The 288,358-nt window shown below is 35.1% G+C and overlaps 17 protein-coding genes and 1 long non-coding RNA gene across 21 annotated transcripts; 10 read left to right on the forward strand and 8 right to left on the reverse strand.

Moving 5' to 3' along the window:
- Positions 1-37,134: 37,134 nt before the first annotated feature.
- LOC140748012 (uncharacterized) lies at positions 37,135-55,352 on the forward strand. 2 transcript variants are annotated; one of them, XM_073080694.1, is made up of 13 exons: positions 37,135-37,180; positions 37,985-38,184; positions 38,592-38,650; positions 39,505-39,691; positions 40,068-40,240; positions 40,791-41,112; positions 41,443-41,554; positions 42,177-42,294; positions 42,389-45,335; positions 45,642-45,861; positions 49,075-49,203; positions 49,753-49,950; positions 50,930-55,352. In XM_073080694.1, exons 2-13 carry the CDS (start codon positions 37,990-37,992, stop codon positions 51,082-51,084), a joined length of 4,815 nt encoding a protein of 1,604 aa, XP_072936795.1. In that variant the 5' UTR covers positions 37,135-37,180; positions 37,985-37,989; the 3' UTR covers positions 51,085-55,352. The 2 variants fall into 2 exon arrangements, with proteins under 2 accessions (XP_072936795.1, XP_072936796.1); XM_073080695.1 differs by having other exon boundaries at positions 37,141-37,180; positions 37,977-38,184.
- Positions 55,353-55,448: 96 nt separating this feature from the next.
- Positions 55,449-59,371, reverse strand: Mo25 (calcium binding protein Mo25). Of its 2 annotated transcripts, none has more exons than XM_073080700.1 (7): positions 59,232-59,371; positions 58,830-59,016; positions 58,642-58,758; positions 58,392-58,534; positions 58,033-58,201; positions 57,410-57,679; positions 55,449-56,438 (listed from the first exon to the last, which is right to left on the reverse strand). In XM_073080700.1, exons 2-7 carry the CDS (start codon positions 58,956-58,958, stop codon positions 56,259-56,261), a joined length of 1,008 nt encoding a protein of 335 aa, XP_072936801.1. In that variant the 5' UTR covers positions 58,959-59,016; positions 59,232-59,371; the 3' UTR covers positions 55,449-56,258. The 2 variants fall into 2 exon arrangements, with proteins under 2 accessions (XP_072936801.1, XP_072936802.1); XM_073080701.1 differs by having other exon boundaries at positions 59,146-59,302.
- A 2,443-nt stretch (positions 59,372-61,814) lies between these two features.
- Positions 61,815-67,682, forward strand: LysRS (Lysyl-tRNA synthetase). 2 transcript variants are annotated; one of them, XM_073080705.1, is made up of 8 exons: positions 61,815-62,038; positions 62,232-62,604; positions 62,702-62,953; positions 63,308-63,700; positions 65,643-65,825; positions 65,944-66,104; positions 66,726-66,966; positions 67,478-67,682. In XM_073080705.1, exons 1-8 carry the CDS (start codon positions 62,004-62,006, stop codon positions 67,577-67,579), a joined length of 1,740 nt encoding a protein of 579 aa, XP_072936806.1. In that variant the 5' UTR covers positions 61,815-62,003; the 3' UTR covers positions 67,580-67,682. The 2 variants fall into 2 exon arrangements, with proteins under 2 accessions (XP_072936806.1, XP_072936805.1); XM_073080704.1 differs by having other exon boundaries at positions 62,024-62,164.
- A 33-nt stretch (positions 67,683-67,715) lies between these two features.
- On the reverse strand, positions 67,716-69,562 carry LOC140748021 (deubiquitinase OTUD6B). Its single transcript, XM_073080706.1, has one exon. The coding sequence runs from the start codon at positions 69,515-69,517 to the stop codon at positions 68,663-68,665; it is 855 nt and encodes a 284-aa protein (XP_072936807.1). The 5' UTR covers positions 69,518-69,562; the 3' UTR covers positions 67,716-68,662.
- A 1,023-nt stretch (positions 69,563-70,585) lies between these two features.
- Paf-AHalpha (Platelet-activating factor acetylhydrolase alpha) lies at positions 70,586-73,914 on the forward strand. Its single transcript, XM_073080758.1, has 4 exons — positions 70,586-70,827; positions 70,993-71,199; positions 71,740-71,862; positions 72,336-73,914. The coding sequence occupies exons 1-4, from the start codon at positions 70,762-70,764 to the stop codon at positions 72,615-72,617; spliced, it is 678 nt and encodes a 225-aa protein (XP_072936859.1). The 5' UTR covers positions 70,586-70,761; the 3' UTR covers positions 72,618-73,914.
- A 659-nt stretch (positions 73,915-74,573) lies between these two features.
- On the reverse strand, positions 74,574-77,015 carry sicily (NADH dehydrogenase (ubiquinone) complex I, assembly factor 6 homolog sicily). The gene is made up of 5 exons (XM_073080751.1): positions 76,719-77,015; positions 76,398-76,635; positions 75,971-76,203; positions 75,287-75,449; positions 74,574-74,797 (listed from the first exon to the last, which is right to left on the reverse strand). Exons 1-5 carry the CDS (start codon positions 76,850-76,852, stop codon positions 74,618-74,620), a joined length of 948 nt encoding a protein of 315 aa, XP_072936852.1. The 5' UTR covers positions 76,853-77,015; the 3' UTR covers positions 74,574-74,617.
- Positions 77,016-79,876: 2,861 nt separating this feature from the next.
- On the forward strand, positions 79,877-83,864 carry Tat (Tyrosine aminotransferase). The gene is made up of 5 exons (XM_073080707.1): positions 79,877-80,120; positions 80,898-81,226; positions 81,784-82,257; positions 83,120-83,302; positions 83,574-83,864. Exons 1-5 carry the CDS (start codon positions 79,976-79,978, stop codon positions 83,748-83,750), a joined length of 1,308 nt encoding a protein of 435 aa, XP_072936808.1. The 5' UTR covers positions 79,877-79,975; the 3' UTR covers positions 83,751-83,864.
- A 1,977-nt stretch (positions 83,865-85,841) lies between these two features.
- On the forward strand, positions 85,842-86,684 carry EMC4 (ER membrane protein complex subunit 4). Its single transcript, XM_073080711.1, has 2 exons — positions 85,842-86,045; positions 86,117-86,684. Exons 1-2 carry the CDS (start codon positions 85,996-85,998, stop codon positions 86,574-86,576), a joined length of 510 nt encoding a protein of 169 aa, XP_072936812.1. The 5' UTR covers positions 85,842-85,995; the 3' UTR covers positions 86,577-86,684.
- Positions 86,595-89,179, reverse strand: LOC140748027 (uncharacterized). Its single transcript, XR_012102914.1, has 4 exons — positions 88,993-89,179; positions 88,447-88,500; positions 87,537-87,604; positions 86,595-86,808 (listed from the first exon to the last, which is right to left on the reverse strand). It is a non-coding gene; the product is annotated as an uncharacterized LOC140748027 (long non-coding RNA).
- A 1,693-nt stretch (positions 89,180-90,872) lies between these two features.
- Zip71B (Zinc/iron regulated transporter-related protein 71B) lies at positions 90,873-110,664 on the reverse strand. Its single transcript, XM_073080709.1, has 4 exons — positions 110,245-110,664; positions 98,564-98,705; positions 93,359-93,553; positions 90,873-93,124 (listed from the first exon to the last, which is right to left on the reverse strand). The coding sequence occupies exons 1-4, from the start codon at positions 110,401-110,403 to the stop codon at positions 92,202-92,204; spliced, it is 1,419 nt and encodes a 472-aa protein (XP_072936810.1). The 5' UTR covers positions 110,404-110,664; the 3' UTR covers positions 90,873-92,201.
- A 7,233-nt stretch (positions 110,665-117,897) lies between these two features.
- On the reverse strand, positions 117,898-142,213 carry mnd (L-type amino acid transporter minidiscs). The gene is made up of 5 exons (XM_073080747.1): positions 141,379-142,213; positions 134,029-134,247; positions 126,552-126,822; positions 125,213-125,537; positions 117,898-119,281 (listed from the first exon to the last, which is right to left on the reverse strand). The coding sequence occupies exons 1-5, from the start codon at positions 141,653-141,655 to the stop codon at positions 118,889-118,891; spliced, it is 1,485 nt and encodes a 494-aa protein (XP_072936848.1). The 5' UTR covers positions 141,656-142,213; the 3' UTR covers positions 117,898-118,888.
- A 631-nt stretch (positions 142,214-142,844) lies between these two features.
- Positions 142,845-151,868, reverse strand: LOC140748054 (angio-associated migratory cell protein). The gene is made up of 5 exons (XM_073080750.1): positions 151,687-151,868; positions 150,995-151,598; positions 150,555-150,729; positions 146,218-146,334; positions 142,845-143,223 (listed from the first exon to the last, which is right to left on the reverse strand). Exons 2-5 carry the CDS (start codon positions 151,586-151,588, stop codon positions 142,919-142,921), a joined length of 1,191 nt encoding a protein of 396 aa, XP_072936851.1. The 5' UTR covers positions 151,589-151,598; positions 151,687-151,868; the 3' UTR covers positions 142,845-142,918.
- A 224-nt stretch (positions 151,869-152,092) lies between these two features.
- On the forward strand, positions 152,093-153,927 carry mRpL10 (mitochondrial ribosomal protein L10). The gene is made up of 3 exons (XM_073080755.1): positions 152,093-152,251; positions 152,328-152,831; positions 153,613-153,927. Exons 1-3 carry the CDS (start codon positions 152,233-152,235, stop codon positions 153,864-153,866), a joined length of 777 nt encoding a protein of 258 aa, XP_072936856.1. The 5' UTR covers positions 152,093-152,232; the 3' UTR covers positions 153,867-153,927.
- Positions 153,928-154,762: 835 nt separating this feature from the next.
- On the reverse strand, positions 154,763-157,332 carry LOC140748024 (uncharacterized). The gene is made up of 4 exons (XM_073080708.1): positions 157,218-157,332; positions 156,472-156,749; positions 156,096-156,255; positions 154,763-155,712 (listed from the first exon to the last, which is right to left on the reverse strand). Exons 2-4 carry the CDS (start codon positions 156,582-156,584, stop codon positions 155,143-155,145), a joined length of 843 nt encoding a protein of 280 aa, XP_072936809.1. The 5' UTR covers positions 156,585-156,749; positions 157,218-157,332; the 3' UTR covers positions 154,763-155,142.
- Positions 157,333-160,156: 2,824 nt separating this feature from the next.
- Positions 160,157-192,623, forward strand: JhI-21 (Juvenile hormone Inducible-21). Its single transcript, XM_073080713.1, has 7 exons — positions 160,157-160,623; positions 170,118-170,416; positions 182,440-182,565; positions 183,594-183,735; positions 187,575-187,698; positions 188,814-189,014; positions 189,584-192,623. The coding sequence occupies exons 1-7, from the start codon at positions 160,481-160,483 to the stop codon at positions 189,983-189,985; spliced, it is 1,437 nt and encodes a 478-aa protein (XP_072936814.1). The 5' UTR covers positions 160,157-160,480; the 3' UTR covers positions 189,986-192,623.
- A 1,014-nt stretch (positions 192,624-193,637) lies between these two features.
- Positions 193,638-195,152, forward strand: LOC140748003 (NADH-ubiquinone oxidoreductase 49 kDa subunit). The gene has a single exon (XM_073080681.1). It carries the CDS (start codon positions 193,764-193,766, stop codon positions 195,129-195,131), a length of 1,368 nt encoding a protein of 455 aa, XP_072936782.1. The 5' UTR covers positions 193,638-193,763; the 3' UTR covers positions 195,132-195,152.
- A 1,699-nt stretch (positions 195,153-196,851) lies between these two features.
- Positions 196,852-204,677, forward strand: Snx21 (Sorting nexin 21). The gene is made up of 4 exons (XM_073080714.1): positions 196,852-197,208; positions 197,934-198,155; positions 198,670-198,863; positions 200,703-204,677. The coding sequence occupies exons 1-4, from the start codon at positions 196,993-196,995 to the stop codon at positions 200,830-200,832; spliced, it is 762 nt and encodes a 253-aa protein (XP_072936815.1). The 5' UTR covers positions 196,852-196,992; the 3' UTR covers positions 200,833-204,677.
- Positions 204,678-209,073: 4,396 nt separating this feature from the next.
- LOC140748354 (uncharacterized) lies at positions 209,074-210,249 on the forward strand. Its single transcript, XM_073081199.1, has 2 exons — positions 209,074-209,384; positions 209,844-210,249. The coding sequence occupies exons 1-2, from the start codon at positions 209,158-209,160 to the stop codon at positions 210,100-210,102; spliced, it is 486 nt and encodes a 161-aa protein (XP_072937300.1). The 5' UTR covers positions 209,074-209,157; the 3' UTR covers positions 210,103-210,249.
- The last annotated feature ends 78,109 nt before the right edge of the window (positions 210,250-288,358 follow it).

The raw sequence follows: 288,358 nt of genomic DNA on the forward strand, positions 1-288,358 counted from the left end.
TATTACGACTTCGCTGTCTGTCCATCTGTCACAGGCCTCCATGTGCGAGTTCGACTTGGTCAATTATTTCCTAAACTAAACGTATAGTATTTATATTTTTTCCATAGATTAGAAAATATTACTCACTCCTAACAAGAAAATGTACCCAGTTTTGAGAATTGAAATAGTTGCGTAAAAAAGTTTTGCCACGTCTCCGTGCTAAAATGTCCCTAAAATATTTGAAATAATTATTGATTTATTATGTAAATTATGCAGTATTACTTATTTATTCGTATTTTTTTTCTAAAAATGTTTTTATTTGTCAAGAATTCAAAAAAAGAACTTACTAATAAGCCGTTTGTGGCTTCATTCAATTTGAAGGCGGCGAAGTACTCGTATCTTTACTAATCTATGATTTTTTCCGGATAATTTCAAACTTCCGCTATCCATTCCCTTATTCCCGTTTCAATACTTCCCATATTCTTCCCTATGGATATTGTCTCATATAATGCCTTCTACCTGGCACCCTTAATTTATGGTATTCGCCTACCCCATTAGTGGTTACACTGGGTTACGGGAATCGCTTTGTATAATGGGATGATACTAGGTTTATGTTCTCATTTATTGGATGCAGGTGTAATTTTAAGGCCTGGTAAAATATACATACGAATGTACCTCTACAATTTAAATTATTGAAGGTAATAATATTGTAGAAGTCAGAATATGAATTATTTATAATTAATTTTTACGTTAAATCATAGATATATTATCCTACTGACGTATAATATATCTATGCGTTAAATAGTGTCAATGCGTGTCATGCCATCCACCTAAAAGGGGTCGCTACTGTCCGTGTCCTAAAATCCAATTAAAATGTTATATTTGACAGCTGGGTTGCTAATTTTATTTTCTTTATATATTCGTCTCTAGACTAAAATAAAATAATCCGCATTTAATTCCATACACATAAATTAGCAATAAGTACGCTAAGATGTGAAAACCACCCGATTTTTTTATTCAACCTTAAGATCTATTTTTAAAGAAAGTAACTTATTTTCAGGCCATAAATTCTAATTGTTTAACAATCTTAATTCTTTTATTAGTGTATTTTCCCTCCAAAGATCAGTTGTCGCAAAGTTTAATTGGTAGTCTGAATCCAGTTTTCATTAAAAGTTAGTCAATTGTAATCTACGTCAATCAAGATTAAGTTGAAAGGGATTAAGTTGAAACATTAAAATAAAGTAATTCTTTATTCATGCTGAATTCAGGCAGATTTTTAAACTTAAGCTAGTACTTAGCATGGAACAGAAAAAACAAGGTACTTAGTACTAATAATGACACAACTCGTATCTAAAAATCAGGTTGTTTTTCTGGTCTGGAATATTTACACAATTTTTTGAGACTTGTTAAGGCTATTTTTTATATTATATAAATAACAAACAAGCACACCGTCTTTCGAGTATCGATGGTAAGCAGCATTATGGTTTCTATGGACATCTAATAATCAGTCCGAGAAAGGATTAGAATGTAATTGAGCTCGCCACTGAGTAGGTACTTAGTTGGTGCACCTTATATACGTGTCTATTTGCCACAACCAGAACACAGCTGCGTTTAACACTGTTGTCGTAAGGCAGAAATAAGTGTGACGTTAAAGTCTCCATTCGAACAACGAATAATTGCAAGAAAAATGATTTATTTCATTCGTTATGATTTTCATTGTATTCGGAATAAAGTAGGTATACCATTAGTGAGACAGTAAATATAATTTTATTTGTAATAAATTTTCTTGCAAGAAATATCACTCACTCACCTTGGCTACATTATTCTAATGTAGTTATTACACGGTAATCATTATTCACGTGTCATATTTCCAGTCCAGTCGTATGAATCATGTGAACTCTAGTTGACTTTTCTTTTGTGATTTTATTATGAAGATTAAGATATGGTGGCAAGTTCAAAATAATATATGTACTTATTGTTTTAACAATCTTCATTTTATTTTATACGTCAGTAGATACAGTACAGTAAAAAGTCCGTTTGATATATGTCTTGAGTAACTATAGATAGAAGAATCCCTGTAGTTCTGGGACCAGAACAGGGCTACGGTATCCCCTGCCTGTCATAAAAGGCGACTAAAAGGGGCTTCCGGGGTTGCGGGCGGCAAGAATGGGAGCTCAAACCGCCCGGCCAGCGACCCTGGGAAGGACGGCGATACGAGTATGTGTGGTCGCATACCATCGTGTACAATAGACGGTGTGGCGAGCGGCATGCTCACCTGGGCGGAGCCTGACGGGGCAACGCGCTAAGAGGTCTCCTGTTGCGTTCCTCTGGAGATCCCGGAAACCTTTACCCAGCGCCGAGGACGGCCACCGGGGGTTTTAGTGCGGTTTGAATCCCACATAACTCTGTGTCGCTATCACGGCACTGGGTACCTTTCGAAGGTTTCCCCCTCGAAAACAATAAAAAGGGTATAGTTGAAGAAATGTTATCTAAAAACATGTCTTACCTAACGATCTACCCCCGTAGTCTTAGTGGTGGTGTACGTGGTAAATAAGCCACGTATAAATTCCACATAGGAATGTAGGTGGTGGTTGATGAATACTGCACGGTTTGCCGTATAATTATTTAATAATTATACGATCATACATGTTGGTAACGGCCGCCGCCAGCCGCCACACACCACGACACGCCACGACAGCCGCGTGGTATCTTTATTCCAACTTCACAAAAATACGCTGTCAATAAAAAACAAAATCATAAAAGACATGTGATACGAGTACTATAAAATAAAACTGCATTTACACGAATAAATAAATTCTAAACACATAACTTTGTCGAGTAGCAACGACGTCCGTGGAAGTAAAATAACTGCATTGGCGAGACCGTTCTATTGTGTGGGGTAGGTACTTGACACTTTTGGGGTAAAAGTAGTCGAGCGTACTTCAGTGCCAGTCATGTGAATGAAAGCAAATGACTTGCATAACATACGAGTGAAGTTGCCACCACTTGGATTTTCCGCTGTTGCTTCGATTTTTACCTATTCATCGGGATTGATTTAAGCTTCGGCACGGGCATAAGCTGTAATGATTTGTCACTATTTTCTGCGGCTTAGAATTTTATAAAAGACTAGCTGACCCGGCAGACGTTGTGTTGCCATATAAATAAAAAAGTGTTAAGGGTGAATAACCCATCACTTAGGGTATGAAAAATAAAAAGCTACATAATAATTAAATAATTAATATTAGGTACACAGTGAATACAATAAATTTTAAATCACTCCCAGATTATGTAAAGCTCGTATTATCTCTAAAACTCTTATTATAAGTTATGATCTAATCGTCTTATATCTCTAAATTGTACATTTGTTTATGACAACTTATGTTTATATTGTAGAACATTACGCTGCAAATTGGTATAAGCTAGGTACATCAGACAAATTATATTTGAGTCTTCTATCGGTCGGTGCGACGTCACAGCTCATCTACAGGCCATTTCCGGTTCAGACGCCGCTCAGACACCCGGTCCGTATCCTCAAATATATCTACGCTTAACCGAACAGATGGTGTTCTAATGAGGCAGCAAATATCATGCTTCGTTTTGTAGATCGCAGTTTTTGGTACTACAAGCTATACCTAACACAGCGTTTTAAAATATAAAAAAACCTTGCAAAACAATGTCTATTCCATGTAAATTAAAAGTTTGTATTTTAAAGGTGGTAGAACCTTCTGGGGTAAGACCCCGGCGGCACCACCGCCTCACCCATTTCTGCCTAATAACAGCAGTGTTAAACGCTGTTGTGTCCTATTTGGAGGATGAGGTAAGGGAATCATATTTTTTCGAGGCATTCCAATTTAGTCCTCAGGGATTGCGGCGCATTTGTAGCCAACCTCGGGTAGGAATCCGCTATTACCTGAGGTTGATTGCAGATTTCCATGTCCATGGGTGGCAATAGCCACCTATCATCAGGTGGACTGCATGCCTGTCTGCTGCCCGTATACTATTTAAAAATGTAAATTATACATGTTGCATTATGACAACAATATTGTAGAACATTACGCTACAAATTGCCGTAAGCTAAGCTAGATACATCGGACAAATTATATTTGAGTCTTCGATCGGTCGGTGCGACGTCACAGCTCATCTACAGGCCATTTCCGGTTCAGACGCCGCTCAGACACCCGGTCCGTATCCTCAAATATATCTACGCTTAACTGAACAGATGGTGTCCTAATGAGACGGCAAATATCATGCTTCCTTTTATGGACTGCAGTTTACAGTATACAAGCTATAACAACGATTGAAAGTAAAAAACACCTTGTGTATTCTGTGATACAAGCAAATGAAGACATTCTGAACATAAGCGGTCTAAGCATACATAATTACGAGTTGATTTTTCTGTGATCGGCTTCAGGTGAACCTCCTATTCCATATGGAGTTGGTTCGAGATGTCCATGGATGGGAGTGACCACTTACTATTGGTTGGCCTGCACATAATTAGCTATTGCATTATTTAAAAAAAAAACACTTCATCTACGATCTTAATAATGTAACTTATGTATGATTGAGAGAATAAGCTGAGCCTGGCAATACAATTAAGTTGGAACCACTGAAATAGTGACTGATTGTCTCTCCACAACCTATTTACTACTACTTAGTACTTACTATAAATCAGATAAATAATTCTATCCGTCCTTGTACGAATTAGGTACCTACTTAAAGTACTACTCTATGGAACTCAAAAGCTACTGATGATTAACTATTGTTGGTGTAGCTTTATTATGTAAATAAACAATAATGTTACAAAATACCCTAGTTCAATATCATTGTAAAATAACCCTCATGACGACATACACACACGACGACGACAACACCAATTTATCTTTGGTATTATTCTTAACTGATTTGATTAAGTGATTACCCACATAACTTCTGACCAAAAGTGCAGTTTATTTATATTGTTTGGCACGTCTAAAATGTTTAATCAATCGTAGACATTATGATTCAAGTGTACAACCCGTAGCGATATATTTTTGTAAATATAGTCAAACAGGAAAAGTTATAGGAGAAAAGATCTTCTGGTATGATATCTACCATAGTACAAAACTATAACAAAGCATAACAAAGGCTAATTAAAAGCTCGTAGTGTCCCCAAATATAACGTAAAGTAATACCTTATATCCTTTAACGTTATTTAAAAACAGGAACAGCGCCCCGATCGCAACCTGAAAACTTGTACAAGGATGCAGGCAAAATGCGGAATGTTTACGTTCGCTCTACAAAAATAAGTTGTTTCTAAACTGTTGTTGCATTGTGAGCACACAGCTTTCATTCATCTTAAACCTTTTCAGATGCGAGGTTTAATTCTCGCCGAGACGAACGCTGCGCCGCGCACCGCGCTGGGAGACATAAAAACGTTCATTTGCATTGGTGCTCCCGTTGCGGACCCGGTATTTATCTAGTGTTACCGTACCGCATAATAAGAGAACACCGCTTTGACTGACGCAAACCCCTGAGTCGCTTTTAAACCATAATCTCTTGAAAGCCACACATTTTAGTGCAGACGGTTAATTAGCTAACGTGTTCCATTGCAAGTGCAAGCAATAACGTGCTCATAAGGTCATGTAAATCATAGTTTTCGAAGTAAAACATGTTATGCAGGGTGTTAGGTAAATCAAGGGATATATTTTAGGAGGGTGTTCAGTATACGATTCTCGTCCTAAATATTAATATAAAAAATGATACTATTTTTTGATAGAACTGGTAATAAAAATAAACTATTGGTGTACAGTGCGATTTCCTAAGGACTCATTCTATGACAAAATCTTTTTAAAAGCAACAGCTGCAATTGTTAAAATACTTCCTACCACTATATAATTATACGAGTATATACCATGACGCAATTCTTAAATTTATTTTTTAAAATAGATGTGACAAAACTTCACACATTCGCAAAGTCAACATCTGTCTCGCCATTTCGTAGTCTACTCTAACGAGATGGAAGCCAAAAAAAAAACAAATATCCACTAGCGTGTTTACAATATGTTACTTCTGTACACGAAGAGACTCCTGTAGCAACATTTACTTATCGTACATTTGCGCTTGTTACGTCTCCCTACCCATCCCTTCGTCCGCCTTAAGCCAAGGTAACATAACAAACTGTAATAACAACTTATCTTCATCGTCTCTTTCATTTCCGTGTCCAAGTTATCGCCGGTTTTCAGGCTGCTCCCCCGTTGATCAGGGCATCGTAAAGATACATGTTGCGTGTACGTAACTGTCAGGGTGGCAGGTAAAATAAGGCACTTATTTCAGAAGGAACGTTTGGAATTGGACTCTCGTTCTAACTACCTAAAAAATGTGATGTTAATTGTAGGAACGATTACACATTGAAATAGATTATTAATGAACATTAAGACCACCGCATGCGTAATGATTGTGATCATTAATAAAAATGTGGGAAAATAAATAAATGATCCTAAAATTGAATGCCGTGCTTCATAAAAGTCCTTTCGTGGCGATCAAATATATAAAATACCACCATGCGTTTCTTTGTGATAAAAAAATGTGAGCCGTCACGGGACGCCTGGCAGATGTGAAACATCGACATTATTTTGTAAAAGTAATATGCAGAAAAGAACATATTGTGATAGGAACTAAATATGTCATAATGATAAAATAAAATATTACGGTTTTTTCCAGATAACGATGACTATTTATTGAATTCGATTGCGCATGGCGACGCGTCGCCACACCGTACACACTACTGCATATAGACTGTATATATATACCATCGTCGGCATGCGTCGCCACGCCAGAAATCGGTTTTACGTGCGACTATAGATGTTTCACATCAAAATAGCCAACCGACTAACCGTTTACAGACCTATAATATTTTGTTGTCAATGGACTCGAATAACCAATAAATATAACAAGAGACGCACAATTAGTGGAGAACATAGCTACCCAAGAGAATTCAGTTGGTACGCCGCACATAATATAATCTGTTTTCACCCTTCAAACTATAGCAAATACTTCTGGTATATGACAGGAATTAGTATAGGTAAGATATGCAATGAAACCATGTTTAGTACCTACCTTTAATGAAATATATTGTGCTTCATGGCTTAGTTATTTTAAGGTTCATTGGTAAACTCTTGGTAGTTAGCCGCAAACACCACTAAATATTCTGCTACATCAATTTCTGGTTTGTACCACTATAATAGAATTTATCGCTACTATGTTCAGGGTTTAATAAGGCAAAGCTACTGATACGAAACGTTCCAACGTAGTTCTTAGACCCATCAGCGGTCACCCTAAATCTGCCTAAGTTCTTATTGGTGTAATAAAACGATTATAGATGTAATAAAACGCAATGAACAGCAAAATAGCTTAAGTCCTTTTAAGCTATTAGCATTTAACATCAGAACAACATAACATTTCACAATGACGTAAGCATCGTTTTTCGTAATAGCTACAGATCTATTCTGACTAGACTGCTTGCAAAGTGCTTGAAACTTACTCTATGCACTCTAAAGGATTGCTTTAGCGGATCGTATGGCGATCATTTTTAAACATTTCAAATTTAGCGTTTAAATTGTGTAAGAGAAATGAGAATGTTCCAAATCAATATAAAAAAACATTATTGAAATGCACAAAAAAATGTCTGTATTTATATTCGACTGCTTTAATAAGATGTCAATTTGTTAGTCCATAAAAATACGAACAAAATAGTAATAATTAATTAATTCCAAAATTATATTAATTTATAGTTACATATTTTCAGTTGCAGAGCAATTATGTTAACGACTAGCTGACCCGGCAAAATTTGTACCGCCTCAACATCTATTTATCAAATATATTTCATTTTTTTTTTTTTTTTTTTTTTTTTTTTTATAATATAAGAGTAGCAGACGAGCATGCAGTCCACCTGATGGTAAGTGGCTACTGCCGCCCATGGACATCTGTAATCAACCCCAGATAAGATTAGATATTCCTACCTGAGGTCGGCCACAGATGCGCCGCTACCCCTGAGGACTAAGCTGGAACGCCTCGGAAAAGTCTGTCTCCCTTACCACACCCTTCAAACCGGAACACAGCAGCGCCTAACACTGCTGTTATTAGGTAGAAATAGGTGTGGCGGTGGTGCCGCCGGAGTCGAACCACCACCTTCATATAAAATATAGCCTATGTTACTCGTGGATAATGTAGCTTTCGAATGGTGAAAGAATTTTTAAAATCGGTCCAGTACTTTTTGAGCCTATTCATTACAATCAAACAAACAAACAAAGTTTTCCTCTTTATAATATTAGTATAGATGGCGACTATTGTCTACTTTATCACTACTATCGCCTCGCAAGATGTTTTTCCTATGGAGAAAAAACGGCGCAAGACTACTTTTACATACCTTTCTACAATCTCCATTATAGGTGGTAAAATTGCAAATTGTTCTGTGCTACCTAAATAAATAGAATTTTTATACTTTCACACGTCATATTATGGTTCCAAACATTACACCATATTTGAGCCAATAAATAATTCCTTTACCTACTGTCTTGAATAAAAAATACAATTTCATCATGAGAAAATAAATAGTATTAAAGTAGAGTATGGTTAAAGTCTTTACCTTATGTATTTTTGTATTGAGTTGACATTTTTCGTGGGTCTTGTACATGCTACTAAAATTAGCATCTAAATTCGCTTACCCTCCACGTCATTCCCTTGTCTACAGTCGTTATCGACTTATTGCTTACTGTTGACTCCGAACTCCGATTATATTTACCTTATTTCATATTTAAGTGTAAAAAATATAACTATATCATCTTTTAAAATGTTATACATATTCTAATTTTTCCATATTTCAACTCAAAGTTCAAATTCTTTTCACAAACGTTGGTAAAAGCATTAGTAAGGTATTTTTGAACGGTCCAATCTTCTATGACACTAATAACAATAAGATACGTAACTCAATGGTTACACTACAGTTATGTTAAAATTAAAAAAAAAATACATCAGATCAGCAATGCAGAAACATATTCAATGGAAACACGATGAAAAAACTAATGCATCTTTACCTTTTTACTATACAAAACTTTAATGGAACGAGAGAAAAAAGAGCACAATTATCCCTAATATTTTTATCTTCAGCGTCCAAAAAACCTGAAAGGGATCCGACCTGAATAATAAAAAAGCTTTAACTGAAAGGGCCTTGTGGAAAAACGCACAAGTGAATTTCGTTTTGGGGGCCGAATGGTAAACGCCGACTAGGGATGGCGATTTGAGATCGATTAATCGAAAAATCCATGTTCTGGGCCTAAACAAATCGATCGATCAAATCGATCTTTCATCGTAGGAAATTGAAAGTTGATCTTTTAGAACTTGAATAGACATTTTTTGCTGACGGATACGCATTTCAGTTTTTGTTTGGTCCTGATGACCTTTTTTCGCTATCTTCGTCTCTTTTAGCTGAAAAGATCGAAGATCGATTTTTGGTGAATCGATTCTTTGGGCCTCAATTTTTTGTGAATCGATTAATTGCACTTCGATTCGAATCTATTCAAGAATCGATCTTTTTCGGAAAGAATCGCCATCCCTAACGCCGACTGTTTCTGGACCGACCCGCGTCGGGTCAGAAGGTTTCGTTAATAGGAGACCCAAACGCCAATTATAACAATTAAAATATTCACGGTTACGACCTTATTCTTTTTTAATTGTCTAAATTTAGTTATTGTGTATGTTATATACGCCGAAGTACGTATACCTAAGTCGGATTTTATATATTATCGAAATGTTTGTAGGTGGTAGAATCCTTTGTGGTTCGACTCGAACGCGTCACCACCTCACCTATTCCTGCCTAATAACATCAGTGTGGTAAGGAAGACATACTTTTCCAAGGCATTCCAGCTTAGTCCTCAAGGGTGCATCTGTGGCCGACCTCAGGAAAGAATCTAATTTTACTTGTGGTTGATTACGCCCATGGACAGCAGTCGCGAATTGCTATCAGGTGGACTGGTTCGTCTACTATTCCTACTTTTAAAAAAATAGCAAATGAGCGTCCATAAACATTTATAATATATTTCAGATAGGATTAGAGTTCTAATTGAGGTCTACTATCCTATAAGTTGAGGACTTCTCGAGGTGGTAGAACCCATTGTGGTTCGACTCCGGCGGCACCACGCCACACCTATTTCTGCCTAAATAATAGCAGTGTTAGGCGCTGCTGTGTTCCGTTTTGAAGGGTGTGATAAGGGAGAAATACTTTTTCGAGGCGGTCCAGCTTAGTCCTCAGGGGTAGCGGCGCATCTGTGACCGACCTCAGGTAGGAATATCTAATCCTATCTGGGGTTGATTACAGATGTCTATGGGTGGCAGTAGCCACTTACCATCAGGTGGACTGCATGCTCGTCTGCTACTCTTATATTATAAAAAAAAACAAGTTTGAACACCGCGTATAATTTACTCCTTGACTAAGACCCTTGAAACCAAAATATAGCGGTTTTCATTAGGTTATTACAGGGCAGAAGTAACTGTACCCGGCAAATCATTAAATCATTTTATAACCTATCCGTATGTTCTCTTTGATAGGTACAGGAAGAAATAATTAAGATACGGACCCTATCTAATCTCATGTAGTCAAACCGAGACAAACTCAATTGTATCGCATAATCTACTGATCACTGTAATTGGACCTTATCTGGGTTTGCCAAGAGAATGGGTTTTGATTCCTGGCTGGGAGTCAATTAAATAATCACTTCATGTATATTCTGAATCTACATAAAGTGATTATTTAATTAATGCTACTATCCCATAGTTGTGTAAGATTTATTGGCTACTTGAAATTAGTTATTTCCTTGCTACTCTAATAATAATAATGTGCAAGTCGAACTCGCAGTCGAACACGAAGGGTTCCGTACCACCAAATTTTAATTTTGTTTTATTTTAGTATTTACTATCATAGAAGGCAAAGAAGAAGATGCATTATGAAAACTGTCTGTCAATAAATAAAAAGAAAAATGTCGGAAAATAGCGCTTTCTTATATAGCGACCCCATTTATTTTTAATCTATTTTTAACACGCTTTTATTAGCTTAGGTTGTATATATGTATGTATGTATAACGGAATCTTTGAGCATAATTTTCACCAACTTCCACAACTCTGGTTAATTTGAAACTTTGCACACGTGTCAAGGACCGATGACAATGCAATGATTTGATGACATTATCCTTAATAGATTAATTAATGCCCCAATTTATGAGTTTGTCACAAACTAAAAAATTAAAAATAAATAATATAATAATAATAATTAGTTTAAAAACAAAAAAAAAACACGCTTTTATTGCTAATCGAACTAAAAACTAGAAAATAATTTTAATGACAAAGAGTTTAAGAGTAAACAGCTACAATCCAGAGTAAAAAGCGTGGAGTGCTTGATATTAAGCTATTATTTATTATTTTTAGTGTTTGTTTTTATAGAGGCCACGGTAATACATACTCTGTAAAAATTACAAGTGCCTACTACTACGGTTCCAAAGATAGGGCCCTGTGACAGACATGCAGACGGACAGACAGCAAAGTCTTAAGAATATGGTCCCGTTTTTACCTATTAGCTACGGAATCCTAAGAATGTAATATCTCGGCAAAATCGTGAATTAAATCTTGAGCTCCACTAATAATATTTATGTGAAGTCTCAAGTAATACAATTATGCACTCAGAGTTAACGTAAATAGCTATAGACAGTAACGTTGCCCCCGAAGGGTCGGCTAAAGTATTTAATTACTGAGATATTCTCGACCGTTCGCATCGGTAAGGCTTTCGCCTTTTATTGTACTACTTTTTGTCGTTAATTCTAAAGCCGGCCTTAGATGGACTCAAGTATATCGTTAAAGACTGTATATTCGTACATAATTATTTCCGTAATTCCGGGCCGAGGTACACTGGTAATCCTGAAAATAAGAGAGATTTTTAATGTTGTATAAAAATACATAGGTAAGAGTACATACATAAACGTAAAGGCATATTTGATACCTGTGAAAAGTTTCAGCTTAATAAAAATAATCTTGGCTTTCTTAAGTTTGGGTAGGTACTTATTATAATCCACTACAAAAGTCCGCTGAAAATATAATTTTTTTTACTTTCCTACAAGTGTACTACTTTCCTTCCTTACCGGATTAATTTAAAATATACGATACATTTTACTTCGAGCGTAAGTAACACATCCGTAAATAACTCTAAAGGTATTTCGCTGGTGACATACATGTATATATGCACGTAAGTGTAGTTAATTGCAGATTAATTCAGGGTACTCGGTTACTTGGTTAACCGTTAGGTATATCGCGCAAATCTTGCATGTACCCTTTTTCTCCTTCAGTAAATTATAAACGCATTACCTTTAATATTCTAGTAATTATATTATGTACTCGTTTATCTAATTCATTGAGTAATTGTTAATAAGTTTGTGTACATATTTGCATCGTTCTTTTTATATAATATCTATTTTTTATATTTTTATATAGATTGCGTTATGCGTTAGGTTAGATTATTTAGGTTAGGTTTGTATTGATACCATGGTGCTCTAGCAGACACTGTGGCTATAAAAATGTAGATCTCAATAACAGCGCCATCTATCAGCTTTCAAGTAGGAACTAACCATAAACACTTACAAAATGTAATTAAAATCGTTTAGCTGTTTCGGAGATTGGCGTACGAAATTACAAATACACTCAGTCAGTGAAATGTTATTTGCGTAATAATTGGATTAAATAGAAGCTTTAAAGCCGCCAGCATACAAACATACTGGCAAATAAAAGATAATTTTGATTCCTTTGTAGTTGGCACTGAAGTCACACCTATTGCTGCTGTATTTCGCTTTGAAGAGTGTAGTAGGGAAGACATACCTTGCTGAAGTTTTCCAACTTAGCCCTCAGAGGTACGTATGAACGGCAGTTCCCACTTACAATTAGACAGATTAAATAACCAAGAAGATTACAACCGCCAATATGCAAACTTACTGTCAAAAAAAAACAAATTTAATGTAATTATAATACAAAGTGTAGAGTAATAAGTGTAAAGAATCAAGTGAAAAACACTCAATGTTAGGAATCACGTTCGCTCGTTACTCGCTGAATGTGGTATAATTGAGACTCCGTAATCGTCGTGTCTTCATAAAATTACTTGCTCTCAATGACGTCAACATCAAACTGTTCTTGTCGTAATTTACTTAGTCTCATTATTGCGTCATTAGTTTTCGCTCAAAGCTTCATAGCCAAGCTTTGAATCGCGTGTCGCTGTGGTTACTATTAAGCTACGTGTCCGGGTTCAATATCCCGGTAAGGCTTATAGGTATCTAAATGACAAAGTTAGATATCTGTTTGGCATCTATACGTTTGTTTGTTAGATATCTCTTTGCTTATTTATAACACCTACTACTCTGGGAATTTATTTTCATACTAAAGAGGACTACAAGTTAGTTTTACGAGCAGCACCTTCTTAGGTCCCATGGGTTTTAGTAACGTAATGTTTATGTGGGTGGCATACCGGTCTAACACGCAGAGGGTTCCGGGTTCGATCCCCGTTCAGCCAGACAACGTGACGAATTTAAATTCCTGTTCTGGGTCTGGGGGTATTTGTCTGTCCGTGGCATCCACAACAAAGGAATATTATGGAGTTATGAGTATAGAAAGCCTGTTCATAAGAAACGTATATTTCCACCATTACAGAAAACCCTAGCCATTTTATTATACTTCAAGAATAATAGTTCAAGTAATGAACTAAATAGCCTCCGTTATTGCCCGACATTTTTCCAGCTTTCCCGTGAAGAACGCGACTATTTCATTTTCAAAATTAAACTCGTAATTGTGAAATAAACGAAAATTATGCGCTTCATATGCAATTCCAGAGCAATTTATTAGAACCATAAATAATAAAGCGTTTTATACACATTGAAGCAAAATCTAATATATTTTATGCATATGAAACTTATATACCTGAATGTTTTTTTTTTATAGTTGAATACGTGCTACCTGATGAAAAGTAGTCAACGCCGCCTATGGACATTTGCAACACCAGAAGTCACCAATGCATCGCCGGCTTTGTATGAGAGCTCCTTTTGCACCTTTTTTGAAAAGCCTTACAAGATATACTTTTATTACCCCAAGTACACAAAGATTTTGTAAGAAACCGGTAAAGGAAAAGGTTTTCTCGCTCTGACTAAAGCTGTCATTACCTTCGTCTCTCTGCCTTATATTAAAAATGAATATCCACTTCTGTTCGACATGGACCATTTTTACTTACATTTCCAAAAATATTTTTATATTCATGTATACATATAGATATACTACTAGTATACTTTTTCAAGAAAATACACCATTTATCATTTCAGATACAATTACTTGACAAATAGAAATACAAAAATTATTTCATATACGTTGCTCTCTCTACTTATTCCTGTTAATATACTTCTACGCATTGCTTGTAAGTTATCCCAAATAGAATGACTTATTTAATGGAAATACACAAATTATTTCATAAAGGTTCCTTTTTCAACTTATTCCCGGAAACATACTTCTGTGCAGTGCTTTTTAATTATTTGTAATATTTTGACTAATCATATAGAAATACACAAATTATTTCATAAACGTTGCTTATTCGACTTATTCCTGTAAACATACTTCTACGCAGTGCTTGTTATCTGAAATATCTCGAGTTACTAAATGGAAATACTTAGACAAATTATTTCATAACCGTTGCTTTCTTGACTTATTTCCGGAAACATACTTGGTCTACGTTTGTAAGAAACGGACGAGATTACACATGAGATTGCAGAAGCAAAACAATGGTAGTGTATTCAGCATGGCGACGACGAAGCACATTTTGTGTGCGCCCCGACAGACGCGTGGTGTCCGAGAAAAATGTGGGGCGGGGGGCCAGGATAGGGGTCGACGACCTCCGAGGCGCCGTCTAAACCGCCTCAAACTGAGTATTACTTAACACGATCTATGATAACTGTCAACATTCGCACTCTGCATTTGTGACTTAATTCATTTTGAGGGTAGTAGAACCCTTTATGCTTCAACTCCGGCGGCACCATCGCCACACCTATTTCTGCCACATAACAGCAGCGTTAAGCGCCGCTGTGTTCTGGTTTGAAGGAGTGGTAAGGGAGACATACTTTTCAGGGGCGTTCCAGTTTAGGGGTAGCGGCGCATCTGTGGCCGACCTCAGGTAGGAATCTAATCCTATCTGGAATTGATTAAAGATGTCGATGGGCGACAGTAGCCACTTACCAGCAGGTGGAGTGCATGCTGGTTTGCTACACCTATATTATAAAAAAGCTGCTGACTTCAAAAACAAAAATTATAACGATCATAAGAAATCGAGAATGTTGCAACTCGCAGACAGGAAATAGCGAAGCAACACGTATGAATGAAGGTTTATTTTACGGCTGCAAGGCAAGAAATAAAGGATGTGCACCGATCGAAACGTACCATAAATCTGTGCAGACTTCTTGCTACAAACGCCATCTATTATTCAGATAGACAACCGCGCTAGGTGTATGACAAATGACTAACCGCAGTTCTGAAGAAAGAAGGGTGCAAAATTTTGAGATTGTATTGGAAAATTTAAAAAATGCACGAAGTAATTTTGTTAACATAACTCAAATTATTTTTTTAGGTGATGATTTATCTGGCAAATAATAAATACTATTGTTATCCATATTGTTATGATAAAAAGTCAAGTAAAAGACAAAGAGAAAATATAAAGAAATATTTTTGTTAAATATTAAAAATCCTTTAACAAAAAATATAATTAAAATACAAAAAAAAAACAATTTTAGCTTCGAGCATAACGATATAAGTTTAGATGTTTAGGTACTCCATAGATATAGAATGTGAGCGAAAATATTCTAAGTCTATGGTTTAATCCCCAAAGACAGACTAAGTAGAGATTATGTTCTGTTTTGATCGAATAAATAATTATTAATATCCGTCCAATAGATAACTGTAGCAGTAATAGACGAGCACGCAATCCGATAAGGGGAAAATCGGAAAAGCCAACATAGGCATGTTCGGGAAAAACCATCGCACGTTACTGATTGCCAAATAATTAGGAACATCTGATCAATATGATTAATCTATAAACGTAAAAATAGAGATGTGTTATTTAGCTTATAGCTTAATTCAATTGTAATACTTGAGTCTATAATGGGAATCGCTGTAATCACTCTGTGATTCTATATACACGAAGGCAACAAACATCTGTCAAGCACACATACAGTACTACAATTAACAAAAAAAATACATTTCAATTCTTATTTGTTCGTCGACGTCTACTAAAACTCAAGATAAAGTCTAGAATTATTCGTGTAATTACAATTGCCATGCTATACTAACCTTACCTGTTTATTTTTTTTATATCAGTAATATAGGAGTAGCAGACGAGTGTGCAGTCCACCCGATGATAAGTGGCTACCCTAGATAGGATTAGATATTCCTACTTGAGGTCGACCATGTGCGCTACTCCTGAGGATTAAACTAAAACGCCTCGGAAAAGTATGTCTCCTTACCACATCAAGAGTACAGCAGCGTTTAACACTGTTCCATGCTAACTGTTTTAAAGTCATTTAATTATTATTTGCTTGTAAATAATAAGAACAAAAATGTACTTAATAACAACGTCTCGTCCACCGTCCTTATAAATAAATAATGTTCGTCCGATCTGATACTCCATCAAACATTTTCCCAAACTTCAAACTCTCCTTAAAACCATTGTGTAACGTTTTGCCGCGCAAAACTTTGACAGCTGTCACTTGTTCATGTCGCGGAGAACGGGTTGTGAAAGCCTTATCGTTTCTACAAATAATCTAACAATAAACTCAGTGACGACCCCACAATTATGAGGGTGGCATTCGATAAGCCGACAGAAATAAGAGCGAATTTGTGAAAATAAGCTGCAACAATAAAGAAAGTCAAAGTCAAAAATAAATGGACAATAACCTACTTATAGACATCTATATTATAGTTAGAAATTAGATTTAAAACAAAATTCTGTCTACGTCCTACGTCCCTTCCACAAATTTTCTTCTTAGAAGGAAGTTTTACTTCAACGTCAACCCCTAAATAACCCACGGGGCACGTATGTATGTCTTCCCTGAATGAGAAGGGTTTAAACCACTATATCAAGCAGGACACGTGGCACACCATAAACCTCGAAGAACTATGAGACATGAAAGATTGATTTCCTCACCACATTCACCATTCCTCACCAATCTACATAGATTCAAATGTAAATAAGAAAATGGTGTACTTATCTACATAAAATAAAGATTACTGATATTTGCATTCAGTATGGATTAAAAAAAATACGTATCAGTTGAGTTGAGTTAACCAGTGCGATGTGGATATTTTTCGAAATAATTATGTTTTTAATCATATAACAGATCAATAATAACAGATATGTTATCAGTAGGTATATCAATACTGACCAGCAGTATAACAATAAATCTAACATTGTATTATCACTAACAAAATGAATCTTCAAAATTGAAACGTATTAAAATAAGCACCATATACGCACTTATTGTAAAATAGGCAAACTAATTGATATTTCAGGAGCGGCACGCCTAATTCCGTAGACCGTAATAATCTACCCCCAAGTGGATGTGTGCTAGGGGATGTATCAGACGTTAAATCTCTTCCAGCCTCATTACGATGCGAAACGTAGCAACTCATCGCACGTATGCCTGTCTTTGCGTACACATATTATATATTATTGCTTCGACATCGCAAGTATTTGCAAAAATATTATTTTATACAACTGCCAAGGAAGATTTATTAGAATATTTAAGTTGACAGTTTGTCCACGTACATGCAGTCCACCTTGGTAAGTGACTGCCATGGTCTGGTACTTTACGTCGATCACAGGTGCGCTGATAACTGCTAGGGTGAAAAACAAATTCAGAAGCCTCAGAAAAGTATGCCTCCCTTACCACCTTCTAATCAGAACAAAGCCCTTAACACTGCCAATATTTAGGCAGAAAGATGTGTTGGCGGTGGTGCCTCCGGAGCCGAATCAGGAAGGTTTCTGTCATCTTAAAATTCTACTACTTTTGTTATAAACAGTAATATAAATAAATACTTCATCTCTGCGATAACTCACCCTATTATACAAAGAGTTAGCAGACATCCACGGAATAAAATTAAGCAATCTAACTTTGAAATCTTTCTTAATTACACTATTCGAAGTCAATCGACGTCTGACCTAAATCTGCATTTGAATAACGACCGGCTCGATCCTCGGACAACTTTAGCACAATCGTAGTACCATCTTAATAATTTCAATCTCGCCGGCTCAATGTAAACAGGGCTGCAGTGTTAAGTTCCTATTCACACGTACCACAGCAGAATAACTGGGTACAAATTGGTATGGAAACGCATAATCGTTGCATTTTAGACGGTAGAGCCCTCTGTGGTTAAACTCCGGCTGCACCACCGCCACACCTATTTCTGCCTAATAACAGCAGAGTTAATGCAGTGCAGTGTTCTTGTTTGAATTGGCAAGGGAGATTTACATACTTATCCAAGGCATTCTAGCTTAGCCTTCAGGGGTAGCGGCGCATCTGTGGGCGACGTCAGGTAACAATACAAATTGCCTGGGGTTGATTGCAGATGTCCATGGGTAGCAGTATCCACTTACCAACACGTAGAGTGGATCGTCTGCTACTCTAAAATATAAAAAAGACAACAGTGTGGACGATACTGACCCTATCGCAGCCACAACGCAAACACTACCGACATTGCGCATGTGAGACCGGCCACTCTATTGCAGACACGTTTTTGTAACACAACACAGCTAGAAGAAACTATGCGACTATGCAGCGATTCACACATAACATATTCGTTCTTTGCATGAAAACTAATTTTTCTCACAACTCAAAATTCATTTTTCTGTTAAAGATACAATTTAATTCAAAATATTTTCTATTTCAATGTATGTAACTATACTGTGGTTAGGTACGTAATAAATACTTTTCACTTTTTTTTTTAACTTTATTATTAAAAAAAAGATCTCGATACCAAAACATTGTTAAATTCTAAACTGGCTCTCCTGGAAAATTACCTTTTTTCAGTTTATTCATGCAAAGCAGTGATATGCTTGCCCCTTTTTACGCTGCAATCTAGTATGGTATGGTACATGTGAGTAGACTAAGGATTATAGTAATTTGATGAAGTTTCCGTGCCCGGCGCTCCGATGGCACTAGATACCATCGAGCCTTCCAATTATCACAGCTAACGAATGTGAAACTGGGACGAGGGAAAATAAAACCACATCTATGCTAGATTCACAAAGAGAAAAATACTGTGTCAACCTGAGTAATTCCTGAAACTAGATTGAGACAACTAACTCTCAGTTCGGGAAATTTAATTACATAAAATTTGATTCGGATTCGGCGTAAAAGATAACGTTGAATCAAATATTTTTAAAATGTGAAAGTACTTTGATAATTTTATGACAAAATCTATAAACATATTTTGCAGTATATTATGGAAATGTCATCGTTCAATTCACCCTCTTCTATTCCATTGCTGGGCACAGTTTCTGCCAAACGAGAGAACACTATAAAAACTTATCCACTACGTTACCTAAGCGCAAATTGTTGCAATCATACATTTTCTCAAGATGTTTTCTTTCTGAAAATTCAGAATTGCGTGCCTAAGATTCAAAACTTTCTTGACTTCGACTTTCAACCACTAGACTATAACTGTTTAATGAAGTGTACCCTACACGATCTCTCTTAGAAAATAACGCACTTAGAAATAAATTTGACGCATAATTGGAAATCAATATAAAAAGTATAGAAACTTTTATAGATGAGGTGACACAATCTAAGAAGGCCAATAATGCATTCTGGATCCCAATCTATCTTATCCGACTCATGAAACTTTCCGAGTAAGATACGACGGATTGAGTTTCCCAAGTTCCTTCGATAACGTTTGGCTTAACCTCATTCAATTTTATATATTTTTATTGCTCCATTTATGATATTACACTTAATACTTTAGTAAATAATTCAATGGCTGGAAAAGATAGGGATTTGTGTATTACTCTTTTAGGGGTATACATTTTTAAGGGTAAGCTAGATCATGTGTATAGCTACAGATGCGAAGCTACCTCTGAAGGTCAAGTTAGAAAAACACACCTCGGAAAAGCATGTCTCCCGTACCACATCTTTTAAATCAGAACAGCAGCGCTTCGCGCCATCAAGTGGACTGAAAGCTTACTTTCTACTTATAAAATGAATATCATTATAAAAATACGTAGTTACTTAATAGAACCCAGTACGTAGCAAAGTATGCTTCATGTTATAAATAAGTCCGCGCTTCTTTATGTTTTCTGAACTGAACTAAACGCGAAATGTTCAGGAATTTAAGCTTTCAATTCCGGTAACTCGTTAACCTTATTACGGAGGTTGGGCCCCACCCTTCAGTGAATACAAATAGGATCAACTTCTAACATCCGTATAAGACAAATAGAGCTTTTTCAAAAGCTTTCATCGCTATTTCTTCTAGTTGTAAGTAATTAAGGATTCTGTCGGCTTACATTTTGAAGAGGTTAGGAATTAAGTTATTTTTAATCGATAACTGTTAGTGGACTGTGTAGATAGGTAAAATCGACCCTTTAATTTTTTTTATCTTCAAAATTGTGGGTACCTTTAATACATAAAACTTTCTAATCTATATAATGTTTTACCTGCTAAAGATTGATATTTGGCAATTTCCATTTACCAGAAATTATCAAATTTCATCTTTGGTAGGCAAAATTGGCATATATTAGAGTTTATTTATAAATAGATTTCAAAAATAAGCTCTGTGCTTGAAACAAAAAAATTAAGTGTACAAATCCATTATTTTCATATTACTCCATATTCATTGCAGAATAATAAGCCCAATAAGCAAACTAAACAAGAAGAGTAAATAATTGCCCGATAATTACATTTTTACCAATCTATTGTCGTATTTACCCGGCAAATTACATGTCATTCAATTAACTGCGTGACGTCAGATTGGCCGAGCGCGCCGCGATCAATCACTTTTGCTGTGCTCTCCAAACAACGCGAGTATATCTCGTAGACGGTCTAATCTACCGAGAAAACGTAATAATAAATATAAGCACATTTATTAAACATACACGTAAAGGTCTTGCGTCGTGCGGAGTACATTTTCCAGTCCTCAATTATCGTTTTGAGTGCCTGATGAATTTGTAAGCCGATGCTCTTGAATGGAAACTAGAGTAAAATGATATGATATGCAGTTTATGTGCTACAATTTAATTAAGTATATAAATCGCACGCCTACATCTTTTACATAACCTTCATAAAACTTTACTATATCTATAAAGATACAACCGAAGCTTAAATAGATAAAATATTATTCATGATTTTAAGTCACATGCCTCACTCCGTTATTTATTGTCTTCCGGGTTAATAAGAATGATATAGAGACAGCTTTTCTATTGAGTAGTCGAAATAAATATGTTTATGCATATTCAAAATAAAACTCGTGAAAATATTGCCTCAGCAGCTTTTCATTTAACTTTTAAAAGGTACATTACTTTAATTTAAACTTGCTAAAATATGTGTATGTGTGTTATTAACAAATGAGGTGTTTACTCAAATCTAATTAAAGCTAGAGAATCATCTAAAATATCGCCCAGCGTCCACAAAATACAGAACATCAAAGCTTTACGTAATCTAATTCAAGTAGTGAGGCCCTTGATAAGTAAAATAGAAAGATACTTCACCGCCTTGAAATTGAATGAAGCCACAAAAGGATGATTTTATTATTTATTGTTTGAGTTCTTAACAAATACCTAAAAACATTTTAAGAGAAAATTTACGCATAAACAACTAATACTATGTAATTTACGTAATAAATAAATACGTATTTCATAAATTTTAGCGACAGTTTAGAACGGTGTCGTGGCAAAACTTTACGCAACAATTTCATTTCTCAAAAGTGGTTACACTTTCTTGTTAGGCGTAAGTAATCTATATATTTTACTAATCTAAAAGGCTTTAAAAATTCTGGCTACTTTTTCGTGAAAACATGCAACGAACAAAAAATAAGTCGTAGCTTCTCCCTGGGTTGTTTTTTCGCACAAGTATTTTCATTGGAAATGTAATTGGAAAACTCGCTACAATAAAAGTCAGGGGTGAAGCGAGACGATTTGACGGCATGGCATGGTGTAGTCGTGGAAGCAGTTCATATTATCATTTGAGGAAATACGCATTTCGTCCTTGTTTCAGCAAAGTCGAAATAACAAGAAAGAGTGTCATAGCTCAGATTTCTAGACAGTTGTAAAAAACACAATATAGCTTTATCGTAGGGACAAATAAAATTCATTATTTTTTATTTATTTTATATTTCCTTTTAATATTTTTTTATAAATCCACATAAAATTAGTAATTTACTCGTTTATTCATAATTAATATAAATTAGTAATTTATTTTTGAACCGTTATAGGTAATTATTCATTTACTCCATAGATTTACCCTATCAATGGTTATTTAGTTATTAAATATGTTAATAAATAGTTATTTATAGGGTAAATAAATAAATTACTCTAACGCTCCAACTCAACTACTTACATAGTTCAGGTACAAAAAGAAAACTAAAAACAATTAAAATATGTGAGTTTAAATTTAAAGGCACACCAGCGCCATGCGATAAATGTCCGAAATGCAATGGTCTCGGATGTAGAAGCACAGTTAACTGCAAACAGATTTTATGAAAAAATGAGAAACACCGCGAACGAGTTCACGCATCAGTGACTTGTAGTTTTTAAGCCACGACTTCAGTAGCATTACCATGAGTTGGCATAGAAACGCCACTATAGAAATGGTAAATAGAAAACTATTGTCATTTTGCTAGTGAATAACATAACTACTATCGTTACGGTATTTCTTGACAACGTCTGTCAAATTAATGACTCATGGGACCGAATTTGTATGGCAATAGATCATAATGACATTCGCTAGCGATTTGATTTCGATAGGTTTTTTACGTATCGAGTTACGTCACTACGGATTTTAGTTCTACGAGTAACCACCAGAGGCGCTGTACAATTTTTCATACATTTATTTTACGCAGTCGCTAGCGAGTAATACTTTTGTAAACTCATGGTAGTCCTACTGGACTCGCTGATTTGTACAAGTTTGTTAGCGTTGCACACGTCGTTACATAAATGAAATTAATTTCACCAACTAAACATAACACTACGCAGTTTACCCACTGCTTATATGAAATGACTTGAAACTACCAAGCGATGTATAAAATACATACTTAAATATTCCTAACTATTGTTTTAACGATGCTGTTAGCGGGTGTATTGTGTGATTATTTTATACTTACCTTTAATTACGTACGCATTAGTGACTTATGGTTTTTAAACCACGACTTCATGACTCGCTGATTTGTACAAGTTTGTAAGCGCCGCACACTTCGTTGCATAAATGACATTAATTCCACTAACTATACATAACACTACGCTGTTTACTTACTGCTTATACAATATTATTCGAAACTACCAAGACACGAATAAAATACTTACTTAAATATACTTAACTATTGTTTTAAGGATGCTGCTGTTAGCTGGTGTGCTGTTAAATTTTATTGTTGTATTAAACTTTATTATTTTTTTTTAATTTGATAAACATGGTTAAAGTATAAAAGTAAGTAGTTGAAGTAGTAGACCAAACGTTAAGTAGCCAGTTTATTAAAGTTGGTATCAATATGTATACTATAAATAAAAAAAAGACTATTCTAAGGCATAACATAGCAACTAAAGAAAATCCCCTCAAATAAAAAAAATACGATAGAAGAATTCTTCCATCCGACATTTTATCAAAACCTATCGTGTATTCATTTTCAGTATGTATGGAAAAGTATGTGTTTCCCGTTCGCTGTGGAACACATCAGTCGTTATCGAACGTAAAAGTCATCCTCGGTATGATAAATCGTTTCCCTGACCCGCTTACAAATACACATCGAATAACATGTTGATGGAAATATTAAACATGGACCGCATATAGAAAATTGGAAACAAACAAATGAAATGTCTACTATTGTTCCATATTTATTGATTTTATTGTTATTTACATAACAAGGTGGTGGAACCCCTTGTGATTTCCACTCCGGCGGTATCACCACGACACCTATTTCTGGATAACAGCTATATTAAACGCTCCTATGTATAAAGAAGACATACTTTTCCATAGCATTCCAACTTAGTCAGGGGTTGCAGCGCATCTGTTGCTGACCTCGGTTAGGAGTGTAATTTTATCTGCGATCGATTATACATGTCCGTGAGCAACAGTAGCTTAACATCAGGTGGACTGCAGCTAAATAAAATTAATAAAAATCTCCTATTTCCTGCTCAATCTAAATAGTCAGTGAACAATAGTAAATAACTTTTATCTCATTTTTTCATTTGAACGGAACGTCCTGACTAGATTGGGAAGTGTTCATTAAATTACATGATTGCCGGCGTCCAGTTTGCCGAGCAGATTGCACTGACGAATGGAATCTATAAAAAACCTATAAAATCTTTATGCCCATCCCGGTCTATCCTTTCATATCTTTAGTCTATTTTCAGTTAAGATATGGAGTGGGTATAAATGACATCATATAGCATAACATGACATAAAACTTGCGTTTGACTAAAAGTCGAACTATTCCTAGGTATAACATATTTCATTTTTATCATCTTACAAATCGGTAAGGCTACTCTTTTAATATTTTTATATTTATTTTTTATTCTTTTTGTTACAATCTTGACAGTGACCTTTCCAGTTCGGCCCAGGAGACAAACAGCCTAAAATAGTCAAATGGATGACATAGAAAATATAGGTCAGTCTTAGTTATTACAACTACTTTATAGGGCGCTTCAAAGGTCTGTTCATAAAACGTCCTCAATTTCTTGAAATATCAAGTTCGAAGGTTGATTAAGGTTTTATTTATAACTTTTATGTTTAAACGACCTTCTGCCTACGGGTCGCCCTGAGCTATGTCTAGATTGTCTAATGTAATAGTTGTTTAGTTAATTCAGGGACCTCAGTATTGTTATTCAAAAATAACCTACACTCTTATTACCTCTTGCTACATAGGTACTAGGTTATAGGTATGGTTTATGACACATCAGTACATTCTTTTTTTAATATTCCAAAATCGCTATCGAATCCATTAAAAAAAGAAATCTTCATACTTCAAAAGTTGTGTTTTCGGGAATATGTAACGCAAAACCTACAAACATTTCAAAAGTAGAAAGCTTGAAGACAATTACATTTAAATTTCGTCTACTACTAACGATAAGCAACAAACTGTAGTTACTGTACATTATGGGATACTCAAAATAAGACGAGGCATCCAAGCTCGATACATATCTCCGCTCGTAAAAATACAAGGATTTTTGCAATACGAAATAAATAAGCTTCGAATAAACTAATATACTAGAGAATATTACGCTCATAAAATAAAACAAGTAATGCAATATAATATGATCTAGCGATAGAGAGCTTTACAAGCGAGATTCATAAAACTCCCGATATTGAATGTGGGTCGTAAATCTGAAAAATACGGGCGGAGACGTTGACTTCGACACTGAGGTCTCAAATGTTATGATGTGCCATAAGTACCTACTCATACATACATAACTGCTCAAATAGCGGAATAGTTTAAAGAACGCCAATTTTTACTACGTTACATCTATATGTAAGATTTAGATGTAGTAGCGATCTACCAAAACATAATAAGTTCAATTCTTTTCACGATAGGTCGTTACAAGTTATAAAATATACGACCTGTGTATAACAGTTAATAATATGTACATAATTACGATTAAAAGTACCTACTATATACGCATATAAGCTCTAAACGGCAATAAAATGGCTAAATATTACTTCTAAAATTTAACTTCAATTTATATTAATATACCACGAATGGTTGGTAGGTAAAGTTGGGTAATAAGATGGCCTTTGTGTGTAAGACTTAAGTCTAAATAACTCCCCGGAGACCACCACAGCCATTAAAAGTTTACCAACACACTACCGCCGCTAAATGTATGGCTTCCATAAGGCGATACGGTGTGGCTTGCTTATTTATTCATTCTCCTTCCTGGATATAATTATTTTGTTTCATTTAGCACTAGAAGGTGATGTAGTGTGCCGTCCGAGGTTCTAATCCTATTCCTCTGATTTTTCGTAGATTTCAAACCTAAGTATTGGAAGTTAATTATCACTTGCTATTCCTGTGAAAGAATAGGTACATCGTAAGGAAACTGACACCTTTGATGGTTCTTAAAAAAGTTCTCAAAGATATGTAGGCAGGCGTAATTGATTATGATTTATCACCCTTCTCACCCTGAGAGGAGACCTGGGACCAGCACCCCACTGCTGGGTAGACGATGAAAAGCACTTGACTCTACCAAAGCAAAATAGTAGACGGTAGTACTAAATCGTTCCTGGCAAAATATTCTACTACAAAAGCGTAACTAAATAGGTAGGTTGCTATGGGCACTCTCATATAAATAATGGTATGCAAACACTAACATTTATGCATAGATGGCTAATTTTCATTTTAAAAGGCAGATACTTGAGGACAAAATAGAATTTTCCGGTGTAAAGTTGGAGGTAAAGAGGTGTGAGTTGTACAAGTGGTGTGAAACAACGGAACGGTAGGTAGGGCGCTGACAATGAGTGCACTGCGTGCGTCCTTAGACAGCCCTCCGCCTGCGAGGGAGGCTGCGTTGTGGAGTTGCGAGGTACTACCTACTGCGCCGGACGAATGGGTTATAAGCTCAGAGTAATTATAAAGTTTAGAGCGACCTAACTCCGGTAGGAACAGAACCCATAGGTTAGAACATTGTCACTGTGCGCAGTATAAAATAAACAGTCTTACGCGATGTAAAATTCATGTGAAGTGAGCAAGCTTAGTGTAGAGTTATTAACGTTATTTTGTTAATAGTAAATATAATCAATCAAATTTAATAGGAAAACTAGTGCAAAGTGCTAAATGCAAAGTATATTACCTTTCACAACTTCTAACTAATAGGTTTAATACACAACTAGTCTGAAAAAGCTGTACCACAAATGTGCAACAATGCTTACAAATCTTACAATTCGTAGCAAGGTGTAAGCGGCATAGACGCACTCTATACTATTATTCCTCAGGGGTTAAAATCTCTCTTAAAAGCTATTGAAGTTTATTCATTGTCTACTACTAATACAGGTCATAATTAGTAGTCTATTTTTTATAATATAAAACTATAACACAGTGCAACAGTATGTGTCGAATTTTTAAGAATCTCGATACATTATGAAAAATAATGACAAGGGAACTTAATATCAGTGTTGTATATAATTTCAATATTCCTACCTATTACTTATGTATAGTCCGCTCTGAATATATAAATCAAATGCGTCGCCATAGCAAATTGTATGACTACACGTGCTCGCAACAACTTCAGAGCGGACTAACGTTTGGCGCGGATTATACCATGTAATATTATGCGACAAACGGGTGTTACAGATGTAGGTACGAAACAAATGTCTGCGATAACGCTTCATCACAGAATCCTTTCAATTTCCATTTTTGCGACAGAACTTAAGTGATTTCAATATTTAACAAGCACAATACAATCAGTCCGTAAAAGTCAACATTTGCATAAATAAAATATTAATGCACGATGTGATGTTAATTCCCGAAAATCTGAAATCTCTTTTCTTTCATCGTATTTTGAAATTCTAATTAATTAACGTCGAAAGAACAAAAGACATCTGGAAACCTTCTTCGGGATTAGGAAGGTAAGAGCCATTGTCGTTTAACAACACAAAGAACAAAATTATTTGATCTTGAACAATGTCCAGAACAATCTTTGTCGGTTATGCATTTTAATAAGGAGTAAGAAAGTACAATTAATGTGAAATCTTAAACGATTGTTGAATTAAAACTCCTTAGGGGGCTTTTGTGGTTTATGCTAAGGGGATGGTTTATTTTGATGGAAGTATAATAACTATCCCAGCTTAAATATATTATACATTTTTTTCTACACAATAATGTGGTCTATACCGAAAATAAAACCATAGTTAACCAATGGCGTCCACGTAATGTAATTGTCACAATTTTCAGTTTTATTTCATCTTCCTAAATATATTAATTAAGGACGAATTAGGTATAGCCGCACTGCATGCAAGTATTACTTTTAAATACATTCTCCAAAAACACTCCATATTAATCGAATGGAACTCAATGGAATTTATATTAACATGGTTTTCATTTATTTGCGGTAATTTACTTAATACGGTTTCTATTTTTTTGTTTCAGTGACGTAGCAATAAATAGGCTACCAAGTACCAATGGTCAAGCACAAAGAATCGACCGCATTTGTGGGTTAATCTAGTTACTCATTATATCGTTTACGATCCGACATCTCACAACTGCATTTATACTTTGTAGTAGTGAGAAAACCGTAACTAAATTAAACGGACCGGTTTAGTGGTCTAATCGAGTATGCAGTCACTATTGAACGCGGGTTTACGTTGTACTATATTCGAACACGGCGCAAATCTTGAGACTTTCTATTTTCATCTCAGACTTCTAGTCACGGAGAGTGCCTCTTGTAACACTGGCAGAAACTTTAAGATTTATGCCGTATTTATAACTTAACCTTTGAAACCTTCCGCCGCTATTTGTGTTTTTGCTTTTATACAAATCTGTGTTTTAATTGTAAACCACGAAGGTTACTAAGAGATATGATCCGCAAACGAATTTAGTTAAATTGTGAAGTAGATTTTGAAATTAAAAAAACTGCATTTAAAGTTTGAAAAATTCTATAAACTAACTAATTAAAAACTGGGAATCGAGTCAGTCATTTTCCAAAAATAATCTTATCTTATTTTATTACAGATACATAGGTTGGGAGGTGAATAGAGTCTATTATTAAAGATTATTGTGTACCTAATCATCCCTGTATTTAGTATGAAATAGTCATTCAATTTCGTTGTTAAGTGAATAGCTATTTTCTTAAATACAATACCTTCTGTTCCCTAGCTCATCTTTTATTCATTTTATAAAATAACTATACTAAGTGATAACACAAACGGATATTAAATTTAGCATACGAAAGCGCTCTGAAGATAGTGACTAGGCAACAAGAGGCTGTATCTAAATCGGGAGCCGACGTGCCTAATCAGACAGGGAGTGTGCTCTAGGGGGTTTAAACAAGTATCGCTACTTCCTGAGTGCACTGACTGTGCAATGCTGTGATATGCAGCACTTTGTTACACTCTTTCTGTTTCTATATATACCTGCCACGCTTATTTCTATTTTTATTATAATATAGGAGTAGCAGACGAGCATACAGTCCGCCTGATGGTAAGTGGCTACTGCCGCCCATGGACATCTGTAATCAACCCCAGATAGGATTATATATTCCTACCTGAGGTCGGTCACAGATGCGCCGCTACCCCTGAGGACTGAGCTGGAACGCCTCGGAAAAGTCTGTCTCCCTTACCACACCCTTCAAACCGGAACACATACTCATGCGTAGCGCTTCTCCGTCTTCAAATGCGGGTTTCAGTTCATTACAGTGGTCTCGAACGTCATAAGACGAAATCAGTGGTAGAGTTGTCTACTAAATTCGGTATTTATCTTCTTAAAAAGAAATGGCCTTATATAATTTTAGGTTCTGGCGACCTCTTTATTCGCTGATAGTTTCATTTCGTTTAACTTCATCCCAAAATAGTTCAATCATCAATTTCCATGCATCCTCTGAAATCGTGGAAAAATCAATACACTTCGGTACTTGGATAGGACAGGGCCAATATCGGTAGAAATACCGAAAAATCTTCAGGTTCGAGATCACTGGTTCATCATCAACCCATTATTGTCCCATTACTGGTCTCCTCTCAGAATGAGAATGATTAGGAAGGTCATAGTCCACCTTGTTGGCTTAGTGTGAATTGGTAAACTTAACATACCGTTAATAACTCGTTTTAAGATCTGTCAGGTATGCAGTTTTCCTCGTGATGTTTAAATTTACCGTTAAGCTATTATTGCTTACTGGGTGCCAGTGAATTGTAATTAAGTATTGTTAATACTTAACATTGACGATTACCTATTTTATCGCTGTAGGTACATGATAAGTACTGCCTACTTATTTAGCACGACATAAAGTTAATCATTGTTAAATAACGTTCGATCAATCAACAGTGAACCATGTTAAGTACCTAACATAACTACTTACCATGCATCGTACAATGACTTGTAAGTTGCTCCACTATACACTATAATCATACAAGTTATAATAAATAACACATAAAATTGGGAAAAAATATAGCTAGGTATTACAGACGCTTTCTTAGGTCTGTTTGAGAAAGGATCAGAGAAGCCATTTCACGCGCGATCGCACTCAATCATACTCGTATCATCACGCGGAATGCTAGGTGGATACTGGAAAATATAAGGGATAAGAGTTTTTATCCACATTCTATATTATTTACTCACCTACTTAACTTTGCTATGTAATACACCGCATACATGAGGATAAAGCAACTTTGCTATGGCAATATTACAGCAGTTTTATTAGAATCTAAACTGCGTCTGATCTAAATCTATTTAGGTTAAAAATGTCATTAACAAAATATCTTGACGAATATTCATAAATCACATGTCGTAATATTTAAATTGTCGGTTAAGATTGAATCACGAAAACATCGTCGCCGGAAAAATAATCCATTCCGCGCGCAAAATTGCCGAGAATCAAATTTTCGGAGGAATTTCGTTACCTCGTACCATTTCCTTATGTCCCTATGTAAATGTCGTAAATATTCACACAAGCTGTACCGTAATCTAAATGATAACCGATAATTCAAAAGATATTTCGTAAAGCGATATTTAAAAACCAATACAACGGAAGATGGATATGTTTTTCTAATTTCGTAGAGCGGAGCAAAATTGATCTGTAAAGTAAAAATATTTAACTAAAATATACTTTTTGTTTACAAAAAAGAAAGTCTAATATCTCTATACTGGTGGTAAATCCGAGAGATTAAACATTTTTAAAGATTGCCGTTTTCCTTACGATGTTTTTCGTCACCGTTAAAGCAAGTGATATTTAATTTCATATATTTCAAATATCTACCTATGCACATAATTTTGATTTTCATAATTCTAATTTTTCAAAATTACGTACCCGGCATTCGAACCTCGGCCTCTCGATTCAGAAACGAAGAATCAACCGCTGAGTTGTCTCTACTTTTTAATTATACTTACGTATTACTTATTTGAACAATGTTATTTCCTAGAAAGTTCCTAAACATTCTAGCATTTTGTTACAAACGCCAACTTAATATTTTGATTAATTAAAACGGATAAACAAACGAGGCATAAGTTCTAAAAACAAACCTACCGAGTACCGAAACATTTCAGTTAGCCAGGGCCGGATTTAGAGGTCTAGAGGCCTTGGGGCAACAAAGGAGTGGAGGCCCCCTGGCCCCAAATTATTTTCCGAATAAAATGAACAATTTTTTCAGTTGAGTTTTTCAATAAATATTTTTTGTACAAAGTACTGTAAATAAAGGTAAAACAGCGAAAAAAATATCAAAGGAAAATATTTTTTTTACTAGTGTTTACTAGTCGAAATTAAAAAAAAATCCGACGTCTCTATTGTGGGGGCCCCTCTTTTGTGGAGGCCCCGGGGCTGCTGCCCTGGTTGCCCTCCCTTAAATCTGGCCCTGCAGTTAGCGGCAGACGCGGGTATTTAATTTCCTTGTTACCTACTCATAGGAAGGTACGTATATAAGATCTACGTGGATGGCATTCTCAATAGGAAGTAATCCCGCTTGCTACCGCAAACTATTCGAAATGGGGTTTTGCAAAGCGATAAGCTGGGTCTGTTTATGATGTTTCAATATTATTTTTAGACTGGATTTATTAACTTTGTTACGAAGGATTTCAACTAGAATGATTATGTTAGTAACCATTCCATATTTTATGATTAGTCTAGTTTCTATCATCCTATCCCTGTAGTTCCGGGACAAGAAATGGGCTACGGTATCCCCTGCCTGTCATAAGAGGCGACTAAAATGGGGCTTCTGAGGTCGTGGGTGGCAAGAGTGGGAGCTCGAACCACCCGGCCAACGGCCCCGGGAAGGACGGCGGTATGTGTGGTCGCATATAGTCGTGAACACCAGATGGTGTGGTGAGTTTCAAGCTCACCTAGGCGGAGCCCGACGGGGCAACGCGCCAAGTGTACTCCGGTTGCGTTCCGTTGGAGATCCTGGAGTTTTCTACGCAGCGTTGAGGACGGCCACCGGGGGGGTTTTAGTGCGGTAAGAGTCCCGCATAACCCTGTGTCGCTCCCACGGCATCGGGTACCTTTTGAAAGTTTCCCCTCGTGAACAAAAAAAAAGTTTCTTTCATCCGCAGGTTACTTTACACCTGTATTAGAGTTTAATAGGCTTTAAACCTAAAATATACTCGTATTTTAGGTCCAATAATTAGAAGTTAGTTTTTGATAAACATTAACTTGTCAATGCTTAAACCAGCGGCAACGCCCAACGTTAAGGTATCTTGAGACTAAGTTAAATATTAGGCGTTCAAAGGATTTTAAAAATATCAACGCATCTGGTGGCATCTGGGCGCGCATTTAAGTGTCTCCTTTTTGACTCTATATTATTTATTTAGTGATCGCTAAAATCACTTAAAGATTCAAACTATAAAGGCCATTCAAATAAGTACCGACTGTCTATTACAAGTTGTTAACTATTACAAATAAACGAAAATACTTAATCGTCATTAAATCATATACGATACATTCTAACCCTAACGGAGACAAATTAGGCGAATTAGTTTAATCTACGGAATGCTTAGCAAATAAGTATATCTACTTGATTATATGCGAACCAGGTGCCAGGCTTTGAAGCTCTTATGTAAACGGTAAGTGCTACAGATAGATAGCGAAGGGTGAATAATTTTGCATAAATAATTAAGATCTAAATTTCAACAGTTTTTTGCCCCATTAATCACTATGAACGGTTATTACCGAGTAAATAGTTTGTGATATTTGACTAATCTGTGTGGAAGCAGTGTAATGGAGTGTATAACAGACCTCTCCCTTTCAAGGGAAGAAACGTGCCCAGCACTGGTACATAATAATTGGCCAAGTGCAAGTTAAACCCGCATCTGGAGGGTTCCGTACAACCAAAGTGTTCTTTTTTTTTTAATTTCTAGTATTTACTATTATAGCGGACATTAAAATACACACATTGTGAATATTTGAACTGTCTACCTAAAACGGTTCAAAAGTTACTTGGCAAAATATCGAATTTGTTGCAGTTTGTTTGTTTGTTTGTTGCAGAATTTGGAGCAGTTTGTTGTATGGGGACACCTTTATGTATTCAACTTTTTTTTAGTATAGCGGCCACCGTTATGCATCCTCTGTAACAAATTCAAGTGTCTATCTATTACGGTTCCAGAGATAGATCTTTGTGACAGACGGACAGACAACGAAGTCTTAGTAATAGGGTTCCGTTTTTACCCTTTGGGTTGATAATTATTAAAACCCTAAAAACCTAAAAAGGATTAAAGCCAGGGTATCAGATATAATTTACTTAAATAGGTAATATAGGAAACATACATACGAGTATATAAGGAAAGGTACCAAAAGGACTGCCGGGAGCGACTCACTCTTAAGCAGGCTACCACTGCGACCCTTGATTCTCATGAACATTCTTCTTCCCATGCTTATCAACTGTCTTGTTTTGTGTTATAAACATAGGTTATAAATAATAAAATCATTGTTGTAGTAGAACTTGAGTAATAAGTTTCCTTAAGGTATAATGTATATAAGCATAGGTGAGAGTAGCGATACCATTGTCAAGTAATAAAATATAACTATTTCTTGATTTCTTGGTCTAATTTACAACTTTCATTATTCCCGCGCAAAATAATCCAACGTCAAGGGCGTTATTTTTCTTTTTTATGCTAATTCATACAATTATGTAACGCATACAGCCAGTGACTATATAAATGGTTTGAAGGTGGTAGAACCCTTTGTGGTTCGACTCCGGCGGCACCACCGCCACACCTATTTCTACCTAATAACAGCCGTGTTAGGCGCTGCTGTGTTCCGGTTTGAAGGGTGTGGTAAGGGAGACAGACTTTTCCGAGGCGTTCCAGCTTAGTCCTCAGGGGTAGCGGCGCATCTGTGGCCGACCTCAGGTAGGAATATCTAATCCTATCTGGGGTTGATTACAGATGTCCATGGGCGGCAGTAGCCACTTACCATCAGGTGGACTGCATGCTCGTCTGCTACTCTTATATTATAAAAAAAAAAAAAAAAAAAAAAAAAATGGATACTTATTATTATAAAAATAACACACCATGAGAATAACACAAAATAATTAATTAAAATAATACGATAATTAAATCATTTAAATACATTTCTAACAATACGGAGGTTCAAAAGCCTTTGCCCTTGATGGTGTCGACTAAAGAAAGATCGAAAAACAACTAGCCAGATACTAGCTAGTCTCTGATTTTTTCTCAGGCTAAAAGGTCCTCCTATTTGAAGATTTTTTATTTTTTCGCGTATACTAAGGCAAGAGGTCCGATTTTCCTAAATCCAATAAGGTCATGGGTCTATGTTACTTCTGGGTCTAGCGAGTGGGTAGGTACAATTAAAACGGCTGTACAACGGTGGCTATCTTGCCATTATTAACTAAACACTTCCTTACCCCTGTCCACGTAATACCTATTTACTAACTATCGATTACTTATCGAAAGAAATTCCTAGTAAAGTAGAACGGTTTCGAAGCAATTGCAACCATTTTATTTAGTTTAAGTAAATATTACCACATTTACCCGTATAGTTGACAGCTGAACTTGTATCGTTTGTCCTGTTTTAATTTTAATAATTTAGTTTAATTTTAATTAGAATTTATATATTTTATATATTAAGACATATTTGCATACCCTTTGGGTTAGGATAGGAGCACAAAACTTATGTATTTCACGCATGTATACCACCTTATCCTGCAATAAATGAATTGAATTTGAACTTGAACTAGATTCCTATTTTTAAAAAGGATTATTTTATAAGTAGTTACGAGGAGTAAAAATGTACATATCACCATAAATTTCTTGCATATTACATACAATGGTAATAAATCTAATAATAAAGTTATCCTTTGTGTCGGCACATTCAAATTCGCGAAGGATTGAGTACCTAAATGAAAAGACTATTTGCTATTAGCACCAAATTAGTTATTAAGCAGGGTAAACTGATAAGAAGTTTAAAAGGCATATTATTAGTTATTTTGTGAACGATAACACATTAATATTAAATCAAATTTTGTTCAAAGGTATCAAAAGATGATAATAACTTGTGAGTGATATTTTCTGAAGGAGAGGAGAAAATAGGTTGAAAATATTTGGCGTGATTTCAGAACGTGTGGCGCCATCTAAGAGATAATCTACTAAATAAAGATTATCATTAAATTTAATCATGGTAGTTGCTTACAACAAGTTGATACAAGATACAAGATAGTTGGTTACAAATTGGATGTGGCCAATATAGAAAAATAGTAGATTATTCATATTTTTAATAATATATTTTATCAAGCATAATTTTAAGCATAACTGCCATTATTTTTAAAACGTAACAAGACTTTGTCAAATTTCCCACGAAGTAGAGATTCCAAAATTAACAACAATTTAGAAATTTAAAATTACCATGACTTCACGCTGTGCTGCTCCTGACAACTCACAACACTATTCAGTAGTGCTCATGAAGTTATAGGTAAATATGGAGAACACACTTCGAATACCTACTTGAAGCAAAACCTATGTATCACCATCTCGCTCTCTGTGGGCAGACCCTCTCTGTCTAAGTAGGGTAACCTTTATTTATTTTGGCACATAGGGCCAATGTTGCCACATTACCGAATCCTTAAGAAATGGGATTATAATTCGTTGAATTGCCAACCCAGATATGCATACGTGACCTACGATTTTGGGATTTTCAATTGAACTAATCATAGTTCAAGTATTTATTTAAAGGTAAATTATTTGACAGTGTTTAACTTCTGGTTAGGCTAGTGTGGTGACTAATTCTAAGAATTTTCTAGGAGATTTAAAGAAGAAGATAGCAATACTATAGTCCACACTAGAAAGAGAGGTCGGCCCACAGAAAGCGGGATGGAGATACGTAGGTATTTGCCTCAAGATTTTGTTCTAAGTGTGGCCTCCATATTTACCTATAACTTCATGGTAGTGCTGTACCTTTGACAAACGTCAAAATGTGACATTATGAATACGTTCATTATAAGCTATATTTTTAAACATACCTTTTTTTCAAATACGCTCTTGTAAAATTACCAATATCGAGCTTACCTATATTACACCATGCAACGTTTGGTATAATCTCTATAATAATACATAATAACCTCCACAAATTATTTATTTTGCTGCGCAATTTATACACTGAACTGAACGCACCGAAAATAAAATTTGACATTTCGCAGCTGTGTCTGTGTGTTTGCCGTAAAATAGTTTTTCTCGAAGCTTTTTTATAAAAATATCTAGTTTTACAAAATATCATCAGTTAAATTCGAAGAAATACACATTTTTCCGAAATATTTAAGTGATTCCAAGCATACATACAAAAATCGAAATGACTCAGGTATACATTTTTGTTGTTTGTTATTTTTACACAGAACTCACTCGTTTACAAATATTTTAAGGATAATGTATTACTCCTGAATATGTGATCGATAAAATAGGAATAGTAAATGTGATTTTAATTTCCACTAATCAATAAAATAACCTGTTGACATTATCCAATATGGCTTACTTCTTACGTTTCTATAGCATTTCATGAGTAATACCTATAACGAAACAGTTATTTACCACTGAAATGAGTTAGTTAAGTTACATTGTATCCTTTTAGTAATGTACCCAGTGATATTCATGATAATCATTTATCATATCTCCAAATATCAAAATAAACTGCTTTTTATGTTGGTTAACTTTAGTTAAAATGTATATAATATTTCAATTATCTTTCTTCAGGTACTGTAAAATGTAACTACAACAATGTTTTGCTTACAGATATATACTATTCGTTATGTTCTGCCTATTGCACTCTAACAAGGTAAATAAAATTACATTTTTCATTTACATTTCATACAATATAAATATTCACCACCAATTTTAATTGTTGAGTTCTAGATTAATTACAAAAGAAACAGATTTTCACAATACTATCATATAAATCTACTCAGTCTTAGGATTTATAAAACTGAGTTGTAATGTACAGAAAAGTACTGTTGTACTGTTCTGTATATTAAAGCTTAAAATAGTAGAAAATTTACAACAAAGTATGTATGCTAAAGTTTTATTACATGTATAGTCTTTAGACATAATTCACTATTACTATGTAAAATTAACTTACCCCAAACAACAAAGGTACTAAAAACAAATCATTAGTACACTTATGTCACTATTTCTCTAAGCAATAGTAAATATGCTGCTTAAGAAAGTACTAATTTCGAACCATAAATATGAGAAATCTTAAAAATACCAATTACTTGAGATGGTTAGGTCGCTATAATTTTGAGGGGGCTACAGACCAAGTTGTACTTTCTAAAGACCCGATATTACAGCCCCTTGGATGTTGACAAATTAATGTAAATTTAACTGAACGCAACCTACTTGTATTTACAACCGCATCATTACTGTATAAAAATATAATTATGGCAATGTCTGTACTTCATTTTCTAAATATAACCATCTCTATATAGAACAACAGTTCTAAACAAAGCTAATAACAAATGCCCTTGAAGGCTCAAATTGAAACTTTTGAACCAGAAACACCAACTTAAATACTTCAAACAGTGTTGCAACAGTTTAACAATAAAAAGTCGGAATATTATGTTCACACTACTCAGTATTTTAGGTGTTATGGATCCAACAATAGACAGTGATTGGCTGAACTGCATAAAGGATCCCATTGAGGAACCGGAAAATGTGGGCAACGTTGCTCGCAGTTGGCAGTGGCGGGAGAGAGGCATTGACCCACCTAACTCCGCCACCAACAAGACAGTTCTTGAAAATGCGGCTGAAGATATTCTCGTTAAAAAATCCCTGAAAATAAGGGTAAGTTTCACATGCAGTAAACATAGACACTATAGATTTAAATGTTACATTAAATTGTGAAAAAAAAATACATAAAGTTGAAATGAAATGATGTATTGAGGCTTTCTATGAAAATACCTAACATGATTTTTAATAAGTTAATAAAATAAAATAAATATGCTTTAAGTCTGTTTTCTAATTAATGAACAATATTTGAAAAAAAAATAATTAATAACTATATTTTGAAGACACACCTTTACTTTGCGACACAGTTTAGAATCAACATGTTATATATGTATATATGTAATATATTGTATGTTGATTCTAATGTTATGTACATCTAATGCCTTCTTACATAAATGAATATAATGTATCATTATTTTGTACATAAAAATATAACTTGTTATAAAATTTTCTTTAATTTTCAGTGCTGTGACTTACCAGGCTCCCCAAGATCAACTTTTCTTATGGTGTTCAGTCCTGATGGGTTAGCCTACATTCTTTATTAAGACTAGCTGTGTATTTTAAGTACAACAATTTTAACAAGATTTATATATTTTTCAGTAATAAAAAGTATGTATTGAATTAATATAAAATATAATATTAATATACCTAAATTTTTCCACAAATCTAATGCATTATTCTTAAAGCAGACTAATGTTTTTCTTTATAAGCCAATATGTAAGAAACTACCCTGAACCTGCCAAACATTAGTCCTATATTATACTTACGTATATGTTGTACATATATGTCGTTAGTTGTTTGTATGATTTGTCATACAACATCATCATTTACAAGCTCTCAAATCAATAATCATTTAAAATTAAATCATCTGATAAATAACTACGACACTTGTTTTCTTCATTTTAAAAATGAAGAAAGCCCAATGATGTACAGGATATCTACTAGGACTATTTGTACACTACCAAATGGCGACACGGGCTTATTGACTAGAAAAAGAATGAGGTCTAATTTATGCAACACATTTTAGTGTTTTCTGAGAGACATCTGGAAGGATCGCAGGAAAGTGACCTGATTGTAAATAACCTTTACAGATTGTGGAACTGAACATATACTTACTTTCTGACTATTAAGATAGCAAGTTATTTTATATAATTTATGTGATAAATATTTCTCTTATTTATATGAACAATATTCAGATTAAAATGCATGAATAAAATTAAATACAAACTCAAAATAAAAATCCTATCGTTCAACTATTTTACTTGTTGTTAAAGTCTTATCATTTGCAGCATGCATTGTCATATCTACATACATATGCACAATATAAAACGTTGATAACAATTGTCAGTGACCTTTAGCTAAACCAAATGATTTCAGGTCGAAGATGGCGTCTACACACGGTAACCACAATGTGTATGTATCGGAGTTGGCGAGTGGGAAGCACGTGAGAGTGTTGCAGGGTCACCCACGCACACCGTGGTGTATTACCTTCCACCCATCCCATACACAGATACTAGGCTCCGGATGTCTCGGTGGTCAAGTCCGAGTCTGGGATATTTCTAGTGTGAGTTAAAAAAGATAAAATATAAATGACGCATTTCCTGAAGTTAGAGATGTAGTTAGGTTAATAACTAACTACATCACTGAATGAAAATTAGTTATTAACCTAACTACATCACTAAAAAATCTAAAACAAAAGTATTTTGGTTAGAAAGATAAAAAAAATGTAATCATATTTTAAGCATACAGAGTATTGTGGCTTTTTATGCCTAATAGCAACATTTTTTCCTGTTGTTTGTAAGACTAGTCTTGTAAGGCGTACATATTTAAATGAGGTGCCTACTCTAATATTGTAATGTCATTCAGATTGCTACTTCTAGGCTATAGTTTTTTCCAAATGGACTGTAAGACTGTATCTGAATTTAAATTTAAAATTTCAGGGCGGCAGTGAGGTATGGTATGTGCCAAATCAGACAGTTATAGCTTCAATAGCATTTCACCCCAGGGTACAACTGTTGGTTGTTGCGACATACAATGAACTTTACTTTTGGGACTGGAGTAAGTCTGCACCCTTCACTAAAGTGTCGACAAACAGTTTTCATGAAAAAGTAAGGTAAGTCTATGTTTAAACATAGTCGTTTATATTCTATTATAGATATATATTCTACCTTTTATATTATAGTAGTAACAGATGAGCATGCACCTGATCATATGTGACTACTGCCGCCCATGCACATCTGTGATCAACCCCAGGTATGATTAGATTCCTATCTGAAGTTGACCGCTGATGCGCCGCTATCTCGGAAGACTACGCCTTCAAAGAGTATGAATTCCTTACCCACCCTTCAAACCAGAACACAGCACCACTTAACACTACTGTTATTTGATAAAGTTGTGGCAGTGATGCTGTCAGAACCACACAGGATTCTACCACTTTGAAAATATATATTTTCTAGTTTATATAAAGTGGTAGATCCACCTTAGTCGTTTATATTCTACATTATAGTCCACTCCAAACTGCCAGTCCGCTCTGAAGTTGCTGCGAGCAGGTGTAGTCATACAATTTGCTATGGCGACGCGATTCACTTCTATATTCAGAGCGGACTATACCTAGTAATACCTAATAAAGAGAGCTGCAAACAAAATCACTGAACCTATTGCAGATATGTCGCATTTGACGCGCTCGGATACAAACTAATAACAGGAATATCATCATGGAACACGTCAGGCAGTTCTAACGGGCCACTGCTGGAGCATGCGCCTCCAATGCGGAGTCCCCAGCTGTTCGCATTCCGACGACGGGACGATTCAGATGATAGTCCCAGCCCTAATGGACCGGATGGACCTGCCTCGGGGTCCTCGCAAGATGTCATCGTCAACTCCTACCACAGTCTGGTGCAGCGGTACGACAGCTTGGTGAGGAGCTACCAGCGCTTGTTCATGTTTCGTCACAGGATGTCGGTTACGCCACCGCCTCCGTCAACGGTATTTATATTATATGCATTTAGTATTTATATGCATTTCTATGCAATTTTGCGTCTCAATATTCTGTGATAGTATTTATTTTTGCACACTAACTAGTTTATTCTGAGTAGAAAATAGTACACTTGACTCTCTTAATTTTTGTCTTGTTTTGAAAAGCCCAAGTTAAAGTTCTTCTAAAATCAAAATTAGTCCATATAAATAAAAAGGAATTCAACATTTTAAAAATATTTGTATGAAACTTAATACTCGCGTTTATTTTACAATCTTAGGCTCTATGATTAGTCTATTACTAATTTTGATTATATAATATAACTTATCCTTTTATTCTAGACTGATCGGGGCACCGACCCAATGGAAACGGATCCATCGCCTGAAAATAACGTGACGCGTACCGCTCGAACTCAATCGTCGAATCAAACATCGAGCACGCAAAACTATGGAGGTAAAAAGTTAAAATCATTGCTTAAATGGTAATATTTTATCAAAAATAGCTTATATCTACAAGAAAGCGTGTTCGTACACATGTAAGAAGTTACACTTGTTTGGCTCATTTATTAAGTAATCGTGTATAGTCCGCGTAAAACTGCTAGTCCGCTATGAATATATAAATGAATCACGTCGCCATAGCAAATTGTATGACTACACCTGCTCGCAACAACTTCAGAGCGGACTAGCAGTTTGGCGCGGACTATATCAATACGTATAACGCTATGCGCCCAAAAAGTTAAACAATTACAAAACAATAAAATATTACAAAATTATTGGTACGTATCGTATCCGTATGATATGGTATAACACTATACAATATAATAATATCACATCGTGTCGTATCGTATCATACCAGAATAATAAATTAAGTATTTAAAATAACTTTGGTTCTAGAGTTTTCAGTTAAACTTGAGATATTTACTAACCAACTTTATGGGGTTAATTTTAGTTGTCATTGTAGTAAAAATTCACTATCATAATTTTCTTATAAGCGCCAAAAGAAGTATTACTTCTAAAAACGATGTCTCGTATAAATCAACCTATTAATCCATTATATTTATCCCTAAAATTAAAAGGAGATAATCCCACGCCGGGTACTTCTCGCCGTCAAGATGAGAATGATAACGAATCGGAAGGAAATAGTAGCCGATTGCTAAACCTTGACGTTTTGTCCTTCGACAATAACTCACATATGTAAGTTGTGTAATATTTTTTTACTCTTTTTAGTTACTTAGCTCCTAATATTACGTTCTCATTGCAATTAATACAAATATCTGTTGGTTTTCAGAAATCACAATATGCATCGACACTATTCCACATTCGGATCCAGGCCTTCAGCTTTCCAACCCTTGAACGAAATTGAAAGGACATTTAGAACAGTTGACCAAAGCGAACGCTCGTCCAGACTCTTGCCTAACCCGTTTTCCTCGACAACTGGAGGGGGTACCTCTAACAGACTGTCATTCAGTAACCCAGTTATTCAGCGAACCTCCTCAATTTCATCCCGAACGAGCATATTTCCCGCTTACAGACCGGATTCCTTTGTGGAATTGTCTCCCCGCCGACGTAGACTCATACCTTTAAGGTTACAGATGTCGTTCAGAAATACACAAAACGAGAGGACCTCTAATTCAACCAACTCGACTAATCCAACTGAAAATAATAGTTCATCAAATCGAGATCGAACCATAAATTCCGATCAAGGCGATACGCCGAACTTTTCAGCATTCGATTTACTCACTGCGCCTGAAGATTCTCAGTCTATAACTGAAAGTCTTGACTTAATTCGTGATATTCTTAGGGATTCTGGTTCCAGGTTAGTTGATCTCATAACACGCGTCTCTTTATCGACCTTGGTAGGTGTGGGAAGGGATGAAAACCTCCCGAATAACTCGGATGATAGTGACTTAGATGAACCGACAGACCCACTGCGCCGAGACTTTTCTTCCACTAGCTCTGATTCGGACAGTGATCATTCTCTCGAAGTTAATATATTTAGGACACCAAACTCTACATTCAGGGAGGACGATGCTAGAAATGAGGAACAGTCAAGCCAACCACCTAATTCTAATAACACATCTGCAGATAGGTCAGGTCAACCCACTGATAGGTTAGACTTTGATTTAAATAATGAATCTCGAAGTGAAGGCGCAAGACGGGATACGGGAGGACTTAATGTGTCGTCAGATAGTCCACAGTTTCATGTACGTTCTCAATCTAATTCAACAACAAATAATCCAGGCAGCTCTTCAAGCGATAGTAGGAGGACTTCGGATTCACAGCCTTCGTATAATACCGATTTCAATCCAAATAGACCTTCTACCAGCCGAGAAAATGTCTGGCCTAGAAGTCGTGGGACGCCCTCCGAAGAGGTTTATAGGAAAGTAAGGGCAGGTGTGGTCGCATTACAAAAGCACACGGTGCAACTGACTGACATGTGGCTGCATGGCAATACTATTTCGTTGAGAGAATTGCGCGTCATGTGGGAAATGTTACGTAGACGTATACTCATGATTCACAGAGAGAATGCCCGTCAAGAAACTCCGAGCTATACTAGGTCGTTACTCGAAAGGTGTAGAACATTGAACGAGTTGACTGAAGTCTCTAGTCGTACATCTGGACGAAGTCCAAGAAGTAGTTATAGGAGTGAGCAGCGCTCCAGATCTTCAGGATTAAGGCAAAGTGGGTTAAATGATGTAGGCGAGAGTTCACCGTCTAATGACAGCAGATCTTCCGATCACGAGGACAGAGGAAGTCCAACAAACAGATCACCGCACCGTCCGTTTATAAGGCCCTCTCTCGGTTTAAGACGAAGGTTGCTACCTTCAAGTGCACTCTTCAGGTGGCGCCCCGAGGATGAGCACCGAAGGCGATCGAATGGTTCATCGCACCGATCGTCGCAAAGATACTCTGGTAGATCTCGCAGGGACTACGTAAGAGCAGTGCAAATTGCAGCAACAAGGCACGAGATTCGCATGCGTGCTATGCAAGTGTTGTCAGTGATGTTTAACTCGATGATGATGTGCTTAGAAGAACGGGGCCTCAGCCAAGTGATTATAAATATGCTACGCTTGTTAAAAAAGGCGTTAGCATTAACATGTTTGATGCTAATGACGACTCGAGAATCCCCTCGGCCTGGTAGGGACTCACAATCGCCTAGTCAACGTGTTAATTCAGACATAGTTCGAATACAGCATATTGATCATATGGGGCCGATTAATGTGGACGACCCAGAGGAAACTTTACCAAATGAAATGAAAGTAGACCGTTCGACACAAGATAGTGAGAATACGTTTTTACAAAGAACATCGTCTCTTTCTTCTCAACCAACCACATCTACAGGTAGCACGAACAACTATGAACTGCCCTTATCACCTGCTGCTCAAAGGTGGAGCAATCGCCTAGCTGTCCAGATAGCGGCAGCGAATAGGAATAACTCGGTAACCGCAAGAAACAGACGAGAGCTCTACATAGAAAGTAAAAGATTAAAAGCGTTGCACCGAACCAATCCTACTGCTCATCCACTTATTAAAAAACGTGTTTTACCTCCAGTCACAACTCACAGAATACCGTCATTGCGATTGCCTAGCGCATCATTTTTTACTAAATACGTGTTGCCGGCAACGCAACCTGCTCGCGAAACTGAATCTACATCGGCGCCTGCAAATGATTCCGCAGCTAATGAAAACCAGCGACAGCCGTCTCCAAGATTACAAGTGTCGGACGTTATAGATGCTTTTGAACAGAGAATTAACTTGATAAGGTTGGCGCATATGCAAGCAGTGAGACTGAGAAATGCCGCGAGGCACAGATTCAGGCGTCTTCACACGATAAGACTGTACACACCATCCTCTGTCCGGGAAATGTTTACTCTGCTTGGCCCGAACAATCCTGAGGAACCACAACCACAACCACAATCACAACCACAACCACAACCGCAACCACAACCACAAGAGAACAGGTCACCATCACGAAACGAGCCAGAACAAGGCAACCGATCGCCTTTTTCAACGTATGGAATGGCGCCCTACGATTTTCGTTCGCGGATATTCGGTCGGGAACGCGCTCCGTTCCCTAGAACGGCACCCGAAGACGCACAATTTCACAACGTGTTCAATAATGTTGCTATGCCCTTGATGCAAGTTAATGACTTGCCAACCAATGAGGTCGAAGGCCCACATCCACAGAGGCCGGCGAGAATCCACGAGTATTTACAACCCATAATATTAGCTCAGGTAATATATAACAATCAATGTTTTTATTTTTTTAATAACTACTTTTTCGCATAGTTATGTAAAAAATGTATAAGTTTGCAAGAGAGTACTATAAATAATATATTTATATTTATGTTATGTGTATTATGACTAGACTAGGTACTTTTATCAAAACACATCAAAAATAAAATTCAAACATTGAGTCATAAAAATCATAGTTGTTCAACACATATGTTTAAAAATATAATAGTCTAATTTAGATATTAAAAATCTGGTCAAGCTAAAACTAAAACGATTGATAGTGTAACTTGAACATTTGCACACTAGAACGCGATGGTGGTAGACGAAGATGGTAACGGTGATGGCGAGATGGACGGTGGTAACGGTCTGGGGGGTGGCGGGGGTGAGGGTGGTCCGGGTGGCCACCGTCGCATGAATATCGCGAACCTGCTGGACGCCGGCATCATCTCCGAGGCCTTCCCCGCCCCCTCGCACCGCATCCAGGCCTGGGACTTCACTACCGGCGACACACCTGATATTGCTAATAGTACGTACATATTTTCTTATAACTAAACCTAACGATAGAAAACAATGTGTGAAATCTGCCAATCTGCACTTGGCCATCATGGGCCATGACCTAAACCCCTTTCATTCTTAGAGGAGACCCATGTCCAACCGTGAGATAGTGAGATTGACGACGATAATGCCAGAAAGAATACTTGATGGAAAGCTAACACGTTTTATAATCTCTTATGTACATTTAAGAATCGCACCTTTATTATAAAGCCAACTGTCATAGTATAGCGCTCCCACCGTGAGAAAGATTGTTCCACGTCTTGACTCTTCATAACAAGAAAAACCTATAAATCACATTTACCTTCGCATAATGAACTCGATTAATCAGATTAATTGTTGTCGTAAGACATTTGAAGATATTACAATTTTGAAGGATATGGTATGAAGAAAACCAATTTTTGTGCACAAGTATTATTGATTCTAGAAAATTACATACCTGGCCATCATACACATACTAAGAGGTAAATAGTTAAAGTATGATATTATTAAATATTTTTATTGTGTATTGTTTAATTAATGTAAATCAATCAATGTTTCTTAAGAGATTACCTATACATTTTCCTACGTACGTATTTTCTTAAATTAATAAAACACTTAATTATGCAAATATTAATCACAAAAGTGGCACAGCGTAATTCATTTTCTTTAATTTGCTTTACAATATTTTGGAATCGTAACTGGACGGAAACATTTTTTTCTTCATTGCTGCCACATCACAAATTCGTTGTAATTGTAGTAAACTTATATTATCACTCTCTTCTTGTTTTTCGAACCATTTGAAGGCTGTTTCCAGGGCTTGAAATGCTTCCGCATGAGATGGTCCTGCATCATTTTCTGCATCAATGTTTACTTCTATTTCCTCTTTAATTTCCTGTTCGTTTGTCTGCAATATGTTTTTCACAATTTCATCATCCGACATCACCTGAGATTCTTGATAATTATCACAAGCGAGCCACTCTTTCATATCATCAACATCACATTCCTGGCATAATTGTACGTTTGTCATAAGGTCATATATATCCTCCAGAATAGAATTATCCGTATTGGTTATTTCACTTCGGTTTTCCCGTTCTAATATTCTGTTCCAAGCTTCATATAAAGTCTTCCTGTCAATCAAATCCCACGCATCTGCAACAATGTAACAACAGTCCTTCAAATACATTTGCTTAAAAAAGTCCAAAACTCCTTCTGTGTTATCTTCATCAACGGAGAACAGTTTCCGTAAAAACTGTTTTCTATAAACTAGTTTGAATGTTTCATTAACATGATTCATCGGTTGTAGCATCGATTTCACATTTGGAGGCAAAAATGTTACTTTAAATAATCCATCTTCTCTCTCTAACGGTTCCGTTGAAGGATAGATTGGAGCATTATCAAGTAAAAGTAGGACGTTTCCTCGTTTACCGATTTCGTTTTGATATTTTTTTACTTCAGTTATAAATACGTTATCATACCAGTTATTAAATATTTCGGTATTCATACATACACTTTTTTGCAAAAGCATCAGGGGTTTTCGGGTTTTCCAATGAGGAGCAATGGTATTTTATGGGTCCCGGTAGCGTTGGCGCAAATGAATATTGTTACTCGTTCTTTAGTAGTTTTATATCCTGCACTGCAATCCTCTCGCCGAGAAGCTAAACATTTTGACGGTAATGATTTCCAGTTTAATCCGGTTTCGGCAGCGTTATACACAAAATCCAAGTCATAATAATTTTCGTGCAATTCTTTCTTAAAACCACGCGTGAAAGAATTCGCTGCATCATCTGGTGATATTTTTTCACCTCGTATATCGAATTCGCGAATTCCATGACGAGATTTAAATCCGTACAGCCATCCATTGCTTGCCACAAACGAATCATCACCACCAATATTTTTATTTAATTGCAATGCTTTTTCGCAAAGCATAGGACCAGATGTCGGTTGCCCAGTAGATCTTTGTTGTAAAAACCAACAATATAAAGCTTCTTCCAACAATTCATTTTTCGGTTTCTTCATCGCTTTTCGTTGTTTACTCCCGTCCTCACTATCTAATTTGCCGGTGTACTTCAAAATTGAATCGGTATTCTTCTTTATATCACTTATCGTTGAAGTACCTACACCATACTTATTAGCTAAGTTTCTGCCGGCTTCTCCTTTTTTTAACGCATCAATAATATTTATTTTATCTTTGAGCGATAATACAACTCTCTTACGCTTGGACATTTTATGTACAGTCGTGTCACGATACAGTAGAATAATGATTGGTAACGTTCTAAAACAATAATGAAATACGTTGGATAGTGATCATGTAGACGCGATCGGATAGTAGCAGTCGGGTCATGACGGATAAGGGCATCTGCCCACTACATTGTATCATAGCGTCAACATGTAAAATAAAAATATTCTTCTCGTTGTCAAGTATTCAAGGCGTAGATTAGTGATGAAAAAATGTAATGGGTATACTTTCATACATTTCAGTGCAACTAATAAGTTTTACGAGACATATTCATAGCACGGTCGCGATGTGGTACGGTATAGTGGGCAGACTCCTTTAAGCTAGTAGGTTATTGATCGCGGCCGGCATTCCGGATAATCGCGAATCCGTATAACTGGGGTCCTGTTAATCGAGTTTTCACTGTACGTACCTACTTACAGAAAAATATAATGCCTTAAAATTTAACATTTGTTTTATATGACTCTTACCTTAAAATACTCATTTTTAAAAATGTTAAAAAGAAGCAATAATAAATTAGATGTAAGTTTTATTTATGCATTATCCCACATCTTTTAATATTAATATATTTGGGCTGCTCATAGAATGCATTCTTGACAAGTCGTGTGAATAAACGCTATAGCTTTGAAGTGGCATCGAATTTACTATGAAAATATGACTATCATTTATACATAACTACAATATACTGGATATAAAAGCTTGTGTGTTTTGGTTTGAAGGGTGTGCTAAGGGATATACTTTTTCAAGTCATTCCAGCTTATCCTCCATGGTAGCGGCGCATCTGTGGTCGAACTCTGGTAAGCATCGAATCTTATCTGGAGTTGATTACAGATGTCCAAGGGTGGCAGTAGTCACCATCAGGTGGGATTCATGCTCGTCTGCTACTCTAATATCGTAAAAAATAAAAATACTAACTTGGAAAATATTATATGTATTTTTCGAAGTAATATAAATGTCTTTCCTTGTTACCAGGCACGAAGAACGTTGTGGTGGCGAAGTGCAGAATTCACAATGATGCGAGCATTGATATATCGAAGGATGGGAGAATCCTAGTAGCTCTACATCCAGTGCCACGGCTGAGGAACAATAATCATTGGTTAGGTAAGTTATGCACCACAATAGTGATGATAGTCATGTTCAGTAGAGAAGTAAATGTGAGATTTGGGATCTACGTACGTTTATGGTTAGTTACTCTTTCTTTTAGTATTTGTGTTTCCTTAATAAGCATAATTTTTAATTTTTACAGTTCCGTGCTTAAAGGGTAAAAATTGAATCCTATTACTGAGCCTTCACTGTATGTCCGTGTGTCACTGGGCTCTATTCCCTGAACTGTAATAGATAATTGATATTTTCACGGACTACGTGTACGGTGTGACGGTGGCCGCTATAACAACAAATACTTAAAAAAATCTTGAAAATAAACGGGGCTCGCCATACAAGAAACCACAAATTTTCGCCATTTTTCGCTCTATTTATTAAACCGTAAAAAGTAGACAATTTACAATGCATTAACTTCTATGGTTGCTATGATAACAAATGCAAAGAAAAACTAACGGTAATTTGTTGGTATGAAACCCGCCTTGTGTGAGTTTCAAACTCACGCTTCAATTTTAAAACTACAATTTAATTGAATTATAAACTGTGTGTCAGGCGTGTACTCGCTGGAGTGGCCGCGGCTGGGCCAGTGCCTGCACACGGCGGCGCTGGAGCAGAGCGCGGTGTCGGTGGCGCTGTCGCCCACCGCGCGGCACCTGGCCGTGGGGCTCGGCAGCCGCCGCTTCAGCTCCGCGCCCAACGCGCCGCACGCCAGGAACGTGTTCGCGCTGCTCTACCGGCTGGACGGCGCAGGTGGGTGAAGACAGCTACACTTTTTTTTTATAATATAGACGTAACAGACGAGCATGCAGTCCACCTGATATTAAGTGGCTAGTGCCGCCCAAGGATATCTGTAATCAACCCCAGATAGGATTAGTTATTCCTACCAGAGGTCGGCAACGGATGCGCCGCTGCCCCTGGGGACTAAGCTGAAACGCCTCGGAAAAGTATGTCTACCTTACCACACCCTTCAAACCGAAATACAGCAGCGCTTAACACTGCTGTTATGAGGCAGAAATAAGTGGCGGTGGTGATATACCAACACAATGCTGATGGACACCGAGGCAACCGCTGTCAGCCATATCACATACAGAGCGCGGTGTCGTTGACCGCGCGCTACCGTGCCGTGAGGTTTGGCAATTCGAGGAAAGTATTTACAGGCACCAGATGTAGTATTTATATTCACAAATTTTAAGACGGGAGAGTGATGTCAGACAATTTATCGAGACTGAATTTTGTTCCTGAATTTTAATGGGAAGCAATGGTAATGACAAACCCTGACCTAAACAATTCGTTTTCATTGCACATTAAGAATAACCGTCGTTATCTGTTGTGCATTCTCTACGCTTATGCTATGCTACGTCCAAACTCCAAGGATAATTTATGTTTAACGAGTGCGGTGTCGGATCGCGCGCCACCTGGCGGTAAGAATGGGCGTCCGCCAGTTCAACTCCACACCTAATCACAAGCAAGAATCGTGTTCGCAATGCTTTACCAGCTCGACAGTATAAGTATGACAGTAAAGCAGAGTTAGTTACGCCTTAATCCAAGTAAATTTCAAAAGAATTTGCCATTAACTGCAAAATGATAAGAGCCGAGAACAAGCAATAATAACCTGCAAATCAATTTTATATTTTTCAAATATATTTTTGGATTTCATATGCACCATTTCCGTCTATGTTTCCTGACATTTTTAAGATAAAAATGCACACAATTTTAACAAATGTTTCAGAGTCGTCGAACCGCACCGGCTTGACACCAGTGAAGGAGCTCGAGCAGAACTGGGAGCACGGCTTCCGCAGCCTCAACTGCCTGCGCTGGGCGCCGCAGCCCGGACAGGGTTTCGTGTACGCCAACAATACGGGACAACTCGTTATTATGAGTTAAGTGGATAAAAAAGGCCATAGGGGGTAGGGGGTCGCCCTCGAAATCCCAAGCGATAGTCCAACAACACCGGACAACTCGTCATCATGAGTTAAGTGTCTGTACATGGCCATAGGGGGTAGGGGGTCGCCCTCGAAATCCTAAGCGATAGTCCAACAACAAGGGACAACTCGTCATTACGAGTTGATTGGACAAGCATGGCCGTAAAGGAGTAGGGGGTTCGTCATCCGTCGTCGTCGTCGTCGTCCCCTCCTCGAACTCTTAAGTGAAGCATGGGTGTGGGGGAGTAAGGGGTTTCCATATCCTAAGCGACCAACAACACCGCACAACTCGTCATCATGAGTTAAGTGGATAAGCATGGCCATAGGTGGTAGGGGGTTGCCCTCGAAATCCTAAGCGATAGTCCAACAACAAGGGACTACTTGTCATTATGAGTTAAGTGGACAAGCATGGCCATAGTGACTGTAGAGGATTTGTTCCCCCCCCTCGAAATCCAGGCATGATCGTGGTGGAGTAGAGGGGTTCAAAATCCTAAGTGACCGACAAACACGGGACAACTCGTCGTTATGAGTTATGTGGACAGGCACGGCCGTAGGGAAAGTGGCGGCCTCTCTTGAAATCCTAAGGACCAACTAACACGAGACAACTCATCATCATGAGTTAAGTGGAAAAGCATGGCCGTGGGAGAGTAGGATGTTTCGAAGGTAGGGGGATCCTAAGCGACCGACCAACACGGTAAAACTTATCACTTTCAGTTAAGTGGACAATCATGGTCGTAGGGGGTACAAACGGGAGTTCGACCCCCCTCGAAATCGTAAGAGACTTGGATTATCATAGGTGTAAAATGAACGGGGGTTCTAGGTGATGCCCACCCCCTGTCCCTTCCAAGGAATTCTGGACGATTCACTCCCTTATTCGCTCTTCTCTCCTAGCTTGTCCTTGGAATGGTACACGATGGAAAACAGCGATCCCGGTAGAAAATACAACGTAATATGCGAAATATTGCGGCATATGTAAATTTATTAGTGTTCGGACTTATTGAATAAGAGCTTATATACGTATTTAATTGTAGATTCGTGCAATTTTCTAATCGATTTGTTACTGAATAAGTATGTAGGACGAACTGATCGGCATTTGAGAAAATGAAATAATGCATCGGCTATTAATGCCGAGTTTTGTCAAGTATAATGAGGACGCACTAGAATGAAGACACAATCTTAATTAAGGCGGAAAACGGACATTTATGACGATATGGGCGATTTATAACATTAATTAGTGAGATAATCCTAATCTGTACATACATAAGAAAATTGGAATACTGCCTACTTTTGTGATAATACACATTGGCTGTAAATGCGTTACGATTTTATATCGTTTATTAAAATTATAATCCAATATTACTGATCTCCTTATTTTAACAGTAATTTAAAGTCTTGTAACTTAATAATATTTCTGTAAACTGGTTATAGGAAAAGGGTAAATATAAAAAAAAGTCGACAAAATATTTTCCAAATAGGAAGAAGGTGTATCCAAAATCATGAACATAACTTCATTTGGCCCCTATAAGTATGCAGGCCATCTATACTACAATTACCTCCACAGCCCATGGACATATGTAATCGAATCCTAATAGGATTAAAATCCTATATACCCTCAGATAGAAGACCAGTAAACAGCAGCACTAAACACTCTTATAATAAAATATTGATGTGTTGATGCCCCGATCGATCTAAGAAAGCCCTTTACTTACCCTATTCCTATAATCTGTCCTTATGTAGTAGATATTACCTATAATAATTACGCGTCCATGCAGTTGGTAGGTATAGTTGACGAAAGCAACGTATCCAACACACTGCCTTGATGCTCATCATAGTCTTAGTATGTGTAAGTGATAGGTCTCGTACTTGTTTGTTCTATCGTATTGGGTTCTAATAAAAATCTTGCACAAAACCTACGTCACGTGTGTTACCTTCACCTGGTTATGTCGCCTTAGTACTCTAAACTTGGGATACTTAGCATACCAAAAGTTGGTTAAAAGAACAGTTGAATCAATTAATTTTCAGTTTAAATATATTATTGAAATATATTTTCAATTTAAATATAAATATATAAATAAAAATTCTAAAGTACTGAGGCGATAGTGACAAATGACAGCATAATTCCAAAATATGGTAAGTAATTGACGTATTTGCTTTTATAGTATGATATAATAATATCTACCAACTATAAAAGGTGAAATTATTAACATCGGCTAGCATGCAAGTTCAGATAGAACCGAGAATGTAGTCTTTAATCTTTTTTATTGTTCTTCCATGAGTTAAGGTGTATATATTTAGTGTTTTATATTTATTGACTGATAACAAACCAGAATCGTCAAATTAAATTCGATGTGGTTAAGTAGGTTAGACTAGATTAGATCCAATCATGATTTATTATTTATCTATGATTTATGATAACATTATTCTATTCTATTTATATTGTGGCCTATTTGGAAGCCAAAGTAATATTCTGAGGGCAAAAACCTCCCTCGACTGATTATAATTATAATATTTATACACAAACGTACACTGCCTATGATAAAAATATTATATTTAACATCATATCATATTTGCCGTATATTGTTCTTTATTTGCTCTGTGTACTGAATCTCAATTAACAGTGTACAGGGCTTATTTAAGTAACGATTCGAGTTATTAAGGACGAACTATTGCTATAGGAACTATTAGTAGTAGATTTAATACCTATTTATGCTTATTCATATTATTATAATATTAAAATTATTATCGTCTGAAGCGCGGAGTTTTTGATGGATGCAGTGACTTGAAGTAGACAGAATTCCTTGGATTTGTGTGGTATATTGTCAATGTTGTCATTATATTTAAGTACGCATGCTATAATCACTAAATATACAAGAAATAATAGTGTTATTGAGAAACTCCTCCTTTTTTGAAGTCAGTAAAGTAAGGTATTGTTGGGAACTTAAATAGAAAAAAAAATATGTCCACTAACCCAAATAAATTGACTCTTGGTGGTTCTCCCCTTACCAATACTACGACAGTCTGTGATGGGAGATCGATCGAATGGAAACTCATTTTGTTGGAAAAGCTGATCAGCTGACTAAAAATAGAATAACGCCATTATCCATCTAATGTCACTGCACCCGAAAGACTATCAATAGCATATTGTTTTATTTAAAGTGTAGAATATCTGGTATAAGTACAAGATCCGATAGCATCATTAATTCTACGTTCATTTATTCCTTAAACAAAATGATATAAATGTTAAATAGAAATTTAAATTGTAACGAAAAAGTACTTCTAACCCTAATGATATTGTTGTTTAATTATAATACATTTTCTTTAAAAAGCAAATGGACGTAGAAATAATATTCTGGTCTTAGCCTGTAACTCTTAAATATAAATTGATTAAGTAATCTTCCCAGAATTTTTATTAATTACATAGTAAATAAAAAGTAGAAAACTTGTAACCTTAGAATTGCTTATTATGATATTCACTGCTTGTTTTTTCCTTCACTTCATAACTATATCAGTATAAAATATTAAATATGGTATCAATAATTTCGGTAGCCTTCCAATCCCTTAAAAATCTGGCATCTAAGTAAAATTCCATATTCGTAGTTAAAGGTTTTTAGCTTTATCACACTTATGCAATATAATAAAAATTAAGACCTTTTAAATTATTATACTATATTCGCATTAAAGCCAATAACATACTTAATTACGAAATAAAAATGATATGTAAATAGATAACAATAATTTTAGGAGTATATAGTAGTTTCACTCGATAACATTGAGTATTTTACTTATGAATATAGTATACAAATTTGAATGTTATAATTTTGGGCTATAATTTACCAATCGTCAATTAAGTAAATAACAATTTTGTTAATTATAATGGATTGTGGTTAACTAATTTACTGGAATATACAGTCATTATACAGTGCTCAATTTTAATATGCAACTAATTAATTTATTTTGTTTAAATGGAACACTTCCTCATGATCACAAATGTTCGAGTGAAACTCCTACATTTCCCTTTACCAAATATATAACATTACTTGTATCTGAAGTATATCTAGTTCACTGTCTTTTTATATGTAAATAAATACTTCGTCTACTACTACGGTCTTTTTTCGATACTTCAGGTAGTCCCGACAAATATTACTTTCGTCAACAATGTACAGATTAGGGAATAAGAAAGTGTACAGTGGATTACATAGATGCTTGTGTTTAATAAATGTGATACTAGAATCCTGTATTTTATTTACTTAAAAAATCCTTTTATTGACCCTGCCTAGTAATTACTATATATCTATCCTTATCCTATGATGCAATAAAATAAAATAATCGTATAAATAGCTTAATTTATTCAGTTTCCATAAAAATGTAATTGCATTAAATGATATTGATAAAATATAAATCAATATATTTTTTAAAAGTGCCTCAAGAATGTTTATAAGCAACAGGATACATGAACATTACAAAACATTTGTAAAACAAATTACACAATAAAACATTTCGGAATTTCTACTAAGCATTATTGCAAATAAAACAAATTACAGTTTTAGTGAAAAAGGTTACATAAACAACAATAAAATATTATGTAATAAACACCGAATTGTGGCTGTACCTACATACATGCCTTCATGGTTAACAACCTATAATTCTGACACTAAGAAAAAAAATATAAAAGAAACATAAAAAATGAGAAAATGTCATATGTACAAATTTCTGCAGTAGATCTTTCATTACCTGCTTTTAAACGATTATCTTCATAATCCAATTAACCGACAATGCATAAACTAAATGTGATATAATATGGTATTTCCATTGTGACTTAGGAACTGTCACTAAACATGTCATAAGAACTAAAATGGTTGGTCAACTTACAAGAGATGAAAGTGAAACCATTAAAATAACTCTAATCCTACAAATCTTTATTAAAAATGTTAATTTGCTCGTAGCACAAATATACTTTCTTTCCTGACTCATCACAGACCGAATGTAAAATCCATTAGAATTCCAACGTTTATTACAGAGCCTAGTGTAATCACTGCACAACACCCTCCGGTGACTTAGAAGCGCTTTAAATATAATAGCATCTATATCTAACTTCTTTCTGTGGAGGAAGTGGCGATTTATAAAATGCAATAAACGTTAGTGTTCTAAAGGCTTGAGCTCTTTGATTTGCTTTATAAGGTAAGCCTTTTCGTCATTGAACTGCTCGTCTTCCGAGCGGTCGGTATGAAACTTTGTAAGAAAATCTACCAATTTGTCTTGATTCCTTAGAAGAATGTCCAAAATTGGTTTTGGTTTATTCGGGTTCGCTACAAATACCTGAAAACCAAATGACACTGATTACACATTTAAAGGAAAATATGACATTTTTTTATTTAATACCAGTTCCAACGGATATTAAAATAATAGGCAAAGAGTATTTTATAATGTTTTCCTCAATGTCCCATAACTTTATTTTCCCGCACATGTTTCTGCAACAGCATACTCAGAAGTAGATATTATATAGAAACATGTTTTATAATACGATGCTAATACCACCACTGCTTATATAACATATGATACCACTTGAGGTATGAGGTTCAAATGAGTTATTTTTCTCTTAATATCACATTAATCAGGGCAGAGTTTGAGCAGTAGTAGTCCTACAGAATTATTCCTTCCTTACAGCAGTCCTAAATAGGAAGCCAGGTCATTTGAAAGAAGGCTCATTTGGAACAGTAATTAAGACAAATGTTTTGAACAAATCAAAATCTATGACACATACATAATATTGTGTATAAGTTGGTAAGTGGTAAGCCAGTGATTATTGATTCTGATTAGATTTTAAATTAGTGTTAATAACTTCATTTAACTACTTTATGTTGACAAGTTAATGCACTTAAACCAGTTATGGTTTTATCAGTTTATCAACCATTAGGTTGTTCATGCTATTTGCACATATAATTAAGATCAACATTTTATTAGAAGCAATTTTACATACACTCTTATATAAAATGTTGATATAAAGTCTCATAACTTTATAACAATTAGTGTTCCAACTTTATAATCCAGTATCCAAATTCAACCAGTCATTATTGAAAACTTGAGGAAAACATAAATTTGCATGTTTCAATTTTTTTATTGGTAGCATGCAAACTTATACTATTGTTTTATAATAGTTATAAATAGTTATAGCTAGTTATAACTATAGTTATTTATAAAACCAGAAAAAATTAACAAAACAAATAAGAAAAAGGTACTGAACTGTGTCTTTGCTAATTTATATACATATAAATATTTTCTTCACATACCTTAAAAACATGGAAAGCTTCAAACTGTATATTACGTGATTTCTCTTTAAGCATGTTCATCATAAGCTTCAGGTTGTCGGGGTTGGTGATGTATCGAGTCATGATAGAGAAGTTATGCCGATCCAACAGCAGCTCCCCAAGTAACTTGAGGCTTTGCCGTCGAGTTACATAATTTTCTGAATTCAATAATCGTTGATAATGACTAAACACCTTATCATAGTTTGCTTCTAAGAACTCGGCACAAACTATTTTGTGTCTTGTTAATAACTCCTGAAATGTGATTTACAAATAAACATTGATGCATAAAACTGTATTAACGTAACTGCGGAAGGATACTTTAAGAAAACAAAGCAAACAAACAACCAAAATAACACATTTAAAGACATTTAATTTTTTGTACTTAAAGTGATATTTTAAAAATGTGTAATATGTACCTAATAATGTATGATGTGATAACTCATAATACTAAGAACAGTTGGAATGTACCCTTTGAGCTTATTAAAAAATTATTCATGTAAACACTGTTTCTTATGTGGGTAATCCATTTAATTTAATAAATAAATAAATCATTGTATTCATTATAAATTAACGTATTTTTACCAATTAATACAGGACAAAAGTACCTTAAAAGTAGAGAAGGCATCCGAGGCAATATCAAAAGTAGAAACTTCTACATAACGGAAGAAATTGTAAAAATCATCTGAATATAACATTATCTTTGCTAAAGCCTCATATCTGGCACATTCCCTCAACATGGTACCACAGTTTGATGCTATTTCCTGATGTTCATAGCTGAAAATTTTTTATTCACACATTCATAAAATATTCTTAATATACAAACATGACAATTGTGTATTTATGATAATGTAGGTGTCACAAAAATTTGTCAAGTGACATAATATCAATGGGAATATAAAAATAGACAGATTTGTGACAAATCACTTGTATAGAGGCATCATATAGTTAATAAGTCTATATTTACCCAGACATCAAGGTGAACAATATCTCCGGCTTGGTACATATGTACTCAACTGTTGGGGACCTGGTGCCAATTTGACGCCTCAACACATTATTGAACACTTGAGCCACATCTTTTTTTCCTTCAAAATCGATGCGATTTAAATTCTATATCAGAAACAAAAACCAAAATAAATGAAATCAAAACTAGTCTTATTTACTAAAAATGAAATAGTTCTAAAAATATCAAAAGTAAGCATGCAACATGTGTATACCTGGATAAGAAGCAGTAGTAAGTTGGTGTTGTACAATTCTTGTGCTAGTTGGGCGACTATGATATCAGTCTGTGGCTCCGCATCAGACGTTCCGTAGAGCATATTTTTAATCAACACCTGTTACAAACAGCATGACATTACAATAATTGTCAACACATGGCCAAGTAACATGTTCAAACATCACTCACCAAGTTCTTGCTCACGTCCTCCTGGGCCTTTTCAGCCTTTTTATCGCCCCTTTCTAACGCCGTGACTGCATCTTTCAACGATCTAACAAGCTCCGCTGGGCTCTTCTGAGACTTACCAAAAAGAGGCATAGTATTTCGATAATTTTACACAGATGATCCGAGCAACCCCGTCTACATAAGATTGTACCTGGAATGAGGACGCAATATAAAAACAAAAACAGTATTACAAGACTGCTATTGTACTTGCACTTGATATTCACTAGAATGCAAGAAGAACAAAAACTAAATTTGACGAATTTATAAAACGTTGGCCAACCTGCCGATATGTCACTGATTGCTAGTTATTTTTTATACGCTATTCTACTATTTCCATAATCTTACGATAAATAGGATTCCACTCACTTTCTGATTATTACAATTTTATTTTACAGCAATACAGTACGGACAGACAAACCACAGACAGTCAGGCAAAACGAACAGCTGTGATGTCAATATAAATGTTGCCAGTTAACCCAATTAGGTTGAAACTTGGAATGAACGAAATAAATTATGATCGGTGTGTCTACGTAACGACCAACTACTGCAATATAACATATTGATTAATAATCAATCTTCATATCTATGATTTATACCCCAGTTTTGAAAACATACGGAATCGATTAATAAGTACACACAATCTCAAATATTTTATGATTTCCCGGTTTAAAAATACAGTAATGATTATTTCTACATGACCTTAACTTAAAAGCCGCTAAACCGACATGTGAACTTTTGTCTATTTCTAAGCAATTATTTTAGTGTTTCTGTAAATAAGTCTGAAACCGACAGGCGGCCCTAAGGCGCTGCAAACAGTGCAACAGCACCGGGCATCGTCATACGAAGGGCGTCAAAAACACGCGTCACCGTATAATAAAGTGCCTAGGCTGTTAATTAAAAGACAAATTAAGCTTCTTGGCTGTGACATATATATAAAGTTTATATTTTGATACTACAGTTTAGAATTTCATTAAAATTAACTTCCAAATTTTGATTATATAATCTATAAAACAATTATATTTTATTTTTAATTTAGTGTTTTTGAGGCGCCGCAATGAAATGTCGCACCACTTGAAATTATTGTTAGGGCTGACTGATATGATTCATTTTAAGAAGAAAAATATAGAGGGTAGGCGCAAAGAGTATAGTAATCTATATAGGAAGTTAGGAATAAGGAGAAAATAGGGAATATGCACATTTTTATTTTATTATTTTAAACCACTTATCACATCGTTTTAACATAGTAAAAAATATAAACAATTTTATTAGTGTTTGAAATATTTTTTTAAAAATTATTTAAAGTATGAATAAAATTTGACACATTTGAACGCCGCCATTTTACGCGCTCTTTGAATGACGTCACGTAGCGTGATTTGTATTAATATTGATTATAACTGTATGCACATACAGGTATTATTAAACGTTTTCAGGTTTCATCGCTATTTACATCATGGGAAAGGCTAAATAACCACTTTATAAATATTTCCTAGAGTTATTGTGCAAAACCAGTACTATAAATACATTATATAGTGTTTTTTTTTTTTTGCAAAAGATGCGAAAATACGAAAAATGTGGTGCAAGATTATAGGAAACAGATATAGTATCTCTAAAATCGCATTAACATTTGTATTTACTGTAACAAACAATAATTTTAGGTAAATTATTTTAAAATATTGCATTGATCATCTACTTCGTTAGGTACTTATCAACTTCTACAACAAACACTATCATTTGAAACACACAAAATGCATTATAATCTATTATAATATTATAAAGATAGGTGAAGATAGGAAGGTGGTAGAACCCTTTGTAGTTCGACTCCGGAGGCATCACCGCCACACCTATTTCTACCTAATAACAGCAGTGTTAGGTGATTCTGTGTTCCGGATTGGAGGGTGTGGTAGGAGACAGACTTTTCCGAGGCGTTCCAGCTTAGTCCTCAGGGGTAGCGGCGCATCTGTGGCCGACCTTAGGTGGGAATATCTAATCCTATCTGGGGTTGATTACAGATGTCCATGGGCGGACTGTATGCCCGTCTGCTATATTATAAAAAAAGAAAAAAAAGAATATTAACATAATAAGTTATGATCAGTTAAATATTGCCGAATTGACCTATGCATAAAAAACAGTTTATTCATTTTGCATATTTTAGGTAAATAGTCCGATTGTGCTTTGACAAAACTACTTTCAATCATTGTTCTTGATTATTCCTAATAGTACTATCTAGACAAATCGCACTAGGTAATAAATAACATTTTAGGAATATAGACAAAAACAAATTTTCTCTCAAACAGTTTGAATATCGACGCCGATAAACATCGTAACACGCTATATGACGTCATTTTTCGATTCGACCAATGGCAATGCGTTTTGCAAATTTGAATTTCGCGCGCATAATTTACGATTTTTGATTAAAGTTTTAAATAATTTAACACGAAATAAAGAAAAAATAATGGTTTAGATGTAATTTCAGGACCGTAATATACCGAGGAAAAAAATAACAAGCAAATCTAAATCACATGCATATTCCCTATTCTCATATGGAGAATTAGTTGAAATCATGCAACAAGAAAAACTAGTTGAAATAGTGTCCATCTTTAAGCCGTTAATAAGAGCTTAAAAATATATAACAAGAAAAACGATTGTTGTTCCGTGTCAATATCTCTCTTAGGTGACGCTAGTTTAGCAAAAGCGTATGAAATGAATGAAACTAACAGTAGTTGTGGCCAGAATGAAATGCGGTAATTTGATAAATCTAATAATATTCTAGTTCATTGAAATGTTACAATTTTTGGTTCGTAGCATTCAAAAGGTAGAGGAAGCAATTTATTTTTTTGATTATATAGGTTTAACACTCCATAATCTCTATCATATTATGTTTATGACGACAACAAGTTTCGAATGACAGTGACAGTAGTACGTCAAATTGATGTTTAATATTGACGTCAGCTTGTCGCAGAAATGTCAGAAATCAGAATCAGCGGTGAATACTGAATCGGCGTGTATAAATGGTTTTATGTAGTCTGTCCGTGTAATGTAATACAGTCACTTGAAGTGATAACACACGGTACAGGTTAGGTTTGAATAATCGTGTCCTTAAGTATTTTCAGTAAGCTAGATATTTGAAGTTGTGAAGAGATGGCAGAAGCTTCCAATGAAAAAATATCTAAGAAGTGAGTATTGCGTGATAAAACCAGTATGATCTTTACGCGAGCATTCTTATCCACGCCTGGCGCGTTAATTTACAAGAATGTTACGTTCAACCGAATCCGAAATATTGCATCAGCAGTGAGCAAACGGTTGGTTTTTTACTTTTAAATTAAATATGAATGGGGTTCATGAAATTCTATTTATCGCTATTTTTAGTGAACTGAAACGTCGCATGAAAGCCGAACAAAAACTAAAAGAGAAAGTCGAAAAGGCCGCACAGCAGCCGGTGGTTGCGGTGGAAAAAAAAAGTGCGAAGGCTGAGGAGGAAATCAGCCCGAATGAGTACTACAAGTTACGGACGGCGGCCGTCGCGGCGCTTAAAAATGGATCTAAGGATGACCATCCATACCCTCATAAGTTCACAGTTACCATCTCATTAGAGGAATTCATAGAAAAGTATGAGAAATTAAATAGTGGGGAAGTATTAGAAAATGTCACTTTGTCACTAGCTGGTAGGATCCACTCGATACGAGAGTCTGGCGCTAAACTTATATTTTATGATTTAAGAGGTGAAGGTGTGAAACTTCAGGTGAAACTTGAATTCATTTACATTTAGCATTTATGCAAATTTGTAAAAAATATTTTATTTAAGTGCATAATATTTATGTATTTTTTTTAATTGTTAGGTGATGGCAAATGCCAAAATGTATGAATCAGAGGAAAAGTTTACCAGTGATACAGATAAACTGAGGAGAGGAGATATCATTGGGTGTATAGGACACCCTGGAAAGACTAAGAAAGGAGAATTGTCCATTATCCCAAAAACTATTAAACTACTTTCACCATGCTTGCATATGTTGCCTCATCTGCACTTTGGTCTCAAGGATAAGGAAACTCGATTTAGAAAAAGATATCTGGATCTGATTTTGAATGACAGGGTAAGTGCTAAAATTATTTATCATCAATAGTCTGTTAATGTTTTACTGCTGCTACCCCTTTTAAATTGAAAGGGTGCACTCAATATATTTTAAAGATAATATTTTTAAAATCTATATCATGATATATTACATAAAAAATATGAACTTAAAATCTATTGAGAACCAGACAAATACATGTGCAATATCTTGAGACATAAATATGGGACTTGGTGTGGTTGTCCTGTACAGAGCAAAACTAACATTTTTAGATTTTTTTATACTCTTTAGACTACAAGTAACAAAGCTATTATGTGTACACAATATTATTTTTTATTTCTTAAGTTGAAAAAAATCATAATATTTCTTTCAAAACAGGTAAGGCAGATATTTTACACAAGAGCCAAAATCATTGCATACGTCAGACGGTATTTGGACAACATGGGTTTCCTGGAAATAGAGACACCTATGATGAACATGATCGCAGGTGGAGCTACCGCTAAGCCCTTCATCACCCACCACAATGAGCTGAACATGGATCTCTTTATGAGAATAGCTCCAGAGTTGTACCATAAGATGGTAGTTGTTGGCGGTCTTGATCGGGTGTATGAAATTGGCAGACAATTCAGGAATGAAGGGATTGACTTGACACATAACCCAGAATTCACAACATGTGAGTTCTATATGGCATATGCTGATTACAATGATTTAATCAGCATGACTGAAACCATGCTTTCCGGAATGGTTAAAAGTATTCATGGCACTTATAAAGTAAGTATTTCATAGTATTTGTATTTCTAATCTAGATAATACATTATTCATGCTGAGTAATGTGCAATGACAATACCTACTACAAATAATAGTAGGTAATTGTGTAATTATGTGCTAAAGTTATAATTCAATCTTAATTGTCTATTAATAAGTCATAATAGATAAGTTCTTTTGGAAAACCCAGTTTATACAATTGGATTTTCCAAGCTTTATAGTATAAATATAACATAATAACTACATAGCATACTATCTGGCAGGTATTTGACTACATTTATGACGCATGAATAAAGAACTTGGAAATCCCTTCATCATAGCGTAAACAATGAAAATAAATCCTAACATACCTTTAAACTGTCACGTGGACAAAAGTACCTAATCAGATATACTATGGGTGTTGTAAGGTACACTTTCTCCACATACATCATAGATTAGTAAAGATTACTCACTCCTAACAAGAACATGTACCCAATTTTAAGAATTGAAATAGTTGCGTAAAAAAGTTTTGCCACGTCTCCGTGCTAAAATGTCCCTAAAATATTTGAAATAATTATTTATTTATTATGTAAATTATGCAGCATTAGTCATTTATTCGTAAATTTTCTCTAAAAATGTTTTTATTTGTCAATAATTCAAAAAAAGGACTTACTAATAAGCCGTTTGTCCCTTCATTCAATTTCAAGGCGGCGAAGTATCTTTACTAATCTATGACATACATATTACATACATATCTTAGTCCTGAGAGGTGCCGCTGTGAGGCCCTGGCATTATATAATAGGGCCTCTCCCTCTCTTCCCGTGGGTGCCGTTAAAGGCTGCTGAGGGAATCTGTGCTTACATTATGTATTTGTGTGTTTATTTTTTTGCTTATTTATATTTTATTTTATTATAATATATTTTGGTCCTATTGTGCATTAAGTGCATTGATCGAGACATCATCATCATCAACCCATTATTGTCCCACTGCTGGGCACGGGTCTCCTCTCAAAATGAGAAGGATTTAGCCATAGTCCACCGCGCTGGTCAAGTGCGTATTGGTAGACTTCACATATCTTTGAGACTATTTTTTTTAAACACTCAGGTATGCAGGTTTCCCCACGATGTTTTCCTTCACCTTTTTAGCAAGTGATAATTAATTTCTAATACGCACATAATTTCGAAAAATCTGCGGTGTGTGCCTGGGATTAGAACCTCGGACCCCTCGATCGAGAGGCCTAATTTATTAACTACTAGTACTACTTATACTACTAACTACTTATTTTTTTGATCGAGACATGCCCCATCGTATGTGTATCGCATCGCGGTGCGATGGGGCATGATCTCTTAATTCTTATAGAGATCATCCACAAATGCGGATGGTAGACCTATATAGATATACATATTATATATATTTATGTACATATTACGGGTTATTTATTGCGGGTTAGAAGACATTTATGTGTATATTTTTAAATGCATCGCGGGACATGTCCTGTTGTACTGTATCAAATCGCGGTGCGATGGGGCATGCTCTCCTTATTCTTCCTAGAGATCGTGCGTACATATAAAGTTTATAAGACATATATCTGTTTCAATCCTTCTTTCTTCCTGTTGTTATTGGTTCATCTCTCTGTTTAAGTAGTCCCTACTCTTTAAATGTACAGATCGAGACATGTAGAGCCGCAATGCGCCCACTGTGAAAACACAGCCCCGAGTAATTTACTCAATTTGGAAGCACAAGTAACAATGTGAAAATAATATCCATTAGTGAAACAATTCGTTTTAATAAAAAGAAAGTCCTCGGAGGTGAGAACACATGTGGCCGATCTCAGGTACGCCTCTGATCTTATCTGGGTATTGAATACTGATATCCATTGGCAGCAGCAGTCACATACCATGTGCACTGCACACTCTTTTTCTACTTTGAAAAAAAATCAATATAAAAAACTGATTATACCTAATTTCAGATCAAATACCATCCTGATGGCCCTGAAGGTGAGGAGGTGGAAGTAGATTTCACACCACCCTTTGCCCGAGTTCCAATGATTGCTACTCTCGAAAAAGTATTAAATACTAAGCTACCTCCTCCTGATCAATTGGATACGACAGAAGCAAACGCTGCATTAAGCCAATTATGTGAGAAACATGGGGTATGTTTGTTGTAACTCCTGAGAGGCATTTATGCCTATTGCTCACAAGCAAACTAATTAATTAAAGTCTTTTATTATTGTATATAATCTATTTTTAACTTTACATGTTTATTTCTAGGTGGAATGCCCACCGCCGAGGACAACTGCTCGCCTTTTGGATAAACTAGTAGGCGAATTCTTAGAAGAGAAGTGTATCAACCCTACTTTCATTCTGGACCATCCACAGATCATGAGCCCTTTGTCCAAATACCACCGAGATATACCAGGACTGACAGAGAGGTACAAATATTTAGTATGTCATCAACCTATTAATATCCCACTCCCTGACATAGTGTGAATTGATATATTTCACACACCTCTAAGATTTTTTTACAGTACTCTCAAGTTTGTGGGTTTCTTCCGCATGTTTTCCTTTACTGTTATAACAAAAATGATAATGAATATGTCATACGCATATAACTTTCTGATAATGGTGCACAAACATGTGAAGCCTGGAGTCGAACCTCTGACCCCTGAATGAGAGGACAAGTTACAACCAGGCTATCTCTGCATTTTACCAATATTTTATATAATTTAACTAAATTGCGTTTTTTATCACACATTATTTATAATATAAGATAAAAGTCACTGATTGTTATGTACTACAATTATTTTTAATGGATAATGTTAATATAATAAAACAAAATCATCCTCCAATGTATCATTGCCTAATTTTGCAAATTATATGAGTATGTAAGTGACAAAAATCAAGTGTCACAATACAATATTTTGTCTGTTAACAATTTTTCATATTTTATAGTGACTTTATTATTTATATATTCACAATTACATCAATAGTTAACAAGTTCTTAGTACTGTACATATGTAAAAGTATTTTAATTTCAACATTTAAAAATCCAGATTTGAGCTGTTCGTAATGAAGAAGGAAATATGCAATGCATATACAGAATTAAATGACCCTGCAACTCAACGAGAAAGGTTCGAGCAGCAAGCCAAGGATCGTGCTGCAGGGGATGATGAAACACCACCTACTGATGAAGCCTTCTGCACTGCACTCGAATATGGGTTACCACCGACCGGTGGGTGGGGTCTTGGTGTGGATCGGCTCACCATGTTCCTCACAGACTCGAATAATATAAAGGTAATATACAAGATAGGTACGTCCCATAAATGTCAGTGGTTATTAAATACTGTAATTTTGCAGACTCTGAACACAGATGTAAACAAGCAGAGTTTGAGATGTTACAATTCCGTTAATGTAATATCATTCAATATAAGTAAAATATATGATAAAAGATGTTATCTTATTTAGAAGTTATTGGAATTTCCAGTTTAAGTTGTAAATCCCTTTAAGATTGAATTAAAGTTGAGTAAAGTCATGTCAGCAATTTTGAAGATAGCCCAGAATATCCTTTTACTGGAATGTGGAAGGTAATGTTTTGTGAAAGCATGTAGGTATATTCTTTGGCCTAGTGTTGTATCAAAAGCTATTCCTCAAAATGTCCTTTCTATACATTACCCTCATGTGTTTTTATATACATTACCCTCACTCCTTTATTGATTTCATATGAGATTTAAAGAAGTATTTTTCATGTAGACGAGATTGTTTTATTCACTACCGAGTAATTAAAAATGTGTTTTTTGTTCTGTAGGAAGTATTGTTGTTCCCCGCAATGAGACCTGATGACCCTAACAAGCATGCCGCAGAAGGGGAAACCACCGAACAAGCAACATCTACTGCTAATGGAGTATAATTTTACAATATTACAATCCATTTGATTACCATTTTCATTTGCTGTGTGTCTTACGAAAAATGTTACTAACCTCTTTATTTTGAAATAAACCATTATATCAAAATTTTGGTTTTTAATTGAAACTTCACAGTAATTAATCAGACTTTTAATAAGAGTATACAGTTAATGACTTATATATTATAGTTACATACATTTGTTTAACAAACCACTATGTATAACAACTTGTAAGACAGCCGAAGAGAGTAACAAATTGGTTACTATGTATATATATATGTGACTATAGTATAGTACCCCAATGCCTTTTGATAAATTTCAGTTATATAATCTGTATACAAAAGGTCCTTTAAACGTTTTAATATAATTTTACCATACTGATGTATAAACTACTTTTATCATATTCATTACAACACTTTTTAGTGCTTTTTTACAAATACAATATCTATTTTCAACAAATTACATTACAATATTATAATAACAATTATAAGAATCCAAAAACCTAGGCTGTTTGCACAAGATTTTTAACTGAAAATATTGAAAAAATACTGCCTTTTGCAAATCAAATATACAACAGTATAAAGATTATCACTATGAGCGTTTTTGTTACCTTTTTTATATAATGAGGATTAAATATTTAGCCATCAAAGTCTACCTTCAGCTAGGTCAAGTTCTCCCACAAACAACAATCCTGGATCCACCAGTGAAATATAATCCTATAGGCCCAGCCATAAATACAGATATATAGCCATAAATATAGATTATAATAATATATTGATGTTACAAATAAATAAATAATTATCAACACATAAAATTCAATCCTTAAGCAAAATTGCATACACTTTACAAGAGAGTGATTTATAGTTTTATAGTATGAATATTAAAAATAAAATAACCTCACCTAATTGTAGGATTCAAATGATTTTAAGTGCCATAGAAATATTTACCTACAATCCAAGAATTGTGTGAATTTGTTTTATTATTTTGTAAAAATTTGATGTTCAAATCATTATCTTGTTTTTACTCAATATAGCTTAGTAAGAATTGCCTTTCATGTGTCAATAAGCAAGAAATTAAATGAATACAATTTTAAGATTCTTCATCTTCTCGTAAGGGTTGTGTAGAATTGAAATGTTCACCTAAACTATACATATGTCTGTGATATGTAATAATTAGGGGAGGGCCCTCAAATTCAGTCCCCTGTTCTATAGAATCAGGCCCGGTGGCCTGTATAACACTAATTGGGCACATTAAATAGTTGGATAAGGCTCTAATTTCCAACTGACCTCCCCAAGCCTTAGTTTTATCGATGTTATTACAATAATCCTCAAATTCGTTATCTGTGAGCATGTCAAAAGTTTGAGGATTGCTCAAAAAGGGCATAAAATCATCTTTATTGTTCCTAATGTATGAAGCGCAGTTAGCTCTTAAATCATTTGTTGTAATGGTTTTTTCTCGCTTTACTGATAACTGGTGTGCTATAGCATTGTATAAGCAATCTCCGTCTGATGGTATAGAGTATATTTGTAGTTTCTTCTCTTTGAGTTTAGCATTTATAGCTTGTAGTTCTATGTGCCTGGGACCGAGGAGGTTTTGTTTATCTTGTATCTTGATTTGTGCCTCCCTGTCCTTCTCTTGCTGTTGCTTCTTATCTCTGCGTTTCTGAGCTTTCGAGACTTTTGATGTGATTCTCATATTGTCTTCCTCGACATCTTGGTCAGGTATTATTAAAACGTCTTCGGCTTGCTCAATTGTTGCCATTTCTCGTTTGTGTCGCTCCTCCTGCTCCAATTCTAACCTCGTGATTTCTGCTGTCAGCTCTTTTTTCTTCGTTTTATCATTCTTGGCGGCCTTCTTCAAAGCCTGGATCTGGGCTTGAAGTTCCTTTTTCTCTTTCCTGTGTTTACTTTCTAAATCCAAGCGATCAACAATATCTTCTGCCATTTTCAATTTTAAAAAAATGTATTAAAATAATTCGTAAGACGTTCTAGATTAAGTCCAGTTTTTCATTTAAAAATTTAAAAAGTTCCTCACTCCCACTGTTTTCTTATAAGAAATTATGATTGAACATAAATTTACTCTTAATGATTCACAACTCACATATCACACACATATAGTATTTTATCAAATAAAGAGTCTTCTATGCCGTACATGTGATATTTGAGATCAATAAATGAAATTTCACAAAATTGAAGATATTGGTGGCATTTACATTTATAACCAATCGGCAATCATGATGACATTGACAAATGACATTAGCAGAATTAGAGAATTATGCCAGGTTTAGATATTGCGTACAATCGGCCGAGTAGTTCAGTCAACAATGAGTTTTACGTAAACGCCTTGAATAATGATGCGTAATCCTTTTATATGTATTAAAATAATTCGAATATATATAAGTATTAAAATAATAAGCAACTAGCACTCGTGGATAAGACTCGTGAATCCGAGCGTAATAGTCAATTACATACTCGTGCCATAGTGGGCACGAGTATGTAATTAATTTGTATTCGGCGTATATGTATATCTGCCATTACAGTTCATTGCCTTATTTCTTTTTTTTAACATTTTTGCGCTATTTGCCAATCCGTACATTTCACAGATATTTGAGAACCATAATTTAAAGAACATGTAAAATATTTTTCCTCCCGACGATTATTAGCATCTACACACGTATATAACTTTAAAAAATCAAAGGTTTCGCAGATTTGAAGCTCGGACTTCTTTTATGTGCAAATAGGATTTATCAGTGTAAAGCAAATCCAGTAAGTTGAGCAGATATATTTTAACGTAGTGTGGCTATATCCTTAGGTGATTTCTCCAGTTCAGACAGAAATAAATAATCAAAAATGATCGTTAGCCTTTTTACTAGACTTGTCGAATTTTCTTTTTAAATAGCGCATTATTGTTATGAACTACATAAATAATATCAATTTTATCGATATTTAACTATAACTACAACATTGTATTTTAGTACAAGGACAATCAGTATAATTGGACAATCACTAAAAACTTCATTTTTCAGCTTTCAGCACAGCACGCACATCTGTCAAAAGGACGAGCGATCAAGCCATTTTTTATTTGAATTGATATGATAGAAAGAAGTAATTGAGACTTGTATCTGAAATCAAATCAAAGTGATATTTTGATTACAATTTTATGGTATAGGTATACAAAAGTTGTTAAATATGAATCCGTGTTCAGTGGCAGCACCTCAACAAGATATCGAGGGAGACGGACGGTGGAATAGCATTGTAAGTTTCGAGTTTAAATCGCGATTGAATTATACCAACGTGGATCATTCACTACACTGTAATTAGTTTCATTAAAACTGCGTCAAGTTATTTGCATTTTTGTTTTTTTATCTATAATCTACCATACTAGTTTCGTGAATATTATTTACATTGTAAATATTTCAGCATAACAGATTCTTGTCAGACGCGAAAGGCAAAGACGGGGACGTGATATTCATAGGAGATTCTGTGCTGCAAGCGCTAGAACACACGGAGGTGTGGAACCAGTGGTTTGCTCCTCTCCACTGCCTTAACTTTAGCATACACAGGGATCAAACACAGAATGTTCTTTGGCGGATTCAGAATGGAGTGCTTGATCATGTTGATCCTAAGGTATGAGTAATTTTAATTGTAAATATAAGTTCAAATAATGTTATGTGTAGGATTCAATGCACCATTATTTTTTGTCTAATTTATATATCAAAACATAAATTCTGCATATCATCCTATGACAATATTTATGTAATTTTACTAACTTAGAACATGTTTTGGTTTATTCTATGCATAATATGCAGTATTGATTTGTGTACACTTATTTAACATCCTTTTGAGGAATATTTAATTATTTTCTAATCTTTGCGAGAAGCATCTCATGTTATGGTGCTAGAAAGATGATAATATGTGTTCTTCTTATTTTTTAGGATCAACATTAATATTCCTTTCAAAAATATAAGGTTCTATTAATCTACTCAATGAGATTGGTTTAACAACCTATGATTTATATTTATTTGCTTTTGTTAAAACTTGTCTTGAGTTACTTTGTAGTTACTAGTTGATGGATAAAAAGTTCTGCACACTGTTTGCATTAATTGGTAGCTCTTTTGAATGTACAAATGTTTGTAAAAATGTCTATATATAAATCATTATTGACAGGTAATAGTGCTACATGTTGGGACAAATAATGTTGAACATACAGCGGAGCAGGTGTGTGAAGGAATTTTAGAAATAGTCAGAACAATCAGAGAAAAACATCCAAGTGTCTATATAGTTTTACCTGTAAGTATAAATTGACTATAAATATATTTAATATAATATTAAGGACTTGAATAGATACCAAACTATCTGTACTTGTAATTAAGAAGTCTAGATTACTATAGTACTTTTATTTTAAAATGTTGTCTATGTTAATTATTTTTAAATAATCTCTAAATTCTAATATTGTAATATTGATATATTTCTCTATATATTTACTTACACCTATATATATTTCTATATTTGTAACCTATAGTATAACTGCCAGCCACAACTAAAACCATATATAAATCTGAAATCCAATTAGTTGTGAGTTATCTTACCCAATTATATTGGCTTACATTGTTAAGCTGTTGTGTGCTGTATTTAGGCGTTGTAAAGCAAATATGTGTGTAAACTAATTCCACAGTTCATTGATCAGCAATTTTGTATATATGACTTCAACTTGAGGTGTATTGTGAAACAAGTGTAACATAAAACTAATACATACCTTTCAGAGTCTTCTGCCTCGAGGTCAATACCCAAATTCACTAAGAGATAAGAATGCGAAAATCAACCAGCTGTTACGTGAGAAAGTTGCTAACATGAATAAGGTAGAAATGGTAACCATAGATAAGGGACTTGTTCAGAATGATGGGACCATAAGCCATCATGACCTACATGATTATCTCATTCCAACGAACGCTGCTTGTCGTAAGGCCTTCGAACCTATTTACGATCTCCTGCAACAGATCCTATCAGAAGGTGAGCCTGAGAAAGACTTGACACCCTCAGAATAACAATGGTCATGTATGGAAAAGATGGCTTTCATTGTGCAGCAAGCTCATTGTGATTAAATAGTAGTACTTACATTTAGCTTTTTTATCCTAGGCTTAAGTATCTAATCTAAAAGTATTTTATATGTTTTTGTTCAACTTTTACATTCCAAATTTAATTAATTTTTAAGTATTGGTTGTGGTGTCGAACGACACTTATATTTATTTATAATATACAATATTCTTATGAGTAATGGTCTAGTATGAAAGTGAAGCATTTACCATTTAATATTATAGGGTAATGTGCCCTAATGTCTTAGATTTTTTATTTTTATATATGTGAATTAATCCCTGGAAATGATACTCAGTGCTTATAAATGCTACATTTAAGTCAAACTTAAATCTATAAGCTACTTCTGAAATTTATTTCAATGCTTAAAAAATAGTAATCGAATAGCTAGAACACATCTCACATAATCAGCAATATATCTATTAAGTTGCTTCAAATAATTATAATTATCATTTAGACTTTATTCAAATTAACTGTACTTTTTATTGCAATATTTAAGTGTTATTTTGTGCTTATAAATTTTCCAGTATTGCTATTTATCCCGGAAAAAATGTGCAAGTGATTTTGAGGGAAGTTTTGTTAAGTTTTTTATTACAATACAGGGTTATGTACTTATAATTACTAACATCTGTTTTAATCGAAATTTTGTATCCAATTTCCTCATTAGAATATTTGAAGGTTGAATGGAAATTACTGTTTCACGTCTGCATCCAAAGACATAAAGTGCTCTACATTTTTTAAGATATAATTTTAAAGTACATGAATTTTGTGTATAAACGATAATGATTGATTAAAAACAAAAGTGAGATACGTAATTCTTATGGTGTTCAATAATGGGCTGGTTTTTTGATAATATTATTATCTAACTGAAGTTGTTTTAAACCGAGACAATATGAATTGTTGGTAGATCATTTTAGTTGCAGGTTCATTGACAATAGCGCAGTAACATTATCTGGATTCCTAGTTGCGTGTAGTAAAAAAACTAGCCTCGTTTAAGACCATCTAAGTGCAAAAAATTTAAGGGTACACTTTCGGCCGGGTTTTATACACTATTAATATGTAATAATAAGAATGAAATTCATAAGTAGTGAAGTAAAAATAAACACATCACTTGTATTATTTATGAAATCATGTATAACCAAAGATAATTTTTCACCAAAGTTAAAAATGATCTTGTTTAGACATTTACGCTACTCAACAATAAATTCTACCGCTGTTTGACATTGTTTTATATGATCTCAGGATTTGAAGAATGTAAAAGCTATCATGAACTAGAAATCCATTTGTAGTTGTAGAATATTTCTAGTAGGTATATCAACTCCTGTAGATGTCTTTATTGTTTTCTTATTAGCTATTAATTATCAAAACTTCATGATTTCCAAAGTGTGCATCATAGAACAGACATTATGGTTTATCCAATACATTAGTAACTTTCTGAGATATTTAAAACTTAAAAGAAAGTGTATAATTTTACTAGTGTTTAATTAAATTGTAGTTATTTATGTTTTTGGTACTATTATGTACTCAAGTTGCCAAACTGCTTTGAATCTTGAATGTGATTATTTATTTGCATGAAATTGCTTGAGAGTAAACAGTGCAATTGTTTCTATGAATTTGTTTTATTTATTATCATCAACTGAAAGCCTTTTACACCAAGGGTCCGCTAATACTGACGCGGGGGCATGCTCGATTAATTTGAAAAATAGTAGGTTTTCGAATGGCGGGAGCACTGCGCGTAAGTAAGCGGTGGCTGCTCACTTTTATATTGTTTCTCCAAAACAGTTGAATGCCGCTACATACAGCGGATTGCCGTGGGACCTAACCGTCCAGAGTGGATACCCTTACCATGCACCCGCGCAAGTTTTAGCATCACTCTAAATAATAAATATTATTCACTAGGTATTTAACAAATGAGTCAACTATTAACAAATGCAATATATGCTTAATATCTACATCAATAAACATTTAATAACCTTTTATAATATAAACTAAATGGTAACATAGGGTTGCCTTTTTGTAGTGATTTATCGAACACATTGAAATTGTTCTTCTGTAGTTTTGTCAAATAGGTATCTATTGAGACAGCCGGCAAAAATATCTGCTTCGTTATTTTCGGAACTGTAATACTCCTAGCCTGAAAAAAAAGGTTACATGTTAAAGTCAAAATATATTATTAATTTGAATATTACTAACACATATTTCATATAAATTTTGCAGATAAATTTAATAAAATTTCCTGAAGATATGAAAAAGCAGAAATGGAATAATACATATCGAAGATGTAGTAGCAATAACTCGTATCTCATTTTTTTTTACGAAAAAGCGATTTTTGCATATTTGGACTTAAAATGACGTATCATAGGTCATCCTTAAGACACTGGTGTCTTAAGCTTAAGTACCTGGGTCCTTAGGTTCAAAATTAAGCAAAATATTAAAGTGTGGCCAATATGTTCTATGTCTTTTTAAGTAGCGTTTCTTCTTCTGTAAACTAGTGTTTGATGAGTTACGAGTTATTGCCAATTCGTTGTCGATATGTCACATTGTAGGATAAGGCTATCTCTATAATAATATCTATCCTTTCTATGGTAGAATTTTTATAAAGACATTCAAGAAAAATAAATACCTTCTGCAAATGATTATTTGCTCTGCTGGCCACTTCAAATATAACATTCCTCATGTGTTCATTGTCCGTTCCTCTCAATACATCCTCTTGACTAATTTTGTTTTTCATAAGAATATCCATTGGTAGGAACACAACTTTATGATAATTTGCTACGTGGATTGATCTAAAATTTTGATAATATACATTTATTACCATTAAGTAGGTGGCTACATATTTTGTATATCCTAAACAAAGTAAATAATAAGTTTCAAAGTGTGACAAATAAAAATATTTATCTGAGGTTTTAAAATAGGGATTGGGTGGAATATAAACCTGAATTTAACATTAATAAATTTTGATAGCATTATAAGTTATGTAGGGTTGTAGTGACCATATAATGTATATTATATTATTATTATTACAGTTATAAAATAAGTAACTTATACATAAGCACAGTAGAGTAAGTTTTCTAAATTATTTCCTGAGTGCTATGACATGGTTCTCTTCAAGAAAGGTGCAAAAGAGTTCTTTAAAGGCAGCGATGCATAGACATGTGGTTTGAAAATGTATAGGCAACAATGACTGCTTTCCATCAGGTAGCCTCTCGTCTGCAATATTATGAGGTCTACACATTTAAAAAATGCAATAAGTATGGACAGACAGGTCAGTTACAGGTAGGCAATATATAAACAGCTAATGAATAACCTTAAAATATTGGCAATGCCTTGTGCTTTGCCTAAATGAGACGCAGCATGGTCAGCATGAACATTGGCAACTCCAGCAACACTGAGGAGTAGATAGTATACAGAAGAAACTGTATTCTCAGCATAAGTCTCCACATCTTCTAGAGTTCTAAAGTATTTAGTTTTCGTTATACTGCTTCTAGCTGTAATGAGTCTTTCTAGCTGTCTTCGAGGTAGATTGTAACAATGGCACACCTGTGAATAAATGTTTAATTATTGATTTTAGTTGTAAATATTCAAGAAATATTTAAAACTCCACTAATCTGGATGGAGAAGCTGTGCTTCAACCGGGTTTTGCTACTCCAAACTCTGTAGAAGTTAATTATTAAGTAATATATACCTTTTTAAAACATTACATTTTTTTAAAATTATAATGTAATATCGGTTACCTTGTACAGTTCCTGAGCTACAGGATTGGCCGGTATTTCTCTGAAATCGTGATCTTTTTTAAAAATAGCAGCAAGTGTGTCTTGCCAAAACTGTAGCCTAAAAGCCGCTGTCTGGGAATCAGTGGTCTGGTCTTGAATCCTTGCTATTTCTACATTAAAAGCACGCACAACCAGAGCAGGAGTCCTTATAGCCTTCGTGATAAGGAGAGTCGCTAAGTAATTTTCATAGTCATGCTGTCTATCTGTAAATAGACAAAAAACAAAGTACCACAAAGTAAATGTATACAAAAATGATCGGAAATAACTCTTAACAGTATTTACCTTACTATGTTTGCGCAGTAATCCACGCCGCTAACTGGAGAACTCTTTAAAGCTAGCTTAGAAAGAGATCTAGTTATTGGTACATTTATTTTATAAGCACTCTTAAAAATGATGCCCATTTTATTGCATCGCATTTTTCGGCACTGTACTTTTAACTACGAGGACTAGATTGATACTAAATCTTACAAATATAGCCCTATTTAATTCATGTTTCAATATTTGGAATATTAAATCATGTTTTACTTGCGGTTAAAAATATCTCTTAGATTCAATTTGGCAATTTTGACATTGACAATTGACATAACACTTGACAGTGACATGAACAATACTTCCGTCTTTTATCCAAAATATTCTGGCCGTACTTTTATCCAAAAATGTTTTCATGATTATGATTATACAAATAAAAGCTCATATATACATTATAAAGGTCTTGTTAGCTGTGAACAACGGACCTTTATTTTCATCATATATAACTTCCATACAAGACAATCTTAATAATTTGTCTTAAAAAACTGTTTGTCTTTTTGTTCGGCACCACAAAAAATGTTGAAAACTTTTGTAACCTTACATAAAGAAATAAATAACCACGCTTTCGCTCTAAATGAATAAATAAGTTTTTATTTGTAGGATACCAAAAAAGTACTCGAGTCATTGAAGTAATACAAAATCATTAGTTAAGTGCATTATTCAGTATTTCCTTCTTTTTTCTATTTCATAACGTAGGGTTTAGTGCTTCTTTATTAGTAGTATATCGATGGTTGGGTGCATAATAATCCCGCATACATAACCGTTGCCGCTCCCGTGGACCAATGTGCCTTTTTTGCACACTTTAAAAAACATATCGTTATCCACCAAGAATGCATGTTTAGATAATCAGGATTATTAAATATAATATGGATGATCTTATTTTTATTACATCGTATTAAGTATTATTTATTTCCTAAAATCAAGGTCCTTAATCTATCTTTTTAGTACCTATTTCGTAAACGTTACAGGCATAGAGTATTATTATATACAGGCTAGTTACAGGGTTTGCGTAAGGACTGTGGTACACTGATAGATTGAATCTTTGAATACAATGAAACCTTTATAAATTTTTACGGCTTTCGGGCGGGAAATAGAAATGGGTACTCAACTGGAATTTTCTAGTAGAAACCTTATAAAAAATAACTTCGCCAGATACGCCTGATACATATAACTACTGAAATATGCGTTATCAATAAAATAGTATGCGCAGTAATGCTATAAAAATAGCGTTTTACGCATTTGCTTATATGCAAATATGCAATTACATATAGATAACCCGATGATTAGATGACTTATATGTAATTAAAATTTTCATTTATTTCTTATCCAGGTTCTTATTATACATGTAGGTAAGTAGGTGTTCATGCTCACCTCATTAATTATCCAAAAACCAAGGTAAACCACTTCCACTTCATCAAGCTAAAGCAATCCTACTTTATATACTTATTAATAATATTATCGTAGTCCTATAAATATTTGAATATATACCTTTAACAACGTATATAAAGTCACTATAGTACTAGCAGTCGCATTCTTAAGAACATTGTTGCTATTCTTATACGTCTTTCATGAAAAGCAGTAAAGCAAAGTATAGCAGTTAAGTTTTTAATAATTGGCCTAATGCGAGTCTATATTAAAAAAATATTTTTATTAATAAAACAGGTATGTAATTGCATTGTGAAAATTTTAAATGTATTATGGTTATAAAAAGAGGCCTTTCACAGACGGGCAGACAGCGGAGGGACCCGTTTTAACCTTTTCGAATTATAAAAATACTACAATAATCGGGGTCCCTTATAAAACTATGACAATAATATCTCATCATTGGCGTAGATATACCTTTGATAAAGGATTTGGTCCAATAGTAGTATGATTAGTGTAGGTCAGCGAAAAAAACTTGTGCGTGTGTATCGAGACTATTCGAGACTAAAGCTTCGTCCGCGGTCGCTTGTACCTATATCCGCAATACTTACTATGATGTGATACACGTGTTCACGTTACAATTTCTTTAAGACTTGATTGCAATTCATGCAATTTTGCAATGAACGAGGAACCAGGACTACCGAGAAGAATTCAAAAAGCATAAAAAAATCCTTTTAGCCAAAATTATCCATTGTTACATGAATAAAATTGGTTTAGATTAATTAATTACCTAACAGTTTATCATTAAATTCAACTTTAAAATAGAAGTGCATGTCTGGCCGTCTGGGATTTTAACTTCGGACTTTCTTATTGAGATTCCTATCGAGTTTTAGCTACTAGCTTATGACTGCATTGTCCCTGTAGTCCCGGGACTACAATAGGGCTACGGTATCCCCTACCGGTCGTAAGAGGCGACTAAATGGGGGCTTCCGGGGTTGCATGCGTCAAGAGTGGGAGCTCGAATCTTCCAGCAAGCAACCCCGAGAAGGACGGTGGTATGTGTAGTCCCATCCCCTCGTAAACACCAGATGGTGTGGGATGAGCGAAAAGTGCTCCTTCAGGGCAGAGTCCGATCGGGGAATCGCACTTGGTGGACTGTGGTAGTGTTCCATCTGTTGTTAGCTTATTCATATTTTTAGATCAACAAATATATAATTCAACGAAATATTCTTGTCTATAACGCCTAAATCACACATACGTCGTGATCAATGGAATATTTTTATTATATATTGTTGTTATTTTGTAGTATTTTGTACTAATCTAACAAAATCGTTAACATGATTAGAAGATGTTAATCTCAATACTTTCAATGGTAAATTACTAAAAGTAGAAATTTTAAATAATTACAATCTCATGAAAGAGACAACGAACATAACATTTTTAAGACCATAAGGCAGTTAGTACAATATTTACGCATATTTTTTAAGAAAATCGAATGTGTCTTACGAAAAACCGACGGACAGTACACATTAGATTTAGTTAAATTTAAAGTATTTTTCTTCAATTAGAAATATGAGTACAAAAGAGAAATTTAAATAAGATTCTTAAATCTTTAAATTGCATATTAATCCCGATCAACCGTCAATGACAGGATAAAACCGCGCATTCCAATCATATTTGCTAACTATCTTCGATGTATAAGTATAGACGTAGCTCATTTACAACTTTATAATCTCATATACATTTTCAAACCAGTTCCACTACGTCAACGCTACAGTTTCCATACAAAAGTGAGGTGTACCGTGGAGCAGGCTCTATTCTTTATTCAAGTGTCGACGCAGCCTTAAATATTCGCAAGTTTTGTGCCCATGTCGCGACGTTCACGAAGCAGCCAGGAGTGGGAGGTGCGTGCATCTACGTTAGCCCGCAATACTAGTAACCTGATACGGAATATAGTGGAAAATCTGCAAGTGGAACCAAACCCTGACAAGGAGTTCATTGCGCTGTCCATAGGTAAGTCGTCTAGATGACACCAGCGGGCTCAGTCAGTTATTTCAGCTTTTAAACTTCGTACAATCTTGCTCCTGTAGACTTAAGTCTTATTTCAAAACTAGTGATTATTTAATAAAATAAAAATATAATAAAAATAATTATATACTCGTAATAAATTGAGTGAAAAAAAAACTATTTTTTACTGCTAATAGGTTGCAAGATTACCTAACGCATAAAATAAGTTTATTTTTTATTAAAAATGATTTATTGAAAAAGAAAATTAAATTTTAAGTGAGGATTGTCAAAATACTTAAAAGTATTAAATTTATAGGTAATGTGTGTAAATTTTAGAACACAAGCGTGAATAAATAATATTCGGTATTACATTACCAAATATATTCTAAAAAATAACATTTGCGATTACATCTGTCATGTAATATCACATATTGTATGATGGCGCCCTTTTGCGTATTATGCTTTGAAATAATAAATAGGTGAAATCGCAAAATTAGAATGGCAATTATGTCAAGGTTAACAGGATTTGTATTTCGCAATATTATTTATTTAATACCGGTATATCATACGATTCAACACATTATAACATTTGATTAAAAAGTTAAGGATCAAGAAGTCGGTTAAAAATAGCAAAAGTTGGCATAAACTTTAATGTTGTTTAACATAACATACTTGCGTAATATCATTGCTATGTAATGTCATAATTAAGTAGTTGAAATATACTTATTCATCAAATTTCCTAAAATAAACAACACGTATTAAATACACAAATTATTTTATCAGGTGATCCAACTACTTTCGGAAATCTAAATCCTCCCGACCACGTGCTTCAAGCCGTACGAAATGCCATTGAAACACACACTAGCCGAGGCTATGGCCCTGTTAAAGGGCATCTAGAAGCTAGACAGGCAGTTGCCGAGTACAGTGCTCATCAGGGTGAAATACTGCCAGACGATGTTATTCTATCCAGTGGCTGTTCCCACGCAATCGAACTTGTCATCACAGCTCTCGCAGATTCTGGACAGAACATTCTCGTTCCGAGACCCGGATTCCTGATATATAAAACACTAGCCGAAGGGCTCGGTATCGTTATTAAATACTACAACTTGTTGGTAAGTTTCTATATTGCATTGCATATTTACTTCTGGCGCATGGAATAGATCTGCAAGTAAAAATGATAAACTTAGCGTATTGATAAAAGGACTAAATTGCATATATTAAAGCTTTTACTTTCGTGAGTCAGCTGTGCTCCAACGCACAAACAAACAACAGAAAATGTCGTATTACTGACATTGACGTCACACCAGACTTGTTTTTGTTTTTGTGTTTGCAAAGGATCTTGTTGTTGTTTATATCTTATCCTAGGTTAGGATAACGACGCAAGCTAGACCAGTACTTATTTTTCCGCATTATAATCATAAACGCACGTCTATCAAAAAACTTCGGGAAGTATCACTACAGTTGTGTGAAACAGGCATACACACTTATATAAACCGTAAAGTATAAATCGATGAACAAGTTTCTAGAAGCATAGCAAGTTTCCAGTTTACTGTCGAGCGGATTTGCATACTGCCCATTACGGATTATTTCCTATACACCTTTATAAATAACTTTTGATCACACAATGATGTAAAATATGTCGTCAATTTCTAATATTTTTACCTTTCAGCCCGACGAGCAATGGAAAGTTGACTTAGAAGATTTGGAAAGTCAAATAGACGATGATACTGTGGGAATAGTTGTAATTAACCCATCGAATCCATGTGGATCCGTGTTTGATAAGGATCACTTAAGTGAGATATTAGATGTAGCCCAACGAAACCATGTGCCAATTATAGCTGATGAAATATACGAACATTTTGTTTTCTCTGGAAACACGTTTACTGCTATATCATCGATATCGAAGGATGTGCCCGTCCTTACGTGTGGAGGGATTACGAAGAGGTTCTTGGTGCCTGGATGGAGAATGGGTTGGGTGATAATACACGACCGGAATAATATTTTGGGAAAGGAGATTCGCCGAGGCTTAAATAACTTGGCAACAAGAATATTAGGCCCCAGCACCTTAATACAAAGGGCCTTGCCGATGATATTGAAATGTACGCCACAAAGCTTCTTTGATGAAGTGGTTTTATTCATAGAGGTATGTTATAGTAGTCATTAAATACGTATAACGTTACATTACAAATACATCGTTATAATAAAACCAGGCGTTCGATACACTATCAATAATGACAATTTTTAATTAATTTATTCGAAAACGAGGATTGGGATAATTTAACGTAGTGAGTTTCGAAAACGGGTCGTGAAATAAAAGAGTTTTAAATTCAATTTAAAAAATCCATTAAAATTTGATTGTGGCACGTTACGTGCTTGCATATCCCAATTTGGTAATTTAAACGCTTACTGAAAATATAGTAGGGCATTACTGATTGATGAAATATTGATTTACTGTAATGAGTTCGAAGCCAAGAGACAATCTTCATAGCGATTATTTAAAATTAAAAAGCAAGACCACCGGCCATCCAATTTTGTACTATAATTCTACTATTTCGCAATGGTTTCCTCGAATGCAAATAATTAGGAAATTGTTACTTTATGTATTTTTAATCTACAAGCTTTCCATACCGCCCAGGTATTAGTTAGTAAGATTTATTGTAATTCATGTGATTTTTTAGAAGTAGCAGACAAACATGCAGTCCACCTGATGGTAAGTGGCTACTGTCGCCCACGGACATCTGTAATCAACCCCAGATGGGATTAAATATTCCTATCTGAGGTCGGCCACAGATGCGTCGCTACCCCTGAGGACTATGCTGGAACGCCTCGGAAAAGTATGTCTCCCTTACCACACCCTTCAAAATGGAACACAGCAGCTAAGCGCTGCTGTGTTCCATTTGCTGCTGTTATTAGGCAGAAATAGGTGTGGCGGTGGTGCCGCCGGAGTCGAACCACAAAGGGTTCTACCACCTTCAAGATTATTTTTCATTATTGTTGTCCCACAGAATCAGGCGAAACTGGCATATGAGGAACTACGACGTGCCCAAGGGCTTCGCCCCATCATGCCACAAGGCGCTATGTACATGATGATTGGAATCAAGATGGCACTTTTTCCAAAATTTAAAAGTGAACTACAATTTGTGGAACGTTTGGTATCGGAACAGTCAGTATTCTGCTTGCCAGGACAAGTAAGTTCTTTTTTTATATCAAATAAACCATTCAATTTATTTTATTTCGCTATGGAGTTAAATATTGCATCTCGCACTTGGCCAGTGCAGTTGGTAAACATCCGTATATTCAGCACAAAATTATCTTCTCTATCTAAAGAAACGTGTACTTACTTTTAAAATTGTGAAATGAGCAGACATATTTTTTTATTTAATAAGTCAAATAATTTTATTCACCAAATTATAGGATCTGTATTTGAAATTTACTCTTAACCAATGTTCCTTTTTGCAGTGTTTTGAATATCCAAATTATATGAGAATAGTTTTGACAGTTCCTGAAGATAAGCTGAGAGAGGCATGCCAAAGAATAGTCATTTTCTGTAATGATCACGTTGACAACGGCGAAAGAGTAAAGGAAATTGTCAGTGACATCGTAAGCGTGCCGAGTGACGCTGAAGTGATAATGTGATGTAATCGATCGCGTAAAATAATGATTGATGTACCCTATTAGCTAAAAGATAGACTATAAGACTTAGTACGCACAGCGATTAAACGCAAGCGGAATAGAAATAGTTGAAAACGCGTACGACCACGCACTGCGATTTATATTCCTCTTGCGTTTAACCGCAGTATGCACTGCGGCTAAGCCTAAAACCACTTTACTATAACTATACACGGTATCTTATAAAAGCAGATACTATGAACGTAATTTCATCTTTTCTACAGTAGATCATTATTACCAATAGGACGCAAAATAGCTTGCTACTGCCGTGTTATTTTTAGTTCATATCTTAAAGTAATTATACTATTTACATATTTTTAAACACTTCATTTGAGTATTCACTTAGTTAAACACAAAAGTCAGGTAATTTGTTGTTTTTGTAAGTAGAACTTCAATATAATGTATTGAAATGTGCAGTTAATATATGGAAGGACATAATGTTTATGGACTTTTATTAGTGAGTAATATACCAACCAAAAACAATATAATTAACTAAGTAGAACAGGACATTAGGATTAAGACCAGAATTACACAACACACGTGAGAAGAACCAAAAAAAACCTCTTCATCGCAGCTTTAATCATCAGTAGGTACAGTAAGTATTTTCAAATACTTTATAATGCAGTATTCTTCTTGCCACCTAGGTCAACAATTGAGTAGCTTTATTACCTAACAATTTACTTTATATCCGTACATAAATATAAGACGTCAGATCTGATCATTTCACCGTATTTACACTAGTTTACCTACATTTTACTACTGTGTAAATTAACTTGTTAAATCAATTTTCACTATTATCCTTCATAATAAAGATATATTGTAACGCACCTTCCATGTACTTTTTTTTAGTACACAAAATATTTTGTCTACATCTTACTATTGTAAAATACTTAGTTTTAAGAATTATAATTTTGAAATAAATATGTTTTGCATTATTAAAAGAATTGTTTAAAATAATAATGTGTTTTATTTCATCCCTTGATACGTTTAAATGTAACATTTAAATATTATTTTGTAAACCCTGAATAATCATTGTTCTTGTTCGGTGTCATCCCGTCGGGTCCCATTGCGTGCCTTTACGTCCCATCCAGTCTCATCCAAGCATGTGCCCATGTGGCCCATCCCTTCACGTTATTCAGTCGTACATACGCAATGTTATATGTATACGCATAGATTAGTAAAGATTACTCACTCCTAACAAGAAAATGTACCCAGTTTTGAGAATTGAAACAGTTGCGTAAAAAAATTTTGCCACGTCTCCGTGCTAAAATGTCCCTAAAATATTTGAAATTATTATTATAAATTATTTAATTATCATGAAAATTACGCAGTATTAGTTATTTATTCGTAAATTTTCTCTAAAAATGTTTTTATTTGTCAAGAATTCAAAAAAAGAACTTACTATAATAAGCCATTTGCGGCTTCATTCAATTTCAAGGCGGCGAAGTATCTTTACTAATCTATGTGTATACGTTATAACTTCCTTTTCTCTTCTATGGAACTAATAGTCAATCAGTCCCATAGATAGATATACCACTAATAAAGCTATGGTCCCATAGTTTTATTTTAGCAATGACGCGAAATTGAAGAAAGTCAATATTCAGTTTGAGTAACATTTTGAAACTTGAAATACAGCTCAACCCCTAGGGGTTGAGCTGTATTTCAAGTTACCCTGGTTTTCGTATTCCTCTATGTAATATTCACTGACCTGTTTATTTTCAAGGCTTCTTATTTCCTAAATTATGCATTTTAAATTCTTTAACGGTATTGTATTGATTTAATTTTCTGTTTATTTTTTTATTTGATTTATACTTAGAGACGGCTAAAAAGTAGCTAACGGTAGAGTGGACATTTTAGTTCTTGGAGAATTGAAGCAGGCAGCTTAGTAATATAGGTAGGTGTTCTGTAGTTTAGTGTTAAATAAATTGAATTTTGAGTCTAGAAAGAAAGAAAGACTAACAAAAAATAAACTATTTATGTTTATTCTGTCGTTTTAATCATTCATAGGCTTAATTATCTGTAAGTTAGTGGTCTATGGTAATATGTCACATGTCTTTATGACGTTTATATTATATTGAACTTGTAAGTCAATTTGTCAATGGATGACTATTTATAATACAAATTGAATTTATGCTGAAGCAATAAGTATATTTACTCAATCATTAGTAATAACTAGATTCGAATTTACGTACACAAGTTATAGTATATCACTATGTCTCAAACAAAAACAAACAAGAAATTTAAATGGGCCATGGATTTCAAGTAAGTTTTGTGCATTACGATTCTTGTAATTTTGCGTATTATTTCGATATAATTATTTAAATTGATTACAGGCCGCGAACTCACACTGCTGACCTGCCGTTCCCGCCCGGGTACAGTCAATCCGCCAACGCCAATTATACAGAATCGTCGAAAGAAACAGATAACCTACTGTTGATAAAAAAGTTGTGGGATGTGGCTTTAGGGCCCCTGAAGCAGGTACCGATGAACCTGTTTATCATGTACATGGCTGGAAATTCTATTTCGATATTTCCTATAATGATGGTGGGAATGTTAATCGTGCGACCTGTGAAGGCACTCTTCTCAACTCAGAGTACATTTAAGATAGTCGGAGGAACGCAAGCAGCAGTACAAAAATTCGTGTATTTTATTGGAAACATTGTCAACATATTGCTAGCCCTGTATAAGTGTCAGAGTATGGGGTTGCTGCCCACGCATTCCAGTGATTGGCTAGCATTTGAAGAGCCACTAACAAGAGTCGAGCATATAGGTGGAGGAATGTCAATGCTATAAAATAAAAAGCTATCAGCATCAGGTGTACTGTTACTTTTATTTATTTAAATAACTATTACATTGTCTTAGCAATCAATATTTACAATAATAAATTGTTTATTTCATCAAGCTATTTGTTTTCTAACCCTGTCTTGCGTCAATCTTTCTTGCTGCCATTATATTCAGCCATTTTGGCTTTTACGAATGCTTGCGCTTTTTCATATAGAGCCTTGGGGTCTTCCACCTTATCAATCTGTAAAAAATATAAAAATACAACAAATTAGTTATGGATTTTTTAACTATTTATTTAAATAACTTTGTAACTTGTATGACTGATTAACAATTAAGTTTACTGAATTATATTACTAAGAATAATATATTAAAAAATATATATATTGCACATAATTCTCACTGAATCAGTTTATAGGATCATCATTTTATAAAGATTTAAGTAAACCTTTTTTATATTCTGTACAATTATTTCATTAACAAGAAACTTTCATTTAAAGTTCTCTTCACATAAACATCCAATATATTTATTGTTAAGTTCAAATATCTCGATTGCCAGTTTTATCTAGTGAATAGTGACTACTTTACTCTTTTAAAACAAAGGGGCAATCCATGCAACAATCATTCTCTCAATCTATCTTAGCATGACAGATAACAATAAATGTAATCTATTAAAGACAACAAAGAAAGTTACATACTTGTACCTAACTATAAAATATTAAAATCAAAATAAATATATAGTAAATATACTATGTACATGTCCAAATTAAACTATCACATTGTGACTAACATAATACTAGTTTTAACAAGTTTGGCTCTGTTTTGAATTTAGGAATGGTCCAATATGACGATACACATACTTACTATATTACATCTACATACGAAGGCACTAATTTTCAATGTTGTGTACGACATAAAATTGTTCCAGGTTTATAAACAGACATAATGCAAAGTAAATATAAACAAACTAACCATTTCTTTTTCTCCATTGCTTTGTTACATTCATCAGTAGTTCTTTTACAAATTAGAGATACTGCTGCCTGTGTTAAAAGAAATAAAATAAAATATGTCTCTTACGCTACATAATTATGTCTACAAAATCAATATTTAGTTTTGGTATTCATAGATATTTTTATTTTTTCATAATCGATGCCAGGGGATCCTCTAGTTCTACTTCACACTCATACCCCCAAATTCAAATTCATAAAATGTAATCCTTATAACAATTGCGTTAAAAATACCAATGGTTGGGTCTCATGTGTGTAAAAAAATGTAATTATAATTATCGTTAAAATCAAAGGCAATTCTACTTTTAAAGTATCTAATTAAAATACATTACAGTATAAATGTGACAGATAAAAGAGGCCACACTTTTAGTCAAAATTCTGTAATGGTAGACAAACCAGGAACAACTTTGATGAAAAATACAATGGTATAATACCCGGCACGAGTCGTGAGCACAGGTGGGCAGTAGTGGGGGTAAGCTCGCGCATGTACACTTTTGGCCAAATTTATTGGCCAATTGCACGAAAGTGTACAGTAGCCGAATGACACGCGAGCCTCCAATAGACGATGTGCATTGACTGAGGAACCAATCGCGTGCAGCTCGGCACCCCGCCCCGCCCCCATGGCTTCTTCATTCCGCCAAAGAGACCAAAACATTAACTACTGCGCAGCTGTCAGTTGTGCTCACGACTCATGCCGGTCACTATAATGTGAGTTTAAGTATTATAGCAACTTAGCCCAACTAAGTTATCACAAATAAATGTAGGCATGGCCTCCTTTTCGTAATGGCCGGCTGTGTAAATCTTTTGCCAAGTTTATAAGCCATGATGACTAAATCATCAGCTTCTTTGATTTGATTTGATAAAAATGAAAATACCTGATAATTTTGTGCTATGTAAACACCAGTGTAGACACCAGTCCCAAAAATGATCTGAAAAAATAATCCTTACAATAAAATATCTTAAAAAATACATAGGATGACTTGTAGTGTGGAATAAATACTCAAAACATGATTTAGCACAAAATAAATCATTTATTTACAACTTATTGATACATATATAATTTTATATATAACATTGTAATGAGTTCATTTTGCCAAGAGAAATGTTCTATTAATAGATGTTTTAATACAAAACAATGAATTGACACATTTTAAGAAGAAAGAACAATCTGTATCTAATTATACAGAATTAAAAACTGCAGAATCATATTCATGCATTTATAAACTCACAAGAACACATGAACAGTAACATCAGATTTTTTTAATAATTATTTAAATTTTAAAGGAAATTTATTTAACATAATTTGTATTGAATATAATCTTTATTTTGTGCTAAATATAAACTTATATTACCAGTTAGATGTCTACAAATTATTTTAGGTTCTATCTAATATTTTGTAAAAACAGGGAGTAATTTCTAACACTGGTCTTCAGCAGTGACGTAACACACCCCATAATGAAAGATTATTTCATATTTTTTATATAAAGTTTGTTAAAAAAGTAATTTTATGTATATTTTATGCATTTTGCATGTTTTTATTTCAGTGTCTACACCTGTCATAAATAAATTGTCACAGTAACTGGTTAGTGATTTTCTGAATTTGAATTTTTGAGCACAGGTAAAATTACAGGTACAGAAACAATAATGATGTAGTGTGAAAATCTTGACTAGTATGACAAATTAAAAACAATATTTTAAAAGACATTTAAACATGGTATGTGATTAATATTAAAGTTGGATCCTAGTGTTTTATTATTAATGAATTTAAAATTATTCTATATAATCACTAATTTGTACAAAATGCAATTGAAATTAAGTAACTCAAAATAAGTTCTACATATATTATTGTACCGCAGTCACGCACCGCAGTGGATCACTATATGCGGGTGTTTCGAGAAATTCTATATTTTTATTTTTATCATATCCATGACTGTGTCATGAATCTTTTGTTGTACAATTATCATTCTAGATTTGGTAACCATATGAATTAGTGGAAAATCAGCAAAATCAGACATTGAACTACGTAATTATGTACAAACAAAGAGTGATGGAATACTTACGATTGCCTTCAACATTTTAAATTGATGGCAGGGACTGATGTCAAAATGGATTCCGTCGACTTGACGAATACCAGGCCGCTTACTTCTTACTCTTAACAAATTTAGACTAAGAGTTTCAAGGTACAAATGGTGGAAAGACAATTTTTTTAGCCGATTATATTTTTAGTTTGGCTGTTTAGTTTACTCGTTTACATTGACACTGACAGTTTGACGTTGTCTAATTACATTAGACATTAGTGACATTTGACTTTTCCTTACTTATAAAATATAGACAAAGATTACTAATATGGACGGCTTATTTATTACTTTATGTTCCGAAAATGCTTTCAACGATTTCTTTTTGTCAACTTTCATGTGCCGCTCCACTAATGTTTAAACATGTTCCTAATTTTCCAAAGCTTTCACGCTTCTAACGGATTTGCGTCCATATACATTTACATACTATGTAAGTGTTGAAATCGAGTCTGTTTATTCTACGCCTCAAAGAATATTCGCCTCTGACCACCAAGGGAACGTCCTTGCATCCAAATTGAGTCTTGTTAAGAAGAACTCTCCCATAGAGTATTATTATAAACGCTAACGAACGCCGAAATACATCCAAGCGGGAGCACTAGACCTCTAGACCTTAGACGTTTAGAGATTTAAAGTTAAAGAGGAATTTAATTTTATGAGGAGGTATAGGATGTTGTCAAAAGGTTATCAGAAATGCTGCTGTTGGTCATTAGTTCACTACCTTGTTGAATATTGAAATTAAATAAAGGCTTGTAATAGTACATTACAATACGAGGACGAAAAATTTTTTTCTGACAAGTGTGAGTTTGCAGGCCGAGCCGCAGGCGAGGACTGCAATCACACGAGTCAGAAAAACATTTTTCGTCCGCGTGTTGTATAAAATTTTATATTACGGGGTCGGAAATGGGGGTTTTGCGCACGCGAAGCGTGCGTAAAACGTCCATTTACGCACGCCGTGATATAAAAATAGTTTTATTATATTATTTTTTTTTTCCTTTAGGTTCGTGACGGCATTTTACGAACTTTAGGGCCTGTTTACGATACATAATACCAGGTTCAGTTCCTGTTTGTTATATACTTGTTTTTCGAAGCCAAAGATACGATTAACGAAATGATTGGTGACCACGTATTACTATACCAAAATATCTATACTGTTAGATAACACTATACGGGGATCTCGCCAGTACCTAAAGTCAAATGGGAAAATATTTCTACAAAATAAAAGTCGATTTTAATTTATTCTTTATTTTCTTACGCATTATTCTTACGATTATGAGCTTTTTTTGCTCAGACTAAAAAATAATAAACATTTAACAATACACACACAAAAATCTATTAACATTCGCTCGTGAATACCGATATTTTCAAAATAAATGTAACAGGAATAAATATAACAATTCCTTTTATTTCATTAACAGTTTCAATCCTGAATTTTTGTTACTTTATCAAAGTAAAAGCAGTTACTTTAACGCCATTGAGCATGGGGCAAATATGATTTGATTTTCAATACAATATTACAAACATTATATAACAAAAACGATTGATGTCAAGTTTATAAAAAATAAGTAAGTAATTATAATTAATTGGCAATGACGCTTGGCAATATAAAGTTGTTCCATAATATGTTTTATAAAACATTATAATAAGTAAAATAATCTAAAGTTTGCTAAATTGTTATTTAGCCTTTGCGAGGAACAATATCTACCTATATTACTTACCAATTATATTGTGTAATAGCTTACCTTAAAGTAATTACGTAATTATTTAATGATATTAGGTTTGTATTTGTAGTCATGGTTAAAAAGTTCTTGTAGTACTGTATATAAAATATATATTTTGTATTGTTTGTTTGTTTGTATTAAGTAAGTATACAAAATTTATACGTATAAAATATTATTGAGCGACAAGAACCGCGACTAGTTATTTGGGTAGCTATAAAGTTCTGCTAATATATTGAACATAATAATAATATAAGTAATGTAGGTATACACATAAACAATAACTTCACTGCGTTTCTAAATCAATCCATGACCTTGGAACAGTTACTTTTTACATAAAATATTTCATATATTATGAATAAGGGAATGTATAAAATGGAATGTTCGTTAAATATAGCATACAAGTTTAGTTACTCATAAAACGGATTGGTTTAACTCTAAAAATACTTTATTTAACTTAAAATTGTTTAAAATACGATCCTTAACATTGCTATTTTATCAGTCTGGTTTAAATTTAAAACCTTATGGTAGAAAATTTGCTTATCATTGAATAAAAATTAAAATATTTTATTGCATATAACATACAACAATAAAATTATAATTTTTGCTTTGCTTGACGCACATCATTATAATTAATTGTGTATTTTGTATGTGCAACATACCACAATTAGGCATGTTTGTTTTATACGATTGTATCGTATGAAAGCAAACATCGAGTCTTTGAAACTCCTAATTATGTACCTTTATTTGAACTATTGACGTACAGATTGAACAACCGCGAGTAGGTACAGACAATGATTTTATCACATAATAAGTATATCTGCTAAACGCATCCTTTGATCATTTTTCCGCATTTCTAAATAAGTATTGTATTGAATCTTCGTGTAGCGCTATGAGCAGCATAATGATTCCCCCGGTAAGGATACCAAGTATAGCTAGCATTAAGTTTATACTTTTTCCGTGATTGTTTTCATTTATCTCGGGAACCAAATCTGCAAGCGCTATGTAAAAGAACGTTCCTGCCGTTGCTGCATAAATCCATTGAGAAGCAGATTCGTGGTCCTCGGCCAGCCAGATACCACCTGCCATCCCCATAAAACTAAGAACGGATGAAAGCAAATTGTAATACAAAGCGCGTTTAATGCTCATCCCAGATCGCAACAATACAGCGAAATCTCCTAGCTCGTGAGGCAGTTCGTGGCAGAAAACTGCTAAAGCGGTCGCAAAACCGGTCACGGGGTCCCCGCTAAAAGCAGCGCCAATGGCTAAGCCATCAGTTAGATTATGTAGTCCATCACCAACGATTACCATAAGGGCGGTTGAAGTCATCGGCCTCTCCACTGGCGGTGGAGGGGAACCGGGCATCATCGCACCGAGCTCTATAGGTTCCACTTGCTTCGTCGACTCCATTTTAATTTCTTCAACCGACTTTTCGTTTGAATGGTCGTGAGAGTGAGAATGTCCGCCATTCATAGTTTGCATAATTGCTTCAACTGCATAAAACAGCAGAATCGTAAGGAAAGTTACGCTGCACTTGAGAACGACTTCAGTTTCTTCTTGCGGTTCATTAGGTGCTCCATGGGATTTAAGGGCGTGAGGCAAAAGATGCAGTAAAGCATCACCACACAGCGTCCCAATGGCCACCGCCACGAGGAAGTGCAGCACGTGGCTGAATATAACAGACTTGAGCATTGGCACAATGGCGACTCCTAGCAATCCCGTAGCGCTGATCACCAGGATACTTAGACTAGCGTAGATCCAAGCTGTAAAAAATATAAGTTATTAAAGATAGCTGAGAACACACACTTTATTATCTCTTGATTTTTTAAAATAAATCTAAACTTTCTTATGTTTATTATCCTTAGGTACTCTTTATAGATCTCATTTTATTTAACCAGCTCGGTTCTCATTTATGTAATGTGAACGATTATTTCATCTGTAGTAATAAGTAAAAAATATGAAATTTTAAATAAATTGTTTTCTAGTAAAACACTTACTCCAATGTCTTGCAAGTTTCGGTTTCGGGACTTCTGTTTTGTAACAGGAGCGCTGGTCTAGTTGATAAACCAGGGCTGGACACATTTCTAAGAATGTCTTTGGGTTGATCGTTATCACGCCTGGCTCGTTCTCCATTCCATATAATTCGAGGATGTCTTTTGGAGACAAACATGATTTTTTCAATATTGGCACTTCTGAAAAGAGAAAAAGAAATATTTTTACAACTCTATTTCATCATCATCATCATCAACCCATTACTGTCCCACTGCTGGGCACGGGTCTCCTCTCATAATGAGAAGGATTAGGCCATAGTCCACCGCGCTGGCCAAGTGCGTATTGGTAGACTTCACATACCTTTGACATTTTTTTTTATAAATGTCTCAGGTATGCAGGTTTCCTCACGATGTTTTCCTTCACCGTTTAGCAATAAATTAATTAATAATACGCACTTAACTTTGAATAATCAGAGATGGGATTTGAATCGATCGAGAGGCCATGTTTCTTAACCACTAGGCTGTCACTACCTTTGCCAACTCTATTTATACATGCTTATTATATTTATTATAAGTATTTTTATTTTGTTTAAGTCATTTTGTAAATAATTTTCGTATATTAGAGCAGGTTTAGTTTTTTATCATTTTCCTGCACATTGTATAATAGAAATAAATATTGTTAAGGTAAAGAGTGTAATTGAATGAGTTCATTATCAAAATGTAGATAGCTGCTTTGTTCTAATTATCTAGTAGCAAAAAACATAGGTGTGCAAGTAGTTAAACTGCTATTGAACGGTATCAATACAGATAAAACAGAGATTATTAGAAGATTTATTGTACTTAAACATAGAGTAATCTTATTTCAATTTGATAATAGATATAACTATTCGAAGTAATTTTCCAGGCGCAGATTTTTTTAAAAGTTTGAGTTAGTACGAGTAAACGAGTTTGCAGTCTACCTGATGGTAAGTGACTGCCACCTTGGGACATCTGTAATCAATTCCGTACAGGACATCTACATGAATTTTATTACAGGTTAATTGAACCGGGTTACCACCTGAAGACTAAATTGTTTGTCTTATGTATGTATTCCAGATCTGGTCATATCCTTCCACAAAAACGCTAAATTTGCTTTAATACTGATTTATCTTTTCTCTTGTTTCCATATCTTTTTAACTAGATGTCAGTTAATGAACACGAGAAATACATAATTCACTAAGTTTAAAGAGTGTCTTATGAAACAGAAATATATAAGATTAAGGATAGCCACTTAATGTATAAGGTAGTTCAATTTAGCGAGATCATTGCCTCGTTACTTCGTTACTCTCTTGTAGTCTCGGGTAGGGTCGCGTTTGGTCAAATGACGAATCCCACAGGAACGTAATAGGATAATCGTGGACTCGATCATACCGACCGCTCGGAGCTGGCCTTCCTTCTTATAACATTCACAGCGTTTATGCAATAAACTGCTAGTGTTTAAAGAGTAATTTCAATTACTTACAGTCAGGCAAGAGATAAAATCAAGTGCATTATCGCTTTCGTTGTGAGCACAGCTGAAGTGAATGATCGTATTTTCAACGTTTTTATTTACCTTTTGTGTTGTTATGTTTATCGTATACGTAAGAAAATAGTTTTTTGCAAAGACAACTTAAGTCATAATACAGTAAACATTATTTAAACTGTCAATTTTAATTGCATGTGGATCTACCACAATGTTTACATCTAAATCCGATACTTAGGTATCACAGGTTGGAATACTAACGCCATTAATAGCCTATTATGTACTAACTACTATCAATAATGTAATTACACTTGGAAGAAACACGTCAAAGAAATCTGGTACACCAGTTGTTCATATTGCAATGGAAGAAATCTATTGAAAGTTTTATGACTCTATTCAGTTTCAATATAACGAGCAATGCCATAGATCTGAAATAAATAGATATGCCTTCAAGAAAATATCAAAGCGTTTTACAATCGATCGGGTTATTTAAATATATTGTCAAGGGATACTCTTAAATATTTTTACATACATAGGTTACATGATTGTCAACTTATTTAAGTCCCAAAGTATTGGTTTCCTTTCAGGGTGAAAGGGGCCATCGTGTATAGACCTGATCAAGATTGAATGAGTAGACATACATATGTATGGTCATATGTTTAGTGGGAATATAATGTGTTAAATTGATGACATTTGAGTAGGGTCATCAGTAGGGTAAAATATAAGTAGTATGTAGGGTAAAGGAAAAAAAAATATTTTGGTCGTGTCAAACGTTAAACTGCTAGTCCGCTCTGAATATAGAAATGAATCGCGTCGCCATAGCAAATTGTATGACTACACCTGGTCGCAACAACTTTAGAGCGGACTAGCAGTTTGGCGCGGACTATACCTTCTGTTAGTAGATATAACCATCATATACATTTAGTTGTTCGCTAATTTACAATTTAGAGCGGACTAGCAGTTTGGCGCGGTCTATACCTTCTGTTAGTAGATATATTAGTAGATATAACCATCATATTATTATACATTTAGTTGTTCGCTAATTTTAATACTGGCGTTTCTATTGATTTAAATCTATGACCATCGCCATATAAACAGGAAGGTAATAGTTGTACACCTGTTATTTATTCTAGGTCCGAGCCATATATTTCTTGTCCAACAGGATATAACGTAACAAGCCTTGTAGGGACTGTCGACTTTACAGACCTAAATGAGGAAGCTGTAGAGATCACATCTGCATAGTTTTCTTTTCCCTCATACGGGCAATTCACTTGAGACAATGGCTACCATGCTGCCTAGCTGACAAGGTCCCGGGGTAAATTATTTTTCTAGGAGATATTTGCAGTATGAATATACTTTTCGTTTATTATTATGTATGTGCTGAACACAATGAAATACTCAAAACAGGGAATTCGAAAGCTTATTAGGTCCGTTATTAACAAATAATTATTGATCCATGAGAAATGTAACAAATAATTATTGAAGAGTGGGAGAAAACGACGCGAGCCCATCTTAGCGATGATATTCATTCGAAAAAAGTAACCGCCTAAACTACTTCGTAATTTGTCTTATAAGAAATAAAAACTCATGTTAAATAGTTATAAAGTGTTAGAAAAATATTCAAAATCGGACGAGAAAGGGTGCTTCGGCGAAGTCTTCATAGAAACAAGTAAGATCATAAACAGTAACCAATGTTTTCCCTAACAGAGATCCAAAATTTGACAATTTCTGCACTGACTAAAGCCTGTAGTGTATTTCTATTTTCAACACATTGTAGGTACCTACTTAGGTACCTACAATGTGTTGAAAATAGAAATACCTACTAAAGAAACTAAACGAATACATACAGATAATTTGCGTTTTACTTGTTTTAAACAAGAATGTATTAAAAAGATTTATTTTACGTTACATACCTATTTAATTGTTGTTATTTTTATTACGATACTGGCTCGCATAACTAGTAAAGAGCGTAACACGGTTAGAGCATCGACATCGCGGACGGCGACGAAAAGCAATCAACGAATTGGTCACAGCTTTGAAAATATCTAGCAAATAAAATAGTTGAATATTAGCAAAAAATATCGTTCCGTTTGCGCTCGTCGAGTAAACAACGCGGGCTTGGGAACGCCGGAACGTTCACGATTGGTGTTTTTTGCGTTTTTAAACGATATCTTTAGTGTTATTTACCGTCAGAAAAAACTGATCTGCAAAATCAACCGATACAACAAAGCAAATAAGTGGCGGTAAGGATAAACTCCTTTTTGTCGCAATTTGAAATACCTACTTACTCTGTATTTTAAAAATACAAGTCGATAGTGGAGTTGATGGGAAATATTATAATTATAAAGAGGTAACCAAATTTTTTTTCTTATTAGGTATATAGTTATATTTTAAGATGCTAGAAATGATACACAGTTTTAAATTAATTATCACAATATTTTCAAGATTCGTAAAAATATCTACACATCTAAATAATATTTTACTGCAAAGTATCAATCGTACTCTGCGTCTAATCTAAATAGATTTAAGATTTACTGTTCATGTAATTAACTTATTGATTAATTTATGTTCAGAAAATATAGGCAGCTATTTATTTACGATTTCTAATCATCTTTATCTACCTATAACATTGTCATAGTTTAAGAGTTTATGAGGAAAAAACAGATTATTATCATTATTGGCTAAATCGATAAGAGCAATAAATGCCACGCACGTTGTTATTATAAAATCATGTTTTGAAAAAGAAAACGTGTGTATAACTACGTACTTACATATTATGTACGTACGCTCTAAAGAAGTTATACTTCTTTGTCTGAAATTCTGAATTAACAATATTTTTTAGCACTGACACAAATTTTATTTAAGTAAAGAATCAGTTTTGGTTTTATCAATTGAACTTCGAAATATTAGTACTACGCTCAAAGACTAAAATATATTATACAATACGATAATAATATCGAAACCAACATAAGCAAATGACCAATGGAGGAAACAAATACTACAAATAAATTATGTGTTACAACGGCGCACGCAACTCCGTTCTATTAAAAAATATTTGCTATCCCAAACGTGTTCATAGAAGTATAACTTCACAAATTACAATTACAAATGTAAACCATGGACCGTGAAGGCTGGCATTGGGTTACATTGGTTCGATCTTTTCCAAGGATAGTAAATAATAGAATTAAATACGCGTGTCTGGTCGCGGTGAAACATAGAAATTAGATAATTAATTTCCGCCTTTTACTAAAACCTATTCAAGGGTATAACCATGAATGAATAATTCATTGGAAGTGCATGAATCATAGATATTTACTACTAATATACTATAATTGACCGAAGAATTATATGAATAACTAAAGCCAATCTTATATGAACTTGATTTCATAGTTATCTATATACCTAATTGACTTTCTTATGATGGTCAACATAAAGTTTAACCGTTTACTTGTATTTTTGTATTTTAATTTGTGGCTCAAAGATTTAGTTTTCTAATCTGATTTTTGGGCATCTATTTAATGTGTCGTATAAGGTAATACGAGCATATTACCTTTTGGGTAAATTCTTTTTTTTTACATCTGCGAAAATGTGTCTGTTATTTATACTTCCATGTTTGAAAGACTCGTTCTTGCGAAGATGTCTAAAACGACAGTGATGTTTAACCATCAGGTGGATTTATTGTACTTTATTTCAATAAAAAAAATACTAACCGCTAGTGACGGCTCTTCTGTGTCTATGCTGGGTATCGTGGAGTTGTGTGAAGGTGCCGTTTATCCGGTGGAGGGCGATGTCATGCGGAGAGTTGAATACACCACCACCCAAGCCCAGACTATGCAGAAGGTGCTCGAAACCCTGAAACGTAATGGATCTAAATTTAACTCATATTATGGACCTAGTAGTGGAGATTGATGTATAATTATAATGCTGGCAAATTCCAACACCGTTTGACCGGCTATTATAAAATTAGCATTATCCGAGTGGTTTTCATGGAGAAGATTTTTATGCTATTATCTTGTAAATTATTATTAGTGGTAATTATTATTAGTGGTATTAGTGGGAGTTTAGGTACATCTACTTTGTTCAACGGATCGTCATTAAATAATCTGTGGAAAATATAACTTGGCGGTGGCACTGCCGTGCCTCCAGACGCTCCTAAGACCTGTTATGTATGTAGGGAATAGAGGGACGGTATTGGGAATTTAAGCCCTCCTCGAAATACTGAACGGCTCGGAAAGGTGTGAGAAAAAAAGTCAGATCTTATTTCGGTACAAAAAAATATCTAGAAGCGGCCTGTCACATTGCGAACTCTATGATTGGATGTAGAAGAATAATATCGTAGTATCTTATTCGGATACATACGTAGTAAACCGTCGTATCTCTTATTTTTTATGGTTAGAGTAAGTACACATTGCTAAAGTACATAACTTTATTTAGATTATTTATATTAAATAACTAGACTTCCAAAACAGGATATGAAAAAAAAATATAGACGATATCGAATGTTTGATCAGATAACAGCGAAGTTACATAATTTTGTATCGATTTTATCCCGTTACTTACGTAATAATGAGTAAATACTTATATAAAAAGTCAACGGTACGAGTATTTTGTACTAAGGTAATTTCGTATTATTCTTTGAGGAATACAAGAAATAGTGTTGATGGAATCAAAACATAAGTTATTACAAAAATAAATCCAGAAACTTAGGAAATGATAATTTGTTGGTATGCCTAAGTACCATACCATCACACTATTTAAGTATAAGCAGAATCATATTTAAAAAATGTGTGAAGCTCAAACAAAAATCTGCTACGATATTTGAAATACACGGAAAGTAAGAAAAAATAAGTCAAAGAACTCCAATGAACTTCATCCTCGTAACAGACATTGCGTAGTTTCTGGGACGGTCTATTTTAGATCTGCATTCTTTCTCAAATATATATTTGAAGAGAATATGACGGTACGAAGTGTCTAGAATTTGTCGTTAAACTTACAGCGTACGTGACATTTTGATCAGAATCTTTTATTTAAAATTTCTAGTTAGCATTAGGTCCGTTTATTTATTTATTTACACTATATTTTAACCAAGCATGATGTTACAAAAGTCGGGCTTAATGTTTAAGCATTATCTCCCAGCCAAGCTCTGAGCGTGAATGTGCAGAAAATAATACGTTTTGACTGGCCAATAAACAGTTAATGAGTAAATAAATATCTATCTTCGAAATTTATATTTTCAAATATTCAAGAAAATATACAAGGTACTGCACTCCAAGGTATATGTAAGCTTACATCTTGTTTGCCTTATCTACTTCAAGTGGGAAGAAATCCAGCAGTATGTTGAATTAAGATTGTGTAAAGACTGACGGTGTGAGCTATCTGTATTATTCCATATCGTATTCCATATCTGTATTATTTTTTACAAAACGGTTAACAAATGACGTAACAATAAATATAATACCATTACAACAAATGACGTAACAATAAATATAAAATTACATGGCAAAATGACGTAACAATAAATAAAATACCGAATAAATAAAAATATCTACAGGGTGAATTTTTCATACGGGCCTTCAGGGCCAAATTCCAAACTAAGTATAAGGATTAGCGAAAAATGCTGAAAAGAGAGGCCGATTTTGATAAAAACGAAAACTGCTTCATTACTTTTTTTAAATATCTTTTTCCCTAGCCGGGAATCGAACGAGTTTATTTTGGAAAAAAATACACCCTCTATATTATTCCACTATCTGAATAGTGTTGCTTATAAGGATCAAATTCTGGTAAGTACCGTGCACAGACCTATATCTAATTTAGATATATGTAGGTCTGTGGTACCGTGAAATAAGTGAAAGAAGTAGCAAATAAAGTATGCAGTTCTTCTGATGGCAAGTGGTCACGGCGGCTCATCGGTCCATAAGCGGATAGAGATCACTTAACATAAGTTGGGCTTCATGATAGTGTTCTCCATCCATTGCTAAAGTACCCACATTAAAAATAACGTAGTCACGTTGTTATAGGAAGTCTATATCACTGGTACAGATCATTAATTAAATTATCACACGTTGATTGTCTATACATATCTGTTAAAGTAAAGAAAAAGTGTGCTTTAATCAGTATTATCAATTTTATCAACATTTATATCAGTGGATAATTTACCGGATTCAAACCTGAAACCTTTCGTTAGGAATTCGAAGTATCTTCACTAATTACCTACATAAGGACATTCATTTGTGACTAGTGCGTTGTAATCTGTTCTGTTTTGATTTAATGCATGTCGATTTCAATTAATTAATGAACTCTGTATACCTACATTTAGAGAATTCTTTATTTATTATTGCATTTATAAATATATTCCTTTTTATATGTATTCTTTTACTTATTTTAATATCAGCAGTGTTAAGAGTGTTTGCGTACAAGTTTCAAGACGTAGGAAAGAAGGGTAAATTTTACAAAAGTATTTCTACTTACTTAGGGGTACGCATTAACCTGCGTCTACGCCTACCTGCATGGACTACCCCAGGTAGGTATTACTTCCTACTAGTATAGTTTTCAATAGACGACATTGGCTACTTAACAGCTGGTATTTACAGATTACCAGTTAGTACCAGGTGATAAGATTATCATCGTTATTTTAATTAGCTGTGACGGACGGATTTTTTTATTTTTTTATTTTTTTATAATGAGCTTGCAGTCCACCTGATGGTAAGTGGCTACTGCCGCCCATGGACATCTGTTATCAACCCCAGATAGGATTAGATATTCCTACCTGAGGTCGGCCACAGATGCGCCACTACCCCTGAGGACTAAGCTGGAACGCCTCGGAAAAGTCTGTCTCCCTTACCACACCCTTCAAACCGCAACACAGCAGCGCCTAACACTGCTGTTATTAGGTAGAAATAGGTGTGGCGGTGGTGCCGCCGGAGTCGAACCACAAAGGGTTCTACCACCTTCATAGATTTAGATTATTAGACAGACAGATTTCCATCCGTCTGTCTGTCCTTCTGGACATGATCTGATATGATATGGGCTACGGAGCCTCTTTGTTCTAACTTACGGAATCCTAAAAAGCAGACATGTGTAATCTACTCAACTAATATGTACACACACTAAAATTGTAAAATCAAAAGCCAAGCCTTGTAAGATATAGACTTGCTTATATTGTTATCACTAAGGGATAAATCGATTAGAACAAATGCCTTTCAAACGCTAAGTCTCACCAAATTTTGCAATGTCAAGTTGAAAGTCATTTTGATATCGGATAAAATCGATATAAGTAATATAATTATCAGAATTAAATGATTTTGTGCGCATTTCCGCACTTAGATACATATTATTACATAGTATTCAATTTTTTTATAATGATATTATTAATTGTTATAATATAGGAATAGCAGACGAGCATGCAGTCCACCTGATGGTAAGTTACTGCCGCCCGTGGACCTCTGTAATCAATCCCAGATTTCTGAACCGCTGAATCCCAGAAGGGTTCTACCACCTTCAAAATTTATTTATTTGATATGAGTTGGTACATGCAACTGACAATAAAAGTACCGAGTAAACTTTCACTTTTAAACATTAGACTTTAAAAAAATATAGGTTGGTATTATTATTAATATAATTTTACACATAATCTAAAAATTAACCTTTTAAGAAAAGAGCGATTATGTTTGCGTGTGAAATTCATTAAGTAAAGCGTTCACATCAATTATTATTGGATAAAAACTTTATCTGATTTCTCATATTTAAGTCACGCATAGGTACATAATTAAACAAAATTATTAATATTAACCCGAGATGATTAATACTTCTATCATTTTCTTTGTAGACAATAATAATGAGATAATGCCGTTAAGTAGCTAAATAGTTAAAAGAATAATAAATGCATACCTTCCTTGCTATGATTATTTTAGGTTTTATTATTATCTATGTTACTTTGGATTGTTATTAAAATGCTTTCTATACCTACTTGATTATTTTATATTTAATCTATTTCCCAATAAGATATGAAAGATACTGTTACATTGTAGCAAATATAAAAATGATTGTTCATGTTATTGTGCATTTAGGCGTAATATATTTGATTGATGACCGGCGGTCAGCGCTAATCACACCGGTCGGTCACGTAGCGGGTTCCGGGTTCGATTCCCGGCCAGACAACTATCTTAATGCTGAATTTAGATCTTTGCTTTGGATTTGGGTGTTTGTCTAGTCTTTGTGTGTGTCCATAGCACTCAAGATACGGAAAATATTATTGTTAAATGTGAAAGGGTTATTATTATAAATACGTCAATTTAAAAATTAAATGAATAAAATTAAGATAAACCTTTTAAAAATAACAAATAGCAGTAATATTAATGTTGCAAGTAATGAATGTATTAAATTCCTCGGAGCATTGCACAGCTAATAATAATGCAAATAATTATTATGCCATAGCATTGCAACGATCATTTAAATATGTCGTGGTAATGTTTGTCTTGTGATCAATTTGAATAAATACCGGACTATTTAAAAATTATAATGAACAACGCGGTAAGTAATGAAGTCTTCAACATATTGCTAAGTTAGAGTAGGTATCTTGCAAATAATAAATCAAACAATTTTTTAAAGCAGAGTGAGTTTTCCAACGGGGCAGGTATGGAATTAATAATAGTTTTATAAGATTAAACTTTTTAATGTAAGAAAGTTGATAAGCACGGAGTGCGTTACCAAATTTCGGCAACACACGCAGTACCCACTGTAAACAGTGTTGCTACATACTAAACGAAAGGTTACAGCGTGTTTTCCCCATATCATAAAGTCGTTATTTTACACGAACTTGCACGTTGCACTTAATGACAAAGCATTTCGTTAAATTCATATTATATTTACTGCAAACACCCTTTCGTTTAGGTTAGATTTTTCTTTATAAATCTCTCAGGTATGCAGGTTTCTTCACGATGTTTTCCTTCACCGTTTAGCAAGTGATAATTAATTTCTAATACGCGCATAACTTTGAAAAATCAGAGGTGCGTGCCTGGGATTTGAACCCTCGATCGAGTGGTTGGTTACTGTTAAAAAAATCGCAAGATTTTATGTGAAATCTAAAATAAATTATGCTGTTTATGTCATTTATATTATTACGTACCTACTTAAGAGAATCAAGCAAGCTAGGCTGTATGTTAATGAAATTAAAAAAATTACAATAGATAGAATTTTACATTGTTACTAGCTGACCCAGCAAACGTAGTATTGCCATATAAATAAAAAAAAAATTAGGGTTGTACTACCCCTAACATTTAGGGGGATGAAAAATAGATATTGGCCGATTCTAATAGATACCGGATAAGCACAAAAAATTTCATCAAAATCGGTCAAGCCGTTTCGGAGGAGTATGGCAACGAAAACTGTGACACGAGAATTTTATATATTAGAAGATCATTAATAAAATAAATAATAATTATTGTTGCCTTTTAATTAATTATTATAATTATTAATGAATTTCATTGATTGTGGATATGTGCATCCAACCCTTTATTCGTTTAAGCTTGTTGGTTTTAACACGCTTTTATTAGCTTGGGTTGTATCTATGTATGTATGTAACGGAATCTTTGAGCTCAATTTTCACCAATTTACACAACTCTGATTAATTTGAAACTTTGCACACGTATCACGTACACGTATGGACCAATAACAAAAGCGTGTTTATTAACTATTATTTATTTGGTGATATTTCATTACTGTTGTTAAAGGTTCAGAAAACTATATTTCTTGTTTGAGTGTAACTGTGTGACCAATATAGAAACTAGTCAGTAACTATATATTGCGTTCGTAAATAAGTATAGATATCTCACCGCCTTGTAATTGAAGGAAGCCATTAAATGGCTTAAATGGCTGACAAAGTGTTAGCCCTTTAATGGCTGATAAAGTGTCAGACATTTAATGGCTGTCATGGTGCGCAATTTCAGAACGCGGATATCGCGGAAGTCTGGAGAAATATCGTTTCATTCGTAAATGCTCTAAAAACTACATTATTTAAATATTTTTCAAACACGAAAATAGATGACAGTGACAATTTCAATTGTCCAAACTGGATATATTTTATTGTTAGGAGTGAGTAATATTTATTAATCTATGATTGCGTCAGAATACTGTGAAATTATTTTTAGAACAATAAAAAAATAAAATCAAGTGTTCTTTCAAATGTAACCAGACGTAACAATAGATTTCTATGTTTTATCACATTTCGCAAGTACGAAATAATATGAAGACATTGAAATATTTATTCCTTATTCAATAATCTCACCGATCCATAACTTTTTATTATTTACTAAATGTATAGAGCTTGATGTCTATTTTTTGCGATTTGTTGAAGGTTAGGTTCCTAGGTCTATTTCATTATCAATGCTACGGAATATAATTAAATTTAGATATATTTTACATGCATCAAAAATAACCTTTAAAATTTCCGTGCAATAGAAGGTTACAGAGCGTCTGCTATTGTAGATACATTAAATAAATAAATATTTCATCTATCGATGTACATGGATGGTTTCAAGACCTATATTATTTTATCGACGACGACCCGCGTGGCGAAGCGATCTGTCTGATCGAGCGTCTGATGCGCAGAGAGTCCCGGGTTCAATCCCCGGCTAGACACATATCTAAATGAGGTATTTTGATTTCTGTTTCTGCGCCTGGGTGTTTGTGTATTTGTCTATGTGTGTGTCCGTGGCACCCACGACACAGGGAATCCTAGTGTGGGGCTATGAGTGTAGAAAGTGTTTTTAATAGACGTAGCAAATAAGTATGAATTAATGTACTTATTTAGGGGTAGGTAAGATTTATTTGTTGCGGTAGTTAGTTACTATTGAGTAGTTAATTAGTAATGCTTATGTGTTGTACCTATATGGTATATACTCATTTATAAAAGAGTATCTCTGCACAAGTGTTATCTTCGTGTAAGATACAGGAAACACTTAGGTATAAGTTAGTCATATACAAACTTAAAATACTTTTTGTAATTTTGTAATATTGACCTCGAATATATTATAAATGTGTCTATTTCAACTACTGACAAGGAATTTGCACACTGATTAAGGCGTGGAAGTCTGTTTTCAGTAAAGAAATCGTGTTCCAAAATTGATGATTTTTTAAGTTCAAAATAGGGTAAAGACTGTAATAATATTTATCTACTTACTTATTTTGTCATCTTTCTTCTAATTTAGCTTCGTATTATGTTTAATACTCTTTATTGGTGCTATATGGTCAATGATATAAAAACAAAAGTAAACGATAAATACGTGAGCTTATTAATACCTTCTAATTGATTATAGTAATTAATAAAATAAATAACGCCATTAAACTCACTGAGAAATAATAACACTATATAGTGAAAATGAATTCTTGTGATTCTATTCGGATACTTAAATAAAAAAACCTAATGAACATCATTGATGTTATGTGTGGTACGGTTCTTTTTTAACATAAGTTACTTAAGCCAGGCTTAAGCCATTCAAGCTAATTAATCAAATGCTTTGCTTTGGCAACGATTAAAATTAGCGTAGCAAAAATTTCTAAGTCTATGATTAAAATAGTAACCATAGGCATCATATAGTACCTAACCAATGATAATTAATATTATAAGAATATTAATATTAAAAGTATATTGACATCTAATCATTCGATAATGACAATCTTCATCTATTCGGTATGTGTGTCACGCACGTTCCTGTCATACCATAATGGTGAGCCTTCACTGGTCATAGCGTAAGGTTGTAACAATATCGCTGCAAATGCCAAAATATTTGGAGATTCACAGACTATTTATTCCAGTTTCTCATCAATAAGTATCTTTGTAATGTCACTCGTTAACGTGTTTTTAGGGTTCCATAAAATGGTTCTGTGCTCTATCCATAGATTAGTAAAGATTACTCACTCCTAACAAGAAAATGTACCCAGTGTTGAGAATTGAAATAGTTGCGTAAAAAAGTTTTGCCACGTCTCCGTGCTAAAATGTCCCTAAAATATTAGAAATAATAATTTATTTATTACGTAAATTACGCAGTATTAGTTATTTATTTGTAAATTTTCTCTAAAAATGTTTTTATTTGTCAAGAATTAAAAAAAAGAACTTACTAAAATAAGCCGTTTGTGGCTTCATTCAATTTCAAGGCGGCGAAGTATCTTTTATTTATATATATATTTTATGAGTTTTCAAACCGAAATAGATAGACACTTAAAATCTTTACAAAGCATGTTAGTGTAGCCGTTATAGCAACAAATATTAAAAATAAAAATACTTAAATAAGATTAAATTATAAAAGGGGGACCCTCGTTTATTTTAATAATTTCATGGGACCGAATCTTCCGTGTGAGAGTTCGACTTGCACTTGGCCGATTTTTAATCCAATAAACTAATTACCTGCCTAATTCAGTTCATTTAAGTAATTGTTTTTGATGTAATTATTTGAATGCAATTATGAGCGATTTAAAAACCAACATGTAAGTGAAATGGTATATTTGCGTTAAGCTTTATTTGCCAGTATTATGTGCTATCAAAGCAACTTATATAAGTAACAATACACTTACTGTCCGCACGAGGCGCTGTAATAGCAAATACATAAGCCAAGTGAAGTCCCATCATAACATCTTTACTCAGTGTGTACAGCACTTTGTCTTACGACAGAACAATGATGTGGAATTTGTCGTTTTATTGCTCGTTAGCGAATTTAAAAATAAAAGACTAATAATACAAAGTGTACACCTGCTAGAGCAAACATCAGGAAATGTAGACTGTTTGATTTTCTTCGTATGCATTTACAATACTACAACAATATGAAAATAATTTAGATACTGCGTATATCGTTCTATGTTTTCTTTTCTTTAAGAACTTTCTTCTCATATTAACACATTAATAGATTATATCAATCATATTCATAGATTAACACTATTTAATTTTGTTGAACCAATTTACAACTATTATTATTCCCGCGCAAAATACAACTCAAACGTCAAAAGCATTCTTTTTATTTTTTTGGTAACTCATACAATCGTACCAGCCAGTGTCGATATAAATGGGCACTTATTATTATAAAAATAACATAATAAAATAACACAAAATAATTAATTAAAATATTAATATTGTAATTAAATATATTGAATATATTTCTAACAAGATTAACTATTAGGTACCTAACACAAATTTTAATTATGTTACTGAAAGGTAGAGGCCGTATGGTTCGAGAGGGTTGGTATACCTGCCACACCCATTTTCTCATCAGCATGAAACAGATCTGCGATTCGGTGGAAGGGTGAGGATGTCATGTGTGTTGACTGACTTACATATGAGGCAATCATATTGATCTTCAGTATTATTGCTTCAGGTGGAAACTGTTCTACATGAATTTGATCACTGATATACACCCAAACATACATACATACATACACCCAACATAATCATGTAGATAACATTTTTAATAAATGGAAAAAGGATTTAAAAAACTCATCAAAACAGAGTACCTACCTATTAATATAGATACACAATCATATAATCTAAGTTGAAATAATAGAATAAGAAAATCCTATATTGTATACGTAATGCACATCGCAATAAAAACAAGATGTGTTTAATTGTTAGATCATGTGATTAAAAATTACAACACATAATTATAGCGTGGGACCATCTTCAAACAAAATTGCAACGATAATTAACTATTACGATCAAACAATAGTCCTTAATCTATTATAAATCACATAGTAAGTAATATTATTAAACATTGATGTGCAATATGAATAGAAAATATAATTGTTTTGTAAATAGAAGTGTGTGAAATGTGTATGAAAAAGAATAATGGTTCATACTTATAATGCGATAATGTAATCAGTAATGTATTAGGCACGTCTATGTATACAGACATTGAATGCATCAGATACGAGTCGTTGCAGACAAAATCATATTTTTTAAATAATATTTTGACAGATCACATACGGCCCGTGTCTGTGTGTTACCGTATTACTGTAGGTATTACATACATTATATCTCCTGCCTGTCGTAAGAGGCGACCTTTTGAAGGTTTCCCCCTCGTAAACAAAAAAAAAAAAGAAAAAAAAAAGGTATTACATACATTAATACACATTATGAGTATAAGAAAATACTATTTTATCTGACATGTCTGACATGACGCTATCTTTGCAGAGGCTGTAGCCATGATTTAATTTCGGCAGGGGTTGAAAATTTTCGACAATAATTTTGTCTGTCGATACGATCAATCTTTCCAAACGAGACTAAATAGACATAAACTACATATTCATTTACACAAAGACCATCGGTTTTTTCACCACAATCTATTCCTATAGAAATTAGTGACCCGCACGATTTCGGAGGGAATTTGAGTACCCAAAACTCCATTCCTGACTATGGCTATAACAATCACTGTCGGATTGCTAAAGATTAGATACTTATTGAATCCTCAAAACTCCTTGTACTAAGTCAACGGGAATATAGGTCTAAGTACATTAGGTATGTCATGTTGATCACCAAATTCCCATCTTCCTTAATCGAAATCTAATCTAGCAGGTACGATTGGAAAGAGCAAAGTACTTGCCCGTAGTCAAGAGTGTCAAACTCGTGTAACTTATAAAGTAAGCTAATCGAAAAAAATGGTGTCACATAAACACGAAATACACCATCAATAAAACTTGTTATTACGCGGGAACTCGTATATTAGTATCTATCAATAGATTTAACTAAATAGATAAGCAATTTCGAATAAGATAAGAAACGATTTAAGTATTGAAGTAACGATTAAGTTCGATGAACTTCCGTTTACGAAATAGGGAAAGGTGTTTAGAAAATATTTTTAGAAATTTTCTGTTAAGCATGAATTGCGAGCTGTAGGATTCACATTTTTTGTATTGAAAATAAAAAGGTACAATGTAATATTTTAATATTACGTTACATGAATACGTACATTACGTTAATAAATATATATGTGTTTTAATTAGTATTATGATTTTTGGAGGAGTCGCGTAAAAAGCAGCGTTACAATATCTACTTTCAATAAATTAAAATAGTAACCGACTCATCAAAATCAAAATCAAATCAGGATCAAAAAATAAAATTTTACAACTATGTTTATAATTACAGGCATTCACTACAACTATATTTTTAATAATTGCACTTCTTAACTTTTTAATTGATAAACTAGCGAAGAAACGGGTAGGTTTCCTACTTAATATTTCCGCAACGCATGTGTTGAGTTTTTAGGATTAGCTAATCGTCAATTTGAATAATTCTCTCAATAAAAAACTATGCACGATGTTTTCACAGTCATTTCATTCATAAAAACATAATTCACAAACTCGAGAATGACGGAAGCATTAATAAATTAATAGTAGGAAATGATGCACTTACCTCGAATGTGATCACTCCTTTATCGCCGTATTTATCGAATATCTTGTCGATGAAGAATTGTTCGGCGGGAAGCGTGTTGTTGAGTTCCTGGTCGGAAGGGAGCAGCAGGTCGGCGGCGGCGAGCGTTACCGCCAGGACCAGCACAAAACACGTGAACATTGTAGCGACTGTTTGCGCGCAGCTGGTGGTGCGCCGGCGGCGTTACCGCGCCTCCGCACTACACTATCTACGACCAGCCAGCGTCTCGCGCCCTGGTTCGATTCGTTACGTCGCCGTCGCTCTCGCTACGCCGCACGTTATTCACGCCTGTTTGTTTGTTTATTCACGATTATCAGTATCGAAATCGTGATTTGGCTCGCGAAACGTCCACCGGCAGGCGTGTTCGCCACTTGAAGTCAGGTGTGCGTCTGAGACTTTCACCCACCGCTCGCTGATGTCTTGGAGGCCGGTTCTAACACCGTTACTGATAAAAATGCGTATTTACGTAGTGTCCACTGGCGTCTAAATTATTTTATTCCAATCTATCATTAATGCATTCTGATTTCTGAGTCATCTTTGAGTACGCTGTACTTTCATGCAAAAGCACTGAAGGGCTCTTCAATGGGAACGTCATTTTGAGCACGCGTTAATTACTTCTCACATTCTGATTTAATTGTAGCCAGTAATTAGAGATAATTAAGCTATCCGGATACTTATAGGACATAGTATTTAGTCATTAGTTATTAGCAAGCGCCATACAATAGACAGGAGACAACATTGAGTAGGACCTTAACGTAAATCAAACAATTCATTCATTCTTGATAATTTATTGTTTACAGTGCACAATAATACATTGTTGTTCAAGTATGATGCATTAAAGGAATAATATGGCTACAAATTAAACAGCGAAAACATTGTCTTTAAGAGATGGTTCTGTCGTAAACAATATTAATAAGTACACGGAGCAAGTTCTAGGTCACGAAGTGTGTATAAATACTATTATTTAGTTTCATATCAACGTAAGTGTGTTGTCGTTTGTCATATGCCTGAACTACACGTGTGTCTGTCTATTTGTTTTTACCTTTCATTTGATGGACTTGCATCGGTCATGGTTAGCATCCTTGGCACAACTATTTTGCAGCGTAGGTATTTGCTCTGATTCGGGAAAAAAGAAGTTAAGGGTTCTTTTAAGTGTTACATAAGCATCAAATGACTTTTATAATGGGTGGGTTACGTCAACAATTTTTATTCATTATTTCTCTTTTTATTTTCAAAATTTAGTAGATTATCTGACAACGTTAAAGGGGAAGCTTCTAAGTTGCTTACGTAATATTGAAATGACCTGACACATAGTATTTGATGTGTAACAAGTTAGTCCTACAGAGTAATAGCACGACGCTGTCAAGGATAAGAACGCCATATTATAATTCCCTAAATGACAAGACGCGGATGGTCAGGCCTCCTGACCATCCGCGTCCCAGGACCCAGGTCCTTCCTAGTTCTTGCCCTTCCCCGTCGTTATCTCCCTCTAGCGAAGGTGGACGGTATCCCCGGCAAAGACGACTAAAGCTATCTCTCCCTTCCACAAATGTATGACTTCCATTAATCTATTTGATGACTTTTCTAATTGTGGAGTATTAAGTTAGTATTACTAACAATACTAGACTGTTCTTGTGCTAAAATTCTAGTTCGATAATGTGAGTCATGTGTGATCATATACCTAGTTTTGTAATTGTATTGTTTTGTATTGTATTCGTCTATTACTTTCTCTCTATTTGTTATCTTGTATGCCGTGTCCAGATTTTTTTTAATTTAGCTATGGAAGGTAGATATAATTTTGCGTACTTACCAATACGTAACTTTATTTTTTAAAATGAGGGAGACTTACGAAACCGTTTATAATTAAAACAATAATGTTTACAAATGTATGAAAATTCCGCCAGCTCTCGCTTGATCCTTTTACTATATTTCCTAGTCTTTTCTGCTCCTGGAAAAGAGCTGATGCTGTTACCAGGCGCGTAAGGAAAATAGTGACTTAACTCTGATATATATACAAAATAAACCTTGTAATCAATTTTAATAAATATTATTTTTGATATTTCGTATCTGCGTACGCCGAGGGCAACGTTACTGCTCAGGAATAGTTTAAATATAACAGATAACATTAATCCAATGTCAATGTTAAGCTGACCAAATACCTTGTAACAAATAACCGATTGATATGAACAACCTGAAAAACCTAACGGCTATCGGTAAACGTGTAGTCAAAATTTAATACCTATTCGCATAGATAAGTAACTAATCTATGCCTATTCGTAATAGTCCAGTGGACAAAATGATCATAATACTTCGTTATTAAAAACTAAAAAAAGGATTATAAAATTGCATATTTTCAATAACATTTTTCCGATTACATTTTTTATTAAATCAATATAAAATTAAATATTTGGTAACGTATTCTTTTTAAGTATAGTATTATTAATCATCATCATCATCATCATCAACCCATTACTGTCCCACTTCTGGGCACGGGTCTCCTCTCAGAATGAGAAGGATTAGGCCATAGTCCACCGCGCTGGCCAAGTGCGTGTTGGTAGACTTCACATAGGTACCTTTAAGATTTTTTTTTATAAATGTCTCAGGTATGCAGGTTTCCTCACGATGTTTTCCTTCACCGTTTAAGCAAGTGATAATTAATTTCTAATACGCACATAAATTTGAAAATCAGAGGATTTGAATTTGAACCTAGGATTTGAACCTCGGACACCTCGATCGAGAGGCCGCGTTTCTTAACCACTAGGCTATCACTGCTTTAGTATTATTAATATTACTTTATTAATATTAACTTTGGAAAAAGTTAGCTGAAATATCTTTTCTTTAGGGACGTACTACATGAGCGACCGACGATTGTGCTGTCGACTGTTGCCGACCGCGGCCGCCTTTTGTCAGCGAACGACGATCGACCACAGTTCTTGACATCAAGCTACGACAGCCACCGACTGTCTCGTCCCGTCGCTAAGGACCACGAAACACCGATACAAAATGTCGATTGCTTATTGTCGTCCGTGTGTTACCACCCTTAGCTTCAGTAGGAAACGGAAATCTTGTTAAGAAGAGCAGTTTGTCCAGGGTCGCGTCTATCTAGGTTAATTAGTATCTAGGTTGACTGAGCTAGAATTCGGTGGTTATAACTATCACAATTACACACGTTCAGCACAAAATTTAATCTGTAATAATGTAGGAAATCGAAGAATGTAAAACTTTTACAGGGCTTCAGAAGTTCAGTCTCAAAAATGTAGGTTTTCACAGGCCAGCTTTTGTAACCCATCTGGTTAATCGTAACCTTCGTGTGGTAATCAACGTTAAAATACAATTAAACAGGTAGGTACCTAACTACCTATCGTAGCGAAAATCAACAAATATGTATTTATGCTTTAAGTAGGTAGCTAGTGAAAGTACTAAATCGATTAAAACAGTCTTATTTTATCACACAGTTACACTTAAGTTTTCACGTAAATTTAATCTCGGATTATTGTGATTCGGTTTTGTCCTTAAATGGTTTACGTATAAAGAGAAAAAACTTTTTTCTATGAAAACTATGCATCGATGAAAACCTTTATTGACTTTCTACATAAGTTAGTTAGGTGGTGTGGATATATTTTAAAGGCAAATCATTTTCGTCCTCATGAGAGGGAACGCACCTGTTCATTCCAGTTTCAGGTAGAAGGTAGAACCCGTGTTCTATGAGTATTATATATAAGTTTATATAACTATTTTATATGCTCAGTGGTGGTAGCGACCTACTATGAAGTGGATAGCATGCTTCTTTGCTACTTCTATTTTTTAATTCTCCTATCTTTACCTAGCTAGTATTATAAACGATTTGTGTACCGATTACCATCTCGGTTACCTCTAAAACTGCGACTAGTTACAGTGCTGAAACCAAAAGAACCATGAACTTTAGGTGGACCATTTCTAAGTCCAAATTGATAGACATCAGTGATATTGGAGATATATTAAGTAAGTACCTATCTTATCACTTGTTTATTGCATGTTGTTACCAACCACTTTTCAATGGTAAATGAGACTACGATTTGTTTAATTTTCAATCATGTTATCCCGTCAAGTACCTACCTACCTATGTAATGTGTAAATTGCTACTGTATTTGATGATTACGCCCATGATAAACATTCTCAGGCATTGAAACTGATAGCTATTGTCAATATTGGGCATATCATTATATTGTAAACGAGCGAACACATCTGTAGGTAGGTCTGCAGAGTCCACACAGTTAGAACATTCTAAAGGACTATGCGTCATTCGGAAATCACAGTTGAGAAACTTGGCTTGGGTTACCAGGAAATAACGATATATAAATAAACAAGATACTCATGTCGACTAAAATATCTGTAAAAACATCGAAGTACTGAATATCTAAGTAAAATATTTTGAAACCTTTTTGGCTTACCGCAGTAAATGTATCTACCTACAATATTTACGCGTATAATTGTTATTGTGGTCTAATCCACATATTTGTGGTCAATGTGGTAGCTTAAGTTCTTCTGGTTCAACAGAAGCAGATAGTATCAGCGCTACATCTATTTCATCCTTGTAGGAATAGTCCTTTATTCTGCAAAATGCTGTATTTTGGTGATTGACCTGTGGTTACTTATGGTTAGGTACTTAATCTATTCCGTGAATCTAAATGACTACTATCAATTTCTAATTGGAGTTGAATGTGCTGATTTTCGTCAATAAAGCTTTTGCCGAATTATTTTCGTGTTAAACTTTAATGAATATAAATGTTTGGATACTTACTTATGTATTTACTGTACTATGTGGTCATAATTCAACAACATCATAAAGATGTATCACCATAGTTCTCCTTTATATAATTATTATAATTATATTCAATTCCTAAACCTCCACCCATAATTCCATACGATATTGATCATGCGCCTTAAATTTTTCCTTTTCCGTCCAGATTTTTTTTAATAAGAATGTACTTAAAAAATATATGGCCAGAATTGTTTAATTTTCAAGACTTGTTACATTAATATACCTATGCAGCAAAACATTATAAAAATTAAAATAATATTAAATAGAGAATCAAATAACATAACCATATTTTAAATGAAATATAAAAAGCGACATCTAAATTGCTGGCCAGAATAATTAAACATTTTTTCAAATATATTTTTTAGTTTACTGTACAAGCTTAGAAAATTTTAATATGATAGAAATTTTAGTAAAATAAGTACCATAATTCTGTCAAATATCCAACAGTATATATTTTAGTTATAGAAGCAGAGTGGCTCATATATTTCTTGGCTTTAAAACTTCGCCGAAATTTAAAAACTTAGATATCGTTAAAACATTTTTTGAGATTTACATTTTACAGTAAAATCAGCCAACCGTGAACCGTAAAGCAGGTCTTGAATTCAATCGGCACGTAATCAAATCAAGTGCGACATTGTGAAGGAGTCATGAGTCTCGTTTCTATTGTGCATGGACCAAGGAAATTGGGCAAATTGGGTTTCATAACAGCGGAACTACGGCTTGAGACGTGCTCGGCGTAATCTGTAATGTCTGTATAAATTCTCCGGTTTCATTTCTTGTTTGTATTTTTTATGAGATTGAAGCAAACGAGCTTGTAGTCCACCTGATTGGAAGTGGTTACTGCTGCCCATCATAGATTAGTAAAGATACTTCGCCGCCTTGAAATTGAATGAAGCCACAAACGGCTTATTAGTAAGTTCTTTTTTTGAATTCTTGACAAATAAAAACACATTTAGAGAAATTTTACGAATAAATAACGAATACTGCGTAATTTAAATCATAAATAAATAATTATTTCAATTATTTTAGGGACATTTTAGCACGGAGACGTGGCAATACTTTTTTACGCAACTATCTCAATTGTCAAAACTGGGTACATTTTCTTATTAGGGTTGGGTAATCTTTACTAATCTATGCTGCCCTGGATATCTGTAACCAACTCTATAGAATAGTGTCTACCTGAAGCCAGTTTCAGATGTGTTACTGCTCTGAGGTGTAAGAAGTCGACGAATATATAAATCTGCTTGTTTCAGGGTGGTTTTGGAACCTTCCAGGTCAAACCGTTACCGTTACTGATATTATTCAAATTTATAAAGGTTTTAATGTAGCTAGAAACTTTTTTCGTTTTGACTACTGATTATTTTTGCATATCTAGCTGTTATGAAGAGTTCTTACTTAGTTATCTAATAGCAATATCTGCTGTAGACTGCAAAAGACGCCTGATATTTTTTAAGTTCTTTCGAAAGCCTTTGGCTGCAGTCAAAAGGTTTATTTTTGAAACTGTACGATACATATTGTTTCTACAGTCCATAAAGTTATAGATTGATAAGCAAATCCAAGTACATATAATACTTAAAAGGACAAAAATATTATATCCCGGAGATCCCGGAGTTCTCCAACAAGCGTTGAGGACGGCCACCGGGGTGGTTTTAGTGCGGTAAAAATCCCACATAACCCGGCGTCGCTCCCACGTCGCCGGGTACCTTTTGAAGGTTTCCCCCTCGTTCAGAAAAAAAAAGTAGAGTTGTTATAAAAATCTATTATAATTTATAGGTAATATTTTTTAAAACTCCTTTAATTATTTCTCATTGTGCGTGTGATGATAGGTACTTTACAAGATAGGTACTCTTACTTACATATGTAATAATCAATATTCGTATAAATATTTTTGAATCCTGTAAAAAGCATCCTCGTGGTATCTATAATTTATCCTAGATAAGATAATCTGTCCTTCGTTTCTTTGGTCATCAATATGGATAGAGATGAAATAACTCACGTATATTGACTTACCCCACCTTCGATATATCAAGAGTAGGTAAAAGGTATAAAATAGGTGTTTGTGCCTTCACAATAAAGCCCTGTTCCTGTTAGGTATTTACCAAAAACGCGTGTTTAAAGATATAGGAAATAATGTAGGTACGAAATGTGAGTGAATGATTGAGTGAATCACGAAAATTGTGAGTAAAGGAACGGGGACCTAAAGAACTAGTCTTTTTTGTTAGAATTCTGTAAAAAATGTAATGTTTACAGGATAGGACTATTTTAAGTCCTATGAACAATTGTATGACTCATGTCTCAGTTTTGTACGATGAAGAAAATAGATTGGGCGCGAAACCTACTTACAATCAATACGCTCGTTAATTATTTTCTTTGTGTCCTAATGTAAAAACGTGTTTTCGATTAACGTATTGGATAAAAAATCTAAACATTAATTCTAATGCAAAGCACGTTAAATAAATCTGGACGCATTGGATTGGAACGGCTGTTAAAGCGAGCGGCATCTTTCAAGTAGGTACGAATTGTACCTATTGTAGATAAACTTTTTGCTAGATTGCCTAACTTCTTTCTAAAATCCGATGACCTTTCGCAATGCCAAGTCTTTCCTTAAAACGATTTTTTAATGTACAATCTAAACACAAAGGCATGATTTTAATAAAATAATTGAAACCTTCCTGTGTTCGTAGCATTGGATAAATGTGTGATTAAAATATACAACGTATAATATTGTTTATTATTATTATATATTGTGTGTTTATGTCAATTGGCTTCATTTTTTATAGTCCAAATGTTATGTATTAAAATAATCACTCTTGGACATCAAATAAATCAATCTGTTACAAATAAACATTATATTTCCATGAAATAAAATAGAAATTAATATAACAAAATAAATTTCGACATTTATTATTGTTCCTCATAGTCGTTATTACAAGCTTAATCTTAAACTAGTATCAATACAGTATTAATAATGTTAACTTAATATACAACAGATCTTAATTTAACGGGTCGTTCATAATATACGTTTATAATATAACGCTTATAGCGTTAAACATATATATAGGAGACAATATCGCATTACTCCACTGGCGTAAGTATAGGGTGGTAGGACTGGCAAAATGCCACGGGCCCCCGGCCTGATGGGGCCCCCGGTCCGAGAGACTGCGAGCTCAAAAATGTACAAAAAGCAGCGAAAAATAAATTCACTTGAAGTGTTTATAGGTACGTGCATGAAAAAAGGTCGCCAGGCCCAAAAAACACTGAAGTACGTATACTTGAGCGAAAAGTTTCGGGCCCCATGCAATGAATTTGTCACGGGCCTCATACGGTTTAGTGACGTCACTGCATTACACGCCATGACATCGTTAAAAGTCGTCATGTCGTGCAAAGCCAACGAGCTTGCAGTCCATCTGATGGTGAAAGTCACTGCCTTCCACGGACATTTGTGACCAACTCCATATAAGGGGGGAGGAGGGGTAAACATCATCGATTCATATAAAAATCAGCCGACATCCACTTCTACCTAAACACAAGAATTGCTTTAGGTACGTTAGAAATAGATGTGGCGATGACACCACATTCCGATAAACAATATTACAAATATAATAAAATACGCACACGTATGTTATGCACCACCCGGTTTTATTCAAAACACAGCGCTCAACAAATAATGTAAAAAACAACAAAATTGCAGAAGACTAATATGAATTTTGTAAATTCATTATCAGATCAAAAACAGATCAGTCCTTAGACTACATCAGTTCTCTCGTATATCCCTTATAGGTCCTAAAACGCCTTTCAAATGCATTTATTTTCAATCCGCGTGGATCATAAATCTTTAGAATCCTCTGGCAAGCTTAAAAACATTTTCGCGCATGCAATGGTGAAGGAATTACACGCCGATTGCATCCATTCTGGCTTGTTCTTCCATAGAATGAACAGAACGTACACGGGAACGCCTGCTCCTATGAAGGCGATCCCGATACCCACTCCTACAGGTTCACGGACACAGGAGAAAACCACGAGGAATGTACACGCGATTAAGTATACGATAGGAAGGATCAGGTTGACGCGTATCGGTCGCATTAGCTTCGGCCGCGAGTAACGCATCCACAGTAAACCCGCAATGGAACTGAGTGTGAATATAGCTTCCACTGCAGACACGTACACGATGAGCTTCTCGACGTCACTGAATACCAACAGCACAAGGGTCACCAAGCACTGAAACAAGAAATCATTTATAGTATTACTAAAAATAAATACTAAATCAATTTGCGTAATATAATACACTTTATCAAGTGTATTGTTATACAGGTTGGCGTTATGTGTATTACGTTTCATATGTGCATTTCTTATAAAGTGGATTGTAACGCAATGTAAAATGTATATAAATATAACAGATAGGTACGTCATGAAAAAATCTTATCACAGTCTGCAAATGCTTTTTATGCCCCTAAAACTGGGGAGGTAATGATATATGTCTCACAGATCAGAAACGCCAACAAAATATACTAAATTCTTATTACTAATTACTTACACTTAAATTGATATTAAAATTGAAATAACTTTAACTTAAATTGATATTTCTTAAATAAATGTTTAAACAATAACTAGTAAAAATACGTAAAAATTGTGTATCGCGGACGCCTTATTGACTAAATTGCAATACTCATTCGAGTGAAAAGTATCTCACAAAATCTAGCGCTACTCTTGAGAACTAAGTTCTAAGGTATAGGCTTTTAAAAAGGAACACAACAGCGCTTTACTTGTTATATTGTTATAAGTAAAAAAATCCATGCACAGTTAAACCATATAGGATTTTTGAGATTTTGAAGATAGTAGAACTCTGCAGCACCGCCACAGCACGCCAATTTCTGCCTAATAACGGCAATATTCAGCGCTGCTGTGTTCTGGTTTAAAGGGTGTGGAAAGGGAGACATAGTTTACCGAAATATTCTAGCTTAGTTCTCAGGGGTAGCGGCACAACTCTGGTTAATCTCAGGTAGGAATCACGTAGGAAATATAGAGATTAGGTACTTATATGCATCGGCGGCAGTAACCAATTATCGTCACTTGCTTCTCACAGACTGCGTGCTCGTATGCTACTTTTATATTAGAACAAAAATATCTAAACTTTAAATGGATAATGTTTATAATTATATAATCACATACCACAATTCGTTACAGCTACAGCAATCAAATATAGATGTACATGTCTAATTGTAAAATAAAGAGCAAATTATAAATATGAGTTTTTGCTACATTGCTACAGTAACACAAAAACTTGTTTCTACATCAAATTAACTAACACAATAATTTAATTATAATAAAATCCTTTAGGTCCATATATTCTGAATATTTCTTGCCACTTGTTGTAACATATGACGTTAGTAATTTAATTATAGTTTAAGTAAAATATAAATGTAAAGACAACTTTAGGTTACTTTTTGATTATGATATATTTCAATTAAATTATTACATTTAACTTAATTGCATATCAGACGAAGTAAAGAAAATATTTTTTTACATCCAGCGGAGAATGCGCGTGTATAGCATTTGCAAATTTTCATGCTATAAAAAGTTTTGGCATTACATGAAATTGCTTACAGTTTATGCATTTACTCATTCATGATCTTGTTAGGTTATTATGTGTAATTATAACATAATTTTGAGCAAGGATTCCATTAAAAAAATGTGAGCCGTCACGGGACGCCTGGCAGATGTGAAACATCGACATTATTTTGTAAAAGTAGGTAATATGCAGAAAAAAACATATTAATTTTTTAATGTTCATATTTATAACAAATAAGAAAAAACTTTCGTGCGCTGCACGCCATCAGCTGATTTTGAAATACAATTCTGTCAGTCTTAATAAATTTATTCTCTGAGAAGAATGACATTAAAATTAATTAATAATTTAAAAACATTGTATGCAATGATTTTTATGTGAATTTTAATCTACCAAGATAGTAGATTTTACATTTGCTGGCGCTCAAAACACACCAAATATACGCGTGCTTAATGCACAGATAAATGCATACTTTAATTATAAAAAAAATAATTAACTTACTGATGACTTGATGGTGTGTCATAGTGTGATTTTGCTTTCTTTGCAGAAGGCTGATCACTTTCACTCTCTAAATTATCACGGTCAGACATTTTATTATCAGAAAAATAAGCGGGCAATACTTAAAACATACAAAATACGTCAAGTGGTGTAAAACGAGTTAAAACGACTCCAGTCGCTCTCGCGCGGCGTAGTAATACACACGAATGTCACTGAACACGTTAACACGTTAGCTGCGGAACGCGGCTTAAAACACCTCGTCCATGTCTGGTCGTTATAGCGGTAAGAAAAAACTTTAACTTCTCTGTGGTGCGAGAGGCATAACTTCCGTCTGGTTCAGTGTAGGAGAGTGATAACTATATGTTTGTGATGTGCTACTGATTCCTAGTTCTATGGTACACCAACCTAATGTCGGGTTTGTTAGACCTCGTACCGCACTGAACAAATAATAACGCTAACACAGTGCGGAACGAGGTTGGGAACGCCTCGTTTCCCCACGCACCTCGTACCGCACCCCACGCTAGCTTCACGTGGTTAGTGTTGTGCAACGCAGTCGAGGCTGCGTAGCGACGAAGTAGGACCGCTGTCTTTATGTTCTATGGTACACCAACCTAATGTCGGGTTTGTTAGACCTCGTACCGCACTGAACAAATAATAATGCTAACACAGTGCGGAACGAGGTTGGGAACGCCTCGTTTCCCCACGCACCTCGTACCGCACCCCACGCTAGCTTCACGTGGTTAGTGTTGTGCAACGCAGTCGAGGCTGCGTAGCGACGAAGTAGGACCGCTGTCTTTATGTTGAAAATTATCATGTCGAAACGTTGCCGAAAAAAGTTGATCATGGAGGAAGATGAAGAAAAACCGGTTGAAAAATCTGAGCCAGAATCAGAATACAGGAAGATATTTCAAAAACAGGTAAGTCACAAATATACTCTGTCTAGGTGAAAGTCCAGTAGTGAGACTTGGCAGGCTAGGCGTATATCCGTATAGTAAGAAATTACATTATAGATAAATACGTTTCCTGTTATGGCTCAAACAAAAGTTAAGTAGCTACATTATTGATATAGGAAACGTAGGCAAAATCGTTACCGAGTATTCCGATTACTCTTTACCCTAATCTACTCGCTCCTACTTTTCAGAATCCACTGCAAAGAAAGCACATCATCTCGATAAGGGTCCAAAGAAGAAGAGATGTGTCGGATGCTACGAAAAACTCCGCACATTCTTGACATGTCGTGAGGCAGACAAAAAAACCAAAAAAAAATCTCACGGAATGCACTGTTTGCAAAAAACCTTATTGTCTGAAATGTTTCAATGAAAAACATCCATTACTTTTCCCCTTTTTGTATTCATTCTGTCCATAACGTTGATAAATAAAAACAATAAAATAAAATCGATATTTATTTTCCCATCACTAAATTATATGGAAACCTGCCATTTTTCAGTGCGGTCCGAGGTGCATTAGACCCACATTTTATTTTACCCATAGAATCTAAAGTAACGAATTTTACCAAGGGCGGCGGCAGTTTTAGGTTAATCAACTCATTGTTAATAATAATCAAGACAAAAGCCGTCGATTTTGTCTTATTTGGCGCCAAAAAAAGGATTTTAGTCTCCTTCGGGCGGTGGGATTTAACACGCCTCGTGCCGCCACAATGTCGGGTATAGGACGAGGTTTAAAACAACTCGTAACGCAGTAATGGAAAGTACAGAAAAATCTGTGCCGCAGGGAACGTGTTAAACGTCATTATTTTGAATTTTAAGCCTCAAAATGCCTTCTTGTGCAATGCATAAATGCAAAAATTATGCTCGAAAAAGAAACAAGATTCATGGAATCACCTATCACACGTAAATGAAGAGAAATTATTAAATTTTGTTTATTTTTCGTGTTCGATCCGCCATGATTACATGAGTAACCAGAAAGAGACACAGTATGTTTTTGTCAATGAAAGTGATAAAGACGCAAAATGCATGGTCATGCATTTTGCGTCTTTATCACTTTCATTGACAAAAACTTTCATTGATTGAATTGAACTGTCATAGATCAATGAAAAAATTTTCATTGATCTATGACCATAGATCAACAGAACAGAAGTGACATTTTATTGAAGCTCACGATGTTCATACGTGTATGTTATAGTTTAAGATCCCACTGCTTAATTTTTATATTAGTGTGTTTTAGTCAAAATATAACTTTTTATAGTTTATTTTAATAAAATAAAATCGATATATGGGAAATTCTGTATCCTAATCTCTAAATTTTCTTCGATATCTGTGGTAAATAATAAAAAATATTACCATAAAATTTATATAGGATAGTATACGGTATTTTAAAATTTCTTTAATTGAATAAATTAACCTAAACATAATTTAATAAACAATCTTTGTATAGCCAGAAATTAATCCTCAAAAAGACCACGGTAAGATTATATAAAATTCGCATGTCACGATGTTAGTTACTGTACTCCTGCGAAACGCTCTTACTGATTTTCATCAAAATTTATATGCATATTCAGTAAGTCTGAGAATTGGCTACTATCTATCTATTTTTCATATCTCTTAAGTGATAAGGGTTGTTCACCCTTAACATTTTTTTTATTTATATGGCAACACAATGTTTGCTGGGTCAGCTAGTACATTTATAAAATGTACACAACTTTGCAATTAATGGTCGTGTGTAAAATAAAACTGAAAATAATAAACATAAATTAGTAAAGATACTTCGCCGCCTTGAAATTGAATGAAGCCACAAACGGCTTATTGGTAAGTTGTTTTTGAATTCTTGACAAATAAAAACATTTTTAGAGAAAATTTACAAATAAATAACTAATACTGCGTAATTTACATAATAGATAAATAATTATTTCAAATATTTTAGGGACATTTTAGCACGGAGACGTGGCAAAACTTTTTTACGCAACTATTTCAATTCTCAAAACTGGGTACATTTTCTTGTTAGGAGTGAGTAATCTTTACTAATATACGATAATAAATATAAACAATTTTTAAATCATATATTTTAAACCAGTCGATACATCTGTATAGATACATTCCTTCATCAAATTATATATTTATATAATAATAATTTATTTAGTTAAACTGTACTATAACATTTCTACGTAAACGATGTACTAAAACTATTATCGACAGTTCTGGACATTTTTTACCTTCTGTTCCATTATTTCATTGTCTTTGACAAGCATGAGTATCAATGAGAAATATACGTCCATACGTCCCGTTTTTAACGGGACAGTCCCTTTTTTCGATGCTTCGTGCCGTTGTCTCCGAAATGAACCGTTGCCATTGTCAATTAAGTAACAGTAAATATTATAATTGTGAAAAAAACATGGGGTGCTCCATTTATCAGTTTTCATAAAGCGCCCCACATTTTTTGCACAATTATACTATTTACTTTTCCTTAAATGATTCCTAGATTGAAAATTATTTTCTACTTTTTAGTTAATTTTATCATAAAAGCGTGTTTTTTATTATTTCTAACTATATTTTTTCAAGTAAAAAGTATTTGACATAAAAAAATCGATGTCCCGTTTTGACTGAAGTAATCATTGGTCACTATATTCCATGGTCAATATTTACGTTTGCGTACACTTGAAACGCAAGGTCAAACACTAGTTGTCTTTTTTTATCACATTGTTCTAATAGCTCTGTCCCTTATAGAACATTTGTCTATGTAGTTAAAGGTAATCGTCGCCACGCCAGAAATCTTTTTTGCGTGCGGCTATAGATGTTTCACATCAAAAATAAGTTCAAATCACTTGTGATGAGTTTCTGCAACTAGTCAAGACGGCGCCATTTGTATTTCTGAATCACGCTATCGAAGTTTTTTAACATTTAGTACATTTTATGTAAAAAACTGAGACTATCGGACCACAGCTGCTCTCAAGCCATGATCACCTAGCCTAGCCAATAAATCTCTCTTCACAACACTATCTATGGATATTACACATCATTACTTACATGCAATTATCAACATTAATTAGGCCCAAAATTGTTTACTGTAATTAATCTTACTGTAAAGGGAATGCAATTAAATTTTAAGTTATAATATAAATGTATATTTACCATAAAAATAAGGGACGGCACTGGAGTGAGTCGTTTCATGTCTATGAGCGATATCGCAAGCGGGAGATGACCATTCCTAGCGCCGACGAAGAACAGCCTGGACGAGGCGTATATCGCCCCGTTCAATGACCCAAAGGTACATAAAGCGACGAACACTGGCATGATCCAGGACATAAAGGATAGGATCTTTTGGCCGAATATTACAGCGACTGCGTCAGATGCCATGATATCACCGCTGTCGAGGACGGCGAATAGTGCCACATTTGTCAATGTGTACACTAGGGTCACCATTGGCATTGAAATGAGGATCGCTCGCGGAAGGTTTCTGTAAAGAGAGATATCTGATATTAGTAACGAGCTTCTTATATACAGTGACAGTCTAGTGGTAAACTCGGCCCCGTGAAGTCCGAGGTTCAAATCGCAGGCACGGATCTCTGATTTTTCAAAGTTAAGTATTAGAAATTAATTATCGCTTGCTTAAATGGTAAAGGAAAACGTTGTGAGAAAAACCTACATACCTGAAAATCTTCAAAAAAAAGTAAAAGATTTCAAAGATATGTGAAGTCTATCAATTCGCATTTGGTCAGCGCAGTGGACTACGTACCTAATCCGTCTCATGTAGGCTACATCCGAGCACTTAAACTTTTTTAAATATAGAAGTAGCAAACGACCATGCAGTCCACGTGATAAGTGGTCAAGCCTCATGGACATCTGTAATCAACACTAGGTAACACAACAGTCCTAACTAAAGGTCAGTCACGTCACTTCTGACGTCGCCCTTCCAACTTCCTTCAACCGAAAACAGCGGAAACAGAAATAAGTATAGCTATGGTGCTTCTGGAGTCGAACCACAAAGTCTACCACCTTATTTTACAACAGATATATAATTTCATATCAAGCCGGGAATGGAACCCGGAGCGATTGCATAGGTACCTATTATCTATATGTGTATGATTACTTGCATCGTAGGCCGATGTGGCACTTTGCCAAATGGGTCGTCATAAAAAAGAGGTGTTTAATATGATTCAACAATCAGAGGTTTGAAAACACAAGTTTAATTTTTGATTTTATAATGAAGATGCTGATGCTGATTTTATAATGTAAAGATAGGATATATAAGTCGCAAACGAGTATACAGTTTATTTGATGGTCCATGGGCGACGAATCCATTTAGGATTTGACATTTATTGTAATCAACTTCAAATAAGTTCACAGTCCTATCCGAGGTTGGCCACCGATGTGTTAATAGTTACCCCTGAAGACTAAGATGTAACGCCTCGGATAATTAAGTTTCCCGTGCCAATAATTACTTATTAACATTTGGCTTTTTAATACCTACTTGTGAGGGTCCTTTAGTTCTTCTGTTACAAAGTTCAGATAATTCCAGCCGGAGTACGAAAACAGTCCAAAGTAGAACGCTACAGCAATATTGCCTGGCTTCGTCACCGTGCCCTCCATCATCGATTGCAGCTTCTCCGTGTCATGCTCGAACATGTACCCGATACTGGCGAAGAATATTACCAACAATGCTAGTATCTTAGCAGCTGTGAAGGAATCTTGGACCTTGGTCACCCATTTCACATTATAACAGTTGATTGCCGTTACGAAACCTGAAATGATAAGGAAAAGTCCTGTGTAATCAATCAAGGTGCCTCTTTGAAAATGCCAAATCTAAATATTACGTGCTTATTACGATTATCAAAATATAAAAACCAGTTTTCCAACTCGTCTCATCTCCTAGACTACTTCGAAAAAAATGTTTGTAGAGACAATCGTATATGTTTGTTTAGTCTGTATTGATTTTTAAAAAGAATACCTACTCTGAATCATACTAATCATAGGTACGTTATTAAAGTACCGAAACTGAAACATCGAACATATTTACTAACCTATCCTTACCTACTTATTTAGTAGGTACTATATCGATAACATCCTACTAATAACACAAACTATTTTCTTGATCCAATTTACAACTTTTATTATTCCCGCGTAAAATACAGCTCCAGCGTGTTCTTTTTCTTGTTTTATGCTAATGCACACAATCATATAACCCATACAGCCAATGACTATATAAACGGACACTTATTATTATAAAAATAACACATCATAAATATAACACAAAATAATTAATTAAAACAATACTATAATTAAATAATTTGAATATATTGCTAACACTACATTATGTAGTACGTACTCGTACCTTATTGTAATTAATGTAATTGTGAAATGAGTCATTTAATTTAATTAGGAAAACTTCGTTCAAGATACAGATAATGTCAATAAATAACTACTGACCGATAATTACTTATTGATATAGTTGTTTCAAAGGAGGTATGTAGATTCTAGGTGGTGAATAATAGCTTAGTATGTAAACTTTGCGATTTCGTATCACGAGTTTCTTTTAGTAAAAATCCTCACGATTTTCTAGTTTATCTGTTTACTGTAAGAAGGAACGTGCCTTTTTCTTGTCACGCGGACTTACGTTCGCATGCGTGAGTGCAGCTTACATGACAGGAAACTTATTTCTATGTAACTAAAGGATGAGAGTGGCGCGCGGACTTAAATCTAACGCCAAATACTAATAGATTTTTAATGTAATTGAAGTAATAAATAAGCATGCAGTCGACCCAATGTTAAGTTTCAGTTAGGCACGGCAGCTCGTGAACAAGCTTTTTACCTCCCTATAGATCAGAAGTCCTAAATGAATTTCAATCATAGATATGTCGTTAATATGATCTCAGGAATTTAATCTGCCCTACAATATAGAACATATTAACACTACAGTGCCATTTTATGGCATAAACAGGTATGTAGCAGCAGTGGCCTCGCAAGTACTTTAAGTTTTAGTAGTCTTACCGTAATGTGTAGAGTGGAAGTGGAGTGTCGTCTACCCTGCATGAGTAGTTCTTAATATTACATATGTAGGTACCAAAAAGGCTAAAGGTATTTAATTCACTTGTTTTTGGTGATATGGAAGTGTTTAAGCACTGCTGTATTCTGATTAGAAGGGTGAAGTAAGCGAGTAAACTTATCAGTGTCGTTCTAACTTTTAGTCCTCAGGGGTAGCAACGCATTGGTAACTAAGATCAGTTACAAGTACAACTCTAATATTATCTGGGGTTGATTATAAACGGCCATTAAAGTCAGTAACTATCAGATGGACTGCGTCTTCGTTTACTACTTCTACTTATATAAAACGAGCTGAACTGGCAAACGTGTGAATAAAAATAAAAAAAGTTAAAGGTGAACAACCCTTATCTCTTAGGGGTATGAAAAATAGATAGTAGGCGATTCTCAGACCTACCTAATATTCATATAAAATTTGATGAAAATCGGTAAAGCCGTTTCGGAGGAGAACGGTAACTAACATTGTGTCACGAGAATTTTATATATGAGAAATATACAGTACGACTATTAAGTTTTGTTTCCAAACAATAATTTAATTTAATTTCAATTTTACAGATGCCCGGGTCATAGGGGTTGCTCATGATAAGAAGATAGACAATGCTTTATTTTATAAGATAAGCTTCATGCCACTTCAATTCGACACTTTGACCCTCAACCCAACTCATTAATTATTTAATCAATTTTATAATACTTACAATAAAACGATATGAAATTGTATATCGTAACGTAATTGTTTATCTTTGTGACCCCAGAAAAACCCATTGTGTAGACACTTCTTTTTTATATTAAGTAAAAAAGATAACTTAACTATTATGTTTAAAATTGTTTGCCCATTTTTTTTTGTATAATATAGGAGTAGCAGACGAGCATGCAGTCCACCTGATGGTAAGTGGTTACTGCCGCCCATGGACATCTGTAAACAACCCCAGATAAGATTAGATATTCCTACCTGAGGTCGGCCACAGATGCGCCGCCACCCCTGAGGACTAAGCTGGAACGCCTCGGAAAAATCTGTACCACACCCTTCAAAACGGAACACAGCAGCGCCTAACACTTGTTTTACAAAATTAAAATAACTATATAAAATATGTTTTATTGTTCTTATTTGTATTTATAGCAGTTATAGTACTAAACGAATTGTAAAAATTTCACCTGTCTTCCTAGTACGGTTTAACAGTTAGATCGAAAAATGCTCAAAAATACCGGTTTGTTTTATGGAGACCCCCTTTAATATTCAACTTTATTTTACTTTTAGTATTTGTTGTTATAGCGACCACCGTTATACATCCTCTGTCACATTTTCAAGTTTTTTCTATTACGGTTCCAGAGATAGAGCCCTGTGACAGACGGACAGATGGACAGTCATCGGAGGCTTAATAATAGGGTTCCGGTTTTACCCTTTGGGTACGGAAAGTTATAAATGAGCTAACCCAAATTTGTTTGTACGAATTTTAAAATTTTCAAAAGATCCTTGAAAATTCAAACATTCGCAATCATAGCAACATTATATCGAATCCATTAACTATTTATATTCTCCAATTGACACAAATGTAAGGGGGACAGTGACCACGGCAAGAAGGAGTCAAACAGGCGGTGGGAATGTACTCATACAAAGGGTTTTGGCGTATGTATTCAATGGTTGACTCTGTTATGAATAAATGTATGTTAACAAAAGAAATGAAAAATTCTATTTAAAAGAGGGCAGTATTTGTGTTTATGGAAGAGTATGAAGTTGCTGAACAATTCCAGAAAAAAAAATAACAATAGGTCCTATAATTATGCTGACTTATCGACTATTTTATCGTGTCCCTTAAGGTAAATAGAAGAGGCCTGAAAAGGTCTATAAATGATGGGTTTATTCTTAGACATGCATAACTTCGGAGTTGATAAATGATATTAAACAATTACTCGGTAAACATATCCTCAAGGATTGTTTTACAACTAATCAGGATATCCTAGAAGTAATCCTAACTTGGTAACATTAAAAACACAGTTTAACCTTCCAAAAAATCGTGAAAATTTAAGTGCGTTATACTTCTTTTATCAATGATGATCTATCGAATGTTTTGCTCTACACAGATCGAAATTTAACAACTAGGTGCTAGGAGCGAGAAATTCTCCAATTTCGACTTTTTGACAAATACTAGGGGCGAAAAAGACATATTTCGATTTCGACCTTTCGAGAAAATTAACATATTTCGACCTTAAACAAAAAAATAAATACACTGATATTTAGTTAGGCGTTAGTGTAGCTAGATGTGTACACTTTCGGATGTGGTATTCAACGCTATGGTCTCGTGATAGGTGCCCTTACTGTATGGGCAAGATAATTCCGCGCAAGTGTGTTAGCGATGCGGGAGGAAGCCCTCATTATCCTGTCAGGCGCAATCAGCACCGGCACGTCGACCGCCGCGCGAATATAAAGACGAGACCACATCTCCCTTTAGCTCCAACATGTTACATTCAATGGACTCTTTTGTTACCCACTTAACTATTTTTAACCGTGAGACGTCTTCCCGAGAACTAACAATGAACGCGACTTGCAACTTCAATGGGAAACGCTTCGAAACCAGATTTCGTTCGAACTTAACTGTGCTACTTACGATCTCGCCTTATTTGTTCAAAGGCCCTGACCTGGCGAAAGGGACATAACTAGGCACGGAAAATATTTATAGAATTAAAATTAGGGCGCATAGTTTGTTCAAGGGTTATTTAAGTTCTTGGGAGTTTAAACCAGAATGACTGCTTTAAGTCCTTGGGAATATTGTTTCAACATTATTATTCATATAAATAAACTTACGCTTAATACATTACGGCAAATAATAACTACCTGTCTGCCTGTTTCCGCTATCATTCATCAGAATGCCAACGTACATGTTACATCAGGATTAAAAAGTAATAACTGAAGATATTTCGAATCAAGTTCGTGGAATGGATGCTTGACGGTTTTGGTTTTCGGAACTGCAGTTTGGGTCCCTGCATGGGGTACGTAACAATATACCATAGCAACACGTTAAGAGACTTGTTCATGTCACTTATAACCTGAAAAAAAAAACCGCACACGCCGCTTCGCCGAACAATCTTCAGCTGTCCAGTATCAATTTTCTCGGAGTAATTATTTTTACAACGAAATTTAATGGAAAAAATATTTTAACTTGAATGGCTAACACACTTGTTTATTCGATTTGAGTATCAAACGGGCAAGCCAACGATGTTAAATGGTTCACGGATATCTGTAATCTAAATTGAAATAAACAAGAATCACTGAAATAAACAGAACGCAGCAATCCAAATTATGTTAGGGTAATGCGACGGTAGAGCCGCATTCTACATAAAATTAGATTACTTTTGCCATTTATTACCCGACGAATAACGATTCGACAAAAAAACATAACAATACGTTTGCCACCGTGTGCAACACTTTATAATATTTAAATTCTATTTTTATTTACTAATTTTCTTATTTAGTACTTGTTTTTTCAGCTTACTTAACATATTTTAAGCAGTCTCTTTAATGATACTTGTATTATGCTTGTTTTGAGAAACATTATGTACCTGATACATACCTATACTTTATTTAAATTATCTGTATACACATATATCACATTAATAGACCTAAAGGAAACATGTGTACGATATAAAACATAGAGAGCAATGTACCAATCCGTTTAAGTTATTCATTCAGAAAAATCATTACACTCAAATAATAATGATTCATTTAAGAAAAATAAATATGTACGGTACATCATGTAGCGTAACGAACGTACAATTTCGCGTGAAGAAACAATATTGTCTTGACACGGTAAATTATTACAGATAAAGTAATTAGACTCTTAGAAAAGCATACATTTTGTATATGTATTTGATTTACAGATAATATTCAAATTACATTTCTACGGAATTCACCTTCTGCTCATCATTGGTAGTATTAAAAAAATCTATGTAAAAGTAACTTAAAAACCCGCCTGCATAAAAAGACAATCTTTATGATTCCCATAGATTAGTAAAGATACTTCGCCGCCTTGAAATTGAATGAAGCCACAAACGGTTTATTAGTAAGTTCTTTTTTTGAATTCTTGACAAATAAAAACATTTTAGAGAAAATTTACGAATAAATAACTAATACTGCGTAATTTACATAATAAATAAATAATTATTTCAAATATCTTAGGGACATTTTAGCACGGAGACGTGGCAAAACTTTTTTACGCAACTATTTCAATTCTCAAAACTGGGTACATTTTCTTGTTAGGAATGAGCAATCTTTACTAATCTATGATGATTCCCATAAATTTCATATATCGCCCTTGGAGTTTTTTCTTTTACCAGAAAGTCTACAAACAGTGGCAGGTATCTCATAGCGGTCATTTTTATTTTTTAGCATTACGTATCCTCAAAATTTTATACTTTGAAAATTTCTGAATACAATAAACTTTGAAAGTATGATCTTCGGTAAGCAAAAATTGGATAAACTGACTATTAATTAATATCAGGCATTAAGAAACAATCAAAAGAAATCTAGGATATTTTAATTATAGAAATTCGTGTCGTAAGATAGGACGGTTTGGACAATAATAGTAATAAATACAGGAAGTGATTGTAAGTCTTTTGAGAAATAAACAATCTTAAACTATTTATTATCAACATTCGCATACTGTTCCTGAATTTGGAAAAACCCATGAAAGCTCCCCAGTAATCTATTTTTACTTTTAGCAATGTCATGTTCAAACTTTACTTTATTAAGATTGCACTGCGTTTAGTAATTAAAAGTATATTATCAACATACAGCATTCGCATACTGTTCCTGAATTTGGAAAAACCCATGAAAGCTCCCCAGTAATCTATTTTTACTTTTAGCAATGTCATGTTCAAACTCTACTTTACTAAGATTGCACTGCGTTTAGTAATTAAAAGTATATTATCAACATACAGCATTCGCATACTGTTCCTGAATTTGGAAAAACCCATGAAAGCTCCCCAGTAATCTATTTTTACTTTTAGCAATGTCATGTTCAAACTCTACTTTACTAAGATTGCACTGCGTTTAGTAATTAAAAGTATATTATCAACATACAGCATTCGCATACTGTTCCTGAATTTGGAAAAACCCATGAAAGCTCCCCAGTAATCTATTTTTACTTTTAGCAATGTCATGTTCAAACTCTACTTTACTAAGATTGCACTGCGTTTAGTAATTAAAAGTATATTATCAACATACAGCATTCGCATACTGTTCCTGAATTTGGAAAAACCCATGAAAGCTCCCCAGTAATCTATTTTTACTTTTAGCAATATCATGTTCAAACTCTATTTTATTAAGATTGCACTGCGTTTAGTAAGCAATTGAAATGTGGGATGACTTGCATATCTAAATTGAATCTTTCACGCACTTTGCCCTCAGCTGTTGGAAAACTGTTTTAACCCATACCTACTAGGTACTTTCAGAGATATTCCCGGGGACACGTACTGACAGAGTAATTATTGATCTAACAAGCTGGGCTTTGTTACATTACTTATTAGTAATAGTATTATGATCAGAAGAAAAAGTCACATTGCTTTACATAGCTTTTCCATTATAAAAAAATCTTAAGCGTTCACAGACAAAAAACCATATCTGACATTAGCATTCAATTAGATACTTTCTCTTTAAGCTTACACTTACAGCTACTCAATACCCCTATTTGTCTGTAATTCTGTATGGGCTAATTTTAGAAACAACTAAATTTGGTCGAGGTCTTTACAGAATAGATAATAATCTACGATTTTTTCTAAGACTACTGATGTTTATAAGAGTTAAATTGAGAATTATTACGGCAGCTCTTATATACGTGCGTGTCTCAATCAATTTCTGAATAAAATTAAAAAGAAAAAAAAAGCAAACGAAAAATAAACATAAAAATATGACTTACATGTAACAACTGCAGCAATAAGGCATACTGCTTCTCGGGCCGGTTTGCACGGAGACCACAGCGGCTGGAGGATGTTTTCTGCCAAAATAAGCGCCGTGACGGCGTTCCCTGTCGGCACCAGGACGAACAGCGCCGCCCAGAGGTACAGGAACGCTGGTAGAGGCCCAAATGCCTCGCCGATATATGCGTAGTCACCCCCAGATTTGGGGATCATTGTCCCTGGAAATATGAAGGATATTATGAAGAGTTGCGTTGTCAATTAGTTTGTATTAAGTAGTGACATGTGAGTTTTTTATATAAGGTAAGATTAGCATACAAGCATGCAGACCACCTGATTTCTAATTAACCCCAGATAAAATTAGATTACTACCTGAGGTTGGCCACAGATGCGTCGCTACCCCTGAGGACTAAGCTGGACTGCCTTGGAAATGCATGTCTCCCTTACGACACCCTTCAAACCAAAACACAGCAAGGCGTAACACTACTGTTATTAGACAGAAATAGCTGTGGCTGTGATTGCGCTGGAGTTGAACTCATACTAGTAAATTTTTATTAAATTAAAAAGTTGCGGCAATTATCTGCACCCACTGCGAAAATTTAGACTCAGCCTTCATTAGTTAAATCTGACTTACAATACAAAATTTTCAAGACCATATGACGCATGTAGGTTTTAATTACAATTAAAAATAGGCATTGAATAAAACTCCTGCATACGGACATAATGATTCAATGTAAATATGTGGCGCATACATACTTATCAGATGAAGTTGTGTTAAGCGCGGCTATTGTGTTACTATGTGGAAAGATAAATAGAAAGATAATCTTGATGAAAAGGCCATGATATCGGCTAAATATTTCGTAAAATAATTACAAAAACAATGCATCTAGGTATAACGTAGCAGTCCATGTTTAGTATACGTAAAAAGAAAAATCTAATCTAATTATCTATAGTATTAATCTACCTAATTGTTTAATATTCATATTACCTGATTGATGAAGGTAATGTTTTTCAAACCGACCCGCGTGGCGGAGTGGTCACCATACCGGTCTTACGCGTCCCGGGTTCGCTCCCCGGCCAGACAGATATCTAAATGATGTTAGGTTTCTGTTTCTGGGTCTGGGTGTTTGTGTATTTGTCTTTGTGTGTGTCCAAGGAACCCACGATACAGGGTGTAGAAAGCTTTTATTATAGCGTTATTATTTATATGTCCTAGAGCCCAAACGGCTTGATGGATTTTATTATTTGAGGTGTCAACGGATTCATCTTTATTTTGAGGGGAATTGTCTCCATTACTTTCCTTTGCAGTTTATTTTTAGATCAGGAATAGACTTTGGCTGTAAGTCACAGTAGTCACAATGATTGTGCATGTTCGTTTAGTTAGATGGAATTTTGTCTTCCAAGCGTGATGCGTCCAAAACATTTTCCGCATCTGATTCTCATAGTTTAAGATTATAATTAGTTCTTACATGATAATGTATGCTTTGGTTGCTGTAGGCGCCGCAATGCTGGTTTTCGCTACACGTTTTATAAGGAAAATGTGACGTGTAAGTCGTTTATATCGATAATTACTTAACTATGAGATTTACAATGATGAAATAACAATTGAAAGATACAGCTACACAGCTACATATCTTGACTACCTAATACAGAAAATCAAGTTTCTTCTACCTTTGTTTCAACATCCTTAAAAATCAATTTTCCCGGAGGTCTTCGATTGGTACGATTTAGCCGACGAGGCGGTTTAATCGTACCACTAGCGATTTAAATTGTACCACAGGCGTTAAATCGTACTGCTGAATAAGAAAACATATAAATCATGAAAGAAATCATTTATTTTACACAATATCTATAAATAAAAATAACAAATTTAAATATTCGGCCAAGAGCGAGTCAAAGTAACATACAGAGAGTTCCCTGACATTATTTTTTTATTTATCTAGTAATTGCTATCATAGAAGCGATAGAAGTAAGGAAATGCTTTATGAAAATTTTAACTTTTTAACAATTAGCTAATAGAAAAAGCGAAAATTGTTGGAAAATAGTGGATTCTTGTATGGCGAGCCCCATTAATTTTAAATTTTTATTTTTAGCATTTGTTGTTATTCATCCTCTTTAAAAATCACGTATCTATCTATTACTATTCCAAAAATAGAGCCCTGTGGCTAGATGCACAGACATCGGAGGCTTAGTAGTAGGGTTCCATTGTCTTTCCCTTGGGTACAGAACCCTAAACACGAACAAAATTCGTTAACTAACATTGCCTACTACCTATTTTGTTAACGTCAAGATATGAGATTTTTAAAAATATTATCATTGAAACTCATTTTCGATTTCTATTTAGGACTTCATCATGTTTTATTTTATTTCTAATAGTCCGTACCCCGTCATGTATATTAATACGTAGTTTGTGATTTTTGTACCTATTCGCCTTTTACCTTTATTTCTATGGGTACAATTTACCGAACAACGTGTGGTACGATTTACCAAATTGTATTAATTATAAAAAAATGAAACATCACGACATAACTACAATACTAAGACACACCGTCAAAATTACAAAAGAATGTAGCTTAAATCTGAAGAATGTAAGCTGTGTAGTTTTAGCTCACCTTATCACGAGTTATGTGCTTACGAAAGAAGTCGAAAATTTAAATGAAGTGTCACTAAAAATAATTTTTTTTGCTCACACAAACAGTTCGCAGTAAATCATATTTGCAAATAGCGGAATGGTGTGGAACTACAAGGAGTCATACTTCCGTATATTAGATATAATTGCTCATCTAATAGGAAATACAAGAGTGGTACGATTAAACCGGCGGTACAATCACACCAACTCTTCCCTATATCTACCCGGCAAACTTTGTACTGCCTCAAAATCTATTTATCAAATATATTTCATATAAAATATAGCCTATGTTACTCATGGATAATGTAGCTTTAGAATGGTGAAAATTTTTATAAAATCGGTCCAGAAGTTTTTGAGCCTATCCATTACAAACATACAAACAAAGTTTTCCTCTTTATAATATTAGTGTAGACAACTTTGATAATTTAATTGATGATAATTAAGGAGTTTAGGAACAATTTGCAATGCGTATATCTACCGCACGTACTATGTTTAGGAGTGAGAGAGAAAGGAGTGTATATTGTTACGTTGAAGCGTGTATAAGTAGGTAGAGTTATGTATCAGAACTATACTTTTTCAAAGTGAGAATTTTATATATTTCGCCAATCGGTCCGGTGGAAAGTAATTAAATTTTCCCTCAGGTTGAGGTATTTTTTCAACTGTTAGGTACATTTGCAACTGCAGTTATTTTCTTACTAATTCTAATACTTTATCGTATCGCGTGTCCAGTTTTTAAACTGAGACATCGCTCGCGGACACAAACAATTATAGGTACATTTTATGTAGATAAGTACTAAGTATACTAAGTATAAAATAGTTACTTTAATGGACGATAGTGTGTATTACGGACAGGTCAAAGAGAATCAATCCATTCGTTTTGAGATATATAAAATATAAACAAAATATAATATGTTTATAATATTACTACGGGTGTGATAAGACTACGCTAGTATTATTAATAGTAACAGTATAATATAAAAGAGGACAAAGGTGTAGGCATACTTACTGTTTAAGTTTTAATATAGCGAAACTCAAATAATAGTCATTTCAAGTTACGCATATCAATCGAGATAAAAATATAGTTTGAAAACTAAACACCACGATAAAGATTCCTGACTATCCTGGAGAGGTGAATGCGATAAAATTATTTAAATCGTGTATTCTCACCGATTCTCACCGATTGTTCAAAATTTTAAATTAATCGGACACTTCTAAGTGAGTAAAAATCGAGTTCAAAGATTTCGTTACATACATACATACTGGTCAAGCTAATAAAAGCGTGGTAAAACAAAACACTAGCGTACTTATATTAGCTCGGCCAAATACTCGGTGAAAATTAGGCGTAAGTCAGTGTTATTTCATATTGAGTTGAAAGGTGACTAGAGCGAGAGTTAAAAATAAATAAATGAGACGGTTTTTTTGCTCCTGTAAAGTTTGTAGTTTTGAGATCCGCGATCTTAAAACTTTAGCGTTATGTAGAGGCCACATACGTGATACGTGTATTACAACAAGTGTTTATAAATAAATTTAAATATACATAAGGAAGCTGATAAAATACCTACTGCGAAATACTAACAGGGAAAAAAGTTATTTTGTATAAAACAAGGAAAAACATAATACTTCGTTCATTACTATTTTAAATTTGTTAAAAAGACGTACTTACGAAAAGGAAAATGATTATGAGGTAACTTATAAGCTCTTATCATATTTAACGATTGTCGACACGATTTTATCATTTTGCAATTGTGATCAAAATATTGAATGAAAGTACCCTACGGATAGGTTTATAATATGGAAAGATATGATAGATAAAAGCAGTAATAGCCTAGTGGTTAAGAAACGCGGCCTCTCGATCGAGGGGTCCGAGGTTCAAATCCCAGGCACGCACCTCTGATTTTCAAATTTATGTGCGTATTAGAAATTAATTATCACTTGCTTAAACGTTGAAGGAAAACATCGTGAGGAAACCTGCATACCTGAGAGATTTATATAAAAAAAAAATCTTAAAGGTATGTGAAGTCTACCAATACGCACTTGGCCAGCACGGTGGACTATGGCCTAATCCTTCTCATTCTGAGAGGAGACCCGTGCCCAGCAGTGGGACAGTAAGGGGTTGATGATGATGATAGATTTCATGATAATTTCATAAGTCTACTATTTTGGAAAGATGGTCGACCTATTTCAAGCGGAGAAATACCTCCGTCATAATGGTATGAATTAATTAAACGTAAGAATTAATTCACACTAGAAATGGTTCTAGTGTGAATTAATTCTTACGTTTTGGAGGTTTTAGCCTAAGAGGAGACGAGCTTAGTCCTCAGGAATGGCTGTTACTCCTGTTTTGCCGATATGGAGCTGCTTAGTTCAAAGATGTCCATAGGCGCCAGTGATATAAGTTGAACTGCATTAGTTAGTTACTTTATCTTGTAAAAAATCGTACATCGATATTGCATCGTGTCATTGATATGATATTAATAAACCTATTTTCGCACCTCACGAATATTTAAGGCAATTTATGTTTAATAGGTTTAAGAATATTAGCCAAAAAATATGATAAAATAAATAATGCATTGTGTAATTATTGATTATCGTAAAGCCTTAGTGACAGACGTATAAAAGCTAAATTTTTACAAACATAACTTTTGCACTCTGTACGATGTCTGATATCGATTGCGTTATCGATATGAAAACGACTCGTTAACTGGTATGTAAAACTATGTATATAATTAATATATAATATTTATCACTAAGTACCTATCGCTAGTGATCTAAACTATATGCATATTCCCACATGTGCAGTATAGGTAGGTATATTACTAATTAATGTGTTTATTATTTCACAGAGATATCTTGATTTATTTTTTATAACTCTTTTGATTTCACGATAGATACTTGAAGAACTATCATAACAACTTCGCAAATGATGGTCAAGCGCGGCTTTATCGCGTTTTTAAACCTCAAAAATTGTGCATTTATATGGATTAATCTATATATACCTACAATGTTGAGTGTTTGTTATTTTGTGATTACCACTTTTAGTTAAGCTCAATTGCTTTTATATAATGTTTTAATACATAGGAACACGTTATTTCAAATACATATTATTTCAATATGATGTTTTTGAAACCACTTCGCGGTTATGATATAGAAATGGGTTGTATTACCTACATTATTATCAAATAGTTACATAAATATTTCAGAAAGTACAACCGCGGACATATTCTTGTAGGCATGGAGGCAAGATAAAACTACATATTACATAATTAACCTGTTTATCGATTCGAATGCGGTAAAAACAGCAAAGCTTCAACAAGGTAAAATATTTAAGGAAACTGTAGGAGGAAAATGATTACATACATTAAACTTTTTTGAACAACTTGAAACTACTACTAGTTTCGAAACAGCTTCGAAGTGTTACCAGAGATTAGTAAAGATTACTCACTCCTAACAAGAAAATGTACCCAGTTTTGATAATTGAAATAGTTGCGTAAAAAAGTTTTGCCACGTCTCCGTGCTAAAATGTCCCTAAAATATTTGAAATAATTATTTATTTATTACGTGAATTACGCAGTATTAGTTATTTATTCGTAAATTTCCTCTAAAAATGTTTTTATTTGTCAAGAATTCAAAAAAAGAACTTACTAAAATAAGCCGTTTGTAGCTTCATTCAGTTTCAAGGCGGCGAAGTATCTTTACTAATCTACGAGTGTAAATTACAATAATTTTAACACCTACAACTACATGTCCAAATATTAAATGATTCTATCGAATTTTTGCTTACCAAAAATCTACATTTGCAAATTTTTAATAGGTAGAAATTGATTTTTAATAGCGGGTGTAAGTGAAAACTATTCGTAACGTTAATTTACCTATATTATTACCAAGTAATTTATATTATTAACAAAGCGTTTTTTGTTTTGAAGGTGGTAGAACCCTTTGTGGTTCGACTCCGGCGGCACCACCGCCACACCTATTTCTACCTAATAACTGCAGTGTTAGGTGCTGCTGTGTTCCGGTTTGAAGGGTGTGGTAATGGAGAAAGACTTTTCCGAGGCATTCCAGCTTAGTCCTCAGGGGTAGCGGCGCATCTGTGGCCGACCTCAGGTAGGAATATCTAATCCTATCTGGGGTTTATTACAGATGTCCATGGGCGGCAGTAGCCACTTACCATCAGGTAGACTGCATGCTCGTCTGCTACTCTTATATTATAAAAAAAAATTATAATAATAATTTCCAGTACTAAATTTATAATTGGATATTTTATTTATAGATTTTAATTGAATTAATACAACAGGAATATTTCTTGCCATGATAACGTTATAATAATGCGGTATAGTGTGTATCAGTGTTTGTCAAAGTGCGGGATATCGACCCCCTGGGGGGCGCAAACCCGATATGGGGGTAGCGAAGTACTTTTAACAATTTTATATTATCATTAAAAATGTTTGAATTTAGTAAAATACAGCTTAATAGGTAAATAATTTCACATACTAAGGGTGTCGTACCATGATAAAGGATAAAACTAATGGAAATAATCTTAATCTTAATTAACGTTTAACAGGACAACATACTTAGGACTTTCTCTTATCTCTTTAGACCTACGAGGTCGTCGACATTACTTTTGACGTATACATACAATGCCTGCTACCGTATGCGAAAACCCCGTTTATTAGGTTAACGTTATGTATCAAAAGCAATAATGTGTTAATCAATTCACACTTACCTAGTTCCGCATAGCAGAGTGCCCCAATCATGGAGACTAAACCCGACAGCACCCAAACAATCAGCGCCATGCCCTTCGAGCCAGTTTCCCGGAGAGTCATACTGGGCGATACAAAAATACCAGACCCCACGATCACTCCTACTATAATTGCCACTCCATTCATAACACCCAATTCCTTCTTCAACCGTACTCCTTCGCCGGAGCCCTCCGATTTATCGCCAGCTTCATCACCAATAGCTCTTGGCGCCAACCCTTCAGTTTCAGAAACTTTTGCCATTTTCTGTTAATTAATGTGTTACCTACAGCTAACTTATCGAAAAACAATCGTTTACGTTTACTAGTTATGTAAATTCTTGTCGCAATGCAACAATCGCGACACTCAGTTCGTCGGTCAAAAGAATTTTTCGTAGCCGAATGTCTGATGCTGCGTCATACAAAAATTGCATCACTATCTAACTGAGCCACCGCGGGAACCCACCACGTGCTAAAATACTATAAAATCTCCCCACGTTGATAATGTACGGTGATGACCACTAAACTACCGATAACACTTAATAACACGCGCTCTAGTAGTTCACACACAAACAATGCCAATATCCCGTAAGACTAGGTTAAAATATTCAATAATATTATAAAAATAACACGTCGTTTAAATCATTATTGGAAAGCTTTGTGATTTTTATTTATTATTTTAAGTGAATTTTATTTATATTTTTTTATATTAAATTTAGATCGCGAATTTAAAAGTTGCCGGTTTATCGGAATATGTCCATCACGATAAAATATGTAACACGTTTAACGTCGAGCGTCCCCACATTACTATTCACTTCGCAAGTTAACCACGAGTTCGACCGTCTACCGCCGCTATGACTCAGTATGTAAAACGGCGTGTATCTCGTTTATCGTTACACGTCTCTGAACCTTTTATCTCTGTAATACGGCATATTTTAAAATTACACCGGACTAATAATTTCATTGCCAAGTTTGAACAACAGGTTTCGGCCGTCTCTCTCTCACCCTCTCTGTACCACGTTGTGTAGTTGGCATACTGTTTTTTACCAATTTTCGGTACATCCAACAATTCCAATATTATTTCTATTAATTAGTTAGTCCAATAAGTCACAGCTACATAGTTAATCCATAAACTTCCAGTCATAAAACATAATTTACTACCGTTATCTTTTAGTTTACTATATAGCTCCACAATATGGCACAAATGTCGTGATAATATTACCATATTGATTGATGAGGAGGCACAGTGGCCGTTTTTAGATGAATTCTAACTTGGTAACTACAGGATATGAGCAATTCATTTAAATAACGTCGTGTATCCTTAGAGATCAATGACAGCGCGGGTCGGAAGAACTATAGACTACATCAACGTAGACGCCCCGATAAGAGAATAACAACTTTCGTAACACCTTTACAAATAAAATAATTTTAAAACAGGTAATAAAAATACAAGATAAAAAATATAGTATTTACTCCAGTTAAACAGTAGCATCGAATAAGATATAAATATTTTATGATTTAATCTTAATTAATTCTCTTCATATTTGAATACACATGCCATGCCCTCGTTCGACGTGGTGAGGATTATGTTTTCTTTTTCATTGTAGCTCAAATCCAGCACTTCACTCCCATGGCCTATGAGCGTGTGAGTTCTAGTTCCCGAGTTTCCTTCGTAGACTCGTATGGTGCCGTCGAGACATCCGGTAATCAAATGGTTCTTAACCCAGATCATCTTAGTGACGCCGCTAGCAAAGTCTTCGTCTGATTTAGCACAATGGTGTCGGATCATTTGTCTTCCCAGATCCCATATACTTACTGACCCATCGAGAGTACCTATAAAAATCAAGAATTATAAATAAGGTTATTAAATATATGTACTCTTATTGTTGCAAATTTTATACCTTTTTTTAATGTTTTATTTTTATTTTTACAATATAGAAATATCGCACGAGCTAGCAGTCAACCTGATGGTAAGTGACCAAGCTGCCCACATAAGGACGCAGGTGTCCTACCACCTCCAAATACTAACTTATGATTACATGAACATTAAAAAAAAATGTCCCATACAAACTAAACAATATTTTCCTTATTGTACAAACAATATAATTAGGCGGTGTGATAATTTCTAAAATTGTATGGTTATACGGAAATACATTTGTATTTACACAGTTTAAAGGTAACAATGTATAATCAAATTCTCGCATGACGGTTGTTTAAACAATTGCTCTAGCTTAGCAGTGGAATTATATCGTGTCTGTTGAAACAGTTGTGTATAGTCCGACAAACTTTTTTGTGCGTGTGGTGGTCTTCGGAACCGTCATTTGTTGCTAGCTTCGTGGATGGCTTTTTAATTTCCCTAGATAAAAAGATTGCAGTTTTCACGTTAATTTAATGAAATTGCGATCTTAAAAAGATGCGTTATGCTATTTGTCAATAAAATGAATATTTTTTATTGTTATTATTTAAGAGATTCGTAATAATTTATTATAACTGATAAATATAGTCGTAAAAATTTACCACTTTTTAGGTAGATTTGACAATATTTAGCAACATTACGATTGCTAGTGGCGCCTCTGCCGCACACACAGAAAACTTTGTTTCATTATTTTTTTTATTATATTAAACATTGAATCATTTTATCGCGAGATAAAGACTTGGCAATAAAATTGTAATATTTCGGGATCTTATTTAATTCACATGTAAGGAAAAATACGCAACCGAGATAATTATGTGGTTGTTTTTATCACGCTGTTTGCACAAGTATACTTTTATATTAGGTGTAAGTTTAATGCTTTGTAATATTTAAAATATATGAAATTAATAATACGTACACTCTTGCAGACCATGCGTGGGTTGCTTTATTTCAGAAATTAAACGTGTCAGTCAAGGCTCCTTTTACACAAAATTATTTCAATACAATGTGCATCAAAGTTTTCATATTAAGTAAGATTTATTATGTTAGACAGACATATATTGATAAATATAATTTCGTCTGCCACGTCACGAGTTGTTCCAGTAGAAATTTTCACACAGGAATAAGGATTGACTACTGAAAACCAATTTCCTCAGGATCTTAATACCCCGATTGTATCCCCATTTTCTCATATTGTAAAGTTATAAGAATTCGATAGGTTTTATCATGTATCGTTATCATATAAAGGCCAATCGATTGCACTAATGAACCGAATTGCACAGGACAGTTCAAGGGCTTTTGCTTAAAACTTGAAAAACGAGATCTGCACTGAGAAATCCTTGGAAATATGATAAAGGTTACTTTCATTCACCGATCGAACATGAGAGCTTCGTAACGCATAGGTAACATTAAGTTTTATCTACTTATTTATTATCTGCTATTGTCTATGCGAAACAATAAATAATATCATAATCCATTTTAGTTGCAATGCTGTGCATGGGTTTCCTTTTAAGAAGTGTAGTCTAAAACTCTATAGCAGTATTTTCAAAGTGGACGATAACATGCCGACATGGGGGATGTAGGCGCTTGTGGCGTACAGGGTTGGTGAAGAGCACAGAAAAAATATCGTAACATTACATCAATAATTTTATTCGTATTTCCTAATTCTTTATCAATTTAGAGTAGACGGTGAAGATAGAAGTTTTAGAACCTCTGCTATATACTTTAGCGAGCAAGCCATATGCAAATTGAAACACTTCACAGAATTTTGAGTACTATAGGAAAAACGCTGTAGTCATGTAGATTTTCTCAAAAGGTTTTCCTTCTAATCTTTATATTATAAAATTCCGCTTGCATAAATGTTTGTGTCCACAAAACTCGAAGCCAACTTAGTTGACTATCTATACAGATATACTTCTTTTGGAGTGCTTGGGAAAAATATGAGGGTTTTTTACAAGATCGACAGACCAAAATTGAGATCATAAAATTTACAAAAAAAAAAAAATTGCAAGTTCTCAGATAATAATATTCAGAAAAAGTTTGGAAAATCCAAAAGTGCACGACTCATAACGCTCATTTAATTATGAAATATAAAAAAAAAAAAAAAAAAACTTAAGTCGTTCAAAATTAATTGCCGAAAAAACAGCTGTAGTAGGAAGAAGGTACTGCACAAGCGCCCCTGGTGGAATAAATGTACATAATATCTATACAGTCTTGTAGTTTTCGTTTTTTATTAATTGCAATTAAACGACACTGAATTAATTAATCATTCGCATTCAGTGACCTACAATCGTCGATTAGAATTTTTAAAAAAAAATTAACTCAAATGATGGATTTTTTCACAAGTTACAGTGTTTTCAGGTTTCACACATGACGGACAGGAAAATTTTTTGACCTATTGTGGTGTTTTTTTCCAATTCTATTGCAGTAAATCAATTTTTAAAAAGTATGGAATTAATCTCCATTAAATTTTCTCGACAATAGTATGCAAAATATCTTGATTCCGTGAACTATCAAGGCTATAATAATAAAAATAGCCGCCAAAATGAAGCGAAAAAAATTTTTCGATCGTAAAGCACTCTCTGATGCTTCGCATCATGAGTCGTGCAATAGGACATGTTACGATACGACATATAACGTTGATACATGCACCTTTTTTATTTAATACTTGATATTTTATTTATTTAATAACTTCTTACGTTCACATATCTATAAGTACACTTTACACATACTTGCATTTCTAAAGTATTTTATTTACTTTCTATGCTACTTAGCGAAGCAGGCTTAGGTAGTGTATTTATAGTGTAAAACTTCGAATAATTATACATTCGGTAGGGGCTGGAATGCAGCCCCTATGAGAGAAACGCATACCTAGGCTATAGTAGACGCCTAGATACAGATCAAACAATACATACCTAAAGCGAAATATCCTAGCTGCGGGTCCTGTGGAAACGCAATGGTTTCCAAGTCATTTTCATAGTCTATTTGCCCCACGATTTTCCCGTTGGTTGATGTCGTCAGCACTACTTTACCTGTTACCAAGGAAAAAAGTGTTAACACATAAATTACACAATCATATCATATAAGACCGCAAATAGATAATAGTTATGCTTTAATTACCCATTCAAGTGGTTAAATAAATTCTCTGCTTCATATTTTAAATATGTACAAATACCGTGATAAAAATAAATTTAATCTGAAATTACGCAGTGGTAATTAAATAACTACGTATTATATTTTTGGACAGAAATAAAATTATGTATAAATGTACATTTCGTTCAGTTTTACTTCGGAATACATATTTCTAGTGATATATTAATAGGTAACATTCTAACGGTTTTGAACGTAGTCAGGGTAGTTTCAAAGCTTTCGCGATGTGTGACACGTGCGTTGACCATTAAGGGCGCTTTTTGTCGCGTATGTTTACGCCCACACGCGCGCCAATACATCATATCTTTTCATACGCACACATGGTTCTTATACGGTAGAAATAGATACTAGAAACCCTATGAGATTTATGTCGGTAACAGATAGGAAAAAAGTAGTATTCGACTTAATATAAATTCCTAACAAGACAAAAAATAAGCGGGAGGCAGAACTATATTAATTATCGAGTGAGTAAATAAATTGATTCTTTATATTTTGTTCTATGTTATTTATATTTGGTTCCTTACTGTATTGTATGCAGATTAGTTGCATTTGGCGCCAGCAGGATGATTTTCTGGGAAGTGCATGTTTGCAATAGGATAATTTATAACAGTATCCTCATACGTAAACATAAACATGCGTACATTATACATAAACGAGATGTTTAAATCAGATTAAACGAGTGATGCGGCCATGAATACGCAGTGTGTTTTACCCAGCGGCAAGGCAATCAAGATTGGTCAAATTAATTCCAGCGATAACATATTAAGAGGCTGCCAACTACAGACTTTTGATTAGGATAGTTTGTCTTTAATCAGTATGAGGATTTGAGGAAGTATGCAAGTGGGCATTGCAACGATTCCCATAGATTGTATTCTCCGCAGTGGTGCAAGTTCTATACCGTATGAGATAGCAATTTCATTGCAAGAGACCCTAAGAGATTTTCGCTCACGAATACGTACTGTAGTGATTGTTTGGTCGTGGCGACCTTTTTTTTCATGCACATACTTATAAACATTTCGAGAGATTTATTTTTCGCTGATTTACACACATTTTTTGATCACATTTGAGCTCGCTGCCTCTAGGGCCGGCACCCGTGGCATTTTGCCAGTCCCGCTACTACTACATGATTGCCTTCAAACTTTTCTATCGGCGGAAGTAATGATAATAATAATAATCAATATGGCGTTTTTTCAAGACAACAATTAGTGTCATCGACCGCTGACCGCGAGCTTAGCTGCGGGTGAAAGCTAGTATTTATTAAATATACTAGTATTCTGAGCTTTGAAAGTTAGAAGTGATACTATACTGTAGAAATGATCCAGAAGAAAGAAATTTTCAGCTCTATCATCACCAATCCATTGCTGTCCCACAGCTGGGCACAGATCAGATTCAGAACAGATCAGAGGTGCGTGCCTGGGATTTAGAACCTCGGACCCCTCGATCAAGAGGCCGAGTTTCTTAACCTTTAGGCCATCACTGTTTCCATTTTTTCATAACATTCGTAACGTTCGTGTAAGTACACGAAGTTATGAAACGTAAAAAGCTTATATACATAAGGTAATTTAATAACTTGTAATAAATGTTTTTAACGTTTTATATATCACATACCAGGCGTGCTAATAGAAAAATAGCGGCGTTCGTAGTGACTCGATTTTTTCAATGGTAGAACAAGTTCACGTGGACTTGAAAATTCACATCGTTTAGCGCAACTTATATAACAGTTACATTATGTAGGTGTTAATAGAGGCTAAAAACTTTTCGTACGTTGAAAATGTTGATGATGGGGAACGTTTTTTATTTCAAATGGAGTTCGAATTCAAAAACTCGTGTACATATTAATGAGAAATAAAATAATCTAAAATTTCAATATATGTAAAAAATAAAGATTCGAGCATAATTTCCAACGACGCGATTCTTCGAATTCACTCGCAGCGAGCTCGTATACCCGGTGAATACAAAAAGTGAAAGATTTACGTATAATAATGATTATGTAGCCATAATAAGCTAAAAGAAATTGACAATTTATCTAGAGCAAAATATAAAATTTAAATATACGATGACTTTTTGATATCTACATACAACTAATTGTTAAATGGCTGCCCTCCCGCCTGTCCTTTTTTGGATAAAAGGTTACCGAAAGGGTAAAACCCTTTTAATAAGCCTGCGCTGTCTGCCAGTCTGTCTGTCACTGGGCTCTGGGCATGTCTCCAACCGTTATAGATAGACAATTGAAATATTTACAGGATACGTATATTGGTGGCCGCTGTAACAACAAATACTAAACATGAAAATGCTTGAAAATAAATGGGGCTCGCCATACAAGAGACCGCTATTTTTCGATGGTTGTTGCTTTATCAGAATCGTAATAGTTAGACTTTTTAAATTTTCATAATGTATTAACTTCTATAGTTGCTATGATAGTAAATACTTAAAATAAATAAAATATTGGTGGTACGGAATCCTGCGGGCGACAGTTCTGCTTGTACGTGGCCAATTATTTCATTTTAATTACTTCTAAACTCAATAATTTTATGGTGAAGTATGACAAAAAAAAAGTAGTTAAGTCGATCGAAGCCTTACAACAAAACTATGGCATACAAGTACCTTATAATAATCGCAATGTGTATCGTGCTCGTCTTGCCCTTTAAAACACAAAAACCTATTAAAATTACTGTTAGCGACCAAGGACAGACTGGGCAGGTGTTGCTCACTAATTATACACTTATGCTACCCAACGAGCTACTAAACTACTTGTATAAGCAATAAACTATATAATTATGTACCTATAATGTAAGCAAACAAATTGTTATGATACATTTAAATTGAATTTACATTTATATATGCCCTTGTAAAGTACTTCATATTTCCGAAAACAGTTATTTGAACCTGAATAGGTAGGTACTTAATAATTTAATAAACATAATAGGCTCCATTTTATACTTAGGGGAAAGTCGGCACCTTTCGTACAGTTTTTACTCTAAGGCGGTTATAAGAGAAAATATTATCTGTATTAAATATATTTTTGCCCTGTTATAGAGTATTGTATGTATGTATGTATGTATGTATATATTGTATCTTCCAAATATTATGTGGCACGTAAATAAATAATTTACTTGGTATTTTTATTGCACACATTGCCCTGTTTTTAAAGCACAGCTTTTGTAAAACTTTGAAGTCATTTTAAGTGTCGTTCGTATAATTGATTTAAATTTACATTCAAATTATCAGCTGTGTAGCCGAGCTTTCGGAAGAGGTGACGTCATACTAGACGCCAGGACAATTCGGGTCGTTTTGGCGAAAAATTGAAATGGTTGCATAAAAATGCAGAATAAACTTATGTAACGTTTGTTTTTTGTTGAAATATTTATATTTTGGGTATAACAGACTGCAAGCGATAATCTGAACTACTTTTTGAAAAATTGTCAACTAGCCTATTGTATTTCTGCATATAAGTAAAGTACATCTCGATTTTTTTTTTACTGTTCAACCTAACGATTAGGCAGACGTGCTACCTGATGGAAAGCCGCCTATGGACATTTGCAACACCAGAGGAGTCGCCAATGCATCGCTGGCTTTGTATGAGAGCTCTTTGGCACCTTTTTTGAAGAGCAAAATTAATATTTAGTTAATATCACACTATCACTGTGGATTTTAGGTAGTTAAAATTATCCCTTACTAATATTATAAATTCGAAAGTAACTCTGTCTGTCTCTCTGTCTGTTTGTTTGTCTCTTCTTCATGCCTAAACTAAAGATAATTTGAGACCCAAGAAAGGACATAGGATTTTTTTATCCCGGAAATCCCACGGAAACTAGGGATGGAGGTCTAAGATCGATTAATCAGAGAATCGATCTTTTGGACCAATCAATTATTTTAATCAATATTAGTAAGAATTGAATCGTAAACCATGCATTTTGTTCAAGTGATGATCTTTGGCAAAGTTGTTGTCCATGAGCCCATGCAGGTTTCAGAGTTGGTACGACCAATTTTCGCCAGATGGCACTACTGTCATTTCAATGAAGGTACGAATTTTCAGTTTAATGTATGTCATATTATTTTCTTTTAAATGTGGGCGAAGCCAAAACTAGTAAAAATATATTACCATCCGTAGAGATAGATGCCATAAGATTATTGTCTGGGTGTGTGTCAATTGCAGTTACTCTTATTGTGTGAATTCCCGGAGGTACTTGTTGTAGGACTAATGCGGTCTTCAGGTCCCATACTTTTATCGCACCATCCTCATAGCCCACAGCTAATCTGACACCATCTTGAAATAGCTGTAACATATACATTTTCATACATTTAGTTCAGAATTACATTAGCATGAAGATTTTATAAATGAAAATGGTTCATTAAGGGATTTTTTTTCATTTTTTATATGCAATTTTAGAAATTTCTATACATAGGCATATAACTAAACTGATTAAATGAGATATTTTTTAATGTATTCATGTTTAAATCAAAACATGATAAATTTGGTTTCTCAATGATTTAAAAGTTTTAGTCAATATAATATGAAGGTAAAAAATTGATTATATTTACCTTCCCACATTCGGACTTTACATTATGACCCTGCAAAACTTTAGTTTCACCCGATGGTATTTTAAATACAAAAACATCCCCAGTAACAGCTCCACATATTAACACCCTAGCACCAAAATGCCACAACCCCCAATTCAGGTCATTGGCCTCATACTCAAAAGCTAGCGGCCATGGCTCATTTTGATTCTCTTCAAAGTTACATTTCCATACTTTAATTACACCAGACATGTCGGCTGTGGCTAAGTATGCGCCATCGAAACTGAAGCCGACAAATATGACTGAGTCCTTGTGTCCAGTACATTCCATGATAACGTCACCGGTTTCCACAGACCATACGAAGGCCTTGTCATCCTCTCCGCCGGAGACCGCAAATTTTCCACTTGGGTGAAAATCGCAGCAGAACACAGACCCTTTGTGCTTAGTGAACGCTAGCAAGGAGTTATCTTCGTCCCCGTACTCCGACATGCCCTCCATCAGGTCTTCGAGCTGCACTTCTTCCATCTCGTCGAAATTAATCTCTTGGTCGGCCTCCATGCCGGTTATTTCGTCCCCATCTATAGAAGAGGGTGGCGTGTCTTCTTTATTGTCCTTCATTTTGTTTTATCTATAATCAAAAACAGTAGATGATGATTAATTGTGGTGTAATTTTTTTATCACAATATCTACTAATAATATGTAACGCAGGTACTAACCTCTGAACAGTTGTGAATTCCTGTATGAATCTACACAAGTCACTGATTGAATAAATACTGTAAAAGCAGTAAAATACTTGTTTTCAAATTCTTGTATTACAGAAAATAACCATATTTTATTATTTGCAGAAATTGCAAAACTCACATGTTTATGTTTCTCTAATGTCAGTGACATATGTCACATATTGACATTTAATATTTCTGTCATGTGAGGTTTTGGTTGCGTTCACTGTACGAAAAATATCGATAACAACATAAATTATAAGTTATTAAAATCATTATTATTTAATTGATTGGTTACATTATATTTAAAGTAATAATTTTAAATAATATTGTGTTACGATTTTAATATTTTTGTTATTATGAAAAGTTATGTTCGCTCTTATTAGAAGGGCAGGGAAAAAATACTGGTGACATAACGATGACAGCTGTAAATGACTATTTGGATATTTAGGTTATTTTGTGGAGTTTTATTTACGTTTGTGAATATTATACAATAAATGAAAAGAGGGGCGCGCTGCGTTAAGCTGTTATAGATACTACGAAATGGCTTCTTCCAATAGATGTAATATTCGCACATTTTATATATTTTTAATACATAAAATTTCAAACAACTAAAGGTAATTTGTTTCTCATTTCAGTACTGCAAACATTTTCTCCTGTGGTTCTAGCTAAGCGGTTTCGAGGCAAAATTAATGTCCAAAAGCCGCGCAAGCCACATTTCGAACGGCAGTTGCTCATCGACATTACGAAACCCGTGTATGGACCGCCCAAGCATGCGTTACCAGATTTCGTACTTTGTGACAGAGGGGAGAAGAGAAAAAGGCCAGAAATCGATAACCCGTTCGAAAGAATCCTGGCTAGAGAATGTCTAGATTGGTTTAATACTTCCAAGATGGTAGTAGTCCTCCACGTTAACTCAATTTCTATGGAGGACAAAACACCTATATTTGCTGCTTTAAAAAAAAATAACATGCATTTAAGGATGTACGGAAAGAAAATTGTGAACATGGCCACTAAAGGCACACGCTATGAAGCTGTCAATCACTTGTTTATTTCGCACCAAAACATTATTTTTGGCCAGCCAGAGTCTGCGGAGAAAATGTTCAAGATTCTCAAGAAAGCACCCCAGTTGATTGTCATGGGTTAGTATGGGAATTTAATTCAATTTAGTTAAATTGAAAATATATATTAGTACTTAGCACTGCTGTGTTCTGGTTTGACGGGTATGATAAAGGAGAGATACTTTTATAAGGCTTTCAACTTAGTATACAGGAGAAGCAAATAATGTGTTACTGTTCTTAGGTAGTACTGTATCTGGAGTTGCTTATAGATTAACGTCTAGAGAAGTTGCCACTACACTACATGTTAGATCATACTTTTAGAGGGTAAAAAATAGTTATAAAAATATAACTTGTTTGAATATCAAAAATTATTGTCTCATATAAAGCCAGCAATGCATTGGCGACTCCTCTGGTGTTGCAAATGTCCATAGGCGGCATTGATTACTTTCCATCAGCTAGTACGTCTGCGTAAGCGTTAGGTTAGAAAATTAAAAAAAAAATTATAACCAGTTGTCTTATTTTTACATAATTATTCTATTTTATTCATTGGATACATACTTTTAAATTTCAAAGTTACTTTTATTCTCTGCCTTTTGACTGTTTGGACGACCATCGTGGCGGAGCGGTCACCATGCCGGTCTGACGCGCAGAGGGTCCCGGGTTCGATCCCTGGCCAGACAGATTTTTACATGATGAATTTAGATTGCTGTTTCTGGGTCTGGGTGTTTGTGTATTTGTCTCTGTGTGTGTCCATGGCACCTACGATACAGGAAATCCTAGTGTGGGGCTGTGAGTGTAGAAAGCGTTTATTTTGACTGCCCTATATCCTACATCATTACTATAATATAAATTTGTTTTTCAGCTGGAATTGTCCAAGACAGACTGATGTCGAAAAATGAGCTTGTGGAGTTTAGCAAGATGCCCAGTTTAGATGTAGCACGGAGTCAGTTGTGCCATGTCCTTCAAAGTGCCGGATCAACTATTGTTCAACAACTGAATCGGAACCAACAAATGCTTGTCTCACACCTAGACAAGCATGTGGAAATACAAAGCGCCCCAAAAGCAGAAGCTCCTACTGAGAATACTACTACTACTACTGCTACAGAGAATAGTTAGAAATTATTTATAAGTGTATAGTAAAATTAAATAATGCATTACAAGTATAGATGTTTAAGAACATGTCTTTTATTTAGTGTTTATTGTTTTCAAAATTCCCTCTTTTCATGGAAATATATATAATGTCACAATTGTCTTAAATTTGAAACAGAAATATACCAATGACCTCTTTGATAATTTTCTAAAAGTATTGAGCATAGATAAGTATAGCATAGAGCATAGATACTAATCTATGGTATTGAGACAGTGATGTCCCATAATTTTCTTATAATTTGTTTTCTACCCTAAGGTCTTTTATATACGACCGACGTTTTCTGCTGGCGATTACCATTGACAGTTGTGGGTAGTAGCTAACGTTGCTGATGACGGTCGGTAGACAGACGGTAGATAGATGCATAGATAGTAAGTCGTCATTGTCGATTTGTTATTATAAGAGTCGTTAAACCTTGTCGTAATGGAGACTTATGGCAAGCTTCAAAACCTTTTTATTTTTGTTTTTATATTTGAGCCTAACGATAAAGCAGACATGCTACCTGATGGAAAATAGTCAACGTCGCCTAAGAGCATTTGCAACACCAGAGGAGTCGCAAATGCATCGCCTGTATCCTCAACCTTCGATACACATTGGCTGTATTCCCGTACGTTCCCGTACCATCAATAAGCATTGGAGCAGCATAGTGGATTACCTTCCAGGCTTCCTCCAGTTGCGGGAAAAGACGTAATTACGCGGCAGTAGACATAAAAAGAGTCATCAACAGTAATCTATGATCGGCTACCAGATGTGAGCTTTATATTTATAGTATGTGTATTCCATAATATATTGCTCATTTTATTATATCTGCTATTGAGGTTATTTTTAGTAAATAAGTCAATGTTTTAACTTTATCTAAGTAGTTTAATAGTTCACGTTTATTACGTAATTCCTTTACATGTCAAAAGTACATAAAGTTATTAAGACCTAACGTTATACCCTATATTTATATACTTAGTTATTTAAAATTCTTATGAATATTTTACCAACAATATTCTAATATCAACATTTATCTTTGGTTTGCTTAATTAAGCACTAACGCATATACAACCTTAAGTGAGCGTAGTAGAGATCAATAAACATAACTTATTATTAATAAGGCACATAATAACTTGTAATGATTAATAAACTTGAGCAAGATTGGCTTATGTTACTATAGCACATTGACAGCACGTCGACTTCACCTGATACCCACTAGAAATGTATCAAGGTTTAGGTAGTTTAAGCCTTTGTGACTACATGTATTCAAGGCGCAGTAAGGCGACTGGAGGCGCTGGCTAAAGCTGTGAGAGCGACGGCTGCTTCCACTTCGTCCCGGTCGTGACGTAAGGTGTGCAGGGCCAACCGTTGAACCTTTGCTTCCACTTTGCGCCGTCTGCCTTCCGCCCACCAGGAGTAGTTAGTCTCGCTCGGCTGGAACCGTGCTGCGCTTTCCAACCACTTGCTAAGGAGTAGGGGGCTCGTGATGTTTTTGGAGTTTTCGTGATTCTCTTGCCTGTGGTCCACTTCGTTCGAGTTGTTGTTGAAGCTTTCGTATTTTTCCACCGATGCGGATGATGCGTCGGTGTCATCGTGTCTGCACTCCGTTCTGGACTCAGGACTGTCGAGCCTTATTTCGGAGTCTAGGGGCTCGTGTTCTGGACTGATGGGTTCTGCTTCGCTCCATATACTGTCGTCTGAACAGATGCTGAACTGTTCGACGTTGCCTTGAGCGCGGTCGTTGTAGGTGCGAATTAGGTGGCCCCATGTCTGCTGGTTGCGATCTGCGTTGACATTTTTAAGTTTTCTGCGCCAATTAGCAAACCAATTGCAAATCTGAAATCATAAATTGTTACTATTAAAATAAACTAGGAGATAATAGTGGGTACAGATTTCCAATACTTGGGTACCTCTTATTTGAAAACTGTCTTGTAATGTAATTTAAAACTTATCTAAAAAAAGGATTCTTTTGAAAAACGTTTGTATCGACTCTTTAAACTGAGGTAATCTAGAGAATACATTTAACAAACAGTAAACGACAGTTGTTTAACGAAGCTGTGACAAAAATAGTGCCTATTTATGTACAAATAGCAATTCTTGGCATTAATCCAATTAGGTTGCTTGTAAGCACGAAAGTGTTACTTAGAGACTGGATTACAATAGAAAAATAAAACGTTTCTGATTTCAGATTATGGCTAAAAATATATCTGAAGACTTACTTGAATGTACGTGAGTCCTGTTTCGCGCGACAGGTATTTTTTTTCTTCTCGGTTGGGATAAGGATTGTCTCTTCGCCGCACAAGCCAATCCTTCAAATACCGTTTTATTTCTGGCGTGAACAGCCTCTTCTGCGGACGTTGTCCGGCTACCAAGCTTCTCCTGTAATTCGAGCAATTGTTTTCAGTTATATCTATACATAAGTGCTACTAACTTAAGAAACATATCACGAAACATTAAACGCATATACATGGGTACGTAGGCACGACGTTACAGTTTCATAAAAGCTGCGACAAAGGACGTTAATGTTCCTTGATATTTGAGTGACGCACAAAGACTATATTGTGACTGAAACTAATGAGTCATGTCAGTACGCACCTAGTGTATCTTCTGTTCCTTACAGGCCTTAGAGATTTGCCACTGTCTTCCTTGGCCAGCGTTCCATCCATGTTTTCAGCCTTTTGCTCGCAGATTCTTTGAATAAGAGTCATCGGACTTTGAATTTCGAGGAATTAAACTGTTTAACAAGGCACTGATGTGAACAGATCGTCAAAGGACGGCTGGGTGTTGGTTAGTGCAGCACGTGCGAAGGGCGCCGCAGCTCTCGACACGACTCGTGCCTCGCAACGTTGACGCTGCGGGGGATGCTCGGTGATCTATTAAAAAATAAGGACATGATGACATAAATAGATTGTCTTTTGAACAGGGTTTACCACACCGTTCAATTGCTTCGAACTGATAACTAACTCATTGTTAGAATTCTATCTATGCGTTGATGTAACCGAAACATGACGGTCACATTCCTCAGTTCACTTTTAGATGTTATTAGCCCACAACATCGAAAGACCGTGCGAATCATTAATATTTTTCGGTTTTACACAAAAACAAAGGGGTGACTTTATTTAAAATGACTGTTCCATGTTTTTGTTCCTAGGTATTGTGATAAAAAACAAAAAACATGTTAACTGTTACGTGTGCTCTCGAGGTCATCGTTCTCCCCGAAAAATAATATTTAAATCTAGATCACATACTCTTTCGAAAGTTTATTAAACTCGGGTCGTCACGGTAAATATGTCATGCAGGAATATTATGTTAGAGTATAATAAAAAGAAAATAGCACGTACCTGGTCGGGGAAAGCTCGCGGACTGCGTGAAAATGGCGACGAGCGAGCGACGCCAGCGCCGCCGCGCGGGCGCGCCGCCCTGCTGCAAATTCATGTTATTTCAGGATGACTCCCGCGATGTCTTCAAACATGATAAAATCACTTCTTATAAAACATGTTTTGCTTTTGTTTTCTAAAACCGCTAAAGTGATATTGATGTGTTGTTTATAGAATAATTATAATTTTCTATGATAATTAGGCAACACAATGTAAGAGGTGCTTTACAGTAGGTAGCCTACGAAATTAAAATTTACAGTAATAAACTCCCGACAATTGGTGCAGTCAATCTGATGTTACAATTAGGTAAGTGGCCTCTAAAATGACTTAATGTATACGATATTGAACTAAACATAGTCTTTATAGATCCCTCGTCTAATAGCAAAAAACAATAGGTACCTACTGTTATTATTTTGTCCTATACCTACCTACCTATAATATAATGTGTGTCCGTCAACATGACAGGTAGATTCTCAATTGTAGCCAATGGGCGGTTAGCATAACTGCAGGATAAGTTATTAGCTCATAAGTTTTAAGTTATTAGCTAAGTTTTTGATGTGTACGTAGTTTTCTTTGCGATCTTTTTCTTTACCGTTAAAGTACCTACCTTAATGGTAGTTAATTTTTAATGAGCACAACAGATAAATTGGAGATGTGCGCCTAAATTAAGAGGCCGAATTTCAAACCATTAGACGTGATAACTTATATTCGTTTCGAAATAATTATAACCTCGACTCAAATATTGCAAATTATGAACGTAAATAAATTTAAGGATTTTAAGGTAGGATCTTAACTCACATCAATAACCCATTACTGTCCCACTGTTGGGCTTCGGGTCTCCTCCCATTATTGAGGATTAGGTCATGCTCCACCGCGCTGGCCAAGTGCGTATTGGTAGACTTCACATACCTTTGAGGTTTTTTTTTATAAATTTCCAATATGCAGGTTTCTTCACGATGTTTTCCTTCACCGTTTAGCAAGTGATAATTCATTTCTACTACGCACATAACTTTGAAAAATCAGAGGTGCGTGTCTTGGATTTGAACTTCGGACCCCTCGATCGAGAGGCCGAGTTTCTTAACCACGAGGTTAAGAAGCCTAGTGGCTATCACTCCACTAAAATTGGGACTTAACTAATTTTGTCGAAGTTCAATAAAAAATACGACAATGTTTCTGGATCGTCATAAAATGCAACAAATGCGTGTTTTATTGGCAATTTGATCTGATGCCTGCGTCACATTATCGCGCCATTCACCGAAGGATAAATTCTATTCACATCATTACTTCAATGGTAATTAATATTCGTGGTAATTTTGCGGACTATATTACCGCATAGGTACTACGAAATTCTCCTCAAGGTATATTTTAAATGCAATCACATGAGGTGTGAATTTGTGTGTTCGCATCGCATACACATTCACACAAGCACGCACAAACACAGACACACACATTCGCACACACAGACGTACATACACACACTCTCGCACCCATACACACACACGTAATATTAGAAATGTTAATGTTAAATTTATTATAATAACTAAAAGTAAATTTCTATTTATAAAAGCAAATTGTATTATAGATACAATTGTATATAAGATAAGGAAGAGCGAGGCATCCCGGCACAGGTATAATATTTACTTAAAAGGATGCTCCAACACCAACTCATAAGTAAGTACACAATTTGTTAACCTAATAAAGTATTTTGATTTTTTTTTATTTGATTTGTTCAAAAAAGGTCAAAAACTAGCTCTCCGTCAAAGATGGCAATGTACCCATTAACGACTTTTTTTATAATAGGAGTAGCAGACGAGAAGATTCCTACCTGAGGTTGGCCATGCGATGAGTTTAATGTTGACAATGTGCATGGACCATTGCTTTGTATATAGTGACTAATTTTCATCAGATAATCGTTGATAAGTTTAAATTATTAAATATACACTTCATTATTATGAGAAAAATAGTCAGTAGAGCTTTGAATACTTAACATAATTCATGATCAAGTTCGTGGTTTAATTTTAAGCATTAATTAATAATCTATTGACATATCATATTATTATTACATTGCCGTGGCGTTTAATTTTGTTTTATTATAATATTAAAATTTATAAAAAAGGGAACATTTTATATTTAACACATATGTAAACCAGCGACAGAACAGTGTTCTACTATATGTGTAATAACAGGTAAAAAACATTAATTTATTACCCAGAAACAAATTTATTTGTTTTACAAAAGTTATTAATTTTCAACATTGTTCCTATGGTTGTACAAAATTATACCTGTGACGGACAGGCAGAAATACCTACTAGATGGTATAATAAACTGCCTGTTTCTTATTTCTATGGCTTCGTATTCTGAAATGCTTGAAATATTAGTAAAAGTCAGACAAGATTTTCTTCTTAAATATGTGTCCATCCAGGTAAATTAAATTAAGATATTTATCATATTAAGTTTTTATATAAAAGATAATGGTATACAAAAAACATTACGAGCTGAACTATTTGAAAGCATTTCTATAAAAAGTAGTGAATGTAGAGTCGTAGGTTAGTAAGGCGTTAATACTGTTATGTAGAGCTCAAGAAAATGATGCAACGCCTTTGTAAAATAACATCATACTCCCTCAATGGCATGCGAATTCATAATTATACAGCGGCTGTTTATCACGTACTTTTACGAAGTATTTTGCATTTATTGCGATCTTTATTGCCATTACATTGTCAACGTGAATTATTTATTAAATCAAGTTGAGTCTCGATTCGTCACCCTTGAATTTTGCCGGCTGCGGCAAGTTCCACGCTGAGAACCCGATAGTTCATCTCTTTCTCGCACCCTTCGTTTGTTGTTTCTGTCTCTGTCCGCTATGCAATCCACAGGTCCTCATCGGAGTACAATTGGGCCTTTTTCACGCGGGTATACGATTCACACATGCGCTTTGCGTCCATGTGCCTTCCGTTCCGCCAGAGGCGATCGGCGGGCGATGCGGGTATCGCGCCTTTACGCTCCATGTATAACGTGAACAACGTTGACTATTCCAGTTTGGCTCGTAAAATTTGTGACTGGAGATTGATTTAAAGTGAGTCAGACTTCTTGAGACAGTCGCGTAGGAGTTATTGCGGGGTACAGACGTATTGCTAGCAGCTCGCCGGAGCGCCGCGGACGTACACCGCGCGTATCTGTGATCACGTGCGTGTGTTTACCGTGCAACTTTGATTGATTTTTGCGGCATGGGTGAAGAAACTCACGCCGGTGACGAAAAAGTGACACTTAAACGTAAAATTACGCTGTTTAATGGTGTTGGAATAATTATTGGGACTATAATTGGTTCGGGAATTTTTATTTCCCCGGCAGGTGTGTTTTTATATACCGGGTAAGTGAAGTTTTGAAAGTTTACGTGTACAGTTTTGCTCTATAAACGGTTTCCATGGTGACGAATAAAGGTTATTAAATTCTATTGTGTAAAGAATTTAAAACTGTGGAAAATAAATATAATGAAGGTGATTTTGTATAGTAGTTTTGTAAAATTTATTTATGGATAAATTGTATTTGAGAGAGTGAATTTTTACAATTCTTTTACTATATTAGAAACTTTATGGACTTTGGCGTCTTCTATATTTTTTCTTTTAATTCTTCTTTGTTTCGTAGCTCTTGATTAGGTTTACTGTTATCAATAAAAAAATGGAAATCATGTTTTTCTTGTGGTCTAATTTTCAACCACTGGACGAAATCTAGGTTATTGGAATTGTACAACAAATGTACGCTTTTTAACCCATAACTACTAGAGTTCCATGTGACATGGGTACCATGGTTACACACGCAGATCAAATACAAACCAAAGTTTGCCTGGCCGGGTATCGAAGCCGGAAACACGTGTGAATCTATAGCCATTTTTACATACGCGAAAAAAAAAAAATACAAAAATCCTAACGACTCTACATATTTTATTAGAACAAAATAAACATCGAATATTGAAGCTATTGTTAAAAATGTTAATTTTTTTTGTACAAAAACAACAACGTCATTAACCTATATTTTTGAGTTAAAAGCAGCAAGAAGTAGCATGTTACACCTGTGAGCACGTTATGGAAATGTATTACAGATTTTTTGCATGATTTCTTTCTGTGGTGTATGTTCAGAGAAGATATAAGGGAATGCACGTCAAACAAACTCGCCGGTTGGTTGCACACTGATTTATTCACTTCTACCTCCGACTTGCGGGACGCAGCCCGCACTAATACATAACATCCCTTCCCCTTATGCTAAGAAATACAATATAAATATTAATCTAAATATGCCTTAATAATTCTTTATCCGATAGTAGCCATTATTGGTTGGTCAACATCGTCATCACTGTAAGTGGTCTCTGTAGGTGTCGAAAAGATGGGAGTAATCGCCCGTCGCCGAGATGTAGCGGTGGCTATAGTGCCCTGCGGAGTTACTGGAGTACTTGACACCGTCGATCCCAGTCCCGGACCTGTTACAGCCCCTTCCTCCCCCACCGGCTGTTCCCTTGACTCGGAATGAGTAACAGCCAGCGGCGCCACGTCGGGAACTACGTCCGGGTCCCAGTCCTGCTCGTCACTCGGCGAAGAATCCAATCTTTTCCTTATTTGATCGATATGTCTAGTGACTTCATATCTGCCCTGTGGTACATATACCACGTACATATTTTTTCCAATTTTCTTTTTAATTATGCCTTGAATCCAATAGAATTTTTTGTTATTCGTAAATTTAGTTATCCAAACATTTTCGTTTTTTAGGAAATCAGCTCTATGTTTACCGCGGTAATATTTAGCCTGTAAGGACGTCGTCATCACCAACGTCCACAGTACACTCATCCACGTATTTTACCTTGCCCGAGTTAGGACACATTTTACGCAAATGCCCTTTAGTACTGCACTTTTTACACTTATAGTTTTTATAGCGACACTGATTAGACTTATGATTACTGAACCCGCACACACTGCACTTGTCCTTCTGGGAGATACTGTACACGCCGTCCGGGCCCGCTGCGCCGGGGCCGCGCGCGCCCGGCGCCGCCAGCGACGAGGCCTGGCGCGCGCAGCGCACGCTCTCTGCCAAGTCGATGGCCTTCGCGAGGGTCAGCTCCCGCTGGTCCTGCACGAATAGTTTGTCCCGCTCGTGTCCTGCCGCCATGCCCATGATGAACTTATCCAGCAAGGCCTCCTCCAGATTTTTAAATGCACAGTGAGTCGCCAATCCTCTAATCCTAGCCGCCCATTGAGTGTGGGTTTCTCCTGGTCGTTGTGTTGCCGAATAGAAAATTGATTTCTCTGCGAACCCGAATCTTTTCGGTGTAAAGTGGTCGTCGAGAAGTTTCAATATTGCCCTCCGTTTGACCGCTGCTTTGTCCGTTACCGACGCAATGTCGTTAGCGATAAACCATTGATTTAATCGCGACTTGAATGTAGACCATTCTTGAGTTTGGTGATCAAAAGTGGAAAGAACGCCATAAGTAGCCATGATACACCAGAAAAAGTGAGTCCGATCGTCGCCACGTGTGGTGTATGTTCAGAGAAGATATAAGGGAATGCACGTCAAACAAACTCGCCGGTTGGTTGCACACTGATTTATTCACTTCTACCTCCGACTTGCGGGACGCAGCCCGCACTAATACATAACACTTTCATAGTTAGAACAAGTAGTACACATTTATTTTTATATTTTATAAGTAGCTAACGTGCATGCAGGCCCCTGATGGTTGTTTCTGTAGCCCTGGGACTAGAATAGGGCTACGGTATCCCCTGCCTATCGGAAGAGGTGACTAAGAGGGGCTTTCGGGATTGAGGGCGGCAAAAGTGGTAGGTCGAACCGTTATGGTGAGTCAATCTCACCTGGGCGGAGCCCGACGGGGCAAAGCGCTGAGAAGACTCCGGTTGCATTCCTTCGGATAACCCGAACTCCTTTACACAGCGCCGAAGATTACCACCGGGGGGTTTTTACTCGTAGTATGATGAAATCTCACATAACCCTGTGTCGCTGCCACAGCACTGAGTACCTTTTGGAGGTTTTCCTCCTCGAGAAATAAAAAAGGTCCCTGATGGTAAGTGGCAACTGCCGCCCATGGACATCTAAAATTAACACTAAAAATGATTGCAATCCTACAATCCTGGACTAAGTTGGAATGCCTTAGATATGGAATCATGGAAGCCCACTTGTTTAGCCACTACCACCCATTTAGATCGGTAAGACCTACACAAATCGCGGGTCTATGCAATGATAAATTGTATATTTGTGTTGTATTAATTTAATAACCCTTATAATTTTATTAAAAAAACTGCAACTTGTTCCAACAGTGACCTCGGTATATAGTAGGTACCTATTTACGAGTAATATAAATATATTTTCCAAACTATGAAACATACAAACCACAGATCCATAAAATCTGAACTTCCTGTTATAAGTCATATTTTATATACAGTCATCTTAAAGTATACAGGGTGAATTTTTAAAACGGGCCTTCAGGGCCAAATTCGAAACTATAAGGATTAGCGAAAAATGCTGAAAGGAGTTACGAGGCCGATTTTGATAAAAACTAAAACTGCATTATTAGTTTTTTAAAATATTTTTTAGCTTTTAAAATATTTTTTATTTTACTTAGCTGGGAATCGAACGAGTTCATTTTGAAAAAAAATACACCTCTATATTATTCCACTATTTGATAGTGTCGCTTATAAGGATCAAATTCTGGGAAGTAATGTTATGTGACAAATTAAAGGAAAAGGAAAATTTTGAAGAAAATACGTATTTTTCCATACATTGGCATACTAACCCTTAAGGATTATACATAACAAATGATTTATGTATAATTCTTTAGAAACAGACATAAGTCATACCATTGAAGAATTTGTTGGTTAATCAACTAATTATTCGATGTTATGACTATGACATACGGCTTAGTATGAGAAAGTAATAGTTTGGCAAATAAGTTACCGCCGTTTTTAGGATTTATTTTTAATGAAAATAGATAACTGATTAAATAGTAAATTCCTATTGTTTGTTGTTTACAACTTCGTTTCAACGTTAAATATGATTTTCTATATCTCTTTTTTTAAGTAATCACTCGGATTTGACTCTAAAAAGTAATTCTCGCAAATTGTCAACTTTACATCTGTATTAAACGAAACTCCGCCCATAGCAAGTAAATCTATTTTAATGGTCTTAAAAATAACCTTAGCTAAGTCGGACATAAAAAATAAAAATTATTGGGAAACAAAACGTCCATTTCGAATGATAAGAAACATTGAGCCAAAAAAAATGTTTAAAGTAATGAATGGCGGGAACTTAACTGCCAAATTAATATGAAAAAATATGTATTTTCTTAAAATTGAGGCTTTTCCTTTAGTTTGTCATTTATCATTACTTTCCAGATTTTGATCCTTATAAGCAACACTATCAGATAGTGGAATAATATAGAGGGTGCATTTTTTTTCAAAATGAACTCGTTCGATTCCCGGCTAGGGAAAAAGTTATTTTAAAAAAGTAATGATGCAGTTTTAGTTTTTATCAAAATCGGTCTCGTAACTCCTTTCAGCATTTTTCGCTCATTCTTATAGTTTCGGATTTGGCCCTGAAGGCCCGTTTTAAAAATTCACCCTGTATATATAATATACCTAATGAAGTTGAACTTTATATCGAATGTGTTGTGGGATTTACCAATAAATTAATTAATCATAACTTTAACAGTAAACAACGCAGTTTACCTTGCAAAGTGCATCGTTCAGTTCAAAAATAAATTCATATACCTATTTACTTAAATTATGTTTTACTTAAATTTTGGAAGGTGGTAGAACCCTTTGTGGTTCCACTCCAGCGGCACCACCGCCACACTTATTTCTACCTAATAACAGCAGTGTTAGGCGCTCCTGTGTTCCGGTTTGAAGGGCGTGGTAAGGGAGACAAACTTTTCCGAGGCGTTCCAGCTTAGTCCTCAGGTGTAGCGGCGCATCTGTGGCCGACCTCTGGTAGGAATATCTAATCCTATCTGGGGTTGATTACAGATGTCCATGGGCGGCAGTAGCCACTTACCATCAGGTGGACTGCATGCTCGTCTGCTACTCTTATATTATAAAAAAAAATATATGTAGACTATAATATTCAATGTAAATTTGAGATTAATTTTCTGAGAGAAGAATTAAATAAGGAATTCCATTGATTCTAAATAATCGATTCATGCCCTTTATTCATATTCAATCTTTCCAATTGTTGTATATTAATTTGACAAGTAGATATAAATTGTCAATCTCGATTGATAGCATAGATATATTATCCTACTGACTTAGTATAAAATATATCTATGATTGATAGGCAAAAGCAGAGAGAGGCCTACCAGACATCGAGATTTTGACAAATACTGCCTATCTAGATAACAATTTGTTAGATTGATTATTAAATAACAGGTGCTTGGAAAGGATGTGTTACTTGAACCCACTGATCTATCTTAAAAAAAAACAAAATGTTCATATGCTATCCTATCTATTCTATGCACATAACATTTATTTTATTGTAATTATATGTCATATAAAGCCAAAAGTTCTTAAATATGATAACGATAATTTGATAACATTTTCGCAGTTTTCCGGCCATTGACATGTCATAATTAAAGTGTGAGTATAAACCTGTATGGTGTGTTGTGTATACCCTTTTAATTTTTTACTTTTATAATAAAAAAAAACTTCAATAAAGGCTTTGTATTGAATCCTGAACTCTAGGTAGAGTTCGTATTTCGTACTACAAGACTCCCATTAGAAGGAATGCTTGTTTTGAAACAGAAGTAAATTTCAGCTTATTTATATCTTCAAGTATCATCTTCGCACTCATTTATATGATGAGTAATTAATTAGGTATGCTAGTTGATTCGATTACCTCTAATGTTCTGGTAAAAATAAATTTATATTTCATTAACTTATTAATATCTTTTGAGATTTTTTAAATAATGCTTTATGCACTAAAACTGAATAAAAATATATAGAAATTTAAGGCCACAAAATAGTATCAAGGCTACAAAATTGCAATGATTTGCTGGGAATTAAAAATAATTGGCATTTTCTAAACTTATATTTGGACAAGAATATTATGTAAAGTAATATAATAAATATATTATTTATTGTCTATGATTAGAGATTGGAAATAATTTGTACTTTCTATTGTTCCTCAAAAACTTAGAAGGCTTTCTGAAAAAAAACTAAAAATACTTCTAACCCCAGTTCAAGCTCAATGAAAAAAAAATCTGAAATTAGTCCTTAACAGTTTTGTTTGCCGTACTTATTACTGCTTTATAATCAGTAACGGCTAATTTGAACCGGCAAAGAATTTAGCCAATCTTATTAGTTCACTAAGCACGTATTGAATTACTTGACCTGGCTCTACGGTTCAACTCGGGCTTGCGAGCTCACTGAGAAGAAATAGAGTGTGCGGCCACCATTATATTTACGTTAAAAAATTAAGTTACTTTTCGAAGCTTTTATTGTAATAAAAAAGCCGACTAGGGAAAAAATAGCGGTCTAATAAGAAGACACAAGAAAATAAATCTATCATTTATTCGAGATAGATTTTGAAGGTGGTAGAACCCTTTGTGGTTCGACTCCGGCGGCATCACCGCCACACCTATTTCTGCCTAATAACAGCAGTGTTAGGCGCTGCTGTGTTCCGTTTTGAAGGGTGTGGTAAGGGTAAGACATATTTTTCCGAAGCATTCCAGCTTAGTCCTCAAGGGAAGCGACGCATCTGTAGCCGACCTCAGGTAGGAATATCTAATCCTATCTAAAAAAAGATTTCAAATGATATACAAAAACTAAAAAAATAACAAAACCAAAAAATAATAATAATAAAATCGTTAACAAAAAAATGAAAGTAAGAAAAGATTATTATTATTTCATTTTCATGATTCATTTCAAGAAGATTTCATTCATTCATGAATATAAGTGCCTTCATTTTGACATCGAGACGCGACAGAGCTACATGCCCAAATCGTTTTTTTCCATAAGACAAATAATTCCAACTTCTCCTCAATAATCTTCTTACGGTGCATTTGGATGATTCGTCCACCGAACAATTGAGATTTTATTTCGCAAAGTAGTGTTTTTTCTTATAAAACCTTGGCCCTGTTGCTAAGTGCGAAGTACGTTCACCGCTCAAATCGCCTTGAAAGACAATTTCAATTAACTATTAGCATTGATTTACAACTACCATTCATAGAGATATATTGTGATAAATGGGAAAAAATCACCTGTTTGTATAGTAAAAATCTATAAGGTCTCAGTAGATATGTTGTGAATAGGAAAAAGGTTATTGAGTTAAATGTGTCAGAATAGTTTCTTATAATTAGACAAAAACTTAATTATTAAGAAAATGCTTTTTTATTAAGTACCTATAAAAATATTTATTTTATTAAATTTAATTTAAATGATGAATAGCTCAAATATTCTGTATAATATATTGCTACTTCGAATTAAGATTTCTGTTAGTCGATAATATAATTAGATTGCTGATAGATGCTGTCTTTACATAATAGTAGGTATATCGCAGAGATTTAAGTGAGGGTAGTATCATTTTAATTAATTTATTTTGTACCTGTAGAATAGTTATAGGTACACATTGGAAATAGTTCCACATGTAAACCTATATGCCGTATGACAATTTCAAACGATCCTCACGATGTTTTCCATCCTTTCTTTAAATGTTAATGACTAAGGTAAATGCAGCGACGGATCAAGAGTTCTGACCGCCCTAAGCTAATTACGAAGACGCGCCCCCACCGATTACCGATTTATTACTAGATATATGCAGTCCGCAGATATAGTCATTATTCAGAAATAATTATTTATCAATAACTATATAAGTATTACGCCCGCACAAGTAGTGATGTGTCAGGAATTCTAACTCCATACATTTTTCTCAGAATCCTGTAATGTTTAGAGAAATATTGATAAGTAGTAATATGTACGAGTAACAAGCATGAATCATAGCAAGCAAAATATCTAGGTGACCAGTCACCTAGATATATCGGTCACCTAGATATATCCCACAGAGATATCGGTACCCAGGTACCGATATCTCTGTGGAGATAGTACGGTCAAGGTAAACGGAGTCATTTCGCTGTGTACGAAATAGTGCGTTGCTCTCTGTTTACGTGTTAGCATGGAAGCGGCTATTTAGCTATATTACTGAACCTCGGACCCCCCGATTGAAAGCCCGAATTTTTACCACTATGCTACCGGTGGTTGTAAATATGTTATATTAAAAGTTATGTTGAGAGTACATGCACTATAAATTTAACTTCACTATTAACTCTATTTGCTAGATTAATAGCAAGCAAGATATAATTATGAATATACGAGATATAAGATTCCAGATTCCGATTCTTATCTAGGTGGACATTTTAATGGCGAATTTTGATGAATCAGATAACACGATTTATGAGTCAAAAGTATTTTTGTACCCATGCGGTATTTTTATATCTACTAGTCATTTGATCAAACGCCGCATTTCGTATTATATCTGCATCATAAAATATTGATAAATAGATTGAGGAAATATTAAATGATGGATTGTAAATGTCAATTTTACAAACCCAGACTGATTGATATTTTTTTATCAAATTCTTTAGATATTGTAGGAATGAGCGAAATCTAATGCTTAAAAATAATTTTGGTTTGGGGTTTTACGAAATCTATCGTAATGGTCAAATGCATGAGATTAGGTCCATTGAGAACTTTCGTCTGTGTGAGTTTATTCACGATGTTTTCTTTCAAAATTAAAGACGACTTTTGTATAGGATGCAATGTTTTGGATACGATGCAACACATCGTCAAAATGTTTTATTTTGTTTAATTTTATATATGCGTAAAATATATTTATTACAGGTAACAACATACATTTATTACAGGTAACAACATACATATAAACTGTAGTCATGCCAAATATCACACTCTTCCGTATGAGCTAAATTCGTAAAAAGGGATTTGAAATTTTCACTTCACGTTCGTATTGACTAAAGAGACTAAAATTTAAATACTTTTAATTATCGCTGACGGCATATGATGGCCTTAAAACTTAAAAAGAATCTCCACATAGAGTCAGTAGGGATATGTCGTCATTAAAACTCGAATAACATGACAGAAACAGTTACCTAGGTACAGGCTTATCTTGCAGTGAATCAGCATAACGGGTCTTTAAAGATGGCGATTCCTGGTTAGGTTAGGTTAAATCTCCTTCAAATATTTTTAATAGCATGTAAGTAAATATGAAACGCGAAACTATAAATAGTTCACACTAGTTAATATGGCTATTTCTAAATACAAATCGCCTAAAAATAGTCTGTAGTATTTTTAGTACATACTATGACCGAAAATATATTCTTATCTTATACGATACACGAAATTTAGCGTAAATAAAGTGCTGATAAGACCATACATTTTTGGAATAACGTACGTAGATAAAAATATGCTTAAGTAATGTGTAATCACACACGATATTTGAATAAGTCATTTCTATTTTGCCGTGTTGCAGTTAGTGTGTATTTTACGTCAATATTATATTTTCTAGCTTCGATTCTTTTAATTATAGCTAAAATTTGCATTAACTTGCTCTATTCGGAGCAACAATCTCGAATTTTATATGCCAGTGCTGCCAGTAATGTGGACTCACGGAGCGTTTTTTTATTTGAAAACGCGCGTGCGAAACTAAAACATTCCATTGTACGCAAAAGAGTTTTAAATTTTAATACTTCATTACTTTTCTGTAAAGCGACCCAACTCAGTAGTGGCACAGTTATGTCGCGTACTACAGATCCCGTACCCTTTCTTGTATCTCATATAATTCTATATTATCTCCTTGTTACAGATCGGTAGCTGCATCGTTGATAATATGGCTCGTATGTGGCCTACTTTCCACATTAGGCGCGTTGTGTTACGCCGAACTTGGTACTTCGATCATGAGGTCGGGAGGTGACTACGCTTACATCTACGCGGCCTTTGGTCCTCTACCAGCGTTCTTGCGGATGTGGATAGCACTGCTCATCATCAGACCGACTACCCAAGCGATCGTGGCGCTCACGTTCGGCCATTACGTCGTGAAGCCGTTCTTCCCAGAGTGTGATCCTCCGCAAAATGCAGTGAGACTGTTGGCTGCTGTTTGTTTATGTAAGTTATTTTATTTATTGTTAGTTATCTAACGCTATCGAAGAGAGACAGGAAAGCACATAGAAATTAAGAAAAATATCCATAACGTTTTGCCGGCTTTAAAGTAGCTATACTAATGTTCCGTCTTTTTTTAAATGTGTGCATTCCAGCATACAATCAATATCTTGCAACTTTACAAATAAAAGAAACTTCTTAGAACGTCAGCAATAAAATGTTAACTCAGCAATTTTTTTGTCGATATTTTAAGAATCTTAAACAATGGTACTATTGTTTCTCAATAGTTACGCTGTTATGACATTCTAAACATAAAAATCGGGACAATTCACTGTTTCATATGAATTATTATATCCCATTATTCCCATTTTACTGGTGTGCACCTATTGTCTTGTTTTCTATACAGCATGCGTTTGTTACTTTTACCTCTCTAGTACTTGAATAACACTACCAAGATCTCACACCCAAAGTGGGATGAACTTCAAAACTATTCGCTTAATGTCTCTGGTACTAAGTTCAATTTGAGAGAGGATAAACTAAAAATTTTGAAGCGTTATTTCCGCCTTCACGAACATACACGGAGCCGCAACATGCTTTGAAATAAGAACAGGTAGGTAAATAACAGTTACTGTTCCGCGTACCGCCAAGTTTACAGGCTCCTCCGTAACCGCGGCGGCTACGTAACCGCGTAAAACTGCGGTTCGATAGTTTAGAAATGAAATCGCTATTCCGCGACATGGAAGTCAGACGACCCGTGAATTCTCACTCATAGTGTAAAATAGACTACATAATCTATGTCTAAGTTGACACTAAAGTCAGGTTTAGATGTGCCATGTTAGTGTCAGTGGCTAACCGTTTTTGTACCGTTACCCACAGTACCGGATTTAAGGGAGGGCAACCGGGGCGGCAGCCCCGGGGCCTCCACAAAAGAGGGGCCCCCACAATAGAGACGTCGGATATTTTTTTAATTCCGACTAGTAAACAATAGTAAAAACAAAAAAATATATCTTTTCCTTTGATATTTTTTTTCGCCGTTTTACCTTTATCTACAGTACTTTGTACAAACATGAATACTAGAAAAATCTACCTGCGTTTCACAATAAAATATTTATTGAAAAACTCAACTGAAAAAATTGTTCATTTTATTCGGAAAATAATTTGGGCAACAAAGGAGTGGAGGCCCCTGGGGCCTCCACTCCTTTGTAGCCATAAGGCCTCTAGAACTCTAAATCCGGCCCTGGTTACCCATGTAGTTAATCCGTATCATTAGATATGTTATCACTGTCCTGGCGCCGAGTTATTTTACAACTACAAGTAATGGCTATGTCATTTATCTTCTCATTGTGATGTATGCTACATTTCACAACCTTGCTTAATTCAATGAATTTTCTCTTTGTATAAAATGTGTGATGTCAGACGTACTCATTACGAAGCTACATCCATGTTATTATTCTATAATTTAGTGATCGTAAATTATAATTATTTTTCGTTCATTTACGTTACTTTGTCCTTTCATGAGCGTTCATATTTGAAGGATACATCAATCAAGAAATCGATTAACAATACTTCACATTTTGCGAAAGCAGCAGCTTTCGCGTACGAGTACACAAACATTTAGAACGGATATCCAAATTAATTCAGATGTCTGTCTGGCCGAGGTTCGAACCCGGATCCCTTTGTGCGTAAGACCGGTGTGTTGACCCTCGCTAAGCAGGTCGTCTGTGGTTCATACTGCATATACATAGCTGCAGTTTGCATCTCTGACATAAATGTATACTTTTACAGAAATAAACATAACTGTATCTTTAGTAAATATACCTTTAGAGAAGGATATAAACTTGTTGTACCTGTTTTAATAAGCTATTCCTCGTAAGCAGTAAGTTTATGTTTACGTAGTCGTCTGACCACATGTGTGACCACTTTGGGGTCAGTGCTAGGTTACCATATACGCAGATTTATAGGACTTAGGACATTTAACATACCCGACTTAACTAACTATCATTTTCATCATTTTTATGGTCTCGCACCTAAAGTATAAAAGACCGGGATCGTATTAATAAGCTTTAGCTACCTATGCGTCTGTAACAGGACTCTATCTCTTGAATCGTAACAGATAGACATGAAAATTGTCAGTACTATGTCCGCTGTAACAAATACTTGTAAAAAATAAAAAATAAAGTTAAAAGGAGACGGCACTCCCCGTGAAGCTCCCCCTCCTCCCCCTCCACATGAAGCTAATATTTTTCGACGTTTTTCGCTTTATCTAATTAAACCGTGGATAGTTATTTGAGGATGCCCAGGCTTTGAACCTTGGACCACTATGTAAATAAAGTCTTTGATCGTCTTAATTGAAACCTTTCATATTTGAAACATGAAACCACTAACTAGAAAGTCAATTGTCTCAATGCCTCGTTAAGAAGGAACGTTACATTGCCACAGTTCAATTACAAATGAAATGTTAAATTTTATTAGGTATATAGGTTAAGTTTTTATCAAAATTGGTATCATAACTCGTATAATGGCTTCAGCATTTTTCAGCAACCATTCCTTATAGTTACGGACTTGGCCATCTATCGTCTACACTTGAAAAAATCACCCTGTATAATACCCTACTTATACTTTAGATATCGATAGCTAAGTCTATATAATATGACACTACATATTTCTCCTTGGTATAGTAGATATCATGTTCAATTTCGTTTCGCTTCGTTTAAGCTCCCCCGCAAAGACATAATTCGCAAGTCGTTCGAGTCATTCATTATCCAACATTCTGTCGTCACTATGGCTAAGGAGTATCCAATTGCGAACTTAATGAACTTGTTTACAAAAGTGTGTACGAGTTTTACCTTTCGTTTATGATCCATGACGAAGTTTATTGAATAATTTATTCGTCTCCCGTTTGGAGGGACGGCAGGATATGCAATAGGTGTGTGAGTTTGTGACTAATAACTGTATTGTTTCATCTTTTGGCGATAGTATTGTATAGAGACCGAAGTTGCGATTTCGGCAAAGTTTCGTGCAAATACGACTTTCGGCCGTAGTTTCGGCTTCGGCCAGAAATCGGCCGAGCTTAGCTCAGGCTAAGTTTGCTTTGCAGTCGTTTCGGGGTCCCTTGATGTGTCTAAAATTGTATGCGTCTATAAGTCCGTGTTTGTTTGTATTTTTGTTCAATAGAAAGTTGTCTAAGTGCTTCTACACAAGTGTATATCTCTAAACTTCAGGGGACTGCGGACATTTTTCTCTTAAAAGGTTCGATTTTGAATTCATCCGAGAAATCGGTTTCAATTTTGGCTGAAAAACCAGTTTCGGTCAATTACTACATACAACTTACACATTAATTCCACATCAATTATTACTGTATTCTCTCTGCGGTTTCACTTTGTGATTTTTATTTTTTACACAAGACATACAAAAATTAAAGATAAGTAAATTAATTTATGTCACTCTTTGTATCTTTGCGCGAAAGTCCTATTAAAACCAGTTCTACCCGATTTGACGGTAAAATAAAATATAGCCTTTTATGTTTCGATGTTTTGCAAATATCGTATGTAGGTATTATAAAAATAGGTATTATGAAGGATGGATGAAGGAAATTACAACCCAATGTTAAAAAAATATTCCGATTTAAAATTCCATACATAATTAATAAAAGTAGTTATAGCTTGGCGGTTAAAATAGTATTGTCCTTTGAGGGCTTTGAGGTTCAAATCCCAAGGACGCAACTCCGATTTTTCAAAATTAGTGTGTATTAGAGATTGATTATCACTTCTTTAGACTTCTTGTTAGAGATCTCAAAGATGTCTACCATTAAAGTCTACCAACTCACATGGCACTCATAAGGCCCATGCCCCTTTCACTCTAAAAGGAGACCAATGGGACAGTATTGGATTGTGAACATTATTGATAAAAAACGTATTCACGATAATATGCGACCGCATCAACCACATTAATAAATAATGAATCCTTGACAACTGACTTATTTATGATATAAGTACTCAATAATGTTTCCATCATTGGAGTTCACTTTGATTTCAATGTAAATTTAAATTTTCTTCACGATTGAGTTAATTGAAATATAAACAATAATACAAAGTGCACAAGGAAATAATAATTGTATTGTTTACGATAACAGTTATATGTGGACGTAATAAATCGCCAACTATGCAGTTGTAATCATACCATCGTAAAGAAACAAGGGCACAAATGTTAATTTAACGAGTTTATCATGTAATTTGGTTTTTAAGATAGCTGATATGCAGTTTTAACCGTTAAAAACAATGCCCGTAACATTTTTCCTAATTTTCCATTATCGCCATACATCGCCTTAAATATCATTAACCATTTACATTGACCTCCCGCAAATATGACGGAGCATACTGCAGAGAGGTCAAGCAGGTTCTAAAGAACTACAGTACTGATTTTTACAAATTATAGTTTAAAACCTTCCTCAATGAATCGTCTACATATACACAAAGTTTTCCTAAATTCGATTGGCTTTGCTAGAAATTAATATAATCAAACAAAAATCTTTATAATACATATTACATACAATGTATGTCACATATAATATAATATTAGTGTAAATATGACTACGTAAGGCCGATTCTAAGATTACATTATGTGACATTTGAAATGATATCGTCTACTGCTAGTTATTTGCATAATACTGACCTATATTTTTTATGTAATAGTAGTAGCGAACTAGTGTACTGTCGATTTCATCTGTTTTATATGATTAATTGACTTATTTATGTAATTATATGATTTATTCATTTAACGACAGTTATAAAATAATTGGATTAACTTGTTACACACTAATAATTCGACTGTTGTCAGGAGTGCAACGATTGTTTGTGTCTTACAAATAGAGGTTTGGCAAAGGGAGATCTCCCGTCGGGCTAAGTGATCATGCCCGGGGAGCGGCCGCGCTCCGACAGTCTCAGTTCGGAACTTATATATATGCCGGAATATTTAGAAAACTTCGACAGCGTGATTCAGAATACTCGTGGCGCCATCTTTTGACGAGTAGCTGGAGGTCGCCACATCACCCCCTGCTCAGACCGGAGGTCAATATCCATTGATTGTGGTCCGTCCTGTCCGTCCGTCCCGGATCATGCCCGGGGAGCGGCCGTGCTCCAACAGTCTCAGTTCGGAACTTGTATATATGCCGGAATATTTAGAAAACTTCAATAGCGTGATTCAGAATTCTCGTGGCGCCATCTCTCGACGAGTAGCGGGAGGTCGCCACAGAGGTGTGAAGATTTTGTTGTTTGGTGTAGTTGGATGGGTGTAACAAGGTAGGTTGATCGACCGTGGTCATATATATCTTCGTAAGATAGAACGTTTCAAGTTGATCGAACATATTTTGTGGTGTCTCTCATAAACTCTACTACAATATTATGTACGTACAACATAGCCGATATTTTATTACATGATTATTATTTTATTTTATTAAATGATTTCAAAGATGTCGAAATTAAATAAGACCAAGAAGATTGTAGAGGACAAAAGAATTAATGACGCGAATCTTAACTTAAATTATATATTTAAAAGAAAGATGTAAAGGAAATTAAAAGGGATTAAGCCATAAGTTCAACATATGTAAATCAAATAATAATTTCATTACTATAATAGTGTCAATTAGTTCCTAGAATTTAATCTTTTAGAATGTTGCGTTACTTGGAAATCCGACAAGTTGCTAACCCAAACAAGTGCACGTTGTGTTGTGTGAATATCAAAAGAAATATGAGAAAGGAAACAATCGGGTCTCGGACATAAACTTGTTCGTTTTATCTGTATACTTTCTCTACATTATCACAATGAGGAGCGAATTTCGATTTATATAAATGAATAAAATTATATTATGTCTGCGATTTTGAATTTAATTCCATTTTGACGACCCGTGGATTTTCTGGAAGACATCTAATTCCCGTTATTAATAATCAATCTATCCAATGTTTGTTTAAAAATTGGAATTAAACAATGTCTAGTAGACAGAATTGTCATATTTCGAACTTAGGCTAAATATTGATTGCTTATGTTGAATTAAAATAGATGTCGGTACTGGATCAGGGGTTTTTTTAAATCATCTGTACCTATATGTGTCGATGGCACTTAAGAAAACCAATCCGTGTGGATAATATGAGTGTAGAAAGCGTATAGTGGTGTAGAAAAATATTTATTTTTTTATTTTACTTCTCAGCCGACGTATTTATTTGCTCAAATATGAAAATACTGTACATATTATATATGATAGCGTTTGTGGTATTTATTCATTTTGTATTGTTATTAAACATTTCTTAGATTTTTCATTAAACTTGTGTTGCCAATAAATTCTCTTGTATTTTTAGAAACGCCTTTTACATCGCCACTTTTAAGTTTTTCATACAACAACACAAGACAATTTTTTGGCAATACAAATTTAATTGCCAAAAAATTGTCTGTCATTTTATACAAAAGCCTTTTACAAGACCGCGTTAAATCTTACATAGACTTTAATTCCATTAAACTGCGTTCTCTATCGGCTATATAGCGGATATATAGATCTGTACAGCGGAAACTTCCACTTAACCTAATTACCGCCAGAATGGGAAGTTTCTCGAGAGCAGAGGATCTATTGAGGTGGTCCCAAGTGGCACAATATTGTCGCCGGTTCCGTCAATACTGTAATTAAACATGCTGGGGATTTATCAGCTTTGAGAGAATTTAATGTATATGAATAGACTGTTAAGAGAAGACTCATATATTAATTCAGTTACGACGAATCTTATCCTATTTTATTATTATCTGCTTAATTATTTCTGAGTGAAATCTTGAGGCTAAATTTTTAAGGGTTCCACTTATCTGATTAAGGCGTCATTCAATTAAATTATGTTATCTCGATAACAAAGCAGTAAGTAATATGATATTATTGAGTTGTTCTGATGATGGATGTTGCACCTTACTATATCTCACATAAACAAAATCCTCTTTGGGTTTCACTTTATAGGATTTTTTTATTTTTTATAGTCTCCGACTTTTATAAATCCTCTTTTCAATTATTTAAAAATCCCATTATATTTATTGTCTAGTGTAAATCTAACAGAGACCATTAGCACGCGAGTTTTTATTCGCCGACAATTGAACACTAATTGAATTGTTGTATTTGACCGTGACATAAATTACATACTGGAATTCGCGATCAAAATCAGCGAATCGAACTAATAACCGTTACGTTTCATAATATAACACATCTTATTATTGAGTCATATAATTTTATTGATTAGTTTATTTACTCTTTAAAAACATGCGTACTTTTTACAGAAAAAAATTTTAACAAAAAAATACAACCGACTTCTATGTCACTACAAAGTAAAAAATAATTGAAATAAATGTTGGTTTAGTACATATTTCTGAAGTCGGCACTCATACTAGACACGCTGTTTACATAGTTATCCAACGAAATATATTGAATTTTTTTTTCACCCTTTTTAGTGATGTCATACTAACATTTATATTAATACAATATAAAATTGTATAAACGTGATCATGAATGAAGGTAAGGTCTGAGTTAACATTGATTGGAACTGCTCGCTCGCAGGGCGCTGGCTCGCCCTGCTCGCTTAGTTTTATATTGTCTTATATGTTCCAACCTAACCCAACTAAATAGTCAATGATGAACTGGCTTTGCAATTTCATTAGAACCTACACTAAATATCTTCAAACACAACTCAATTATTCCCATCGGTTGAGGAGTTACATATTTTGTCTCCAGAACCCACTCTGATCCTCATCATATTTAAATGGGACCAATTTGTAGCAATTGTAAACACACGAAATTAAAGGCAATAAAATAGGTTCATAAACGGCGAAGTTATGGCTGTTATATTTACATGGGTGGAGGAGTTCCCCTCATTTTCTCCAGAACCCATTGATGGATCCTAACCATATTTAAATGGGACCAACTTCCAGCTCGAATTATTAAAATCGGTCCACTAACGGCGGAGTAATTCGTGTACATACATAAAAAAAGCGGCCGAATTGATAACCACCTCCTTTTTGAAGTCGGTTAAAAATATTCTGCATTATAATCCTCGAACTATTTCATTTTATGATATTCCTTCTACGTTGTGTGATTTTTTTAAGTGAAATCGGTATACTTTATTGTGATAACACATAAATATTTACATTTTGTAAAACTTATATACATAAATAATATTCTCAAGAAAACTATATATACTTTTTTCAAATGAGTGAATTTTTTAAATGGGCCTTCAGGGCCAATTCCGAAATTATAAGGGTTAGCGAAAAATGCTAAAAGGAGTTACGAGGCCGATTTTGATAAAAACGAAAACTGCATCAATAGTTTTGTAAAATATCTTTTTCCCTAGCCGGGCATCGAACGAGTTCATTTTGAAAAAAATACATCCTCTATCCTTATTCCTCATTATTCCACTATTTGATAGTGTCGCTTATAAGGATCAAATTCTGCGAAGTAATGTTATGTGACAATCTAAAGGAAAATTATTTTTTTAAAGAAAATACATATTTTTTCATACATTAGCATACTGATCCTTAAGGATTATACATAACATATGACTCATAAGTCATTATATATGACCTATAGTCTTTAAGGATTATACATATATAATCCTTAAAGACTATAGGTACATAAGTCATAACATCGAAGAATTTGTTGGCTAATCAACTAATTCTTCGATGTTATGACCATGACATACGGCTTATGGCTATGGTCTATGTACTCTAAATCTTCCTATTTCTATAGATATCGTTCCGTCCCCAGAAATGTAACAAATATCTGAGGGCACGACAGCGCTGCCGCCAAGTCGAGCAAAGCAAAATAAAGAGCACAACAGTCTCTATTTTTTGCGAAGCCAAGCCATTTCCAATAGGCATGTCTTACGTTAACAAATTAATGATATTATGTCATTGAAACTCAGCAATATCATTTTATTACAAGAAATTGTGTTGCAACTTACTTATTACGTTTCTCCAGCAGATGTAATTATTTTGCAATATTTACCTTCTAATGGCGTAAAGATTATTGAAATGTTTCCATAAACTACTATTTTACTTATAAATTAATTTACTCTGTAGAAGTGTGTCGTAATTACATATGATTGTTTGTGTATGTTCAGTTCAAGTTACCTATGCTTGTAAGATTGTAAGTAATATTTGTATGTTTGATATAAAATATGGTATTTACCAATACACTAAAGAAATAAGTCCAAATTCAATACATATACATACCCAGTACTATAATATACATAGGGATATATTTACCCTTGTTATAGTTGCATTAAAAACAGTTTTGTTTCAAATAGGTATTATGTGTTAATAGTCAATTAGTATTAATGTATTTTTTAATTAAGTAGAGATCTTTACGTGCGTAGGTTGAAATCGGTTGTAAAAATATATTAAAAAAACTGTCTCAATAGACGAGGGTCTGTTTGAATTCTACCAAACCTACTTTTAGCGTAAATTTATGTCCTGGTGATGAGCGGGGCACCCAGTAATACGGGCTACCAACCCAGTACAGGGGCCCTTGCGCCTTGTTTTGTATATAATTGTACTATAATCAATAAACCATTTTTATTTAATTTTATTTTTTAGCGTATAGGGGTTCTTGCGTTTCGTAGGTACGCTGTTTATCCATCGCCACCGTCACCGAGCCAATATCGATAATTAATGACGGCGCCGAAGTAGCGTACTTACATTTACTATAACAGCTTATCCACCGCTAGTCCGTCACTGAGCACCGTCATCGCGGCCGCCGATATTTCGAGATTTTGACGGGTTGATGTGCCGGCAATATAAAACACATTGGAACTTGTCCATACACCACCGTCACGCGCGTGACAGCTGGAACAAAATAAAGCGCCACATCGATTGCGGTGGGCAAACTATCGCCCTCACGACATACTAAAATCGGCCCCAAAATAATCTCGTTTTCGGTAACGGCTCGGTAACGGTGCGGTGGACAAACAGCCTGAATGTCGACTGACTTATATATCAGACGACCTTCTTAGTCCTCATGAGTGGCAGCGCATCTACGTTCGGCTTCAGCTAAAACACCTGGTATATATGGAACTGATTATAGATATCCATGAGCGGCGTTGTTCAATACGGCATGCTCGTTTGCTCCTTCAATAAAAACCCCGATGCCTATAAATTGTCCATTGACGGTATAAAATCTATATAACTAGTTCGGATATAGACTATGTTCTCAATGTTTTCATAACTTCACTTTTATAAAAACTTACCAATAATTCAACTTGGTAACGATAACCTAGTATGAACTAAGCCAGGTATCAATGGCCTCGTTATGTTTTCTGTGATTATAAATTATAATTCTAAATAACAGAATTTATTAAGATATCAGAGGCCATAGAATGAGCGCTTTGACTTCGCGAATCATTAAGATACCGTTTGGAATTGAGAGCCCTGTCGGTAGGGCTGCCACCTTATTTTTTAAGGAAAATAGACTTGGGAAAATACCTATTTTTTTTTATTTTTTTTTTTAATTTATTTAAGTCAACAAACAGTTACACATCATATAATACATATAGATAGAATTAGTACAAAGTAGATAGCTGTGACTATAATAATAACTGAAATAATAAAACCTATGAATAATTATTTATTCCAAAAAACTAATATTACATTTTTCGATTATGACCTATTTGGCGGCGAATAACCCGTTTTTCACAGACTTATTATTATTGATTTCGGGGAAGGGCCACGACATCTACATTAACGAGGAAAATATAATATTTTTCGTACTGTAATACTTACACGTAACATAGCAAAATTATTTTTCTATAATATACATATGTTTATTACAATCCTAAGTATAGACAACCCTACTTGACGGACTAAATCATTAACTAATGACTAACGATAAGCTGATGTAAGTTACAGGTAAAATTCATCGCAAAAACATTCCATGAAGTCACAAACAATTTGTTTGTTTATTTATTTTGTGGCTTAATGAAATGTATTGAAAAACCACAAATATGGGTATACGTACCTAAATTGTTCGTTCATTGTTATTGCATTTAATTACTGAAAATAAGTTAGACCTGTAACTTAAGAATCGTTTCTAGATTTATTTAGTGGAATAGGTGGAACAAATGAGCGGGTAGTCGAACTGATCATGAGCCACTCTTGCCACTCATGAGCTTCTGCAATCAGTATCAAATAATATTAAATTTTAATCAAGACCTCTATCTAACATGCCTTACGTCTGTGCGTTGCTATCGCAGAGGACACAAAAATAATGCCCCTATATTTAAGCCTAACTCCCTTAGAATGTCCTTCAAACCCTTAATACTGCTGTATTAGGTAGAAATAGATGTGGCGGTAGTGAATCTGGAAGCTACCATCTACAAGATTCCTTTTCTAAATTTCTTTCTGTAGTTAACTCAATCAATTGATTTTAAATGCTACTTAACTACTAATGGAATGAAAGGTCCATTTGCGAGAATTGTCATGATTTTCTTTAACTATAGTTAATTGAAATTAAACGCCTTGTACCGACCTTAACCTTATAAAACCACGTAAGTGTGTTAGTATTGTTACAATGTGCTTATGTATTTGTATTTATATACATCGTTTGAAGCGTTTAAGGACATATTTCAAAGGTCTTAACTACTATGTAATTTTAACCATTTATTTTAACACTACAATAACGAAATTAATATATTGAAATAGTAATAAAGTTACCACGTGTTGTGTGTGCGTGACAAACAATGACACACATAAAGAAGTTCGAAAAATATTACTTTCCTTGAGGTTAATTTTGTATTGTTTTATGCTCGATTTTAAATGTATTTATGTGATTTATGAGTCGCAGGACATGGCAATTTCATTGCAGTCAGTGGCGTAACAATAGGGTGGCAAAACGGCAAAACTGCAATTTGCAGTTAGGATTTTTTATATGAATATTATCTGTACCTACTTTATACAATTACCGATAATGATTCCTTCATCATTAACAGTACTGAGTTTGAAATATTTATTTTTAACAGGTATCCTCACTGCCATCAACTGCATCAGCGTGCGATGGACGATGCGAATTCAGGATGTCTTCACGACATCTAAGTTGCTGGCGCTGGTGGTCATCATCATATCTGGCATCTACTACATGTGTATTGGTAAGTTTATTGAACTAGTACGTATAAATATTTTTTTATATATATTACTATCTATATCAATTGTAATCGTTTTGGTAGAGGGCTACAGAATATTAAGCGTATTCCTCTCTTTATTATTTTAATTTCTATCTACATTGCTATCTACTCTTATACTTCTTAATAACAATTCATACATTTCCAATAATTCCATTCCATTTTATTTATTTAATCTTTCTTGTGGTTCGTGAAGTGGTCATAGATTTGATATATGTGTTGCTTTACCACAAATACCACAACTCATTAGGATATATACAAATGAATTGCATTTAGATTGCATGCTAACGAATTCCGTTCAGAGAGCAAGCTAACTGCAAATTTGCATTTTAAACAGGGTTTTTGTGAAGTTGACAAAAATGCATCAAAATTTTTAACTGGTCAATGTCTGTCTGTTATTAGTTGGACTGCATTGATATTTCGATGCAATTTCGATGTAGTTATGTCATTGTAAAAGAACTACTTTAAAACTGCAACCTTGCGATTGAGATATAGAGCATCTGAGAATATAATTATCTATTGCAATGTCCATTAAATGATTGTGAAGCCTTCCGCACTGATTCAGTGCGAAACACCTACGAGCTGGTTAGACAGTCTTATCGTTCTTAGATTACATTCCCCTTACTACTCATAAGATTTATGAAGCCATAGAATGTGGGAGTGGGACTGGCATTATATAACTAAACGAAGGGCATTGACCTATTTACTGCAAATATTTTTATCGTCTTAAACGTAACATAAGTTAGTCATTAGTGTCATAAGTACCATATCAGTTCATTTTTAGGCTTTAGTTTAAATTTATTTACTAGTTAGTTTTAGAATATGTATGTAGTGGTCGCTACCATTCTTCTTACCGACGTCTGTTATCAATTCAAAATGAAAATGGAGTCCTACCAGACTAAATGTCTTTTAGTCCCATGACCTTACAGCCCTCAAGGATTCACCATCCTAATGATATACTTATTTTGATATAAAAATTCAAAAATCTGTTATAGGTCACACAGAGAATTTCGAGGACGCTTTTAAAGGAGAGTACAGCGCGGGGCAGGTGGCGCTGGCGTTCTACTCTGGTCTCTTCGCCTTCGGGGGCTGGAATTATCTCAACTTCGTCACAGAAGAATTACAGGATCCATATAAGTGAGTTCTTATTAATATTTGTTTGTTTTGTACCAATAAATATTGAGATGTAGAAAACGTCTTGAGTAAAAAAGTTTGGAGGACTTATTCATGAAAAAAAATATTACTATATGAAATTTTTAACTTACTCAATATCGAACATTAAACTTCAAGTTCATATCACAAACCAGGTATTAAATTATGTGAATAACTATGAGTACATATGAAAAACTAAAACAAAATCGGTAAAAACACAACAAACAATTTAAGTTATCCTTTTTGGGAATTGGGAATTTGTATTGCATATCTGGACTTGAATAATACCGGGGCCTTTATTACCGAGTTTAAATGAAGGAGGTTCTACGTACGGCTGTATGTACTCATGTTTTCAAGAAGTGAGGTAAATTATGTTGATATACTCGGGTACTTCACCTAAACGGTCATTAACTAGATTTTTTGTTTTGGTTTTCCTTATGTATTGCCCGGGATTTACTGTTGCATTTCCGTTTGTTGTTTCCTAGGATTTGATAGGTGTTTATTAATAAATAATTACTGGGAGTTTCCTTAATGAATATATCCATTGTCATGTATGTTATGCAAAAAGAAAGAAAAAAATAATAAATTATTAAAATAAATAATTAAAAATAATATATTATGTTTTATGTTTATAAGACGTGAGCATCGGATTTGCGTACCGAGGATTCCGTACCTATTCAATATTTTAATAATAAAAAGTCGATTCCTGATAATATGTATATTATGGACATTTTTGGGTTTCGAAACTTGAGTTGTTTCATTTTTTATATATCTTATTCATATACATCTTATTTTACATACTTCACATTTATTCCACTATTACATATTTCACGAGCAAAATATTATGAAAATGTTAAGTCAACACTAAACTTGGCTTCTCCACTGCCAGACGTTTATCTGCTTCAAGCTGAAGTCCCCGGTAACTAACATCATTTGTCATAGTCACGTTCCTCTCTCCATCAATATCTTGGATATAGAGCAAAGAATCGCATTTATTGAGTCTTGTTTAGACCTCTACCAACCTCCTTTACGTTGTACCGTGAAACTAAGTATTAAAGCTTAAAGTAAGGCACAAATAATACAATGTTCATACATGAACTTTTTCTTTTATCTGCTACCCCAAACTGTAATAATAATTTCATTATTTTTATGATTTATTTAAAAAAAACTATTTTTTGTGACACATGTACACAACATTAAAAAAAACTTATATCGTTTTACTTAAGCTATCTTATTTCCTATAGAAGAAACTTAATATATGTAGAACACTTAATTATAATATACATATGTAGGTACCTAAATATCAAAAATAATTGTAGGTGCCTATATTACAAACAAAATGAATTTAAGTCTACACTGCTTTGCTAGTACGTATAAATAAACCATAAGTTGTCTGTTTTATTTAGGTCCAATAAATAATTTACTAGTTCAATAAAGCGTTATCGAGATATCTGATAATATCTGAGACCTTACATTGAGTCTAGAATTCAACAGCTATCGTTTTCAACCCAGTAACACGATAGAAGTCGACATTAACCTAGATATAAACGATTTGTTGCACTCAAGTTGCTCTTAGACGACAACTAGCAACTAGGTTTTCTTTTCTTTTTTTTTATATTATAGGAGTAGCAGACGAACATGCAGTCCACCTGATGGTAAGTGGTTACTGCCGCCCATGGCCATCTGTAATCAACCTCAGATAGGATTAGATATTCCTATCTGAGGTCAGTCACAGATGCGCTGCTACCCCTGAGGACTAAGCTGGAACGCCTCGGAAAAGTCTGTCTCCCTTACCACACCCTTCAAACCGGAACACAGCAGCGCCTACACTGCTGTTATTAGGTAGAAATAGGTGTAGCGGTGGTGCCGCCGGAGTCGAACCACAAAGGGGTCTAGGTAACAAAAACTTAACCATGTAGTCATAGATAAGTATAGATACTCGTATCTCACCGCCTTGTAATTGAAAGAAGCCATTAAATGACTTAAACAGTTGACATATCTGTCAGCCATTTAATGGCTGTCATGGTGTAATCTATGCGGAACAATGACGACATGCGCAGTTAAGACACGAAATCGAAGAAAAAGTGCGGAGAAATATGTAAATGATCCAAAAACTACATTTTTCTAACATTTTTCAAACACGAAAATAGATGACTGTGACAATTGTCAAAAGGTTACATTTTCTTGTTAGAAGTGAGTAATCTTTACTAATTTAGCTTTAAGATACCATTGTAGACAATGATGTATAAAAACTATAGCGATAGTAGGTAGTGAAGGGACTATGAAAGGTACGAGTCGGTACTTATTTTTTTATATAGAAATTGGTGAAAGTCCCAACGGCACAAACTTGGCCCGTTATTACGTTTAATAAATGAATGCTTTTGTAAGCTTCTTTTTATTCAGAAGCATTGTTATTTACTTTTTTTTTCATTTAAGTAGGTGGGTGTTTTTATTAATTTAAATTGATTTCGATTTAGTTCATTCGCCATCTAATTTTATGATGCAAATAATCGTCACTGAAAATTATCCAGTTTATGACAGCTTCATATAAAGCATAAAATGACATATTAAGCACATTTTTTGTGAACAATCAAATTGATTGCTTTTGAATTATGAATTATCGATGCAACAAACCTAGATTGATAAACATTAAGATTGAAAATTTTGAAACAAGTAAATAGTTACTGAATAAGCCAGAAAGTAGAACAAGTAATTATTTAAAAGAAATAGAAGAGTAAATTCATATAATCTAGGTTTCTAATCAGATAAATACGAATAATACTCATTGGTTGTCTTTTCTTTTAAAAGACATTTGAAGATCTATATGGTTAGCGATTACATGAAAAACCTTTCTAAAGGCACGTTAAGCCCCTTGAATCAATTGTTTGAAGTCCTTTTCTCGACTTCAGAGCACTCTTCCTATTACATGTATTATTCATACAATGGTTTCTCGCTCGAAGATAACCGAGAGTGGAAAGGCCTTTTATTTACTGAATATTCATCGTCATCCTTCAACGGAGAATTATTCTTCGTATTCTTCGTATTTGTATTTCTGAATAAGACTATTTATGCTATGAGATAGTCTTAATATAAAATTATGAAATGAAAAAATAATCACTTAACTGCGTTGATGTGGATAAAATTAATTTCAAAAGAGAGTATTACGTAGATACTTGGGCGCAGATGAAGCAGATCAGTATCTTTTTACCCCATTGTGGAAGGTAATGTTTCATTCTTTGACCCACACGGCTTAACAGATTTTAACATATGAGGAGTCGCATAGGCTACATTCTACTTCCCTTCCGTATTCTATGACACGAAATTAGCGATTGATAAAAATAACAAGTCTTAATCTTTATGATGATGTTTCATTAGTTCATTAATTTATTCACTTAAATTTCAATGATGAGATAATCAGTTGGATTATCTCCGATGTTTATTTTCATTTTCGTACTTATAAATTCGTTGCATACTTATATCATTCGGCATAAAACATAAGTTGTATTAAAAAACTCATTAAGTTCAATGAATTATGCTTTGTAACACCTGCTGCAAATTCTCTACATCCACCCAGGGTTGACTGGTAGAGAATGCCATCAGATATTATGTTTGCCCTTTTGTACATTTCTTTTTAGAGGTGATGCAATAAGTTTTAAATAAATAAATAAATAAATTATGCTAAAACTTTACATCATGTCAACTTATTTATAAACATCCCTAAAAGTAAGAAGTACTTATATTCCCTTCAATACAATATTAGAGGTATTTCTATGAGAAACTGAGAATTACAATTAAGTTTTACGAGCGGCTCGTTGGTATTTCAGGAACTTGCCCCGAGCCATATGGATCGCTATGCCAATGGTGACGATAATCTACGTGATGGCAAACTTGGCCTACTTTGCTGTTGTCTCCAAAATGGAAATGATGTCGAACCCCGCTGTGGCTGCTGTAAGTATACCTACTAATTAAATGATTCTAATACATTATACTTACTATTACTGATAGCGTATTATTTAAGACTTGGCGTCTCAATTGGAGTGTCTGTTTTGAGTCTGCCTCTAATTTTTCAATATATTCTTTCTTTTTTCAACCTGATGGGCGTACTAAAATTGAATTACTTGTTATATTGGTGAAGAAATCCTTACCCCTGAGGGTTCTTAAAAACAAATGATAAAACATACTGTAAAGGTGTGAAGTACCTATTCTCACTTGGCGAACATCGAATGTAATCATTCATACATTTTTTCATTATTCCACGTTTTAGTAGGTATAAACAAAGACGAAGCGACTAGTTTTAAAAATAAGGACAGTAATAGTGAAATGTGTTTTGAGGTAAACAGGTCGGAAGCAAGAATAAATTATTATTACCAATGAAATTAGTAGGTTACGCAAGTCGCTCGATTCGTTGTGATCAGTAATGAACTATTTTCATTATCAGTCTGTCTGGAGTTAAATAATAGCTACATAATTATTAATAGTGTATATACTGACCTATACTCGCTATTTTTAGAAATGTATTTACAAATGTTTACCTAATTATTCTGTTGTTGGGCTACTTACTCTTTCTCACCTCAAGTTGGGAATGATAAGACCATGTAATTAGAAACTTTGTGTTATTTAGAAATGTGCAATGAAAAACATGCAATGCATTGAAAACCCGAGAAATTAGAAATGATTTAACTTTGAGACATTCGTGACATTCATGTCATCATTCATTAAAGGTGATGATAATTATGACCTAAGTATACCTATAGTTGTACATAGTTGTATATAGCCAGTATTGATGTATATCTTAAATATACATTGCTTTAGGGCTCGAACACAAAACTGCGATGCGACGCGATGCGAATTCGCAACGCAGAAAATTGCGATGCGAATTGCTGCGATGCGATATCGTGCGGCGTAGCGTCTCTCAGGGTGACCAACAACAACAACCACTGTGCGATGCGAATCAATTCGCAAGTTCTTGCGATGCGTCGAGGGAGCTCGCAGATTTTTGCGATGCAACGTCGCATCGCAGTTTTGTGTACGAACCCTATATCAACTTGATGTAATCTTTGCAGATTTTCGGCGACCGCCTCTTCGGGGGATGGAGTTGGATGATTCCCGTTTTCGTGGCATTGTCTACTTTCGGGGGTGTGAATGGAGTGTTGTTCACGTCAGCGAGGCTGTTCGCGACGGGAGCGCAGGAGGGCCACATGCCAGCCTTCTTCTCTTTGTTTCATATAGAGAAACAAACGCCAATACCCTCACTTATTTTCACGGTAAGTATTTTTAAATGAAATTATAGTGGAACTAGCGCATTGTAGTTTTATCTACAACGAAGTTGAAGGGGGTCAAAAATAGCACGAATTACTCAGGGCAAAGAATGGTACGGCAGTGTCGCTTATTTGGCTCGACTTGGCGGGCCACTACTGTGCCCCCAGATTCTATGGCTTCATCCTCGTGGACTTCAGTAAAAAGTGTGTCAGATCATAAAATATGTGCCAAATTGATCCAAATTTGATTAATCGTTTTTGCGTGAAAGAGTAACAAATATTCATCTATCCGTCCTTACAAACTTTCACGTACGAGATCTTATATAGCTTTATATAGAATTTTAGGTACATAGGTAGTGTGGGTTAGTTTTAAGAATATTTTGACCCTTATATAATTTTATCGTATAATAGACTAATATCATGGAAATAAGCTTTTATATAATATTGAGGAGACTTTGCTGTATGTCAACTAGTAGCTGTTATATTTTATTTCGATTGAAGTTATGCTTTTCTCCGAACATATTTCAATGTATTCATTAGATCAATTAAAAAATGTCCAAAAATTCTATTTCCAGTGTTTCTTCTCGCTTCTGATGCTGACGACGAGCAACGTGTTTGCCCTCATCAACTATTTCTCCCAAACTTTGTGGCTGTCAGTCGGAGCGTCTGTGGTCGGTATGCTGTGGCTTCGGCGGACCAGACCTGACATGTCACGACCTATAAAAGTAAACTTAGCCATACCCTTCCTCTTCCTTATCGCCATCGGCTGCTTGGTCATCATTCCAGCCATAACCCAGCCTATAGACACCGCTATTGGTCTCGCGATTCTTCTCTCCGGTATCCCTGTGTACTACCTCTGCGTTCGGTGGAAAAGTAAACCTGCCAGCTATCACACCTTCTCCGGCTGTATACTTAGGTTCCTGCAAAATCTATGCTCTTGTATTTATCTAGACTCGTCTGAGAAAATATCTAGTTAAATTGTTAGGGAGGTGTCTATCTCTCGTGAATAATAATCATTCTTAACAATTATCGGGTTATCAAATATCGACATTTGACAACAATTGCTCAGATTTTTTTTTCAAACTCCTAAGTTTGTTAGGCAAAAATTAGTTAAGGTTGATTATTACTAACGGGAGTATATCTATTGCGAAAAATGACAATGATCTGTGTGTATATGTCATTTGTATGTAATGGACCAATATTTTATCATGTATACACTTAGTGGAGAGTATTTATTAAATGTTAATAGAATGTGTATTGTATTGCATTATCGCCTATATTTTGTAAGTAGATAAGTTATAGCATTTGTAATCGATGTTCGTCGATGGCTTAATACTTCATTGTATATTAATGTATAGGTATGTGTATACTTTGTAATTGTGTATACAAATATAACGCTTAAGCAAGACGTACACTTCTTAGTAATGTATCATCATCAACCTTTGCTTTTTGATTCACAGTTGACCCGACGACATTTCCATCTTTTAAAAGACTGAAAATACAATTTTAACACTTTCATCATAAAATCTATCTATTAGTTCTTTTATTCATTTAACAGGATGTACCACAAGAACAAATTAACCATAAGTATGATCTGCAATTACAAAATAAGTTGGTAAAAAATGTCGTCAATAAGGTTAAATTATTAAGAATTAATTAATAACATTTATAGTGGATTGGTTTTATTTTATTAACCATTTAAATACGTTATTTTTGTGATGCTCAGTGCTTTACAAATATTATTAGATAATTTGCTTAAAATTTATATTACGTACATATGTATACCGATATGAATTTTTAAGTTTTATGTATGCCTATATTTATATTTTTTTTTTATAAATTTATAATATTTAATATGATGTCTGTATTTATAACTGCCATTACTGTAAGAAAAACGTTTATAAATAGTTTAAAAACAATTTAAAGTAAATAGTTAATTATGGAACATGCTCTCTTTTTCCTTCTTGCTTTATTTAAATATACTGTAAGTAATGTTATTTTATGAACATTTTATTTTAAACCCATCCGATATGTTTTTCTTTTTTCATTCCAATATTCATTGACAATATACTACATATTTGGAAAAGTAACTAATGGCTACTTTCGTTTATCTACTCTATACATCTCTCTACTTCGCTTGGTCTGAATCTACTCTACAAATTATCCTTATCCTTACTAATATTATAAATCCGAAAGTAACTCTGTCTGTCTGTCTGTCTGTCTGTCTGGTTGTCTCTTCTTCACGAATAAACCACGGAACCGATTTTAATGAAATTTTGTACAAAGATAGCCTTAGACACGAGAAAGGACATAGGATAGTTTTTATCCTGGAAATCGAATTGAATTGAATCGTAAACTATGCATTTGATCAAGTGATGATCTTTAGCACAGTTGTTGTCTATGAGCCCACGAAGGTTCCAGAGTTGGTGCGACCAATTTTCGCTAGATGGTGCCACTGTCATTCCAATGAAGGTACGAATTTTCAGTTTTATGTATGTTAGTTCATATTATTTTCTTTTAAACGAGGGCGCAGCCGCGGGCAAAAACTAGTCTGTAATAAAACAGCAAGATTTATCAATCAGCGAACGGTAAAACTCGAGTAGACCTTATGTAAACGGGCCCTAAGATAATTATATTGCATTACAAACCCTTTTACTTACATAAAGTATACGTGCTAGGTTATGATATTATTATATAAGTTTTATATTTTTCCTAAGTACCTATTCCTTTTAACGTAACGTAACGACGTAACGTAATGATTCATCCGTGATTCAACTTTGTATAGTCCACGCGAAACTGCTAGTCCGCTTTTAAACATAGAACTGAGTCGTGTCGCCATAGCATAATGTATGACTACACCTGCTCGTAACAACTTCAGAGCGGACTGGCAGTTTGGCGCGGACAATACCTTTTTAACACAATCTATCTAGTATTATTATTATATACCTATATTAGAACATATCAAATAATAAGGCAGTGATTCTATTGAATATCTGAATGATACTAGAACAAAGTTTTAAAATATTTTTACCGGATTATTAAACTTTATAAACATGGTGTGATTAGGTATCTTAATTGTAATGTCCGTAATTTCATTGTCTTATACATCATATTTTTATAGTTAGCTACGTTACGCGGTTTTTAATTTCTTGTGCCGATATTTCGCCGCAGTAAAACCGCGCATCGTGAGCACCTATCCTTAAGATACAGGTCTGTGACCTATGCTTTACATATTAAAACATCTCAAATCAGATAATATTATATATACTTATAGTTTCTACGGTTTTGTAGTACGTAGGATACTAAAACCAATACGCAGATTATTTAGAAAAACGTTTATTTCACGCTAGAAGTATCGTTTTATATATTTTTTCGTGATATTGGCGCCAGGGATTTTTGTATGTTTGCTATTTATATTCGAATATTATAATTGTGATTTACCTATGTGACTACCTATGTTTAATATTAGATAGATACATAATACACGTAATTATTGTATAAATGTTGTTGTATTTAATGTGTTAATTTATTACGAAAATAATGATTATTATACGTAATTGTGCTTAATTATATAACTATTGACAAATAATATAAAATAAATTTAAAACAAATATCTATTTTCGTTTTATTTTTATATTTTATAGGTGCAGTTCAATTTTATTTTAAATTTGTTGTTCTCGAGGTAGTGTGGCTGTGCCGCCGTTATCGCGTGTATTTCGCGAATCGAGAGCCGTAGTGTTGTCTATTTACCATTCAGGGGGGTTACTCCTCCTCCTCGCATCGTATTCCTCATTACTGAGGGTCGTGATCCTCCCGTGATGGAGTCATTTTTCTATGGATGATGTCACGCCATCTACGCCTATCCTTTGCTACGTGAAGAGCCTCATGCAGGTTCGTGTCGAGTGTCGGGGTTACTACCATCTCTTAAAACAATATTATTTTAATCTTACATTGTAATTTCGTACCGTGACCTCGTTATAGTAAGATTGTTTTTACAATATTACAATAAGCAGTTTTGTATGATGTTGGTCGAATTCTTTTTTTAACGGAATTCAACTTTTTAAGCAAGATATGACAATTTTAGCCAGTTTTTTACTTATTCTTTTACATCACTCGGCAGGAATAAAACAAACTGTTTTAATGAGGTCGTGGTACGAAAAAAGATAATGTTGATGTAATATTGAAATACAAATTTCCTGAATTATGATGGTTTTTAAAAGATGGTGGTAGGCCCCCAGTGTATACACTAAATTATAAATTCAGTTTCACGATAGACTCTAAAAAAGGAACATTGCTTATAGTCGCAGGGCGATTGCGGAGCTGCAGCCCTACCTATATTATTTATACTTGTCTTATCAATTTAAACACGTTACATCAATTAAAAATTCGTTAATCAATTTATCTAATGTTTTGATTGTCACAAATATGTTCTTGGCAGAAATAGTCAATTTTCAAACTTAGATAGGCATAAAATACATTGATTATTTATTAATACTAGACGCATTTAATTATTATACGGATAACGCAGCCATAGCGCTAAAGAGTCTTTAAAATAAAGAAACATTGTACCTATATGAAAAGCTATATAACTGGTTGCAAAAAAGTAAAAAATTGTCGTTACCAGACTTATGTCAAAAATAATACAATCATTCAATCAACGTTTTGAAAAAATCCATTAAGGTTTGAAGTACGTGTGTCATATGTATTCTTGTATTCCAATATTAATGAGCAAGGGAAAATAAGATTTAATCAGCTATGCAGTATCTTAAATTATTAACTTCAGTCAAATACATACAATCGGTAAGAAGTTTTAAAATATACGCACCAAAATGTGCCAGATGGTATCCTGATAAAACGTTTCTCGATCAATTTGGCGGTCCAGTCATGTATCCTACGGCAGCTTCGGAAAAATATTTTAAAATTGTATATAACTCGCATCTGAGACCAGTAGAACGTAAACTAAAGAACGTCTGGATTAACTTTGGCCCCCAGCATCCTGCTGCTCATGGCGTTTTACGTCTTATATTGGAATTAGACGGGGAAACAGTCCTCAGAGCGGATCCTCATATCGGTTTTCTTCATAGAGCTACTGAGAAACTAATGGAAAACAAACATTATAATCAAAGTCTTCCGTTCATGGACCGTCTCGATTACGTATCAACACTTGCTAACGAACAAGGTTATGTTATTGCGGTAGAAAAACTGCTCAACATAGAAGTTCCACCTAGAGCTAAGGCGATTCGTGTACTCTGCTCAGAACTTTGTCGAGTAGCGAATCATCTGTTGAATATCTCTGGAACCGTCTTGGATGCGGGTGGGATTACTCCATTCTTTTGGATGTGTGAGGAGCGCGAAAAGATATATGAGTTATGCGAAAGACTCTGTGGAGCTCGTGTACATTGTGCGTATTTGAAGCCAGGTGGAGTGTCGCAGGATATTCCCATCGGTTTCCTAGACGACGTCCATGAACTGTGTTCGAAGATGGGTGAACGTTGCGACGAAACTGAAGATGTGTGTACTGGGAACAGGTTGTATTATGCGAGAACTGCAGGCATTGGAGCTATAAGTGCTCACGAAGCTATAAATTTAGGTTTCACTGGACCCATGTTACGATGTACTGGCGTGAAATGGGATTTGCGTATTGCCCACCCTTACGATGGATATGATTTATATGACTTCGATGTTCCTGTTGGAACTTTTGGAGATAGTTACGATCGTCATCTGTTACGTCTACAAGAACTTCGTCAATCCTTGCGTATTATTAATCAGGTCATAGATACCATACCAGAAGGTGAAATCAAGACCGACGATTCGAAAATATCACTGCCTTCGAGAATAGAAATGAAAACTTCCATGGAAGCGCTTATCCATCACTTTAAGCTATGTACAGAAGGTTATATCGTTCCACCAGGAGCAACTTATACAGCTGTGGAAGCTCCAAAAGGTGAGTTAGGTGTATATATGGTGGCTGATGGTACTTCGAAGCCGTACAGAGTGTTTTTACGCCCCTGCTCTTATACACACTTAGCTGGGTTAGCAGTAATGGGAAAACAACTAATGTTAGCAGATATATCAATTTTGATCGCTACTATTGATATAGTTTTTGGTGATATCGATCGTTAATGGTTATTAATAAAATATATAATATTTTATTTTGGTTTTATTATTCACAACCGCCGAATTATCTTAACTTTAATGAAACTAAAAAAAAAAAAAATCATGCCAATAAGATTCGTACTACAATAATATAAGTCTTATATCCCATGCTATAAGTATATCCATTAAATTTAATAAAGTACCTACTCAGATTTCAGTTGAGAATTGTTTGAAATAGGCTACTCATATGAAATATAAATATTTTTAAAGTTCTTGGCCTAAACAGTATAAATATATCGATATGAATTTATTAAGATGGAGGTGGTAGAAGCAGAAGTAGAGCAGTGTTAAATGTTCTGGTTTGTAGGGTATAAGGGAGACATACTTATCCGAGGCATTCCAGCTTTGTTCTCAGAAGTAGCGGCGCGTTGTTTGGCTCAGGGAAAATTCTAATCTTATCTGGGGTTAAAAACAGAAGTCTGCATCAGGTGGACTGCATGCTCCACATACTCGCCAAGTAGCCAGGGAAGTGGGAGAGACGTCTGATGGCTCTCTACATGTCGCTCGTCCTGCCGTTAATTTATCGAATTTCGTCGGTTTCTTAGGGTTATTTTAGTCAATTGTAATATAATATATTGTATCAAAATAACGCAATATATTTTTTATTACCGAAAAAATATACATATTTTTATAAATGTGGCAACTATAAGTCGTCAAAATTTAATAGGCCCATTTTGACAATGCCATCGCCATACAAATCGATAACCAAAGAAACCAATTTTTACGACAAATCGATTACAACCACACATCGTATCGTACTTAATATTTTGTAAACAGAATATTTATTGTATATTTTTCTAAATCATGTAAATATTCAATAAAAAGGAGAAAAGAAAATAAATTCTAGTGTAATTTAAAAATTTAATCCTTTTTAGAAGATTAAATAAAGCATCGGTCGTAAACTGTATTTCTTTTTTCGTTTTATTATTCACTAAGAAACAAAGTTTTGATTATTTTATTGTTGTTATAATGAAAAAGGGATAATTAATTAGTTATTGATAATTCTAAGTTTCGATTATTTGAAAGTTGTCGATTATGGTTGCTTCCGAATGCTTTGAAGCTGCAAGATCTAACCGTCACGTGGTCGTAATTTCCCTACTAAAAAGTTAGTTTAAGACATTAATGACATTGGGATGGCATGTGTTAAAAAGGGCCTATTAAATTGTGACGACTACAGCTTATTGAACACGTTATTAAAGTTAGAAGATTTTTCATTATTTGGCAGCACCATTATTGAGCTGGTCATGATTGAGCATTATAAAGAGTGGAGGCATATAAAATATGAATGATATTTTTATATTATATCGATATTAAAACCGTATTTTTTGCTAAGTTATAATTATTTAGGAAACATTATAAATTATGTTAAATGCCTTGTCAACAATAACATGTTATGCTTGTGACTAAGGTTTAAAAGTATTCACGTAAAATTGTTTAAATATGCTTGTACATTTAGCATAGGATGTTAATTAGAATTTTAATTATTTTTTAAATAAAACATTTTTTTTTAAAACTAACCAAGTGGTTGCTTTAGCTACTGGAAGATATTTGTGAATATTATTATAATAACAGTTGCTTTAGTATCGATTATCAGGACTGTCAGGATCGATACTATTCAAGTACCGATGTACCTTTAGATACATCCCTAGTTTAAGTCGTTGTATAAAATTATGTATTTGTTTGACATTTGACATTTATTTCCTTTGGTAGCTAAGACATTCTTTGTTAAGTGTTTTCTCAATAATTTATAATAATAAATAAATATAATCATATTTTTGTATAGTTAATATTTTATTAGTGACACTTGTATATAAAGAACGTGATTATTATGCTGAAGTTCGAGATAGTGTCTACTCGTATAGTGGAGGGCGTAGACAATGAAAAAAAATATGTGGCTTATATGTTGCAAGCTGGGCAGAGCTCCATAGCCTTTGATCGGGACCCCGCTCATGTGGAGCGACGGTACACCCATTTCCTGGACCTTTACAACGGTTTAAAAAAAGAACATCCGGCATTGCTGAACAATGTCTCATTTCCGCGTAAGGTATGAATAATTATGTAAACATTGCTTTGTTTTGTTGTTCACGATTTGTTTGCGGTTTAGGCATTCTAGTTATTGGTAACAATATTCAGTTCGTAAATGGATTTGCCAATTTTTATCCGACACTGTTGTAAAATTTCGTTTTAATCTGTTGTTAAATATCTCTTAGGACATCTATTATCAACAGTTTCAATGTCCATCTATTGTTTAATAGCGTAGTGTAGTTTCTAAATGATCATGTTAGCTAATAAGTCTATACTTCTAAGTATTAGCTAAAAGGGATTTGTAACATTTAGCCCACCCCAAATTAATCACTGTGGAGCGTCCCCGACACGCTACGCCTTCGCATATATTTATACAATAAAATGTAATACCATAGATTAGTAAAAATACTTCGCCGTCTTGAAATAGAATGAAGCCACAAACTGCTTATTAGTAAGTTCTTTTTTTGAATTCTTGACAATAACATTTTTAGAGAAAATTTACGAATAAATATCCAATACTGCGTAATTTACGTAATAAATAAATAATTATTTCAAATATTTTAGGGACATTTTAGTTTTACGGAGACGTGGCAAAACTTTTTTACGCAACTATTTCAATTCTCAAAACTGGGTACATTTTCTTGTTAGAAGTGAGTAATCTTTACTAATCTATGTGTATTACACATAATTTTTTAGGATATTTTCATAACTGATAAAAAAGTAATTAAGTTATGTTCTCCACAGATTGTAATGGGAAACTTTGATGTAAGTTTAATCTCAACAAGGTGTTTCGCTTTTGAAAATTTATTGACATTACTGGCCACCGAGTCTCGCCTCAGAGATTCACCAGCAGCCATAGCATTTTTCCAAGATGTGGAGTTAACAGAAGCAAAAAGACTCATTGATGAAGGAAAATTTGACCAGGCACTATCAGTGCTGGAAAGTAGTTTTAAATTGTTAAATAAGGTATGTTTAGTTATTACTTATATGCATATATTTACTTTTATAATATTGAAGTAGTAAACGAGCATGCAGTCCAACAGTTGGTAAGTAGCTATTGCCACAGCTGGGTCTGTAACTAATCTCAGATTAGATAAGAGTCCTACCTGAGGCAACAGATGTGACCCATGAGAATTAAATTGGAACTCCTCGATCTCCCTTTACATACACTCCAAACCTTCTGTGTTCTACACAGCATCGCTTAACACTGCTTTTATGAGGCAGGAATTGTCGTGCATATAACATTAAAATCACCAAAAGTCAAATAGCTGATGTTAAAAATAGCTGGTCTGCTAGGGTTATTATAAAATTATGTAATGCTCGACTTGGGGGGCACTGCCGTGCCCCCAGATATTTCAGTCTATTGTTTATTGTTTATTGGTTCATATTGTATTAATTCATACATACAAGAAAAATCTTAATCTTTCATGGTACGTAACATAATAATTATTAATTAAATTTGTATTTTAAATCCTTCCAGGTTTACACAGATAGATCTCGAGTGGTGCTAAGTGTCTTATGTCGTATCGTGGCTTGTGCTGGCTCCAGCGGTGGAGCCCTAGCGGGGCCTGTGGAGAGATGGGCGCAGCTAGCTCTCAGACGATATGAAGCTGTCAGTGATTCTGACTTGTTACTCATCTACATTCCGTTGTTGCATGCTTGTATATCAATTTGGTAAGTAAAAGTTATAATCATTGATAATAATTATTTTATTTTTATATATAATATAGAAGTAGAAGACAAGCCTTCACTCCACCTGATGTTAAGTAGGTACTGCCGACCATGGACATCTGCAATCAACCTTAGACAAGACCAGATTCCTATCTGAGGTCAGGCACAAATGTGCCACTACCCCTGAGGACTTAGCTGAGGTGCCCCGGAAAAGTATGTATCTCTTACCACACCCTTTAAACCAGAATATAAAAGCGCTTAACATTACTGTTAATAGGCAGAAATAGGTGTGGCAGTGGTGTTTCCGAGTTGAACCACAGAGAGTTCTACCATCTTTCATTGCAAGATATTGCTCTCTTCAAAAATAGTATACTCATGATAACCAAACTCTAGTTTGAAAAGTGCAGCTTTGGCCATATTTAGAATGCCCTACCACCAGAGACTATGTCATAGTAATTCTATGGCTTGATTGTCAATGAATGAAATTTCTAACTAAAATCAAGTAATCCTATTGGTGGATTCGCGACACATATATAGCTTAGCTACTTCTCACATTTCTGTTAGAAATACAGTTACGCTAGATATACTTTGCACCTTTAGAATGATGACGTAGTGCAAAATCGTCCAACTGACTTACGAACAAAAAACATTTTAAAAAGTGCTAATCGAGTGTATTGTATTTTAACTTACGTCATTGCAACTTGAAGGATTCGATGTGTAATATGTAAAATAAGAATTATTAGTCACTTTAATTGCATAGAAATCCATATTAACCATTTAATGTCTGGTTGACGGGTCTAGGGGCCTGAGGGGGGGGGGGGGGCGGAAGGGGTGGTCCGCCCCGGGGCCCCGGTTCTGGGGGCCCCCAAATACAGTTGCTAAAAAAAGGTCGTCAGAACCAAACAATCTGTGAAATGTGTATAAAATATTTATAATTTTTTTGTAAAATGTTGTTAAAAAAAATTGTAATTTTGTAATATCAAACTCAAACAACTTTTTAAACTGGGGGGCCTCATTTAACATTTCCTCTCCGGGCCTCCAACGACCTTAGTCGGCCACTAGTTGACAGCATAAGTATTTGCAAGTAAAATTGCTACATAAACGGCTATTGAATGAAGTGCAATAGCCAGTTGTTTTTGCATTATGTTTGTGAAACTATTTACCACACATGGCTTGTCTCAATAACATGTTATTGTGCTAAGTTTTTGAAGTCATTTGTCGCACTGGTTTGATACTGTTATGATTATTCATTGTTATGACTGTATCATTGAAGTTTATGCCTAACTTACACACTGTTTCCCTTCCATATGTGTTTCTATGTGTATATTGTATCATATCCGTTGATAGTGCAGACATATTTATATGAATAATTATACAAAATGTAATTGGTGTGACCATATAGGACAATATGCATAACTTGCAAGAGTAAAACTAACAAGATGCTTGTGTAGATTGTTTGGAGTTACAGAGACATTATTTGTGCCGAGTGTTTGTATTCACTCAAGTTTGTGTTTGCTTCATATTCAAAGGTGTTCAGTTCTGTGGATGCTTTCTGTATTTATAGATATTTAACTAATTAATTTCTTTATAATTAACCTGAAATGTGGTAAAACCAATATAAACAATGGGGATACTACCGTCATATCTATTTGTAACGTAAAGTTGTTCTTACATTTCCTTGGAAGGATGTGGTCTTAGACCCTATAGATATAGAATGCATGTTTCATACGTTAATCTTAGAAAAAAAACAATTGTTTTATGTAAATTAAATGGTTGAATAATATGTTTTGTAACAAAATAAAGAATTTTAAGTTTATCTGATTAATGCAATTGTGTTTACAGGGAAACTCTTGGGAGAGACAAATCAAAATTAGTTGATGAGTTGAACGATCTCCGTAGACGAGGAATGAAGGTGGATTCAGTGCCTACTTTAATGGAAGCGGTCGACAACTTGAACACCACAATAGTATGAAGTGATTTTATGAAAAGCTTTAATTCCGGAATGTTTGACAAAGATAAATTCTTATTTACAGTTGATTTAGTACAATTTTATGGTATATGACCTGGGCATTTTTTTACTCGAGTAAAGAGGTAAGTTTGGTGTTTAGATTTATTATTTAGCAAAGTATTTGGAGAATACGTTGTTGAAATGACTGAAAAAGGTCGTAAGAGTAATGTATGCTAAGAGTCCGGTGATCTGTGTCAGGGCAACTAGTTGAGTCATGCGAGCTGTCAGCAATACAGCAAATTAGTTTACTTTTAACATGTACGCGCGTTCCACTTAACGATTTGAACTGCGGATAATTCTGTTCCACTAGTTCGTTTAGGCATGAGGACGTTTAGTTTTTGACAAAGCATCCTCTTTCGTCAATTTTGAAACACAGTAGACACGATAATTATGATTCGAGAGGGGAAGTTCCACTTATCGATCCCATTTCTAGCGCCAAGCAGTTTTAAAGTTTCGAGGGAAGGTTATACTATGTATTAAAAATTATCAACTTAAGGAGTCAAGTGGAACTTTTAGACTTGTTATTACATACTATTGTTAAGTGGAACGCGGTGTAAACACACGTGATGTTCCAACGTTACGAAATGTACACAACGCAAGTACTGCTGGTTAGGTCAATGAAAAATAATATCGTCATACGTTGAACGCAACTTCGTCACGTGTGTCATTGTATTAGGTGCAATCGTATTTATTATTTGAGTAAATTTTTACGCAAGTATGTTTTTGTATATAAGAATTTTATATTTTACTTTTGTTGAGTTTAAAATGCATCTTTTATCAATATATTGTTATTTATTTGTGTGTACGTAGAAATATATAAGGAAAATAAAAATAAATGATTTTACTATTGGGCATGATATAACAATATGTAATATTTAATTGTTATTCTCAGTGCTATTTATTTGTACTATGATTTCTGATCTTCATATATTGGACCTAATATAATACATTTGTTTTTTTTCAGTGTTATTTAGAATGTATTATGATTTCATTGTGTTTAGTATTGTAATATAATTAATCAGTTATTATATTTATATTAGTGTTTAAGGAAGAATTAGTGTCTCGAAAATAATTGTAATAACGCCTTTGCTAAAAAATAAATCTACACTTATCTTATTTATGTCTCAAAACAATATTTTATTGGGATATTTTAAATTATGAAACTAACACAGTAGTAGATAGAAAGAGTAAAACGCCGCCTTTAGGCCCATGGGAATTGTACATTGACTTTATAAATCATATCTGGTATAAGTGAATTAGTAAATGCCTTTCCTAAAGCCTCCAACAATATAAACGACAATGTTTTAACGTTATAATAAAAATATATTTGTAGACTCATAACTACACAGTTATAGCACGTCAAATTTTTCTGTGCGTATGGCAGGGGGACCCCATGGGCCCCCATCTGTTGCTAGGTTGTCAAAAGTACCTAAAAAGTGTAAAAAATAATGACTTTATTTATAGTTATTTAACATATTATTACGAATTGACAAATAACATAAGGACAAATGTGTAAGATTGCAATTTTATTAAATTAATACTTAACTTATTACTTGGGAAATTGAAAAAAATGTCGCACACTTCACACACACACGCATAGAAAAGTTTGTCGGACTATATTTAGAAGTGGTAGCAATGTATAGATGCAGCTATACTATAGTATTTTAATTGAAAATTTACCAACGCTTTAGTATGACCAAATAGGTATTGTTATAATATTAATAATAATAGAAAAAAAGTCAATTGATACAGTTTAAAAGCGAACCCTGTAGATCTAATAGAAGTGATATTGTTTATTAATTTTAATGATGAGTTTATTTTACAGTATATTTTATGTAGCCTCGTAAATCAATGTATAAGGGCCCCCGCAGACGTGTTACTTTTCGCATGAGCAATCGATGATTAAAGCCTATTGTTATCGTTAATAATCGATCTATTCAATTTCCTACCAAAGAACAAAATTTAAAAATTTCTTTTATGACAATTATGAAAGGTTGATCTTTGGTAGGCATGTGTATCTTTGGTGAGATCGGAATTTTGACAATTTCTATAATGAAATATTTTATAATAGAAATTTTAAAAAATCCATCTTTGTTGGGTCAAATGATAGATTGGGTATCAGCAACAACTAGTTTTCCTAAAACGTGCGTTTTTGATCCCTTGACCGAATGCAGCAATAAGCCAAAACATAATGCAGCATAGATGTAATCGTTAAAACGCAAATCGCCAATTGCTAAAGGTAACAAGTCCACAGGGCCGTAATGTCTCGCTAGTTGATAAGTAAAGAGCTTTTATATGATATTATGATAAATGTAATTTTAATAACTAATTAATAATCATTTCTAATGCAGCATTATATAGCATATGAAAGATAAGCAAATAATACATAGTTATATACATGTCAGGTATCGGAAGGTGTGTTTAATTTCAATTATATGTGAAGATCTGTTTTATCTAAATTAAAGTGTACATGATATTATGAAGTGAAATAATGCGTATTCATATATTAGGGGAGTGAAGGGTTTAAGGGCTAAAACACATACACACGATACAGTACCGCATAACGACATGTTGCGATGTGGTGTTGCGGCACGACACATTGTCGTGTTTTTTTACGACGCTTAGAAAGTATATAGAAACGTAGAAAATAGTGATTACATCTACATATTTATTACGTTATGAATGATAGAAACCTGTAAAAAAATCGTGCAGGATTATATCGAACACTTTTATCGTAATAAATCACGGCACGGCATTATTTCGCGTTACGGCGTCGCAACGTTTTACGATCCGACGCCGGGTCGTGTGTTTGTGTTTAGCTATAGCAGCTTGGCAGGTATATCTTATATTGATATGTTCTGGTGTTAATGGTACCCATTTTATTTATTTTATATTTATAACGTAATGTATGTATATCGTATTTTTTTGCCGCTCATATCAACACCAAAGCAAGTTTGTCAATTTGTAAAATGAAAAGTGAGATTATATGTAATGTTGAATGTATAAATTGAAATAAAAATCTTATTTATGTAAAACATTTGTAGCAATCTAGTCTAAAACAAATGTTTACCGATTAATTTTGTGATAGTTATCATAAATATATAAAAAGTGTGGGTACTTATGTGCTCACGTAAGAAGGTATGTTTACTTGCCGCAAATATAAAAAAAATCAGTGGACTAGTAAATACGACAAATTTAAATTATGTGTTATATCGGTGCGCGCAATTACGTCGTAAGTTAAAAGAAAAGGGATCTGTTTTCCGAAATGCGCCAAAAAGAGTATAATTTCTATAATGATATGATAATTGTTTTGTATTAGTTAAAAAGTTCTCATTCAAGGTATTATTAAATCAGTAATTGAAGTGGTATAGTTAAAATAAAACATACTCAAGTGTATTTTATTTAAAATCAAAAACGAGCTTTAAAGCAATCACAAAAATATTTTACTAAACAGAATGTAATGAATCAAGTTTGGATATTCTATATGACATATTATATTTTATGTGCCTTATATGTAAGGAAGTTCGCTAAAACTGACGCGTGTGCTCGGAGCGGTCATTGTATAATATGTAGTGTCGACGTTCAACCGATTTTGCGAGGGTTGATTCGAAAGAGGTAGCACCGTTTGTTTGACTCCGAAGACACAGCCACACTTATTTCTGGTTAATAACAGCAGTGTTAAGCGCTTCTGTGTTTCGCTTTGGTAGGAATATCTAATACTATCTGGGGTTGATTACGGATATCCATGGACGGTAGTAGTCACTTACCATCAGGTGGTCAGCTACTCCTATATTATAAAAAAAAAGCACTTGCGTTAGTTTCAGCGGGGGTCCGCTAAGGCACTCTAGCATAAAATGTAAGACGAAATCAATGTAAATAAAATAAGACATTTTTTGTTTCTTGTTTGGCTGTATGTATATTTTGTTTGCTAATTACACCTATAAACGATATTATTTAGAATGTGTCTAATCTTTAAGGTGACTGATATTTTATACATTTTGTAGCCATATGATGATATTAAAATATATAAATGTGATATTACTTTATCGTGTTTTATTTTTGCGTTGGTGATAAGAACATACCCACAGGATACTTACTCATCTACGAGTACAAGTGATGTGACGTCATGAGCTGGGGAAAAACCCACTCTTACGTGTGAAAGCATATTTTCATGTTAAAAAAAGTTAAGTGTTGGTGCCACGGAACCCTTCGTGAGCGAAATTGACTAATTTGGCCAATTATAGTACAGAAGTAATAAACGAGAGTGCAGTCACGTTCAGTTTAATAAATAGCAAGTAGCAACTGCCTCTCATAGAAACCTATGATAATCTCAAATAGGATTAGAGTTAGCATAGTATATGAGCATGCAATTCACCTGTCGGTAACAGGCATGTGGATACTGTCGCCTATGAACGCAACGCAATCTGTAAGCAACCCTGACAAGATTTCTACCCGTGGTTGGTAATAGACGAAAATTTGAAGGTGGTAGAACCCTTTGGGGTTCGACTCCGGCGGCGCTACCGCCATACCTATTTCTACCTAATAACAGCAGTGTTAGTGCTCTGTTCCGGTTTGAAGGGTGTGGTAAGGGAGACAGACTTTTCCAGCTTAGTCCTCAGGGGTAGCGGCGCATCTATGGCCGACCTTACGTGGGAATATCTAATCCTATCTGGGGTTGATTACAGATGCCCATGGGCGGCAGTAACCACTTACCATCAGGTGGACTGTATGCTCGTCTGCTATTCCTATATTATAAAAAAAAAGTGTTGTTACCCCTGAGCACTAAGTTTGAACGCCTCGGAATTTCTTTACCTCATCCCAGCTACAATTATCCACTTCAAATTAGAGCAAAGTTGCGCTTAACACTGCTGTTATTAGGCGGAAATAGGTGTAGCGGTCCTCCTGAGTGGAACTACAGATAGTTCTACCATCTTCGAGTACTATTTGAGATTGGCCGTAGATATGTTGCTATTTGAGGACTAAATGAGGACACAGTTGGAAAGCCTTATGTCAGTTCCTCACCACACATTTGAAACTAAAACAGCAGCGTTTAACAGTAGGTAGGTATGTATTATTATAAAGCACAAATAGATGTAATGTTGTCAAATCCCGAATAGTTCTACCTTTAAAATTTATCCTGCAGAACAATAACATTTAAATTTTTAATCCATTTATTTTTTTAAAAACAATGCTACAATGAAGTGCGTGACTTGTATAATATACCTACGTATCCAATCTACATATAATTGACGAAATCGTTTCAATAAATATTGACTAAAGCAACATTATTACATGTCATAACAGTAACGACATGGTCGGTAGGTACTTAAGTAAATTGACAAGGGATTCACCAAAACAATTTGCCGTTCATAATACTAATGAATTCGGTTCCAATTACCTACCGATGGTGGTTATCGTGCCTCAATATCGTTGCTACTTGATTGCTCGGCTATCAATGAAAGCATATGGCCGATGCATCATTAATTTAGGCAGGGGAAGTACACTTTCGTGTTTAGGTCTTAGTCATTTTTTAACTATCGTTATTTTATTTATTTGTGTACACAGAAACATAATAAAAAAGAGCATTATAAAGAAATATAGTACAGAGGACTACTTATTCCAAACTGAAATTTCTTCCAGCAGCCCCTATGGTCGGAAAATTTATATGATAGGCAAACATAGTGTGCACAAAATGTATTTTTATGGTTGTAAAAGGGAAACGAGTAGGTATCTATACTATTTGGCTTTTTCGAATGAAACAATAGTACGTACTACTACCATAGATTAGTAAAGATTACTCACTCCTAACAAGAAAATGTACCCAGTTTTGAGACTTGAAATAGTTACGTAAAAAAGTTTTGCGACGTCTCCGTGCTAAAATGTCCCTAAGATATTTGAAATAATTATTTATTTATTATGTAAATTACGCAGTATTAGTTATTTATTCGTAAATTTTCTCTAAAAATGTTTTTATTTGTCGAGAATTCAAAAAAATAACTTACTAATAAGCCGTTTGTGGCTTCATTCGATTTCAAAGCGGCGAAGTATCTTTACTAATCTATGACTACTACCAATCTATTGTCAAATAATCGCCTTCCCTTCAATATTGTAAGCAATAACTTTTAATGCCTATTGTCCACAGCCAATGGACTCTTGCCACCATATCTAAGTAATACCTATATTAGGTACCTACCTAATGTGATATTACTTCTCAGTACTAAGTAGGAAAGCCTGTAAGGAAGCCTGTGTGGAAGTAGCTAACTGCAGTTTCATAACAGAAAGATTGAGCTTCAGATACCGCTGCCATAAGGTATAAATAATTGTAGGCATTGTACCAGTGACGCCGCCATCGCTTCTAGGTACTTGCACAGTATTAATTTATGTCAAAATTAAGTATTTCTACCCATGAATGTAAATAAGGGTCTTGAAGTTAGCCCTTATTTACCTTATTAATTCATCTGGTTTTCAGTGTCTTGGGACACCTAGGGACAGAAAAACACCTGGGTTGCATTGGAAAATTTTTAGGAGGAGTTATAAGAAACATTACAATAGCATTGGTAGTTGAGACACAAGATTATATAATGCTAATTTTAGTTCCTACTATATAAGCTCTTTTAAAAGCTAGGAGTGAATGGGTAAGTATCATTAGTATAAAATGTCATTGGTAAGTATTCGATCTTTTAAAGACTATTCGTCTCTATTTTCTTACACAAGGTTATTAAAATCGAATCTTAAAAGGAAACATGTGACAATTTGTATTTAAAACATTAGGTAGATAAGTAGGTAAGGATATTTAGATGGTAGATAAGAAAGCTCTTTTTTATATTCCTTAGGGTATGTCAAATTAATTCCTTCTTAAGCTTGGAGAATAAAAAATGCCACTCATCGTCGAATTATGTTTGCGGAGAACAGAGAAAAGTTTTAAGAAGCGACTTTGTTTAGCACGCCCGGTAACAGCTATAAATCGGCTCTCCAGAATTTACGACGGACCTCTGCAAATCGGTTTATATTTTCGATAAATAAAATTGGCGCGGGTTTTGCGAGGTAAGCAGAGGCCGTTAGGAGAGCGTCGGGAGCGCCATCTGCCGCGTGCACATAAACCCGAGTACCCTCGCGTTTTCTTGCTGACAATTTTTTCCTGCTCCGGTCATTACGCAGCTGGGCCCGAGACAAAACGGCGAATCGTTTAAGCCCTCTCCGGAGACCGTCCAATTTTATTGTGTGTACCTAGTGGAAATTGATATGCCGCGCGAGTGCCGTCGCCGGCTTGTGTACATGTGACGGACTCACCAGCGCCCGCCGACTCATTTGCTGGCTAGCGACTTTTGTAGGGATTTTTTAAAGATACCTATTCCATTTTTAGTTCTTGTATGTACCATTAAATTGCTATTTAATTATCATTGGTTCTATATGCTCTGTATTTTTAACACGCTTTTATTAGCTTGGGTTGTACGTTTGTATGTATGTATGTACGTAACAGTAACGGAATCTTTGAGCCCGATTTCTATCCACTTTGAACGTTCAGTTTTATTCAAAATTTTGAAGAATTATCAAAAACCGATGACAATACACGATTTTAATAATTTTGTACCATTGTCCTTATCAACATCCTCAGGATTAACGATTTTCGAGGCGAGATTTTTCAAGCACCTTCAGCAAAGTTAATCGCAAGTTTAGATTGCAAATAATTATTGCTTTTTAGTTTCAATAGGCGTAATTGTTATAGTGTGATTTTTAGTTTAGAAAATAATAATGTTATTTCCCTATAACTCAAATGTTCTGAAACACATCATATACACACAAGCGCGTTTTTTAGTCTTTTGAACTATAATTTTTTATTACGATTAGGCATAAGTAACATTGGTTGGTGGTTACCTACACATTAATAGAATGAGTAGTAGAAATACAATTAACATTAAAATTAATCTGTTATATTTTTACGAGTATATGTCTAACATTGCGTCTTGTAACTAATTGTTAAAGCAATTGCTTAAAAAATTAATGTAGATAAAAATGTAATGTACTAATTTAGACTAATACGATTATTAGGTATATTTCTGGCTACATAGCTGAGACGTTTTCCAGTGGAAAGCTTGGTAGGAAAATGGGTAAAAAATACATATTAAATACCATTATTTATTTCTATTTATTGTCTATAACTTCATACCATCTGTAGATCTGTAGCAATAAGAATAATCACTGACTGTCAACTTCATTTTGGCGTTTTTAAAGAAGTAACAAAATTCTAATTTCGTTAAAATTCTACGATTGCTATGATCTTTACAAGTAATGTCCAATAGGTCAGAACGGGCGACGGTGGTGTGCGCCCTGGTGGTGTTCGCCCTTCCTCTTACTCTACTAATCCCGAATTTTTCATTATGGGATCTGGTGCCAAAGATTAAGGTCACTAGATTTCACATCCTGAGCCAGCATCTCACTTGGCCACAACTAAATGCCGCCGCTATAGGCTTGCTCGGAATATTGTTTTGTATTTACCTTGAAATTCGAAAGAGAAAGTAAGTTTTGCATTAATTCGCAATACGTAGCATTACCTATAATACGACTTATATCGCACTTAGATAAACATGACCACGCTAAATCATTCAACTTATTCGCTATTTCTATTACTGAAGTACTTATTATTATTATGACTATGTACTTGTTCCTACTTATCATTTAATTAAAGATGTTTGTAGGTAGGAATTGAACAGCGTCAGAATCCAGGTTATATGTGTATTTGAGGTAACTAATAGATTTAATGGTCAGTTTAACATCAGCTAGACTGTCGTCTAACGATAATAAGTGGACATCTGTAATTAAACCCAAATGTTATTGGAGTCCTACCTGAGGTCGGCCAAAGTTGCTAGAGGACCAAGTTGAAACGTATCAGATATGTAAGTAAGTAGGTATGTCTTTATGAAATATTTCTCAGTCTTTTTCTTTTATGATTGCATGACATTTAAACATCTATCCAGGCTAGACGACATGGTAGAAAACGTGTTACGTGTATCACAAGCGACGGACACGACGATGGGCGTGGAGCGCGTGCGGCAGGCGGTGGCGGTGCGCGCGTGCGTGGAGCTGCTGGACGCGTCCGCGGAGCACTACGAGCACCTGGCGCTGCTGCGCGACGAGCTGCGGAGACGGGACGCGCCGCGCCTGCTCCAGCATCCACCCGCTATCGAGCCCAGCACATCCAACGTGGCGCCCCTCTATGCCCCTCTTCCTTCTTAAATCCTGGTTTCAAATGATCAAAGAATATTCAAACCCTTCCCTATGTTATTACTTATTATGTATGGAGTGCTGTTAATTATGTGATTGCTGTCCTTGAAAACCAATTTTATTTGATTGTGAAAAGATGAATTATATGTACAATTTGTATTTCACTTTTTATTCAATAATATACCACCACTAGGTAACATACAAATTAAAATAAAAAGTTTGATATAAATATGTAGTCAATCTAAGCACCTAATTCATTAAAGGCAAATATAGGGTAAAAATTATTCTTTTTTTTTATAATAAATAAAAGTAGCAGGCGAGCATGCAGTCCACCTAATGGTAAGTGGCTACTGCCGCCCATGGACATCTGTAATCAACCCCAGATAAGATTAGATATTCCTACCTGAGGTCGGCCACAAATGCGCCGCTACGCCTGAGGACTAAGCTGGAACGCCTCGGAAAAGTATATCTCCCTTACACCCTTCAAAACGGAACACAGCAGCGCCTGCCACTGCTGTTATTAGGCAGAAATAGGTGTGGCGGTGGTGCCGCCGGAGTCGAACCACAAAGGGTTCTACCACCTTCAAATACTTCAGCACAGCAGTTATTTTTATATCACTTCGAGGTCTTCAAGTGTATTCTGCTAATTGCAATGAGATCATAAAAATATGTTCTAAACCTTTAATGACTCGAAAGCGTAAAAATCTGAACACAAGTAAACTGGGAATTAATTTACACAGACATTGCAGTCGCGGCTTAGGTGAAAAACTGGCTGTTTCCCCGCGGCGCCGCAAGCGCACCGGCTAATTAGATCATTTGCCGTAATTGCCGCTCCGGATTGGTTTGTTCCGTCAACGACGTCCCAGGGGGCTGGCGACGTTCACTCTAATGAACAAGTCCTAGTGCTCAGCTCTCAGACTCCGGATAAAAATGGTGCGGTGTCATTGCACTCAATTCTGTTGTTTGTTTCATTACCTAGGTTTTGGGGAGATAACTGATTTTCAATGAGAAGATTTCTGAAAATAATAATTGATTATTTTTCCCTCTTTATTTATTTCGGGATTTGGGTTTAAATAATATAAAAGCAACGATATAACAAAATATATGTACTCAGTGATTAAGTAAAAGACGATTATGAATTTTCATTACTGCTTAGAGCATAAATATAGGATTTTAATTAAAGTATTACTAATGTAGAAGAAAGATAGATAGATAGATAGAAGAAAATTATATATTTGATTACTTACTAATGTTAGGATTACTTATGAAACGATGTTTTTCGATTTATTGTTTTTCCTAATTAACAATTTCCTAAGAAACAAGCAGGAGACTTAAAAATGGAGATGCATATTATACTCACATAATAAAAAATGCTATTATAATATTATCAGGCGTTTCTACTGTTAGTACGGTTTAACTTTAGTTTTCAAAATCAATACGGAGAGGTAGCTGGATCTGGTTCTCATATCCATTTTCTTTAACCTAGGTAAGGTTAAAGAAAATGGATATGAGAGATACGTTGCTACCCTTAAGAACTACCTACCCAATGTCTCCCATATCCGTCTCCTTTAAAACCAAAAAAATGTAGGGCTTAACACTGTTGTCATAGGCACTACTGGAACGACAAAGATTTCTTCCTTCTTCATAATTAGGTATCTCTTATGTATTATCGGCTTTATCCGTAGGTTTAGTTATACGTATGACTAAAGGATATAATGGATACGACAACACAATTTATTTGGAAACCTATTCTTCGTATTGTAGTCGCAAGATACGTTTATTCTAATACGCCGCGACTGATCCATAGTTACGCCTTCAGTAGCAACTGTTCACGGGCTGAACACATCTTCCTCTATTTTCATTTAGAGCAATGTTTCTCAAAGTTGACACCCCCTCATAGTTGCTGCAAGCCAGCGGACCGGTGAAGGGTACAAAGAAAATAGAGGGACATTGAAAAGGTTTAGGGCCGATGATTATTTTTCTGTTTTACTAAATACACCAAATGTGAAGATCGGCGATATGATAGGCCTTTTTAGGCAGAAATAGTAAGTATTTTAAAAACAATATTAACTTTTTAGGTAGTATTTCAAAAACAGATACTTTCAGGGGAGCTCTGTGAGGCGCCAGAAAATAATTGCTTCTAAAAGTAAGCTAAATACGAAACAAGTTTGAGTGCCACTGATTCAGACAAATCCTCGGCAAGATGAGACGCCCGCAAAAATAAATAAAACTGTTATTGAGATAAGCATCTGCGCGGCTTCCGCTAAGACTCGACGCTGAGCAATGCACTGAGATACGTGAGGACAATGATATTTAAAACTATAGATACGTTACCTGCCCACTAAACAACACCAAAAAGTGAGTAAACCGCGAGCGCATTGACACACACACGCACATTTTTCATTTTACTTACATTTTACTACATAGACACATTTTATATAAGGGACAGAGCTATTGGAATAATATGATTATATGATAAAAAAGTGTTTGACATTGTGTTTCAAGTTTCAATCATACGTAAATTTGGCGTCTCTGTCACTTTATATACACTGTCTATTTCTTGTCAGTTACATAATCATGACGGACCAAACACGAATAATAATAAACACATAATAATTTCTCCTCATTTACTGTTAGTATGTGATTCCATGAAGCTTGTTTATTTCTTGCATAATTTGTACATTTATCATTGCACAAGAAGGCATTTTGAAGCTTAGAACTGAAATAATGACGTTTGACGTATAACGTACAGTCACCAGTGACATATGTGTCAATTACTACGCCGCCCGAGAGCTACTGGAGTCGACGTACACCAATTGGGGTATTTTGTATGTTTCAATTGCCCGCTAGTAGGTAACCTATCTTTAGTTTATATATCTATGCATGAGGATTACTGAGCCGCAGCCTCCGCCAGATACGCCTTCTGACAACTTTCACAGCTGAAGCTAGAATAAGGATCACTATTTATAAAAATGTTACGAGAAGCTGAATTAATTCGCTGTGACGTTATTTACGAGATTTGTTATTGTTTTAAAGAAAGAAAGAAAATTTGTGATTGTTTTCCGTTTTCTTACTCTTTATGTGGAAGTGTAAAACTGATTTGAATAATTCATTCACTTTACAATTAGTACTATGTAGGTATGTTGTACCTATATTTGAATAAACATCATAGTAGGTACATTTATAACGAAGGCGAAAACATCAGAGTAACAATTTCACATTTATGTAGGTAAATCCAAAATGTGCAAAATTCGGATTTTAAAGATAGTCTTAGTGTTGTGTCAGTTGTGTCTTGATTCAGAACATAATAAGTAGACAATCTACTACTAGTGTTTTTCAACGGTTCTCTCTGCTACCAGACTTTCGCTGTGAGCAAGATCCATGCGACTGGGACGAAATATCAGCAATAAATAAAAAAATCATATCGTGAGTACATACCTGATATGTTTTAAATTGGCTCAATTCCGCGATAGATAGTGTAAGTAATAAGCCTATAATAATAAATTTTCATATCACATAGCATTATTATGACAAGAGATATTGAGGTATTTTATATGAGTATCGCATGATTTTCTTATTTGAGCAGGGTTCAGGTCATAGGCAACCTAACTCGCCATGATGCATGACATACATTTACGAGAATAGTATAGAAAATCCAATCTTAATATATATAACTCAAAGGTGACTGACTGACGTAGTGATCTATCAACGCACAGCCCAAACCACTGGACGGATCGGGCTGAAATTTGGCATGCAGGTAGATGTTATGACGTAGGCATCCGCTAAGAAAGGATTTTGATCAATTCTACCCCTAAGGGGATAAAATAGGGGATGAAAATATTACTTCGTAACGCGAGCAAAGCCGCGGGCAAAAGCTCGTTAAAAATAAGGTTTAAAAAATCCTATGTTAGGAACTTAGGGTCAGTTCGGGATCAATCACAGCAAAAATTAGGATTAACCCAAGATTTCAAATTAAAAATGTTCAGTGGTTCAAAACTTTTATCATTAAATTACTATTATTAGTTAAAAATAATGATCTCATATTATATCAATATTTAAATACTTAATAAATATAAATAAATAATAAGTTCTTCAACTTAATAAATATAAATAATAAGTTCTTCCTATTATTTAACATTATTAATTAATGTTGAGTAAAGAGCTCAACTTTTAATAAGCAAGCAACAGAAAAAACAAAAACGCATTCAAACCAACAATTGTAATAACGAGCTTAAAGAACCTCCGACGAATACGTAGCCGTACAATTACGGAGTATTACGCGGAAAAATAGTCTTACGGATAAGCTGGATAAGACGAGTGTGGTATATCCTTGCAGCAAATTGGCCGGGCGGGGCACCTGCGCCGGCCACCTGCTCGCTCGGATTAATTTCTCATCACGATCCGCCTTCTCCGGAATAATGAACACGACAGCCTTCAAGAAAAATGCCACAGAATCCACTTGATTAATAAACTCTACCGCCTGCGTTCGACGGTTATATTACGGGACTATTTGTTCTAATATTAAATTATTAGTAGATGAATTCAATTATCTTTATATTTTAAGGCATTTTTAAATATAATTTGTCTATGTAACTGTTATCAGTATGTGTTTTTTTTGTAATGGTGGTAGATGCCTTTGTGGTTCGACTTCGGAGGCACCATACCGAGTACATATATGTCTTCCAAATTACAGCGGTGTTAAGGGCTGGTGTGTTCTGTTTTGAAAGTACGCACTTAGCTTATTACAAATATATTTTCACTTGCTATAACAGCGAAGGAAAACACCGTGAGAAAATCAACACGCTTCAGAGTTCTTGAAAAAATTAAAATGTTTTCATTTTAATTAAGCCCATCGATGGTTTATGGTATTGCTATCCATCATCATCATCAACCCGTCACTGTCCCACTGCTGGACACGGGTCTCCTCTCATAATGAGAAGGATAAGTCCGTAGTCCATCGCGCTGGCCAAGTGCGTGTTGGTAGAGTCTCTCAGGTATGCAGGTTTCCTCACGATGTTTTCCTTCACCGTATAGCTAGTGATAATTAATTTCTAATACGCACATATCTTTGAAAAATCAGAGGTGCATGCCTAAGATTCGAACCTCGGACCCCTCAGCCGAGTTTCTTAACCACTAGGCTATGACTGCTAATATCCCTATATTGCTATGCATGCATGGACATCAGTAACTGGGATCTAGGTTCATATTTTAGACCAGTGGTTTTATCTGAAGCTGATTACAGATGTTTTGCTACCCTTGACGACTAAGATGTCCACATGCTCCTCATATATTATATGTCGAAGGTGGTGGAACCCTTTGTGGTTCAACTTCGGAGGCACCATACCGAGTACATATATGTCTTCCAAATAACAGCGGTGTTAAGGGCTGGTGTGTTCTGTTTTGAAGGGCGTGGTACGGGAGACATACTTTTCCGAGGCTTTCCAGCTTAGTCCGCAGGGGTAGCGGCGCATCTGTAGCCGATCTAGGAATATCTAACATTATCTGGGGTTTATTATAAATGTTCATGGGCGGCAGTAGCACCTGAACTGCATGCTTGCTTTCTACTCCTGCATTGTAACATATTTGCAATGTGTTGTAAACAATGGCTTATTGATAACCAGTAACAGAATAAAGGGTTCATATCATAAAAATTATATTTATTCTACATAATTTCAGTAATAATAAAAAATAATTGCTAACAGTTGGCCCGAATGTCTAATCAGAAAATTGCTTCAAATTAGTCAACAACTTTGTTATATCGGAAGATCGTAAATTTGATGTTTTTTTCCTTTTTGGTCACAAGCAGCAGCAGCAGCTTTCGGCTATTATCGTAATTTCCGAGGTGTTTTGTTACCAAAATTTGATTTTAAACGGGAGACATTGTGACCACAAAGTCACGAATAGCAGACGACGTTTTCGCACCGCAAGATGGCCGCGAGCATCTGTCTGTTTGTCGCTCTTCCCGTTCCAATAACTGTATTTTGATACAATTATTTGCTACCACGTTATTGTTGTGGTTGTTCTTTCACGCAAACACTTTCGTTCAAATTGTATACGCCTCGGGATACGTAAATTGCTAGAATTATGCGACATGTTTCTATTATTACCGAACTGAATAATATAGCAATGATGGTATATGATGAAACTCGGTCCCTTTTATTATATGGAGTAGTAGACGAGCACACAGTTCACGTGTATGATGGTAAGTGGGTATTGCCACCCATGCACATCTGTAACCAACCTCAGATAGGATTAGATATTCCTACCTGATGCGCCGGCCACAGATGCGCCGCTACCCCTAAGGACTAAGCTGGAACGCCTCGAAAAAGTATATCTCGCTTACCACAACCTTCAAACTAGAACACAGCAGCGCTTAACACTGTTGTTATGAGGCAGAAATAGGTGTGACGGTGGTGCCGCCACTACAGTCGAACTACAAAGGTTTCTACCACCTTCAATACGAAGTCTAACTTTCAAATAACTAGCACCCCTGATTATTGAAAGTTAAGTGGGCATTAGAAATATATTTTCACTTGCTATAACAGCGAAGGAAAACACCGTGAGAAAATCAACACGCTTCAGAGTTCTTGAAAAAATTAAATTGTTTTCATTTGACCATCGTGGCGGACTGTGACCTAGGCACTTCTTTTACTGAAATGAGATCCGTAACTAGTAGTAGAAGAGTAATGGGTTGACGAACTTCTTTTATAAGACCGACATACCAAGCGAGGACGTAGCCCATCTGATGGTTAATGGTATTGCTATCCATCATCATCAACCCATCACTGTCCCACTGCTGGGCACGGGTCCCCTCTCATAATGGGAAGAATTAGGCCATAGTCCACCGCGCAGGCCAAGTGCGTATTGATAGACTTCACACACCTTTGAGATTTTTTTTTCTTTAATAAAATTTCTCAGGCGTGCAGCTTTTCTCACAATGTTTTCCTTCACCGTATAGCAAGTGATAATTAATTTCTAATACGCACAGATCTTTGAAAAATCAGAGGTGCGTGCCTGGGATTTGAACCCCGGACGCCTCGATCCAGAGGCCGCGTTTCTTAACCACTAGGCTATCACTGCTAATGTCCCTATATTGCTATCCATGGACATCAGTAACTAGGTTCATATTTTAGACCAGTTGTTTATCTGAAGCTGATCACAGATGCGTTGCTACCCTTCAGGACTAATATATCCTCATAATCCTCATATGTTAGTCAAACACCATCCTCACCCTTCCAACGAAACGCAAAACTGCTTCCCTCCTAAAATGGGTTACAGCTTAGTTTTTTTACCCTCATTACTTACTGTAAATCATTATAATCACGATAACTCATAGTTTTGATGATCTAAGATCTCTAGATCAGTATCTTCATAAATTTAAATTGTCTTTGGGCGATCTCTGGATTATTTATGTCACTATTTATTGTATTAACATAAATTGGACATGAGTTATTTTATTGCCCCGAATGCGTCGAGAATGCGGTGGACAAAGGTTATGATTGTAATTCAGATTTGTCATAGCTCGTAAAGGAAACATTTTGTTTATTATGCCTTGGATATTTACAGCCTGTGTAACGACTTTTGTTGGAGATATAATATTACTAAATAATAAATAAATTTATCAAAATGTTCAATTAAAAGATATTTTATAATCGTTTTTTTGGATTTACATCAGGATTTGAGGAAAAAGCTCTGGATTGAAATAAGAAGCCTTGAAAAAATGTGTGTAGCACGCGCCCTATCTTCTAGTAGGTATATACGTATATACGTAACTTCTAGTTGTCTTTGTAGATCCATATTTATGTGTTACTTTTTTATTTTCTTATTATACTCTTTACATATTGTGGCTCTGTGCCCTTACCATGAGTTTTTACGTTTTGACAAATATGACTGTTTTGGTATTTGTTTACGTATTTCCCCATACAATTTCCAATCAGCGCTCCTAGCGGATTGTGTTAGAACTTGGAAATTGTATGGGCCAATACGTCAACGAATACCAAAACAGTCATATTTGTCAAAACGTAAAAACTCGTGGTAAGGGTACTGACTTCTTAAGCAGAAAGGTAAGGTAAAGGTTGGCGATCCTGCTACGGTGTAGCGCTGCCTAACTGTTGGCTAGAAACTACGCGTATATATATTAGTAATATTACTAACATTATCTATTTACTTTTATTAAATTGGTTACTACAAATCTAAAATTTGTCTGATCAGTTTCATCCTAATCGGATTGTTTCAAAATTTCAATTTAAATCGCTAAAATCGAATCACGTAATAAACGCAAGTAGTTAATTGTCGAATAATATGTAAACGGTAGTCTTAAAGTGTCCAGTGATCAGAATTTCTCATGGTTAGAAGAAAGGCCTACGCACTGACGGTCGTAAATTAATCAATGAATAGAAGACATATCCCGCATGGTAGAGCCAATCCTATGTAGATACTTCGACTTCTGTCTGTCGAATTTAATATAGATCTCCTTTTTACATTATTATTAAACTGATGTAGATATGTTTATTCTACTTATATACTATTTCAGTTTCAATGTAACTGAATTCGTAATTAAGCGTAGTACATCAATCTACAACCAATCACTGTCCCACTGCTGGGCACGGGTCTCCTCTTAGAATGAGAAGGATTAAACAACTGCGGAAGGAACAAATGCGAATTGGTAGACTTCAAATATCTTTGAAAATTGTTTTTAAGTATTCTCCAGTAACCTAAGTACGATTGAAATCAATTTTCTATTTTCTGTAAAGGCTTTGCTAACAGGAGAGGGAAGAGACACTCTACCTCCCTTCCTCTCTTAGATACGCCAATGATGTTATACATGTGTAATAATATTATGAGATTAGAAGAATTACTCCACTATAAGTGTTCTGTTTTTATAATATAGGAGAAGCAGACGAGCATGCATTCCACGTGATAGTAACTGGCTACTCCCACCCATGAATATCTGCAATCTACCCCAGATAGGATTAGACATTCCTACCTACAGAACCAACCAGAACACAGTAGCGCTTAACATTACTGTTAATAGGCAGAAATACGTGTGGCGGTGGTGCCGCCGGAGTCGAACCACAAATGCTTCTACCACCTTCAACAGGGATTCTAAAATTATGTTAGGGAATTAAAAAGAAAATAATCCTTACATGTACATAATCTTCGTTTGTTTACTTACTCTTCACAACAAATAACTATCTATTATATCTATTTATAACTTATACAACGAACATTACATTGACTAAGCGTTTCATTTGTATAGTGTAAAATATCAAGAGCATTTATGTCCTCGGACGAAATTGGAGCTATAATGGAGCATATTTGTGGTCGCGGAGCGGTCGGAGCGGCGGGGGTCCACTATTCAGCGCTATCCTTGTGGTTTAATTTAATAATCGCATTCGAAAGCAGTAAATATGTAATCGGACTACTGCGTTGGTTTCAATTAGGGGTTAGATGTGGTTGTTTATTATTAAAGCATGTAATATTTATATTAATAAATTCGTCGTCGTCGTCGTTGTTACTGTATCACTACTGGGCGCGGGATTCTAATCAGAATGGGACCCCAGCCTGCCAATTCGTACTTGGCCAGCGCGGTGGACCATAGGCTCCTATGGTCCATAACCAATAGTACCAATACCAACCTTTGAATTAAAAAAAAAAAACTCTCAGTACTTACTCATACTTATTTATGTATATTTATTTATTCACTAAAGTATCTCATACTCATACTTCGATATATTTATGTATTTACACTTTACCATAATCTTTATGTATTGGCGCCTCTGCTGAAGTAGAAACATAAGTTTTCATGTTATTGTTGAGAGGTGTATTAAGTGAATAGGCTCTCTACTGTCATATTTGCTAATGGTGTATTGTTTCAAAGGACCGTTATTTTTGATCAATATTTTGAAATTGTCTGTTATTTATAGTGAACCGTAAAAGTATATTATAAAATTACGAATTTGATCAAATTTTGTCACTAAATCAGAAGCAATGAGTAAGAAAGTTTGCACGGTGTTAAGTAGAAACAATATGGTTCGATTGGTACTACTATTAGGAAATAGTAGTACCAATCTAACCATATTGTTACACAGGAGTGTATATATACAGGAGTATATGCTATCCACTTTCCCGTCATATCTATGCTTGAATCAGTTCTTGCGTATCGGTAGAAGGGTGTAAAGGACGGATGACTTATGTAATGTTGATTATTCATATCTATATCTATCTTAGTCTTCGGGAGTGCCCATACATGTCATCGGCATTAGGTACAAACACTCTTCCATATAAAATCTAGAACAGTAGTCTAGAATATAAGCTCGTTTGCTAATTCAATTTAAAAAAAGTAAATATTTCTCTGACTGAGATTTGAATCCGGAACTCACACAGTTATCACACGGGTAATAAACTGTTTACAGATGACAGTTGCACTTACATAATTTAAACCGACCCTTGAATAAAACGATCGTATTAATTTCAAAGTGGTCTAACTTTAGCCCCTATTTTATTTGAAACGTTAACGATACAGCACACTCTAAGCCTTTTCATCTGTCAAATCTTAACAGCTATGGAATTGGGTTATAATTTACGATTTTATCTGTACGACACCCCGCATGAGGGCTGGTCAGTGTGACCGGTGAAAAAAGTGTAACAGTAATACGGATAATGGTCAGTGGCCCCCCGCCTCGATGGCCACACCCGCCCTGTTATAACTTGCCAAAATAGAGACGTAATAATGATAGGTTGCGTAAGGGCGCTCGCAGACTAGCTACATTTAGCTGCGATCGATGATTTAGGTGTTTTTCGAATGCTAAAGTGATAAGTTCTGTCGCGATATCGTTTAAACATTTTAGCGATTGCGTGCATCGAATTTTTGCGTCTAACCTGCCTTAGGTTCTGCGTTCCGCGGTATCGAATACCGCACATTTTAGCCGCATTTTTCTGACTAATTGCGTCTGATCGCTTTCTGAGAAGAAAAAGTATTTACCTTATTTATTTATTTACTAGATCTACATTTTTTTTTTATATTTGAACCTGACGATAAAGCAGACGTGCTACCTGATGGAAAGTAGTCAACGTCGCCTATGGACATTTGCAACACCAGAGGAGTCGCCAATGCATCGCCGCCTTTGAAGGAGAGCTCTTTTTGCACCTCCTCCTCTTTTTGAAGAGCCCCATGTCATAGCGCTCCGGGAATACCTCAGAAGGATTTATTTATGATATCTGATACTTTTATATCTGTGGTATAAGAACGTTTAATATAGCAGCTGAATTTAGGGATTTTAAAGTAGCCAGTCTGCGAGTGCCCTTAAACCGTTAGTAACGACGAGGGCAGTTTGTGCGCCTTGTTATATTAACGGTCGGGGGTGATTCAGATTCACTTTTGTTGGTCAGCAGTGTCCACTACATTATTCTCATTCAATAGCTCTCGAATGTTTGGATGACTCTATTTGCACTGCGCACAATGAATGACCATTCATGTTGGTTATACTGTTGTGGTAATAAATTGCAGATAAATATGGCCACCTAGATCGTTGAACAGCTTTCAGATGTATAGACATTGTTGGGGTTACAGTGTGTTGTCGTGGGCGGTTTCATGTTAAATGACCGATATGATTGATAGAATTGACCGATTTTACTATTACGATGTCTTTGATATTTATAAATGTTAAACGTTTTTTAATTACAAATTGTGGTTGTAATTTTTAAATAGAAATTTACCGTTAATCCATTACTTTCTCATTGCTGCACACGGGTTGCCTGTAAGATTGAGTGGGAGTGGTTAAGTCCATATTTGGGCAGACCAAGTATGGATTGGTAGGCTTCCAATACTATATTTTTTTAAAGAACTCTCAGGTACTTATTTCCTCATTATATTTCCCTCGACCATATAGTACGTGACAACTTATTGAAAATTTTCTCATACCCACATGACTTCAGAATCGAAGGAAGTGCCGAACAAAGGATTCGAACCTGGAATCCATAAGTTGAAATTGCCTAAAATAAAAATTGTGAATATGATATGTGAACTGTTTTAGCATGGCCAAAAAATCCAAATCTATGGTTTTATTTTAATAACGCCTATTTAGCACAAGACAAAGGCTGATTAAGACGCATCAGTACAGTACATCTAAAGCATGGAGATTGATGCTGGTGTCTTTGGGCAGTGTGACAAATAGTCCGTTCAGCGGAGGCGTCTTACCATAAATAAGGATTAGGCCCTGACCACGCAGTCTTGTGGAGTGGACGCGCTTGACGCTAGCCGACGTCAAGCCTCTCCGCCACAGTTTGTTACTAAGACGTCGGAAAATCTACCACATACGTTCATTGTCGGGTTCGATGTGTAGATACATAGTACATCTATACTCGTGCGTACATAATTTACGTCTACGTATTCAATTAAAGTACATTAATTGAATATATTATAAGACGTCGGAAAATCTACCACATACGTTCATTGTCGGGTTCGATGTGTAGATACATAGTAGATCTGTACTCGTACCTACATAATTTATATCTGTATTCAATTAAAGAACATTAATTGAATATATTTTGTTGGTACGAGTTAGGAAGGTATAGTTTTCATACGTAAAGTTATACCTGCATATATGTATTACCTGCATATATATGTTATATACCAATAACTTAAAAGTCTCCTTGATAGATATGTTGCTGACGTCAATACACTTACCTGTTTCTAATTTAAAAAATGCACCTTTTTATATGGTGGTGATGATAAAAATAATATAATTTAACGTAGGTGTACGTTAGGTTAGGTTAGATTAAACAATTCTTATTTTATTACATGCAAAAATATAATACAATTGATTTTATGAATAAGTACCTATACACTATCCACTTCTATTACACATCTTATAATTTTCTTATCAATCCCATTTTCGTTACGAAATTACTGAAATAATTACATAACGAAAAATCCCCTTCAAAACCTAATCCGTTGGCAGAATCCTTAAGATTAACTTAGAAATTTATTAAAATCCCTACAGCCAGAGCATATAAAGTTTGCATGTAATTTAAACGGAGAGGAGAGAGCGATTCCGTTTGAGTCGCGCGAATTTGCGTTATTTCGGCGCCTAAATCTCGAATTACAAGTTAGAAGACGGGTATCAAGTTTGGCGTGAGACGCGCTAAGCCAATTTAGGCTCCACTCATACGGACAGATTTTGTAGTAGATTGTACTGTATTACTCCAAAGCGAGAAAATACAGCATATTTGAAGTGAAAACTTCTTTAGCGGCGTTGTGCATTTTTTGTGATGTTAAAAATAAAGGTCGCGATAGGATCATTTGTCCTGATGGAAAATTCGTAAGACGGCAAAGCAAACTGCAAAAGTTAAGATGACTTTTGTTGTCAGCATAGAAAAAATATGTCAACGGGTGTCAGTTTCATTTCTTATTTATTATATTTTATTATTCAGGTTAAATTTCGAAAATTTCACTTCTGCCGCACTTTTATGTGCAATCCGTTGATTTTACACTTAATTCAATATTTGCTTATATCACTGCAGATGGCCTAATGGATCCTATGATGGCCTAAATCTGGAATTACAAGTGACGGGTATCAAGTTTGGCTTGAGACGCGCTAAGCCAATTTTTGCTCCACTCATATGAATCGATTTTGTTGTCATTTGTACTGTACTACTTTAGAGCGGAGAAAAGACAACATTTTTTACAGGCTATGCAGTATTTGTTTAAGTATTGTTGCTTGATTTTTTATGTAATATACTCGACTTATTACTGTTGAATTGAGGTTCGGCAACATTATTAGACACATAGGCGTAATTAATGTCGCAAGCAAGCATGAAGTGAGATTGCCCTAGTCTTCGGCAGCGTTTCAGTTCGCTTGTCTTTCCTTTGCTTGTATTTTAAACTCGAAATGTCCATCGCTTCAACTTAACTGTCGCAAGCGAGTACGAGATGTGTCTGTCCTTGCGTTTGTCAGTATTTCAGTTTGCTTGTCTTTGAGTTTTAAAATCGAATGTCCATGCAACGTCAACTTTATTGTTGCAAACAAGTATAAGGTTTGGTTGCCCTGACATGTGGCAGTGTTTTACTTTGCTTGTCTTTGCAATGTAGTAAGAAACATGCATTCCTTCAATTATACTGTCGCAAGCGAGCCGAGGTGTGTCTGCCCTTACGTTCGGCAGTTTCAATTGCAGTTCTCCCGCGGCTTACCGGCTCACGGTGGAGGGAAGCGCGACGAAACGCCCGTCAAGTCCCCATTTCACTTATCCGCTAGTATATCCAGTTCAGTTAAATGTCTTTAACCCTCTACGCGCTTTACCGAATACCTTGTAGTTTAATTGAACTTAATAATAAGTGATCACTAAAAAGATTGGAATGATTCCTGCACTCCGTGAATGATGCGGCCTTTGCTTTTTCTTTATAATAGTGTAAGAAATTCACACAAGGATTCATACACTGTTGGACACACATGCACTGTTTGTACTCTGACATCCGATATTTGGGTCGGACCCAAAAGAGAAATCTAAAATATTTAGACGGGCTAACCGGGTTTCGAACCCAGACCCTGGTGCGGCTCGTCTGCGGCGTGGTGCGCAATATCGCATGGATCAACGCGGGTTGTAGCGTAAAAATGTTATTTTATCAGTTGATAATGATAAAATGACTTCATCTCTGATGTTCAAGTATCATACTTTAGGCATAGATTAGTAAAGATAATTCGCCGCCTTGAAATTGAATGAAGCCGCAAACAGCTTATTAGTAAGATCTGTTTTTGAATTGACAAATAAAAACATTTTTAGAGAAATTTTACGAATAAATAACTAATACTGCGTAATTTACATAAGAAATAAATAATTATTTCAAATATTTTAAGAACATTTTAGCACAGAGACGTGGCAAAACTTTTTTACGCAACTATTTCAATTCTCAAAACTGTGTACATTTTCTTGTTAGGAGTGAGTAATCCTCCTACTTATCTACGACTTTAGGTAAATAATTGTTGGATTTGATTGACACGGAGTCTGTCCGTGAGGATTATTATCATTCATAAACACTAATTTATTTAAAGCAATAACATTACGTAAAGCAAACGAGCTTAGACACACCCGACATAAAAAGAGTCGCAAATTTATTGACGGCAATTAGAGGAAAATTTGCAAGTCGTCTACGTTTATAGCTTACTTATCAAATTCAAAGTACCTCTGGCAGGATAGGCAGTTGACGATCGTTTCGCCCGTATATTTGCTAAGTAGACAGTAAATTCACACGGTCGGTAGATCCGAATGGGCAGAGTTCGTAACGGGCGTAACTTGGCGATGATAATCTCTTATTCGATTAGCCATACGGGATAATGTGCGATTGTCTTGGCGAACACTGGCAATGATACTCCCTTTATGTTATTTAGTTCCGTGTAGACGGCTGTTAAGAGATTGTTTGTTGTTATGTAGGTATGTAGGTAGGTATTTCTTGTTTCTGTAGTTCCGGGATCAGAATAGGGCTACGGTATGCCTGGCGTAAAAGGCGACTAAATGGGGGTTTGCGGGGCCGATCCCATGGTACCGGGTACCTTTTGAACGTTTCCCTCTCGTCAACAAAAACAGTATTCCTAAGGTTCTAATACCGTAGTAGTGTAAGAAATAAGTATTGTTACTTAGTTTTTAAGTGCTCCCATAGGCTTCTACAAAATTTTAAACAAACATTTCATATTTGCATTAAACGTTATTAACACAAAATGTAATATTTGCATAAACCCTATTTAAAAGTGCGGTCACTGAAAGTGTTGTGTAAGACAAGACAAAATCATGTTTTATATACTACTAGCTGACCCGGCAAACGTTGTGTTGCCATATAAATAAAAAAAATGTTAAGGGTGAACAAACCTTATCACTTAGGGCTATGAAAATAGATAGTAGCCAATTTTCAGACCTACTGAATATGCATATAAAATTTGGTTTAAAATCGGTGAAGCCGTTTCGGAGGAGTACGGTAAGTAACATTGTGACACGAGAATTTTATATAAGAATATATTGACCCCTGTCTGCGGCGTCGCATTACGGAAGATATAAATACGTTCATACACATTTTACAGAACAATACAATTTTATTTTTTTGGCTGATACTTTCGATGTGTGTGATGATAAATGTAATAAACGAATCTTGAATGTCACTCAGTGAATTTTGTGTTTAAATCAAAAAGTTTATATTTTAGTTTTTTTATGATGTTATTTGGTGTACAATCAATATTTTTTGGATCATATTTTATTGTATTAATTAGAATTACTTCGATATTGACGCTAATAATTTATTTTTGTAACATAATGTGTAACCATCATAGAAATAGGGGCTTTGACCTAACACCTTTCAATTATTATTGATTTTTAGGACACTATGCCTAAGCAATTCAATCATTGAACAATTACAATGATAGCCTTAAAAATATTACTGAATTTATCTTACTGAATAGCAAAAGCTCTTTCCTACTAAACACACAAAATGATTGAAACACTTCAACTTCAATCGATTGTTCCGAGGGGTTGTAGATAAACAAACAATAAGCTCTTGCTACGGATTGCGTTATAGTGAGCTGAGGGTAGGGTCCTTAATTAGGGGTCACGGTGTTATCTCGCGAAACCTCCAATTACACGAGGGATCGGCCGTGGCCAGTCTCCACGTCGTGACGGTATTACAGACGATATTGTTTCATAGTAACGGATGTATGTAACTAAATGTTTACTATTACGTAGGATGGTCACGTCTTTTTATTTTTAAAAACGCTTTCTATACACACAGTTCGCACTCACAAGCAAACACACTCACATACACCTAAACAAACTCACACACAAATACAAACAGAGCCAAAAGAGATATCTAAATTCGTCTTTCAGATATATGTCTAGCCGGGGTACGAACCTGGAAACGCCGTGACTGGGATAGTGATAGAGTCTACCAATCCGTTGCCTGCGGGGCTACGGTTATCTTCTTATGATATTTTTTTGAAGGCGGTAGAGTTTATATGATATGATCGCTTCAGAGGTACCAATGTCATACCTATTTCAAGCAATTTTTGAGTTTCAGAGAAAGTGTGTAGATGTTGGCTGACTTATTATGAAGCGACCTTATGAGTCATTAATTACTTTCTCATTGACTTCCAGGTCTTGGTCTACATGGAATTGGTCACAGATCATAGTGACAATGACTACTTACTATCCACTGAATACGCGTTTGCCTATAATAAAATTCCTGAGAATCTAATAACACTTTTTTCAATTTATTAATATAAATTGGTAATTTAGGACTCTATATGTTTACTCCCTCTAGGACTTACCGTCCGTTGTGTAGAGGATTAGCGAATAGCAAGTCTCCTCACGTCGTGCGACCAATTATATCCGTCGTATTGGTTTATATAGCCCTTGATGCTCGTCTGTTATTAATTGTTTCAGTTAAATGTAAGTTATTGTACAAATACATACATATAAGACATCAACCATAATGTAGCTAAAGATATTGTATGTTTGTGTGTTATTGCGTTATTTTTAAAAGTTGTTATCATATTTATATAATTATGTAGGAATTCCTGAAATTTATGTGTATAGAGATTTATTATGAAAGTTTTATTTAACTCTTAATATTTAGTACTATTTTAGAAATTTTAAAGATAAATAAGAAATTCATTATTTAAGTATAGTACATATACGTAGCATAGTCTCTCCATAAAAAGTTATTACTCTGTGTTAAATTTGTAAGACTTTGTAGACAATTAAAGATTTGACTTAAAATTTGACATCATTACTTAAAATACTTAATTTAATTTCTTTTTTTTTGGAAAACATGTCGACACTTTGATGCCTTTATTAAGCCTTTGGCCTTTGGATGCGCCCTATGTGCTACTGTTTTACCATGAAACGAATGGAATACCATATTTATTACACACCTATATTAGACGCGTATACTGTACGAGCTTTTGCCCGCGGCTTCGCTCGCCTTACGAAGTAATATTTTCATCTCCTATTTTATCCCCTTGGGGGTACAATTGATCAAAATCCTTTCTTAGCGGATGCCTACGTCATAACATCTACCTGTATGCCAAATTTCAGTATGATCCGTTCAGAGGTTTGGGCTGTGCGTTGATAGATCACTATGTCAGTCAGTCACCTTTGAGTTATATATATTTTGATATGTTTCATAAACCAAACCAACTTGTAAAAATACACTACATTTTTGGGCTTTAATTTACACGTCGGGCGATCTGATACATTTATAATACCGACATAAAGGGGTACGTGTACATTACACCTACGTCGTGAATTCGTTACGTTTTTAATGTTTTAATCGCGGATCTACATAATAATACTTCGCGGGGCTTCCCTTCCATCCGACAACTTGATTGATGTCCTGCTAGATTTATTTTTCCGAAAAGTAGCACGCCACGTCCGCAACGCTTACGTACAGTCCCCAATCGTACCTTTGTTTCATTTTTAATACGGACCTTTCATAATTAGCGTAATAAATTATAAAATGATAATGCTAGGGCCATCTTAATGCCGCCAGGGGGCGCCGCCGGCGACCGCATGTCAATCACTCTCCCAAATGTAGAACAATTCTTATTTCGAAAAAGAATAAAAAATACGTATCACATTTATTTGCCATCCCACTCTGTTGAGTGCGTTTAGCGTTCGTGCGATGGAAATAGAGTATAAAATCGGTGTTGCGGTAACATCTGTGGCTTATAATAGACGCTTACGTAGGCTTCTTTTCGGGGATCGAGCCCGGTGGGATCGCTTTAACATGATTGATCTGTTTATTTTACATTTTAAAAGAACATTTTTACGGTTGCTTGTCAACTTAATAACAAAGTGTTTTATTTCGGGACACGTTAAGTTCGGTTTATTGATAGGTTCTTTTAACTTTATTCATTTCTTGAGTTGGGTCGAAATTGTGTAACTGAATCGGTAATGTATGATGATTTAGCTGAAATTGATTAGTGTGTCAGCCTGTCGAGATTTTGTGTAATTCATTTTTAAATGTCTCCTTTTTTCAAAACAGGGAGCACATACATGTGTTTTGAAAGCCTAAACATAATAAGGTGGTGGGATCCTTTGTGGTTCCATTTCGGAGGCAACGCTACATTATACTTAATAGTTAAGAACTGCTGTACCTTGGGCTAAAGGGTGTTGTAAGGAAGAGATACTGGAAGGTGGATATATAGCTAGTTAGGTCGTTCCAATTTAGTCCTTAGGGGTAGCATCGCATTTCCAATCCACAAACTCCGGGTAGACCAGGTAGGCTCTTAATCTATCTAGGGTTGATTATAGATGTTCATGTGCCGCTGATGCCACTTCTCTTCAAAAGCACTGTATACAGCTTAAAAGGCTGATGGATTACATGCTCGTTTGCTACTTATTTTTTATAAAAAAATATTATATACCTAAACCTTCCTACATAAAACTTTTTCAAAATTAACATCTCATTCTATTTATAAGATGTTTTAACTAATAGCCATTATCATATTCTCAAGTGGTGTGTTGTTTTTAACAGATAAGTGTAGAGTTCTAAAAGTAACGATACTTATCAAGCACGGTGGCGTCTGCTAGAGCTCGTAGCGATAATGTGAGTGCCTAGTGTCGCCGGCGGAGCGAACTCTACCATTCAAGAGACATAGGCTACGACTCTACGAGGCACCTGTCTCTAGTCTCTACCAAATTGACTCAAAGCTTCTTTGAAAGCTCTTTGATATTTGTATGTGCCTTATTGAATTGAAATAGAGTTATATACGAGTACCTATATAGAACAAACGAATGACCTGGCTACCTTATTGTAAGTGGTCATTGTCAACAACGGACATCTATAACCAATCTCAGATAAGATTTAACAGATTTACCTGAGGCCACGGATGTATTACTACTCCAGAGTACTAAGTTCGATTGGATTGGAGGGCCTCGGATAAATATGTCTCCCTTACACAACCTTCAACACTTAAGTAATACTGCTATTATTAGCTAGAAATAGGAGTGGCGGTGGTGCCGGAGTCAAACCACAAAGATTCTACCAACTTCCAACTATAACATAATCAGTAAAAAAGGCTTTAAGATATTGTGAAAGAGCTAAAGCTACAATTTTATATTACCAGTATTACCCACCCGATGAAACCAATTACTAAACATTTGCTTATGAATATTAAGCGAGTACCTGTTAAAAGAAACGAGATGGAGACAAAAAACGTGAGTGCTCCTGCGCATCGGCTTATCGGAAGCAATTACACGTTGCTTTATTAATTTTCATAACTACCCTCCCGAGATCAAAGACGCCGTGCGCGTGCGCCGCTCTCATGCGTGGTATAAGGTACAAGCGTAGCGGATTTTGAACCAAAATATTTTCCATCCATTCATCTATCCATCTTTCATCATTATTTTAACATAATTTATGTTACGCAAGTTGAATAATATCGATAATATGATGTATAAACCTGTTATTGTTTTATTTAAAACAATAAGAAAAATAAAAAGTCTGCATACTATTGTTACTAATTATTATGTTACCAAGAGACTCAGATTAAAATTAAATGTACTTAGAATACCATGTTTTATAAACCTATGGCATTATATGTTTCAATAAAAAGTGCCTAAATACTGAGATAAACCTAAATACGGTATTTAACTATGTTAAATACTTTGAATTTTTTAGGATGTGTTTTAGAATTTTTATTTTAGGTACTTAATTACTTTTTAACCGACATATAAAATGAGGAGGTTTCTCAATTCGACCGTATATACGTTTTTATATTGTTTAATTTATTATCTACTTACACGAGTAAGTAAAGTCTACAAACATTTAATGGATCCTTGGAAATACTTCAAAATTTTGTACTATTGCCGCTAACGCTTATATTTTAATTTTTCAACTTGTACCACTAACAGCTACTGTTTACAGCGCGGGCCCTTGAAGACGTTTTAACAACACTCAGCCTGCTTTCATCTTTGATGTTGGCGACACTTCAGACCAGCTTTGAACCCACCCGACAGAATTCGACTACTGGGTTAATATTCAGAACTAAAAGATAATGTAAACAACAAATTAATCTTTGTAATAGTTGTTCGGAAGTCGGAAAATGTTTTTCGAAATATTTTCTTCTATTTTAAATATATTTTTTTATAAAACCTGGTCTGAGGTCGTTTATTTTTATGTACTTAGGCAGGTACTTGTATTGTTTACAACTTTACAGGTTTAATTAAAAATATGTATTGAAATTTGAATCTTTGAACGTTTGAAACTGTATTGTTTTTTAAATTGGCAACATCAGTTCTTGTCCTGACACTATATTTTAAAAATAATATACGAGTACGTTTACCTACCTTATGTAGCCAATTCGAAAAAAATGCCACAATTAGCGTGCAAATTGCAATTCATACGGTTTTACCCTCATGCCGTTATTATCCCAATATACCTTAAATATAAAGTTTAAGAAGGTACGAAAATTATCCAAGCAATTTTGCTTCATAACAGATTGACATATCCTTAACTTTGTAAACCCTATCGAAAGGACTGCAGGTAAACATATATGCAACGCAAGCCCGGATAAGATAAATCAAGTTTCCGAAATAAAACAAAATTTACATGCGTCACAAGCGGCGAACACTGGAACAGAAGACTTATCTCGCTAAAACGATTCCCACATAAATAAAGCTCATCGGATATGAAACCGTATTTACATAAGAAAAATATAAAGAGGCCTAAACGATAGCTCCATAAGGGTCGTATCGGTCCCATACTTGGAACTCCGCGCACGTCGGTAGGGAGCGCCGCGACTTTAATAACAATACGAAATATCAGTTCGTTCCTCCGATCGCAAATCTACGTCAATAACATATCCAATAGTAGCGCTCAATTCATTTCGACATAATCTAATACGGCAGGGCACGTTTCCCGCCTAAATCTCCCGCCACATGTCGCCAAGATGGCCGCTCGACCGAAACGCGAAACTAAAGAAAAAGGAGATCACGAATCGGTAATATCTTTCGAGTCCATAAACTTAAATGTTTATTTGCAGCGATATTTTGTCCTCTTGCAGATATTGCTTTGCTAACTATATATTGGGATCGGATGAATTATAAGGGAAAGTCGTGGAAACTGCTAGTTGCTGAAGGTTTGTTGTTTGAAACATGTTTGAAAGAGATCAGTAGGGATAAATATTAGGATAACTTCGCATTCGGATGTTGAGTAACGTGTAATTAATTACCTAGTAATTGTCGTATCACGTAGTTAGGGTAAGTAAAGCATGTTTTTTAGATTTAGTTATTTATGATTATTTTGTCTGAAAAATTGTATATTCCACTCATAGATTAGAAAAGATTACTCACTCCTAACAAGAAAATGTACCCAGTTTTGAGACTTGAAATACCTAGTTGCGTAAAAAAGTTTTGTCACGTCTCCGTGCTAAAATGTCCCTAAAATATTTGAAATAATTATTTATTTATTATGTAAATTGTACATTGTAATTGTAAATTACGCAGTATTAGTTATTTATTCATAAATTTTCTCTAAAAATGTTTTATTTGTCAAGAATTCAAAAATAGAACTTACTATAATAAACCATTTGTGGCTTCATTCAATTTCAAGGCGGCGAAGTATCTTTACTAATCTATGATTCCACTGCTGGGTTATTTAAAAGTGAAATACTACTTCATGACTTTGCATATATTTGTATCTGTCAAGAGATAATTATCACATCAACCTTAATATTTCTTGCATTTATTTAAAATGTGCGTAAAAATAATATTGTCTGCCTACTGCTCTTCTATTCGTCGCTAATTTCGCCCACCTCTACCTCTACTGCCGTAAACGTGTCAATAATTTAAATGCTTCATCACTTCTAATTATTATCTTCTTATTTGACTAATACTCTGTTTTTCTTCAAGACATTTTCTTCAACATCCATTACTTCCAGCCCATATCCACATTTTCCAACCAACAGGATAATGCAAACCTTACGAAAACTTGAAGACTATTTTAAGTTAATCTGGTACAACGTGGTTTATGGTAACCAGGGGAATTACAGATGCATCCACACTCTTGGTTCTTTTACAAAAAAATGTAAAAACATTTATTCCTAGATTTTTCACTAAAAATTGTAGGAACATTTATTTCCAACCACGACTTTGTTTTGAACTTTTAACTTAGTTAAGAAAGAGAAGTGGATTATTTTTTTAAAAGCGCACTTTTTATAAACATTTTACTACGCGAAATTAGTATTTGCAGGGAATTACGTTTTATCTCATTTATTATTTAGCTTTTCTAAACATAATTCTACAAATATTTACGTAATTTCATACGTACCTAATTCCATATTACGATATTGTGTAAAGATTTTAAGCGATGTAGAATTTTACTACTAAACATGTGAATTTCATTATTTTTATTCCCTCAACTGTAAACTTAATACATAATTCATTCTTAGACTTTCCCGTTTAATTAAGTGAGTCACATACACGGACATGAAAGAACTCCACGAAACGAATTCGTAAAGGTACCGCCAATCAATAGCGAATTAAACTAGGGTTACTTGATACCTATTCCTCGAACCACTTTGACGACCTCCGTGTAATGATATACTTAGACTGATTACAGAAAGTGGCTAAGTTAATAGAAGGGCGCTGAGCCGGTGCAGTCGCCAGTACAAATAAACGCAAATTGCCGCAATTAGTCCGCCTTTCTAATGCATTGATTGATCAATCATCGGACTTCGATCGAGCAAGTGCTTTGTCTGCAGCCGCATTGTCTGCGGACGTGTTCCCTCAACATTCCGCATTGTTACACAGAAGGCCAGATCGGTACAGAGCTTCCAGTGTTTTTAAAACATTTTTTTATCCTCTGCTACCTCAAAATTCGGAAATTTCTTGTCACTGCTTTTATAGCCCTCTTGCTTGTTTAATAATTAAGAATTAAAAAAATACGTGTGGCACTCGGAGACTGCCGCGGTAAAGCTATTGCAAGCATTTTTATGCTATGAAAACGCTCAGAAGGAATTCCAGAAATACAATATATTCTTTCATAATCATCAACATTTACATTAATACATCTTTATCCACTATTTTATCATATCTCCATTATATAAGACATTGCAAATATCAGCTGACATTTCATAACTCCAAGCAAGACTGAACATTCTAAAATATAAAATAGAAAAGTATTTAATAAGTGACATAAAGTATTAACAACCAGCAATATAAATGGATCAATGCGATGTGCCTGTGACATTTGGCCGAATGTTACAGGTACATCGCATTTTTCATTAATAAATGCACTTTGTTTATTCATATTTAAAACACTTTGTACACAAATTATTTGTATCATAAATCATAATGGCGTTTTGATTTTGTGCTGTCAAGTCTGTCAGTTGTAATTGTACGTTTAAAAATAACAAATACTCTTTTACGTTATTTTATCAATCCAGAATTCAACATAGCTTATGTTGATAAAACATATTATTTGGATAGTATGGTAATATAATTTTGAATTTTATAATGGGAATATAAAATATACTTCACGCAATTTTAAGATTTCTGCACGGATTATAAAAAAATGTGTATTACTGCCATCTGTGTTCAAGTTGACGAATTAAGGTTATCAAATAAAATAATAAGGAATGTAAAATAATACTTTATTCAATTATATCCATATTTTTCTATTGACAGTCAACAACTCGGTTGCGTGGAGACTTGATATCCAACAGTCCTCCACCGCTATTTTCACTTACACCACCAGGGGCGCCGGCAGCATTTGGTCAAGGTGACGGCGCACCAGTATGCCATTTTCAGTTCTGACTTCATAATGGAGTCTACCTAATCTTCGGATGACGACTCCGAACTCCCATTTAACTCTTGGGTTGGTGTAACTGCGGACTTGTACCTTATCACCTTGTCCGAACTCCTGCGTTGGCGGTGCATTGTAATGTAATCTGGATAGTGGGGCGGATTTCTTAAATAAGGCATGCATATAGGTTCTTACCTCTCTGCCGAACATTAACTGATAAGGTGATAACTCTTTTGTATTAGGTGTACGTCTCAAGCGTGCCTTGACAGTTAACAGTTTATCAAATAAACTTCCGCTCTTGCCTATATAAAAGAACATTCAGGTATTAGCCGATTATTTTCTTTTTGTACATTCAAAAATTTAAATTTTAGCTTTGTATATATTTCTTCAAATTCGTACCTGTATTTTATTTCCTCTTCTAAATTTTCTTCTTCTGTAAGCCATTCAATTTTTTCTTGAATCGCGTAGAATTTGTTCAAATTTTCTTGTAAAGAATTCAGTCGTATATTTATTTCTTCAATGTCAATTATTTCTATTCCCGAAATGTAATTTTCGGTTCGTTTCATTAACCCACGTAATGTGGCTCGTATTTTCTTATTGTTTTTTCGACATCTCGTCGCCAATATCAAATAAAATAATAAGGAATATAAAATAATACTTTATTCAATTATATCCATATTTTTCTATTAACAGTCAACAACTCGGTTGCCTGGAGGCTTGATAGTTGGATATCAAGTCTCCAGGCAACCGAGTTGTTGAAAGGTGTTATTTATTTTCGTTACGGAATTTCTCGATTCGGTCGCCGCGCTCAAAGCCCGCGATAAAAGCTATGCAATAGCTTAAAATAATATTTCTCTACAGTTTTTAGTTAAACTTGTAAGAAATTGGCCATTCAGCGCATAGATAAGTATTCAGCGCCAAAATCACTGAAAAGAATTGGTTAATCTAAAATACCTTCTATCTAAATATAAATCGTAAATCGAGAATTATAAATGTTATGTATTAGGGTTTACTTTATGACTTATTTGTAGAATGTCTACAGTTATATAGTCTTTGTCGATAATGGCAGTCGATTTCGATTGATTCCGTCATTGTGTTGGAGAGTAGTGATTTCAACACGATTTGTTTCAGCGGACTCCCGTAGAACAATATCCACCCAATATTGAGTGGCAATTTAAAACGATGGAATGGTCCAATGTATCTTTATTTATATATAATTTGTCTAAGAAATAATTGAATAGAGTTTCCGTATTACTTCCATTGCTACGACGGCTACCAAATTGCTGTCTGATAGGTCGTGAATCGATTTCATCAAGTCTTCGTTCGTTAATGGTAGTATAGATAAAATATTATCTATTGTGTCTCTATGGATTTGTTTTGTGAATTTGATTATTTTGATAATAATATTTTATTGAATTCAGGTCAGCATGTTAGGATAATGTAATGGAACCGAAGTTGCTATTGTAAATACAATTTGATAAATTAACGTTTATTGATTAAGTTGATTAGAGTTTTTATGTCACTAATATACCTTTTTTTTTTTCTTTTCGAGGGGGAAACCTTTAAAAGGTACCCGACGACGTGGGAGCGACGTCGGGTTATGTGGGATTTTTACCGCACTAAAACCCCCCCGGTGGCCGTCCTCGGCGCTTGTTGGAGAACTCCGGGATCTCCAACGGAACACAACCGGAGTCCTCCAAGCGCGATGCCCGAATCGGGCTTTGACCTAGGGGAGCGTTCGCTCCTCCCGCAACATCTGGTGATTACGACGGTATGCGACCACACATACCGCCGTCCTTCCCGGGGTAGCATACTGGTCGCTTCGAGCTCCCACTCTTGCCGCCCGCAACCCCGGAAGCCCCTTTTTAGTCGCCTCTTACGACAGGCAGGGGATACCGTAGCCCTATTCTAGTCCCGGAACTACAGGGACAGTCACTAATATACCTACAACATGTTTCAAGACAAACATTGGCATATGTAGCTAAGGAGAGCTTATTTTATAAGGCTTAGGTACATACACAAACCATATAAGTATGAGTGATCGTCTTTGTCGAAAATACCCTTTATACTTTTATATTATGAAGGTGGTAGAACCCTTTGTGGTTCGACTCCGGCGGCACCACCGCCACACCTATTTCTTCCTCATAACAGCAGTGTTAGCGCTGCGGTGTTCTGGTTTGAAGGGTGTGGTAAGGGAGACATACTTTTCCGAGGCGTTCCAGCTTAGTCCTCAGGAGTAGCGGCGCATCTGTGGCTGACCTCAGGTAGGAATATCTAATCCTATCTGGGGTTGATTACAGATGTCTATGGGCGGCAGTAGCCACTTACCATCAGGTGAACTGCATGCTCGTCTGCTACTCCTATATTATAAAAAAAGAACCTACTGCCATAGATTAGTAAAGATTACTCACTCCTAACAAGAACATGTAATCAGTTTTGACAATTAAAATTTTAAAAAGATGTAGTTTTTAGATCAACTACGAATGAAACTATATTTCTCCGCACTTTTTATTCGATTTCGTGTTTTTGCACCACGTAACTGCGCATGTCGGCATTTAAATAATAATTACTAATTCGATGTCCTTTTGAAACATCCTCCAAAATTAACTACAAAAACAGCCCACAATAACTCTGGTACATCCAGTATTGACAGAATTAGTTTTTCATCATCGTCCGAGAGATCTTAAGGGCCGGCGGGCACGTGCGTCCATACCATAGCTATTGATTTCCATTTAATTCGGCGCGTGCTCCCGTTGTACCCCTTTCGAATGGTACAGAGAGGAAATTACTGCTTCCATCACTCGGCGGTCAAATGATTGAAGACTAAATAAATTAATATAGGTACCTGTAGGGGATTTTATTGGTCTATTTAGGAATATGTTCAGGTTAGTTGGGTATCTTTTACTCTTTAAAAATGGTATTAAAATGGTACTAATCGTTTTAAGATCATTTAAAATTCTGTATTGTTATATCTTGGATGTATGATGTATCCAATAATGTTATGCAAAGTTATTGTTTATATATTTTGGTCTAATATTTAGATCAATATGCCAATACCGTTAAACGTGCTAAATCGTTAAATTTTTGTTTCTAAATTTGATTATTAATGTACCTTTAAGGCTATTGACGGTGATTACTACCATTACCTGGTGTATCTTTGAGACAATGCCGTGCGTGACTTAATATTCTTGGGCGGTCGCTACTGCTTGTACAGAGGCTATTATTTATTTGGTGTGAGCTGCCATTAGATACATTTTCGATTTCGAATATAAATCAAATTATTCGTACACAAAACATCAATTGCCTATAGAGACATCGACTTTGAAAGTTTATTTGATCAATTACTTTTAGATCGCTCGACGTTGTTTTTTGTAAACAAATTGTTTTTAGTAGCCCAGTAAATTTCGAGATGGCTTACGCCGCCCAAAAATTAATTGATCGGATCTCGTTTCTCAGAGGAAACAGCGCGGAAGAGTTTTAATTAGCGAGAAAAAAGGCACCACAAAACTTCGGACGTAAAAAACCGGGAGACAAGGGTGGGCGTACCGAAGAATAAAAATCTCCCGCTCGTAATGCGGGCAACATTTGTGTGAGGAAGAAGCTCAGTAATGGAAGACAAATTTCAATATAATTTGCAATACATAAGCGTGTTACTTTAATAGCCCAGAACCACCCTTCAAATTAAACGGGGCTTAAGTTTTATTTTATTTTTTCCTCCTCTGTTCGATAGCGGCCCGCTCGGGAGTCACGCGCACGGGGCGCCGGGAAAAATATAATCCAACCAAATTAATTGCTCCTACTGGCAATAGTGGCGGCCGCGATGCCGCCAAATCAAATTAAGGACGCGCTATAAAAACCAAATTAGTGCTCGTTTTAACCGTGAGAGGGTATTTAGTTACAAGACGTTAGTTCAAATCCCGCCATTTTCATTAACAATAAATATCCCCTCGCAGCCGCACGGAATCCTTATTGTTTTACTTTTTACACCCTTGTGTCCCGGCGGGATGAAGCGGACGACGTCTCCTGCGAACCTCTGGCTAATTTGTTCTTTTTGTTTACTTACTTATAGGGCGAAGGTAATAAAAATTTGTGTTGCGCGAATTGTATGGACTTTAAATTTTATATAACCACCGCCGGTGCTTCAGGGCGAGTATGCATTTAATTTGAGAAAAATTTAGGGTCGACGAAGCGCTTCTGTGCGGATTCTTAAACTAATTGGACGGCCGTTACAAAGTTTTTTTTGCCTTAACCGTTACCGCAATCAAAAGTAGGCAAAGAGGACGTTTTTCCGGACGCACTGTGCAGGAACATCTATAAAGTTTTGTTGGTCATAGATTGGGATGGGTAATTTGGGGTAAAAAATCCTTAAATGACTATAAGTAACGGTTATTCTAAACTGGTCCCGTATCAGACATGTGATATTGAAGGGGTGAGTTGATGTGTTTTTTTTCGGCACTTTAGACCTTAATTACAGGCGATGCAGTGGATTAGAGGGCTGCGGCGATTTAAAACAATAAGCTGACACCGTCATTAGAGCCGCCGTGAATATTATATCGCTCTCACCTTCCTAATGTGACGATATTATATATTTATTACACGTTCTTAGATTAAAAGGTAAGATAGCACGTTATTACGACAATCTAATTTCGAATGTCGTCATCAAAAACTTATTTACATAATTTGTGGATAATACAAGTATTAAAAGGTACGTTAGGCAAATTAGTTTTTTAATTTGCCTGTATTTACTACTATTAGGTGTTCCTACACTTGTCGAAACATAGACAAAGATTAATAAAAATATTCAAACACTAAAAATATATGCGGCATCTTTGGATTATGGAATCTAAATTATTTATTTTTACCAATAAAGGTTTGATTTAATTTCGATGCTTTGAACTTGAATAATGTTAAATTAGTCATATTATGTGGTTTTGTCCATAGAAGAGAAAAACAAGGGTTTTGTCCTTATTCTGTTCTTATTTTGTTTTATTTTTACCATACATAATTCATCCTTTAACCATCAGAAAACCCTATAAGGGCCATATGCCATAACGTATCTAATGCGACTAGTAATCAAGTAGTTAATTGTTAATTTTTCATCCAAATAGGTGTTCAAATTCTGTAACTAACGTCTTTGAAGATAAATGTGTATAGGAAGTTGAGATTAATTTAATTTCTTCCTTAACGACGCTTAAAGTTTATAATAAATATAGAACCTTTTTACATTTTGAAGGCTCGAAGTATTTCAAACAATTATTAGATGTAAATATACAATTGAAACTAAAAATAAATTTATTTAAAATTATACAAAGAGTATTTTTACTATGTATACATTTTATTATGTACATTACATTAGGAGTGAAATGTCAGCCTTCAACAAGTCTAAACTAGGTAGGTAGGCTACCTAGGCTAGGTACATATAAAAATAAATATGAAGATATACTCGTATATATGTAGATAGACCTAAGCTATTTTTCTTTAAACCATAATTTATCTACTCCTCATGAAAATCTGCGATCTAAACTTCGAATCCAGTCTTATCCTAAATAGCTAAAAAGCTATTCAAAGCTAACAATTTTAATTTACTGAGCGTAGGTATACTTATTGTGATAAAATTTGGGAGACAATTCTATTCGTAACAACACATCCGCATGGCAAAACTTCATGACGTAACTATAAAGAATTGTACATGAACAATGCCAACATATAAACCAAATGCTTAGTGTTGGTAATTGTAATGCCACTTGCATCACATTTGCCGTTTTTATCCGAGCACTCATACACATAATTCAATATTACCTAATGACAGCTTAGTATAATTCGTACGTTGTGTACGCCTCTGTTTGTTGTCAGTCATTACATTTGAAAAGGCAGCCGCCGAACATGGTAATTATATTATTAGAATTACCACGATGATTGCAGGAAACATGTTATTTAACGTAAGGCGATACGATCTTATCACCGATCCTAATTCGAAACGTGTGGATATTATCGCTACCTGCCGAAATCGCCGGATACGCATTGGTTATCCGACACATGGCTTCTGCTGTTTGTATAGCGTGTTCTGAATAATGTATATAAATAAGGTGTGTCTATAAATAATATATGTTTTTGATAGCCTTTTTATATTTTTATATAGAAGTAGCAAATGCGCATTCCTTCCATTTGGTGAGTGGCCATCGCCACCGATAGACATGTATAATTGCCAACATATAGGATTAGAGTCCTACCCGAGATCGGTCACAGATGCTTGGCTACCCCTGAGGACTAAGTTGGTACTCTTCCGTTTAGTATGCCCCTTGCCACACCACTCAATCAGAAGACAGAACACAGTATCACACAGTTCTACAAAACTGTGCGCTACTGTGTTTTGTGTGTCATTAAATGGCACTGTAAGAAATTCGATTGCAGTATACTATTTATTTATTTTTACAGTTTAGGTAACGTAAAAGTTATTAGTTAGCATTAAGTGTTCGAACGTAGTTCTCGTCTCGAGAGAGCCTACTATGTAAACTATGGGTAGCATAGCATGCTCGTTTAGGTACTTTATATACACAGATATTTCATTATATCTACAGAACAATCATATTATGTGGAATAAGTATAGTACTCGGTTAATCGCCTTGGAATAATTCAGTTTGATGTTAAAACTAATTAAAGAAAAGACAAAATAGTAAAATTTAATTCATCATTTTGACAGCTAAACAGAGAAACGTCAACAGAGCACCCGCTATAAGGCGTTATTATCGAGACAAAGCGGTCTGTTTGTCTATCACGATAATCTGGTCGCCCGTTTCAATTCCGTTGTGTAAACGCCCTAATGGACGCCGGTAATGCGACACGCTTGACGATTTTACTCACAAATTGTACGAAACTCTATTACAATCTAATGACAGCCACCGTCTAATTGCAAGGTTTGTTGTGCTCGCGGGTTAATGATGCCGCTCTGTAATTATTGGGCGAGGTGAAACCCTGAAGATGTGTCGAATTGAAACGTCCAGTGTAGTGTTGCCATGTATCGGGTTGGAAGATTGTTTCCTGTTTTGTTTTGGATTATGAATCTTGGTACTTAACCGGAACCGTTGTAAAATTTAAAATTAGATAACTCAGTGCGGTGTAGCACTTTTTATTGAAATTAAAAAAATATTAACCTATTTCATAGTGTAAGTATTCTTTATATATGAAATTGAATCCAGACAAAAAAAATTGTATCAAAAAATGATAGCGTAGTCCTCTTCTTTCGTTGGCTGGAAATTTTAATTAGTTAAAATATTTGTATTAGAAAATTAAAAAATATCTTTATCCAGTTGAATTCCAAAAAAAAAACAAACGATGTAGTTTTAAAATATTCTAATACAAAAATAACATTTGAAGTCCTAAAAAAATAAAATTCAAACATTTACGTAATTTAATTTAATAAAAATCCTAAAAAATCTAAAGCTATGGCCTCCCTACTCGGGCGGGTAATGGCGACTTGGCCCACCGGATGCGCGCACTCGAATCATCCACGTATCAATGAAAGCGCTCGATTAATTCTTTGTAATTAGTTTAAAATAATAAAAAATATATATATTTTAAGTCCTCAAAAATCTAAAGCTATGGCCTTCCTACTCGGGCGGGTAATGGCGACTTGGCCCACCGGATGCGCGCACTCGAATCATCCACGTATCAATGAAAGCGCGCGATTAATTTTTAATAATCGTGCCCCGGGCTACCTTAAAATTGACGGTTTACTTTGTACGTACGTATCAATCAAAATTATGATTTTGAGCCTTCGATAGGTATGTCATTTTGGCAATTATTATCTAACGTTGATTTATTTTTTGTTCAAAAATTACGCTTAAAACAAAGAAGTAGGCACATTTAGAGTGGATATTATCAAGATTTTTATACAAAACCTTTCATCCCGCTTCACACTAACGATATCTAGTACCTATTGATTGTCACTTGACATATATTTCAGACAGACTTAGTACCAATTGGTAACTTGTGCATGACGCTTCATCCCTACGTCCGGTTTATTGCTCCTACAAAGATTAAAAATAGAGCAAAACATTTACATGATTGTCACCCATTTTTTCAGAATACTTTGACTTTTAGCATATTAATCAATCTATAACGCCACCTTTAAAAATGGAATATTACAAAATATAGGGAATTATAGAAAAACTATTGACTCATACCAATGAAACTAAGCAGTGAGTTGTATACATTACCTTACAAAACACTTTATACATCAAACAATTAAATAAAGAAAAGTTGTACAAACAATCCACGTCGTTCAACGAAACAAATTACACGAGCATCGCTTCAAAATTACAGAACGTAATCCCACTTTCGAATATTTAAGCCCAACTAACAATAGAATAAAATAGTTGTCAGTCATTGTGCGTTAAATTATTCACGATGTGTTCGTCGCTCTAGATCTCCGAGATCGCGCGATATGGGGAATTACACGTTTCCATATTTCATGGTGAAACGCTGATGACAATCGTGACAATGTATATTGACTTTTGTTTGGTTAATGGTGTTTATGCACACGTAAACTACCGCTTGTCTAGTAATGGATATTTCAAATGTTTTTTTATGTAACGGATTGTGTTTGGAATGCTTTTTGAGGGGTTGGTGGGTGTGGGTGTTGAGATTTCTGGTTAGGAAGCTATCATCAATTCGGATTTTTTATCGATATCTGATTATTTCATTTAGAAGGTGGTAGAACCCTTTGTGGTTCGTTTCCGGCACCACCGCCACAACTATTTCTGCCTAATAGCAGCAGTGTTAGGCGCTGCTGTGCACCGGTTTGAAGGGTGTTGAGATATACTTTTCCGAGGCGTTCCAGCTTAGTCCCCAGGGGTAGCGGCGCATCCGTCGCCAAACTCGTATATCTAACCCTATCTGGGGTTGATTACAGATGTCCATGGGCGACAGTAGCCACTTACCATCAGGTGGACTGCATGCTCGTCTGCTACTCCTATATTATAAAAAACACAAAAATACTTAATGCTAGAAGTACTCTTTATCAGCCATAAATATTTAAAAATATCGAAAATATTATTAATTATTTTCAATAGATATGAGGTTCATTATATTGCAATCAAAAAGTCAATACTTATTCTATAGTTACCTACGTATATTTAGCGATAAAAGAATGTGCTTCTCTATGATTATATCTGCTCTACTACTATTAAATTGCTATCGTACTTAGTGACAATACCATAGACAAGAAAATAGTATGGTTTGCTACTATAATTTAGCTTTCAGCATATTTGTATCGAATGTACGTAAAAAAAGGGTAAGGAATATGTTTCTCTTATTTTTGTCAACCGATTATATTTATTGTTGTTTTATATGGTACTTACTGACGAGCTTTAGGTCAATTTTCCATTAAATAAAAGAAAAAACATAAATAAAATTTATGATTCCGTTACCAATTCTAATATAACATAAAATGATTAAAACCTCTTTCGCCTATGTTTTTCCACTGATTTGTTAGTTTCTTATGTATTGACGAGATTTCGTTTAATGAATTAAAAAAAAAACTAATATTTTCGATGATTGATCGAATCTCGATCACCATATGAAAACTTTTATAAAAACATGATTATTTATTCTCGGTCCGAGTTTCCGCACATGTCACAAGATCTGCATGTCCGTTTCCATAACAAGGTTTAGTTGGGACAAAGTCGGTGTCCCGCCGACCAGTAAATCAGCTCGTGTGGGACAAAAGGGGAATAAAACGTGCCGCAACTAGCCAAATCCGCTTACATTTTTGATTTTAGAACTATGGAAAGGATTTGGGTCATAGAGCTCATGTGTCACTTGTTTTTTTTAATCTTAAAGGCAGCAATGAAACACGTTTTCTGCTTTTAAATTAAATAATTACTATTTTGTTTTTATTTTTTTTAAATTGCAGTGACGAAATAGCATGCGCTTCACGTGGTGGGAAGTGGCAATGGCTGCCCATGGACAACTTGTAATGAACCTTAAATAGGATAGATGTGATGTTACTCCTGAAGACTAAGTTAGAATGCCTATACCTATGTCTTTCTCAATTATTGCCCTTTAATCTAGAAAACAGTAGCTCTTTACATTGGCGTTATGAAGCATATCTTTTAAAAAATCTGTCAGAGTTTTTAATGAGAATACAAACGTTTTTAATAAATTAACCTTTAAATTTTTTAAGTAAGCAATATTTAAAAGATCTTGTAACAGTTTTTCCTAAATCGTTTCTTAAAGTGAGCGACCTAGTTTTTATTCAGACTAACAAAATAATCCTTTTGAATATTCAAACTTCATTAAGATTTAAATATGTTGGTCAATAGCTTCTTTAGCGAATCGACTGAATTATTGTCCCGGGCAGGCCGATTTAAATCTCGCCCGGCGGATAAGGTTCCTCCTTTAAAATCTTTTTGTTTAAGTTATTACACCTATTAAGCAAGAAGTAGGAAGACACGTTCGGCCATTAAAGGCAGTCTTAAGCACGGACCTGGCTGAAGCGTAGGATATTATCGCGCCGCTTGTTGCCCGCGTAAAATAATAATGGCCGAACTTCCGGTGCCGGCGGCGCGGAAAACTTAAGCGAAAAAGGCGGGAAACGCCCCCGGCCGCCACTTAACTTTGTTAACTGCTCGGATGTGACGTCACACAATTTATTAACACGTTCCTACCTTTGCTGAGCACTAATTTTTACGTTTAACGACACTTTTCAGTGTTCACGCTATGTTCATTCACAATTACGATTCCGTAGACACTTAACGTTCCTGTAAAGAGCTTTAATCACGTCCTTTCATTTTATTGTTGAAACGCGAACTTTAATTATGAACAGTTTACAGTAACGAAATGCTTCATTCTGTTTTATTAACAGTAATTACAGGCGTTTATTTAACTTGGAGGTGGTAGAACCCTTTGTGGTTCGACTCCGGCGGCACCACCGCCACACCTATTTCTGCCTAATAACAGCAGTGTTGGGCGCTGCTGTGTTCCGTTTTGAAGGGTGTGGTAAGGGAGACAGACTTTTCCGAGGCGTTCCAGCTTAGTCCTCAGGGGTAGAAGCGCATCTGTGTCCGACCTCAGGTTGGAATATCTAATCCTATCTGGGGTTGATTACAGATGTCCATGGCGGCAGTAGCCACTTACCATCAGGTGGAGTAGATGCTCGTCTGCTACTGCTATACCTATTATAAAAAAAAGAAAAAAAATCTTCGTTAGTTCGTATGTATTTGCGGTTCAATTCTTGCAACAAAATTTTCCGACTGAGCTGAAATTTTGCATTGGATGAAAATGCATGTTTAGTTTAGTGACGTTACTCTTCTCTATTTCCACTTATTTATATTTCCTAAGAGTAAAATGGAAATCGGTTATTAGTCCTCGGTAGAATCTCATTTTATCCTCACAGCATCTGAGTCAAGAGCTACTGCATTTTGATTTGTGTACTTGTAGATACACTTACACGACCCACCTTAATCCTCAAGGGAAGCTTGTATATGTTGCCGACCTCACGTAGGGGTCCACAAAATTAGGGTTTATTAAAGTGATGAGCGGCAGTGGGTACATTTAAAAAATAAATATACAATACAATTTATACAATACAATTATCTTAATTGTAATCAATTTCAATTGTGTTCAGTATAATTATTTCCAAAACGAATTGGATCAAAAATACTAAACACCTAAACATTTCGACTGGACACCCTATCACACTGAAAACTTACAAAGAAGGCCACACTATAAATCATAGTATCGATACGACAGCTAACTTAAACTGCTGTCCAGCAAACACGGAAAATCAATAAGCGACCGCAGCACCGCATCCAGTCGAATAAATACTAGTGACTATCCAATAAAACACGTGAATCGTTTACAATTAAACCTTTAAATCTGCAATAGGTGTTGCCATAAATCGGACGAGAAAACAATCAGCGGGCTCGCGTCGCTTGCAATTAGCGCTGCGCGGCTCGATAAATTTGCATTAATGCTCTCGAAAAATCCGAACGGCAATAATTTTCGCGTGCCATGTGTTGTAGGGGTTGCCAGGGTTGATGGGGTGGTGCGGATATTTTGAACCGGATTTGTATTGTTAGGTTAGTATATTCCGCTCCGAATACAGAAATGAATGGCGCCGCTATAGCAAATTGTATGGCCTGCTCGCAACAACTTCAGAGCGGACTAGTAGTTTGGCGCGGACTATAACAATTGAGCTTAATGCAGAAATTTAAAGAAAATGTTAGACGTGTTTATTCTGTTTGATATTTTTATTGTGTTATATGAGTTTTCACGATTTTCTGAACCTGAAGATTTTCAATGTGCTTTTAAGTTCACTCAATGTTGGGCAGAGGCGTTTCTACGTTTTTACAATCATATAAATTAACGATTTTTATCTGATAGAGCTTATTAATATTTTTATCAGAAATTTCAACTTAGGTCACAGTAAGTAAAGCATCTATATTCCACTAATATTGAACTCCTGCAGCGTTCAAACTTGATATTTCTAGACGACGTGACTTCTAAATCAAATAGTCCTCTTTCTTCTCTTACATAAAACATTTTTTTAAAGAAAAACTATCCTACAAAATAGCTGACACGTTAAATCGGACGAGAAAACAATCAGCGGGCTCGCGTCGCTTGCAATTAGCGCTGCGCGGCTCGATAAATTTGCATTAATGCTCTCGAAAAATCCGAACGGCAATAATTTTCGCGTGCCATGTGTGTGCGGGGTTGCCAGGGTTGATGGGATGGTGCGGATATTTTGAACCGGATTTGTATTGTTAGGTTAGTATATTCCGCTCTGAATACAGAAATGAATGACGCCGCTATAGCAAATTGTATGGCCTGCTCGGAACAACTTCAGAGCGGACTAGCAGTTTGGCGCGGACTATAACAATTGAGCTTAATGCAGAAATTTAAAGAAAATGTTAGACGTGTTTATTCTGTTTGATATTTTTATGAGTTTTCACGATTTACTGAACCTGAAGATTTTTAATGTGCTTTTAAGCACACTCAATGTTGGGTAGAGGCTTTTCTAAGTTTTTACAATCATATAAATTAACGATTTTATCTGATAGAGCTTATTTTTATAAGACAACTTAGATTTCAGTAAGTAAAGCATCTATATTCCACTAATATTGAACTCCTGCAGCGTTCAAACTTGATATTTCTAGATGACAGTGACTTCTAAATAAAAATCTCTTTCTTCTGTTACATAAAATACATTTTTAAAGAAAACCTATCCTACAAAACAGCTGACACATGGTCACCGTGGCCGCGTAGTCGATGGCACTCGCTGGCCCGTGGATGCCTGCCGCGGTGCTATATCGTGCTCTCACTCTACCTACAGTTTTTCTCGGCTTTACTTACTTTATTTATTGTCTACGATACTAAAGCTTTGTTGTTCACTGAATTTTCAGGGGAATATGTATTGTATGTATTGCAAAGGTATTGTTGATTGGAGTACGCCAGATGATGTGGTAGCGCTAAATACGTTATTTATGTAAATTATTGCTACTTAAATGCAATATATTATTGGGATTAATAAACGGGCTGGTTTACCGTAAAAATATTGTAATCCATGGACATTTAAAATTACCCTATAATTGGATTCCCTCGTCACCATCTAGGAACATAACGAATATTATTATAACTAATATTTACAAACAATGTATTTTAAACTAATTATTGTAGTGCTTCTACACAACCTAGATACTACTGGTATCTCTCTCTGGTTTGTGTGTAGGATAGTGGTTACTTTGTGTTTGTATATACCATCCATCCATCTTCTCTTTTTTCTTCTCTAGATTATTTGATTTAATTGACTTTCGTTACCTCATCTGGATTGAGATTTGGGAACCAGCTTCTGAAACTGCAGCATCCTATCAAACTTAGAACGTTTTCATAAAAAAAAACTAATAATTGATTTGGAGTCTTGATTCAAGTAACGTTTCTCTACTACAAGTGTTTTTTTTAAATGAAAAGTGTCACATCTTATAGCAAAACTTAACAATAATAATTATCGATCTGTAATCTTGATCCATGTAACATTTTTTTCTCTACTACAAGTGTTTTTTTAATAAATATTGTCACTTCTTATAGCGCGTACGCTATATTTCAGTTGGGTGCTGTCGTATTACGGAACGGCTCGTGATCTATACGCCTTTGCCTCGCTGCACTTTACACTTTTACAGCTTTGCACAAAAGTGATAGAAAAAATATAAAGTGTTAGCGCTAAAATTTAGTTTTGTCTAAAAGTATTAGTTTACAAAACCTGTCAGATGTATTGTTCGTTGCTGACAATTTATAGATTTATAGACACACTTTACACTTTTGCAACTTTATACTAAAATTCATAGAATCATATTTTTCGTTTTATTTTAAGTACTTATATTGTAGTAAGTGATACTGATGAAAGGCATTTTCTTTATTAAATGTGTTAGCAATATAATTTACTTAGTTATTTGAATATGGCAGTTTAATAAGTGTGCACAGAATATTGCGCTTCGCTGTTGTACTTCACACTTATGCAGTTTTTCATCAAATTGTGACCAATTTGTGGTCGAAAATATATCATTATTTTACTTGATTTATATTTTTACGTATATTTTCTATTACAAGTGTTATAAATAAATAGTTTTTCAAGTGAAGTGATATTTTCACGTTTCCGACGTATTCAGTTCGTTGCTGTCGATTTACAGATCGGCGCGTGATATACGCCCCCTGCCTCGTTGCACTTTACACTTTTGCAGCTTTGCATTAAACTGATAGAAATATACGTGTAGGTACCTATAGCTATTTTATTTCACGAATATTTACATAGACACGATTACGATAAAAAACCATTCAGGTATTTTCTCACGTTCGCCTGTTCCTCGCGTCCTTACTGCTCTTAACGTTGTCTTGGATACAAACCCTGTACCCTTACCATGAGTTTTTAAGTTTTGACAAGTATGACTGTATTGGTATTTGTTTACGTTTTTGCCCATACAAATTCCAATGAGCGCCCCTAGCGGATTATATCAGAACTTCGAAATTGTATGGGCCAATACGTAAACAAATACCAAAACAGTAATATTTGTCAAAACGTAAAAACTGATGGTAGGGTACTCAGTTCAGTGTGAATGAGATACTGTGACCGAAATGTATGACTGAGTTGTCTTTAATTTAATGTAATTGGTTTTATACCGTATTAATTAAAGTGAAATAAGTAAGTGTAAGTAAGACACGTATAAGTGAATTGTATTAGGTATCAACTAAATTTCATTACAGTCGTATAATATAATTACCAATAATATGATTATTATCATCCCACTTCTAAGCACGATTTTCATCTTTCAATTAAATTGTTGATTTCATAATCCAGAAAACTGGTATTGTAATCATTCTATAGTAGAGTTGGGCTCTACAGTTTTAATTTGAAGAGCCTTTCGCCTGTAATAAGGCAGATACATTTGCATGAGGCCTTCCAACTTAGTTTTAGTAGGCAAATCCTAAGGTTGCCTGTAAATTGGGGTGGCTGAGATCACTTCACACTATGACATACAAACATATTTGATAATAAATGGCGTTGAACGAAAAAAAAAAAAAAAACATTTTGAAAAAAGAAGAGTTGGCTGATTTGCGAATTAAGGTACAAATACAAATGGTTTTCCTGTCTTCCAACCTGCTCTTCATCACGTTACAAAACTGTAACATAAGGCATGTTTTGTACTTTGAAAATATTAACATTTAAAATCTTCATTTAAATAAAATCCTGGTCTTATACAGGTTAATTAGAGCTAGCCATACAAATGTGAGAATTAAATTAAAAAAACCACTTAGCATACAAATTGTGAGGCAATATTCTAATGTGAATATAACAGTCTTTATTTGTAGACTGTTTCATTCGTAAACTGAAGCTATAAACGGCAATAACATTAGGAATCTATGCTAAATTAGTGATTTTCGTGCGTTTAAGCTTGCAGTGGGCGTTGAAATCAATTTAGCATGCTAACTAGCGAATCTCCCGCCGCTAATTAGGGATGTTGAAAAAATATCGATTTATCGTAACATCGATATTTTAAATCTGATATATCGATTTTTTTGGCCGATACATTTTGATCCAATATATCGATACAAAATATCCAATATTGAAAATTGTGTAAAATACGATACATTTTTTATTCCATCAGTACGGATACACGACGATATTTTGTATAAAAAAAACCTAATGACATTATTGACTGAGTTTGAACTAAATATATTATTATTATAAAACCACCAAATATGAAAATTTTACCGATTATCGATATACCGATATTATTGCGCATTGTATAGACACCGATATCGATATTTTAATTTATATCGATACATCGATATATCGATATATTTTTCCACTTCCGACATCCCTAGCGCTAATGGTGCACCCACCTCTGAAACAAACCCATTAGACCAGACGTTGGCGTATAAATGTCCAAATTTATTTATTAACCAGCGATCCCAAAGTCTTCACGCTGTATTTTCTACGCGTTATTAGGTTAATAGCGATTTTCGGGTACAGTCGGATTGGAAAGTTTTTTGTGTGTGGCAAATTCTCGTGATGTTAAGTGGCTACCTAGCTGATGGGCACCCAAGAAATATACAAAACGTAGGCACACAGACAAGTGAAAAAAATATTTTATTTTCAAAATGATGATTTACAGTTCTAGTTCTAGCTCTAGCTTTACTTCTAGTTGCTGTTTTCTTGTTATGTCATGTTATTAGTTATATCCCAATAGGCCTTAAAATGTATACAAGCAGTATTTACTTTTTTCTTTTTCAACTATTGCAATTGTCAAAATTAATTTTACTCATTTGAAGTTTATCCCAATTGAGGACTTTGGAATACACATATACCAACTACAAATTCGTTTCTATATCGAAACTGCAGATGTCATCATTTATTGCTCTTTGTCATAGAGGTGTATCGGAAGTAAATTAAAAGTCCTCAAAATTTAATTTAAAAACTTTGATCATTGTGGTGACTGCTTAAACACGAAGGTGAACTGCATGTTTGTTTGATATCGATTCAGTAGGTTCTGACACAAAGGTTTGTTTGTTTATTCATCAGTTTTTGAAGCTGATTATACCTAAGAACAACCGCCAACGCATTCAGTCGATTTTACAACTTCATATGGAATCTACTAATAGAATTGTAATCAGCTTGATATTAACATGAAGTAACTTACTATTTGCATGTAACTTCTTTAGTAAACGTAATAAAGATACGTAGCTACAAGTAAAATGGATGATTTAATGAAAGTTTAATTGTATCTATTTCATTTTAATTCATATGAATGAAATATATGATTCACGAGCTTTTGCCCGCGGCTTCGCTCGCGTTACGAAGTAATATTTGCATCTCCTATTTTATCCCCTTGGGGGTAGAATAGATCAAAATCCTTTCTTAGCGGATGCCTACGTCATAACATCTACCTGCCTGCCAAATTTCAGCCCGATCACTACGTCAGTCAGTCACGTTTGAGTTATATATATTTAGATGGTATTTTTAAATATAAAAATGAATGATAGGTACGTACTATTCCTATGATGAAGAATAACATAGAATTCAATTTGATAGATTTTATTATTCGATTTTAAATTGTATTCTAAAAATATTTAAAACAAGGAAGATAGTTCAGATCGTAACAGTTTTTTATATAACATAACTTAGTACGGTGTGTAGTATTATTAAATATTTATAGGAACCATAAAATCGAGCACAGAAGAGGCATTTCGTCCAGAAAAAGGTAAAAGAGTATCTTTCAAATATTGTAGAGACGTTAACAGCGATATTAAATAACATCTCTATTCACTATAAAGTGTATCATAAAATGTAGAGTTGGTGGTGGACGGTGGACGGTCAGTATGGCCTGCCGGAAGAGACTCTCTGCGGGCGACACCCTAAGACATTGGTTCTCAACTATTTTTAACCAACTTTCCTAAGCACAGAAGATATCGTATTTGTTGCGTATATTTTTTTTATGAGGCGTCTCACGAAAAAGAAAAAAGTAAGTAGAAAATCTTGCGACAACATCACAATGTAATTATATAAATGATTTTATCGATAGTGTTTATTTACTTATATTTTATAACCGCCCAAATTTATTAATCATAAAATATATTTCAGTAAAGAATCAACTTAAAGGAATAATAAACAAAATAATAATAATAAATAAGCTACTTTTATTACGGAATTGGGGAGGGTAATATCTAATATTCTTGTTTTAAGATATAAAGGAATATCCCTTACTGAAACGAGTTTTTGTACATATAGGTACGCCTTATTTTTCGTTCTGATTGTAACGTCTTTCATCACGGCCTCCAAGTTGAGAGCCAATGCCCTAGTACGTGGTTAATATATGAAAATATTCAATTTTATAACATTCCGTGGCGATAACATCTCGGCCTGTCGATTTGATATTTTCGGTAAGGTAATGTTATACCCCGGGCAGTGAATGGTGATGCCACGCTGCGCACGCGCACCGAACCCCGTAACTTAGCACTTAATCATTAACGCGGACACTTTATAGTCCTACGGCTAGCCACGGACTTGGTCATAACGTAAATTCCTGTAATATACATTGTAAATAGAATTTGCTACTTCGTCTTCCTGCGTAACTTGTTATGTTTGTTTATTGTGTCACTCATTTTATTTTATGACTGACTGTTGCTATAAAGTTCTTAAAATCTGACTTTAAGTTAATAAAAATCAGGTCTATACTGTTAAAAACCGTTTCGTTTCATACAACATTACTGTTTGTCATCAGAAGTCTGGGACTAAAAGCAAGCCTGGCATAAAAGATAGAGCCATATATCAATGTGTGGTAGAATCTACAAAACGTTGAACGTGGACTCGTAAAAGGGCACAGAGCGCAGTTGTCATAAGTCAGGCAGCTGACTGAGGCGGGAAGATAAATTAGCGGTCGTTTTGCCTCCCGTGTCGCCTCGCCGGTCACTGCGTGGGCCGCCGGTAGCCTGTAGTAAATCTAGACTTTTCTCAATGGCTTTGTATTGCGTTACACGCTAAATGTCAAATTTCAACGGCGGAAAAATATGAATACTTAAATTTACGATATTTTATAATCTGAAACTTGATAAGGACTAATATAATGAGGTATCTTAGCGCAGTATAAACTAAGGAATGTTTTTCGTTTATTTTTAACTACCTGTCAGTGTTGTTGTGCGAATTAAACGCGGCCTTATCGAATCGCTATCTGCAGTAGCAAGGTGTTTGTGAATGAACATGGGTCTGAGAAATGCCAAAAGCGCGGATAATCTCCTCTCCGAGCGACGTCGCGGGCCTCTTCCCTCGTATTGTGGCACAGACCAAATAATGTCTGACAACAAAGGGCCAGTTAGTCAACGAACTACCTACCACACCAGCCCATAACACAGTTCATTATTTATATTAACAGTTTAGCAGTCAGTGGCCACTCGCTCGATCCGGACTTATGGCTGCGTGAATACGCGTGGGCTTTATTTGTACCCTTGTTAAGCGCTGAGGATATTATAAAAATGATTCCTTTATCCGCGCAGTGACACTCGCTGGAAATTGGTTGTTTAATTTATGATCATCATAAAAAAAGATTCGGACCCGTGCAGTGGAATTTCATTCATAAGAAGGCAGAGGCGTTGGGTCTTTATGGATGGATGTTTTCATTAATTTAAGGTGGATATCGAAACGTAAGGTATCAAGTGTTGTGCTTACGACCAACTTGATCGGAGATAGCGATGCTACTTCGGCTTTGACTACTGTATAACACTTATTTATAGCTGAGATAACTTTCCTAAGACATTAATTAAAGAATTAACAACCAATATCTAAGTCAAGCGTATGTAGATAAATATAAAATAGATTTAAATTTGTTTCAAATGCAATAGTTCAATAGTGTCATACACTTATTTTCATGGGAAGCATATTTTATTGATCGTAAGAAGAAGCAATGATATTCGCAAAGTTCAGGCAGGACAGTTGGATATTTGTGGTTCGATTTACAACAGGAAAAAGGGCAGATATTGTTTGTTTTTACGTTGTGTATCATTGTATACAATTACTTATTACAAGATTTGCTTAAGTGTGTTAAAAACGTGACCACGATTTTTTTTGGACCAGTGGTACACTCTTTCGATTTATGCAATTTATTGGATTTGTATGGAAATTAATATATGGAATCGAACATCATTCCATCGGAGTCAAGTGCGTGACTTAATATATTACGGTGATCAGCGGAGAATTTTTCTTAGACATTTCAGAGGAGCGGTCATTAGTCACTCGAGAGCTAGTGGCGAAGCGCTGCGCCGCGCCGCGCCGACTGCGGCCGCGAGCTGCGCCGGCGCATCATCTGATAAGCGACAATAAGTCGATACGCGCTCCATATAAGCCGGAGCGCCCATTAGTCACCCGGTGACCGACCGTGGACCGTACCGACAGTTCGCCTAATCCACTCAAAACATTCGGAGACATTTGTCGGCCGGCCGGCCGGGTGATCGATAGCGCGACTCGCCACAAAACGATAGATAAAAGCCGATAAGTCAGAAGAAATATGACGCGAACAAAATCGGGAGATATACGTAATAAGATAAAAGTCAAACAATGATTCGACCGCGGATTCGCCGCGGCATAATTTATGTGACAACGCGTGATGGACGAGCGGCGACTTTCGGTAAACTATTTACATACGGCGGCCGCCGCGCTGTCGGATTGGGTTCCGTTGTGACAGAGGGTGGGGCTTAGTACCGAAAACAAATGTCACTGTTATTTATTAGGTTACACTACTATTAGACCTTAGAAAGGAATTATACCGTAACGGTGCATATACGATTGCAAATCACGAGATTTCTAAAAAATAAAAAAGTTACAAGTGAACTCATTACTGACCGTCTGTTGGCCACGGGTCTTCTCTTAGAATGAGAAGGGTGTCTTTGAGAATGTGTACTTTTTTTAGATATCTTAAGAATGCAGATTTCCTCACGATGTTCTTCTTTATGGGTAAAACATGTTATAATTAATGTCGAGCAAAAATTTGAAATATCAGAGGTGCATGCCTAAGACTCGAACTCGGTCTCCTCAGTTGTGTAGCCGCGTTTCAACCACTAAGCTATAACTGAAAAATTAACGATGTAACAGCTTAAACTTACTCTGCATTGCTAAAGTACACGGTCATTACCTAAAAAAAGATATATCATCAGAAATTATAAACTTTACAGTTAGACGGGCTGTCTTTTCGGCCGTGAGTTTATGCTCACCCTATTGAGAAACTGCGACAAATAATATATGTAAAAATGCTCAGAGAGAACGACCGTTCGTAGTTGCGAAAGCGAGTGACAAGTAAGTAGCTCAAGAACGGTTCCCGCAGCGAGCTCCCTAATTGAATCAAGAGCTCGCGGTCGCGGCCGACAATTCCCTTAGCACGTCAACTTAGATTGCTTCCTCGTGTCTTCTCAAATCTGGTTTCATGTCCACCCTACTTAGAAAATTGTTTGCAAACAATGTTGCAAATTTTACATTTTGTATGTTCTTTCTGTTTTATTTATACAAAGTTTTGTTAGAATCAACGTAGTTTGATAATATGTGGTTTCAAATACAGAATTAATACGAATGGTTGTCTTAGATTATTGACTGATGGGAGTTTTTTTCATTGTTTCATCGATCTACTGTTTCAAGTTACTAATGTCCTTCCCGCTCAGTTGTGTTTGGTGAAAAGGATGGGAAGAAATAGAGAGACATGAGCATTGAATAAGACTTTTCTTTCGAGTTGTTTTATAAGATACAAAAAGGAACAGAGGACAGAGAAACCATGAACACAAATTGGCAACATTTCCGTTTTAGAAGAATTTATTATTAAAAAAATAGATAAACAGTTTTTTTTTGAAGTAGTTAATTATAATGACATTAAAAAAGAATTGCTTGGGCCATGAGTTGTCACTGTTAAAGGGCACATTACAGAAAGACGGGTCGTAGGTGAAAACGTTAGCCGAGCGACAATCCCCGCGGAGACAATGGGGGCAACTTTGCTTTTTATCTACGCTCCTCTACGTTCGCTCGACCGTGTAATTGGATGAGAACGACGCGATCCCAATAGCGTGCCCTTATCTGTTCGCGGCAAATCCACCCCCTTGCCCCCACACGCCCCTGAGCACCAGCAATAAGTTTTTAGTGAGTAATTCAAGATAACCCCTTGATGTTGTTCATTTTCACACTTCCTTTCGCGAGAACAGCTCTTTATGGCGTAATATGTAACTGTCTCTTCGCCGACGGGTGTCCCGGGGGCGCAGACGAACTTCGCCCCCTTTATGATGTTAATGCGATCGCCTTCGACCCTCCTATCTGGATAATGATAATTGCTTTTTCAGAAATTATTGTTTGATGTTGTCGCTTAATGTCGCTCCCGAAGTTCCGGAAACGGTTCGGAGTTACAGCGTTAACAGCTACTTTATTTGATTATATTACTTTTTCGATCGATTCCAAGAACAGTATCTCAATTCGAAGATACTGAAAGGTAGAAATAGTATGGGGATGTACTGCCGTGAAATTCAATTCTACGGTGAATCAGTTCTTAGGTTATTGTGAAAGGGTGATGAAGGCTGCAGATTTACATATGTGGCGACTTAGTTGTCAAGAGTGTCAAAGCATCTATGATCAGCTTCATGTTTCCTCTATAGGTAGTTGGTTACAGATATCTATGGGCGACAGTAATCATTTACTATCAGTTCCACATGCTTTTCGGTGCGTCAATCTTATAAAAAAACCTTGGCAAAGTGTTTTAAAAAGCGCCCCGGAATTTATGTCGACCGTTTCGAAAAGACCACATTTGAAAAGAGATTAAAAAGATCGTCGTGTGCAGAGGGTGATGGAGGTTCTTTATTTTTAAAGTACTAAAGCGGGAGGCTGCGAATTGTCGTCGTATTAGTCGGTATCAGATGCCGGTCCGCTATGACCCCCTCGACCCCCAGCCACCCGACTTAAATCCATCTGTTTTGGTTTCGCTGAAGCGCATTCTTTTTGAGACAGTTCGTGTTGGTAATCCGAGTTATATATGTTTTGCGTGTGATTTTTAGTGCTTAGCTTGTAGTTTGTTTAAGTGGAGTGATAGTCGGGACTGTGTTTAAAGATTTAAATTTAAGATGAGAATAACTTATCTTTATAATTAGATATACATAAATTATTAGGCCAATTAATTAGGCTACTACTAATAGTAATAATATGTAGGATTCTGTTATTGTATATGACGGATGAAGATTCAAATACAACATAGAAGTTATTTAATATAGCTAGACTTACTGTTACTTTAATATTTTACAAAGTAATGTTATTGATATTCAAATTCAAATTCAAATCTCATTTATTCAAAATAGATTCATATAGAATACTTTTTGAAAGTCAACAAACTACCACCGATACCGGTAGATACTTGATCAATCGAAGGGAATATTGTTTTTAATTACAATTAAAAGTCATTCTATTGTTATCGTATTAGATGTCGAATCAGATCAGAGACTTTAAGCGGTCCCTAGCGGAGTCAAGGTATGTGGCTGTGCGGTGGGGAAACATAGATAACAATGATTTGAAGCGTGTAGTCACTTCCTTGAACCTGCTGCTCAAATCCTTTAGTATATATAGTAAGTTATTTTGTAAGTCCGAAGTTATAAATGTTAAGAACAATAAATACTGTCATTATTGTGTTTGTGCCTGCATCTACCGTATGACAACGCCCACAAAAACCATAGATTCTATCAATGATGTCGATGAGAGCCGTCCTTCTCCGACATACATAACAATATTATTTATATTAAGATTTATCTACACATCGAAAAGTAGAAAGTTAAAGGTGAAGTTAAATAGATATTGCATAACAAAAAAGTTACAGATAATGTAGACAGTTGCAGTTTTACTAATAGGAATATAAGTTTTAAAATTTAAGAAAATATTTTCATTATATTTAATTTATTCGTAGTTAAGCGTAAAATATCTGTTTTCACCGCTTTTCGAGTCATCATTAAAATTATTTATAGCTTAGTTTTAAGGTAACTGGTAACATATTATGAGTATTTTCAACACATACACATTTAAGATACCACACAACAATATTTAAGGCGTGAGTTTCGAGAGCCGGAAGCTGCAAGTTCGAGGAGGCTGTGAAGTGTCGTCATATTGTAGCGCTATCTGATTGCCCGCGGGGACTCTACGTATATTCCAGTCTCTACGTAACACTACATACATACTCTACTGGTTTTGTATTGTATTACGCGTAGTAATGATTTTTGTTAAAGATAATATATTTGTATACACTACTTAATTGTATTATTCGTTAACTATTCCCGATATCTGATATCCGATAGTTTTATAGTAAGGAATATATTATGTTTTTGTTTGTAGACAACCCTAAGTTACACGTAGTTATACTATGATCTTTAAGTGTAATAGTGAAGACAAACTCCGTTTATCTAAGATTTAACATATAATGTATAATCTAAGATTAAACATGAATATATAATAACTAGGTACGTCCAACTTCTTTTGCACGACTCATGATGCGAAGCATCAGAGAGTGCTTTACGATCGAAAAAAATTTTTCGCTTCATTTTGGCGGCTATTTTTATTATTATAGCCTTGATAGTTCACGGAATCAAGATATTTTGCATACTATTGTCGAGATAATTTAATGGAGATTAATTCCATACTTTTTAAAAATTGATTTACTGCAATAGAATTGGAAAAAACCATCAAAATAGGTCAAAAAATTTTCCTGTCCGTCATGTGTGAAACCTGAAAACACTGTAACTTGTGAAAAAATCCATCATTTGAGTTAATTTTTTTTTTTAATTCTAATCGACGATTGTAGGTCACTGAATGCGAATGATTAATTAATTCAGTGTCGTTTAATTGCAATTAATAAAAAACGAAAACTACAAGACTGTATATCTACAGATATTATGTACATTTATTCCACCAGGGGCGCTTGTGCAGTACCTTCTTCCTACTATAGCTGTTTTTTCGGCAATTAATTTTGAACGACTTAAGTTTTTTTTTTTTTTTTTTTATATTTCATAATTAAATGAGCATTATGAGTCGTGCACTTTTGGATTTTCCAAATTTATTTTTCTGAAATACTACCACTCATAAAAAAATACTACCATCAGTAACTTTTTCAATAATTAGAAATATTGTTTTTAATTCGGGCGTATTTAGGTAGCTTCTCTCATGATATACGCCCTTAAGTAATTGCACGCAATTGTGTCAGACGACACAATTTATACCACTTCTACATATACGGAGATAAATTCATTATTCGATACCTCGCCCTTCGTCGGGGCTCACGTTGACAATAATTCCATCTAATTGGGCCGAAACACGCGTTCTTCGAGCGGCGATCCGCACGAAGGAATGGGCAGCTCACGTCGCCATCTCTCATTTAGGGTCCAAAAACTTCTTTTTTTCTCGTTATTTTGAGTGAAATTGCGAGAGCATTAAGTTGAGTATAGGGTGGGACCCGCGGTCCTATTACCGACCGCCTTGTAATCAGCGCACCGCTGCGTGCAACACTCGAAACACATATTAACATCAAATTAATTTGTTACCGTCATTTTCTCTACCTTTACACTAAGGAACGGCAATAACTACCTAATTTGGAAAGGTTTGGTGTTCTACAATGATATGTTGTATGACCTTATTAAGAAATATATTAGCGACTACATACGTTATCAAATGTTTCGAAAATATTGAAATTTAAGGATTAGCAATAAAATGGAACGTCAATTAATTTAACCGTTAAAATAGGCAATAGCACGACTTATGTGTAAATTTTGCACGACTATTTCTTTTGAGTACATCACATACATAGAATAGTTGTAAATGTACAATGTTATTTAAAAGTTTTGTTTAAGCTGTTAGGTTTTGTTTAAGCTGTTAGGCGTGGCAAAATAGAAAATAGATTTATGTATTTAATTTTGTGACAACCGAAAATCGAAATTTGACAATTTAAATTTTAACCTTTGGTGAGAAAATCATTGGATAGACAGATTTTTAGTAACGGGCGTAAGTCTGTCAGCATACAGCTACTCAGATACAATAACTTCATTATTAATTTACAGTGAATCACGACCCGACGAACTACTTTTACGTAATAGCTACTCATGATAGTTATAACAAGCGCGGCAATTGCCCCCAGCAATCTGCTGTCGGTGCTCCAATCCTATAATTTTCTAAATAACATTCTCACTCTAAACATGCAATTTGGGTCGGAATTTGCATAAAATTGTTCTAAGCATTTGACGCGAACCGACGTGTTAAAATTGGCGATATTCTAATTTACGATCTGTTCTACATATGGAGATTTAAATAATTTGATACGATTTCTATAAATCGGTGTATCTATCAGGTAGAATTTCGAATTGAGGGGTATCGGTGTCTTTAGAATAGTTTTTACTTGGGTGGTAATAATTACTCACTAACACTTTATTACAGTCTAAATAATGATCATAAGTGGGTGAGAGCGCGGCCGGTGGCGTGTCCCGACTCTGTAATCTGAAGCCGGCCCCCAATCACGCATTTCTCACCCGGTGTGTTGAAAAAATAATACCTCCAGAGATTTGTCTATAATTTGCTCTCGCCGCCGCCGAATGCGTGCCGACACAACGGAGGCTGCCAGTTGGTACATTTTGTATCATTTGCATCTTATTCATGTCTCAGTCTTAAACATAAAAACTTTACCTTATTTTTAATAATTTAATATTAAGTACTTTTACTATACTATTTATGACATTGAATATCATATTCCTAATCCTAACTAATATCATAAATTATCTCACGCCGTAACTACCTAGCCGATTGGCATGTTTTGTTTGTCTTGTTTTGTCAGGAGTCCAGGACATACTTTTCCCGAGGGATAGATAAAAACAACTATTGTCATCGACCTGTAACAAGCGAAGCCGCGGGCTAAATACATAAACTTGGCGTTTACATTGTTGATCAGTGTTTTATTTATCTTTGGTCTGTTATAGTAAGGTATGTGCATTTCATATGTATTCTTAAGTACCTACTATCATCAACCCATTACTGTCCCACTGGTGGGCACGGGGCTCTCAGAATGTGAAAGAATTAGCTCATAGTCCACCACAATGGGCAAGTGCGAATTGGTAGACGTATCCTTAAGTAAATCTACCTACAAATTTGGCTTTTATTAAACTATTTATTTTTGATTTTTAACCGTATTAGACGTAATATCACGACGATAAAAGAGCAAAAAATATGTCTAAGTCCAGTAAACGGCACAAAAGCTCTAATTTCCTTTATTCGGCCGCCATATCATGACCATATCTAAAATTCCCTATTCTATGGGAAATTAGGCGAGAAATCCCTAGTCAAGTAATGTTTTGACATTTGAGTGACAGTTACTTTCAATAAAGAATTATACGGAACCGACCATGAATGAATACTTGTCTGTTTATTGTGATTCCTTTCATTCGCGAATGGTCGCAAAACACAATAGAATTATGAATAATATTGGTAATGCACGCCGCTATTCATTTCATCTTAAGCCGTCATAACAACACGATTAGGTGACAGAGGAACCGAAATGAAAAAATGTTCATACACCGGGCTCAAATACTCTGTAATCTTTTTTTTTAAAATAAATATGGGAATGCAGTTTACCCGATAGAAGTAGTTAAGCAACCCATAAACATTTGTAATAAACTTCAGATAATATTAGATTCCTAACTAAGATTAGTCACAGTTGCGTCGCTACCTCTAAGGACTAAGATGGAACGTCTCGGAAATATGTCCCTATACCCTGAAAGTGGAACTTAGGCACGTATAACACAGTTGGTATTATGTAGAAACAGGTGTGGTGATACCTCCGGAGTTGAATCACAAAGGGTTCTTACCAACATTATATGGTACAGGGTTTTACCACTACCTTTAAGCCTATGTAATTTCGGTAGTGATCTCGCGAGACATACAATGTAAAAGCAAAATTCTGATATTGCTGGGGGCCTACCACCATCTTTTAAAAACCATCATAGTTCAGGAAAGTTTTGAACAAACTTAAACCCTTATTAATTTTTCGTTTATCCATTGTATAAAACCAACTGAAATTGTCATATTTTGCATAAAGAGTTAAATTTCCTGCAAAAAAGTAAAAGTATGATTAAAATAATATTGTTTTAAGAGATGGTAGTAACCCCCCTTGTTCAATCTTCTCTTGACATACAAAGAACATGAGCCTGTGTAACAAAATGTCACAGGCGACTGAGTTAGAATACCTTGTCTTTGCGTCTTGCTCAAACAGCAGGCCTTAACATTGTTGTTTTAAAGAAACATACATGAAATAGTCTTCTTGATATTTTATCATTACTGCTTATGTTTATGCCTACCACATGCTATCGCTATCACCCAGGGTCGACTGGCAGAGAATGCCATTAGGCATTAAGTTTACCCTTTGTAACCCTTAGTTTAAGGTGTACAAAAATAAATAAATAAATAAATAAAATAAATAAACAAATAGTGATGCTTCCAGAATTGAACCACGAGAGATTCTGACAACCTAGACCGAGCTTAACTAAGCTCTATCTACATTTTTTTGACAAAACATTTTTTTTTCATTTCCCATAACAGGTGTATTTTTACAATAACGAAAAATATATAAAACCGAAGATATTTTTTAAAAGGCGAATTTAAAACTCGAATGGTATTCGACCACACATCGTGGCATCTGTCACACTTGAGCGATCGCTTTCGGGCTACCAGTTGCACCGGCCAAGTCATCCACATTCGTAAGGTCGTGATGATACCATTGATACTAATCTTGATCATTAAAAAATTATGAGGATTAAATATTGTGCTTATGGAATTATGTGTAATGAGGTTGTAAAATGTGTATGTGTATTTAAATAAGAGAATTGAACTTAAGTAAGGGAAATTTTATGTTATTTTTTAAGGTGGTAGAACCTTTTGTGGTTCGACTCCGGCGGCACCACCGCCACACCTATTTCTACCTAATAATAGCAGTGTTAGGCGCTGCTGTGTTCCGGTTTGAAGGGTGTGGTAAGGGAGACAGAGTTTTCCGAGGCGTTCCAGATTAGTTCTCATGGGTAGCGACTAGCGGCGCATCTGTGGCCGACCTCAGGTAGGAATATCTAATCCTATCTGGGGTTGATTACGGATGTCCACGGGCGGCAGTAGCCACTTACCATCAGGTGGACTTCATGCTCGTCTGTTACTCCTATATTATTGTAAAAAATGTAAATAACTAGAAAATCAAAGTTAATTCAACGTTGCCACTGAATACGATGAAAATACTTTTCCTTTTTAAAGCATATTCAAAGGCTGTCAAATTATAATAAAATTTTGAATTTTCAGATGTTGTATTATGCTGACATTTTGAAGGTGGTAGAACCCTTTGTGGTTCGACTCCGGCGGCACCACCGCCACACCTATTTCTACCTAATAACAGCAGTGTTAGGCGCTGCTGTGTTCCGGTTTGAAGGGTGTGGTAAGGGAGACAGACTTTTGCGAGGCGTTCCAGCTTAGTCCTCAGGGGTAGCGGCGCATCTGTGGCCGACCTCAGGTAGGAATATCTAAATCCTATCTGCGGTTGATTACAGATGTCCATGGGCGGCAGTAGCCACTTACCATCAGGTGGACTGCATGCTCATCTGCTACTCTTATATTATAAAAAAAAAAACATTATAGGATGAGATGTTAGAAGAAAATAACTAGCACCTTTAAGAGATTCTAGCAATGAGCATGCAACTAAGTTGACTCAATTACAATTAAGTATTTAATTTGGTAATACTAGTCTTTATCGGAGACAAGTTTTTTTATTTGCTTTGTAATTAATCACCAAATTAGGATCTGCGAACTATAAAGCTTTATTTTTACATCCCACTTCATTCTACTGTTAGAATTTAGACGGAGACAAAATATACTTAGTGCCTAATTATACAAACAAAAAAGCTCCATTTACTTTTGCATTCCTATATCGCGCGATGTGTTTTACGATATAGAGTGTCTTACGTATTGATACGCATTATAAAATTTTTTTTCAAGTTTACGTTGATAAGAATTCGAGATGAAATATCCCATCGATGTTAGTACATCAGATAGCAGCCCTTCCTTCTTTGTGCGTGTGTCGTGCGGTGACGGATCACCAACTTTAGCCGCTTACTCGCTAGTAGCCTTCGGATAGCATAACTTTGTATTGCCGGCGTGTTTAATAAACTTTGACATCACTAGTCCCGCGATATCATAGGTACCTGGGGTAACCGTCTCCTTTCAGCTTCCATGGGCGAATCTTGGGATTAGCTCTCTTTTATTCTGTAATAGTCGTCTTTATCTAGGAAAAGTTTGTTTCTATATTTAGATTTTACTAGGCTTTTCATTAATCAACAAAATAGGATCTGCGAGCCAAAAGGCAATCTTTTTATGTCCCACCTAGCCATTCTGAAGCAAATCTGATCCGTGGAGAAAATGTACTATACCAAATGTTATGTTATGTACTTAACCTGTTATATCTTGCTTCATATTTTTTTTACTTTGATAAGAATTCGAGATGAAATGTCCCATCGATGTTGGTACATCAGATAGCGGGTTTCCCCGCTTTGTGCGTGTGTCGCGCGGTGACGGATCACCAACTTTAGCCGCTTACTCGCTTGTTGCCTTTGTAATATTTATAATGCTTTTGTATGGCACGCCTTTTGAAATGCCGGCGTTTTTGTCATGTTGGAACACACACGTAATAAGAGTGTTTTATTTTAACAAGATACCTTATGATGACTAAGTCCAATAGTACCAATATATAAGTCGGTACTATAGAGGCTATTTAATACATTTGTATGTAACTTGCCCTGTATACACTAACTACGATATAAGTCAACGTATTCTTCCTGGCACGCAAATTTGCGCAAGCGAATTAAATAGAACCTTATTATAAAATTAAAAATTATTAGTATAAATTATGAATAATGAAACAAAATATTACGTGTTTTACTATTAACACGCTTTTATTAGCTTCAGACGTATGTATGTTGGTATGTTGGTATGTTAGTATGTAACGGAATCTTTGAACATGATTTTAACCCCCTTCAAAACGTCGGATTAACTCGAAATTTGGCATACTTATTAAGGACCGATGACAATTCAATATTTTAAACATTAATAGTTTTGTACCATTGTCCTTATCAACATCCTCTGGATTAACGATTTTCGAGGCGAGATTTTTCAAACACCTTCAGCAAAGTTCATCGCAACTTTAGATTGCAAATAATTATTGCTATTTAGTTTCAATAGGCGTAACTTTTATATCGTGATTTTTAGTTTAGAACATAATAATGTTATTTCCCTATAACTCAAATGTTCTGAAACATATCTATAATGCGCTCTTGTAGAATGATTTTTAGGATTCCGTACTCAAAGGTTAAAACGAAACCCTCTGCGGTCTGTTCGTCTGTCGTTGGGCTTTATCTCTTAAATCGTAATAGATAGACACTTGATTTTTTTACAAACGATGAATAATGGTGGTCGCTATAACGAGAAATACTAAAAATTAATAAATAATTATAGTTCAAAAAACTAAAAAAACACGCTTTTTTGATAAAATCAACTAAAAAGTAGTAAATAGTATAATTGTGGAAAAAGTGTGGGGTGCTCCATTTATCAGGTTCGAAAAGCACCCCACACTTTTTCCACAATTATACTATTTACTGTTCCTTAATTGATTCTTAGATTGAAAATTATTTTCTACTTTTTAGTTGATTTTATCAAAAAAGCGTGTTTTTTTAGTTTTTTGAACTATAATTATTTTAATGGTTTCTTCAAGAAACTTTATTACTATTAACGCATTTTCTCAAAGTTTCAATACTAAATACTAAATTATAAGCAATATGATTGATATTTGATAAATGCTTAAAATAATTTCCGTAAGCTAATTTGAACAACCCACAGCAAATCAAAGCTTTCAAAGGCTAAACACGTTTCACAAGCAATCTCAGCATCATTGATAGACAAATAATAATTGATAAATAATGGAGCGGGCAATCGACTGAACCAACGAGCCTTCTCTGCCGCCCGCGCCGTCACGGGTCGGTTTTATTACGCTACTGTATCCATTTGGTACCTTTATCGTATCACATAATATGTCTGAATCATAGGTACGTAATAAGGAACTTTTACTTCCATGTCTATTGGTTAAATAAAGCTCTACATTATATCTCTACATTATATCGGCCGTTATTAATAATCTATCTATCACATGTTTAGTTATTGTACTAAATATCAATATTATTAATTTTTGCGTAGTACAAGAAATTCTCATATTGGCATTGGTATGCCAAAATTGGATAGACTATTTATTAATGGGCGTATATCAGTGTTTCTTTAATTGACTCTCGTCTTTAATTAAGGAATTTGACAATTTCTTTCTCCCAAAAATTGTCACATGTCCATCTTTGATGGGCAAAATTTATTGATAAAAAATATAGAATAGAGCAAGTGTAGGAAAGACTGACTATTAATAATGGTCGTTAATCTTCGTGCACGAAACAGGCCGTACCTCCAACACCATGCAAGTCACTCCGGGTCTCGCTACAAACAGAAAGCTAGGAGCGGTCACCCGTCGCAGCGATCATCGCTGATCATGATTCACGGAGCCGCTGATAGCTGATCAGCTCCACTATCGCTTGTAACAAGCACGATCGTTAATTCACATTGTTGTGTCGAATTGTAGTAGTGCTTTGGAGCAAACGCAGTGATGGCATAGTGGTTTGATTCGAACTTTTACGCGGTTCGGAGTTCCAGATTCAAATCACTATGCACGAAACAGGTCGCACCACATGCAAGAAACATGCACATGCACTATTCACGAAAGAGGCCGCACTACATGCACGAAACACGCACCATGCATGAAGCATAAGCATCTGGTGGTTTGATTTGGGTTTCTAGCAACGAGTTCTGGGTTCGAATCCAAGGCACCTTTTATTTTGGAATTTTTGTGCATTTTATGAAGTCATTATCACCTACTAAATGTAAAGGAAATTTAGAAGAAATGCGAGTTCTGTAACAAACTCGTTATTGATGTCTACCAAGCCGTACGTGGGAGGCCTATAGCTGAAACTCTGCTGAATTTCAGAGGAAATCCGAGCCCAATAGAGAGACTATAATGAGTTATTGATAATGAGAGCAAAAAAAAATGTAAATTGCGTTATTTATAAGAGCTATAGGTAGTTAGGTATAAGTTATATATGCGACATGTACAAAATTTTTAGTAATAGTAATTTAGTTTCTATGTCGTTCCGCCCCCGAATCCGATCATGAATCTGTTTGATTTGAAAGTCTGATTTCGACGATATTCTACAATCATTTTATATTCTACGTATTCTTGTATCTGTATCTGAGAAGAAATATAAATCTGTGCACCTTTTTTATAATATAGGAGTAGCAGAAGAGCATGCAGTCCACCTGATGGTAAGTGGCTAGTGCCGCCCGTGGACATTTGTAATCAACCCCAGATAGGATTAGATATTGCTACCTGAGGTCGGCCACAGCTGCCCCGTTACCCTTGACGACTAAGCTGGAACGCCTCGGAAAAGTATGTCTCAATTACCATACCAGAACACAGCGGCTTTTAACACTACTGTTAATAGGCAGAAAATTGTATTGAAACAAAATATATCGATATCGATACGGATTCGACAGTAATTGTGCTCATACCTACATTAACTCAGTATTTGTAAGGTTGCCGGAGTATAGTAACAAAATATTTCATAAGTACCTAGTATCAAAACGAAACTTATAGATATCGATACGAATTCGACAGTAATTGTGCTCATACCTATTTACTCACAGTAACTGGTTGCCGGAGTGTAGTAACAAACGTAACTTCGTTTTTTGCACCCCTTAACTGCGCATGTCGGCATTGTTCTGCGTAAATTACATCATGACACAGCCATTAAACGGCCGACGGAACTGTCAGCCGTTTAAGCCATTTAATGGCTTCCTTCAATTACAAGGTGGTGAGATATCTACGAGTACACTTATCTATGATATCGATATGAATTCGACAGTAATTGTGCTCATACCTATTTACTCACAGTAACTGGTTGCTGGAGTGTAGTAACAAAATATTTCGACTACGTAACACGTCGTGCTATTTTCGTTTATAACGAATCATGATTGATGACTGGTCTCTTTAACTGCTTTAGCTGCATTCAATTCTTCATTTTTGGCAAGTGGATTTATGTTAGGAAATAGTAAACTTTACGACGTAGATAGGTATTTCAAAATACACACCTGTATGGTGTGTATTTTGAAATACCTATCTACGTATAGCCCGCGAGGTCTAAACTGAGCTTAGCATTAGTGTGAGTGAACACAAAAATAGAGACAGATCGAAAAATCTTTCAAAAATAAATTTTTGGTTACATACGTTGAAGAGGTATTCTTGTTAAAAAAATATAGTAAAAAATGTTTTTACAATATGCAATGAAATTAATTAAATAAACTTTGTGGTATTTAAACCCATTTTTTACGTTTTAAAATTTTATAATAAGAGCTTATCGCGATTTTTTCGCGAAAGTCTAGATAGAATGAGAGCTAAGTCTGTGATAAAAATTGTACAATGCAGAAAAATGGAGGATGTCACTTGATTTCACATATTAGGCGACCACCTTATCCAAAGGAGTGGCAACATACCCGTGATCAGCTTTAGGTAGAACCCCTATTCTATATGAAGTTGACTAAGTAAGTTAGAGCACAGCATTACCCGAACCATAGTCACAAAATTAAACTTATGTAAAAACAAGATAGAAGGGTACTTAAAATACATAATGTAATCATATAAAAACGAAACTATTACGTTAAGATTTTTGATTTTCATCAATTGACAATATGATATCCACGCCACCGATATTTTAATATCAGTAGGTACATATTATTATAGCACTTCCAAGCTACGCTTCGTAAACAGCTCCGAAGCTTAAAACCAATACTTACTATTAACAAGATTTGGGTACCTTCAATCCACCTGCGTGACGCGGGCCGAGGATCCCACGTCAGCCCGCCTGTCCGATTAGCATCACCTTTACGGGTCACCGTGCCGACCCACAAATTGAAATCTGTTTCGATCCGCCTCCAAGATCTAGCTGACAACGGCGGGATTAGCGGGTGAGTCACGAAAATATTTATAGCACCATAGCTTGCGTGTTTTAGAATCAATCAGCATGATTGTCAGCGCTACATATCAACGTATTAACAGAACTAATTGAAAAAATAAATAATAGTTTAAACAAATAAAAAAGTCGCTTCTATTGCTAATCGAACTAAAAACTAGAAAATAATTTTTAATGACAAAGAGTTTAAGAGTAAAGAGTTTCGTAAAAAAAGCTTGGGATGCTTGATATTTTAAATGTTACAATCATTTCTATTGGCAATTATCTATGAGATAATAGTTATAAACCGCTGTAAAATGCTCCACGCTTTTGTATGTACATGCATATATACATAGATACAACCCAAGTTAATAAAAGCGTGTTAGTAAAGATGGTGGCCACACCTAGACATACTTTTCCTATGCGTTCCAGCTTAGTCCTCAGGGGTAGCGGCGTATTAGTGACCGACCTCACGAAGGTAACGAATCTTATCTGGCAGTAGCCACTTACCATCAGGTGGACTGCATGCTCGTCTGCTACTCCTATATTATAAAAAAATACAATCCGTTTCAATAGCTTGAGTGTTCAATCAATCAACGTGATTGTCAGCACTACATATCAACCAATGTATTAATAGTAATTGATTAAAGAATTGGACGAGCTTCCTGGCTTCTTGAATTCAATCTAAATTAAAAGCGGTTACCAAACGTCGAACATTAAACGTCCGGCCCTAGAGACTCCATTACGGGTAATAAAATGCCTATTATTATCGAGGGCCGAAAAGTCGATGCACGCGATGCAATTACTTGATTGGCGGTGTTCTGGCCGGCTCTGGGCAGTGATTGATGGTGAACATAATTAGAAAACACTTCAGCGTGTGTCTTCATCTGCGCAATCTTAATTGTGAGCAGCACTTACCTCGCTGAGTCAAACAGCACGTGCGCTCAGTCGTATGAATAAACACGCTAAACGAATCTACCACTGATCGTAAAATCAGAATTGAGAAGTCTTCAGTAATCATTTCAGTTCCGATAAGCCTGTAGTCTGAGTCTGTAAAACGCGTTTACTAAACGTGTGCAGTACTAAGAATTGTTTTTCGTTCACGATATAATATTCTCATTTTTTTCTTTGTCGATATAATATGTAGCATATCTCGTATAGGTGTATAGGTATAGGGTATAGGTATTTTAAAAGTGGTAGAACCCTTTGTGGTTCGACTCCGGCGGCACCACCGCCACACCTATTTCCACCTAATAACAGCAGTTTTAGGCGCTGCTGTGTTCCGGTTTGAAGGGTGTGGTAAGGGAGCGTTCCAGCTTACCATCAGGTGGACTGCATGCTCGTCTGCTACTCTTATATTATAAAAAAAAAAAGAATTTGCGTTCACCCAGTGGTTTAAAAATGACCAAAATCATTTTTTAAATTGTTTTATTAATAATGTTAACATCATTAAAGCTCCTTAAAAGCTCTCTCAAAAGATGAAAAGCAGTAAAGTTTAAACTGTTTTTTGTTTCTGCCTATTTGTAATATGTAGATACCTATAGCGACAACAACCTTTATTACTTTCCATTGCACTGGAAAAGGCTGAAGAAAATACAAAGAGATACAAATATAAAATATGAAATACATACTCGCTCAGAAGTAGATATTAACATTGAAAATTATAGATATAATTAAAAAGGATAATAAATCTTTATTTGTTACGATGTAGATAACCACAATTCATCACATTTATCACCACTAGGTACTAACTATAGAATTAAATCAACTATTGAATTATAATAAATTATAATTAACATCAGCTGCCTAAGCCGAATCAATTTGTTCTAACTAACAGAGAGTAGTTATTATAAATCTTTAGCGGTAGAAATAAAACGCGTAACAAACGTTTATAACTAAATAATATTAGTGATAACATGAATAAGGTATTGACTAGGCTTTCTGTCCTTTAATAACAGTACAATAACTGCTTTAAGGCTTTTAGAATAGTTATTATAAAAAATACCTTAAATATTAAATAATTCAATATTAAACACTTCTTATCAGAGGCGCCACCAATGTATGTCATAATGTCATGCTTTCTTTTAAATTATGTGTACTATCATCTGTCAATGATGTATTTTGTAAAGATGGGCTGTCATCTACGTTCACCTGATTGGTGTTCTTTATACTTAGATTTACTTTTAATAATTAGATATAGCAAATGACTCTACATACTCTACTAGGTACATCACAATAAGAATGTATAGTAATTGTGTCATATAGAAAATGAAGTAAATATATTTGTGTTAGCACACCGTAGAGGAAACAAGAGGCGGTGTTGACTTGGTGGAGATAGTGGGCTATTACGTCATTCATAAATAAAAAAAAAATCAAGCGAATGTAGAGTTAGACTATGTGTTCTTAGACATATTTTAATCTTAATAAGTCAATTTGAATATCTACTGATATAAGCGTTTCGAGTTCCAAGAAAAGTCCCTACATTTTTCGCACACGCCAGTTATTTCCCCATACATCGGCTTAGTACTTAAAATACTTCGTGCGCTGCTTTGCAAATGATACAAACCATCAGGCAGAATGAGCGTCCGATAGCAGCCGACACCTCGCAGATTTATAGCCACAACGCAGATATCAGCGCTATTTCCGGACAATATTGATATTTTCAGCTCGCTACACGCCTATCAACTTCCCCGTTAAAGTACTTTAAGTGAAACCGAGATGGATAACAATCGATCTTGTTACACTATAAACCGTACCACATTGGTATTGAATTAGCAAATGGAACTAATATAGTCCCATGGTGGGTAAAATGTCTACGTTAAGGCCATTACATTGCGTTCATGAATTAGAGAAAATGAAGTTAATGTTTTACATGAGCACACACTTCTTTGACACAGTGTAAAGTGAATAACTATGATTGTTTCAGTGGTGGCTTATCACACCTTATTAAGTATAGAGTAAAGCTGTAAGTATTAGACATTTAATTGGACTACAACAATATGAATATCTAGTGTAGTAAACATTTAAAGTCTCAACAAAAGTTCCTACACTTTTCGCACACGCCAGTTATTTCCCCATACATCGGCTTAGTACTTAAAATACTTCATGCGCTGCTTTGCAAATGATACAAACCATCAGGCAGAATGAGCGTCCGATAGCAGCCGACACCTCGCAGATTTATAGCCACAACGCAGATATCAGCGCTATTTCCGGACAATATTGATATTTTCAGCTCGCTACACGCCTATCAACTTCCCCGTTAAAGTACTTTAAGTGAAACCGAAATGGATAACAATCAATCTTTTTAATGGTATCCGATGTTTATTGAGACTGGATAGATTAGTAAAGGCCCCTTAATGCACTTGGTTTAGGGTTGTAGGTAGCAATGCAAGTGCATTCTGTTAATATTTTCCTTAGGTTGTTGCTTAAGATCTGTAACATTGTTTCCATTGTTTTGTCCGGCATCCGCTATGCCGTATGTTTGAGATAAAACTCCTGATACAACACTAAGAAATTGCTTATTTGTTTGTTCTTTTTTATATCATTGAAGTAGCAAAAAGGAGTGCTCAGTCCACCTGATAGTAAATGATTGCCACCACCCATGTGTGTCCTAATCCGATTTCACATGCATGGCAATCCTGAGGATAACGATGGCCAACTCATATATAAGTCAGCCGGCACCCATACCCTTCCACCAAAACACAAGAACTGCTTTTTGCTAGAACTTTTTTGAGGGTGGCAAAGTCCTTTGCGGTTTGGTTCCGGCGGCACCACAAAGGTTGGTAGGACACTGCTCCGGTAAAGCCATCCTGATTCTGACGATCTAATTATGAAGGTTCTACAGCCTTTCAAGTATATTTCTTATATTTTGCCGCAAGAACCAAACCCATGGACACTTAACCCAGGGTTGTGGCAGTGTCGTCCGTCGCCCGCGAAGCCGCACCGCCGGCCCGCAAGTAATCAACCTATTAATAAGGGGATCAACTCTAATGCGACCAATTAAAACGGCGACTCCCGTCTTAAGACGCCCACAGTTTTTGGGCTCGTTCCAGTAGATTAGCATCACTCTGGCGACACTACTATAATGAGTTCAACTGAATTCGCATTATTTTCGCTTAGTGCCGCGAGTCGGGGATGTGTGATCCCTTTTTCGGATTGCGCCAACTTTTACGCTCCTTAAAACTACATACTTACATAGGAAAGATATTTAATTATTATAAGTAATACGTAAATGGTAATTTGATAGGCTAGTGGTTAAGAAACCTGGCTTCTCGATCGAGGGGTGCGAGGTTTAAATCTTAGGCACGCACCTCCTGGGCACATCTGATTTTTCAAAGTTATGTGCGTATTAGAAATTAATGATCACTTGCTAAACGGTGAAGGAAAACATCGTGAGAAAACCTGCATACCTGAGAGGCTTATTAAAAAAAATGTCAAAGGTATGTGAAGTCTACCAATACGCACTTGGCCAGCGCGGTGGACTATGGCCTAATCCTTCTCATTCGGAGAGGAGACCCGTGCCCAGCAGTGGGACAGTAATGGGTCGATGATGATGATGAAGTTTTAATAAGCGTTGTGATAAGATTTTGTTATAAATTTTAGGTAGCAAACTAGTATCGATCCCATCTGAAGATAAGTGTTCATTGCTGCCTACAAACATCTGTAATAAACGCTAATAGGATGGAAGTTTTACTTGAGATTTTACTCAAATGCTTTTTCTTCTTAATTCTTAAGGAACACCTCGTATGTGTCCTTACCGTAGTCTTCAAACAATAACACAGCAACACTGGTATTTAAATTTAAGGGCCGGAAAAGTTGTATCTTTGGTGCTACTGGAGACCACGGAGGGCTTTACCAACTTGTTTTTGAAAACTGCAAATTAACATATTTTTAAATTTTAGTTTTTCAACAACGATAATGCCATAAATAACTCCACCCACTTTTCGCATTTTGGCTCATTATAAATTATTGCGGTTTCGTCTCTTAATGCGTCGAAGGTCGATTCATTAGCATAATTGTTTATGCAGATCAGCTCTATTAGTATTCAATTCTGAATAGCATTTATCGGTCGTAATTTCAGCCGTGGGCAAGCATTACGTATGGACCGTGACTGCGTTGACAGGGGAGGGAGAGCGGGCGGCGTCTTTGTCGGTGTCTTTGATCGGCGCGGGCGCCAGTAGCGATGGCTTCGAGTGCCAGTTTACGACCACCGACGCGTTTTATTACCGGCCTGCCAGCTTCGATCATTGGCAGCGGGTTCACACTAGCGGTTTGCGAGCGTCTTAAGTCGTAGCGTTTGTGTGGCGTTTTTTTCTGTTCTGCTTGTCCGATGACTTGCACAAATACTAGGTACAACTAGGTAATATGCGACCGAATTATATACCTACTCTGTCAAATTATAATATATAGGTAAAACGGCAAATTTCTAATATTCCTTCACATTTCTATATAAAAATACTGCCGCACTTTTAGATTTTAAGGGTTCCTTAGCGATATGTCATAAAATGCAACCCCTGTTGTCTATCTCTCCGCTTATTCGCCATATATCTCAGAGCAATTTTACTAGGACACAATTGCTACAATTTAGATAAAATTGAGAAGGTAAGTACAGTGCAATACAATAGAAATAAGTTACACGTAAATCCATATACACAGGGTTAATTTTTCCCTTCCGAAAAAGGGCCCATTTTTGGCCTTCAGGGCCAAATCCGAAACTATGAGGATTAGCGAAAAATTCTGAAAGGAGTTACGAGGCCGATTTTGATAAAAACTAAAACTGCATCATTAGTTTCTTAAAATATATTTTTCCTTAGCCGGGAATCGAACGAGTTCATTTTGAAAAAAATTACACCCACTATATTATTCTACTATCTGATAGTGTCGCTTATAAGGATCAAATTCTGGAAAATAATGTTATGTGACAAATTAAAGGAAAAGGAAAATTTTGAAGAAAATACAAGGTCCTGAAGGCCCTTTTGAAAAATTCACCCTGTATATTTCTGATGAAAATAAAACTCAAGTTGCACATGCACTTACAAAACGCTTACGAGCACACATTTAGCAATGGCATTACTTCCATTAAAAACACAATAGCGATATTTTTACGCTAGTATGAAAGCGCAGTAAGCGTGAATGACCATTGCCCAACCTACGCTATGGCAACACCAACGCCGAATTTCGCATGGCCGTCTGTTTGCTAAACGCACTTATCGCTTTAACGACATAATTAAATGCATTAGCTTCTTTGATTTTTCTTCCAAGAACACTAACATGGAAAACGTATGAAATTCTAATGGTATGGCTAGGTATACATGACGAATATCACATTTAATGGTGGTATAACCCTTTGTGGTTCAACTCCGGCGGCATCACTACCACATCTATTTCTGCCTCATAACATCAGTGTCAAGCGCAAACATCAGTGTTCCGGTTTGAAGGGTGTGGTAAGGGAGACATACTTTTTCGAGGCGTTCCAGCTTAGTCCTCAGGGATAGCGGTGCATCTGTGGCCGACCTCAGGTAGGCATATCTAATCCTATCCGGGGTCGATTACAGATGTCCATGGGCGGCAGTAGCCACTTACCATCAGGTAGACTGCATGCTCGTCTGCTACTCCTATAATATAAAAAAAATAATATTTTTTTTTTTTTTTTATAATATAGGAGTAGCAGACGAGCATGCAGTCCACCTGATGGTAAGTGGCTACTGCCGCCCATGGACATTTGTAATCAGCCCCAGATAGGATTAGATATTCCTACCTGAGGTCGGCCACAGATGCGCCGCTACCCCTGAGGACTAAGCTGGAACGCCTCCGAAAAGTCTGTCTCCCTTACCACACCCTTCAAACCGGAACACAGCAGCGCCTAACACTGCTGTTATTAGGTAGAAATAGGTGTGGCGGTGGTGCCGCCGGAGTCGAACCGCAAAGGGTTCTACCACCTTTCAGTAAGGAAAATTCTTGAGTATGAAGGTTTATTCACGTTGTTTGGTGGGTAAATATGAGCCATCGGCCCAGGGCGTTACCATTGGTTGACAACTGTTAAGACTTTATGCAGATCTTAAAATAATCTAGAAAGTAGCAAAAGAGCATGAAGTTCGCTTTATGGTAAGTGTTTACTGTCGCCCCTAGATATCCGTAATCAACTCGAGATACCCCTGCAGACCCCTGAAGAACCCTGATGAAGAAACCCTGAAGAATAAGTTGGGACGTCTAAGATAAGTATGACTATTGTCTACCTCACCCTTCAAAGCAGAATACGGCCGCACTTAACAATCTTGTTACTAAAAAAAAAGCACGCTTTCTACACTCACAGCCCCACACTAGGATTCCCTGTACCATGGATGCTATGGACACACACAGAGACGAATACACAAACACCCAGGCCCAAAAACAGAAATCTAAATTCATTATTTAGAAATCTGTCTGGCCGGGAATCGAACCCGGGACCCTCTGCGCGTCAGACCGGCATGGTGACCGCTTCGCCACGCGGGTCGTCAACTACTACTAGGTCGTACTAGGCAGGGACATTAGGCAGTGGGCCTCTCGAGTCAACCCTCAAAGGGTTCCACCATATTTAAATATTTTGTTGGCCAGTGCCAGCAGTGCGACATGAAAAGTTGCAGCCATTTCCATAGAGGGAAACCTTTTCAATATCGTTTGGTTTTGGTAACGCAATAAGCACAAAAACAACAATTTTAGAAAACACTGACGCAATCGGGCGTGTAGTGCTGACGCTGTAATATATTTAGCGTCATTAAAAGGGCATACAGTGGGGCACAGTTTATGCGCTATAAGCCGGGTACCGCGAATCTGCGCAAAAAGCTTGTTTCATCAACACCAGCCCGGACGGCGCGGTAATTAGCTTCGATTGAGGAAGGACCGCGGTATGCAATCATGAGTCAGTTTTAAGATTTATATTAGAAATTATTTAGAAAATAAAAAAATGAATTTATAATTAAATAGAAAATTTTTAATATTATAGTTCCCAGCTTTGTTGCTTCCCAGCGTTATGGCATAATTATGTATACTAATTACTCAAGATCGATTGACGTCACGATCAGACAAAGAACATCTGTCAACGAACGTTTCTTGGGTAGCTGTCAGATGGTAATCTACTAATTGTTTATTTCTAACCATTATATAATTAATATAATTTTATTATGAAAGATAATAATAAAAATACTTTATTCCGGAAAGTTACAACACTCAGTACAATTGTAAGCAGGTAGACTAATTGTTTGCAATGTAATAAAATCCTTCAGGAATAAAAAAAACTTAAGTGTTTTATATCTACAATGTATTTATCACAAAAATATATTATGTACTGATCAAACTCAGCGAATACTAAACAAAGACAAAGATAGGAAAATGTCACAATTTTTTAATATCAACGAGTAATTATTTAGATGGTTCTCTTCCGCAAAAGCGCTTTCTTGGTAATAAAATGATATCGTTACAGCTTAAAGTGTGCAGTAATAGGCGAAACCGATCGAACGCCAACCGAATTTACAAAAAACGCATCTTAACAGTAAACTGATCGAGTAACATCCGCAAGAAAAGTGTTCTGAAAATATTTTGCAAAATTTTTAGGTTAAATTATTTAACTTTAAATTTTCATTTTGTAAGACACGCATTTATATTGGAATCTGCTTTACCAATTCGGATGGAATTGTCTCAAAAATTCATATTTTTGAGGAAATTCATAAATTCACAACACCTATTTTAACCGACTTAAAAAAGTAGGTTAAGTATTGTACTGCAATGTATGTATGTGTGTATGGAAGTTTGTATGTTTGTGATTTTCTCCAAAACTACTAATCCAATTTGGATGGAGTTTTGTTTATTTGCAAGTATATTTTACAAGAAAAGTTTCACTATATGGATTTTTACTTCAAAAAATTTCGAGTTCCTAAATACAAAATCCATGCACGGTACCTATATCCGACTAGCATGCATATGCTAACGGTACCCGTGTGAGGCGGCGTGTACAAAGAAGCCGGCTACCAGCTACAGGTGCTTAAATCGCGATCAAACATGATCGAGCGAGCTTGTTCGCTTTCCTCCACTCACCACTCCACACCTTCGTTCATTGTTTGAAAATGCTTATAGCTACAATATCTGCATTGTTCACTGAGATGAAGAATGAATGAAGAATTCTGTATTTCTGAGCATTTTCCAAACTGAAGAAAACATGTTTTAAAGGTTCAGTTCACCAATATGGCCAGTTCACAAATGTAATTGACACATGTAAAAAGTTTCATAAGTAGTTCTACTATTTAAAAGTCATATTCTATAGCCTACCTGCAAAGAGCTTTAGTTCTGTTATCTAAACGTAATTAAGATTCTATGGTCTAATTTTCAATTTAAGCTATTTTAAGCCAATCTAATAGGAGACCCATGGTGCAATGTAAAATAAAATCTCTGTCCGTCTATCTAGTTCCTTGCATATTTTTAAGAACCAAGTCAAGTCATACTTGCTTTCCAGCAGCTTTGACTTGGTTTCCTTCTTCCTTTTATCCCTTCTTCCTCATAACATATTTCCTTCTTACGTTTCCCTTTTTACCTCTGCTACGCCATTTTTATATAGAACATGTCTGTTATGTATTTATGTATATACTTTCTTTATGTATGTGTACACCCTACCTTCTCACGATCTCATATATCTTTAACTCCATCCCAAAGGTTGTCTGGAAGAAATCGCTTCAAAGCGATAAGACCGCCTATATGTAATATCTCATATATTGTTTTACATATTTCTCATATTTTTGGTGAACAAATAAAGAATATTTGTTGTTGTTGTAAAATTACATTTAAATAGACGAAAGTCTATAAGGTAAGATCACAAACCTGTAACACAAAGTAAAGTTTAACAGCTCTATACAAAATCGTGATAAAAATAAGTGCTACCGGGGACTTTAAAAGTCTTGACTGAAGGAGCTACAAGTACTACGGCACTTGATGGACCCGAAATAGCTAGAAAAACTGCATATGGCCCGGTTATCTGTCGTACTTACGTAAGTTTAATGGAGGCGGCTCCTTATATGCCCAAGTGTGGGTGCGGGTTAAAGAAATTGATGTCAACACCGAATTTAAGGAATATTTTATTACGACACTCGCCGTTGCCTGAAGCTTCACTTGCGATTAACCTAATCGTTTTTCATACAATTGCTTTCTACTTATAGCTAACATCTGATTTCATGTTTCATTCAAATTTCAAACATTTAAATAACTTCTGTATCATGTATGGATAATTGATGTTATTCGAAAGTAAATCAGTAGATACTGTACATATAACTCGATATCTAAACACAACATATTTACAATAAAGATATCTTCAATAGTGTGTAGGTACGTGAATATAAGTTGTGTATGAACCATTCCACTCATTTATAGTAGTATATTAAAATGTTAAAAGTCTAAGTCTAGTCTAAAGTCTACATAACAATCAATAATTTATTTATAACTTATAACTTATATATAGTCTAAAGACACTTTCATAACAGAAAAAGAAACATTAGGAACACAAAAACAATTCCGGTAAACCCAGACACCCACATTTGTTGTGGAAACATCTCTCTCCACCCAAACAGCTGATCATTGTCACCAATTAACAGTGTGTCGCAAAAAATGGACCACCGTGGTGGCAACACCTTGGCTAATGTGCGAGATGACGGACAGGGTGGAAACCGCAGGGGTCTTAATGTCCAAACAGACCGGCCACGTGGCAGTGGGTTGTGGGTTGCGAATGTCCTTTTTGGAAATTAGGTGATTTTGGAATGATTTATTTATTTGTATTCTAAGATCGTTTGATGAGTTTTACTAGGTATTTATTAATGAAGATTATCTAATAATCAATTAATAATTTTAAAATCAATTAATTTTATTATTGTTCTCATTGTTGGAAATTCGACTATACCTAATCATTATTGAAAAATTGAGTTTTTTTTAAATAGAAAACACTAAAGCCGTCTACAGTTACCAAAGAGAAAAACAGCATGATAACCAGAAAAGATTAACAAAAAAGAAAAAAGGTTTTAAATTGAATTAATTTTGCGTATGATGTTTATTTAAGTTTCAGAAAAATATTACTTTAAATGCATTTCAAATATTTCATCAGATCTAATAATGGTTAGACGGCGTGTAGTTACATAAGTGACTTTTGATACAAGTTCCGTGGTTTAAGCACAAACAATGTGATCTTATCAACGTATTTTTTTGCCGAATTTCATAGGTATAGTTATTATTTATTCCTAGCAATGTTGAAACCTGTCACAAATAAATACAAGTCACGAATTACACAAACCTACTTAGTTAAGTGACCGCAAAAATATATGTAATGTGTCACCGTTTTAAGTAGAAAACGGCTCTAATATTTCTTAGGCATAAAGAAAATGCCTAAGAACCCTATTGAAATGTTACCTCTATATACATATAATGCATGTTTGTTTTAGGGATAAGTTAACCTTTGTTCAGAAATGAAATAAATAATTCAAGAAAATTTGAACGAATTCTTAAAATACTAAAACATTGTAGACTAGTAAAAAGTACCCGTGATGTAATAGATATGTCTACTTAACTAGCCAGACAGGGAGATTAAACAAGTGATAAAATGGAGGCAAAGCTGTAGGCAACGTTGTCTAAAAATACCATAAACCATACGTAATAATATTAAAAATAAATCCTTATTCGTCATTGCAATTCTAATGATCTATGATATCCCCAACTGTTAGTGAATTAAAAACAAAACATTACATTGTCTCTAAATAATATATTATTATGTATGGTAAGTAAATATTTACTTTTAAGAGTCATTCAAATAAACGATTTTATTTATAATTACGATTTTATTTATAATAATGTCCCAATTGTAAGTGAATTAAGGGCATAACATGACTTTTTCTGTAAAATCCAAATATTTGCCATTCAAGCCAGAACACACACGGTGTTTGGCCGCAAAAACTACATAGATATTGTGTCGCTCCATGAACTAGAAACGCCCTCAATAACTCATTGACACAAAGGGCCAAATGTCTTCATAATATGGACACTTTAATGACTTGCTAACCTACGACGATGACAGTGTAGTTTTAAGTTAAGTAAGTTTAAGACAATTGATTTTGATGTGTTGACTGTTGATTTATGACATCATTTGTTGTGTTTTTTTATATAATATGTAAAAATAAAAAAGCAAAGAGTATTGAGATACAGGCATGGATTCTCATTCAATCGATTCAATTCTCAATCAACAACTTTAAGTGGAACAGCTAAGTAAGACAAAGTAAATCTGCCTCACCAGCAATTTTCATGTACCGGTACATATCAATATTATTCGTGGCGATGGTACCTTTCACTTTTTTCAAACATTCATAAAATCTACCACACAGGCATCTTTTAGTGTACATATCCATGTTTTTGAAAAAAAAAAAAATACAAATATTGTTTGTCATTTACATTTCTTTATTAACCGTGTGACTTGATAAATGATGCAAGAACCTAACCAAACTGAACATTTAAGAAAACCACTATGACTTGCTACTTCCAGTACAACTGCCAACCCGGGAGCAAAGAAAAATCTACATCATTTAAATAGTTTTATAAATACCTTTCGAAGCTCACAAATCAATCTTGTTTATATTGAGTTACCAAACAGTTGTCAGAGGACAATAGGAAGATTCTCCGCAACAAACAAAGAGTTCCTTACATCCCATACAATTTGCTGAATGGGACTTGATGGAATGCTTATACTAAACAAGGTTAGTTAACATTTGAGAGTCGAGTGGATTTAACCACCTGGCTAGGAACCACGCTGTGGTGAAACGTCTTGCTCAATGCCAGTGAAGGGTGCACCGAATATCGGCAATTAGTCTTAATCTTAGTGGGAAAGTAGTGTCAAATAGACATTTAAATGTTATTTTTGTCGTTATATTATATTGCCATTTTTTAATGTAATGTACGGGTTAATGATGTTAATATCTCGATAAATAAAGCAACAGTAAACAACAGTTTTTTTTTATCCACCAAAGAAGTATAATTTCCTGATAAACACATACGCTTTTTACAGTTTGTTCTCTAGTTTCGGTCATGTCTATGATAAATGTATCTTATGTTCTACCTTTAAATATTTTTAAAAATTAATAAGGTAAGGACATATGAAACCTTTTTCTTTACACCGGTTTGGTTGTCTTCCAAACTATTTTACGATTGTGAAATATTGTAGAGTGCATAAAGAATAAATAAATAAATGTTCCGCTCAATCAAATCCTGTTTATCTAATCCTGACAACGCAACCAGTCACCGTAATGAGCACTAACTATTTATTCGTGGATTTAACAAAACGAGCGTGGAATGCACGTCGTGTAGAGTGAAGGCAGCGACCGAGCGACTTAGATATGTCTTCGTCACAATTTACATAAATGATATATTCGATCCGCCTAATACTGCGCGTTGGTCATTTATTAAGCGTAAAGTAAGTTGGTCGGGTCGGCGCATAGCGCGCGTGCCGGCCGCATGCGCCGACAGCGCCAACGCTGGACCACACGGAAACAAGTACTCAGGAATCGTGTTCACTTTTAGGTCAACCTTGTTGACGTATGTTAATCATTCTTGATAGTTATCAGAACATGGCCGGAGCGATCGAAATAGATAAGCTAACTCCAGACCAACATTCCGAAAAGTAATGGATCAAGGTGAATAGTTTTTGCGAGCGTCGTTGACACATGCTAAGTTAGCATATGCTGAACAGGCCAGTGGCCGAGCGCGGGTGGTCTGCACGCGCCCGCCCGCTGGAGGCGTAAGCTTCACACCTCTACTCCACATCACTAGCTCACACACATAACTCATTTGAAACGGAGCCCTATATTCACTATCAAAGATCCATATTACGTTACGACAACGCTGATCAAATGTCGTTTTGAATCGTCGAGAATATAAGCAACTCATTAAGCATGATAGCCTACCGAAAGTAAAGATTTGACGTAACAACAGACGGGTGCTAATTACTATCATGAGGCTTCAATAATTATTTTTTTGGCTACTGATGGTAATGGAAGTTCCGGGTTATGAATGTTTTTTAGGATATAATTAAGCCGTAATGAGTGGTTCGGCTAGAGCGTGTGAGGTAGACTGCGGCTCGCTCCACTGACGGGAAATTATTACTTCGTCGAACACTAGTTCGTGTCAGGGCATTGTGAGAGTCATATAAAGACATTAAGAGAGATCTTTATGATCCGTTGCGTGCGGTTACCGTAGTGGTACTTCGTGGCGCAATCAAAACTCATGTCCCTGCAATTTGAGAATAAGCGTCGGTTTCAAACTATCGAATCGTAATTTTATTTTTTGTGGATCAGATTCAATTTTTCTCGGTGGTCGTATCCGGATGTTTTCATGAAAAAGTGTAGATTAAGTTCACTTATTGTCGTCAACCTATTGCTGTCCCATCACTGGGCACTGGCCTCCTATAAGAATAAGAAAGGTTTAGACCATAGTCCTCCGAGTTGGCTAAATGGGGTACACTTCATCGAATTGAGACCTTTTTAAAAGAATTTGAAGGTTTATTACTATTGAAGCAAGCATTTAATTTCTATTACGTACAAAGTTTTCAAAAATCTGACATGTGTCTGGGTTTCGAACCTCGGACTCCCCGATTGAGAGGCCGATTTCCAAACCACTAATTAACTTTGCTCATCGTTACAAAACAATTTGTAATGTTTTACGACGCCTTATAAATCACTTTGGGATTCTTGTTTCAGGAAAACGTTGCATTGCCGAAATATTTGGAATCGTATCTGTCATCCGTTGAGTTTTTGCGCCCCCGCGTTTTTGCTCGGCTGCTGCTAATGAGACAATGGTGAGAGACGGAATGTTATGCCTTTTGTGGAGTGAAAAATTTGGTATAATACAAATATAGTTTTACTGGATCCAAGTTCCTTAACGTGGGAGGTTAGTCGTAGAAATTATCACGTAAGGAAAATGTGTAGGGATTTTATCTCTCTCTCTCTATGTGTCTTTGTTTTCTCTCTGTACGTGTGAGCATTAAGATTCGTGGAAAGGAGCATCATGCGCGGCCGTTTAAAACCCTTGTAAAACCTCAATAGCGAACGCATGAAAATTTGGCCAAAATTAATTTGAGTTTTTTTCGTTTTAAATCATACGTGGGTTATATTGTCTCATTACTGCATTTTTGCAATCAAGATGAAGGAATTACAATATTGACAGTTCCCTGATTGCACACGTACATGTCTTATATTATTTTAGATGTTTGATCTTTTGTTATATAATTTTATTTAATATACTCTGCGCTACATAACTGATACTTGAAAATTGCAAGTTGTGGCAGTTAATACGACGTAAAATCATGATTTATGATCGATTTATAAATTGATGTTGGTGCCAAATCTAATACAGTACCTGCCAAAATTTCATCTGTTTGATTTATTTAAGAAATATCACTTCATAAACATTCTAGAAATCAATGATAATGCGCTATAGAATGTTACAAAAGTCATGAATGACGTGAAAGAATCTATGATATAAATTCTTGTATATAAAACTTGTACAGGGTTTCGTGAAACTCTAATGGAAGATTTATCTCCACGTAACGTTAAAAGTTTAACAATTCTAGTCCTAACGATGTTTAACATTGTACAAATTAACATACATCATAATCAGAATTTGAAAGCAGTAAGAAAGTAGTTATGTGGGTAACGTGAACGCACGACAGTAGGTTTTGACCTCAGTACCGCCCACTCAGGCATGACACGGGGACAACTACTGCCACGACACCATGGTATTTTAAACAGGACTTAACAAGGTTATTGTTAGAAATGAAATGAAATACGGTTATTGAAATGAGCAACACGGAACAAACAACAAAAACACATAGATATGCCTGAGTGAGTGTTAAGATTGCTTCGAGGGAGTTTTCATAAGCAAAGCAATCAACATAAAACAAAGCAGACAATGATCTTGCAATAAAATTTCATCCCAGCAACCGCGATCCAGATGCTATCGCAACCACTATTTTCCATCGGAGTCGGCCATATTTTTGTCAATTTTTCGTCTGACATATCCCATTTCCTATTCAGAAAAACACGGAGTAGACATGAAGTTGGAAAACAAGGGAACGGGAAAAAAGAGCGTCTCGGTGGAAACGAGAGATAATCGTGTTAGCCGACCGCGCGGCGAATAACTGATGCTCGGTGCACCGACCCAATGAGATTGCGGTGTTTTTTCCGAAGCTCCACTGAGACAAACAAGGGATGCAAATTCGTGTTGACACCGCGATCCATCTTGTTCGCCTCTCCGGAGACCAGTTCCAGAACAAATAGACTCCTGATTGAGACGTCCCCTTATTTGTAACATTTACGTAAACGTTGTTTCTCATATTGGTTTGTTTATTTGGATGGTGTTGCGATTTGCATTTCCACTGCTAGGGATTACTTTCGAGTATCTTTGCTTTATAGTAGACGTAAAGTATCGTTATTCTCGTCCGATAGATTGTAAGTATTGTGGTAGTTATTTACAGAAGGTATGCCAATTTAGGTATCAATGACGACGAGGTATTTTTGATTGAGATATTCAATTTGAATTATAATTCATTACACTCTTTTGTGGGCTGACCAGCATTACACGGAGAGCTTACCCACATACTACTATTGGTATGATAGAAAAATCATATTCCGTGTGTATTCTTCTAGTTTACACGAGTTCAGTTTCATACGGTAAGCAATAAATACGTGTTGGAGCAGTGAGTAGTGGACGGCTACCGGCTAGAGTGTAGTTTCGGCTAATCTTGAAAACAAAACTGGCCGTAAAGCAGGGCGGGAACTATGACCTTCTCGGATGAGGGACACCCCTGCATTGTAGACTAACCGCCCACTGAAATATTGAAATTCTTCGCTCGGAGACCACCGAACGTGGAACAATGGGTACATTTGAATATGTTTTGTCTGTGAAGTATTCCCTTACAGTCAATAGATGATACTTTTAGAAGTAAGTAGTGTTTACAGTTATTTTTTTTGTGAATTTGGACTTTTTTCATTTTGAGTCTTTTTCAATTTGAATATTGTTAAATGTTAGTAGTGTAAAGATAACCGAATAAATAAATTTGAAAATAATTGTTTGAATTTATTATCTACTTAATATAATTATAGTAGTTACAAATCGTTCTGAGGTTATGCTTATCTCATGTTGCTTAAACGGTGAAGGAAAACATCGTGAGGAAACCTGCATACCTGAGAGATTTATAAAAAAAATCAATCTCAAAGGTATGTGAAGTCTACCAATACGCACTTGGCCAGCACGGTGGACTATGGCCTAATCCTTCTCATTCTGAGGGGAGACCCGTGCCCAGCAGTGGGACAGTAATGGGTTGATGATGTTTCAGTGACAAAATTTTACTTACATTAAGAAACGGAAAATACAAATATAGAGAACATATGAGTAATCACAAAAATCTTACATTTAGATATAATTTATAGCGACATATCAGAGTGCAGGAGTCCCAATGTCTCTGTATGTGGCTCTCTGTAGTGGCAACGTGGGGTACAGTGAATAGATCATCCGCCGGGTACCCCGCGCCGCGCGCTACTGTCCAATAAATATATTGTTTCGCGCCGAGCCAGCGCAGATAAAGCAACCTCGCGCCTCGCTCCGCCTCGCTGCTTATAGTACGGCCTTACTATTAGCGGAAAGGAAAAAAGTGTGATTAGAATTATGCCTTTACCGACTAGTAATCGTAAAGAATCTATTGATCTGATAGCGAGCACAATTAACAAAACCTTCTATTCCTATTTCATTGAAACATACTAACACATAATATGACCAGCAACGATCATCTATACCCTATTTAGTGAGTATGTTAGTATAGAATAACATGAGCAAAATGTAATATAAGCAGTAGTGTTTGTTTCAAAGCTAATCCACAGTGATGGCAACGTGTGCAATTAATTTAACGTTCTATTCTTAGTTCTTTCAAAACATACTATCACATATGACATGCAATGCTCATCTATTTGTTAAATAATAATTAGTTAGTGTTGTAATTTTTTGTTAAAAAATACAAAATACTATATGAAGAAGTAGTAGTTTCGAAGCTAGCTCACTATAGTGGCAATGGTACAGTGAATAGAACATTGCGCATCAAAGAGATCGCGCGCTGCTATCCAATAAATATATTATTGTTTCGTGCCAAGCCAGCGCAGACAAAGCAACCTCGAGTCTTGTAAGTACTATGAGAATTATGTTTACAGTAATAATCCTGAAGAGTATAATGATCTGGTTTGTAGCATAATAAATGGTTATTATCTACGAACCAGACACATAGATGACTTCTTA

The sequence above is a fragment of the Epargyreus clarus genome, unplaced genomic scaffold, assembly GCF_041222505.1.
Source record: "Epargyreus clarus isolate Ecla_fem2 unplaced genomic scaffold, WU_Ecla_fem_2.2 ptg000015l, whole genome shotgun sequence".
In the NCBI taxonomy this organism is placed as follows: Eukaryota; Metazoa; Arthropoda; class Insecta; order Lepidoptera; family Hesperiidae; genus Epargyreus; species Epargyreus clarus.

Excerpts from the sequence above, each read along its gene's own strand:
- LOC140748012 (XM_073080694.1), top strand. The coding sequence starts at position 37,990 with ATGGATCCAACAATAGACAGTGATTGGCTGAACTGCATAAAGGATCCC. Across the intron at positions 39,692-40,067 it reads GAGTCTGGGATATTTCTAGT|GGCGGCAGTGAGGTATGGTA; the intron begins GTGAGTTAAAAA and ends TTAAAATTTCAG. Across the intron at positions 41,113-41,442 it reads CGCCACCGCCTCCGTCAACG|ACTGATCGGGGCACCGACCC; the intron begins GTATTTATATTA and ends CTTTTATTCTAG.
- Mo25 (XM_073080700.1), bottom strand. The coding sequence starts at position 58,958 with ATGCCTCTTTTTGGTAAGTCTCAGAAGAGCCCAGCGGAGCTTGTTAGA. Across the intron at positions 58,535-58,641 it reads TACTACTGCTTCTTATCCAG|AATTTAAATCGCATCGATTT; the intron begins GTATACACATGT and ends TTTCTGATATAG. Across the intron at positions 56,439-57,409 it reads AAGCTTTCCATGTTTTTAAG|GTATTTGTAGCGAACCCGAA; the intron begins GTATGTGAAGAA and ends TTTGGTTTTCAG.
- LysRS (XM_073080704.1), top strand. The coding sequence starts at position 62,064 with ATGATCTTTACGCGAGCATTCTTATCCACGCCTGGCGCGTTAATTTAC. Across the intron at positions 62,165-62,231 it reads GCATCAGCAGTGAGCAAACG|TGAACTGAAACGTCGCATGA; the intron begins GTTGGTTTTTTA and ends CGCTATTTTTAG. Across the intron at positions 62,954-63,307 it reads ATCTGATTTTGAATGACAGG|GTAAGGCAGATATTTTACAC; the intron begins GTAAGTGCTAAA and ends CTTTCAAAACAG.
- LOC140748021 (XM_073080706.1), bottom strand. The coding sequence starts at position 69,517 with ATGGCAGAAGATATTGTTGATCGCTTGGATTTAGAAAGTAAACACAGG.
- Paf-AHalpha (XM_073080758.1), top strand. The coding sequence starts at position 70,762 with ATGAATCCGTGTTCAGTGGCAGCACCTCAACAAGATATCGAGGGAGAC. Across the intron at positions 70,828-70,992 it reads ACGGACGGTGGAATAGCATT|CATAACAGATTCTTGTCAGA; the intron begins GTAAGTTTCGAG and ends TAAATATTTCAG. Across the intron at positions 71,200-71,739 it reads TTGATCATGTTGATCCTAAG|GTAATAGTGCTACATGTTGG; the intron begins GTATGAGTAATT and ends CATTATTGACAG.
- sicily (XM_073080751.1), bottom strand. The coding sequence starts at position 76,852 with ATGCGATGCAATAAAATGGGCATCATTTTTAAGAGTGCTTATAAAATA. Across the intron at positions 76,204-76,397 it reads TAGCTCAGGAACTGTACAAG|GTGTGCCATTGTTACAATCT; the intron begins GTAACCGATATT and ends ATTTATTCACAG. Across the intron at positions 75,450-75,970 it reads GGCATTGCCAATATTTTAAG|ATCAATCCACGTAGCAAATT; the intron begins GTTATTCATTAG and ends TCAAAATTTTAG.
- Tat (XM_073080707.1), top strand. The coding sequence starts at position 79,976 with ATGTCGCGACGTTCACGAAGCAGCCAGGAGTGGGAGGTGCGTGCATCT. Across the intron at positions 80,121-80,897 it reads GTTCATTGCGCTGTCCATAG|GTGATCCAACTACTTTCGGA; the intron begins GTAAGTCGTCTA and ends TTATTTTATCAG. Across the intron at positions 81,227-81,783 it reads TTAAATACTACAACTTGTTG|CCCGACGAGCAATGGAAAGT; the intron begins GTAAGTTTCTAT and ends TTTACCTTTCAG.
- EMC4 (XM_073080711.1), top strand. The coding sequence starts at position 85,996 with ATGTCTCAAACAAAAACAAACAAGAAATTTAAATGGGCCATGGATTTC. Across the intron at positions 86,046-86,116 it reads AAATGGGCCATGGATTTCAA|GCCGCGAACTCACACTGCTG; the intron begins GTAAGTTTTGTG and ends AATTGATTACAG.
- Zip71B (XM_073080709.1), bottom strand. The coding sequence starts at position 110,403 with ATGTTCACGTGTTTTGTGCTGGTCCTGGCGGTAACGCTCGCCGCCGCC. Across the intron at positions 93,554-98,563 it reads CAGAAGAGCCGTCACTAGCG|AAGTGCCAATATTGAAAAAA; the intron begins GTTAGTATTTTT and ends TTCTCTTTTCAG. Across the intron at positions 93,125-93,358 it reads GAAACTTGCAAGACATTGGA|CTTGGATCTACGCTAGTCTA; the intron begins GTAAGTGTTTTA and ends TATTTTTTACAG.
- mnd (XM_073080747.1), bottom strand. The coding sequence starts at position 141,655 with ATGGCAAAAGTTTCTGAAACTGAAGGGTTGGCGCCAAGAGCTATTGGT. Across the intron at positions 134,248-141,378 it reads ACTCTGCTATGCGGAACTAG|GGACAATGATCCCCAAATCT; the intron begins GTAAGTGTGAAT and ends TCATATTTCCAG. Across the intron at positions 126,823-134,028 it reads TATTGCTGCAGTTGTTACAT|GTTTCGTAACGGCAATCAAC; the intron begins GTAAGTCATATT and ends TTATCATTTCAG.
- LOC140748054 (XM_073080750.1), bottom strand. The coding sequence starts at position 151,588 with ATGAAGGACAATAAAGAAGACACGCCACCCTCTTCTATAGATGGGGAC. Across the intron at positions 150,730-150,994 it reads TAAAGTCCGAATGTGGGAAG|CTATTTCAAGATGGTGTCAG; the intron begins GTAAATATAATC and ends TATATGTTACAG. Across the intron at positions 146,335-150,554 it reads GGCATCTATCTCTACGGATG|GTAAAGTAGTGCTGACGACA; the intron begins GTAATATATTTT and ends CCTTGGTAACAG.
- mRpL10 (XM_073080755.1), top strand. Across the intron at positions 152,832-153,612 it reads ACCCCAGTTGATTGTCATGG|CTGGAATTGTCCAAGACAGA; the intron begins GTTAGTATGGGA and ends TTTGTTTTTCAG.
- LOC140748024 (XM_073080708.1), bottom strand. The coding sequence starts at position 156,584 with ATGACTCTTATTCAAAGAATCTGCGAGCAAAAGGCTGAAAACATGGAT. Across the intron at positions 156,256-156,471 it reads AGGAACAGAAGATACACTAG|GAGAAGCTTGGTAGCCGGAC; the intron begins GTGCGTACTGAC and ends CTCGAATTACAG. Across the intron at positions 155,713-156,095 it reads CAGGACTCACGTACATTCAA|ATTTGCAATTGGTTTGCTAA; the intron begins GTAAGTCTTCAG and ends TTATGATTTCAG.
- JhI-21 (XM_073080713.1), top strand. The coding sequence starts at position 160,481 with ATGGGTGAAGAAACTCACGCCGGTGACGAAAAAGTGACACTTAAACGT. Across the intron at positions 187,699-188,813 it reads CGAACCCCGCTGTGGCTGCT|ATTTTCGGCGACCGCCTCTT; the intron begins GTAAGTATACCT and ends TAATCTTTGCAG. Across the intron at positions 189,015-189,583 it reads TACCCTCACTTATTTTCACG|TGTTTCTTCTCGCTTCTGAT; the intron begins GTAAGTATTTTT and ends TTCTATTTCCAG.
- LOC140748003 (XM_073080681.1), top strand. The coding sequence starts at position 193,764 with ATGCAGTATCTTAAATTATTAACTTCAGTCAAATACATACAATCGGTA.
- Snx21 (XM_073080714.1), top strand. The coding sequence starts at position 196,993 with ATGCTGAAGTTCGAGATAGTGTCTACTCGTATAGTGGAGGGCGTAGAC. Across the intron at positions 198,156-198,669 it reads GTTTTAAATTGTTAAATAAG|GTTTACACAGATAGATCTCG; the intron begins GTATGTTTAGTT and ends AAATCCTTCCAG. Across the intron at positions 198,864-200,702 it reads CATGCTTGTATATCAATTTG|GGAAACTCTTGGGAGAGACA; the intron begins GTAAGTAAAAGT and ends TTGTGTTTACAG.
- LOC140748354 (XM_073081199.1), top strand. The coding sequence starts at position 209,158 with ATGTCCAATAGGTCAGAACGGGCGACGGTGGTGTGCGCCCTGGTGGTG. Across the intron at positions 209,385-209,843 it reads CTTGAAATTCGAAAGAGAAA|GCTAGACGACATGGTAGAAA; the intron begins GTAAGTTTTGCA and ends ACATCTATCCAG.